Raw genomic sequence first — 212,588 nt, 5'->3', positions numbered from 1 at the left:
GGTTAAGATGTAAAGCTGAGGTGATGCTGAAGGACCAAGTGGCCAACTGAAGAGCTTCATCCGCCCAGGCTCCATGCCACTCGGAATATTTCCTGTGAGCCTGGCACAAAGGGATGAGATGGTGGGCATCCTAACAATCTGGTGTGACCATCAGGGCTCCTGGTCTCAGGACGCTGATGACGAATTTGATGGTTTCATCCAAAACCGTCATTACTTATGAATCGGTAGACTTTGGGACAAGAAAAAAAAACTGTCGAATAAACGCCTAGAGGACCCTCCCCTTTCCTCCTGAATACCAGGATAGAATCCTACAAACCTACATGCTTCTCACAGAAGTAACTTTGTGGAAATAAACTTTTCCTGGGGAAAAGAAATAAAAGTCTATGCTGTACTCCATCCTATAACATTCAGGACCCAGGGATCTGGAACAAACTCTGTCCAGGTACCCAGAAAAAAATTACATGGCCTCCAATGGGAGGTCCGAATAATAGGAGGAAATACACTTGGAAGTGTTAGCGGATTGAGAGGGAAGTCATAAGCTGGACTACTTGTCCCACAGAAAAAAACGGTCTTGATCGCTTTCTGAGGTCCATGGCCACTTAGAGGCTTAGATTGGCCAAGAAAGGATTAGATCCTAGATCTTGGTTACCCCAACACCTAAAGGTTTTGAGGGGGGGCATTGCTTTAATCAGCAAGGCCCTACATATATATTAAGTTCTGCCCAATAGCCGACCTGGCTTGTAAGGGGGGCACTTAAGTTATACTTGGAGGCATCCAAGGTTTAAGCCACAATGGCCTTCTCCTGGCAGGATAGAGGCCTACCTTACATTGCTTGCAGAGCAGCATCACAAGAAATCCACTACAGGATGGATTAAAATTGTGCTAGGCTATCATCCTGAGAGGCCGGAACCAATATCTGAATGAATCAGAAGCTGAGGTATCAGCGGCAGAGTAGCATCTTCTTAAGGTGCATTCTACACCTTAATCCATAGGGTTCTGCAAGTTCGTCCTGTGCACAGCAGGGACCAAGGTCCTTTTAGACAATTATGCAAATGCTAAGTCAACCTTAGACGCAGAACTTCATTCCAAGTGAGTCCTCACAATCGGGAACATGGAGTAAAACCACTTTGGTTAGCGGCGCCTTCTCAGGATGCCTTACTTTAGCTTCATATGAGGAGAGACTCGTCCACTTTGGGGCCCCATGGCCCCTAGAGGGGGCTTCTGGAGCTTCCCCAAGATCAACGTCCTGGTCCCCCGACCGGATGGATTAAGTAGTCTCTGGGTCTTCTTCAATTGAGAAGAAATATTTCACTGCCTCCTAGATGCAGAAGAGTGAACTTCATCCGCTGTGTGATGGCGTCCTCACTGCTGGGCGCAGACTGAAGACTCCAAAGGTCTTTTCCCGTATTACAGCATCCTAATGGTTCGGCCTGCTGTGACGGTCACCGTCACAGCAGACGATATTTTCTAGAAGAGAAAACAAGTAAATACAAATTCAAATCCTCTACTAGGAGGGAAGGCGGAGGCAGGAACATACCCCAAAAGATCACTAAAAATCTTTACATCAAGATTGCTGTCACAGTAAAGCTTCTCTATAATACACAAAGTATGTATGTTACTGATGGGCGGAGCTAGTCACTGACTACTGTGCTGCCCGAACACATGGGTGTTACTGATGGCTCCTTACGGAAGATGTCCTGGTGGGATCCGAACCTGGAGCCCAGACTGCAACTAGTCACTGACCATTGTGCTGCTCCTAAACAAACCAGGCTGCAACTTAGAGTGGAGCTTTCCTATTTGAATTTGGCTCCATTGGAGTTAGGCCCCGCCCCTGGTGTGACATCAGACTCCAGCTGAGGGGAATCAAACAGGCTAACTTTCTAAACTGCAAACACACAGAGCAGTGAGGAGTATGGAGCACACACAGCGGGGGAGATTTATCAAAACCTGTCCAGAGGAAAAGTTGCCCATAGCAACCAATCAGATCTCTTCTTTCATTTTGCAGAGGCCTTGTTTCAAATGAAAGAAGCAAGCTGATTGGTTGCTATGGGCAACTGGGCAACTTTTCCTCTGGACAAGTTTTGATAAATCTCCCCCAGTGTACATAGAAGCAGCGACAGTATACAAAGTATATAGGAGCAGTAACAGCCAAGAAAGTATAAAGAGTATAAAAGAGCAGTAACAAAGTATACAGAGCATACAGATGCAGTAACAGAGTATATGGAAGTAGCGACAGTATACAAAGTATACAAGAGCAGTAACAGTTAAGAAAGTATACAGAGTATACAAGAGCAGTAACAAAGTATACAGAGTATACAACATAAAGAAGCAGAGCATGGAGCGACACACAGCTCCTGCAACAAACCGACAGAATAATCCTCCTTAACCTGCAGAGATCAGAATGCAGGGAGTCAGCAGAACAGCTGATCATCCAGCTGAAGTGATCTACAAGAAAGAGACATAGGTTAGTAATGTGTACAGCAGCCTATGGAGGCTGCACCGTCTGTCCTTCAGTCCGACAGGACAGAAAAAAAACGCACTGTTGTTGGGGGAATGTCCCCTCTTATAGGTAGGAGGTGGGGGCTAATTAGGCATATATTGCTATTTTATTTGCTTGACTTCATTAACATTCCGTCTGTCCTACCAGTTCACAGGGGCAGATATTCCCCACTTGTGCTGCTGGTTAGGACGTAAGGGAAACAACTATATACATACACACTACACTGCCTGATTACTGAGATATACAGCTATATACACACACACTACACTGCCTGATGAGATATATACAGCTATATACACACACACACACACTACACTGCCTGATCACTGAGATATGCAGCTATATACACACACACACACTACACTGCCTGATCACTGAGATATACAGCTATACACACACACACACACACACACACACTACACTGCCTGATCACTGAGATATACAGCTATATACACACACTACACTGCCTGATCACTGAGATATACAGCTATATACATACACACTACACTGCCTGATCACTGAGATGCAGCTATATACACACACACTGCACTGCCTGATCACTGAGATACAGCTTTATACACACACTACAGTGTCTGATCACTGAGATACAGCTTTATACACACACTACAGTGCCTGATCACTGAGATATACAGCTATATACACACACACTGCACTGCCTGATCACTGAGATACAGCTTTATACACACACTACAGTGCCTGATCACTGAGATATACAGCTATATACACACACTACACTGCCTGATCACTGAGATATACAGCTATATACATACACACTACACTGCAGCTATACACACACACACTGCACTGCCTGATCACTGAGATACAGCTTTATACACACACTACAGTGCCTGATCACTGAGATACAGCTTTATACACACACTACAGTGCCTGATCACTGAGATATACAGCTATATACACACACACTGCACTGCCTGATCACTGAGATACAGCTTTATACACACACTACAGTGCCTGATCACTGAGATATACAGCTATATACACACACTACACTGCCTGATTACTGAGATATACAGCTATATACACACACACACACTACACTGCCTGATCACTGAGATATACAGCTATATACACACACACACACACACACACACTACACTGCCTGATCACTGAGATGTACAGCTATACACATACACACACTACACTGCCTGATCACTGGAGATATACAGCTATATACATACACACTACACTACCTGCTCACTGAGATATACAGCTATATACACACACTACACTGCCTGATCACTGAGATATACAGCTATATACATACACATTACACTGCCTGATCACTGAGACATACAGCTATACACACTACACTGTCTGATCACTGAGATATACAGCTATATATACACACACTACACTGCCTAATCACTAAGATATACAGCTATATATACACACACACTACACTGCCTGATCACTGAGATATACAGCTATATACATACACATTACACTGCCTGATCACTGACATATACACACACTACACTGCCTGATCACTGAGATATACAGCTATATATACACACACTACACTGCCTTATCACCAGAATATACAGCTATATACCCACACTACACTGCATCGTCACTGAGATATACACAGCTATATACAACCACTACAGTGCCTGATCACTGTGATATGCACAGCTATATATATATTACACTGCCTGGGGATAAACACAGCTATATACACACACTACACTGTCTGGTCACACTGTGGTAAAGTGTAGGCGAAAGTGGTGGATGGGGTGTATATTTCACCTGGTTTCCTCAGTCAGGCACGATAAAGGAAATCCAGAAGGTTATATGCTGCTTTAGCAGGGCTAGTCTGCTAGGGCTCTGTTGTTTAAGTTACATGGGCTGGATTTCCTGGACTGGAGGACAGGTTGGAAGTGAAAGTGCTCCAGTCCACACCCCTAGTCCACTACAGGTTTCCCTAATCCAAGGTGTTCTCAGGTGAGGCTTCCTGTGCTGATTGCTAGGGAGGAAGCCCTATAGTAAAGGGCTGTTCTGGTTTGAATACTAGGGAGACTGAGACGAGAAGCAGCCACAGCCTGAACTGCATCTCTGACCTACCAGGTCTGAACCTTCCTCTATGGACATTTGTGTGAATTTGCTTGGGGCCAGACATTAAGCCCACAGTAGGATAGTGAGGTATCCTGATGTTTAGTTAGAGCGGGACAGGCTTAGGTTTTTGTTGTTTTGTTTACACTGTGCTTTGTGCCTAAAATTATTTAAATAAACATCCCCTTGGACGTTTGAAACCTGCTGCCTGTGTGAATACTATCATTGCTGACCTCACCATGTGAGCTATTCCCTACAATATATATATATATATATATATATATATATATATATATATATAATTATACCCACACTACACTGCCTGGGCACTGGGATATACACAGCTATGTATATACACAGTACACTGGTTCCCTACAAAAGCTGACTACAGCAGCTGGAGTCACCCTTGTTGGTGAAACATTGCACTAGCATATACACTGGAATGCACACAGTACAAAGCCAGGTCACTGGACTGAATTCTGATATACAGACTGTACAAATATAAGTTACCAGACTGTGGCCTAGTGACTAATATATACATGGTCTAATCACCAAAATACATATTCTATTATATGCCAAGTACATGGTAAGACCACTAAAATATACTCTGATATACAAGTACACCGGTCACTGTGAAACACAGGGTACACAGCTGGGTGACTATGGATTATGAATGGAATCTCCACTCGCAGAATTCCATGAGCGGAGATTGCATTCTGGCGGCCGCCACCTCAATACTTCGGCAGTAGGACTGCGCGGCACTGCGCCATCATTATTGACGGCTATGCATGTAGTGTTCGCGGACTTCCGTGCAAAGAATGAACATGTTCTTTCTTTGCGTGAAACAATTTCAGCAGCGGAATTGTCCGCCGCTGAAATCCCGCAGTGTGAATGGGTCTCGCAGAAACCCATTCACACTGATGTTTATGTTCACAGCACGTAATTCCGTTCCATCAGCGTAATTACACGGGAATTGCGTAGTGTGAACATACCCATAAACCCACAGTAGACTGCATGTTCACTGAGACATACACACAGTACACCACTGGGTCACTTAAATATATAGCTGTATACAGTGTACACATCCTGTTAACTGATATGTGCATTGATAAACAAACTGTCTACCATTTCAGTGACCATGCTGTGTACAAAGAGGCAGATTACACACTGATACATATGCATACAACTGCACACAGATAAGTTTTGCAGATGTATACTTAAACAGTCTCAAACAGCACTCAGCCAAGTGCTTTAGATATACACAGATAGAGACCCTCACAGGGCCAGGTCACACAAATAAACACTAACACACACTTATACAGCTCATGGCCAGGCCACACAAATATAGACTTGTAGACACAGTACTCAGCAAGATAGTGTCATTTAGATTGATTGACTCAAAAGATACACAGGCCATAAAACAAGATCTTCATGCAATTGCATTTAAATGCAGATTTCAATTTAACCCCTTAACAAGGAATGACAGATGCAGTGCATTCAGAAAGTCTTCAGACCTTTTCACATTTTCAGATTTTGATGTTGTGGCATTGTGTTAAAGAGTACCTGTCACCAAATAAAATTTTTAATATAGTGTTCCTTGTGTAACTAGCTCCCCATTCACTTGCTTTTAAAATTATCAACATAAATATGTTTAAAATGTAATAGAAAAAATTGCCACTAGGTGGCGCTGTTCTGTTCCCTGCCACAATTAATACAGTGAGTTTGGTCTCCTTCCGGCCTGGCAGGAGACCAAACTCAGGAAGTGCATCTCTGCACTGAGCTTGATTGACAGCTGCAGAAAGCCTCATTGAAATATGCATAGAGCCCCACTGAAAGCTGCACAAAGCATCACTGAAAGCTGCATAGAGCCTCACTGAAACATGCAAAGAGTCACAGGTCTTCTATTCGTCACAGCACTGCAACGATGTGAGGGCAGAAGTGGTCCCCCAGCAGGCTTTAGTGATGTTATGTCTGCTGGGAAATGCCCACTTTCTCCTGCTGGGAGATTGCACTATGTGAGCAAGAATAAAGGTAAGATACAGAGCTTTTTACAGCTCAGAATTTTTTTTAAGGGTGGCAGGAGCATTAGGAGTAGATAGGGAACAGAACCTCAGTTAGTTTAGAAAAATGTATTTGGTGACAGGTTCTTTTTAAAATAAAAATCAAGTTTCCCAGCATTATTCTGCACTCAATGCTCCATAAAGACATTTTTGCAAATTTATTAAAAAGGAGTAACAAAAATTTCACATGGATATACGTATTCAGACCCTTTTCTGTGACACTTGAAATTTACCTCCAGGGGCCTTCCATTTCTCTTTATCACCAATAAAGCAATACAAATAATAAGTAAATGACAAAAATTAGCATATACAAAAAATACTATCCTTGATTAACTGATAATGTAAAGGAAAAATAATGGTGCATTTTTTCAATAAGCATAATGGGGGGATTTATCAAAATCTGGGCAGAGGAAAAGTTGACCAGTTGCCCATAGCAACCAATCAGCTTACTTCTTTCATTTTTGAAGAGGCCTCTGAAAGATGAAAGAAGCGATCTGATTGGTTGCAATGGGCAACTGATCCTCTTTTCCTCTGCACTGGTTTTGATAAATCTCCCCCAATGGGAGTAAATCCCAACAACCCACAAACCAAAGATGTTTCTACACCTTGATTGGAGTCACCTGTGGTAAATTCAGTTGCTTGGACAGAATTCGGAAAGACACAACCCTATGTATATAACATTTCACAGGTGACAACACATATTATAGCAAAAAACAAGCAATGAGGTGGGAAAAACTGCCTGAAAAGCTCAGATCTGGCAAAGGGTACAAATAAATGTCTGCTGCAGTGAAACTTCCCAAGAGCACAATGGCTTTCTTAATACTTTAATGGAACACATTTACAACAACTAGGCCTCTGCCTTGAGCTGGCCATTAAACTAAGGAATCTGGAGTGAGAGGCCTTAGTAAGTGTGGTGAACCCAATCGTCACATTGGCTGAGCTCCAAAGATTCTGTGTGCAGATGGTAGAAACTTCAGGAAGGTCAACCATCACTTTTTTCAGTGGTCAGAAAAAAAGCTTCTCTTCAATAAAAGACACATGAAAAATTGCAAAAAAAAAAGCACCTAAATGATTCTAAACTGTGAGAATGTGTATCTACTCCCTAATTGCTTGTTGGCATCAAATAAGGGAAGAAAAAGAGCTCTCAGACTCCACAACTTGATACACTGTTCTCTCGATTTCTTCAATCACAGTCTTCCTGTCAGACTTTTTACTCCCTGTCAGCTATGGCAGCTTTACGAGCTACAGTGCAGGTTGCTCATGCAGCTCCTACAGATTACCTTTGTCCATTAGGCCAGGATATTTTGGCTATTCTCAGTCTGTCCTCACAGTCAACTCTTGGTCAATTTTCCACCTTGTAAGATCCTCAGGATCCTATGCTGATGTCTGTGCACTGCACTCACTTAGAGTTATGGGAGATGGTGACAGTCTTGACAACACAATCAAAATTGGAATCCAGGTTAAACAAACTAGAGGAGAAGCAGGCAAATGCGGTCCAAGAAATTTCTCAAATGGTCCACACCTTAGGGGATCAGGTGGGTGTCCTGAAACAGGGTCAGTTGGCCCTAGTAGCTGGAGTGTCTACTTTTCCAATACATCTGCATCACCATGAAGCTTGCCTCAAAAAGTTGACTCTTTACCTAGAAGGAATAATCTCAAACTTAGAGGGCTCCTGGAATTTGTGGCCACTGTTGATCTGTTTGACACAGTGGTTGGTATATTCAACAGAATGTTGGAAAAACCGTACTTTTCTGTGATCAAACTATCCATCACTTTGTAGGCCCAAGTATTAAAGACCCAAACCTCCCATGAGACGGGGTCTGTTGAGTGAACTTCTACAAAACAGAAAGAAAGTATCTTCTCAAGGCTTGGAAACAGATTCCTGTGTCCTTAAATGATGGCTGGGTATCCATACTTGCAGATGTTATCAGACTCACCTTCTATATGCACAAAGTGGTGAAGCCTCTTCTAGATACTGCCAAGGAAGCAGGTGTGGCCTGTTGATGGGGGCCACCCCATCCACATGATTTGTACAAGTAAAAATAATCCTATGTGGTCTGTTCTCCAGCTGATCTGGAGGCATTTTTCTTACTTGAAACTTTGGAAATCCCGGGCTGGACTCTTACACCACCTCTTCAGAAACCACTCTGGATTGACCCTAACTATTTACCTTTCCCATTCTCCTGCCTTAACTTTTCTGTAGTAAACTTCATCGGGCATCTCAGTGGAATTATTGCTCTGCTATTTGCAGGTCCATCACTTTGTGGTGGGATCCCTTCTTTTATTACACCTATGGGGTTGGCGAGAGGTATCTTTGTTTATTATTGCCCTTTTGCCGCCGGATTTGCTACTTGTCTTTAGACCACCACCCAATGGCCCTTGCCAGTTGTATGGGCACCATGGGGGGTGACTGAGGAGACAGTTGCCTGGGGTATTTTTGCTTTGGAGGGGATCCAATCCTACTGGGGGCTATATCCCCAGAGCCCTTCTGGCTCTCCTTTAACATTCTATATCTTCCATGTACCTACACCCATCTCTGGTTTGTCCCTTTTGCTCACCTCTTAGAAGAGTATGCCCTTCAGTATGTTAGTCAGTGCTATCTCTGCAACAGTTTATCTCCTTGTTCTCCCAGATGTGTCTTTTTTCCTGTGTTCATCTAGCACTTTGTTTGTACTGTTTGATTGATTGGGCCACTGGGCTCACTGGTTTTATTGGTTAAGTACATCCCCTTTTATACGTGTTGAGTGTCTTCACTCTGCCTGTTAGTCCCGCTATATTCTCAAAGGGTACTGGACTTTAGTCCTTTTAGTATTTATAGGCAGTTTGTCTATTTATAGGTAGGTTCCTATATGGAGGCACAGAGGAGGCCTAATACTATATTGGGGCACAAGGGGTTCCTAATACTGTATGGGAGAACAAAGGGACCTAATTAATATATTGAGGCCTAACACTATATGGGGGTACAGATTGGGCATAACACGTAATGGGGGCATAGAGAGGTTCTACTATGTGGGAGTACAGAGGGGGCTGTTGATGTCCTCTACAAAGGGCAGGAAACCACAGAGGAAGGTGGTAGGCAACTCCTTTTTGAATATGCAGGTTTCCTGTCTGTGGGAGGCAGACCCTCTCGCCTGGTGCAGTCATTGTGAAGGGAAAATTCCCTTTAAAGTGGACCTGTCAGTAGGAAAACAGGGGCGCATATAAGCACATGGCTACATAGGGATAGTCTTATTAATTTCAGACATATCTTTTTATTTTCATAGTACTTTCCAGTGCTGAGATAAGCCTTTTTGTTATTATGCAAATTAGTCTCAACAGTCCAGGAAGCATTTCGCAGCATGGCAAGGGGCTAGGTTAGTTCAGCTCACGTTCCTCTTTATTACCACCCACTGACCCACTTGCAACTACCTACCTTGTTTGATATGTCCAAAGAGGACATGGGCTGGACTTACCTGGGCTCAAAACCATGACATACAGTTAGAGCATGGAGCACAAAGTTATTAAAGGAATTCACTGGTTTAGAAAACCCACTTTTAAGTATCCTAATGGGATATTCTAAGTTAATAGCAGTAATAAAAATAGTATTAAAGACAGTGAAGAGCACATTTAAAGACAATCTTTCTCTCTGGAGGGCTCAGCATGTCCATGAATTACACTGACAACCCCTTCTATGGGAAATGTGCAATACAAACTTTCCCCTGCAGCATCACCACAGGGAAATTGAGCATGAGCTGCAAGGTCCTTGGGGTCCTCCTAACAAATAGACTGTCCAACACGGACAACCTTAACAGAAGATGGCAACCTTCTTCTGCCTTCTACTGTTAACCTGCTAGGAGTTAAAGCGTCACGTGCACCAGTTCCCATGGATACATCTAAAATTACATTTTAAAATATTAGCCCTGATCTTTATCATGGTTCCCTTTTAAAGTAATTATTTCACGTTCTGATAATTATGTGTGTTTAAGAGAGATCATGTTGATGAACTAAGCAATCCATCCATATTCCCTCTCAGGTACAGCTACATGTTACATTTGTCACAAGGTCAAGGGCATATTGTGAGTAGGAATGTCATATGAAATATAGGTACAACAAGTGATGACAGGAGCTGTCACCAGGGCAGCACGTGCAGGTGTTGGCTATATTGTATAGTTAGTACCCTTCTTTAATAGCTAGGAATGGGGATAGCTCTAATCCTGGCATTTTTTTAATACATTATGCATATATCAATATTGTGCCAAATGTAATGGCTTATGACTTGCAGGGATGAAACTTTGAAAAGAAGAAAATGCTGCCTCCTGAAGTTGGGCTGTGTCATTTAGAGGTTAAACAAATCTAGCATCCTTGAAACCTGATCGGACAACTACAACTACAAAGAAAGATAATGAAATGATTGCCCCATTATACAAATTGCTATATGAATTGCTAGCTGGGGGTGTTCCACCCTGTTAACACTAAGGTCACTTTCACTGCTTGTACCTGAATGTTCTAAAAAAGTCATAACTTTGTTATAGGGACTTTATAATTTCTCTGTCCCATATTGCTTCATTATTGGTCAGTAGGGCAATATATTCTGCCTGTTTTGAAAGTGAATTGTATCTTTTCATCAGAAAGTGTGGATCAGTGGATTAAAGTGGACCTGTAAGCAGTATGAAAACTGCTGACAGTCCTATACTGCAAGTGCCCAGGATCATCTTGTTACTTGGTACCCAGAGCTGTTTGTATTGAGATCTATCCCGATCATTTTTATCAGTTGTGATTGATAGCTGATTGGACGCTAGAGCTATCAGTCATAGCTCAAAGAGAGGGCCTGGGAAATCTACCAATAAACAAAACATAGTGCTCTGGGCACCCAATAAGTAGATCCCGCCTCTTTGACACTTGCGGTGGTGGCAGCTGGGTGCTCAAACAACATTTAGCTTCATTACTGATACTACAGATGCAGCTCCACTTCCATCCCTGACCTCTGTATGGGGTTTTTATAAGTTGCCTCAGAACTGCTGACAGGTCCAATTTATTCTGTGTATGTATAATGTGTCTCCAAAATATAGATATAAAACACTTGTTTAATATTAGCTTCATATATTGATTCATTCATTAAAGGGCTTATCCTAAGATTAATGCACGCCTAGCCTCTGCTCCATTCTTTTTTTTTAGGACTTCCAAACTTGGGTATGTTTGAAAGTACCTTAGACACTGAATGGAGTTGTAAACAAAGTCCAAACAAGAGGTAAAGAGGCACTTGAGTCTTCAGCAATGTTACTTTTATTGAATATTGGTCATTACAATGCCTGGCCAACCACTGGATTGACTCGAGTGCCTTCTTACCTCTTTTGTTTGGACATTGATCTGCTTTCTTGATGAGCACCGAGGGCAAGCGATGTGAATGGGTCCAAGAGTAGTGACTAAAGTGCCGATTCAGCTAAGTCCTGCAGTGGCAGTGCCGACAACAAATCGTATTCTCTATTATGCTATGGAGTTGTAAATAAGCATGCATGCTGCCACTCCATCCACACGGGGACAATTGACCACCATTCTTGTGATTGGTGATGGTGACAGCTGTAGGACCCCCACCAAATAGTTAGTGGATTTTAAATAACTTTTTCTCTTGGAAAACCCCCTTTAAAGGGGTTATCCAGGAAAAAAAGCTTTTTTTTTTATAGATCAACTGGCTCCAGAAAGTTAAACAGATTTGTAAATTACTTCTATTAAAATTTTTTAATCCTTTCAGTACTTATGAGCTTCTGAAGTTAAGGTTGTTCTTTTCTGTCTAAGTGCTCTCTGATGACACGTGTCTCGGGAACCGCCCAGTTTAGAAGAGGTTTACAATGGGGATTTGCTTCTAAACTGGGCGGTTCCCGAGACACATGTCATCAGAGAGCACTCAGACAGAAAAGAACAACCTTAACTTCAGAAGCTCATAAGTACTGAAAGGATTTACATTTTTTAATACAAATCTGTTTAACTTTCTGGAGCCAGTTGATATATAAAAAAAAGTTTTTTCCCTGATAACCCCTTTAACTAACCAATTCATTATTTTATTACCAATAACACTTCTTTGGTCACCTCCAGTGTCTTTCACAGTAAGGGTAGGGTGGCCCGTGCCACATTTTTTGCTGCTGCCTATTTTGCTACCCATTGAAGTCAATGGGTAGCAAAATCAGCTGCACATTTTGCTACCCATTGACTTCAATGGGTAGAAAAATATGCAAAAGCAAATATGCAGCAAAATACGGCACTCCCATTAATGTCAATGCAAATAGGTTGAAGGGGGCCAAGGAGCCCTCTATCTGGAGATAGGTGTGGGTGCTATGGGTGGGACCTGCATATATAGGGCACCAGCTGAATGTCAGCTTGCAGCAGGTGCTGGCAAAATCTTATAGAAATCTCATAGATGGCAATGCTCTCTGGCGGAATTTCCACAAAAAGAATGAAAATGTTAATTATTTGGGCAATTGTCCATTCAGCCAGCAGAATTTCACTGTGCTGGTTCCTCAGTGTGCACAGAGCAGCAGAATCCCATTTAATTCCGCCTGCGGAATGTCTGTATGGACGGGCCCTTACAGGATCTACAAAAGTAATAGCTCTGCTTCCATACTCAGGGTATTCTGTTAGTACAGTAAATATAATTTTCAGCATTTTTTTATTAAAATGAGTGTGAGCTGTATGTACATATTGTAGGTTTATCAGATGATTAGATATTCTCTTATATTTTGGTCAAATATATTTCTTTATCTTTTATTCATATGTTTATTTATATTATGAAATATAATTTTTCTTTTTTTAATAAATTGTGTAGAATCTTGGGAGAAAACACCATAAAATTCTTAGTTTACTATTAGAGATTTAGTTTTTATGACTTTTATCAGCTAGTAATCCCTTTGTTTTCCCAGCAATGTTTGGCAGATATGAGTTGTGTTTGTGGACTACCAGGGGTTAGGCATGCTGAAAGTGTAAGTCAGCACTGAGATTGCACAATTCCATCACAGAATAAAATGGAGCATCCCTGGAGGGTGATACGGAGGATGCGTTATTGATTTCTAGAGAAGGGAAATTAGAGCTTTTAGCTACCATCACTGACGCTGTAAAGATTATAAGTGTTGGGGGCAGGGCACCTACAAGAAGGATGTTTATTTGTATAGCTTATAAAGAATGTTTATTATCAGAGTACAAATATTATATACAGTATACAATACTTTACCTAACAGAACAACACTTGAGGTCTCCGTATTCACTTATAAGGGTGCGTTCCCACAGGGCGTATACGCAGCGTATTTGACGCTGTGCAAAATTTACGGCAGCAGCAGGAAATTCGCTGCATATTCCTTGCTCACTATACACACAGGGCTTTCCGGCGGCAGCCCTATGCGTGTAGTGAGTTTTGGAGGCGGGGCCGTATGCCGGCGTGTCTGTGACGCGCGGCTCCGCCTCCAAAATTTACTGCACACATAGGGCTGCCGCCGGAAAGCCCTGTGTGTATAGTGAGCAAGGAATACGCAGCGTATTTCCTGCTGCTGCCGTTAATTTTTCCACAGCGTCAAATACGCTGCGTATACGCCCTGTGGGAACGCACCCTAAAGCAGAAACAAATTACATTATAAGGAACTATCTGAGAGACAACATGTTTGTACCTATTACTTCACTGTATTGATTCCAAAATTTTCACAGGTAGAAATATAAAAGCAACTCTAGGAGTGGTTTCACACATGGTGTTTTTCCGGACAGAAAATCAAAATGCCAGAAAAAAAAAAGCAAAAAAATGCAGTGCATAAAGAGGGCATGTGACCTAAATTTAATACACATCTCTGTCATGTGTCCCTAATTCTTATTATTGAGATACAGACTGCTGTTGCAGTTAGTATCACTTATGCCCCACACTCTTTTGAGCTGGCACAGCTTTTTTTTTTAGCTCCTGCTTTTCCTCTTCCGGTGCTGTGCATGACATCATGAACAGGGAACATCATAGCACGTGAATACATCATACACATACAGTGTGGTCTTGCTAGGTAATGCAAGATCGCTTGGTATCTATGGCATCGGCCAAGGGATTTTGAAATTTTATTTAGCGCTACATGGGAACCTAGAAACATCCGAGGGGAAATAAAAGATCCAGCATATAACAGTAACAATGCAGGGAGGAGGGCACAAACTTAAATCATGGACTGGGTAGTTTAGGATAAGGAGTGGAGCAGAGCCGTGGCCAGGGCAAACGAAATGTAATAGACGTAGCAGATACTCAATCCCCTATTGCAAAAGTAAACACAAACTGTAACAAAAAAACAAGTAGAGAGTACTAACCGCTTGAATGTCTTCTTATGCTTCATGGTGGAGACACCTGGATGACACGAGTAGATGCTGGTGAGGCGCTCAGAGGCTACGGTCGTTTCATGCCTGTCTGCCTTCTTCAGCAGTCTATCTATATCTATGTAGACAGACAGCTGAGAAAGGCAGACATGCCGAAACGCATTCTGTGCCCATGTCCTTGATGTTGGAAACCTGCATTAAAAACACTGACTGGTTATGCATCATTGGTAAGTGCTGAGTATAACTGTCCTTTTCAAATTGTTTGGTGCAAGACCGTGATATGTAATGCATATAGCGGCATTACAAAAAAAATATACAGTATAACAGTATAAAATATATTTTTGGTTTTACATTTATTAGTGCAAACTAAAAAAAAAAAAATCCCGACCCTGGTGATAGGTCCTCTTTAAGTATCCATGTTTATTTATCAGGTTTAATACATTTACTTGGACATTAAAAGCCCAGTGTATCCCATAATCAACACTGTTGCATAATACATATTTTTACCTCATAATTTTGTGTGTGACTCTTCCTGTGGTATCCAGACATCCATATTTGTGGCACCAAAATAGGAGTCATTATTTTCACCTAGTGTAACTGTAGCTACTAGGTAGCAGTCACATAATGACCATAATGTAAAACCAGTTGAAATGGAAAACCTGTTTTATGACTCTACATATGATACATGTAATATAAGTTCCAGCCTAAAGAACAAAGTGTTTTTTGTCTATTAATCCAGTGCATGCCATACATTTTGCCAAACTCTTTTCTGCCTTAAAGGGAATATATCAGCTGCAATTCATGTACAAAACTGCTAACACTGTTAGATAGCTGTTAGGGCAAAGATACATAGTACCTTTCATATATGTCTATGCTTGTGTGCACCAAAAAGATGTCCTCAAGCCCCTGAAGTGCTGCAGGCTGGAAAACGTCCCATGTTTCTGCATGATTGACAGTCAGGGTTCATCTTCCAGTGCCAAGCCCTGTTTCCAAATCTTGTTCTTGCAACGTGCATACAAATTGTGTGAGAGATGTGAGATTCGGTAGCAGGACTGTCAATCAAGCAGAGACAGGGATGAGAGGAGAAGCTATCTAACTGTTACGCCGATCGCTCCGGGTCCCTGCTCCTCCCCGGAGCGCTCGCGGCGTTCCTCTCTCTGCAGCGCCCCAGTCAGACCCGCTGAGCGGGAGCGCTGCACTGACTCTGCCGGCGGGGATGCGATTCGCATAGCGGGACGCGCCCGCTCGCGAATCGCATCCCAAGTCTCTCACCTGTCCCGGTCCCCGGCTGTCTCGTCCTGGCGCGCGCGGCTCCGCTCCTTAGGGCGTGCGAGCGCCAGCTCTTTAAGATTTAAAGGGCCAGTGCACCAATGATTGGTGCCTGGCCCAATCAGTCTAATTAGCCTCCACCTGTTCCCTGCTCATATAACCTCACTTCCCCTTCACTGCCTTGCCGGATCTTGTTGCCATTGTGCCTTGAGAAAGCTATTACTGTGTTTGTCCTTACCAGTGTTCCAGACCTCTTTCCGTTGCCCCTGACTACGACCCTTGCTGCCTGCCCTGACCTTCTGCTACGTCCGACCTTGCTCTTGCCTATCCCTTGTACCACGCCTATCTCAGCAGTCAGAGAGGTTGAGCCGTTGCCGGTGGATACGACCTGGTTGCTACCGCCGCTGCAAGACCATCCCGCTTTGCGGTGGGCTCTGGTGAAAACCAGTAGCAACTTAGAACCGGTCCACCGACACGGTCCACGCCAATCCCTCTTTGGCACAGAGGATCCACCTCCAGCTAGCCGAATCCTAACACTAACAGTGTTTGAATGTGAATGGCAGCTGACAGATTTCCTTTAAAGGCAATCTATTATCAGCATCACATGCACTAACCTATTATTATAGGCTTATAGTGTGGGTAACCCTGATGGCAATGGTACTTACCATTCCCAGATCCATGGCCCCTTTTCAGCAATATTCCTAGTTTTTTTTAATGTGTTAATCAGGCATTCCCAAGCCCCAGGTACACAGTGACATCAGACAAACTAAAGGGAGCCTAAGTCCTCCAGACTTCTTTGACACAGAAATTTTAAAAATAGCACCTTAAAAATCAATCAAGCTTTTCTTAGAATGTTGTGTGAAAGATTTCCAATAACAACTGTATATGACCTGTGCCAAGGGTTGCTCTACCAAGCCCATAAGTTCCAGAAATTAGTGAAAGTCTTACCTCTTGGCATAGATCAGTGGCAGAAAAAAACATTATTTCTCAGTAGATCATTTTTGTCTGGATTTCACTTTTTCTACACTGATTATAAAATGTCTTGTAGAAATTAGTTTCATCATCTCAAGACAATATAGCAAAGCCGGTCATACACATAAGACAGATAACTCAACTATTGTTCAGCTGGCAGCGATTTCCTAAACCCATAAACAATCTTAGCTTAAATCTGCTATGTTAAATCTGTCAAGCCCAATTTTCATTTGGTGCACTTTACAATACACTTGCTCACAATTCACATATGGTTTAATTTTTTTGTACTATGCTCGTAATTCTCACAGGCCACACTGTTAAAAAGATATAACATTGAAACTTTCCTGTTCAGTAATGCACTTATGCTATATACAGTCATGGCCGTAAATGTTGGCACCCCTGAAATTTTTCTAGACAGACATTATTTCTCACAGAAAAGGATTGCAGTAACACGTGTTTTGCTATACACATGTTTATTCCCTTTGTGTGTGTTGGAACTAAACGAAAAAAAGGGAGGAAAAAAGCTAATTGGACATAATGTCACTCCAAAAATGAGCTGGACAAAATTATTGGTACCTTTTCAAAATTGTGGAAAATAAGATTGTTTCAAGCATCACACCTGAAAGCAGATAAAAAGGAGAGAAGTTCACTTAGTCTTTGCATTGTGTGTCTGTGTGTGCCACACTAAGCATGGACAACAGATTTTGGGTCGCACTGTACAGCCCAGTGTGAGAAAGCTGGGTTTGTGTCCGAGATCTTGGGTCTTCCAGCAGGACAATGACCCTAAACATACATCAAAAAGCACCCAGAAATGGATGGCAACAAAGTGCTGGAGAGTTCTGAAGTGGCCAGCAATGAGTCCAGATATAAATCCCATTGAACACCTGTGGAGAGATCTTAAAATTGCTGTTGGGAAAAGGCGCCCTTCCAATATGAGAGACCTGGAGCAGTTTGCAAAGGAAGAGTGGTCCAACATTCCGGCTGAGAGGTGTAAGAAGCTTATTGATGGTTATAGGAAGCGACTGATTTCAGTTATTTTTTCCAAAGGATGTGCAACCAAATATTAAGTTATTGGTGCCAATAATTTTGTCCAGCCCATTTTTGGAGTTTGGTGTGACATTATGTCCAATTTGCTTTTTCCCTCCCTTTTTTGGTTTAGTTCCAATACACACAAAGGGCATAAACATGTGTATAGCAAAACATGTGTTACTGCAATCCTTTTCTGTGAGAAATACTTCATTTTCTAGAAACATTTCAGGGGTGCCAACATTTACGGCCATGACTGTATCTCCCTTTCAAGGATCTTCCCATTTCTTTTTTATGGTATCACATACGTTGCATCGGATTAATAGAACTAGTGTTGAAGGAGGACTGTCGTCATCTTAACAATATGAGGCAAACATTTCCTTCTGCAGTATATAGCTTTACACGTGGATCAGAGATGAACTTAATAGCCTCCTCTATTATAAATCAGTCCTGTAGAAAATCTCGATTCTGTCTGTATATAACAGATATCAGGATAGCACACTGTAAAGCACATGTCTACACTACATGGCCCAGAGCAGTTCCTGATAAAAGTCTCATACATGAACCGGTCATTAAGTGCACCCCTGCCTTATTGCAGCAAGATTACAGGACGCACCCAAACTGCTGGTCTCCCGCCAGATACAGTTATATTTATCCTGTGAGATCACACATCATTAACCCCTTGCTTCCTCTAGGAAAGGAAAATAGATTTGGAGAGCTGTGTCAATGAATATAGACTACTAACTATTCTAAACTGTAATTCAGTTGTGGGACATGAAGAACCTTCCATTACTTTTCCAATGTCTCAGATTGATCTCTAGGCAATAAGTAACCACTCGCCTTACCAGGTCGCTGCTCAGGGTGACGTTTTCTCCTCCTATTTCCCTTAGACCTTGATCTTTGCAGTCAATGTTTAACAGCCCAGTGCTGTTTGTGCCAAGTCATGTCATGAAAAAGATTGTGCTTACAGCTGTCTTTCATATGCATAATGTCCAATTTACAGCATTATGTGTATGACCTATTTTCAGCTTTGTGTAATAGTATACGATATGTAACATGTTGGGGAACTGAACTTTGAAGCCCTGTGTACGAAAAGTGAAAGTCTCTGAATGTTTTTGCAAAAGGAATGTAAAGCCATAAAATCCTTCCTATACACTTTTCCTACATTACAACATGGACAGGTTAGGACAGGACAGGTCCCAAATGTTTTGGTCAGTTGTTCTCTCCAGCTTCATATCCTAACCACCAGAGTGACCGAAGGCTAAGTTTCCACTTGGTTTTTTTTCTGGCAGTTTTTGGAAAACTGCAACTGCGGGATTTGAGCCAAAGTCAGAAGTGGATCCATAAGGGAGGAGAAGTGTAAGTCCTTCCTTTATATGTCCTATTCCTTTTGAATACATTTCTGGCTTTGGCTCAAAAACTGCAGTGGTAGTATTCCAAAAACTGCCAGAAAAAAAAACAAGTGGAAACTTAGCTTTAGAGTGACTCTTCCCCAAACTCAGTCTGCAACATAAGAGGGTCTCTACACCTGCCCTGCCGCAGCTGACAGATAGATAGATGTATACGTGGAGGAGAAATATGATTATGGTGGAGTGTACACGCCTTCCAGCAATTTCATTCCTTGTAACATGTCTGTGCAGAGAGTAATCCCTGCTTGCTTGGGGCATGGTTGATAACAGGGTTGCGTGGAGATATGGAAACATATCTGTGTGGTATCACATACTGTACTTGATCTTGACACAGCTTACTAATGCTCTTTCAGAAAGTACAATTCCCTCATAAACAGCACAACATCTGCCCTAGAAGCTTTTGTCCAGAAGTGTGACCTCCCAAATAGTTTTCTGTTACAAGCGTGCCCTTGGGAATTAGTCATTGCCTGTTCAATGTATTCTGACCTGATCTGAGTGCATTTATCCTAGAAGGGGGCTAAGGCCAACCATATGCATGCTTTCCAGACAAATTTGACAGGATCATTAATAACATTATATGGTAAAGCAACCCTTTGGCCCCCACAGGTTGGCCCTGGAGCAACTGCTATTTCTGCACCCCAATACACAAAACCTACACCCCTGCCTAGGTGTCTATGTGTCATTCCTTTTTTGTGTTATATTTTGTCTGTGAAATTAGCCTGCACCATTTCAAGCTGACTGATTCCACCTTTGCAAATACTCAATTTAATACATTTGGCATAATTGGTACTATTTTCACTAACTTTCAAAAAGATGAATCCTGTATTGTTTTCTTGAAGCATTATTGTTTAGTAATGCCAACATATGATGATTGTACTGGAATTTTACTTTTCACTAAGCATTTTCATGAACCAAAAAAAAAACAGCCCTCGGTTTGGCAAACCATCATTTTAGGTCTATATGTAATGGAAAATGGATAAAATATTTATTTTTAAAAGGGATAGTCTGGTGAAAAATTATTTGAATTATTTTCAAATCAACTGGCCCCAGAAAGTTAAACAGATTTTTTTATTACTTCTATTAAAAAATATTAACCCTTCCAGTAGTTATCAGCTGCTGTATACTACAGAGAAAGTTGAGTTGTTCTTTTCAGTCTGACCACGGTGCTCTGTGCTAACACCTCTGTCCATGTCAGGAACTGTCCAGAGTAGGAACAAATCGCCATAGCAAACCTCTCCTGCTCTGGACAGTTCCTGACATGGACAGAGGTGTCAGCAGTGAGCACTGTGGTCAGACAGAAAAGAACACTCAACTTCCTCTGTAGTATACAGCAGCTGATAAGTACTGGAAGGATTTAGATTTTTATATAGAAATAATTTACAAATCTGTTTCACTTTCTGGCACCAGTTGATTTGAAAAAATTGTTTTCCACCGGAGTACCCCTTTAAGTTTAAGAGGTAAAGCAAGTTAATGTCAAACAATTTTACAACAGTATACAAAATTAAAGTATGCCTGTCAGCAGGATTTTTGCGGCCAAACTAAACCCATGGCATGAAAGTCCTTAGCATAAGGATACTGGCCATACCTTTATTCTATTAACATTCCTGCCTCTGTGCTAGTTAATTGCGCTGGTGCAGAACAGCATTGAATCTGCTAGGAGAAGAATACATTAATGCGCATGCACTGCCCCACAATTGTACGGTTGAGACATATAGCGGGCACTGCGGTAAAGATTGTCTGGCTGCTGTTATTAAAGAACGAGTGGGTGTGAACCAGAAGACAGAGAGGCAGGGATGAATGGGACATGGGCACGTTGAAGTTGGGAACACCCCTGAGCACTTGAGACTCATTAGCATATTAAGAAAAATGATTATATCATGGTGCAGAGAAGGAGTATTAATATAATAAAGGTACGGCCTGAATCCCTATGCCATCACCATGGGCTTAGTTTTACCATGAAAATCCTGATGACAGGTCTGCTTTTACAGGGATCTCCCACCAGCCTAAACATGTCAAAAATACGACAGGGTCTATTCACATGTGCAGTATTGTGTGCAGATTTCAAGGATTTCAAGTTGTGTTCAGTCATTCAGTTTACATTGAAATCTTCAGCAAAAAATCCTGCACATCAAATCTGCACAGAATACTGTACGTGTGAATAGACCATTAAAGGGGAATAGACAACATTACCGTCATCTGTGAGCTGTGTCTGGTATTGTAGCTCAGCATTATTCATGTAAAGCATTACTGGTATGATCAGGGGCATTACTAGGTCTGCAAAAGATCCGGGGCTTAAGACATGGGCATGGCTATGTGAAGACAGAGCCATAAAAAGGCAGGGACCAAAGGAGAAGACCAATAGGGACAGGATTGCTTAAAGGGGTATTCCAGGATTTTTTTTTATTTGACTATGCTACAGGGGCTGTAAAGTTAGTGTTGTTCATAATATAGTGTCTGTACCTGTGTGTGACGGTTTTCTCACAATTCTTATGTATTTCTTTTTAACAGCATACAAAATTACTGTTGTCTCAGATTTTTCCCAGGTTGCAATGCGGCCAAGACTTAGGGGTTGCAGGGAGGGTTTAGTCTTATTGGCTGTCAGCTGATGCTGCTTCAGGCCAGGGGACAAAGGACACCAGCCATTAGGAAGCCTTACATCCATAGCGGGGGGGGGGGGGGGGGACACATAAGGTGAGCAGTTCACATTAGGGGTGGATTTTTTAACAGCAGGTTTCCTATTTGGTGTAATGGATGTCCACAGTGTAGCACATTGTTGAAATGGTTTCCAACTATAATAGTCAAATATACCAGCTGCCAAGTAAGGAGAAAGTGCTAAATATGTTTTCACCATGTGAAAAACTACACCTCCTAGTATGACCTATGTAGTGTTCTACTAAAAATAACTGAAGAACATACAAGTAACTTCAGCACTGATGGGACACAGTCAGGCAAAATACAGCATGATATCAGTGACTCAAAGGTGACTGCTTCTCTGACTCAATCACAGTTGGGGGGCGGGGGTTAGCGGGTGATTGGAGAAGTTTACTATTCCTTTTCTTCTCTTTTAGGCCCCCTTACTGCCCTTAGGCAGACCCCTTCTCTACCACCCATGTTAATAGGCATCCTTCCCTATTCACAGTGTCCATGGACTTTAACATTTGCTAACAGAAAAATATCATAAATAATGATAGTTAGATGATTACATTATTCATTCTCTTTATTTTTTCATTTTGTAGTTTTCTTTAAGGTAGATGTTACAAGCAGTCGATACACGTTACAGGTTAGCAGAGGTCTTACACGCTACTAGGAATCAATGAGGCAGCCCTACCTCATGTATATAGGCAGACCTCCCTTTTTCCTCACCTTTATAGACAGGCCCCCCTCCCCATATAGAGGCAGATCCCACTTTCTTTCCTATTTAAATAGGTGGACCCCTCTCCTTCCCCTTCTATAAAGGCAGACCCTCCATTCCCCCATCTATCTGGGCAGCCCCTCTTTCTACCATAATTTATATGGGCAGACCCCCATCCCCCACTTTATATATATATATAGGCACACCATTCCCCTCTCTAATACTTACCTCAACTCATGTGGAGCTTGTCTTGCTGTCTTGCTTCTCCTTGCTCGCCAGGAGAAGCAGCGTGATGATGTTATCATGCTGCTGTGCCCCTCTTAGACAAGAGCTCTTGGTCTCTAGTGTTTGAGGCCTTCAAGGAAAAGCATTGGGGTATGGAGCTGCTCTACTTTTTGTTCCGCTGGCACTGCTCTTTAGTTTAAACTGTACTCTTTAGTTTAAACTAAACTGTAGTGGCTGGTTGTGGATAAGACACCACAGTGGACAGGCTAAGATTCAGGAAACTTGTCTTTTTATCCAGGACACGGGCCCGGATGTTTTTACCTAGTGATGCCCCTGGGTATGGTTGTAAGCAGGTTTGTGGAGTCGGTAGATAAATGTTCCGACTCCGCAGTTTTTTGTACTTCTGACTCCTCTGTATTAATATGCGAATGTATTTATAAACACTTACAGTTGAATCCAAGAAGCTGTTCCACCAAGTTCTTCTAAGCTCTTCTAGCAGAGAGAGGTAGTTGGGCAGAAGCTGCTGCCTTCTCCTTTTTGTGTGCTGATCTGCTGCTGAAGATAGGGCAGTGGGAGGATCCAGGAGGGGGCATTTATTATAAAACATGATTTCCCTAGTAGAATCCCATAGTCATGTCTAAAGTTTAAGCTAACAATCGGAGTTTACAAGTTTTTATAGCCTTAGTTGAATGGCAGCAGTTTTTCCAATGGTTTACAGCTTCAGTCTTGAACCATTGACCCTCCATTCCCTTCACTTATACAAGTGTCTCTAGTCCTGCAAAAAACATATTTACTTAATCCCTTATCAGTGAGAGGCTAGGTTACCCATGGGTTCCCTGTAACAACAGAACACAACACTATGGAAAGTATAAGTATTGCCGCTTCTAATTGTGCGTTGTTTGCCATATAGTGAAGCACATGAAAAGCATGCTTCTTCACGGTCACTTAACGTGTTCGTTTTGCCGTTTCGTGAGGCACTGCATGCATTGGTCTTTATTCTTACAGTAGAGAAGTCATTAATTATAACTTTTAGTGGATTGGGATATTTAAACTTGCTTTTTTTTATTCCAATCTAAATCTAGTAGGAGTCGGAGTTGGTGCATTGTTTGCCGACTCCGACGCCAGGTACCCAAAATTTCATCCGACTCCACAGCACTGTTTTGTAAGAATAATAAATTCAATTCAGTCACAGTATTGTCCTAATCTTTTAGTTATAGCATTTCTAGAGGCTTTTGAGGATAAAGCATTGGTACAATACACCCAAAACAACTTATGGGTACTTAGCATTGTCATCTTGGCTCATTTAAAAAAGAGGGCCTGGAGTATTTAAAGTATCTCAATAGAATGTTGACATGTTTTTGTTATAGTTCTACTTCTCCAAATAGTCTGTGTGTACCTTGCTTTATTTGTGGTTGGGGATTAAAAAAAAATAATAATAATAATAATTAAAGATGTAGCTAGTCATATGATCGGAATGTTCATTGAAGGAGAGGACCATATTGAAATTATCAGAGAAAGTAACCCGTCCTCCAGTGCTGAGGATTATGTAAGATAGGACATGTGTGGAGATAATGGAGGAGTGTCACAATGTTGAGACCCAAACTAAGGTTAAGAGAAGGTGTAAGACAGGAAAGGAACAGAGTGTGCTATGGAGTCTTGATTTTAGAATACTGAAGGCTGAAGGAATGCAATACTAGATGTAAATGTCTAAAAATGTATATTTTTTTTTATAAAGAAAAGTTAAAATCCTTACTTATTGCATACTTGTCACATTAGTATGTATTGTTGGACAATAGGAACTTACTGTAGAATACAAAGGCAGTGTAAGGAGAGTCTGATTTTATCTTTTGTTAGGGTACCAGCATTTTTAACAGCAAGAGTGGTGCTGACAACAGCAATATTATAAGCGTAAAACACACAGAAACCTGAAGAAATCCTGACAGACTCCATGAAAAGTCAATGGTATTTTTCAGGGTTTGTTGGGATTAAAAACAGATTTGTCATTGCTGTGATGACTCAGTTAAGAACAGAAGCCATGATGGTTGTGTTAACATTGTTTATAAGGAACCTGTCATCATGAAAATGCTATGTAATCTACCGGCATTATGTTATAGAAGAAATAGCTGAACATATTGATATGTATCGTTGTTGGAAAATATTCTGTATAACTTGTAATTTATTGATCACAATTCCTGCTTTTTCTGTTCTTAGGAGTCCAGTGGGCAGTATGACAGTGATAGGATCACACACTGGACCATGTATAGAGCAGAGATTTACATCAATAAATGACAAGGTATACTGAGTCTTTTCCACAAAGATATATATCCATCTGTGCAGTTCCTCCTGCTTTATGACATGATATTGGTAGATGGTAGATCAGACTACTTGTAAAATGTGACAGCTTTTCATTAAAGAGTAACTCCCACCATCTTATATATATTTTTTTTCTGTCCCTGCCTATTGCCCATCTATCCCTAACCCTCTCCCTGCTTTTTTTTTTTTTTTTTACTATATTAAAAAGGTCTTTTTGTCTGCCTGGTAGTGTGCTCACTACCAGGCAGACTTCCCCAGCAGGCAAGACATCACTGATGCCAACTTCCGCCCTTAGTTCATCTACACAGGGTGCCTCCAGCTGTTTCACCACTACAACTCCCAGCTTGCCCTGACATCTATTGGCTGTCAGGGCATGCTGGGAGTTGTAGTGGTGAAACAGCTGGAGGCACCCTGTGTTGAAAACAATAAGTTAGGGCCATGGGCGCGGCGCTACCCCGTTCCCTCTGTCACCCCCCCCCCCCCACTCTCCTCCAACCTCTGTGTTGAAACCCAGATCCCCGCAACCCCCGTGTTGAAACCCTGAGTTGAAACCCCAAGCCCGCTCTCCCCGCAATCCTGATCCCCATACAGACAAATAAACTGCAGAGTCCAGCAGCATCAGCGGCGTGCAGGGGTGGCCGGCGTCTGAGGCCAGGGAGCCAATGCGCTCACTCCCGCCTATCTGATTGACAGGCAATGAGCGAGCGCAGGCTGAATGAATTCGGACCGATTGCCTGGCCGGCAAGCGTACTGTACCGCATTTTTCTGCCCTCATAAGTGCATACCACATATGTACATCTAAGTAATGTACTATTTTGTACATGGTAATCTGTCAAGGGCCTAGATACTGTGAAAGGACAGTCAATAGTACATACCTGCTGCTGTTCTAGACAAATACTGTATTAAGCGTAGTGAAGCGTAGTGAAGCGTATTGTACTCCCCTCATATACACAATAAGTATGTCAGGCAGAGTAGTGCCAGGACGTGTACAGAGGAGTGGCAGAGGCCTAAATTCATCAGGCGCAGGCAGAGGTCGCAGCAGAGTAGGGGTGTGTGGCAGCCAGAGTCGCAACGTGAGGTCTGAGCTCCCGGTGTCAGCTAGCAGTCGTGTCGCGACCAGCAACCCAACAGCCATGATTGATTGGTTCATGCGGTCATCCACTTCATCCTAAGTGAGGTTCACTCGCTCATCCACTTCATCCCAAGTGACATCCGACACCCCCCAGACAACAGTTGGTGGGTTCCTCAGACTCAACCCTCAGTTGGCATAGCCCTCATGCTACTGCTGCCGCCTCCAGGCTCTGTCATTGTGCTGCTCTATGGTCTCCTCATGCTAATGCTACCACCTCCAGGCTCTGTCATTGTGCTGCCATATGCTCTCCTCATGCTGATGCTGCCACCTTCAGGCTCTCTAATTGTACTGCTCTATGGTTTCCTCATGCTGATGCTGCCACCTCCAGGCTTTCTCATTGTGCTGCTCTATGGTCTCCTCATGCTGATGCTTCCACCTCCACGCTCTGTCATTGTGCCACCATATGGTCTACTCATGCTGAGGCTACCACCTCCAGGCACTGTCAATGTGCCGCCATATGGTCTCATGCTGATGCTGTCACCTCCAGGCTCTCTAATTGTGCTGCTCTATGGTCTCCTCATGCTGATGCTACCACCTCCAGGCTCCCTCATTGTGCTGCCATGGATACTGCAAAACATTATTAAGATGTTGGTCCCCAGTTTCTTAAATTCCTTGCATTATTGTCACTTTCGGGACTCCTGATGCCACCTCCAGGCTGTCTCATTCAGCCACTATATGGTCTCCTCATGCTTCAGCCACCTCCAGGCTGTGGCATTCAGCCACTATATGTTCTACTCATGCTTCAGCCACCTCCAGACTGTGCCATTCAGACACTATATTGTCTCCCTATGCTGCCACAAACTCCAGGCTGTCATTCAGCCACTATATGGTCTCCTCACACTGATGCCACCTCCATGCTCTGTCATTGTGCTGCCATGTGACATGTGACTCATTGTCAGTTTTGGTCCTTTGTACCCATACGCAGGGGCCTGGGACACTAAAACTTGGGAATTCAAATTTTAATTTCAAAATCCTCAATTTCAATATCTTAAATTTAAAAATCTTACATTTCAATGGTCTCCTCATGCTTCTGCCAACTCCAGACTGTGTCATTCAGCCACTATATGGTCTCCTCATGGTGCCAACACCTCCACGCTGTGTCATTCAGCCACTATATGGTCTCTTCATGCTTCAGCCACATCCAAGCTGTGTCATTCAGCCACTATTTGGTCTCCTCATGCTGCCAAAACCTCCACGCTGTGTCATTTAGCCACTGTATGGTCTCCTCATGCTGCCAACACCTCCATGCTGTGTCATTCAGCCACTATATGGTCTCCTCATACTGATGCCACCTCCAGGCTCTTTCATTGTGCCGCTCTGCGGCAGTGATTCTAAAAACAATGCCTGTAATCTGCATGTCATTCTGAATAACAGTATTATTTCACTACCCCAGCACACTCCATATGCGTGTTAGAACAAAGCAAAGTGTTCTACACCCCTATTGAGGCTCTCTGTAGTCCAGAAATAGCCGTTTTTAATATAGATTTGCCGCGAATAAATTCGTATTGAACCAAATTTTTTTGAAAAATTCAGTGAATCGGACTAATTGAAATTTTCAAAAGATCTTTTGAAATCTATTGAATCTATTGACCACCTTAGTGGGTCCTCAGTGGGTCATAACCAAGGGCAACATCTTTAAAAACAAAGCAGGCACATGGGGGATAAGTAACCTTATATACTCATAACAGTACATTTTCAGAAATTCTTGTACATTAGAAATATGTTTCAGTTTATATAATTCATCAGTTTAGGCCTATTTTTCTTAATGGGAGAACTCCTTTAAGGACAAAGGGAGTATATGTACACCCTTTGCCCTCTCCTGGTCTATAAAGCACGCTAAGCACACTTCATACCTGGTGGGTCCCTGCTGCTATTAGCAGCCAGACCCATAGCTTATGCCCGACATCACAGACCTTGAGATGCCACGATCACAGTTGCGGTAAAAATCTATGACAGCTAGCTCAGTGAGCTGATGTTAGGATTTATTTTTGTTGATGTATTTTTATGCAAATAACGCCCTTTTCCACACTCCATTTTTGAGCCATGTGAAAAGTGTCAAAAAAGTATCTAAAACATAATTAATGTGGTACAAGTCATATAAAAGATTTTTTGTGTGCAAATTACACTAGATTTCTGGTGCAATAGTAAGGCCTGGGTTCACACTACGGAATTTCCGACCGGAATTCTGAATTTCAATTGAAAATACAGCTGCATAAAGGTAAAATGCAGGTGAATGGGTTTTCCGTTAACTTATTCACATTGCAGAATTTTCATTATCATACATTACTACCACACAGTGACTGAATAATGTCACCATATACTGATACTAAATAAAACCCAGTATCAAGACCAATATTGCTAATGGTACCTCTATACAGGAGCACATCCGCAGCATATTTGATGCCACGGATGCGCTGCCAGCACGCACAGAGTTACGGCACAGCGAGCTCCCTGCTGCTGCTGCCTTAGCTCTGTGTGTCAGCTCATAACACAGTGGTGACCCACTAATAGCCCCCACAGTAGTTAGATCCCATAATAGTGTTCCTCACAGTAGATAGTAGTGATGTTCCGATATTAGTATCAGTGCCATTACTGTATATGTCCCCAATACCTATTTCAAGGGGTACTCTGGTGCCCATGCTTTCTGAACATTTTCTTCCGAACGCTTGGAGCGGGCCGCCGAGACGACCTGACCCTTTCAATAACCTCAGGGAGGAAGAAGTGGCACAGAGCAGCATGGTAAGAGGTGGTGTTGCAGAGTTAGTGCGAATGGAGTTGAAAGTTGAGGCAGGGAGACAGCACAGCTGTCAGTGACAAGGAGAGGGAGGACAAGGTAGCCCATCACTTCTGGAGACTGGGAAAGCTGGGTCACTGAAAGTACACTGTGCTCCCCCAACTTTATGAACTGCCTGTCACTCAGCTTTACCAGTCTCCTAAAGGGAATATCTACATGGACTGCACCAGGACTCTTTAATGGCAGAGTACTATTGTGTCATCTGTTACTTCAATCCATGTCTCCTTTCCAATCTAGATGCTTCACCAGACAGATATTCCCTTCAGAAGACTGGGGAAGCTGGGTGACAGGTGTGGTGACCCACAGTGTATGGCAGGACCGCGGGGTGTAGTGGTGTAGGTGGAGGGGCAAGATGGTATTAACCCCGGGGCAAGGTGTTGTTAACCCCTAATGTTCGTGATGCCAGAGTGATTTTTGGGTACCGGAACCACACAAACGTTTTCTCAGCTATTCCAATGGCTAGGCAGTGAAAGGAGAGTCCACAACCAGTTATGGTTTAACAGAGGCTTTACTGAGTTTAGATAGATGGTATTTTCTTCACAGCTAGGCCAGATTCCCAGAGAGGTGGCCAGGAACCCAGAAGGACCTCGCAACTTGCTGGGACCAATTAGACTGGTAATAGACTTTAGATAATTATCTTGAGGCTTGACTCTAGACTGGACTTGACTATGGGTAGTGACAGCAGACATAGACTTGACTTACTAAAATGACCGTAGATTGGAGGCCTTCCAGGTGCTGGTCATTAGCACTGAGATCTCTGGTGTTTTCTGTTCCTCAGCAGGGAACATAATAGAGAGAATTGTAATCGCCAACCCTTATATAGAGGGGGGCTGAGCCAAAGCCCATTGGTCAAGCTGCGGGTCATGTGTTAAACTGGTGCCCTCTGGGTAACATGTGACAACATAAACATAACATGTGACATTTCACAGGTTCTTTATACAACTGCTGGAGTCCTCCAAAGGTCCTTTATACTGTCTATACATTAGGACACTGACTATCCATAAAATAGATAACAGTACAGTATCAGCAGGGGAGACACTGCAGGAGAGCCCCCAGGTCACTAAGGGACTCAACCTGACAGGTCCTAAGGGTAGTACAGAACCATGTGCTGTACTGGGACATTACAGGCAGTACACATAAAGCTAGGGAAGCAGTGTGAGCACTGTACTGTGTACTGCCTGTCACTGCTTTCCCAGTCTCCTGAATATAGTCCCCATATACTGCCCCACAGAGTAGATACACATATACATTGCACAGATACAGACACATGCACTTTACATGTAAACAATTACAAACACATACAAACAGACATACACACAAGTAGCTACATAAACACACTTACTTTTAGGCAAAATTAGGCAGCTCCAGGGGGTCCACTTCTTGTATAGCCTCCAGCTTCACTTCTGCTAGCACTGGGCCCCCTGCAGTACCTCCTTCCACCTATTCCCCATACAGCAGGAGGTAAGGGACCCAGGTGAGAGGAGAAGGGCCCAGGGGAGAGGATAGGGGCCCAGGAGAGAGGAGAGGGGCCCAGGAGAGAGGAGAGGGCTTGGGTAAGTCTTCATGCCTGTGCTGAACCCCAGAGCTTCTAAGCAGGTAGGCCTGCAGAGACCATGCAGGGTAGGGGGAGGGGACAGGCCCAGTGATCTGTTGAGTGCAGGAGGATGGTGACAGAGCCTCCGGGCCCCGGTACATAGTGCACTTGGTCCGGGTCCCTGACTGCAGTACTGTCTGTACTGCCCTGATGGCGGCCCTGCCTACAAGGGGAGCTGCTGCATACAGGGGGCTGCTATTTACATGAAGGGGGGGCTACTTCCCACCTACCGGGGGGGGGGGTACTACTATTTAAAAGGGGTTACTTACTACTTTCAGGGAGCACTGCTACTATATACGGGGGGGGGGGGCTACGTGTACAGAGAGGGCTACTAATGCTACCTACAGGTGGGGGGGGGCTTCTAATACTAACTACAAAAGGGGCTGCTTTTACTACCTACAGGTGTGGGGATGGGCATCTATTATGGCGTAAAAGGACCTGTCTACCTACTAAATCGGCCTAATTACCCAATGTGGGAGACCTACCCACTCTTTCCCAAGCCACTTATCTACTCACCCTATGGTGTGGTACACCAAGGGGGTTATTATTACTGTTTGGAAGATAGATGCTGGAAAAGTGCAAAGCCTAAAATGTTTGTCTTGCAGGTTCTGTGGAGACGAGTTGTGGCTGGAAGAATTGTCATAATGGTCTGGGTCAGATGGAAAAAAAAAAAGAGACAACAGCTATGATCTGAAGATGTCATCAGATGTAACTGTAAGTGATCACTTTTATGGCCTGCAGAGCCTGTGAACAGCTGATTTCTACGACTATATTGTCTCAGGTCTCGGTATGGAGGATTTGGTCAGTAACAGTATGATGGTAATGTGGTGCTAGGGGATGAAGGGAGAACAGGGGTGTTGCAATGAAGTGTTGCTCGGTATAGCATTAACTCTTGATTGTCGTGACGCCAGGGTGGGGGCTTCCTCTAGTTATATATGTCCTACCGTCACCTGTCCCAAGAACAATAGGGAGGAATAAAGGATTGTCCACAGCCGGATTTATAATAAACTTGAAATAACTTTATTGCAGATTTTATGCAGGATGAATAACAAACAGTCTTTTGCAGAGGACTGGGATTTAGGCTCCTCGCAGGTTGGCTGGGACTTTGTCGCTAATAAGCTTTGATGTTTGCTGTACGCTGTTCCACTGAATTTAGGGGTATGTTTAGGTTCAGTAGTCACGTAGGATTTGTAGGATGGAGTTGGATTAACTCACGGTTTAGAATGCGGCTGAAGTGGAAGGCTTCAGTGCTAGCTTGTCTTGTAGCTGATAACAGATCTGCTTTCTTTCATATCCAGGATACAAGAGAGAGATTATTGGATATAGTGCCCTTATATACAGAAGGGGCAGGATCAAAGCTTATTGGTCCCCAAACCTGTCAGTCCTAAACTGAGGCTTTATGGTACAACACATGACCTATCACATGACTCAAAAGGTCCTTAAACCTAGCATAACACAATTATCTATACATATCACGTGACCAAAGGTCCTGTACATAAATTACACTATAAAATATATTAAATATATACATTTCTGAATGGAATTAGGAGGTGACTAGGGGTGAACCCACCAGGAAAGCCCTACCAGCATGGAGGAACTCTGGCTGTGGGGACTTATGACAATGTATGATCACCATGCATATTACCATCATAATATAACTGACCAACCCATGTATACAGAGACCAATAATACCAGTATACAATGAGGAATATTATCACCGTACAATGGGTGAATATGTTCCTTTATACTGGTATTATTGGTCTCAGTATACAGGGTTTGGTCAGTAACAATATGATGGTAATATGTATGGTGATAAAATTCCTCCTTGTATACTGGGATTATTGGTAATATTGGTCAGTATGCAGGATTTGGTCAGTAACAGTATGATGGTAATATGGTTGCTGATAATATTCCTGCTTGTATACTGGTATTGGTAATATTGGTCTTTGTATACAGGATTTAGTCAATAACATTATTATGATAATATGTATAGTGATAATGTTATGCCTTATATACTGGTATAATTTGGTTACCTAATGTTTTTTTTTTTTTTAAAGGAAGGTACATGGTTTTATCATGAGAAAGTGTTTTACCTACTTTATGTTAAGAGGTATATGTATAATGCAGCTCTACTTCATCGAGATCCATCTTTATCTATGTACAGAAGGCTTAGCTCTCCAACATTTTAAATCTCCATTAGAATCATTTTAAACCTAAAAAATTATATATATATATATATATATATATACCCAGTGATCCCAGTGCATGCACTAAATGGCTGTCTGGTAGCGCCCCCTACAGTACAGGGAGGCATTACATGTTCTGTAATACTCATTACCTGTGCCAGGGTTAGCTGCTCCTTTGGACACCAGGTGAAGGCGGCTCCATGTTACTTTTTAGGACATTGCGTGTACTGTACAGGACCCTGAAGAAGCTCCTGTCCTCTCCATAGACAATGATTACAGCCTCCAGCAGATCTTTCTTACTTTTATATGTAAGGACTTGCTTTATCTATATTAGTTATCTACTTATATTTCTTTAATTCTCCCATTTTCCTATTTTTGGATGACATTTTGGGGCTTCAGAACCAATTATCAGGTTTCGATAGAGTTATGGTCTCAACATACAATTGTTTCAACATACAGTGGTCGTCCTGGAACCGATTAATATTGTAACTTGAGGGACCACTGCATATAAGTGTAGAAGAAGACAGCCAAGGACCAGATTGTTGTACACGTAGCTGTCAAGATAGCCAATCCAGAATATTGATCATAAAGCAAGTCACAGCATCAAGTGAAAGACCCCAGTTCAAAATGCAAAAAGCTGTAAAATGTATTGGTTTCCTATTCTGCAATGTTTCGGCTATGTGTTAGATGAAGGCTAGGACATAGCAGAAACGTTGCAGATTGGAGATCCAATAAATTTTACAGGTTTTTGCATTTTGAACGGAGGTATTTCACTTGAAGCTGTGACTTGGACTTGCTTTATGATTATATAATTTCATTATATACCCTATTGTACCCAACTATGACTAACATTTTGCTCCTTCCTTGTCGTGGCTCTCACCCATGGCCAAAGTAGGCTGCTTAGTCTAAAATGCCTGGGCCTATTTTTTCCCCCAGTCCAGCCCTGACTGTACACCCCTATTTACTGTACAGGCTGCGGAGTTAATAGCATCACCATTTAACTCCTTACACTCCATATTCTGGGCACTCTGCAACAAACCCACGGAGTGCAAAACCCGCACATTTATTGAGAGTTTAGTAGCATATTTGCTTAAAATTAAAGTCTGTGGGGGAGATTTAGCAAAACCTGTGTAGCGGAAAATTGGAGCAGTGGCCGTAGTAACCAATCAGATCGCTTCTTTCACTTTTCAGAGGCCTATTCAAAAATGAAACAAGCAATCTGATTGGTTGCTATGGGAAACTGCACCACTCTTCCTCTACACAGGTTTTGATAAAACTCCCCCTATATATTTTACACTACAGTATAAAGAAGATGAAAGACGGCACTCCAATGATGTGGTGTCCAAAAAGTGTGAAGTTTTATTGGCCCATCAATATACAAGGTGATACGACATATTGACCTGACAATAAGGTGTTTCTCAGTCATCACCTTGTATATTGATGAGCCAAGAAAGCTTAACGCTTTTTGGACACCACATCATTGGAGTGCCATCTTCTATCTTCTTTCTACTTGTTACATAGCCTTGGTAAAGCTTGAGGACTGGCACCCATGGACTTGGAAGTCCCTAACACTGTGTGCTATTCCATACCTTTCTATATATTGTACACTACAGTGATATTTAAAAAACAAACAAAACGTAAGTATTACTTACAGATGCTCTTCATACATCCAAAGAAAATGCCTATGGGCAGTGCATATCAGTATGGGCGGAGCAATTTGGTATGGGTGGAATATATTGGCATGGGTGTGGCATACCTTGTGGGGGAGGAGCTTAGGGGCCTCCTCAGTAGGTCTCTCAGGGGGGTCCCCAAATTTACCCCACTGCCTAGCGCCGACTGATTTAATTAGCACTAGCTGTACTCAGAATCTCCGACCGGAAATTTTCCGGCCGCAGATTTTGTAGTGTGAACACAGCCTAAGTTTGCCTCTTAGTATCTTACTGTGGTGGCCTGGCATAATTTGTTTTACAGCCATATAATTAATGCATTGATGACTTAATTGTTATTATTTATTCATTTATTTATTTATTTTTAAACAGGAGCATTCATCATGTCATTGTATTGTACTTTGTGAACTGGCGCTTGAAAAACATCACCTTATACAGTGACAAAGTTAAAAGTAATAGAATTTATATCCATGTTTATTAGTCAACATAGTAGATTAACATTAGAAAATTGCAAACACTAGCTAATGGAACAATATGTCTTACTAAAGAGACGCTATGCCATATATATAACTATAACTCTATAGTTATACTAAGTATGTCATTTAGTTTGAGCTACAGATAACTCTGCATACAGTTTAGCTGCCTGTTCAGTTTCTGGAGCCAGTTCTGTACTCATCTGGCACTGCAACAGTGCTTGGCTTAATTCTCATGTGATATGATCTTGTGAATGTTTAATGAGAAGCATGGAAATCCTATGAAAATCTGACAAGATAACAGCCAACAGCACAGAGCTCAGCTGCCTGGCTGCCTCTCCCACACCCCTATGACTTCAGTACTTTTTTCCCTCCCGCTAAGTGACTTTTGTATACTTTCCTGTTTTTAATTTACAGCACTTGAAATGCAAATGTAACTCTCTCCCTTAATTAGGAGGAGACTATTCTAGACCTCAGGCTCCCCATCACATCTTTGCCAATTACCCCTAAACTTCACATAAGTTCCTCTTTACTTTTGTCACCAATTTCTAGGTTGAAGCGAAGTTAAAACATTTTTAGGGTTAAAATGTAAACTAACCATCTAAGGCTGCATTCACATCTCGTTTTTGCTATATGGTTCCCATATCAGATTTTTTGTAAAAAAAAAAAAAAACGTATGTCTCAAAACCGGACGAAACCGTATACAACCATGTACAACTGTATAGACCTCTGTACAGTTTTAAACCGTATACGATTTTAAAACGGATGTCCGGTTGCATACGGTTTAATACAAAAAAAACAACAACACTATTTTATGTTTTTCCTTAATTAAATAAAGTTCTTCTTATTCTATTTGTGAAAAGAACTTTCAGCGTGCACTGCGCATGTGCAAACTGCAAAACCGTATTGTGCAAACCGTAAGGAACCGTATGCACATACGGTTCAGTACGGTTCACATAGACCACCATTTAAAATTAAAAAAAACGTATAAACATTGCTGCACCAGTTGTATCCTAAGCACTTTAATCCGAAATGTATCTTCCAACTGTATATTAAATAGTTTCTAAAAAACACACACCCTGCTGTGATCATACCTGGCACTGCTGTACAGTACGAGTTGGTTTTATGCCCATGTGATTGTGTGGGTTGTAGGTCAGCAAACCCACACCTATGCCATATACCTGACAAACTGGTTGGGTAAGTTAAAAACTTGTACAGGAGTGCCCAATGTCATTGCTGAAAATGATAGTACAAGAACAGTAGTTCAGGTGTAATAAGGAAAAAATTTTTAGCAAATGTAATACAATAAATACAACAAGGTTTATAAGATACATCACAAAAGAATTCGATTCATTTAGGTGTATATAATAGATAATGCAATGGACATGTCACACAATGCATAAAAATATCTTTTTTAAAGCATATCTGTACTTTAGATTGTTAAAAACTGACCCTTTAACAGGTGGCATGTTGATTTGAGTGTTTTTGCTGCTGATATTGAGCCCCTGAGAGTCTCCTCCATGGTACACAGCTATTTCTCATTCTCTTCATTTAAAGGGGCAGGAACAGAACTGGGCTGTTTGCCAACAGTACTTCCTCTCCATAATGTGTCTGGAATCATAGGACAGTACCCAAGCCCATATTTATAGCTCATGCTGCCCTAGGCACTCTGACTAAATATACCCCCAATAGGGTGATTCCACAAGTATCAGAAGCATGAGTTACACAATGATTTTGTTGCAGATTTGTGGCACAAATATTCACAAATTTACCTCATAATGAGTGGCTGTGGATGCAAATCTGCAGGTAATTCCACAGCAGTTCTGACAATATATGTGGATTTAACCAAAGGGATATAATTATTATTATTTATTTTTTTTAATCTCTAGGCCATAGAAGCTACCTCAAAAGTATTTATCATTTTCATTACTCACTGAAGTGCTGCCCCCTCAACATTGTGGCCCTAATTGTAAAAACAGCCCTGACTGTATCTACCTCAAAAGTATTTTTCATTTTCGTTACTCACTGAAGTGCTGCCCCCTCAACATTGTGGCCCTAATTGTAAAAACAGCCCTGACTGTATCTACCTCAAAAGTATTTTTCATTTTCGTTACTCACTGAAGTGCTGCCCCCTCAACATTGTGGCCCTAATTGTAAAAACAACCTTGACTGTATCTACTCCTCATGGGTATGTCATAACATAGTGCTGGTGAAAGTGTGCTGGACTAACAGGCTTTACTGTGCTGGAGGATGATTTAAAGCACTAAAGATACACTGGGTTTGCAAGGTGCTATGTAAATGGAAAGGTAAAAAAAAAAACTGCTGCAGCATTGCAAGGAAGGGAAAGCACTGACACCTGCAGCTGATAATAATGGTGATAAGTTAAAGGGTGAGGAAAGTGGATTACATTCAGGAGACAGCACTGTGTACATTCATTAGTAGGAACATAAGTTCACAAGAGACAGCTGCCCTGAACTTTATGGAAGGTCAGAAATGAAAATTAAGTCTTAATTTACCTTTCATTCATAGTGTGGATCCTCTGGAGGAGGCAGACTGACTTTTAGATTGTAGGTTCACAACCCAGGCTCTCTCAAAGTGATACAGCAGGTATCAGTGTCTTTTTCTTTACTTTGTACTGCCAGATAGTGCAGCATAAACCTGGTTACATATTCCTTTTTAATATTTATCATTGGATATTGAATATGAATAAACAAAGTGGCAAATTAATAATGAATAGCAAAGGACACAGACAAGTTTCCTACTAATATCTTTTGACTCTTTGTCGGAAAAGGCTCAAAAGTGTCTAAAAGAAACTTCGGCACATATGCAATAGCAAATCTTCTCCATTCTCTGTAAAGTTTAAGAAACCCATCCATTTGGAAAATATAAAAAGACATTATTATTTTAATTACAGAACATTGAACAAAATTCTGGAAATGCGCAGAAAATGAAATGAAACAAGTGACGTGCATTTTATAGGCTTGAACCAATTATGTTTTTCACTTAATCCATCCCTACAATTGATATTGTAAAACAGCATATTATACACATAAGTATAACTAAAGCTCTTTGGATTAGATTATGCAGTGGCATCTCTTTAGAATAAGGTCATAAAGTGTTTAGTCACAGAGAGACTGTGCTAAAGCCCTGACAAATCGTTCCTGGTCTTACAGTTTGCAAGACTAGTGACCCAATCCTTAACCCCTTAATGACAATGGACATGAATGTACGTCCTGGTGCGCTGGTACTTAACAAACCAGGACGTACATTTAAGTCCTGTATATAAAGCAGTGGCATACCAGGGGGGGGGGGGGCGGCCCGCCCCGGGTGCCACTCACAAGGGGGGTGCCAGGGGCGGACTGACCCGCCGCCGCTGAGGTCCGGGATGCTCGTCCCAGATCCCCAGCAGACAGCGCTACATTCTCCTGTATGCGTGATACACGCACATACAGGAGAAGGTGTCCCCTCATTAGAAAGCGATCACAGGAGCTGTGCTTGCTTCATACACGGTGGGTCCAGGCTGCTGTTGGTAATGGTGGACATCAGCAATCTAGCTTATACCCACCATTAACCCTTCAGAAGCCATGATCAATACTGATCACGGCATCTGTGACATTATTGGAGCTCGGGGGACTAATCAGGTTACCCGTGGGGATTTGATGAACCATAATTGCCACTGATGGTCCCCTTACCTGCCTGCCAGCACCTACGACTGTCTCCTCCTCTGGCCTGCCTTCTAGCCGACCAATAAAGTAGATTGCCAATATGCATATGCCCTAGTGATCAGCAGTAGCAATCTAATGATTGCTATAGATAGCCCCCTGTGGGAACATAAAAAGTAAAGTTAGTGAAAAAAAAAAAAGTGAATAGGCCCTTCCCCCAATAAAAATTAATATCCCCCTTTCGTATTTTACAAAAAAAAGTGAAATTAAATGTAAAAAAAATTTACATATTTAATATGGCTGCGTGCGTAAATGTCAGAGCTAGCAAAATATATTATTAATGATCCCATACGGTAAACCACATAAATGTTTTGTTTTTTTTAAAAGTCTAAAATTGCTGCTTTTTGTTCACATCACATCCCAGAAAAAATGAAATATAATATAAAAAATTCACATATATGCAAGGGAAACCAATAAAAAATACAGTCCTGTATACGGAAAAAGTTAATTCTGTTTAAAAATGTTAGAGTTTTTTTAAAAGTAGTACAATAATAGAACAGCAGGTAAACATTGGTATAATTTTATTTGTATTGACCCATAGAATAAAGAGACCGTGAAGTGCACTGCGTAAAAACTAAACCCTCCAAAAGTTACAAAATTGTGGTTCTCTTTTTAATTTCCCCCCAAAATAAACATTTTTGGTTGCGCCATACTTTTTAGGTTAAATTTTAAGGTGTCATTACAAAGAACAATTGGCCATGCAAAAACAAGCCCTCCTATGGGTCTGTGGATGGAAAAATAAAAGTCTTATGGCTCATAGAAGGCGAGGAGGAAAAAACAAAAGTGCAGTTGTGGCTGTGTCCCTAAGACTAAAATGGGTTGGATCCCTAGGGGTTAACTAGCCCCTTTGGAAAAGTTTTTAAATTGTCGCTGTATGCAGTAAAAATTAAATGGTTATCATAGAACAAACTGACTTGAGAACCGAACTGCCTTTTTACATATCCTATTAGGACACATAGAATGCCACCTCTATTAAAATGAAAAGAATAAAAACAACAAAAAAATATTTTGCTATGTAGGACCTGCTGCATCCACAGCTTTATTGCAGATATGATATATGAAGTGGCCTAGCAACAACAACTAGTTGACTGGATGAATACACCAGATATTCCCACTTTTATGGAGAATGGGGTCCTGTGCCCACTGTACACAGCAGCAGTAAAAGGAATAATAAACTGCTAAACTTAGTTCTGTACAGATGTCATATAAATGTAAAGAAAATAGCATTGCCTCTCTACAGATCCAAGCTTGCATCCATAAGGAAGTAGCATTTTATGGGACATATTTTATTTATTTATTTATTTTACATTTGACCAAACCACCACTGAAAACTTTTAGATTACATTTGGTCCATGCACGCAATGGTACACATAGGCATACTGGTCAGCTATTTTTAGCACAAGTGTAGGGTTGGTATCAGATGTGCACCTATCCTTGGACACTGTATAGCAGGCGACCAAGGGATATGCAAGTATTTTATATACGGTGAAGACCACACGCACACACATACACATATATATATATATACTGTATATAGTGGCACAGAATATAAATATATATATATATATATATATATATATATATATATATATATGGTTGCACAGGATATAAATACACATATGGGGTACATAATTATATATATATGGTGTCTAGGGATATCATTTTATATATGGGGCACAGTAAAAGATATATATATATAGAAACAAAAATGGCGACCGCATCACTCCAGATAAATGTGAAAAAGAATTTATTCCAAGGTAAAAACAGGCAACGTTTCTGTGGCCTCACACCACCATTTTCAAGGCTTGAAAATGGTGGTGTGAGGCCACAGAAACGTTGCCTGTTTTTACCTTGGAATAAATTCTTTTTCACATTTATCTGGAGTGCTGCGGTCGCCATTTTTGTTTCTATTGCCCTTTGGACCCAGGACCGGGGTCCCGGAGACTGACTGCACCCACGCACGCACAGCTGGCTTGGGAGTGCTGCTCTTCAACTTGTATATATATATATATATATATATATATATATAGTGGCAAAGGATATTATTTTATGTGTGGGAGCCCAGTGTATGGAATAAATCCTATATGTTTGTTACAGTGTATGGAATACATTTATATATGGGAGCCCAGTGTATGGAATAAATCCTATATGTTTGTTACAGTGTATGGAATACATTTATATGTGGGCACAGTGTATGGAATAAACATAAGCACTTTCACCTTACCTAACAAGTGGTATATTCAATTATTATAGTCAAAATAATTTTCCCTGATATGCTACACTGCAGGTGTCCTGCACACAAAGTAAGGAACCTGCTGTTAAAAATTAGAATCCCACCCTTGCTGTATAAGATATTGACAGCACTTCTGGGGCTGAGTACCTGGGTAACAGGATGATCAATGATCAGCACAGAGAATAAGAAGGAACAATCAGCAACCACTGTCTGTGTGATAATATGAGTGCTGTTTGTCCTGAACTCCCATAACTGCTGCTAGTAATAAATCTATCTGTACACAAAGTGACTTCATATGTCTAAGGCTGGGTTCACACTACGTTTTTACAATACAGGAACCTGTCTGGTATCTAATTCATTTCAATGAGCCGACTGAAGTCAAACAGTGACTCCGGTCGGCTCATTTTTGCCCTGTATCCGTTTTTTTTTACCGGACCTAAAACCGTGGCATGCTGCGGTTTTAGGTCCGGTCGGAAAACCGGATACGGGGCAAAAATGAGCCGACCGGAGTCACTGTTTGACTTCAGTCGGCTCATTGAAATGAATTAGATACCAGACAGGTTCCTGTACTGTAAAAACATAATGTGAACCCACTCTAACAATGATCCTGCCACAACATACCCCACAAATAAAACACTTGTGAACCACCTTAAAAAGGAACAGTATAATGGTAGGTGCTATTATGTGAGCAATGTGTGGGACTATTAGATGAGTATTTAAATAACACTATTATTTGCATACAATGTTATCATAACACAAAAAAGTACAGTATTCAGGTTGCACAATATGAACTTTAAATGTGGCTCTGCCCCTTTAAGTAAATTAGATCATGCATCCTTTATCCCTTGATCCTTTTTCATTTTTTAAATCACCCTTAGGCATATTAAACAAATTCAGAGCCAGCGGAATTCAGTGTTTACTTCTCCTAAAAGTGTTTGTATTACATGAGTGGTCTGTTGTAATGTCCCAGTACAGAACATGGTTCTGTACTACCCTTAGGCCCTGTCAGGTTGAGTCCCTAAGTGACCTGGGGGCTCTCCTGCAGTGTCTCCCATGCTGTTATTATAATTATTGTCATAGGATTATAGTCAGTACATTAATGTATAATGAGTCTACAGGACCTGTGAGATGTCTGAAGGACCTGTGGAGTGTCACATGTTATGTTGTCACATGATGTTACCCAGAGAGCTAACCTATGACCCGTAGCTTGACCAATGGGCTTTGGCTCAGCCCCCCTCTATTTAAGGGGGCAGCCATTACAATTCTTCTCTCTTTCTGCTGAGGACAGCAAAGCACAGACATCACAGATCCTGTGTCCAGTACACCTGGAGGCCACAAAGCCTGCACACCAGCCACATTGTCAGTAAGTCATCGCATCTATGTCTGCTGTCTCTACTAAAGTCAAGACACTGAATCAAGTCTATTCTAGTCTGTGTGGCTGAACTGAAGTCTAGTACAATAACTACAAGTCCCAGCAAGCTGCGAGGTCCTTCTGTGTTCCTGGTCACCTCTCTGGGAATCTGGCCTAGCTGTGAAGATAATAACACCTATCTTAACTCAGTTAAACCATAAATTGGTTGTGGACTCTCCTTTCACTGCCTAGGCATTGGAATAGTGGAGATACCGTTCGTGTGGTTCCGGTACCAAAAAACACTCTGGCGCTACGAACACTAGGGGTTAACAACACCTTGCCCCGGGGGTTAATACCATCTTGCCCCCCACCTACACCGCTACACCCCGTGGTCCCACCATACACCGTGGGTCACCACAATCTTGGCGTATTGAACAGGATACGGGTGTGTGCCTTAACTACTTAACCACCAAGTCAGGCCGCCCATTAACAGTATGCAGGTGTGTGCCTTATGCAAGTTGCCACAAGTCCTTCCCCCAGTCTGAACTGTGTCTAAGTCAAAATTGCATGCCGTTCCAAAAAAGTGTGTGCCAGCAAAGTGTACGGGACTGTGTTATTGGAATATGTTTTTGTGCTGGTGCTGAAAAAGTAGAGGGGGAGGTGAAAATCACAGTATTATCGGTGGTAAAGAAGTCTGCAAAAGTTAGATTTACAATGTGCAAAATTAGGCTGGAGGCCATGTTGCGCGCAAAAACGTCTACAGTACCTCCAAGGGTTAACTTGCTGGTCGAGAAGAGCATCAAACGTCTCGCCCCCGGGGTGTGGAAATAATGTTGTGGTGTCCAGCCCAAAATGGAACTTGAAAGCTCCAGCCCTTGTTGCGAGGGGGCGGATGAAGAGGATGCACAGCTGACTCGCTTCCGGTCCCAGGCCCTGCTGATGACGTCCTTCCGGCCGGCGCCCATCTTGTTGGAGACTACTATAAAAGGCGATGCAGAGTTCGACCTCTTCAGTCTACAGGAAGTGCTGGCAGTGAGCAGTAACATGGTGTAGTCACAGCGATCCACCTGCATCGGGAGTCCCAAGATAGAGCCGGAGGATCGGATGATTGCTGCGGCGGCGGCAAAGATGTTCCACGAGTAATCGGAGCATCTGCATCAATTGCCCCTCGAGGCCAACGACGCCGACGACGACTGGGCTGCAACACCAGCGGAGGAGACACCGGAAGATTCCAGAGGTCCGTCGCCCGTGAGATTGTCGCCTCAGCACCGCAGCTGGGGTTCCTGGGCTGAGATCCCAACGGAGGAGTCTGATGTGAGTACCCCGGCTGAAGCCAATTTTTCTTTTTTAAATCAGATGTTTTTATTAATAGTTTAGCCATTTTTAAACATACAACAATATTTCCCCAACAATAAACCCCCCACCCACCGTACATACAAACAATCCGTCACTTCCCTCTACAGGAGTAGGAATATACACAATCAGTAAACTAGAGGTTTCAATATACCCATATTCCAATAGGGAGACTCCCCCAATCCCAGCGCACACGACTCCAGCATGCAGCACCCCCAGGCAATCCAACACAGCCACCAGAAGAGGAGAGAAAGAAAAGGGCAGACAAGGAAGAGAGTGAAGTCACATACAGAGAGTCCCCAGACCATAAGCCAATCCCAAGATAAACACAGGCCGAGGGGTCACAAGCCATTATGAACCAGTCCTCAGGGGGTCAAAATGGTGTACCCAGGGTCCCCAAATATTATCAAATTTCCGTTCAACGTTACGTTTAATATATATCCCTTTCTCCAAGCGTACTATCTGCCATATTCTGTTAATAAGATCAGCTACACCCGGAGGAGCCGGTCTAATCCAGTACTGCGCAATGAGTTTCCTGGCTTGGTACAGCACACGTAAGATCCCCACCTCTCTCATGGAAGGTTCCCTATCACATCCAATAAGACCAAGTAATGAGAATAAATACGTGGATAAATTCCTCTCAAGAAGGCGCTGGTACCCCGGGATGGAGATAAACTTCTTTATTGGCAAAGCGTTTCGATCCCGAACCGGGATCTTTGTCTTGCCTGACGAAGCTCCCGATTCGGGATCGAAACGCGTTGCCAATAAAGAAGTTTATCTCCATCCCGGGGTACCAGCGCCTTTTTGAGAGGAATTTATCCACGTATTTATTCTCATTGCTATTTACCGGACTGACGGACGTCACACCGGGTTGTTCCTCGTGGCAGCGGTTTCCCTTGATTTATACGCTACTATAGGTGTTGTGCTCTAAGCGCAACACCTAGGGGTAAGAACCCATCTTTACGTTACACCTTTATCATTATCAAACGGTCCTCACTAGGGGCGCACCTCTTGTTGTTTTTTCTCGTTTTTATATTAATAAGACCAAGTAAGCATACCTTAGGTTCTCTAAGCAGTGTAACCCCATAAACATCCCTGACAAGGCGTAACACATCAGCCCAATAAGCAGCTAAAACGGGGCACTCCCACATCATGTGAAGCAAGTGAGCCTCCAGCTCCCCACACCTAGGGCAGGCAGAGTCGGACCGAACACCAACCTTATATAAGAACAGAGGGGTCTTATACACCCTATGCAGAAAGAACAGCTGTGACAGCCTGTTAGCCTCCGACAGAGACAACGACGGGGTAAACAACAAGACTATACACCATTCCTTATCACTCAGCCCACCAAGGTCTCTCTCCCACTTATGTCGGACTGTCAAAGGGAACGTTCATGGTAAAAACTCAATAGCTCACCGTACAGCCAAGAAATAACTCCAGAAGATTCCCGTTTCACAATAACCGATTCTAGGACCCTGTTAGTTTGCACCTCCATCAGCCGCAGACGATTTTGAGTTTCGTACACGTGACGGAGTTGCAGGTACCGATAAAACGAGAAGCGCGGTAAAGCAAACTCCTCCTGCAAGTCCTCAAAAGATCGGACTACCCTCTGTACAGCCAACTGCCCCACTTCACACAGTCCCTTCCTTTCCCAATAACCAGCATCCACAAAAGAGTAGAAAACTGGCAAGCCCGGGTTACGCCACAGCGGTGTACACGATATGAAGCCAATTTTTCTACTCTCTCCTCCACTTCCAGCCCTGAGCACCACAGCCCTAAGTACGTCCGCAGTCACCACCGCTCCCTAATGCTAGGTTCAGACTTTGGAATCTCCGGGCAGAAAATTTCCGCCCGCGATTTGCCCCTAATCTGGACAGTTCCTGACATGGACAGAGGTGTCAGCAGAGAGCACTGTGGTCTGACTGGAAAGAAATGTAAAAAGAAAAGAACTTCCTCTGTATTATACAGCAGCTGATTTTTAAATAGAAGTAATTTACAGATCTGTTTACCTTTCTGGCACCAGTTGATAAAAAAAAATAAAAAATTCCATTGGAGTACCCCTTATACCTATCTTCCTCGCTCCCTACTCCAAGAGCCAGTCTCATTGCTCAGCACTTACGGTATGAGGGGTTGGTGCCCGCTCAGCAGCTGATGCAAGACACTGCTGTGGCCGCTGATTGGCTTTGCAGGCAGTCCATGCGCCAGCCCCAAAAAGAAAGCGATATGTAACAAAACCAGCTAATGAAGAACAGTGGCGGTGGAAGGAGTGTGGAAGGTAAGTATATGATTTTATTAGGTTTTCTCACTGCTTACCTCCAAACTGCCTTAAAGGGGTAATCCACCATAAGGTGATTTTAGTACATACCTGCAAGAACTGGGTATTTCCTGTTTCCTGATTTTGTTCTCTAAACTACACATCCCACAGTTCCATGCTTGAAAGTTTAAGGTCACTTTCCTTCCTCCCACACATCAGCCACCCCACCCATTGAGACACAGTGTTTTCTAATCAGGGTCCCTACAGCTGTTGCAAAATTGAAACAGGACAGTCTCCTTCTGATCACCTGACTAGTGATGTCAGGTCTCGGCCTCACTGCTACCCGGGAAATCCTGAGACATGAGTAATTCTTTATGCTGTGTTAAAAATAAATATTGGGGCGATAATCACAGAAGAATTTTGAGAAAACCGTCACACACAGGTACAGACACTATATTATGAACAACACTAACTTTACAGCCCCTGTAACATAGTCAAATAAAAAAAAAATCCTGGAATACCCCTTTAAGTGTGGCTCCCCGGAGGAAGACTTATACCGCTGTTTATGGGTTTGGTCAGTGATTAGAGTACTTTTTAAACTTTCCAAATGTTACTGGACTTCATTTTATTATTCTGCTGTGTGGGTTTTAACTGCTATGTGATGTTATTGACTACTACATTTAAAAACCAATAAAAACATGTAAAAAAAAAACAAAAAAATAAAAAGACCATTATCCAAAACACACCTCATTCTGATGTTAAGTATTACAATTGTTTAGTTGGTCTAAACTTAAACTAGTGTATAATTTCACACGATTTATTAAACAGTCTGACTTTATAAGTGGTAAAGCAGGTTTTGTTGCAGAAATGTCTTTGATTGTTCCCTTTAGTTCTCAAAGCGGGTACCTAGTTGACACATATCTTCACCGTTAGCTTGCACACATCCCCTGAATTCCTCTCAATAGCAGGGGGCATGTTTGTGAGCAAGCAGAGGAACTCTGTGTCAGATTTAATTTCCTGACTGTGTCTCTCAGTGCCTGCTGCAGGGACACAGATGATGCGTTGCGGGTACCTAGTTGACACAGCCGGGAACTGAATATCAAATTGGCCTGTATGGGGACATCTAGTGGCCGAAATGATAACAGCCAAATATAAGGTTAAAAAAAAACACAATATTATTGAAAGACATATATTAGAAATAGATTTAGATTTTCTAGATATGCAACATATCAATATTTTATGTTGATGACAGTGCCTCTGTAAGGTTATTGTGCTGACCTTGAGTGTTCCCTGTTGATCTAATGCTGGGATGAAATCAGGGATGAAGCAAGATGGTAAAACTTGAATTAGTTGTTGGATAGCGATGGGACCATATATTTTTCTTGCATAGGGGCCTTCCGCTGATGTCCATAAAATGATGCTGTATTTACCCACCTATAGATAAATACATATATTTTTGCTAATACATAGCTGGTCTTGATTAAACAGATAATGCCTCTTAATACATTTTCCACTGTGCAGCGGCTGGCCCTGCATTGCATAGCGAAATATATGCCCCCTCCAAGCTGGCATAGATTTCAGCTATGATTTACGCCAGTTGACGTAAATCATAGTGAAGTTGACAGGCTGCAGTGACCACGCTATTTTTACAGTATGCTCCACCCACTTTTTGTAATATAGCGAGCACAGCATAAAGTCTCCAAAAAGTCAAAAACTTTAGCAACTTTTTTTTACACCAGAAACCAGGTGTAAATGCTTAATAAATACCCCCCCCCCCCCCCCCACAGTCTTTATCTGTGTTCTTTTTCTTACAAAGTAATTAATAACATGTAAAAAAAAAAAAAAATAACACATTAACTCTACTATTTAATAAATCTCTCTAATCCAATAAATCAATAAAAATGTATACATTTCTTTATCTTTGTTAAAGGTTGTTTTTTGGTAATCTGGATAGTGCTGTAGTTTCTGTTTTGCTCTCATAACCATGAAACTCTCATTCCACACTGCAAAAGGCAGTTTTACCCAGCATAACCAGTTCAGGGTGGATGTCACCTTTCTCAACCACCCCCACTACTGACTCCCAGGTACCAGGCAGTGACGAATTCTTGTAATGCAGGAGTGGTCAGTGAACTGTGCCAAGGCAAACAAATAGCTCGGCAAAGGAGAAGGGTGCCCTCAAGTGGTTGCTCTCTAAAATGCAAGGACAGGCCACTAGGAAGAGTAAATCCACAAAGGTCGATTGTAAACATTTGTCATCTGCCATTGTGTAATTTTGGTTTAGTCTCCAAAATAAAGACAGATACATAGGTTATTATGTGCACAAATGTACGCAGAAGTACTGATACCTTTGGATATTTGTTACAGCTCTGTGCAGAAGCCACGCATTTAGCATTTATATTATCCTGTCACGGTAATGCTGGAAGACATTTTCAAAAGGGTTTTCCTGCTTTTACATGCTGGGATTTAGTCTGATATGCTAAAGGGGGCCTAGACTGTAAACTGGGTGGTCACCACTGCCCAATTCTCAATAGTGGTACACACCCTATTGAGAACAGACAATACAACCCCCTGGACAGCCTGTGGGAATGGTTTCAGTCTGAATCAAGACAACCATGATAAAACTATAGTTAAAAAAAAACTTTTCATATGTCACAGAGAGTCATTGAAAGGTTCTAAATTTGAATAGTACTTTTATAAATCAAAGCAAAGCATAAGTCTTTTCCTTATTCAGCCCTTTACAGTTTATACCATTGGGGTAGGTTCACGCGTGCATATTAAGCTATGTGTTTTCTGCTGATAAGTTTTCCTATAGCAGTCGCACTGTGTCTAGGCTAAGCTAAACGCATTTCGGGGTGCTTGTACAAAGTATTCGACCCCTTCCTCAGTAGCTGTCCGACAGTGGGGAGGATGAAGAATAGGTTTTCTTCTGATGACTCTTCCATGAAGACCATATTTGTACAAGTATCTCTTCTGAGATAGATACTTAGTGGAATAGTGTACCACAACTCCAGTGTCTGCCAGATCTTTCTGGAGGGATTGTGCAGTCAAACAAGGGTTTTGAATAGTTTTTCTCACAATCCTGTGAGCTGTTCTGTCTGATATTTTTCTTGGTCTTCCAGATCTTGCTTTAACTTCCACTGTTTCTGATGACTGCCATTTCTTAATTACATTCCGAACAGAGGATATTGACATCTGAAAACGTTTTGCTAACTTCTTATAGCCTTCTCCAGCTTTGTGAGCCTCAACTATTTTCAGTTTCAGATTTCTAGACAACTGCTTAGAAGAACCCATGGTGCTGATTGTTGGGGCAAGATCAGATGAGTCTGGGCATTTAAAACATTTGAGATTGACATCACCTGGTATTCCCAGATGATGATTAAAAACAATGCATGACACTGGCAGGTCTCAGCTTTGCAAAGGGGCAATGCATGCTATAAATTCTGCAGGGTGCCAAAACTTTTGCAGACGCCATTTTTTTGTTTTCTGTTATTTTGAAAGTGTAAATGATGGAAATAAAATCTAAATTTTGTTGACATATTATAAGAATGTCTTACTTAATTTGATGCCTTTTGGAGATTTTTCCATCTTTCCTTGGCTTCTTTATGCACATTAATACAAATGTGTATGCTATTAATATCAAGAGACCTTTAGGCAATAAGGGCATGTTCTAATATTTAGTATCTATATGTTAGCTCACGCGCATGCGTAATATATGTTCTGCACACAGATCGGCATTAAAGTCTGCACGCATGCACGGATATACGATATATGAATTCAGGTAGAAGAAACAGGCATGGTCGCACATCTACATGTTGCATTTTGATCTAATTGCTTCTCAGCATAAATTCAAAAACTAACAGGTTGTTACTATACATCCCTAACGTCCCTAGCATAAAATGGCGTAGCACTGGTCGGCGACCACCACCGCCTCGACACCAGGGGGAACGACCAATTGGCAGAGCGGCCCCAATGCCGCTCAAACCAGTCCATGGGTCGCACCCCCCCACAGACACGGCGCCACGGCAGCAACGGACGCCGCACAGCACCACACCAGTGTGAACAGGGTGTTAAAGCTCACTTACCATGCACTCCCAGTCAGGCTGGGAGGCTGCCAGGAAAGAAAAGGCCCAGCCTGGATTCACATAGTGTATTCTATCCCCTCCTTTTTTTAGTTTTTTCCACTTGGCCTGCACTCGTCCCCACCCCCTCAGCCCAACCCTATATAAGTAGCAGGTAGCTACACATGGCCCTTTCATCTTCTAGCAGTCTCCCAGTCTGACTGGGAGCACATGGAAAGTGTGCTGTTACACCTTGTTCACACTGGTGTGGTGCTGTGCGGCGTCCATTGCTGCCGCGGCGCCGTGTCTGTGGGGGGTGCGGCCCGGAGACTGGTTTGGGTGGCACTGGGGCAACTCTGCCAGTGGGTCGTTCCCCCTGTGGGCACTGGTGTCATGGCGGTGGTGGGCGCCGCCCAGTGCTGCACCATTTTATGCTAGGTACGTTAGGGACCCACTCTTAATAGGTGGCCTTGACGTGGCGAGTGGGTTTTGTACCTTTTGATCAAAATGTATACTAACAACCTGTTAGTTTTTGAAATTCTGCTGAGAAGCAATTAGATCATAATACAAAATTGTGGATGTGCGGCCATGTCTGTTTTTTCTACCTGGATTCACATTGTGTATTCTATCCCCTCCTTTTTTTTGTTTTTTCCACTTGGCCTGCACTCCTCCCCACCCCCTCAGCCCAACCCTATATAAGTAGCAGGTAGCTACACATGGCCCTTTCATCTTCTAGCAGTCTCCCAGTCTGACTGGGAGCACATGGTAAGTGTGCTGTTACACCTTGTTCACACTGGTGTGGTGCTGTGCGGCGTCTGTTGCTGCCGCGGCGCCGTGTCTGTGGGGGTGCGGCCCGGAGACTGGTATGGGTGGCACTGGGGCCGCTCTGCCAGTGGGTCATTCCCCCTGTGGGCACTGGTGTCGCGGCGATGGTGGGTGCCGCCCAGTGCTGCACCATTTTATGCTAGGGACGTTAGGGACCCACTCTTAATAGGTGGCCTTGACGTGGCGAGTGGGCTTGTACTTTTTGATCAAAATGTATACTAACAACCTGTTAGTTTTTGAAATTATGCTGAGAAGCAACAGATCATAATACAAAGTTGTGGATGTGCGGCCATGTCTGTTTTTTCTACCTGGATTCACATATATACGATATATGTTCCTCACACAGAACGGCATTAAAGTCTGCGCGCATTCGTGGAGATATGGAGGATAGATGCCGGGTTATATGACAGCCGAGGATGACGTAACGCACCTGAAGGATGGTGGGATAAACCCATTGGATCATAGGAACACAGGTAATGATAAGACATACCTGTGCATTGGACTAATGAACAGGCACGAGGGATTGGCTGATATGTCTGGTACCTAATGATGAGATAATATACCTAGAGCATATAAGACCGGGAAGACCACGAGGAAGGGTGTTGCCTTATTATCCTCCTGAGGATGGTGCTGATGCACCAAAACTAGTAGAGGGGGGGGGGGGGAAGAATATTGGTGTTACGCCGAGCGCTCCGGGTCCCTGCTCCTCCCCGAAGCGCTCGCGGCGTTTCTCTCCCTGCAGCGCCCCGGTCAGACCCGCTGACCGGGAGCGCTGCACTGACATGGCCGGCGGGGATGCGATTCGCATAGCGGGACGCTCCCGCCCGCGAATCGCACCCCAGGTCACTTACCTGTCCCGGTCCCCGGCTGTCATGCTCTGGCGCGCGCGGCTCCGCTCTCTAGGGTGCGCGCGCGCCAGCGCTCTGAGATTTAAAGGGCCAGTGCACCAATGATGGTGCCTGGCCCAATCACCTTGATTAGCTGCACCTGTTCCTAGCCCTACTTATGCTCACTTCCCCTGCACTCCCTTGCCGGATCTTGTTGCCTTAGTGTCTAGAGAAAGCTATTACTGTGTTTGTCCATACTGTGTTCCTGACCTCCTGCTATTGCCATATTGACTACGAACCTTGCCGCCTGCCCCGACCTTCTGCTACGTCTGACCTAGTCTCTGCCTAGTCCTTCTGTCCCACGCCTTCTCAGCAGTCAGCGAGGTTGAGCCGTTGCTAGTGGATACGACCTGGTTGCTACCGCCGCAGCAAGACCATCCCGCTTTGCGGCGGGCTCTGGTGAATACCAGTAGCATCTTAGAACCGGTCCACCGGCACGGTCCACGCCAATCCCTCGCTGACACAGAGGATCCACTACCTGTAAGCCGAATCGTGACAGTAGATCCGGCCATGGATCCCGCTGACGTGCCGCTGCCAAGTATCGCTGATATATCCACGCTGGTCGCCCAGCAATCCCGACTGATCGCCCAACAAGAAAACCAGTTGTCGTACTTGACCACCATGACACAGCAACTCCAGTCACAGCTTCAACAACTTCAGCCACAGCTACAGCAACTTCAGTCTCAGCTACAGCAGCTGCAACAACAACAACCTTCTCCTCTACCGGCTCCTGCACCTCCTCCGCAGCGAGCGTCCGCTCCTAACCTCCGCTTGTCCCTGCCGGACAAATTTGATGGGGACTCTAGACTCTGCCGTGGTTTTCTGTCACAATGTTCCCTACATTTGGAGATGTTCTCGGACCATTTCCCTACAGAACGGTCGAAGGTGGCTTTCGTGGTCAGTCTCCTGTCTGGGAAGGCTTTGTCTTGGGCCACACCGCTCTGGGACTGTGATGACCCTGTCACCGCCTCTGTACACTCCTTCTTCTCCGAGGTTCGCAGTGTCTTCGAGGAACCAGCCCGAGCTTCTTCTGCCGAGACTGCCCTGCTGAACCTGGTCCAGGGTAATTCTTCAGTAGGCGAATACGCCATCCGATTTCGTACTCTCGCTTCCGAATTATCTTGGAACAACGAGGCTCTCTGTGCGACCTTTAAAAAAGGCCTATCCAGTAACATCAAAGATGTGCTGGCTGCACGAGAGATTCCTGCCAACCTGCATGAACTTATCCATTTGGCCACCCGCATTGACATGCGTTTTTCTGAAAGACACCAGGAACTCCGCCAGGAAAAAGACCTTAATCCCTGGGCACCTCTCTCTCGGTATCCCTTGCAATCTACCCCTGTGCCTCCCGCCGAGGAGCCTATGCAAGTAGATCGGTCTCGCCTGACTATTGAAGAGAGGTCTCGCCGTAGGGATAAAAATCTATGTCTGTACTGCGCTAGTACCGAACATTTCTTGGTGAATTGCCCTATTCGTCCTCCACGTCTGGAAAATGCACGCACGCAACCTGCTCATGTGGGTCTGGCGTCTCTGGGTACGGAGTCTGCTCCTCCATCTCTCTCTGTGCCCGTACGGATTTCTCCTTCTGCCAACTCCTCCTTCTCTGCTGTGGCCGTCTTGGACTCTGGTTCTTCTGGAAATTTTATTCTGGCCTCTTTGATTGATACGTACTGCATCCCGGTGACCCGTCTCATCAAGCCGCTCTATATTTCGTCGGTCAACGGGGTCAAGCTGCATTGCACTGTGCGTTAGCGCACAGTGCCCCTGCTTATGAACATTGGACCGCATCTCGAGGAAATTGAATTTTTGGTTTTGCCCGGCTGTACCTCTGAAATCCTCCTCGGTCTGCCATGGCTCCAGCACCATTCTCCCACCCTTGACTGGACCCCCGGGGAGATCAAGAATTGGGGTCCTGCTTGCCGCAAGGAGTGCCTCACGTCTGCTCCCAGCCCCGTCTGTCGGTCCTCAGTGTCCCCTCCTGTGCCTGTTCTCCCCAAGGCCTGTCAGGACCGTGCCGTGCCCCCTCATAGTCCCCGTCCTGGTGACACTCTGCCCCGTGTCAAGCCTCACCCTCTGCCCCCCCCTCCCCATTCCCACTCCTTCTGGACTATCTGCCATGCATGGGCATACCCAGGACTTCGCTGTCCCCCGGAGGGAGACTCTACAGCCGCTCCCGATGTCCTCGTCCTCTATGGAGCGACATCCCGACAAAAAGAGGGGGAGACCTAGGGGGGGGGGGGGTACTGTTACGCCGAGCGCTCCGGGTCCCTGCTCCTCCCCGAAGCGATCGCGGCGTTTCTCTCCCTGCAGCGCCCCGGTCAGACCCGCTGACCGGGAGCGCTGCACTGACATGGCCGGCGGGGATGCGATTCGCATAGCGGGACGCTCCCGCCCGCGAATCGCACCCCAGGTCACTTACCTGTCCCGGTCCCCGGCTGTCATGCTCTGGCGCGCGCGGCTCCGCTCTCTAGGGTGCGCGCGCCAGCGCTCTGAGATTTAAAGGGCCAGTGCACCAATGATGGTGCCTGGCCCAATCACCTTGATTAGCTGCACCTGTTCCTAGCCCTACTTATGCTCACTTCCCCTGCACTCCCTTGCCGGATCTTGTTGCCTTAGTGTCTAGAGAAAGCTATTACTGTGTTTGTCCATACTGTGTTCCTGACCTCCTGCTATTGCCATATTGACTACGAACCTTGCCGCCTGCCCCGACCTTCTGCTACGTCTGACCTAGTCTCTGCCTAGTCCTTCTGTCCCACGCCTTCTCAGCAGTCAGCGAGGTTGAGCCGTTGCTAGTGGATACGACCTGGTTGCTACCGCCGCAGCAAGACCATCCCGCTTTGCGGCGGGCTCTGGTGAATACCAGTAGCATCTTAGAACCGGTCCACCGGCACGGTCCACGCCAATCCCTCGCTGACACAGAGGATCCACTACCTGTAAGCCGAATCGTGACAATTGGTTTTAATTCACAATATAGAAATCCTATAAGGGAGAATGCAGACCCCAATACCTAATATTTTTGGGTATATCCCATTTGAATTTAGACACCTGGAACTGTTTTGTGTTCTTTTAAGATCACCAGTCACATGTGCATTTTATTTTTAGAGTGAATAAAAGTTATATTTTAGTAAGGGGGGCTTGGTTACAAGGGATTTTGTGCTCTGGGCTTAGGCCCTGGGTTATTGTGATTTACACAAAAAGAATAAACACATTCATTCTTTTTGCGGAATCGACACAGAATGCATAGCCATCTATGAGTCAGCGCTTTCCCTTGCAGTCCTAGCACCATTTCCCGCAGATTACTGAATATCCGCACAGAGATTTTCTGTGCAGACATTCTGAATTGTGTGACCATAGCCTAAGAGTGAGTCCAGTTGAATGGTATGTGGTGCTTCATATATGTAGGCCATGTCATTCATTGAACTATATAGTTTCTCTTTATGTCCAATGTATGTAAATAAAAGATGGTAACACTGTATACTTCCTCCGTAAACCCAATGGGTAATAATTCGGGAAAACCATGTCATCCTTAATGTATTAAATGGCTGTGAGAACTGAGACTGGTCACTCTGAATAGAGATGGTAATACTGTATAAGCAGGGGCATTGCTAGGTCTCCAAAAGACAGGGGGCTAGAGCCCATAGCCAAAGCCACTCCCCTAACCACACCCATCCCACCCCTAACCACACCCTCATTCATGCCCAATCGCGCACAGTATACCAGTATACAAGGAGGAATATTATCACCATACATTTTACCACCATACTGTTAGGGACCATATCTAACCAAAACTAAGACCAATATTACCAATAATACCAGTACAAAAAACAAAAATGGTCAGCATCTCCAAACAAATGAAACACTTGCACAGGTGCACACTGCTAGTTTTGTGTGTTACCAGTAGGAACAAATAATATCGCCATACCATGACCACCACCATTACCAATGACTAAAAACCCTATATTTGTTACTGAATAAAATAAATTATACAAAAGACCATATTTCCAAATACATTCACCACACAGAGGTAGATACCAGCTGTACACAGGATCTGTATACCATATAAGTGATTATATACAGAACCATATAGAGGTAGATACCAGCTGTACACAGTACAGAAAGACAAAGAAAGTAACGGCACAACTGCAAGGTTTCGGTGTTCAAATCAGGGCTGAAGATTTATTGCACCATAAAACATAAAGCACTTTATGTCATATGGTGCAATAAATCTTCAGTCCTGATTTAAACACCGAAACCTTGGAATTGGACTCCATAAGTGATTAAGGGTACGTTCACACCTGCGTATTTTCTGCTAGAAATTTGCTGTAGCAGATTTTGCGACCGCTTAAATCTACTGAAGCAAATCTGCAGCAGAAAATACGCATGTGTGAGCGTAGACATAAAAATACATCTAGGGACTCACAGATGGCAGCTTTTCTGATCAGCGGCATCCTCTTTTCTTCTCCCTTCGGATCAGACCAACATGGCGGCTTCTTCAAGCCAAAACTTAATCTCTTCGGCATCTGGAGGATGAACAGACTCTGCATTTTTCCAGTACCCTCCAGTGCCAGTGCCCTCCTCCACACAACCTCCCGATCTATAGGCCTCCACACTATAAAAATGCCCCTTAGTGTCACTCTCAGTTAAAGTGGGCAAGTAGGTCGCCAAGTAGTCAGGTATGTTAGTAGGTAACTAGCCAGGTAGTTAGGTAGCCAGGTATGTAGTTTGGTAGTCAGTTTTTTTAGGTAAGTAGGTAGGTAGTCATGTATGCAGCTAGGCAGTTGGGTAATAAGTTGGGCAAGTATGTGGATAAGTAGCCAATTATGACAGTAAGTAATTGTTTCCTAACCAGGGTGCCTTCAGCTGTTACAAAACTATAACTCCAAGAAACCTGGAAAGCCTCTGGCTGTCTGGGTATGCTGGGAGCTGTATTTTTGCAACATCTGGAGGCACATTGGTTGTGAAACTCTGCCTAGGAAGCTACAGATGGAGTAAAGATAGTGGTGATGAGGAACAAGTACGCTCTGATGGGTTGAGTCCAAGATGGCAAAGGTGTACCTGTACCTCCTTACCTCCATCTTTATGACAGAGAGGGAGCAGCTCCCAGTCATTGCTGTGGATCTGTCATTTCTAAAAGGTAGTGTTGCCAAACCAATGTTCCTCAAACTGTTTCAAAACAACAATTCTCAGCATGCGCAGACAGCGTAGTTCTGCAAAATCTGGAGACACATTGATTGAACACTGCCTAGGAAGCTACAGATGGAGTAAAGATGGCTTTAAGGAGGTACAGGTTTGTCCTGGTGCATTAAGTCCCAGATGGCAAAGACTTACATGTACCTCCTCACCGCCATTTGCACTATAAAGAGGGAGCAGCTTCCAGTCTAAGGCAGTGTTTCTCAACCAATGTTCCTCAAGCTGTTACAAAACTACAACTCTCAGCATGCCCAGACAGCCCTTGGCTGTCTGGGTATGCTGGGAGTTGTAGTTTTGCAACATCAGGAGGTAGCTCTTAGTATAAGGCAGTGTTCCCCAACCAATGTGCCTCAAGCTGTTACAAAACTACAACTCTCATCATGCACAGACCGCGTTTGGCTGTCTGAGCATGCTGGGAGTTGTAGTTTTGCAACAGCTGGAGGCAGCTTCCAGTCTACAGCTAGTAATGGCAGCAGCCTTCTTTAGCTAGTAATAGCAAAAACCCCTATTGTAAACGTAAACAGTGGCGCTATCCTCTTCCAGGTCTGCTGGCTCCTTTCTACACTAAGGCCAATGTCACTTGAAGGCGACGTGCCTGCGCGGCACATCTATGTTCGACACAGGAACTCTTGCTCCTTTTTCTGCCTCTCAGCCTGAGCCATGGCTCCTACTGTAAGTGTTTGGGGCAGACACATGGCACGGCCAACGGATGCCCCTATGGCCAGTCCGGCCCATAAGCCACCACACTCCTAAAGCAGCTGTGGCAGTAATTTTAAAAAATTCTAAATTATCGGTGGCTGAGACCCGGGGCTATTGGCAGGGCAGCTGGGGCTATAGCCCTGTTAGGCCTCCCCTGGTGACACTTCTGTGTATAAGTATAAGGCTAAGTTTCCACCTAAGTTTTTTTTCTGGCAGTTTTTGGAAAGCTGCCACTGCAGTTTTTGAGCCAAAGCCACAAGTGTATTCAAAAGGAATAGGGCATATAAAGGAAGGATTTACACTTTGTCTCCATTATGGATCCACTTCTGACTTTGGCTCAAAAACTGTAGTGGCAGATATCCAAAAACTGCCAGAAAAAAAACAAGTGGAAACTTAGCCTTAAAGTGCATCCACTGGCTGCTAATCCTGTTCACAGTTCTTATTGATTCAGACTTGCAATTGTAATAGCAGTCATGAATAAAACGAAGAAATGGAAAGCGACAACTCCCCGGGATATGCAGGTTAAAATCTTCAATGCTTTATTTCTTTCATATTAAAATGTGTGACATGGCAGCGAGGAGGGGAGAGGAGGAACAGGTGAACGAGGATACATGAAGCGCATGATGCGTGCGAAGTAGCTACAGCCGTCCTCGTTCACCTGTTCCTCATCTCCCCTCATCGCTGCCATGTTACACATTATAACATGAAAGAAATAAAGCATTGAAGATTTTAACCTGCATATGAATTCGTTTGATTCATGGACCATACGGACCCTGAATTTTTTCCAAGGGCCCCATGTCTTGCATTTCCATAAGCAAAGCACCTCCAGGAAGCACATAACTACTAGCCTCTGTATACGTATCATACTACCGTTGTCTACATTCACAAGTAGTAGCCGACTCCACACCCTCTCCATGGTGTAATAGTAGTCATGATTAGGTGATATTTGGTATCATATGTTCTTAGGCTAGCTTCACAGTTTCACATTTGGGCGAGATGAGCGAGCTTTTCAAAAGTTTGACTCGACTAACTTTTAAGAAGTGGTCGGTTCACAGTGAACTGGCAATTAAATGATTTAAACATTTTAGCTGGATCGCACTCCTGAGACCCACTGCAATCCTTAATTACAGGCAGGGGAAGCTGGTGACATAGCACTCATCTCCCCACCCGGCAGAGAGATCGCTACATTTCTCTGTATAGAAGTCTACAGAAATGTAGCGATCTCTCTGCCATCCTGGGAGACAATTAAAGCGGCACTCCCCTGGAAAATATTTTTTTTTAAATCAACTGGTGCCGGAAAGTTAAACAGATTTGTTAATTACTTCTTTTTAAAAATCTTAATCCTTCCAGTACTTATCAGCTGCTGTATGCTCCACAGGAAGTTCTTTTCTTTTTTCATTTCATTTTTATTTGACCACAGTGCTCTCTGCTGACACCTCTGTCCATTTTAGGAACTGTCCAGAGCAGGATAGGTTTCCTATAGGGATTTGCTCCTACTCTGCTGACACTTCTGTCCATTTTAGGAACTGTCCAGAGAGCACTGTGGTCAGACAGAAAGGAAATAGAAAAAGAAAAGAACTTCCTCTGGAACATACAGCAGCTGATATGTACTGGAAGGGTTAAGATTTGTAACCCCTTAAGGACCAAGCCCATTTTTACCTTAAGGACCAGGCCAATTTTATTTTTGCGTTTTCGTTCTTTCCTCCTCCTTCTAAAATCCATAACTTTTATATTTCCATTGCTTTTTGTGTGACCAATTGTACTTTGTAATGAAACCTCTCATTTTACCATAAAATGTACGGCGAACCCCAAAAATTATTTTTTTTAGGGAGGAAATTTTAATGAAAACCCAAATTTTGCACATTTTGGAGGGTTTTGTTTTCACACTTTACGGTAAAAATAACATGTGTTCTTTATTTTGTGGGTCAATACAATTAAAATGATACCCATGGCTAGATACTTTTATATTTTTGTACCGCTTAAAAAAAAAAATCTAAAACTTTTTGTACAATATCAGTGATCTAAAATCACCCTATTTTGACCACATATAACTTTTTTGGTATATAGGGCGGTATGAGGGCAAATTTTTTGCGCCATCATCTGTACTTTTTATTGATACCACATTTGCAAATATAAAACCTTTAGATCATTTTTTAGAAAAATATTTTTGGAATAAAATGTGACTAAAAAGCATCATTTTTTTATTTTTTACATTTACACCGTTCACTGTACGGGATCATTAACATTATATTTTGATAGTTCGGACATTTACGCACGTGGCGATACCAAATATGTTTATTAAAAAAATTACGCTTTTTGGGAGTAAAATGGGAAAGCGGACAATTTTCATTTTTATTGGGGAAGGGGATTTTTCACTTTTTTTACTCTTTATTTTTAAATTTTTAAACTTTTTTTTTTACACTTTTAGATCCCCATAGGGGATTATCAATAGCAATAATTTGATTGCTAATACTGTTCAGTGCTATGCATAGGGCATAGCACTGATCAGTATTATCGGTGATCTTCTGCTCTGGTCTGCTCCGTCCGCCATTACAGATGATCGGATCCCCGCGGCAGCACTGCGGGCGATCCGATCATCTATTTTAACATGCACACTGCCGCAGATGCCGTGATCTGTACTGATCACGGCATCTGAGGGGTTAATGGCGGACATCCGCGCCATAGCGGATGTCGGCCATTACCGGCGGGTCCCCCGGCTGACGCGAGCACCGCTCCAATGCTCGTGGTCATACACAGGACGTAAATGTACGTCCTGGGGCACTAAGTTCCATCGCACCAGGACGTACATTTACGTCTGTGGTCGTTAAGGAGTTAAATAGAAGTAATTTACAAATCAGTTTAACTTTCTGGCACTAGTTCATTAAAAAAAAAATGTTTTCCAGTGGAGTACCCCTTTAAGGATCGCAGCGGGTCTCAGGAGTGAGACTTGATGCGATAAAAACTACTTTTGATATGTCTGACATGTCAAAAGTTGTTTCTAGCTAACCTAACGATCTGTCCAGCCCAGCAAGGAAAAAGTTAATTATTGCTGCTGAACGCTATTTACAACCCCCATTATAGTATTAAAATTTACAAAATATTTCAGATCCTCTTCACCACCTTCACATGTCGATTTTTAACATACCTACACAATCATGGCAAAATTGTCTACTTAAAAAGCTCTTAAAAAAGAAAAAAAAAGAGAGAACCTGGACTGGATCTTAAACATGGCTCTATAGTTCTGTTTGTCTGTTCTCTATTAATTCCTGGGCTAAAATAGATGTATATTATTAAATGGGCAAATCCATAAAAATAAAAGCAAATTGGATATATCTATCTAATTGATCATAATTGTAGAGATGTAAAGTGTGAGAAAATAAAAATATAAATAAAAGTAGCTAAATTTTGAAATAATAGCGATTAAAAACAACAACTGACCTCTAGGTGCTTTAGGGTGCATCTTCTATCAATGCTCTCGACTCCCAAATACTCTTACTGGCAATAGGTGAGCCTCGGTTCATGTATTCCTATATTTACAAACCATTTTTTGAGTCAAAATTGCAAGGCTCAAAAAATGTCTGTTATGTCATAAAAAAAAAAAAAGCCACAACACAGCCAATTTTGGCCCTGGTTCGTTAAGGCCACGGCAGCAAGGGCGTACATTTACGCCCAATGTCCCAAACTAATTAAAGGAGCTGTTTTTGCCTCTTGTTGGAGCTAGTAAGCCTCGCTAGGAGCCATATGAGATAGCTATGTAAGAGACTGCCTAGGCTATGTTCACACAATGACATTTTGTGTGGAATTCTGAACAGAGATTCCGCAGCAACAGAGTCTCATTGATTTCAATGGGATTCTACTATGCTGTTCACCTAGCAGAATTTCCATGCCGGAAACATCTGGCACAGAAATTAAAATTCCAGTGTCCACAAAAAGAATAGACATGTATTCTTTTTGTGGATTTCGCACAGAAATGCATTGCCATCTATGAGATGGCGCATCTCAAACCGGTCCTAGTGCCGGCATGTTCTGCCGGGGCTCCACTGTCGGGGGGAATGTCTGCATAGAAATTTTCTGTGCGGACGTTCTCCCATGTGGACATAGTCTAAGCCTCTCAGGAGATGCTTCCAGACTGGAAAGAGACAGGTATGTCCAGCTTGTGTGAAACAGAGGAAAACCAAAGAGACTGATTGAGACATACAATTTATCTTTGTTTGTAGACTATATTTTTGCTATAAATTTGTCGGTTACTTTTTGTGACTTATGCAGTGGTCATGAATTTATCATGTGCGACTTTTGGTGAAAGCCCTCAAATTGTCTGACATCTTCACCAGCCCTGACTGGGCTTACAAAACGGTCTGTGGACACCATTAGTAAAAAGTTGCACGAACTGTTAAAAAGTGGCAGAGAAGAAACCATACAAGGTGTTGTACTGAAGTGTAATTATAAAAAATGTGTGCTCTCCATGCCACCATTTAATAAATTTGGTGCACATACACATTACCACCACACAAATTAAAGGTGTAGAAGAATCATTCACCTTCACCTTGATAAATTCCCCCCAAGGTTTTTGTAGTGTTGAGCACTAGGCTCAAAGCTGACATCTAGGGAAGCTATGTATCAGAAAGAGGCTAGATGGCCAGGATTTTCTTTCTGTGTTCTGTTTGTTGTGCATTGTAACTGCATAATGAAGAATAAGACTGGCTGCAAATAGTTTCAATTGGCACTCCGTACTCCATACCCACACCGTACCGGCTTCTGAACCTGATCCCTCACTTGTCAGTGTGTCCCCCTGGGTCCCGCCAGCACTAGAGGAGCCGCCAGCAGGTTGTTCTCCTCACTGTGAGCTGCAGGACCAGCTCCTCAAGCCTCCGTGGCTCCCTGTAGCTCCCGCCCGCCACCATCTTCCCCGACACCCCTCGCTGTGCTGAGGATCATTACCGCTGTGGAGACCCTTCATTCAAGTGCCCACAATCACAACAGAGGAGCGCAACTCCAGCAGAGCTGAGCAGGAGTGACTGCACTTGCCCTGGGACTAGGCACTACTGAGGGGACATTCCTGTGAGGCACCCAGCAGTAAGGGGCTGCCGCAATTAGCCACCCCAGCTGCAGCCACCGCATATAAGGGGCTGGCTGGCCTCAGACACGGCCACAGATAGACCCGTGCCCTCACCCTCCGAGCTTTAGCCTTCTGGGGGGCACCTGAACTCAGAGGCAACATCTTGGCTACATCTCTGACCCCTGTCTGCCTGCCAGCAGCATCTGGATCTTCCACCTCTGTCCACCTCTGCTACTTTGCACCTAATTATTCTGCCTGCACTCCTATGGACCACTTTGTGAACAAGGGCACACAAAGACATATTTCTTCTGGTCCCACATTACCAGTCCCTACAGATCCAGTGGCTCCGGCTGTCCCGCCCACGGCATCAGTGCCTCAACCCTCCTCAGCAGCTATGGATGTGGTGGGCAGCCAGTTGCTGTTCTCTCAACCTGGCACCTGGCTGCTTTGGTTACATTGATTACTCCTACTTTTCAGCTGACACTTGAAAATACGTGCCAAGTTGTCACAGATACAGAATGACCTAAAGGCTCAGGATGACCACTCAGGGGAGGCCGAGCAGCGTATTGTCGCATTGGAGGATGAAAACAGCACTCTTGCAATAGACAGTGGCAAACCGAAACAGATCTTTGCTATGTTAGTGAGAAGCTTGAGGACTTAAAAAAACGCTCCAGGTGAAATAATCTGCATCTAGTGGGGGTCAGAAAATCCCTTCCTCAGTCAGGTCTCCAAGACTTTTGTGAGAGTGATCTTCCCAAAGCTCTAGGCCTCCAGCACAAAATGTTGTGTGGAAAGAGCACACCGCCTAGGCCAACAGCCCTCTTCTAGCTCACAACCTAACACTGAGTTCACTGCACGCCCAAAACAGGTGATCTTGAAACTAGGCGAAGGCGCACCTACCCTCTGACCTTTCGCAACAAAATATTACTGAGATTTGAGGACTTCTCTGCAGAGGTAGAGAATAGCATACAGTAAAGTTTGCACTGCGCTTTATAAGGCGAAGAATGTTTCCGGCTGCAATACCCTGCAACCCTGAAAGTTTTTCTCCTGGATGGCACTTTTACAGACACCGACAGCAGCAGAAGAGGCTCTTCGGGACCTCCTGGCGGACACCTCCCACCCTTCCCGTTCCCCTTCTCATTGCTCACCATCACTGAAGGGGCGCGGAAAACCTACTTCCAGGTCCTTCCGACGTAGTGAACATCGCACACGCTCAACGGACGACACCAGGAAACTGAGAAAGTTGACGGGAAGACGTAGCAGAAGCCGCAACAGTAGATCATCTTCCCCGGACTGTGTATCCACTTTTATCATCCTATTGTGTTTTCTATTAGCTAAAGGGGGGATCGGGACTGTTGTTGGTCGTTCTTACATTACTTTGTTGTCCCGGTATCTAAGGGTTATCTTATTTTACTAGTACCTCTGGAGTATGGAAGTTTTTCCTCCCCCCGTGTCTCCTGTTGTTTCTAGTTTTGTCCTCATGAGCACTCCGATTTGGATAATGTTGCATATATACCTGTTATGGTTCCTGGGTGGGTCAAGTGTTAATCTTCAGGGGGGTACGGGGTTGGCCCCTTGTATCCTCATATGTTTTAAAAAAAAGTAAAGTCGCACACCCCACTGATGGAGGCTCATTTTCCACCCTGGGTGACCGTTCTCTCTGTGTTTACATTATTTTTATTGTTTTTGTGTTCTTCTTTCTTCTCCTGTCTCTTGTCCTTCTGGTCTTTTGTCCTGTTGTCACTGTGCTTGCTGGCTCCCCTCAAGACTCCGCTATCTCTCTCCTGTAGATGGTCTGTTTGTGTCCGATTGCTGGCTCCTCCCGTCCCATCCGCCCTCCTTTCCCACACCTTATTTATAGTTATTTCCACTTCCCTACCCTGCTCTCTTTTGTCTATGCCCCTGCTCCTCTCTCCCCACCCGGGCTCCTCGGGAATCACTGTGCATTATGTGTACAGTAAGCTCATGGAATATAAAGGGCTTACGGTCCCCACAAAAACGAATGTCTGTTCTGTGCTTTCTGAAACGTTTATGTCCTGATGTTGTGCCCTTGCAGGAGACTCATCTTGCCAAGGGCGACTTTGACAGAATGCAGAAACTGTGGGTGGGCAGGGTCTTGGGATCACCAGCAGTAGATGGCAAGTCTGGAGTATTGACACTGATACATAAATCTTTCCCCCACCGTTTGCTCTCACACGAAATGGACTCAGAAGGGCGCCTGTTTCATATTCAGCTGGAACACTCCGATCACACCTTTAACATCTATCATGCTTATGTCCCCAATGGTGATAATGCCTCTTTTTTTAATTCCCTAGCAGATACGGTTAAACGCACGCCCCCTGACGATTGTGGGCAGGTACCTGAACTCGGTAGCAGATGCCCTTGTGGACAGAAAAAGTTCAGTTACATGGCCAGTGGTCATCCGACAGAGTGATAAAGTTCTCCCCCCCCTTTTTTTTTCTCAGACAACCCTACCCTTTACTGCGAAACTGCTAAAGTAGTGCTTAAGGGCAAGATCATGGCGTCCCCAGGAGGGCCATGCCGTGGCTAGTGCTACTCTCTCAGCCGCCTACTCTCGCTTTGTTGACTCCCCCACTCTGTCCACACAAGGTCATCGTACGATCTCTGGTTGGATAGGAGGGAGTGCATTTATAGATCTCACTTTGAGGTAGAATTGTTCAAGCATGGAAATAAAGTGGGATGTCTTATGGCCCGGTTGGCGAAAGGGACTCATACAGCGACGCATATCTTAGCTTTGAGGGATTCTCAGGGAAGGATCAGCCATGATCCACGCTCTATCAATACTGTATTAGGCTCCTATTATATCACACTTTATTCTATGCCTCCCCCAACCAATACGGAGAGGGAAAAGGTTTTTGGATGGTCTTGCCCTGCCAACCTTGTCGGAGGAGCAACGTCAAGAACTCAATGCAGTAGTGACAGAGGAAGAGGTATGCTCAGAGATTAGATCCTTAGCTAATGGTAAGGCTCCAGGGCCAGATGGCTATCCAGGTGAATTCTATAAGCCCCTGGTAGATAAGATCACTCCCTCTTTTACCGCCTTCTTTAATATCGCTCTACAGACAGGCCAGCTTCCCTCTGCAGCTAAAATGGCATATATTAAAGTTCTCCCAAAGGACCCCCTTAGACCTGGAATCCTATAGGCCAATTTCCCTAATTAACTAGGATTTGAATTACTCTCAAATATTTTGGCGGATAGGTTAGCATGCTTCTTTCCAGCTCTAGTAGGGGATCACCAAGTGGGTTTTGTTAAAACGAGATCAGCGGTCACCAATATCCGTAAGGTATTAGCATTTATGGATAGTGTCCGGGGCAGGACTCAACCAACTTCCCAATCTTGCATTGCTTACCCTTGACGCAGAAAAAGTATTTGACTATGTCCGTTGGGATTGATTGCGTGTAGATTTTGGATTACGGGCCCCTTCAGCTACTTTATTTTGGGCCTTTATGATGGTCTCACAGCCAAAGTTTATACTCTAGGTATCCTTTCCTTGTCCCCTCCGGTATTGAGAGGCACGTGGCAAGGATGCCCCTATCCCCATTATTGTTTGACACCTGGCGATAGAGCCTCTGGCGTGATTCCTTATTGCCTCAGATGTACATAAATGTATCATGGTGGACTCCCAGGAATTTAAGTTGTCCATGTTCGCTGATGATGTCTTCCTCTATCTTAGTTAACCATATAGGGATGTCCCTAAAATTCTGGAATTTCTGTCCACAGTGGGGCACTTCATGGGTTATAAGGTCAATGCCTCTAAGAGCATGCTGCTGCCCTTGGGATGTACCACCCCTAGATAGTTAACAGCGGCCAGGGATTTGGGAATGGTGGTGAGATCTGCAGTAAAGTTATCGTCAGTTTACAAAAATTCCGGTTGTGGACAATCCTTTATTCCTCCCTATCGTTCCTGGGACGGGTGGCGGTAGGATATATATAAAGAGAGGAACCCGCACCCTGGCATCACGACAGTTAAGGGTTAATCCAACACTCTTTCATCACTGCACAGCTACACCCTACCTACCCTACACCCCCATGCTACCACATATGCCACTATCTTATCGGGATGGGGAGCGGTGTGTAAACATGTCATAAATGAGCGAGGATACTTATCTTCAGTTATCTTCAGTTTACTAAAATTCCGGTTGTGGACAATCCTTTATTCCTCCCTATCGTTCCTGGGACGGGTGGCGGTAGGATATATATAGAGCGAGAGGAACCCGCACCCTGGTGTCACGACAGTTAAGGGTTAATCCAACACTCTTTCATCACTGCACAGCTACACCCCCAAGCTACCACATATGCCACTATCTTATCGGGATGGGGAGCGGTGTGTGTAAACATGTCATAAATGAGCGAGGATACTTACTTTAAACTATTGCATGCTGCTTTATACGGCTTTAATATACTGTACTCCACACACCGTCTTTCCCTGACAGAATCACTAGTTGTCCCAAATGTAGCTCTCCACTCACAAATTTTCATCACGGGGTATGGGTTTGTTCTCACTCGGCTGACTACTGGTAGTCTCTCTCTCTTCCCTTCACGCCCCAATCTCTTCTATTCCATCAATTCTGCCCACCGGAGAGGGAGTGGAGGATTCCGGGTATCGTTCATGTAGTGCTTTTGGTAGCGCTTAGGTGTCTATTTCTTAAGTGGCTAGAGGTGCTGACTCCAGACCTGTCAATACTGGTATCCCAAATGAAGGTTTTTCTTGGCATAGACAGGCTAGACGCTGAACGCCACCGTAAATCAGGTACTAAAAGGTTTTTCAAGAAATGGACATCCTTCATTGTAACACACTTCGACTTTCTGGCACACATAGTACGTCCTTTCTGGCATACTGTCTGGTATAATGTGGAATCCCTGAAGGGCACTTTGGGAGCACTACATTTGCCTCATGACTGATGATTTCTGCTGACTGCTCTCCTGGTTGGATCTGGGCTTCCCTGAGAGTCGAAGTGGTGACAGGTGTCTTATAATGTTTAATCTCTATATGGCGAGTTGGTTGGCGGGTGGGAGAGGGAGAGGGTATTATCTTTGTTGCTACACTGCTCAAAAAAATTAAGGGAGCACTAAGATAACACATCCTAGACCTGAATGAATGAACCAATCTTATGAAATACTTTCGACTTTACATAGTTGAATGTGCTGACAACAAAATAACACAAAAGTTATCAATGGAAATCAAATTTATCAACCCATGGAGGTCTGGATATAGAGTCACACTCAAAATCAAAGTGGAAAACCACACTACAGGCTGATCCAACTTTGATGTAATGTCCTTAAAACAAGTCAAAATGAGGCTCAGTAGTGTGTGTGGCCTCTACGTGCCCCGTATGACCTCTCTACAATGCCTAGGCGTGCTCCTGATAAGGTCGCAGATGGTCTCCTGAGGGATGTCCTCCCAGACCTGACTAAAGCATCCACCAACTCCTGGACAGTCTGTAGTGCAGTTGTAGTTGGTGGATGGAGCGAGACATGATGTCCAAGATGGCCAACTGCACCAGCATATGGTCTCACATATGGCAGTAATGGCATAATGGCAGTCAGGCTACCTCTAGCAAGCACATGGAGGGCTGTGCGGCCCCCAAAGAAATGATACCCCAAACCATTACTGACCCACCGCCAAACTGGTCATGCTGGAGGATGTTGCAGGCAGCAGAATGTTCTCCATGGCAGTGGTCTGTGGTCACCACCTGCAAAACCACTCCTTTATTTGGGATGTCTTGCTAATTGCTTATAATTTCCACCTGTTGTCTGTTGCATTTGCACAACAGCATGTGAAATTGATTGTCAATCAGTGTTGCTTCCTGAGTGGACAGTGTGATTTCACAGAAGTGTGATTGACTTGGAGGTACATTGTGTTGTTTGTGTTCCATTCATTTATTTGAGCAGTGTACATCTCAGAGACTTTACCGAAGGCCGACTTCTCACTGAAGGGACGGGTCAGTGGATTTCCCATGATGAGCCACGGTACTTGGATGGGTTTTTGTTCTGTACTGTACTGATGTCTTAGTTTATGCAATGCATGACTGTTTTTGTATTTTGAAAAATTGTTAATAAAAAAAAAATATATATATATATATATATATATATATATATATATATATATATATAAAAGTCACTTTTTATGTCATGCGGATTCATCTTTTCAGTTTAGAAAGAGGACTAGTCTAGAGTTTTGTATTATTAAAGCATGGAAAAGATGAATCCTCATGGCACAAAAAGTGACCTTATTTTATTCGGTTTTATCCCATAAATGGAAGTTAGTGTATGAAGCTGCCAGCTCATCTGTCAATTAAACATAGCTCTGCCTTTTGTAAGTTAATTGCATTCCTAAGACGTTGAGTCAAAAGTGAGACACAACTTGGAATAGGTTTATGTATAAATGTAGAGGGAACTAAGGTCCTAGAAAAATGAAGCCGAACATTTTCATACTGCAAAGGTAAAGTAACAATATTCAAGTTTACCCCAACATTCCATCTGCCTGTATAAACCTTTATGATTTCCTTACCAGCTTTCAGCTGACTGTAGTCATACAATGTTTTATTTTGGCCACTAATATCTCACATTTCTTCCCTTGAAATGAACCAGACAATGTAGTAAACCTATTCTCATATGCAGAGATGTGACTCAAATAAAAAAATAAAAAACTAGTGTAGGAGCTATGGTTGCAATGGATCTTCTCAATACATCCATATGCCACAATATTTATAGTTCAGTTTGTATTTTCTCATTATTGGGCTCTAAATCCTGTACTGACAATAAGGTAAAGGAAAGGATTATGGTTGCCTGCAGCAACCCCAATAAAAGAAAAAGGAAAAAACACAACATTAAATAGCACCAAATAAAATGCGTCATGTGTTTGCATAAGACAGGCTCCTGTGAGGGTGTTTGCCTTCGTGCATCTGTTTATCTGCAAGCATGCCAGACTCGGGTGTAATCAGACCCTAATAAAGGATTATGGAATATGACCTTTGGAGAGGGATAAAGAAACAGCTGACACAAAAATGCACTGCAAAACCACATAGAAACGTTGGCACACAACAATCACATTAAAGGAGTACTCCGGTGAAAACCTTTTTTCTTTTAAATCAACTGGTGGCAGAAAGTTAAATATATTTGTAAATTACTTCTATTAAAAAATCTTAATCCTTCCAGTACTTATTAGCTGCTGAATGCTACAGAGGAAATTCCTTTCTTTTTGGAACACTGATGACATCACGAGCACAGTGCTCTCTGCTGACATCTCTGTCCATTTTAGCAACCATGCATAGCAGATGTATGCTAAGGGTAGCATGGTGGCTCAGTGGTTAGCACTGCTGCCTTGCAGTGCTGGGGACTTGGGTTCAAATCCCACTAAGGACAACAATAAATAAAGTGTTATTATTATTATAATAACGTCAGCAGAGAGAACTGTGCTCGTGACGTCATCAGAGAGCATTCCAAAAAGAAAAGAATTTCCTCTGTAGTATTCAGCAGCTAATAAGCACAGGATGGATTAAGATTTTTTAATAGAAGTAATTTACAAATCTGTTTAACTTTCTGCCACCAGTTGATTTAAAAGAAAAAAGGTTTTCACCGGAGTACCCCTTTAAGGGTTCTACATGGTAGGCAGTTGGAATGGGGTCCCAATTTACCATGATGATGTTCAGCATTAAGTTCAGAATATTACAATTATTTGAAGCAGTCTAGGATTTCTTATTATATAGGGCAGTATGCCTGGTTTCTATTTATTTTAGATCATGTGGAATGCATGTGTTGTCTGCCATCTAGATTAGTTTTTCCCCTCTTATATAGTTTTCAAATGCAGTCTACATTTCCCATGATATCTCTGACTTTGCAGATACAGAGGAAGTGGAGTCTCATCATACTGCATCATTAATTTTGAGGGCACACCAGCATCATTAATTCTGGGGGGCACAGCGGCATCATTAATTCTGTGCAGCATAGCGGTATCATTAATTCTTGGGGCACAGCGGCATTACTAATTCTAGGGGCACATTGGCATCATTAATTCTGGGGCACAGTGGCATAAATAACTCTGGGGCACAGGGGCATAATTAATTCTGGGGCAGTGGCATCAATTATTTGGGGCACAGAGGTACAATTAGTCGGTACAGGGCACAGTGTTTGTCGAAAATGTATTTGGGGGCATAGTGTGTGGCAGTAATATTGCAGGAGAATAGCGTGTGGCAGTAATATACCAGGGGCATAGTATGTGGCAGTAATATACCAGGGACCAGTGTACGGCAGTATTATATTCAGGGGCACAGTGTGCGGCAGTATTATATTCAGGGGCACAGTGTGCGGCAGTATTACAGTATATTCAGGGGTACAGTGTGTGGCAGTATTCAGATCATACATCTTCCACACTTCAGTTGCTCATTTGCTCTTTCCTTCATGGCACTGAGGCCGCTATTTTTTAAATAGGCCTTAGCGTTCCGCTCGGACCTTCACCGGATGGCACACCTGGATAAGCAGACCCTCACTAAGAATAGTTGAGTACCCCTGCTATACAGGGTTGTAATTTGTGATCACAGTGCAGCAACTAATTTAATGTCTCCTAACTCACATTATAGAGTATCATACGTGATACAGCTATAGGCTGTCTCCTTTCGTTCCTGTAGCTCTTGAAGCAATAACTGTCATTTGAAAAAACTTTTGACATGTTGTCCAGACATGTTAAAAGTTTAGATTGCTAGGAGGCCATAGGCGTGCATCCTATCACCCGGGTTGCTTTTGCGCCCTGAGCCTGTACTTATGTGTGTGCTAATTAACTGTTCCAGATCTTACGTGTTTTTCCTTGTTGTATTTTTTCTTTCGGCCTTAAAAATAGATTTCACTGGTTTCAGTCTTGATACCTGCTGTGATCACAAATTACAACCCTGTATAGCAGGGATACTCAACTATTCTTAGTGAGGGTCTGCTTATGCAGGTGTGCCATCCGGTGAAGGTCCGAGCGGAACGCTAAGGCCTATTTAAAAAATAGCGGCCTCAATGCCATGAAGGAAAGAGCAAACGAGCAACTGAAGTGTGGAAGATGTATGATCTGAATACTGCCACACACTGTACCCCTGAATATACTGTAATACTGCCGCACACTGTGCCCCTGAATATAATACTGCCGCACACTGTGCCCCTGAATATAATACTGCCGTACACTGGTCCCTGGTATATTACTGCCACATACTATGCCCCTGGTATATTACTGCCACACGCTATTCTCCTGCAATATTACTGCCACACACTATGCCCCCAAATACATTTTCGACAAACACTGTGCCCTGTACCGACTAATTGTACCTCTGTGCCCCAAATAATTGATGCCACTGCCCCAGAATTAATTATGCCCCTGTGCCCCAGTTATTTATGCCACTGTGCCCCAGAATTAATGATGCCAATGTTCCCCTAGAATTAGTAATGCCGCTGTGCCCCAAGAATTAATGATGCCGCTGTGCCCCCCAGAATTAATGATGCTGGTGTGCCCTCAAAATTAATGATGACACTGTGCCCCCAGAATTAATGATCCCGCTGTGCCCCCAGAATTAAAGGGGTACTCCGCTGCTCAGCGTTTGGAACAAACTGTTCCAAACGCTGGAGCCGGCAGCTCGTGACATTATAGCAGCTCGGTGTGATGTCATGAGGGGGCAGGGCTATGAAGTCACGAGCTGCCGGCTCCAGCGTTCTTACAGTTTGTTCCAAACGCTGAGCAGCGGAGTACCACTTTAATGATCCTGCTGTGCCCCCAGAATTAATTATGCCACTGTGCCCCCCAGAATTAGTTATGCTGCTGTGACCCCAGAATTAATGATGCCACTGTGCCCCCCGAATTAATGATGCCACTGTACTGCACAAAATTAATGATGCCGCTGTGCTGCACAGAATTATGCCGCTGTGACCCCAGAATTAGTTATGCTGCTGTGACCCCAGAATTAATGATGCCACTGTGCCCCCCGAATTAATGATGCCACTGTACTGCACAAAATTAATGATGCCGCTGTGCTGCACAGAATTATGCCGCTGTGACCCCAGAATTAGTTATGCCCCTGTGACCCCAGAATTAATGATGCCACTGTGCTGCACAAAATGAATGATGCCACTGTGCCCCCAAAATTAGTGATGCCACTGTTCCCCTAGAATAAAAGATGCCACTGTGCCCCAGAATTAATGATCCCGCTGTGTCCCCAAAATTAATGATGCCGCTGTGCCCCAGAATTAATAATGCTGCTGTGCCCCCAAAATTAATGATTCCACTGTTCCCCAGAATGAATGAGGCCACTGTGCCCCCAGAATGAATGATCCCGCTGTGACCCCAGAATGAATGATGCCTCTGTGCTGCACAGAATTAATGATGCCGCTGTGCCCCCAGAATTAATGATGCCGCTGTGCCCCCAGAATTGATGATGCCGCTGTGCCCTCAGAATTGATGATGCCGCTGTGCCTCCAGAATTGATGATGCCGCTGTGCCCCCAGGAATTAAGGATGCCACTGTGCCCCCAGAATTAATTATGCCACTGTGCCCCCAGAATGAAGGATGCCACTGTGCCCCTACATGAACTTTGCCACTGTCACTCTCCAGCTGTTGCAAACTACAACTCCCACCATGCACAGACAGAAGGTCATGATGGGAGCTGTAGTTCTACAACAACTGGAGAGCCACAGGTGGGGGAACACAAATTTGTACCTGAGAGCTTGGCTCCCGTCCCAGGTCCTGTGCTGCTCTGCTGCTCTGGCCTCTTCTAGTCAAGCCTGGCCAGAGCAGATGATGCAGGCAGTGCTAATTGCGCTGCCTGCATCATAGGAGAAGCGCCAAGCAGGGAACACAGTCAGGGGTGTGGAAATTTAATAAAAAAAACTACTTCGGAGCAAAGTCTACTTGTCCCTCATGACGATCCACTTGTCCGACCAATTTTCACTTTTACACTAGTTTTTTCCTCCTTGCCCTATAATAGCCATAATTACCTACTATAATGAGACCTTTTAATTTTTCAATAACATTCTCCGAACAAAAACAAACAAAAAAAAAAAATTATATATATATATATATATATATATATATATATATATGGAAAGGCCTGCGCAGCTGGCCTGTAATTGTGGGAGGAGCGGGATGACCATAAAACCCACGGCTCTCCCCCCTTCAATGACGCTGTGGGTTCTTCGCTTGAGGGTTTGTCACGTGATGTCGGCAGGAGGTGGAGTCACGTTCCCACCGGTCAGCTGACTGCACGGGTCAGCTGACTGGAAGGTCGCTTCAGCCGGCATGGTGGTGGTAAGTGGCCGTGGCTGACCGGGGGTAACGCTGGCTGTTCCCGGACTCCGGAGGTGAGCCGGAGTTCAGGGAAACCCTTGGTCAGCCCGGCCCCAGGTTATCGTATTACATATCAGCATTCGCCGGTAGCATTTATACGGTTTCGGCTGTATATGATTACTTTGTTATGCGAACAGCCTCCTGCACGAGCATATCATTACCGCACTAGGTGAACGGCTTGCTGCACATGTATATGTTTACTTATGGCTGGCTTTATTATGTGAACAACCTCCTGCACGTGCATGTCATTACCGCACTATGTGAACGGTTTGCTGCGCATGTATACGATTACTTTGTTATGTGAACAGCCTCCTGCACGTGCATATCATTACCGCGCCATGTTAACGGCTTGCTGCGCATGTATATGATTACTGCATTGTGTGAACAGCCTCCTGCACATGCATATCATTACCGCACTGTGTGAACGGCTTGCTGCGCATGTATATGATTACTGCACTATGTGAACAGCCTCCTGCACATGCATATCATTACCGCACTATGTGAACAGTCTCCTGCACATGCATATCATTACCGCATTATGTGTTAGGCCTCTTGCACATGTATATGATTGCTGCACTATGTGAACAGTCTCCTGCACATGTATATCATTACCGCACTATGTGATAGGCTTCTTGCACATGCATATCATTACCGCACTATGTGAACAGTCTCCTGCACATGTATATCATTACCGCACTATGTGATAGGCTTCTTGCACATGCATATCATTACCGCACTATGTGATAGGCTTCTTGCACATGCATATCATTACCGCACTATGTGATAGGCTTCTTGCACATGCATATCATTACCGCACTATGTGATAGGCTTCTTGCACATGCATATCATTACCGCACTACGTGATAGGCTTCTTGCACATGTATATCATTACCGCACTATGTGAACAGTCTCCTGCATATTTTATCATTTCCGCACTATGTAACAGTCTCCTGCACATGTATAACATTGCCGCTCTATGTGAACAGTCTCCTGCACATATATATCATTATCACATTTTGTAGTTCGGTGCTGCGGGGAGGATCTATATGTGTCTCCAGTATACTGAGACTCGCACACCTTTACACTCAATCGGACTCACCGCTCTGCCCCACCCTGTGGGCTTATGCTTCACCCCCACAGCTGCCAATCTGGTCAGTGTAAGGCACGCTACACCAACAGCTGCGCTCACTTCCAACCTTTGTCTCTTAACTATCTTCCTCACAGTTTTCTTTTCATTTATTTTATATTTATACTTCTGTGTTTCCGGGCGGTGTGCCTCCAGCTGTTGTGGAGCTACGATTCTCAATTATAGGAATCATGCCGTAGGGTTCATGCTGTACACATCCTGGTACCCATGCACGTTGGTAGGATTCATGCCGGTAACATTTATACGCCACACACGCTTATAGGGTTCGTTCGTTCTCTACGCGCTGGTAGTTTTATACCGTACACACGCTTCTAGGGTCATACTGTACACCCCCTTTGTAAGGTTTATACTGCACACACGCTTGTAAGTTTCATACAGTACACACTTGTAGAGTTTATGCCGTTTACTTGCCTACAGGTTTCATACTGTACACTCGCTTGTAGGATTGTATCGTACATTCACCCTTAGGATTCATGCTGTACGCTTGCTTGTAGCATTCATACTGCACTCACGCTTGAGCATATTTGTGGGGTGCATGCTTGTAGCATTTACTCTATACACACGCTTGTACATACTTGTAGCATTATGCTGCGTACACACTTATAAGATTCATGCCGTACACAGTACACACTGGTAGGATATCCTGTACACACGCTTGTTGGATTCTTACTTACACGCGTTAGGATTATGCAGTACATTCGCCGGTAGCATTTATACGGTTCACTTGCTCGCATAATTCATAAAGTTCATGCGGTGCATACCAATGTAGCATCCATACTGTACACTTGCTCGTAGGTTTACGTGGTATACACGCTTGTACTCGCTTGCAAGGTTCATACTACACACACTCTTGTAGGAGTCATGTTATACACACTCATAGGATTCATACTTTGTACACGCTCATACGAGTCACACTGTACGCACGTTTATAGTATTACATGGCCCCCACGCTCGTAGGATTACTACTGAATATGCACTCATAAGGTTTGTGCTGCACACCTGCTCGCAGGACTTGTATCACGCGTGTTTGTAGGGTTATATTACTCGTGTGCACGCGGGAATCAGGCTGCGTGTGCACTCGTGGCATGTGTTCTGTACATGCACTTGCGCTATTTGTGAAGTTCGTACGCCCGCAGTTTTGTGCAGCGCACATGCTCATACAGCACATGGGGTGTGGCCCTGTACGCAGGTATGTGGTCATAATAGTTACTACTTGCCGGCATATTCTCTGCCATCAGGTCGTGGTTAGCTTCAGGCGTTCACTAGTGGTCTATACGCGTATATGGTTGGCCCGAGTATAGGTTCATCAAGTTGGTGGTACAGCCATGCATAGCGGTTCACGACAGTTTCACACGTAGTCGTTCTGCACGCATCTTTATATAGGCAGAGTGATACATAGCAGTTGTCGCTGCTGACACATATTCAGAACGACAATTACACGACGCACAGGCGGGGCTTACCCAGTAAACCGTTGCAGACGGGGTATGTCTCATTATCGTTGGTACTGACATGCCTTGCCTTCTGAACGACACTGACATTACGCATAGGTGGTATTTACCTGTTAAGCCTGTCATGTTACAGAAAGGGTACGTCGCATAATTGTTATGACTGACACGCCACACATAGGTGATGTATACCCATCATGCCTGCCACGCCCGCAGGGAGTACGTTGCACGGTTGTTACTGACACGCCTTCAGAACAGCAATAACGCCACACATAGGTGATAAGATTTGTTTTATTATCCAAGTAATCACCTCATGAACCTGACACGTCTTCAGGTTGTGTTTACTTGTGTCGTCGGTGCACCTCTTTTACGATATAGTCACGTTCTCAAAAAACGGAATTCACGATGTTTTGGGTTGTCATGGTACTCTTATAAACTTTCGCACTTACCACTGGGCACACACTTATCTAGACTCAGTTACGCATATAATTCTCGTCGTCCGACACGTCTTCGGATACTTTCCCTCTCTCCTGGTTTAAAGAGTTATTTATTGTTGTCCAAGTAATCACCTCATGAACCTGACACGCTTTCAGGTTGTGATTGCTTGCGTTGTCGATGCGCTCCTTTCTCTGTGTAATTATGTCCCAAAAATGTACTCCATGGTGTTCTAGGTTGATATGGTACTCGTATAACGTTTTGCACTTGTCACCGGGCGCATACTCGTCTAGACCCGGTTACGCATACGATTCTCGTCCGAAACGTCTTCGGATACTTTCCCTCTGTTCTGGTTTAAAGTGTCGTACATTGTTCTCCAAGTAATCACCTCATGAACCCGACACGCTTTCAGGTTGTGATTGCTTGCGTTGTCGATGCGCTCCTTTCTCTGTGTAGTCATGTCCCAAAAATGTACTTCATGGTGTTCTAGGTTGTTATGATACTCGTATAACGTTTCGCACTTGTCACCGGGCGCATACTCGTCTAGGCCCGGTTACGCATACGATTCTCGTCCGACACGTCTTCGGATACTTTCCCTCTGTCCTGGTTTAAAGAGTTGATTATTGTTGTCCAAGTAATCACCTCATGAACCTGACACGTTTTCAGGTTGTGATTGCTTGCATTGTCGGTGCATTCCTTTCTCTGTGTAGTCTCGTTCCTAAAGATGCTCTTCAGGGTGTTCTAGGTTGTTAAGGTACTTGTATAACGTTTCGCACTTGTCACCGGGCACATACTTGTCTAGGTCCAGTCACGTATACAATTCTCATCCGTCACGTCTTCGGATACTCTCTCTCTGTCCTGGTGTTAGACGGTCAGCTATGTTATAGATAAATGAGCTTGGCTAGACGGTTAGTTTGGCTGTCCCTACTACATACATTTACTTTCACATGTGCTCACGTTGAAGGAGTCCAGAATATTGCAGCAGATGCCTTGTCCGCAAATACGCGAAAAATTTTATGGTACGGCGTGGAACTCATTTTCCAAATCCAGATCCAAGCATGCCGAGGGCGACAAGATTTCAGTACTCTTCCTATTAGCATATGTCGGGTTTTGCCATACCACACTGCATTTATCCCACAATACTATTAAGAGTTATCTAGCCGGTATCCAACACCATTTATCCTTGACCAATACCCGTAGTTACTCTATACTCTCTTCTCGCTTGGTGAAGTCCGCTCTGAAGGGCATCCTTGAGAAGGAAGTCCCTCGCAGCCCAGTCAGACAACCAATCACAGGCAACATGTCCAGGCAGTTATCCGACTTGTTAGACTCCACACCATTGGGTATTCGTGATAGCCTCACATTAATAGCGGCCATGTACCTTGCCTGTTATGGGTTTCTCAGACCGGGTGAGTGTACTGCTCGGACCGTTAACGCGCCCTTTCCTAAGGTCAGTCAGCTGTCACATGTCTCTGATCATTTCCAGCTGTCCCTCACTCAGACCAAGACCTCGTCTCCGGGTCAAACTGTGATTGTCCGGTTTTCCCCACCGTGCACAAATGGGGTCCTGTCACAGTCCTCCGTGAATTGTTGAATGCCTGTGTTAACGTGAATTGTTGAATGCCTGTGTTAACCTATCAGCTGTCGACCCTTTACTCCATTTCAGATCCAACCCGCTAACTACTTCTCAATTCATCAAACATTTACGCATTTCGGTCAGGTCGCTGGGAGGAGTCCCGACTTCATTATCCGGTCACTCCTTCCGTATTGGCGCAGCTACAGCCGCTTCTAAGCACGGGGTCCCAACCCACGTAATCATGAAATTAGGATGTTGGAAATGCGGATGCTACATGCAGTATTTCCCTAACCCTCGCAAAGAAATGGCTAGCGCATTTCAGTCTCTTGTGTTGTAATCTGCAATGAACAAATGTTTGTTTAAATCCGGGTTTTGCCCTCTTTTCCAGGCATATTCTTTACGCCGCAGTTATGGCACACTTCAGACTGCTTAGTTGAGGTTGATAGGTTATTGGTTACAGTTGGTTGTTAGGTTAGTATTAGGGTTGTACGCATATCAGTCATGTAGCAACGACCACAAATGGAAAGGCCTGCGCAGCTGGCCTGTAATTGTGGGAGGAGTGGGATGACCATAAAACCCACGGCTCTCCCCCCTTCAATGACGCTGTGGGTTCTTCGCTCCCACCCACCCCCCCTTCTTTTTCATTTCATCACACTTACCACAGGGTATGCCCTCTTTTCCAGGCATATTCTTTACGCCGCAGTTATGGCACACTTCAGACTGCTTAGTTGAGGTTGATAGGTTATTGGTTACAGTTGGTTGTTAGGTTAGTATTAGGGTTGTACGCATATCAGTCATGTAGCAACGACCACAAATATATATATATATATATATCTCAAATCGGTGAAGTGAAATTTAAATAGCAAAAGATAATTTTGCTAATTTGGTGGTTTTCTTTTCTACACCATTTACCTTGTGGTTGAGTTAACATGTTGTTTTGATACTTTAGGCCGCCTGATTACAGAAATACCAGATTTGTATAGTTTCCGTCATGTTTTACAAATTTTTTAAAAATTCTGATTTTTTTTTTAATTGCCATTTTTTGATCCCTGTAGTTTTTTTATTTTATTTCGCATACCAGGCTGTATGAGGGCTAATTTTTTGCGCCAGTTTTTTGTATCGGTACCAATTTGGTATTGAGCTGAATTTTAATTGCTTTTTAACTTTTTTTTCTGGGATATTATAAAAATTGCAATTCTGTGGTTTGGTATTTTTTTTTTTACATTTACGTCATTTACCGCATGGGATACATAATGTAATATTTTAATAGTTCGTACAATTACACATGGAGCAATACTAAATATGTTTATTATTATGTTTACATGTTTTATGTAGGAAAAGGGGGTGATTTGAACTTTTAACATGGAAGGCGTTAATGTGTGTCTTTTAAACTTTTATTAAAACTTTTTTTTGTTTATTTTACACTTCATTAGACTTTTAGGAGGAATCATTAGATTCCTCATACAGATCAATAGAGTTCTATTTAACTCCATAGATCTGTGTGCTCTGCACGCCATTGATAGAGCCTAGTCCAGCCAGGCTCTATCAATGACAGAGCCACAGCAGGACAGCAGGGAACAGAGGTAAGTGGATCTTACGCCTCAACAGCGATCACGCTGCGGGGGGGGGGGTCGATCTACCCCCTTAGCCCCCCAGGGAGCATTCACATGTCTAAAGGGTTAATAGCCAGCCGAGGCGATCACTGCGGGCACGAATCGGGAGTCCACTCCATACAGACTGCTGAGCGCCTCCGCGCTTGTCTGGTCTGGTCCTGCTTGCTCGGGCTGAGGCCCGGAAAAATTCACCTGCCCTGCGCCCGGAACTGCATGTCCCGGGTGTCGGGCGATAGGAATTCCACATCCCCCTGCACAGTGTTCCCTTGCTCCGGGCCGCGGCTATTCATTTGTTATGGTGTCTCAAAGACACCTATACAAATGAATGAGGGGAGATCCGCCCGGGGGTCCGGATGACTGGCGGCTGCGGTCCGGATCTGGACTGTTGTCCACCAGTTGAGTGCCCCTGCTGTATAGTGTGCAGAAGTGCTCTTCACTCCCCAGCCAACTCATTTACGGCATTAGAGTCTATGGGAATGATTCGGGTTTTGGTGACAGCCAGAGAGTGAGATGGGCTGCACAATTGCAGCAGGTCTCGGGATGGAGACCGGTTGCAATCTAAACTTTTTACATGTCTGGACAACATGTCAAAATTTTTCAAAATGACAGTAAAACTTTAAACACAGGAGAGCAAAAGAAACTAAAGAAGCTGCTCACGGCAGATAATGACATGGAGTGAGAGTCAGGGTAGTTGTAGAAAGCTGAAGCTAATCACTAAATGTACTCACCTACTATCACTGCTCCCCTTTTCTCTTAGAGAGGGCAAACATTTTACCTGCAGCAGCATTCTGAGCATTGGGAGACATATCAAGAAACAAGGATGGTGGGGAGGGTAGGTCTGAGAGCTGCCAGAAGGGATCTGATAAGGAGGGGTAAAAATCTAATGATGTAATTCACAGGCAGTCAGTAACATGGGATGTACTGGTCCCCTACCTGTATATGTGGTAGCCCTTGGGGGGATATAATGTAGTGGGGGTGTTGCTTCGGTATATGAGGGGTTAATTTAACCCCTGTCACTCGTGACGCAAGGGTGGGGGTTAATACACTGAGGTAAATCTTCGGCCTATCGCCACCCTTCCCAGAAACGATAGGTGCGTGATTAAATGCATGAAGGTCCACGATAGGGATGAACTTGAACTTGCATAAACTTTACTGAAGTACTTGCGGTACATCAAATTAACAGCAACAGTCTTAGTAATACAGTCTCTACACAGCTCAGCAATGATTGACAGATGCTGCGGACCATTGACTTATCCAAGGATTAGCAGAATTAGGATTTATGCAGAGATCCGTCCGGATTTAGGGGTCTATTTAGGTCCGGTGATCTTGCGGTGTTAACAGGGATTGAGATAACTCACAGTTTTGTATGGATGGCCGTTGCTGCAAGGCTTGGGCCTAGTCACTGCTGAAGATAGCTGCGCAGATCCTTCCTCTATCAGCAGCGCAGGAACAAGAGAGAGATTAATGGCCGCTGCTCCCTTATATGGGCAGGGGAAGGGCAGTTTTGAATTGGTCCATGTCAGCTGTCAATCAGAACTTCCTCAGGGGTAATTTGGAGGGCATAGGTATTATACCAAAGAAAAAATATATTATATAATATAATATAGATGACCGGTGTCAGATAGGTAGATAGAAAAACCGCACTACAGACAGCAGCAGGCCCAATTGCTTAGAAATAGTAGAATTAGCACAAGTGATAAAAATTAGATTATTAGAACTTCAGAGTAGTAACAATTAGATAAATAACTCCTAGCAGGCATGATAGCCTGTAAATGGACGATACCAATATACCAGGGGGTACCAAAGAGCTCTTCATACACCATATGGATCATAGAGATGAGCCTGAAAAGAAAACAATATACTAGTATACAGATGTATATAAAATAGAAACAGCTTACCAAATTCCATGTGTAGATAGGAAAGTGGTACTCACTCAGGATATACAAAGGGGCCATCTAGCTGCTGCCTACAAGGAACCAATGCAAGAGAGTGTAACTAGCTAGAGATTATATAGCACTAAGTCCGCAAGTAGAGCGATATGAAGAAAAGCCGGCGGTACTTACTGCTTCAAAGGCGGGGTGCCAGGTAGACATTGAAATAGCAGAGTGCCCGTATAATGCCGGGGAGCGCACGCCGTATGTGCGAGCCGGCGTCGCTTAAAAGGGCAGCACTTGCGGGTATCGTCACGTGAGCCGTTCCCACGTGACGCCTGCAGTGGGGGCGGCTCTGAGCGCCGGAGCCGAAAGGCTCCGAGATTAGCCAAGTGGTGACGGACGGGGCTGCCCTTCAGTAGAAGAGGAGAACAACTGGCTTATTGGCTGGAGAGGGCAGAGACTATGAAATACTAAATGTTAGATAGATAGATAGATAGATAGATAGATAGATGGAAAGAGAATAGGCTAGGGTAAATAGTGATATTAATATTAATTTGTTTTTACATAGAAAAGTAAAATGTATAATGAGCTTACTGGTTATAAATATATATATAAATGGAAGTCACCACACTTAGAAGTCAGACAGACTAAGAAGTGGGTGTAACTATCAATAATAGGCTGTTGATAGGGACCAGGGGCGGTGCCAATGCAATAAAAAAGGATATATAAAAAAGATATATAAAAAGAGAGGACAAGGTGATTATATAACGAACTTTAGGGGACGAAAGAAGGGACCTAATACCCAATATAGCAGGGGCCAATAGAGGATAGAATCAGTTTATAAATGAAGGGAGGAGTGTGAAATTTTTATATATATATATATATATATATATATATATATATATATATACACACACACACCACAACTGTACATATGCATACATGTACATATATACACCCATACCAAAAGTAATGATTTTAAATAATAAATTCTAAATAAGTAAGTAGGAACCACCCCAGTCTACCGTGAGAGGGAAAAGGGGGGAATAACGGGACTTAAGAGCCTATGATGACCCTAATGGACCATAATGCAAAACCCTAAGCCTAAACGGCATAGACGCCCTAAAAAGGTAACCATGTACTCTCAGGGCAGGGAGTGATTGTAACCAGTGTGACCGATAAGGGGTCCGCTGAATTCATACTGGGGATGAACATTATGAGACATTGTTTTACAGAAATTTTAGATACCTTGTATGCCTCTCTTCCCAACCAGCAGAATAGTGAGCACAGCTCTGGAGTATAATACAGGATATATACAGAGATATCGTGACTGAACCAGAGGGCGCAGCTCCAGATTGGGGATGCCTCTACCCCTCGGTATGTAGTGAAGAGGTATCATGAAGCCTTTGGTAAGCACCCAACAGACTTTGGGAAGACGTCAATAATCCAACATTGCATCCTCACTGGTGACAGTCCGGTGACAGTCAAAGAGAGACACCGTCCAATTGCGCAAAGCATGTATCAGACTGTAAAGAAAGTGCTGGCTGACATGATTCAAGAAAGTCCCTGGGCGGCGCCACTTGTCCTAGTCAAAAAGAAGGATGAAACTGTGTCGACAACAGAAAACTAAGCAATGTCACACATAAGAGCTGTCCTAAGTCCAAGTCCGATGCCAGTCGGAATTTGCAAGGAGCAGAGAAGAATGATGCGAATTACAGCTTTTTTTAAGCTGGAACTTCTTGCCCTAGTATGGGCCATGACATAGAAATTCAAAGATTATTTGGCGGCCACGCCATTTACAGTCTATACTGATAACAATCCCTTGGCCCACCTGAACACAGCTCTTGAACAGCGATGGGCTTCGAGGTTAGCCAACTACAGCTTCACTATCAAGTATAGAAGTGGCAAGTCAAATGTCAATGCCGATGTGCTATCCCGGATGACCCCAGGGGAAGAGCCACCCCAAGAAGACGAATGGGAGGACGTGGAGATTCCTCCATTTTATCAGTGGTTCGTCTATCAAAATGTTGTCATTACCCTTGTCGAGGGTGAATCAAGGCCAGAGAAGGTAAAGGAAGATCTCTATACTTGGAAGACTCTGCGAGGGCGCCCCTCCATCCCATCCAGAGAAACAGACCTAACCAGTTGGTTGCACTAGACCATGCAAAATTGGTCAAGACTGCCACCCAAATGTTTTACTCCAAGTGGGTACAAACGCTGGGGTGCCCAGAGTCTGTCTTAACTGACCGTGGACCAGCTTCAAGGCCCAACTATTCCAAGAACTCTGTCAATTCCATTATTGTAAGAATCTCAGAACTAGATATGAGCGAATCAAATCTGATGAATCCGAATTCGTTACGAATTTCAGAAAAAAATTTGATTTGCAACGAATGCGAATATCGCCGCAATTCTATAGCTCGAATCGCTTCATTAAATTCCATTTACTGCGGTCCAGGCTCCAGGGCATCTAAAATGGCAGATCCACATGTGAGAACATGGGGCAAGGAATATTGGGAAGGCGGGAACAATTGTAGGCGGGATGACCCTGAATCACATGCAGGATGCAGCCTATCAACAGCCAGTCACCCCTGTGATGTCACAGCCCTATATAATCTGCAGCCATATTGCAGCCAGTCACTTCATCCTTTCACTGCAGAGATATATATAGGAACAGACAGTGCTGTGTGTCACACAGAAAAGCTTTTTCCGGCAGCTATTCACCTCCTAGTCAAGTCAGCGTTCTGTTGCACAGAGGGACAGAGAGCAGTGCAGCGATTTACCTCCCAGTCACTGTCTACAGCATTCTATAACAGAGAGCAGTGTGTTGCACAGAAGAACAGCAGCAATTCAGCTCAAGCACAAATTCTGCCTAGAAGCACTGATCGGGAAGGGAGGGAGATCTAGAAAGAAAGTGCAATTTTGGGTGTAGTACACAGCGACTGGGTGCTGCAGTAGTCTACTACACCAGTCTACTGCTAGTGTTGTGCACAAATACTTTAAGCGTACTGTAGCGCATTTTTCTCCCCTCATAAGTGCATATCACAGACCTACTTCTAAGTTTTGTACCATTTTATTCCTGCTAAAGTCTTAAGGGCCTAGTTACTGTAAAAGGCCAGCCAACAGTACACACATGCTGCTGTTCTAGACAAATACTGTTTTAAGCGTATTGTACTCCCCTCACATACGCACGAAGTATGTCAGGCAGAGAAGTGCCAGGATGTGCACAGAGGAGCAGATGCCTAAATTCATCAGACACAGGCAGAGGTCATAGCAAAATAGGGGCGAGTGGCAGCAGTGAGAAGCCTGATCTCCCGGTATCAGCTAGCGGTCGTGTCTCGACCAGCAACCCATCTGCCGTTATCGATTGGTTATCACGGTCATCCACTTCATCACAAGTGACATCTGATACACCCAGTCAACAGTCGGTTGGTTCCCCAGACACAACCCTCAGTTGGCATGGCCCGGGAGCAGTCCCTGTCCTTCCATTGCCTCTGTCCTATGCTGTTCCCTCCCCTACAGAAGTATCTTATGCTGTGGGTTCAGCTCCACTACTCAGTGAGGATGATCTAATAGAGGACAGTCCGCAGCTACTGCCAAGTCAAACAGTCCGCCACTTCCTACACTAGGAGGGCAAGTAGAGATAAGGAGAGTGAGTGAGGTGGTGTTGCCAGCGTTCAGGGTCCTGAAGCAGACACTGTTGAGCAACCTGTGGAGGACATCAGTGATGTGCAGACACTTGTTGATGATGATGAAGCCGATCGCAATTGGGAGCCGGGTGTAGAAGGGGCTTCATCATCATCAGGAGAAGAGGTATGCAGGTTGGCCGTGAGGCAGCAGCTGAGCAAGCAAGGTGGTAGCATGGTTGTCAGTCAGCATGGTGGCAGAAGTGGAAAATCTGGACGCAAATGTGCCCGGGGGAGAGCACCTGCTTCGCGCCAGCCTACCTTCCTGGGAGGTAGTGGAACAGGGGTTCCTGGAGACGACGACAGTAGCAGTCAATTAGTGCGGACTGTTGGTGGTAAAATCAGCTACTCCGCGGTGTGGCAGTTTTTCACAGGTAATAACTGTCCTTAATGGGAAAACCTTTAAATATTGCAAGCACATTTTTGAACTTCATATTGTCTAAAGATGAGAGAGACAATACAAACCAGTGTATAAAAATGCTACAAAGTGATGTTCACCAATATGTAGGTGTATAGTTGTTAAAAAAAAAAACAGAAAACTTAGTATGCTCTAACCACTGTAGGCAGTCAGGCCATGCAAGGAGTGAGGCATACCCTGAAGCGCCTGTCCAAAATATGTACTAGGGTCACCCACCTATCATGTGTCATTTATAATACTGTTGTCTTATGCTACAGAGAGGCCCTTGGGACCCTTCAGGCACCAGAACCCAAGTGTGACTGCTACCTCTGTACCCCATATAGCTAAGCTACTACAAGGAGTTTTGCTTTTGCGAGTGGTAGGCTACTTATGTACCTGCATGTGTTAAATTGGTGGCCACCCATTTGTGGTTTTACTTATCTTACACAGTGAAGCATTAACAAAAATTATAGACGGCCCCGATCAGCCAGTAATTCCGGGTCACTGGAGACCCGATTGACCCGGAATCCGCCGCAGATCGCTGGGCTGAATTGTTCAGCGATCTGCGGCCATCGCCGACATGGGGGGGGTCATCATGACCCCCCAGGGCGATATGCCACGATGCCTGTTGAACGCTTTCAGCAGGCATCGGGCACCGGCTCCCCTCCGGCTAGCGGCGGGGGGCCGGGAATGGACAGGACGTACTCCTACGTCATCGGTCCTTAAGGACTCGGAAACGGGGGCATAGGAGTACGTCCATTGTCCTTAAGGGGTTAAAGGGGTACTCCGGTGGAAAACTTTTTTTTTCTAAATGAACTGGTGCCAGAAAGTTAAACAGATTTGTAAATTACTTCTATTAAAAAATCTTAATCCTTTCAGTACTTTTTAGCAGCTGTTTGCTACAGAGGAAAATCTTTATTTTTTGAATTTCTTTTCTGTGTTGTCCACAGTGCTCTCTGCTGACACCTGATTTTTGTATCAGGAACTGTCCAGAGCAGGAGAAAATCCTCATAGCAAACCTATGCTACTCTGGACAGTTCCTGACACGGACAGAGGTGTCAGCAGAGAGCACTGTGGACAACACAAAAAAGTAAAGATTTTCCTCTGTAGCATACAGCTCCTAAAAGTACTAAAAGGATTAATATTTTTTAATAGAAGTAATTTACAAATCTGTTTAACTTTCTGGCACCAGTTTATTTAAAAAAAAAAAAAAAAAAAAAAAAGGTTTTCCACCAGAGTACCCCTTTAAGGTAATGCTACCAGAAAATGTAGTGTGATTGAGCTGCTTTGCATACTCCATTTACATACACAAAAAAAATAAAAAATTATATATACATACACATATATCTCAAGCTGATTAAAATATTTTACAGTGTTTGGTTAATATAACATATTTAGCTGTCCACTGTTATTACAATTATAAATAATTTGCAGTGACCCACATCAGACAAATATAACTAATCCTTAAAACAGGTCAGATTTCCTTTACAGTTCTACTAAAAAAAAATTGAGAAAGCTTAAAAAAACAACAAAACCTAAATGAAATAATTCTGCAGCTGGTACTGGCATCTCACTGGACCTGACCAAGCACACTGGGTGCAGCTGACAGGCTTTTATTGGATTAGCCAATCCTTGCATTTCTGGCACTGTACAAATTAACCCATGGCAAACTATAGCTCTGCCAGGGAAAGAGCTGCAGTGTCATCTCAGGCGTGCCCAGATAGAATCAAGGGCCCTAAGTTCTGTGTAAAGCATGTGGAATATAAAGTGACAGCTTACAAGTCTCACCCAGCCTGTGAAGGGGGGAAACATTACCCACAGGCTCTTGTGCACCGTTTATTAATAACAGAGGAGTCAGTTAGTGCAGATGACATGTCCAGTCCAGAGGAAGAAGGAGAACGCTCCCAAGAAGAGAGGTAAGATTCTCTATATAATAGCACACAGAAGTACATCAGGTACTTTCCTAGAAGGAAAGAGGTTGTGGCACAGGTCACAGGGTCAAGGCGTAGAAAAGCACCATGATAGATTCATTTCTGATGTTTAGGTGCAGAGAAGGGAGAATTGCATATGATACTGAAGCAGAATAGACATAAGGGATTCAAAGTGATATGCAGCTAACAATGGGAATGCACAAATGCATACTGGAAATCTTCAGAGATAAAGATAATGCATAAAATGATATCATTATGGCTGAGGAGACGGTGACAGTCTTCAAAAAGTAGCTATACTAATAGTTCGCATAGTGGCTCACAGTTAAAGGAGCAGCAGCACATTAAGAAGGCAGCACAAAAGCAAATTAAAATGGTGGGAATTAAGAAAGTTCTTATGAATAGCATTATTGGCCCTTCTGTATGACATGAAAATATAGAAAAGGGATTTAAGACAGAAATTGAATGTTAACAAAAAGAAAATTTAAAAAGATTCTTAATGGGCCTCAGCGCTTGTCTGTGTTGGGAAGGCTCCTAGAGAATGTATAGACACTGTCCGTACATGTGTGTTGTCACTCTATTCATTCAGGGGCATATGACCTCTGTTCTTGAAATCAGTGGTCCCAGTGGTTGGACACCACCAAATAACTACTTGTCTATGGTGCGCTGTGCATACAGCAGATCCGCAGAAGATGTTTCTGCAGCGGAAATCCCAATTCAGGAGCACGCAGGAAGAATAGACATGTCTATTCCTTCTGCGGAGTCTGCACAGAAATGCATTGCTGTCTAAGAGACAGCGCATTTCCGAGTGGTCCTAGCACCGGCATGTTCTGCGGGCACTCGCTGTAAGGTGAATGTTTACAGGGAAATTTTCCATGCGGACATTCACTCGTGTGAACATAGCCAAAGGGTGCCAGACCAGGGTGGTACACTTCCTACCAACCAAAGTTAACCCAAGCACATGAAAGCCTATATATCACATTTTTTTGTGGTAAACATGTAGTCTTTGGAGTGTTTTTTTCCCCCAGAAACAATAGAACGTCAGGCTCACCTTTGTGAAAGTAGAGTGCAGAATATATAACTGAAGAGTTCAAACATGACCTGTAGGGTATAAATGTCATTTTTTTCTACACCTTAAAATTCACAGCAAGAGACAAAATACAGCTTGTGGTTTTTAGGACCCTAAATCATAACAAATATAGCTTTACTGACATGCCAATGAAAATAAAATCATTAACTAATTGAGACACTGGAGGAAAAAAAATGTAAAATTATTTAAATCACAAGCAGATCCAGTTTGCATGAATTTCAATATGGCAACTCTTAAAGGAAAGCTGTCAGGCTGTTCAAAAATGGGTCACTTACTTAAAGAGTACCTGTCACCAAATAAAACTTTTAATATAATGTTCCTTGTGTAATTAGCAGACACTTTCCCAGTCACTTGCTTTTAAAATTATCAACATAAATATGTTTAAAATGAAATAGAAAAAACTGTTCTGTTCCCTGCCACAATTAATACAGTAAGTTTGGTCTCCTCCCGACCTGGCAGGAGACCAAACTCAGGAAGTGTTTCTCTGCACTGAGCTTGATTGACAGCTGCACAGAGCCTCACTGAAAGCTGGAAAGAGCCTCACTGAAACATGCCCAGAGCTTGAGGTCTTCTACTCATCAGAGCACTGCAACGATGTGAGGACAGAAGTGGTCCCCCAGCAGGCTTCTGTGAAGTCGTGCCTGCTGGGAAATGCCCACTTTCTTAGATTTTGTCGCACAATTATTTTTCTTTCCGTTTCGCCGTGCATTTTTGGGTAAAATGACTAATGTCACTGCAAAGTAGAATTGGCGACGCAAAAAATAAGCCATAATATGGATTTTTAGGTGGAAAATTGAAAGGGTTATGATTTTTAAAAGGTAAGGAGGAAAAAACGAAAGTGCAAAAACGAAAAAATCCTGAGTCCTTAAGGGGTTAATTATGTCCAGTAGGTCCTGAGATATGTCCCCCAGAAGATCCTCTGCTGAATGTATTGAATTGTGCGCAGGGTTCGCCGGCTTAATTTACATATTCATTGTCTGTGACTCTACTTCATTAGGATGTGGAGTCACAGACAATGAATATGTAAATTGAGCCAACAATGCCCCACCCCCTGTGCACAATTAAATGAATTTAGCAGAGGATATTCTGTGGGACAAATCTCAGGACCTACGGGACATATTTTAGTAAGTGACTCCTCGTTGTACTCCTGTTTACCCACCCTATAACCCAGTGTATTGGTTTAGTGTGGGTGAACAGGTTGACAGTTTACCTTTAAAGCATTTGTAAGTTAATTAACTTTTTACACAGACCAGTCGAGGATAAAACTGCAAGGTTAAAGGGGTATTCCAGGAAAAACTTTTTTATATATATATCAACTGGCTCCAGAAAGTTAAACAGATTTGTAAATTACTTCTATTAAAAAATCTTAATCCTTTCAGTACTTATGAGCTTCTGAAGTTAAGGTTGTTCTTTTCTGTCTAAGATTTTTTTAATAGAAGTAATTTACAAATCTGTTTAACTTTCTGGAGCCAGTTGTGACTGAATAAAAAAGTTTTTGCCTGAAATACCCCTTTAAAAGAGTGCAGCAGAGCACTTCAGTCACAAGTTTGGACCATAGTTACAGGAGACTGGCTCCATTATAACCTATAGTGTGCTTCATCTAGTCATAACTATCGATCAAAAGATGCCCCGACCAATCTTAACTGTTAACATGACTGTGCAACATGTCAAAAGTCAGTTTAAATAACAGCTATGCTTTAATGTTACTCAGTAGTGTGTATGGTCCCCAAGTGCCTGTATGCACTCTTGATAGCTTCTAGGTATGCTACTAATGAGATAGTGGCTGGTGTCTAGGGCAATCTTTCCCCAAATCTGGATAAAGGCATCAGTGATCCCCTGGATAGTCTGAAGTTCTAGTTGGCTTGATCAGATACACTAAAACATAACATCCCAGAGGTTCTCAATTAAATACAGATATAGGAATTGTGTGTGCATACAATAAAGTGTAATAAAACAAAATAACCCCCCCCCCCAAAAAAAATAATAATAAAAAAAAAAATATATATATATATATATATATATATATATATATATATATATTCCCTTTATATCCCTTCTAATATTTGAAACATAAACTAATAAAAATACACATATTTAGTATTGCCATGTCCATTAAAATTATAGCATTAAAATTATTCTCTCTCGCAAGCTAAAGACTGTAAAAAAAATAGCGGCATTGTCCCGCAAAAATGAGCCCTCATATGGCAACAAAACAAAATAAAAAAAGCTACGGCTCATGGAAGGTGACAATGGAAAAAATTGCTTGGGCATTGAGGCCCCAGAGGCATGCCGGGGTTAAGTATCCCCTTGGAATTTTTAAGCAGTGTAGATGCTAGAACACAATGGGGGAAATTTATTGAAACCTGTGCAGAGGAAAAGCTGAGCAGTTGCCCATAACAACCAATCAGATTGCTTCTTTCTAAAAAAAAAAATAAAAAAAAATGACTATATAAATTTATGAAAAAGCCATTCCCCAAAAAAATGTTTTTTATGGAATTAATCTATTTTCTTTCTTTCCAGGGTGCTTGCAGACACCAGTCCTTCTTCATCAGTAATGCCTGAACTTTTGTCCCTTGAGGACATAGGTGTAAGGTTCCAGTATTGCATTGCAGCTGTGGAAGACTTAGAAAGGGAACGAGATGAGCTCATATGTGAACTGGCCTTACTTCGAGAGCCCTCTTTGGAAGCTGTACAGCAAGCACATGAAGAAGTAGTGCAGGCTTATGGACAAAGGGCTCGAGCAGAACTAGAGAGGGACACACTGAGAGAAGAAATACGAGTAATACGCCGCAGATTGTTTAGAGTGACTAAAGAATGTGTAGCATGTCAATACCAACTTGAAAACCAGCGCCAGGAATTAGCTCAGAAAACAGCAGAACAAGAGGAACTAGAAACTGTGGCAGCTCGGTTAACAGAGGAGCTTTCCCAACTGCGAAATGCCTTCACTCAACAGAGACAGGAAGAAGGACAGCGACTCAGAGCTCCGCAACACAGACCAATCTCACGTGAACTGCAGGAAAGAAGACGGCTCTCTGCAGAGCTACAAAGCCTAACTGAGGAACAACATGATACCCTACAAGACCATTATGAAGCCAAATTTCTTCACCTCCTAGAGCATGCTGAAAGAGGGGCACAGGCCCTAAGGACAGCACAGGAAGAGTTGCTAAGGCTGAGAGAAGAAATAAGGCCACTCCAAGGGGAAGCCTGCCAACTGCAGGTTCAGAAATACAGTCTGCAGGAGCAAATTCATATCATGAAGAAGAAGAGGGATGATGAAGTGCTCCTTTACAGGGTATGGATTTAAGGACATAAATCATATTAGCAGCATTTTTATAATTGTATTTCTTTGGGTTCTTAAAACTGTATATATGATACAAGATAAAATAGTGATTATTAAAGGACAAATGTGGCAGAAATCTTTTAAAGGAGAACTCCGGAATAAAAAAATCGTCGCCCATAGTGCCGGCAGTAAAAAAATAAAGATGTACATACCTTCCTCCGCTCCCCCGGGGCCTTTGGTAACCGGCCTCCGCCGTGATCCTCTTCCTGGTTGCCTGTGGTCGGAGAGTCTTACTGCGCTCAGCCAATCACCAGCCGCAGTGAAGTCCCGACTCGGTCGGCGATAGGCTGAGCGACAGTGTGACGTTTTCGGCCCTGGCCGCAGGTGCCAGTGTAGTGAAGAATTTTGTGTCCTGAAGCGTTTTCACACTGCCGCACAGCCTATCGCCGGCCGAGTCTGACTTCGATGCGGCTGGTGAGTGGCTGAGCGCAGTATGATTCATCCGACCACCGGCAACCAGGAAGTGGATTGCGGCGGAGACCGGAGCCGGTTACCGGAGGCCCCGGAGGAGCGGAGGAAGGTATGTATATCTTTATTTTTTTACTGCCGGCACTATGGGCGACAATTTTTATATTTCAGAGTTCTCCTTTAAGTTCCCCTGTGCCCGGGTTGCAAAAACGGAAAAAAAAAAAAAAAAAATTATATATATATATATATATATATATATATATATATATATATATATATAAATAAAATTTTACTCACCTTCATACGTTCCCCCGGTATCGGCGTCCCGTTCCTCCGGCACTGCTCGGCTCCGTGCTTCTTAGACTCGAAACGTCACACTGGGGTCAGCGTATCACCGGTAGCAGCGATGTCCCGCCTCGGCTGGTAATAGGCTAAGCGCACTGTCATGTAAGGAGTCGGCCCAAGCAGCGCTGGAGGAATGGGACGTCGATACCAGAGCAACAGGGGAACATAGGAAGGTAAGTTAAAGTTGTTTTTTTTTTTAGTTTTTGCAGTCCGAACACAGGGGAACTTAAATGATTTCTGCCACATTTCTCCTTTAAGGTTAACATTCTTTCATAGTCCTGAGGTTGAATACAAACTGATGGCAATGTGTACAAAATTTTGAGACCTACATTTTGGTTTTCACAAATTGCACTGCTTCAGTGTTTGTAGGTCTTTCACTCAGGTGATTCTAGGGTATACTGAAGTCCAACATATAAATTTTTAACACAAATTCATGCAACGATATTCATGGTGTTGACCCTTTTTTTTTTAAACTCCTGCAACTCACCATGGCATGCTGGATATTAGCTTCTGGATCAAACCCTGACTGATGCCATTCTTGCCTAATCATTACTTAGAGTATATGACAATTTTTGTGTTTTTGTTTGTCTACCCACTTTTTGAGGATTGACCACAGGTTCTTAATGGGATTGAGATCAGGGAGTTTTCTGGCCATGGACCCAAAACGCCAACCCCTAAACCAATCATGTCAATCAAAACTTAGTACAGTATGATGTAATATAATCACAAATAAAAGCACAACACAAACCAACACAAGACACATAAGGGAAGAAATAACAATCCAGAACACCAAAGACAATAGACCATTTCCTCTGTAGTATTCAGCAGCTAATAAGTACTGGAAGGATTAAGATTTTTTTAATAGAAGTAATTTACAAATCTGTTTAACTTTCTGGCACCAGTTGTTTAAAAAAAAAAAAAGTATTCCACGGGAGTACCCCTTTAATAGCAAATCCTAGCTATCGAAATTTTGGCTTCTAGGAAGAAAAAGTATATTAGTTTCCCTGTGCTCCTATATGCCCTTGGCACAGGGCCATTCAATAAAGCCTGCTTAGGGCACTTCTTTAAATTGACATACGGGAGATTGCTGGAGTTCCCAGCAGTTGGACCCCTGCGATCTGACACTTATCCCCTATTCTTAGAATAGAGGATAAGTTTTTATATACCAAAGTACTCCTTTAAAGTCAATAGGAGTTACACAAACAGCATAAAACAGCTTGTGTGGCTGTTTTCCTGACCACTTCCAGCAGCTACAACCAGGCCAGAGGGGGTCAGGGGGCCCTTGACCCCAAGGATATGCCATCAATTTTAAAGACTAAGACTATGCTCACACCACATATATACAGTAGTAATATGTCGGGCTATATTGATACCGATAAAATCAGATGTTGAAATATGAAAGATACAACATGGCAAAACATCCATCTTTGTATGTACTCTCAGAAGGCCAAAATAAGAAGTCCACAGTATCTCTCTAAAAATGTGTCTTCCTTTGAAAGAATGGGAGTTTCAAGTAAACAAAGTGGATTACACAAGCCAAACAAAGACAATGAAAAGCCTTTTGGGTTGTGAAACTCATTGGGGGAGATTTGTCAAAACCTGTGCCGAGGAAAATTTGCCCAGTTGCCCATAGCAACCAATCAGATCACTTCTTTTATTTTGCAGAAGCCTCGTGGATCTGATTGGATGCTATGGGCAACTGGGCATATTTTCTTCTGCGCAGGTTTGGATAAATCTCCCCCATTGTCTCCAGTGGGGGGGGGGGGGGGTCTGCTCTGTACACCTGGATATGCGTGTGTGCAGATACACTGGGTTTATTGGTCTATTGTATTCTATTTGTCTATTTCTCAGGTCATCTATTTGAGTAAGCCTTGGCATTGTAGACAAATATGTTTGTGTATACAGGTGATAAAGTGACGATAATAATTTGGATCTATAACACAATTATAGTAAATTGATGTTTAGCCGTGATATCACGTAACTAGACCCTGATCTCCATACTCACACCCACCTAGTCATCGTTGGATGACATGATATATTTTTGGGTGGATCATTAAGATAGGAAACAGGTTAAAAACATGGGTGAGTGAGACATCAAGGATCCTCATCATAAGACCGCCCCCCCCCCAATCAAAGGATCACCGTTCCCAATCACATGATCCCATCACAGAAGTCCTAGAGGCTACCTGAAGGGGGGGAGCCATGAAGAGTCAGGGGGAGAGCTTTGTCCCATAGTCTGCTCTTCTCTGATAATCAGTTATGACTATAGGCATTTCCATGGACCCCAGGCAGCCATCTTTCCTTTATCCAGAAGTGCACATATGCACACTCTCAGTGAGATACACAGCTTTCTAATTTGATTAAGTTACCTCATTTTTACTGTGGATAGAATTATATATCATGTAGATGAGCCTACCTTGCTTTATATACTCTCCATATTGAGATGGACAAATATTCCAATAGGTATCTGTCCTGGGAAAATGTAGATCATAATGGTATTTTGGCATATGGTTGAGTGGTTTACATCTGGATACTTTATTATTGTCATTAATTGATAGGTAATGAAGAGTCTGCTACATTACTGGGCACTATAATATAAAAGCACAAAAATCACTAAAGCAGGAAGGAGTTAATCAATAGATGTTAATGGGCAATATAATGTAAACATAATGAATATCTTTGTGTATTCCTTAGAGTCCATCTTAAAAAAAGTATAAAAGCTATAAATGATAAAAAGTGGTGGAAAATAAATGTGTTGCTCTAGTGTGATGTTTAAATATGCAGCTGAAAGACACAGTATCAAGTGTACTAGTAGGATATTTTAAGGAGAATTGTTGTTTGCTATGGGTACAGTAGCACTTGCTTTTTCTATAGCAAATCAAAATTTAAACAGAAGCTTGAATATGTTAAAAATGTAGCTAAACTATATTGGTTTATGTCTTTTAAAACTCACTTGAGCATCTCCTAAAGCACCTTTAAACATGACCTAAGAAGTGTTTAAGGAGCTCTTCAACCTTATATTGATGTTGTTTCTAACTTGGAGGAATAACCTCTCTGTAGAACAGTGTTGGGCACACATCTGAAGCACTTCCTTTCAACCTCCTTTCCTCTGCCCACTTACCATTTGCCTTTGGCAGGCAAAACTGGGGTTCAGCTCAAATGACACAGGAAAGCCCAAGTACTAACTCCTTATATTCCCTATTTAATTAGGTGCCAACACATACCTGAAAAAGTAATTGATGCCAAGTCTATTTATAGTGGAGTGGAGCAAACAAACTACCAATAAAACTATTTCTAAACAGCAGTCAAGAGCTGCAGTTTCTCAGAGCATATTTTCACTTACTAAATACTATGTTGCAAATCACAAGGAGACTTAAAGGAAATGTCCGGCGCAGACTTTTTCTATTCCATCCTGCCCAGGCTGCAAAAAGAGACAAAACAAACTTTCACTTACCTCCATATGTTCCCCCGGAGCTCCGCAACAGCTGATCGGTTGGCCGGGCTGTCTGCTTCCTACTTTCTTTAGCCCTGGACATCACACGGCGCTTCAGCCTATCACCAGCCACAGTGATGTCCCGCCTTGGCCGGTGATAGGCTGAAGCGCTGTGTGACGTACTGGGCTAAAGGAAGTATACAGCCCGGCCGACCGATCAGCTGTTGCGGAGCTCCGGGGGAACATATGGAGGTAAGTGAAAGTTTGTTTTGTCTTTTTTTGTAGCCCGGGCAGGATGGAATAGAAAAAGTCTGCGCCGGACATCTCCTTTAAAGGAAATATCTCATACTATCTCGGCAATCTTCGGCTCCCTCATAGAGATATATGGAGGGGGCATGGATAGGGGATAAGTTTTTTAGTGTGAGACTTCTCCTTTAACAATGGATTTATATTCTGTACACATACTACAGTTTCACTTTGTTGGTTGGCGCTTTGGATCAAGCTTTGTTTGGATCTAACATCTGAAAATGTAATGCTTCATCCAGGAACAACTGCAAGAACTGGAAGACAAGAGGAGGGAGATTAAGATTTCAGTCCAGCTACAGCAACATCAGAATAAAGAAATGGAAGAATTACGGAAAAGTTTAGCCCAAGAGCTTGCAATCTACAAGTAAGTTACATGAGACAACAATTATCAGGATGAAACATGCAAACTGCAGTCCTGGTATAAGAAGGGGAAACACAGGTTGTATGGTGAACATTACCCATATGTATGGCACCTACAAACTTTGCAAAACACAGATACATAGAGCAGGTTTAGTATGAAACATTCAAATGATAAGACACATTAAATTAGATCTAAACACAATCTATAATAAACTTAAAAGGCCAGATAGCAAATAGTGATGCTTCATCTTTCACAGTTATTAGAGAATTATAGGGAACCTGTGGTCAGTAGAAACAAGTCAGGTTTCTAATATTTTATATATTATGATCTCTTAGAAAAAAATATCAGTGGTATGTCTTCACCTCTAACAACCTCAATCTGATCACTGAGAACGCTGGGACCCCACGCGATCTCCTGTACAGGGCCCTGGCTGTGCCGCAGCTCTCCCATGCAGGTGGTGTGTTGGCCGCAGCATGCTGCCAAGGCTCGGCACTCCCCCCTCCATGTATTTCTGTGGAAGAGACAGAGATGCAGTGTTTGTGCATCCCCGACATTCTCATAGAGCTTAATGGAGGGGGCGTGTCTGTTGACCTCTTAGTGAGGTCGATAAAACGAGCAATAGCCGTGCAGAGACACGGCAGTTCCGAGTCCACGTATGGGACATCGCTGGGGTTCCCAGCAGTTGGACCCCCCCCACAATCAGACACTTACCCCTACCCGCAGGGGTATGTGGCTGCAGTACTCATAAAAAAACCTACTGGATGAGGCATAAATTGATAACTTACCATCACAGGATGAATATAAATATATATTTAATCCTAATCCCACCCATGCCATTTTCTATCCACTACCAAAATTGCATAAACCAGCTAGAATAGTGAAGGAATAACACACAAGCTGTTACTTCAGATCAGTATAAGTGTTGGTTTTTAAGTGAAACTACAATTTACTTACCAAAATGTTTTCCTGGAGGACATAGTCAGCACAATAATGGGAGCCGAACATAGGCAGAACAATAAAGGGAGCAATCAAAAAGAGACAGGTTCACCTCTTAATGACCACTTATACACCTTATTATGGTGGTCATAAAGGGTCCTTAGTATACCCCACCGTGTTTTCACGACTGAGCTAGAATCAGGCAGTGCAACAATTGTGGAGCTAAGCTGTCAGTATGATAAATATCAACCTTACCAAAAAAATTAAACATATATTTTGCTTAACCCCATGCCTCTATAGGACATATGGGTATGTCTTGAGAAGGTGTGACTGGCATCAGAGCGGGATTGTGACCTCATCTTGCTCCATACCGTGTGCCCCCAGGGTGGAATCATCAGCTAACAGACTACAGCAACGATTGCCTCTGCTAGGCTATTAACCCTGTAGATCCCACGATCAATATTTATTCCGGGACCTAAAGTTTGTTACTGTGTGAGGGCACTTTGTTTTGTAAGATGCTTACAAGATCAGCTTACATGACTGCCGAAGGGTACCTACCAGCCTCTGTGCTGTCTGATTTTCCTTTGACAGGCCCTAGCCTGTCACAGATCACAGATAACACTGATCAATGCTGTGCAATAGCAGAGCATTAAACATTGTTAGCAATCTAAAGATGGCATGTTGTAGTTACCTACGGGGACAAAAAAAAAAGTGCAAAAAAAATTTGTCAAATAAATAAATAATAAATGTGAATAAATCCCCCCCTAATAAAAGTTAAAATCATCCCCATTTTTTCAAATTAAATAATATAAATTAAAATAAAACAAACATGTGGTATAGCTGCGTACGTAAATGTATGTACTAGTAAAATACAATGTTAATTAAACCCTTATCGTGAATGGTGGGGACCTAAACAAAAACATACCAAGTAAATAATTGAGGATTTTTGGTCACTACATATACTAGACAAATAAATGTATAAAAAGTGACCAAAAATGGTACTAATAAAAACTAGAGATCAAGGCGCAAATATACATCTGAATTTACAGAAAAATAAATAGTTATAGGGGTCAGAAGAAAACAATTTTAAGCATACTAATTTTTTTTTTCAAAAAGTTATAACTTTTTTTCGTTAGTAAAATAAAACAAAACCTATATAAATTGGTAAATATAATGTGTAATTTTTACCGAAAAGTGCACTGCGTAGAAACTAAACTCCCTAAAGGTTGAATGGAAATTTTTTTCAGTTTTGTCCCACAAATAATTTTTTTGGGGCTTCACCATACATTTTGTGGTAAAATAAGTGATGTCATTACAAAGAACAATTAATCCTGCAAACAACTAGTTAAGCCATTTAGATGGAAACTTGATGGAAGAGTTCTGGAACTCGAAAAATCGCTGCGTCATTGAGGGGTTAACAGGAAAAATTAAAAACTACGACACAAATAGTATCACCATGTTCAATAAAATTATGTTATTCTGTAGCTTGCACGTTGAATGCTGTAAAAAGGACTATTAAAGGCCGGACTATGATTATATTTTGTTAATTCGTCTTACAAAAAACAATCAGAGACGTGTATTTCAAAATGGTACCAATAAACACTACGTTTTCCCTCAAAAACGAGCCCTGATATAGCACAATTAGGCAACAAGTAAAAAAGATATTGGTCTCGTAATGTGGCTACACAATTTATTTATTCATTTTTAAATGCTTCTATTGTTCAAATATAGTAAAAAAAAAAAATCTATATTCTGTATATAAAACTCAATGTGTGTGTGTGTGTGTTCCAGCATCACGTCCAAACGGCTAAAGATATTAACATGAAATTAAATGTCAACAACAAACATAGGATAGGTGATTTAACCCTTAATCACCCCCATTTGTGAGGGTTTTTGTTTAAAGTCCCATACAAGTCAGTGGAAAATATATGTTACTGAATAACTTCTAAACGACTGGAGATATTTCGATAATACTTGGTCACGTTACTTATGTCCATTTAAAATATAAGATAGTTGATTTAACCCTTAACTACCCCAATTGTGAGGGTTGGGGTTTTTGTTTAAAGTCCCATGCAAATCAATGGGAAATGTATGTTCCCATATAACTTCCGTACGGCTGGAGATATTTCAATACCTGGTACACATATTATGGGTCAGGATATGAGGACAGTATATGAGGTCGAGATAGGTCAGGATAGGAGGTTGGGATAGAAGGTCGAGATATAAGGACGGGATAGGAGGTCGGGATAGGAGGACGGGATAGGAGGACGGGATCTGGGGTTGGGATATAACTACAATATATGAGGACGGGATATGAAGTCAAGTCCTTTGTTGATTTTCCTCCCCAACAAGGATTAGGAAGGAATAACAGGGCAACGCCGGGTACTTAGCTAGTATTACATAAATGTAAACTGGGTATCTCTGTAATTGTACTGACTCCCAGAATAAATAGTGTTATTTTTACTGTATGGTGAATCGCGTAAATTTAAAATGCAAAAAAAATTTAGACTTTTTTCCCAAAATCCAGCAAAAAATAAATAAAAATTAATAATAATTAACCAATTAGATCTATATACCGTATTTCAGCGTATAACAGGTTTTTTATTTAAGCTAAAAATTTTTTGCTTAAAGTCTATCTGCGTGGTACACTCTTTCTGACCCTGCAAAAGCAAAATTTCCTTGGAAAAATGAGGGTGCATGTTATAAGCTGATGCGTGGTATACCCCAATAAATAGGGTACCCCATAATGGTGGCATTACAAAGTACAACGTGTCCGGCCAAAACAAACCCACATATGGCTTTGTTGACAGAAAAATAAAAATTTCATGGTATTTGAAAGGTGACAGTGAAAAAAGAAAAAACATGACGCAGCCATAAAAACTGCAAAGGACTTCGGTGATTTTGACTGCCTATCGTGTCATGTAGGGCCAAGTCTTGGGCTATCAGAATGCCCAAATCAGCATGACAGGTACCTTTATAAGCCTAGAAGGCCTGCCAGGGAAATGGTTTAATTAGCAATTAATAGGGATGTCCCGTTACCGATACTAGTATCGGTATCGGGGCAGATACCAGGTATTTTCATGGTAACGGGGACTCGTCTAATGTCCCTGATACCAAATCAGATACCTGGTGGAGTGCTCCGCTGCCCCGTTCTCCAGTCCGCATCACTGCCGCTGTCCAGTTCTGCCATCCACATCATGGCGTCTTATGGAGGAGCATGTGACACACACATCACTCCACCTCCTCCACTGCGCCCAGTGTAACGCCACGGAGGAAGCAGAGTGACGTGTATGTCCCATGCTCCTCCATAAGACGCCATGATGCGGACAGCAGAACGGGGCAGCGGCAGTGACGAGTATGGGAAAACGGGGCTGCAGATCTGCGGCACCCGACAGGCGCAAGTGAGCAAATACAAGGGGGGGGGGGGCGATCCTGCTGGCTACAAGGGGGTTGCTGCAGGCTACAAGGGAGGGTCCTGCTGTCTACAAGGGGTGTGTGTGTGGCTGCTGTCTACAAGGGGGGGCTGCTGTCTACAGGGGGGGCTGCTGTCAACAAGGGGGGGGGGTTGCAGTCTACAGGAGGGCTGCTACTAATGTCTGCAGGGGGGCTCCTGTCTACAGGGGGCTGCTGCTAATGTCTGCAACTATCTATACTACCTACAAGGGGATATTACCTACTATTAAAGGCAATCATACAGCAGAGTCACCTGCACTAACTTGAATTTACAGATAGTGCAGGTGATCCGGTTTCACCGCCAATGCAAATTCTCTGTTCTGTCCAATGGAGAAGAGAGAAATCTTTGTTCATACTACAGCAGCCACCTCCATTGTACACAACAAGGAACCCACATATCAGCACGGTATGCAGTGCCAGAAACCGGGTCACCTTGGTGTCAGATTCCCTTTAAAATAAAAGTACTCGTAATTGGTATCGGCGAGTACTAGAATGAAAGTATCGCTACTCTGTCTTAAAAAAAAAAATGGTATCAGGAAGCTGATCACCAGATAAAAAGCCAGTGCATTTTTTTCTAACAATAAGAAGCCATCAAGGGTGGGAAGCTTGTGCTGTCTATGGACTCTAGGAAATAAAAATTTCGGTAAGAGATATCCTGTTTTCCTGATCATCCTACAGCAGCACAATACCGAGTGGAACTCGAAAAGCAGTAACCTAAGTGGGTGGGACATATGAAGCTAACTAGGGCACTTTTTTTTACCATAATGAATGTCTAGTCCAGGCATAGGCAACCTTCGGCACTGCAGATGTTTTGGACTACATCTCCCATGATGCTGTCAGCATTTTGACTGTAAGCGCATCATGGAAGATGCAGTCCAAAACATCTGCATTGCCGAAGGTTACCTATGCCTGGTCTGGTCTATACTGCTTTACAGATGCTTTCTCTAAACCAGGGGTCCTCAAACTACGGCCCGCAGAGCGCATTTAACTGGCCCGCCGGGCGTTTTTGACTCAGGACATCCATGTGTTCCAGAAGATGCTTTCAGAACACAAGGATGCCTCTGTTAAGTCCCTGCGGCCCGCGTTTACTTTAAAAACGCAGGGACTGCCGGGAACAGGCGCACGCAGCAACGTCACTGACGTCCCATGCGTGCGCCCATGGCAACTGAGCGGAGGAGCGGTGAAGCAGAGAAGAAGCAAGGACGCGCGCTGGAGGTAAGTGTTTACCAGCGGCGCGTCCCTTCAGTGTTCTGACCTCCAATCCTCCGGTCCTGCTATGGCCGGAGCGGTGGTCGGAACACTGAAATGGGGCAGTACACAGGCATACAGCCTCCAGCCATACTGTATCGCTGGAGGCTGTATGCCTGTGGGGGAACATACTGCCAACGTAATTTGGGGAGCTATACTGCCAACATAATTTGGGGGACTATATTGCACCTAATGTGGGGGACTATATTGCACCTAATGTGGGGGAACATAATGCCAGCTTAATGTGGGGGACTATATTGCACCTAATGTGGGGGAACATATTGCCAGCTTAATGTGGGGGACTATATTGCACCTAATGTGGGGGGACTATACTGCCAGCCTAATGTGGGGGACTATATTGCACCTAATGTGGGGGAACATAATGCCAGCTTAATGTGGGGGACTATATTGCACCTAATGTGGGGGAACATACTGCCAGCCTAATGTGGGGGACCATATTGCACCTAATGTGGGGAAACATACTTCCAGCCTAATGTGAGGGCTATATTGCACCTTATGTGGGGGGAACTATACTGCCAACGTAATGTGGGGGAACATACTGCCAACGTAATGTGGGGGAACATACTGCCAACGTAATGTGGGGGAACATACTGCCAACGTAATGTGGGGGTAACTATACTGCCAGCCTAATGTGGGGGAACATACTGCCAGCCTAATGTGGGGGACTATATTGCACCTAGTGTGGGGGAACATACTGCAAGCCTAATGTGGGGGACTATATTGCATCTAATGTGGGGAAACATACTGCCAGCCTAATGTTGGGGGACTATACTGCACCTAATGTGGGGGGAACTACCCAGTTCCCATTGAAATACTGGTAAGTGTGTTGATTTAATTTTACTCGTTCTTCATTTTAAATATTGTATTTATTCCCGTTTTGTTTCTTCACTTCAAAATAAGATATATGCAGTGTGCATAGGAATTTTTTTTTTTTTTTTTAAACTCCGGCCCTCCAACGGTCTGAGGGACCGTGAACTGGCCCCCTGTTTAAAAAGTTTGAGGACCCCTGCTCTAGATCATCATGAAGGTATTTTTTTTACACCTTACTCCTGTACATACTACTGTAATTTATTTGAAGACTCAAGATTGAAGATGCAACCCTTGTGTGGACAGTAATTGTAAAATACTTATTGTGGACTGGTAGGATTGGTCTATACAAGAAGGAAAGCTCTCCTGTATTACATTGAAATAAAATTCTCTGTATCTGGCAACAATATATATACGACACAACAGGGAACTTTGTGGTAATCTCTTCCTGGTATGTGGAAGTAAACTCCAATAACATTTCCCTAGCTAAGGAAGGGCAAGTTACAGATTCTCTGAAGGGACATGTATATGACTTAAACTACATAAACTTTTTGAATTTATTTTCAGTCTGACCACAGTGCTCTCTGCTGACACCTCTGTCCATGTCAGGAACTGTCCAGAGCAAGATAGGTTTGCTATGGGGATTTTCTCATGCTCTGGACAGTTCCTGACATGGACAGAGGTGTCTGCAGAAAGCACTGTGGTCATTCAGAAAGAAAAAAAAATTTTTTCACCGGAGTACCCCTGTGAGCCTACTGAGAGATCCTATTGCAGAGATTACTATCCACAGAGGTCTAGGAAATGGTGAACTTAGGGTAGAGGAGGTTTTTCCAGACAGCAGAGAAGAGGAGATGCTGAGAATACCTCCACAAAAGGTGGTAGATTTTTGACGCCAGTTCTCTTTCAGTAGGAAGTTGCCTCTAATTTTTTTTCTTTTGTTTGGGGAAAAATTAAGATTTTTGGGCTCTGGAAATTTTAAGAAGGGGTTATTCTCTCCTGTGCAAGTGATTCCTAATTTCTTCATCTCCAAGCTCTTCAAACAGGACAATATTGGAAGGCTCCATACATGACAAATCAGCCTAGCAGCTCTGGGACCAGTCCCTAATTTGGAAAGAGCTCAGGGGGTCTATGCCCTGCTTTTCCTGGTCCCTGAACCTTTGAAATTACATATGTTGATCATAAACCTCAGATATCTGTACCAGTATATTATCAAAAAGAGATTCAGGATGGAAACCATAAGGACTGTGAAGTCAGTCCTTCAAGTAGGGGACCTTTTGGCATTTCTCCACCTCAAGGACACCTATTATCACACATGCCTCTCTCTCCAGAGGACAAGGTTTCTTCGAATAGCGTTGTAAGTACAATAAAATGTTTAACATCTACAGTTTACAGTTTTGTCCTTCCGCATAAGTACGGCACAGATTGTCTTCACAAAGATTGTTTCTTCTGTAATTGTAGTCCTCAGGGTTCAGGGGATAATAGTTATCCTATGCCTGGACGACTGGCTGAATCCAGAGATTTTGATGCATCATGTCAACGTAATCTTAACCATTCTCAAGGCAGTTGGGCTGGTTAATAAATTGGGAAAAGTCGGATCTTACTCCTTCTACAACGAGTTTCTTGGTATTCATAATAGATTCACTTCAAATGAGACACTCTTTCCCAATCCAGGAAGGACCACATAGTCAAGGTCTCCAAATTTCTACACATACTCTGTTCAGTTTCTCTGAGAAATCGGGGTCTTATGTTGTCAGTTGCAGACAAGGTTTTCTGGGCCCTGTGGCATTTGCCACCTCTTCAATCAGAAGTCCTAAGATGCTGAAATAGACAATTGGTGAGTTTAGATATTTGCATCACTCTCTTTCCTCCTGTCACTCCCAAGTGTGGTGAACAAATGTTAGGGATGGCATGCCTCAGGTACAGAAAGAGATATAAAGAGAAAAAAAAGGAGGGCAGCGCCTCGTATAATCCTGCGAGTGTCCGGGAAATGGGTGAGACTCTCACCTGATGTATGCAGGTAACGATCACGTAACCCCTGGCAACGGGTGGTCTTTTAGGAATGGCAGGCCGAAGGAGCTTGACCGGAGACTCTGGCAGGAGGTCAGGTAAACTGGGCAGAAAATAAAAAAGGGGCTCCAAGAAGAGGCGCTATTCCATAATGAGAGTAAAGTTTCAAATAAATGAAATAAAATGAATTGATGACTCAATAAATTAAGCAGAACTTATACTTTATTTGTATGAAAGTAGTCTGCATGTACATCCTTGGGTAAGGCAAGACGCGTTTCGGGTAGATTATTACCCGCTCAATTGCAGATGTATTCTACCCGAAACGCGTCTTGCCTTACCAATGGATGTACATGCAGACTACTTTCATACAAATAAAGTATAAGTTCTGCTTAATTTATTGAGTCATCCATTCATTTTATTTCAGGTATAGGATAGGAAGCCCACCTTTAAAGGGGTACTCCGCCCCTAGACATCTTATCCCCTATCCAAAGGATAAGGGGATAAGATGTCAGATCGCCGCGGTCCCGCTGCTGGGAACCCCCGGGATCACCACTGTGGCACCCCGCTGTCATTACTACACAGAGCGAGTTCACTCTGCACGTAATGACGGGCAATACAGGGGTCAGAGCATCGTTACGTCACGGCTCCGCCCCCGTGATGCCATGGCAGGCCCCCTCAATACGAGCCTATGGGAGGGGGCATGGCGGTCTTCACGCCCCTGCCAGAGACTTGCATTAAGGGGGCGGGCCGTGATGTCACGAGGGGCGGGGCCATGATGTCACGCTGCTCCGTCCCCTGTATCGCCCGTGATTACGCACAGAGCGAACTTGCTCTGTGCAGTAATGATAGCGGGGTGCTGCAGCTGCGATCCCGGGGGTCCCCAGCAGCGGGACCGTGGCGATCTGACATCTTGGATAGGGGATAAGATGTCTAGGGGCAGAGTACCCCTTGACAAATGACTATTCATGGGATCGGAAACCCCAAAGAGAAGGTTCTATCAGCTAATTGAGAGCTATTCGCAAAGCTCTCCAATTTTCTGTTAAGCAGTGCCGTGAAAAAAAAAAAAAGAACAACAACATGTGTTTTTTTTGGTAGGCACCAGATCTGTAAAGTGGTGAAGATTATGTTCTGAGCAGGAACCAAGATATCCAAATTGTTCGCATAAAAGGTAGAAAGCAATGTTCTTGCAGATCCTTTAAGTTGTTATATGACAATCCCTAGAGAATGATCTCTGAATTAGGAATTTTTCCTTTAGATAATAACTATGTGGGGTCTTCCTCATGCAGACCTAATGAGAAGGAATGCCAAACAATCTTTTTCTATTTGGCTGACAAGCCTCTGGCAGGGGATGTCATGTCCATTCCTTGGACTTTCAAGTACCATACATATTTCCACCAACTTTCATGATACCAAGGTTATTGATAAAGATCAGACATGATCAGGCCTCTGTAATAGCCACAATAACATCCTGTCCCAAGAGATCCTGGTTAGCCCCAACTTATATCCAAGAGTTGAGGGATTTTTTTTACGCTCCCCCCAAACAGAACCTGGTGTCTTAGGGCACGCAGAATTGTCACAGCATAAGGTCATTTAACATGGTGGCTTGGAGGTAGATCGCTCCAAATTGAAGGCCCAGAGTCTTTCTGATTAGGTCCTGGACACACTAGCTCATTCGAGACGTGAAGCAAACAGATCTTATGCAAGAATAAAGAGGCTTTTTAAAACATGTTGTGTTTCCCTCTCTCAAAAGCTGAAATATTTTATTTTCACCTAAAACCATTAGAGTACAGATTACTGCTCTGCATGTCTTCAGAGAAGATTTCAGATAATCTTTCAGATCATCTTTCAAGATGTTAAAGCCTACATTAGAGCCATTTTCAGACGTTTTTCCATGAATATCCAAATGAGTTTCTCTTTTGGGATCTCTTTGGTTTAAAAAAAAAAAAAAAAAAAAAAAACACTCTGTAACCAACTATTTGAACCTTAGAGAGAGGTTAGTTTCATATACAGTATCTCTCAAGATTTTTTTGTTGTTGGCAATAACCACTTTCCTCCAAGGAACCCTAAACTAGATGCCTTCAAAACAAGGTTTTGTTGAGGCTTCTTCCAACCAAAGCATGAATCATTCTCTAACATCAACAAGGTACTCTCTCTACCTGCTCTTCCTTCTGAAACAAAGAACTTAAAATTCTTGAATCTTGTCAGATGTTCAGATGATCTACTTAGTGAACATCCTCATTCTGCATTGATAAACTTATCTTCTCCCAGGGAAAGAAAGCATCCAAACAATTTCTCATCACACTTGCAATCGTATTAACATGTTAGTCTGTTGAGGGATTAGATTCCCCAGACTTTAACTAAAGCCCAAACCACTAGAGCGGTTTCATCATCTTAAGGAGAACAAGGGTTCGGTCCCTATTGAACAAACCTGTCATTGGGCTACATTCAGAACTCCATTTATTTTTGCTAAGCAGTAAGTCCCTCCTCTTGGGGTTACTTGCTATCTCCCCACTATTGTGTTGGGGATAAAGTTTAATAGATTTGTGAATTGCCTTTATAAATCGTAAGCCTTCCAGCACTTATCAGCTTCTGTATGCTCCAGAGAAAGTGCTCGCTGCTGGCATCTGTCTGTCAGGAATTGTCCAGAGCATGAGCCAATCCATATAGGAAACCTCATCTGCTCCTGACCGTTCCTGACACTTACAGCAGAGAACACTGGTCCGACTGGAAAGTACTCCCCTAAAAGTAGCCTTTATTATAATCCATTTAAAATTGGTGCAATAACAATTATGACCACTGGGTGTCACTGGTGAACTTAAAAACACAGCCGCTATTCACTGTTCAGGCTATTAACGAGGTACTGTCACCTAAGTAAACCTATCTCTGTAATAGAGCTTGCACTGTATACGTATAGCTGCTCATAATAGGATCTGCATAGTGAACTGCCTGACAGTTTAAATTGCGGCTGCTAGTTAAAAGTTACTACACTGCTCAAAAAAATAAAGGGAACACTAAGATGACACATTCCAGATCTGAATGAATGAACTAATCTTATGAAATACTTTTGTCTTTACATAGTTGAATTGCTGACAACAAAATCACACACAAATATCAATGGAAATCAAATTTTTCAACCCATGAAGGTCTGAATATGGAGTCACATTCAAATTCAAAGTGGAAAACCACACTACAGGCTGATCCAACTTTGATGTAATTGTCCTTAAAAGAAGTCAACATGAGGCTCAGTAGTGTGTGGCCTCCACATGCCCGTATGACCTCCCCACAACGCCTGGGCATGCTCCCGATGAGGTGGCAGTTGGTCTCCTGAGGGTTGTCCTCCCAGACCTGGACTAAAGCATCCGCCAACTCCTGGACAGTCTGTGGTGCAACGTGGCGTTGATGAATGGAGCGAGACATGATGTCCCAGATGTGCTCAATCGGATTCAGGTCTGAGAACGGGCGGGCCAGTCCATAGCATCAATGCATTCCTCTTTCAGGAACTGCTGACACACTCCAGCCGCATGAGGTCTAGCATTGTCTTGCATTAGGAGGAACCCAGGGCCAACCGCACCAGCATTTGGTCTCACAAGGGGTCTGAGGATCTCATCTTGGTACCTCAAGCGCCAAAAACACTGATCACAGGCGTGTTAATACACGCCAGTGATCTGTGTAAAAGATCAGTGTGTGCAGTGTTATAGGTCCCTATGGGGACTATAACACTGCAAAAAAAAAGTTAAAAAAAGTGTTAAGATGATTTAACCCCTTCCCTAATAAAAGTTTGAATCGCCCCCCTTTTCCCATAAAAAAATAAGGGTTAAATAAAAAATAAAAATAAACATATGTGGTATCGCCGCGTGTGTAAATGTCCAAACTATAAAAATATATCGTTAATTAAACCGCACGGTCAATGGCGTACACGTAAAAGAATTCCAAAGTCCAAAAAAGCATATTTTTGGTCACTTTTTAGACCATTAAAAAATGAATAAAAAGTGATCAAAAAGTCTGATCAAAACAAAAATGGTACCGATAAAAACTTCAGATCACGGCGCAAAAAATGAGCCCTCATACCGCCCTGTATGTGGAAAAATAAAATAAAAAAGTTATAGGGGTCAGAAGATGACATTTTTAAACTTATACATTTTCCTGCATGTAGTTAAGATTTATTCCAGAAGTACGACAAAATGAAACCTAAAACCTAAAAATATGCACTGCGTAGAAACGGAAGCCCCAAAAGTTACCAAATGGCGTTTTTTCTTCGATTTTGTTGCACAATCGTTTGCACAATTGCTTTTTTTCCATTTCGCCATGGATTTTTGGGGAAAATGACTGATGTCACTGCAAAGTAGAAATGGTGATGCAAAAAATAAGCCATAATATGTGGAAGATTGAAAGGGTTATGATTTTTAAAAGATAAGGAGGAAAAAATGAAAGTGCAAAAACTGAAAAACCCTGCGTCCTTAAGGGGATAATGTGCGCTTCCCATGCGAGCCAATCAGCAAGCTGCATGTCACAGTGCATACCACATCATCTATGCATGTGGACGCTGCCTATATGTTACCTCTGTGCATGACATTAGACTTCTAAGGATCTCAGAAGTGCTATGCTCACCAGGCATGCGATCAGATTATGAGAGCACTGCGCATATGCACAAACTTACTTGATGGCGCTAATGCGCATGTCACTGAACTTATATGAATGTCCAAGGTGCTGTGCTCAATAAGCATGCGCTTTGACCACAGAGGCACCGTACTGCCATGCATATGCAGAAACCTCAGTAGCTCTGCTACCTACAGAGCTATACCTAGTATCGGTAAGTGCATCGCTGCTGTGTATGATTGCAAACTTGTGCAATATATGGAGGAGCTATGTTTACTGCATATATGTTTTAAATAACAAGACATTGCGCTATCACATCTGCATAAAGGCTTATAGAGCATTTGTCAGGCCCAAGGCCTGATTATAGAATCATACATGTTATAATTGTGTAGAATGGTAGAATGTAAAATCTAAGGCATGGGTGAGGGTTCATTCAGACTGTGTATTTGTTTTTGTGTATTCCAGTTTCATTGGGGGGGGGGGGGGGGGTCTGTCTGCATGTGTTATACTTCTTTTGAAGTCAAAAGCCTTTGTAGCAGCAGGATGTGAGATGTCTCTGGTCCCATCATAAAAACAAGTTTGAGAAAAGGGACCAGGAAGAGAGATGCCCCCCCACCTGGTGGGATCAGAGGGGAGGGAGTTTTCCCTCCAGAAAAGCCACTATAAGACTGAGATGCTGGACAAACCTTTGGTTCAAGCCTGTGGAGAAAAGCTGAAAAACCATCCTAAGAACAGCTGGACTCTACCTCACAAGGACTGCTATACCATTATGCTGTAAGGACACTTCATTTTTGTTTTCTGAACTTGTCTTGCTGAACTCATATTTTTGTACCTGTATGTCATTTGTTTATTTTATAAGTAGCAGTGTGATACCTTTTTTCAGATTAAAGGTTTAATTAATCAGCTCAGGTCTTTGATCTCTAAATATAGGAGCTCACCTTTCTGAAGGAAGCTCTGGTGAAACATGTTTATCAAAGGGTTAATTTGGTCACTTGCTGGGACTGGTAGTGGATACCCAGAGGTCTGGTGGTTTTAACCCTTGCACTGTTACACACTCTTTAGTGTCTTGGCTGGACCGATAGGGTGTGATCGTGACAACTGGTGGCAGCGTCGGGATATATTTAGAGATTTTTAGTGCTTGATGGATTTTACCTGTAAGGAAATCTTCGCACTAAAAGAAATTGCATACATATTCTTGTGTGCAAATTCCAAAGACAGAGCTCAGTGCTAGTTTAAAAGACATACAAATGAGTGCAAGACAGTTCTGCCCTCCCCATCTCCTGTTTTATATGGAGGCATATCGCAAGCAGTCCAAGCCTGCACTGGAGCTAATGTTCCAAGAAAAGGAGATCCCTACTGCGGGAAAGAACAAGGAACAACTTATTGCTGATCTTGTGGAGTGTGATGCCCATGAAGCAGAGCTGAGTGACATGAGACAAAGTCCTACACCTGGAACTGCCACCCATAGTTACATCGTTAGTACGGTCGAAAAAATACATACGTCCATCAAGTTCAACCAGGGAATTGAAGGGTAGGAGTGTGGTGGGATATTGGGGGAAGGGATAGGATTTTATATTTCTGCATAAGCATTAATGTTATTTTGTTCCAGGAATGTATCTAACCCGGTTTTAAATTTATTAATTGTTCCTGCTGTGACTAGTTCCTGAGGTAGACTGTTCCATAAATTCCCAGTTCTTATGGTAAAGAAGGCGTGTTGCCCCTTGAGACTAAACCTTTTCTTCTCCAAACGGAGGGAGTGCCCCCTTGACCTTTGAGGGGCTTAACCTGGAACAGTTTTTCTCCTTATGTTTTGTATGGGCCATTAATATATTTATATACATTTATCATATGCCCCCCTAAACGTCTCTTCAAGACTAAACAATTGTAACTCCTTTAATCGCTCCTCATAGCTAAGATGTTCCATGCCCCATATTAGTTTAGTCGCGCATCTTTGCACCCTTTCCAGCAACACAGTGTCCCTTTTATGGACCGGTGACCAAAACTGAACAGCATATTCCAGGTGAGGCCGTACCAATGCTTTATAAAGGGGGAGTATTATGTCCCTGTCCCTCGAGTCCAATGACTGATATCTACTGGGGAATGCAGCAACATTGCTTCCCCTCAGGACAGTACTCCACATGAGGCCTTGGACTCTTATTTGCAGACTGACTTACAACACCTTGGGAATGTGAATGCTAATATGAAACTCCAACCGGTTCTCCAGTACCAAACTGCAGAGAGGCACAAGCCGCAGAGAGAGAGGCACAAGCCACAAAGAGAGAGAGAGGCGGCAGAAAGAGAGGCCCAGTGGAGGCATGAATTGGAGGTTCTGAGGCTGAGTGGGGATGCTTTATCTGCACGCAGTGATGTGCAGGATCAAGGAGACCACAAACCTCGCTTGGAACATTTCCCCATGTTGGAGAAAGATGGTGATCTGGATGTGTTCCTGAGGGGATTTGAAAAGGTTTGCCGGCAGTTCCATCTACCTAAGGAACAGTGGGGACGATATCTAACCCCACAGTTGCGAGGGAAAACTTTGGATGTGTTTGCTTCTCTTCACTCTGAAAGTGACCAGGACTATGAGGCAATAAAATCTGCCCTGCTAAAAAGTTTCAATCTGACTCCAGAGGCTTATCGGAAAAGATTTCGGACTTTGCAACAAAGCGCCACACAAAGCAGGACAATTTTTCCGTATTCCGGGATGTGTGAGGCCTCATTTTTTGTGCCATGATCTGTAGTTTGTTTTGGTACCACATTTGTGTATATGTGACTTTTTGATCGCTTTTTATTTTAAAAAAAATTGCCGTTTGATGTGACAAAAAAAGCTGACATTTTTTATGTTAATGCTGTTCACTGTACGGGATCATTAACATTATATATTTATAGTTCGGACATTTGCACACACGGCGATGCCAAATATGTTTATTTTATTTTTTTTACGCTTTTTTGTATTAATATGGGGAAAAGGGGTGATTCAAACTTTATTAAGGGACGGGCTTTCACTTTTTTTTAACCTTTTTTTTTTTACATTTATTTTACACTTTTTAAGTCCCCATAGGGTACTACTTATATCAATCATTAGATTTCTAATACTGTTCAGTGCTATGCATAGGGCATAGCACTGATCAGTATTATCGGCAATCTTCTGCTCTGGTCTGCTGAAAAGCAGATCAGTGCAGAAGACCCCGGGAGACGGACGGAGGCAGGTGCGGGGAACTCAGTCCGCCATCCTGGCTGATGTGATCCCCGCGGCAGTGCCACGGGCGATTAGATCAGCCATTATAAGTGCCGCATTGCTGCCGTGATCTGTATTGATCATGGCATCTGAGGGGTTAATGGCAGACATCAGCACGATCGCTGATATCCACCATTACTGGCGGGTCTGCGGCTGCTGACAGATGCCGGAACCCGCCGTGAATGAAACGAGCGCATCTCCTGTGCTTGTAAATGTACGGCGCTGTACGCTAAGTGACATTATGCAGCACCGTACATTTACAGTGCATGTCCTTAAGGGGTTAAAGTACTGATGGATAAACCTTTGTCAAGCCCATCTTGATGAAAATTGAGAATTTGAGGGATATCAGGGTTCAAGGGATTTGGAGGACAGGAGCCGCACCAACAGACACATTTTTCCCATTGTTTCCAATAGATAGCAGAAGTTGTAAGTTTCTTGTTTTTTTAAATATATTAAGAGTATTATTAACTCTGAGAAAGACCCTTCTGATTTAAAATTGACCGCTCAAAAGCCAGGCTGTCAACTGCAGATTTGATAGATCCTTGAAGAATAGCGGGCCCTGCAACAGAAGATCTTCTCTTATTGAAAGAGGGTGAGGGTGATCTATGTACAGTTGCTGAACCAGGGTGTACCACCCCCTCTTGGGCCACCTTTGAGCTGTGAATATGACTGAATTTTTCCATATGTATCTTCTGCAGAGTCCTGCTGATCAGAGGGAAAAGAGGGAACGCATAGGCTAATTTGAAGTTCCAACTTTGTTGAAGAGAATCTACTCCATCTGGGAGATCGCCTGGAAACAGGGAAAAGAATTTGTTTACCTTCAGATTTTTTCTGGTGCCGAATAGATCTACTTCTGGTTTGCCCCACTTCAAAACCAGCTCCTGAAAAACTTGTGGATTGAGTTCCCATTCTCCTGGATTGATATGGTGCCTGTTTAGGTAATCTGCCTGAATATTCTCGCTTCGAGATGTATAGCAGACAATATCTTGTCCTCCGCCGAAGAAAAAAATTTCTGTCAGTGCTTGTAGGAGACTGTGTCTTGTTCCCCCTTGATGATTTAGAAAAGCTACTGCAGTAGCATTGTTGGTGTAAATCTTCACATGATTCAGAATGAGATGTGAAGCCTTCAAAGCCTTGAACACCGCTTTTAGTTCTCGGAAATTGGAAGAGCGAAGGAGTTTCCTCTGACCAGGTGCCCTGAAGAAAAAGATCCTGAACATGTGCTTCCAAACCTTTTTGGCTGGCACTGACGGAAGGCGAACCCAGGATACCCCCTTTAGATTTTTGGTCTTCATCTACCATTTGAGAGATTTCATGACAGTCAGAGGAATTCTCATCTTTTCCAGAGAACACTGAGAACGATCCCTGACTTTGAGGATTTGTTTCTGAAGACTTCTGGAATGACTCTGGCTCCATGGGACTGCTGGAATGCATGAGGTCATGGAACTTAACAGGGAATTGCATTTCTGATGGTAGTCAAGTTTGCTTGACAGAAGAATTTGATTATCTGGATTAGACCTTTTCCTCCAGCAGGAAAGTCATTTGCTTGTTTGAATCCAATATCATTCCAGCCTAAATTCTGTAGGGAGAGAATTGTTAGATGGACATACTGGGACAAGAGCTCTTTGGACCAGGCAATAACCAGAAGATCATCCAGCTATGGAATAATTAAAATTCCTTCTGGTCTCAAGGAGGCTACTACTATCATAACTTCGGGATATCCTCGACCGAGGATCTTTACCAAACGGTAGTGCCTTGAATTGATAGTGGAGGTCAGATGGTTTTGTGTTACAGCAAATCTCAGAAATGTTTGATGTGTCGGAAAAATGGGTATGTGGAAATAAAAACGTACCTTAGATCTATTGTTGCCATCCAGGCATTCTGAGGTATTATGGGGACAGCTGTTTTGAGTGTTTCCATCTTGAAGCGTTTGTATGTTATATAACTGTTCAGATTATTTAGATTTGTTATTGTTCTGAAAGAACAATTCGGTTTGGGTACAAGAAAAAGGCGAGAATAACGGCCTTGTTCTTGTTCCTCCAGAGGGACAGGAATGATTGCCCCAGAGCTATTAGATCCTGAAACCCCTGAAATAACCGTTTGTTTAGACAATCAGAACTGAGATTTGTTGTGCAAAGGTTTGAGGTGGAGAAAAGAATCTATCTTTAACCCGTTCTTGATGGAATTTAGGATGAACTGGTTTCTTGTTATATCCTTCCACTGATGGTAGAATAGAGTTAGTCTCCCTTTCCTACCAGAGACAAGTCACTGCTTTTTGTCTGAATTGTCAGGGTTGAGCAAGAAATTTCACCCCTTACCTCCTTTCAGGTAACTTCACCTTCCGGATTTCCCTTTCCCTTTATATTCTCTCTATTCTTGAATTCGGCTTTGTACCCTTCTCTTCAGGAAATTTCTTCTTGTTGTCTGCCGCTTGCTGTAAAATTTTATCTAATACAGAGCCAAAACACCAATTTAGCTTTAAAGGGAATAGAACAGTTTAGTTTTTGAGACCGAATAACCCTGCCAATTCTTCAACCACAGGGCTCTTTGGGCAGAGTTGGATAATGCTGCAGATTTTGCTGCCATCCTTACAGATTCAGCAGATACATCAAAGAAAGCAGTGGCGGGTTTTAACATAGGAATAGAAGAAAGAAGTTGATATCTGGGTGTTTTTATTTTCAATATGGTTTTCTAACTGACACAGCCATAGAAACAGATCTTGCAACACTTGTGGCTGCGAGATTATGAAAAATTTGGATGCTTCTTCTGCATTAAATCCTAAGTATAGACTCCATTTTCCTATTCATAGGATCCTTTAATTGAGAAGAATCCTCAAATGGGAGAGACGTCTTTTTGACTACTTTAGCCACCTGTATATCTATTTTAGGAGCTTCGCTCTGAATTCTTTAGCGATCATGAGCTTTTTATCAGGATCTTTTCATTCATCCAAGATTAGACTTTTAAGGTTCTCATGAATAGTGAACAGATTTCGTTTCCTATGTTTTAACCCTGCAAAAACTTCATCTTGTACTGAAATGGTGAACTATACTCACCGATAATTGTATTTCCTGGAAGCCTCCATGACAGCACCCGGAGATTGCACCTGCCTAATTGGGATAGGAAAAACACAGAGTTTAAAACCCCACCCCTCTCCAGTCCCAGTGTATTATAAAGAACCCCGAGTAGAAAGGAAAAGTGATCACCAAATGACCAAACCAGAAAGAAAAACCAAAGGACGGGTATTATGGGTGCTGTCATGGAGACTTCCAGGAAATACAATTATCTCTGAGTATAATTCACCGTTTCCCAAGTCATCTCCATGACAGCACCCGGAGATAATACCAAAGAATAGTATTCAGGAAGGGACCACAGCACTCAAGACCTTGCGTCCGAACACCATGTCCTGATTAGAAAGAACATCTAATCTATAATACAGTTTTTAAGGTAAGTAATTTGATAGAGATGGACTATTGGCTCAAAAGGGAGCTTCGGTAAGTGCCTCAAGGACTACATTAAAGGTTCCACGGGGGGTAGAGGTTTGTAATCCTAGACCTAAGTTTCTCAGAGGCTTTAATAAACCTAGACACCCAACAAGCATCTCTTAATTTCAATTGGAAAAGAGCGCTGAGGGCTGAAACCTGCACCTTTAAAGTGTTTGGAGAACGACCTAAGTCAAAACCATCTTGCAGAAAATTAAGTATCTGAGGAATGTTAGGGGATTCAAGTGAAAAAGAAGACCCACACCAGGAAATGTATTTTTTCCAAACCTTTGAATAACTCTTGCAGGTGGAAGACTTGCGACTGGGCTAGAAGGGTGTTAATTACTCCTTCAGGAAAAACCCTTTCTTTCTAGCAGTATCTTCTCAGTTTCAAGGCTGCTAAGCTGAGGGTATGAACCTGACTGTGCTGGACTGGACCTTGGGTTAGTAGATCTGGATGAGGAGGAAACCGTATTGGATCTTCCACACTCAGATTTTAGAAGAGGAAACCAACTTCTTTTGGGCCAAAAGGTAGTGATGAAGATTAACATACAAGAGTGGATCATCAGCTTGTGTAGTACTCTGGGGATTAGGGAAGGCATATCCCAGGCTGAAAGACCATTCTTGAACTAGAGCATCCACTGCTACTGGAGAGTCTCTGGGATTCAGAGAAAAGAAACTGCTCACTTTGCGATTCTTCCTGGAGGCAAACAAGTCTATCCTGGGGTAGACCCCAGGCATTGACTATTGACGAAAATGCCCAATCAGCTAGCGTCCATTCCCCTGGATCTATTAAGTGTCGGCTTAGAAAGTCTGCTCTGATGTTCCATATCCCCCTGAGATGAACTGCTGAGATGGAAAGTACATTCTGTTCTGCCCAACAGAATATTTGACCTGAGACTGACTGTAGGACTGAGTGGCGAGGCCCTCCTTGATGACGAATAAACGCCACTGCGGTTGTGTTATCTGAGTAAATGAGGATGTGTCTGTCTTTGCAATAAAGTTCCAAGTCCTGTAGAGCCATCCAGATGGCTAACAACTCTTTCAGATTTCTTGACCTGTTCGCTAGAGCGGGACTCCATTTCCCCTTGTATCGAAAGCTTTTCTGAGTGGGCTCCCCAACCCTGAGCGCTGGCATCCGTGGTAATGATCCTGGGGTCTGTTTGATGCCAGTGTACACCCCTTACAAGATTTTAGAGGGAAAGCCACCATCTTAGCTAGGTCTTTAACTGTGATGGAAGAGGAAAATTTTTGTCTAAGGAGATTTGCTTTTTGTCCCACACCCCTAGAATCCACTTCTGGAGGGGTCTGGAGTGGTACTGAGCCCAAGCCACCACCGGGATGGAAGAGGTAAACAATCCTAGGACCGGCATGGCAAATCTTAAGAGTACAACTTTTGAGAGTAAGAAGTAGATCAATCTGATCCTGTATCTTTTGGATTTTTTCTCTGGGAAGGACTGTCGGGCTACTGAATCCAAAAGGATTCCTAAAAAGACCTTCCTGTAACATGGTAGTAAGTTGGATTTGTCTAGGTTCAAGATCCTGAAGAACCTGAGACGTTCTTTTTAAATGTTCTTTTAGGTAAAGAACAGAGTCCGCCACAATCAATATGTCGTCCAAATAAGGTATTACCAGAATTTTCTCCTTTCTGAGAACTGCCACCACCTCCACTATTACTTTTGTGAAAATGTGGGGGGCCATGGAGAGCCCGAAGGGCAGACAAACAAATTGAAAATGGCGGACTCTTCCGTCCCACTGGACGGCAAATCTTAGAAAGGGTTGTGAGTCTATGTGGATAGGGAGGTGGTAATACACGTCCCTGAGGTCTAGTGTGGCCATGACTGCACTGTCTTTTATGAGATGAATGGCTGACCTCACTGTCTCCATCCTGAATTTCCTGTATGTAACTAGTCTGTTTAACCCCTTAAGGACCAAGGACCCCTGTACGTCCTTGGTCCTGCTCCTGTGATATAACGCGGAGTTACACGGTAACCCCGCATCATATGACGGCGGGCCCGGCGTCATAGTGAAGCCGGGACCCTCCGCTAATAGCGCACGGCGCCGCGCGCTATTAACCCTTTAGCCGCGCGCTCAGAGCTGAGCCGCGCGGCTAAAAGCAAAAGTAAAAGCTGCCGGTTAAACTCAGTGGGCTGTTCGGGATAGCCGCGGCGAAATCGCGGCATCCCGAACAGCTTACAGGACAGCGGGAGGGCCCTGCCTCCTCGCTGTCCGATCGCCGAATGACTGCTCAGTGCCTGAGATCCAGGCATGAGCAGTCAAGCGGCAGAATCATCGATCACTGGTTTCCTATGAGAAACCAGTGATCAATAATAAAGATCAGTGGGTGCAGTGTTATAGGTCCCTATGGGAGCTATAACACTGCAAAAAAAGTGAATAAAGATCATTGAACCCTTCCCCTATTAAAAAATAAAATCACCCCCCTTTTCCCATTAAAAAAAAAACAGTGTAAATAAAAACATATATGGTATCACCGAGTGCGGAAATGTCCGAATTATAAAAATATATCGTTAACTAAATAGCGTACGCGCAAAAAAAATTCCAAAGTCCAAAATAGTGTATTTTTGGTCACTTTTGATATCAATAAGTATCAAAAAAAGTGGAAAAAAAAAGTGGAAAAAAAAGTGAATGAATATCATTTAACCCCTCCCCTATTAAAAGTTTGAATCACCCCCCTTTTCCCATAAAAAAAAAAAAAGTGTAAATAAAAATAAACATATATGGTATCACCGCGTGCGGAAATGTCCGAATTATAAAAATATATCGTTAATTAAACCGCTCGGTCAATGGCGTACGCGCAAAAAAATTCCAAAGTCCAAAATAGTGCATTTTTGGTCACTTTTTATATCATTTAAAAATGAATAAAAAGCGACCAATAAGTCCTATCAATGCAAAAATGGTACCGGGCAAAAAATTAGCCCTCATACCGCCCCATACACGGAAAAATAAAAAAGTTATAGGGGTCAGAAGATGACCATTTTAAACGTATTAATTTTCCTGCATGTAGTTATGATTTTTTCCAGAAGTACGACAAAATCAAACCTATATAAGTAGGGTATCATTTTAATCGTATGGACCTACAGAATAAAGATAAGGTGTCATTTTTACCGAAAAATGTACTACGTACAAACGGAAGCCCCCAAAAGTTACAAAACGGCGTTTTTTTTCAATTTTGTCGCACAATGATTTTTTTTCCGTTTCACCGTAGATTTTTGGGCAAAATGACTGACGTCATTACAAAGTAGAATTGGTGGCGCAAAAAATAAGCAATCATATGGATTTTTAGGTGCAAAATTGAAAGAGTTATGATTTTTTAAAGGCAAGGAGCAAAAAAAACGAAAATGCAAAAACGGAAAAAACCCCGGTCCTTAAGGGTTTCAGATTGATAGTCCTGAAATTCCCATTTGGTTTCTTGATTAGAAACAGATGGGAATAATTACTTGAACCCCTCTTGTTTTTTGGGACCTCTATGATTGCCCCTAAACTCAATAGATTCTGGACCCCCTCAATGATTAAGGCTAGGGAACCTGGGGATTTGGTTACTACAAATCTTGGGGGAAGGGGAGAGGAGAACTCTACCCGGTAACCCTCTTGGATTATGTTGACTATCCAAGGGTTGGGAAACATTGATTCCCAAATCGGGGCGAAGGATGACAATCTCGCCCCTACCGGAATGGCGTCATTGTTTACCTCCTCCAGCACTAGACTGGTTGGGGTTTAACAAGAAGCCTCTTCCTCTACCTCCTTTCCCATAGGACCAACGGCCTATTTTTCCCCTACCTCTGATTAGTCTGAGAAAAGAGGTGAAAGGGGGGCTTTTTTGGTTAAATTTTCTCTTAGGGAAAACCTTTATTATTGTCCGAGGCTTTAGCCAGGATATTATCTAAGTCAGCTCCAAAAACAAATTGTCCATGAAATGGAAGGACGGCCAATTTGTTTTTTGAGGTAACATCCCCCTGTCCAGGATTTTAACCTGAGCATCCTTCTTGAAATATTTAACAGAACAGTAGTACGGGCAGATAATAGGACGGATTCTGCAGATGCATCTGCAAGAAAATTGGTATCCATTTTAAGAATAGGGAGACTTGCAATTATATCCTCTTTAGGGGTATCGCCCTATAAGTGTAGCTGAAGTTGGTCAATCCATATGCCCAAGGTTCTAGCTACACAAGTGGAAGCTACATTAGGTCTAAGCAACGTAGCTGCTGCCTCCCAAGACTAAGACTCTGTTTTTCGGTCCATTGGATCCTTTAACTGAGAGGAGTCTTCAAATGGTAAGGAGGTATTTTTGGACACCTTGGCTATGGGAGCGTCGACTTTTGGAATAGTGTCCCAGTTAGATGAGTCAGTCTCAGCAAAGGGATAACGTCTCTTAATGCCCTTAGGAATGAAGGACCCCTTATCTGGCCTAGCCCATTCGTAATTAATGATCTTATGAATGTTTGGATGAACAGAGAAGGAGGGATATTTGCGGTCACCTAGACCTCCGAATAACTCCTCCTGAATGGTTCTAACTTCTTGTACCTCCTCAAGATTAAGGGTGGCTCTAACGGCTTTAATTAGCTCCTCAATGTCTTCAGGATTAAACATTTTTTTAAAACCTGCATCCTCCTCTTCTTGTGGGCTGTCTACACATTCACCCTCCTCGATGTCCTGATGAGACATATCAGTCAGAGTAAGATCATTTTAGGTTTTGTTTGGATCTTATGAGATGTAGACGGGATCACCTGACTTGAAGAAGAGGATTTAGAAGCCTGGATTTCCGACTGAATCAGTGATCTAATCTCTTTCATAATATCAGGAGTTTCCTCCAAGACTAAATTGGCTAGAAATTTTTTTACATAACTTTTTTAGAAGACACCCGAGGTTCCTTATTACAGATTACACATTTTCTTATTTTAGATTTTGTTTTTACAGAAACCAAAAGGAGTATCCTTTTCTCCCTAAAATATAAAGGGAGTAAAGGATTGGCCTCAACATATTACACAATAACTATTCAAACAAGAGGTGTGGGGATATTATGTCTGATACTTGTCTTTGTTTGTACCCCATAATTGTAAGCGCTGCGGAATCTGTAGGCGCTATATAAATAAATAAAATAAATAAATTAAAAGGATTAGACAGTAGTTCTGAAGATAGGCCAGGGTACAAACCCTATAGGCCCTCATTACTCACGGTTACTTGGATCTGCACAGGCTCAACCTCAGTGGCCTTGACCGGTGTAGACATCATGGAAAAACACTGTAGCAGCAGAAATCGCTTCGGCTGTGACAAATAGCACCTTAAAAGGGAACGGGCATAGAGGCTTGAAATCCACCATGGTAAAGGCCAAGAAATGAACCAGCATCGGGAGTACGCACAATATATCCTGTGGTGGGCAATAGGACGTAGCAAACTGCTGTGCTGTAGCTGGTCTCTGCGGCGTCGGCTGCGGTAGTGGAGTGGTCTAGCTTACTCTTCTAGAGAAAGCACCGTTTGTAATCTTCCTGGGTCCTTTATATATGGGGGATTTTGAAATCCCTACCTCTCTTCCGGCCAGGTGTGACGTCAGACGCCATACACGACGTGCCCTCCAGAGGACTGCTACGTCACCGGAAGTGACATTTTTACCATAGAGTCCTCCGGTTTAGCAATGCCGCCGCAAGACCAAAAGGCAGGACCTGAGGACCGCGATCAGGCCCGAATCACGTCTCCCCTGCATAAGCCCTCCTGGGTGCCGCAAGGGGAGAACAGAAAAGAATATTTATGTTTCGGACGGAAACCGCCGGCGTAATATAGGTATTTCCTATGGGGCAGACTAACCCCCGACTTTGTCAGCAGAAGAGAGCTCTCCTGCACTCAGAGGTTCCTTCCCTACTCAGGACAGGAAAAACACAGCATGGAAGGGAAGGGGTTTTAAACTCTGTTTTTCCTGTCCCAATTAGGCAGGTGCAATCTCTGGGTGCTGTCATGGAGACTACTTGGGAAAGGGTAACCTTAGTATCTTCTACATTCATAGCAATTTTTACTGCACTTTGAAGGGTATCTGTATCTTTTGCCGAGAAATAGTATCTTTTATCTTCTAATTTCCTGGAGGTAGAAGGAATACCTTAGAAGAAAAAGCATTAATCTCAGAATCTGAGTCTGAATCCACATTAAAAGTTGGCTTAGATTTTTTAGCAGGAGGAGGATCACAAGTAATTGGCGTAGGCAGAGCAGCTTCCACAGAGGCCTGGACCTGTTGAATAATCATGGATCTTAATTCGTCCATAAAGGACGGAATAGTCTCCTGCTGAACAATCCTGGCCGTCCAAGAATTACATATGGTTTTCAGGTGCCCTTCAGGTAACTTCTCAAAACTTATAGCACATTTCTTAGGCTTGGCCTTAGATTTTTTTTCAGGGTCTTCTCGTCTCCCTAAAAAGAAGAAAAGGAACACCCAAAAAAAAAATAAAAATAAATGAAAAGACCTCACATGATCAAATAAATATAACCCCAAAGGGGCCAGACACTCACTGGACTGAGACTTCCCCAGCTCCACCGATTCAGAGCGTATTGAAGAAGCAGCCTCCATTCTGACAATAGACATGATAAGGAGGTCTTACCTTTAAATAGCCCAGCTGTTAGAATTTGGCACCTTTCCAGCAGGGTCCGCATGCAGCGCCACTCCCAGAGATGATTTTCAAAATCCCCGCTGCACGAGAATGCAATCCCAGCACGCAACGGAACCACCGGGAGACCAGGAAAAAAAACGGGGAAAACACACACACACGCCCGAGGTCCTGCATGCAAACTCTCCTCACCGCATAGACTCATGGAGCGCCAGAGGGTCCGGGAGGCATGCTACAAAGCGCACACGACCCGGAGCGGCATGAGAGAGGGGGAAATCCCAGGAAAACTGTCCATCGCCTAGCTTGATCCGCACCGATCCTGTCACCAACCCCAGGAGGGGTTTTCTGGGGAGGGGCCTTTTAACCTCTTTGTGCTTCCTGTTCCATTAAGATCATTGGGGGCAATCTCATGTGTGGTGCTGATGTGATTAGATTAAAAACGGCCTGAATGGTTATCTGCCTACCAGGAAGGACGTGTCTTGAAGGAAGGAGCCAGCCTGGCTGTCCAACCAGAGCCAAAAGGAGCGAAAGGTTGACTTCCAGCGGGAATCTGTATGGTGGGACTTGTTCTGTGGTAGTAAGGAGCTTTTACCTCCAGTAGCCTTGGAGATAATCTCGTCCAGGCATTTTCCAAAGAGCTGGGTTTCGGAGAAAGGAAGCTCCATGAGAGACTTCCTCGAAGCAGCATCTGCATCCCAAGCCTTCAGCCACATGGAGCTACAAATCATCACCAGGTTACCTGTAGCAAAAGCCGTACAACAGGCAGACTGCAAGGAAGCAGAGCCCAATTAGTCTCCAGCATTGGAGAGTTGAAGTGCAAGATCCGACCTGAATTTCCGAAGGGGCCCCAGACCAAATGCCCTGGCGGAGTTGGGAAGCCCAAACAGACAGGGTATTGGACACCCAAGGAGGCCGCATCCGCCAATGGTAGAGTAGTCGAACTTGACAGACTGGAAACCGGAGGATCCATTCGCAATCAAGTTCTGTGAAAATGGAAACCACGCCTGAACCTTCTTAGTCCCTTAGAAGCATTTGTCTGGATGCTTCCATGTTGCTTCCAGTAAGGCGTCAAATTCAGCATGGGAGCTGAATACCTTAGGATAGCGACAGGAGCGGTGGAAGGAAACTTCTGGGAGTTGGGTATAAAGTTCCAGGGTCCTCTAGGTGAAAAGTGTCAGATGGCCGACACGCTGGTTGGGTCCTCTTGGTCTGAGGCAAAACCCAATGCCTCATCCTCCAACTCCCCAGAATGGGAGTGGGTGGAAACAGCCTTAGATGAAGGCGAGGCGAACCTGGCACAGAGCAGGAGACCGGCCCCTAGAACAGGGGCGGTGCCGGGGAGGAGCAAGACCCATGAGGAGCTCGGGATTCCGAAGAAGAGCCAGGGGTTTGGGGGGGAAGCAGAAACCGCACGCTCCGGCAGAACATCCCGGGAGGAAGGACCAGGGGCGCGCAGAGGAAGCCTCAATTTATATTACCCCCACCGCTCCGTCCACCTCGTTTGCAGAGGCAGCCGAAAACTAAAGTAAACTGCCAGCCGATCGCTATTTGCACAGTCGCTGGCAGAAAAACAGCACCCAGAGGCTGAATCTGAGTGCTGTTCAGCGCACCGCCCGCTGCTCCATGGAGACTGCGGAGAGATGTGTTGGCTCCAGCAACAGAAAGTATCCCCCTGGTCTTCAGAATGACCGAGCAAGTGAAAGTTTTCCAGAAGAGTGGGCTCAGAAAATGGTACTCCAGAGGTTGACAGAATAAAGTAGATGATCCCCAGGGAGGGAAGGGGGTACCTTAGCTAGCAAAGTCTTCAGCCAGCCTTTAAAGCCTGCATCATGCCGGGCTCAGGCAGCGAGATGAGCAGGTAGAAAGGGGGACCTGGACCCCAAGGTACAGGGAAGGGTCGGGAAGGGGTTAACCGTGTATACTCTATGCCTGTGCCCCTTCATCGCATATTGGGGGGGGGGGGGGCACCATGCTCCTGAACCCCCACCTAAAAATGAGGAAATAAAAAAAGGAGAAAAAAATCTAACAAAAATACACTTCCCTGAACTAAAAAATAAAAAAGTAAAAAGACCAGGTTGGGATAACTCCAGACCTTTGTCTGCCTCCTACAGACACTAAGCTAAAACTGATTAGCTCAGAGTCTGGAGGCGGGGTATATCCTACCAAGAGGGGCAGCCTTTCTTTTTGTTGCCTAGTGTCAGAAAGATATACCCACGGTCTCTGTGTTCCCCAATGGAGTAGACCGAGAAATGTAGATTTTATTTGTATTTTTTATTAGTAAGTTGGTAAAATGAGATTTCATGTTTTAGGTCCCAACATTACTGTCCAGTGATATGCATGGGCATAGTATTAATCAGTGTTATCGGTCATCCATTAGACTAGTCTACCAGAAAGAAGTACTTCAGAAGAAACCAGGAATTTAGAGACGGCGCTGGACAGGGAAGTCCTGTTCCTGTCCAGAGCCATCTAAATTCCTGATTTCTTCTAAAGTACTTCTGCCGCTATATCTCTGGTCACAGACAGGCTGCGGACAAGATTTTATATTCACACGCGCGCACATTCCATTGTTGTGTATGCGGTTACAGAACTGAATTGAGTAAGCTTTTTTTTATTACTGGCCTTATGCAGTGTACTGTTTTGGTTTTTTTTCCACCATGGGGCACCTTTGCTTTTTCTTTTAGTCTACCAGAAGGCAGACCATACAGATTGATCCCAGAAGACTTGACTCCTCGATCCCAGGGTGGTCAGATTTTTTTATACTACAAATTTCCTGAAAAGCCTGGCAATTTTAGAGTAAATCAGCTTGTCAGGACCATTCTGCTTGCACCAATTTCATGCTGCTTGCGGTTTGTGCAGCATAAAACCGGTGACAGGTCCTTTTTAATTTCCTTTTCTGTAGGAGGGCTTATCAGTCCATCTGTCCCAAAAAAAAAAATGAGTGAAAAAAATAAATGGAAGGAATTGAGACTTCTGAGGATGGGAGGAAAGGAAAAGCCAGATAACCCCTTTTATGATGCCATTTTGGTAGCAGACACATACTGTTGTCTATAAAGCAATGCAGCAATATATACTAACCCAACAACATCAGCAGTCTATGTTAAACCAGTAAGTGTTCATTTGTTGGTTAGGCAAACAATACACAAACTAGCGTTCTTAGGATACAGCAAGTCAAATATTCTTGTATCCTATATCAACTATGTAAAGCGTTCATAAGCACGAAATGGCAGTGAAACTACAAAATACAGCAACACAAGACTGGGTCTCAGAGCCTTTTGTAGGATCAAGTGCTGCACTTATTTAACTATCCTGTAAAGGAACACACAACTCTTTCATAACTGTTGTGTGCTTACTCTAAACTGCAGGAGCAGTCTACAATTGCTTTTGCAGGGAGAGAAATGTTTGGTCATTAAATATATGAAGAGCAATTGGCAAAACCTAATGTCCTAAGAGAATGATACTGCTATAAATGAGTTTGCTAAATCCATGCAGTGACATCTGCTGGCCTGAGCTAGGACTACACAACAAATAGCTTTGTTTACATTTAAAAGATGCACTAATCAATATTTCTTTTACAGAGGTTGTCTCGAGCTATATGGACAGCTCTTCAAGTCTGTTTCAGAAAAATGACCTCTTGAAGACAGTGGCCCGTCCAAATAAGCAACATCCTTGTTGCAGATGTTAAATCAACAGCTGGGTTAACAAATTCAAGATGAACACTTCTATCCAGTGCCTAGCCTACGTTTTATAGTAAATTGACTATGCAGCTGCATTTTCTGACAAGAAATGAAGATAGAAGAAAGTTTCCTTATCAGTTTATATCGAATGAAAAAATGATTTTTTTTACAAATAGAGAATTTTTTTTGCTACTAATTTCCAGAGGAAGTTTGTGTGTAAATGCCCATTATTCAAAAACAAATGAAATAAAAAAGTTAAATAAAACAGTGTAGAAAAACAATTTAAATCTATTTATTTCACATAAGGTGCTCATCAACTATAAAAGAAGATGTGCAACACAGACAGCAAAATCCACACAAGTACAAAGGATATTACTGTGCCCCCGTAAAAATTAAGCACTAAAGAGTGGATGACAAGAAGTCTAAAGTACAATATATACTTCAATCAAATAGAATATACAGGGGAAAATGGTTTAAGGAGCTCATCCTAGATAGTAATAGGAACAAAGTTAACTTTTCCAGTGGAAAAAATATAAGGAATGTTTGCATGAAGCTGCCTGGTCCAAGACTTTAACTTAAAGAGGTGCACCTGAAGGCACATAGTCTGACAAGCTGACTCATCTACTCCTCTTCTCGCTTTGTTAAAATCAAAGAAACAAAACCGCATTTGTACGCAACAGTTAAAAATGACATTCTTGTATAAAATATTTATATATAAAATAAAACTGATTGGGTTTTCCTGACTAAGATGAATAAAAGCAAGTTGAGGTGAATGAGGAGCGATAGCTTGTAGCACAGGAAGATCCATGTCCAAGTGCTGATAATGGGACATATCTGGAGTGAGACGCCACTAAATTGCACCGGGGAGGGGAAAAAAAAAGTATATATATTATAGTTATAACTAGGAGCCCTGCCCCTCTGGATCTACTCCTCCCTCTGTGTCTTCATCATTGTAGATATTCTCTGCCTGTAAAACAAAAATTAAAGAAAAAAAAAAAGTTAAAACTGTAGCATCTGTTAATTTAGTTTCATGGTAGATATCACAGACAAAAAACAATAGATGTTATAAGGTAAGGAATACAGCAAATGTCAGTATGGGGTGTCCAATGTTAGTTGCAATAGGACAACATTCTAATATTTTTGTCAAATTAGATCCAATCATAGAATAAAAAGGATCGGGCAAATTAAAATACATGCTAGAAGAGTTAAAGCAGGTTGCAGTTGCAGCCAAATTGCTGGCAAAGTAGACTAGTGGCAAATAAAAATCTGTCATCAAATTTGATATGGAGTGATTGTTACATCGCACTTGCAAGTCATGACCACATTAAAGGGGTACTCCACTCCTGGCATCTTATCCCCTATCCAAAGGATAGGGGATAAGATGTTAGATCGCCGCAGTCCCGCTGCTGGGGACCCCGGGGATCGCCGTTGCGGCACCACGCGTCATTACTGCACAGAGCGAGTTCGCTCTGTGCGTAATGACGGGCGATACAGGGGCCAGAGCAGCGTGACGTCATGGCTCCGCCCCTGATGACATCACGGCCCGTCCCCTTAATGCAAGTCTATGGCAGGGGGGCGTGACGACCGCCACGCCCCCTGAGCCGTGACGCAACGATGCTCCGGCCCCTGTAATGCCGTCATTACGTGCAGAGCGATCTTGCTCTGTGCAGCAATGATAGCGGGGGTGCTGCAGCAGCGGGACCCCGGTGATCTGACATCTTATCCCCTCAACCAAAGTCACTTGTGTATCCCTGGACTAATTCTTAAGGGGGATGTCCCATCAAGACAACTGAAGGCTGTGTCATTTTAGCACATAAGGATATCAAATAAATACCCAGCTTTCCACCACCTTTATGAAAAGGGGGGGGGGGGGGCTCAATATGGCATGCCAGCAGCCACTAAATAACCCTATTTTTTTCATTGATCACATGCAAGTTCACAGTTGTGTATCATTAACAATTGTAGCTGCTTTATAACAATTTAAGAGGGAAGAACTCACCATTTGCCAAACTTGCATAATATTGTCTTCAGACACTGAACATATAACCCAAGGCTCATTAGGATTCCATGAAAAATCAGAGATCTTTGCAGTATGACCTCCATGAATAAACTAAAAATGGAAAATGAAGAAATTACACAAAAAAGTACACATTGCTGTTATTGACAATAGCAATAATAGAAAATCCATTTAGATACATACCAACAACTCAGGGGGTCCATCTTCAGCATCCTCTGGAGATTGCTCTTCTCCAATTTTACTTTAAAAAAAAAAAATGAGTTAAGTTATAAAGTGGATTTTTATGTTTTCAATAGGTTAGTTTGCCTGTTGTAAAAACACTTTACAATGAGATCAAGGGATCTCCACAAAAGCTCCATCACATCCATCAAAAGTATAATATCAGATAAGTGCAGCAGATAGAGCCAGGGCAATCATGAAGACCCCAGATGCAACTGCTGAACACACTGAAACACACACCCCCAACGTAAACACTCGCAGGAACCCTAAACCACCATTTGAGGGTAAGATAGTAGACACCTTTACTGAGGAGTACTTACACGTTCAGAGGGGACAACCGACTCTCCCAATATCAACCAGGGCATCCAGACTGACAAATTTTTTCGGGCACCTACGGCTAATAAATATGTTCCATTGTATAGAAGCCTTTATATTAACCAATTTACACCAATGTGACATAGGGGGAGGAGAGGCATCTTTCCTCGCCATTAACAATACCTTACGGGCACAAAACAGCAAAAAGCGCATAAGGAAGCTCCTATGGGAGCCCAACACCAAGTCATTAAATAGACCTAACATACAAACCGAAAGGGTGAAGACTAGAGGAGACTCCTCATGGTCTGATGAAGCGTGTGTTGCGCATGTGCAACAGCTGTCACCCATTCTGCTGATCAATGTTGGCGTCCGTGTCCAGCTGCACATGTTTTAAGTTTTCTGCACTTTAATAAAGATGATATTTATCCACTGTATTGGTGAGTGCTGCCATCTTCTTTATGGATACATTGCATGGGGACTATTGCTCTTGACTGGTTCAGCACCCATTACGGACAGTATCTGACCGGCTATTTTAAAGCAACTGTTAAACACCATTGAACTGTGTGTTGCTTTGCAAGTGTGCTGTCTTTATACTGTGGGCTTGGTGCCGACCACTGACTGACTAATGTCTTGTCTAGATATCCAGAGAAGAATAGCAGAGATTCATACAAACCCATCAGAGCGCCTGCCAAAGCCGTAGACACAGATCGAGGTTGATCCACCAGGCGGCGTACACGAGCTGGGACGGTAAGAAATAAATTATACATATCTGAAGCAGCAAGACCCCGGCCCCCGTTGCTTCGAAGCCTGCAGCAACGCCTGACCGAGTCGTGGAGGTTTATCTTGCCAAAAGAAGGATCTTGTGAGACCACGGAGTTAAGACTCAGCTTAATAAAGAATTTCTTGGGAGGAATCACAGGGGAAAGGTGAAATAGATATAAAAACTTAGGGAGATATAATTTTAAAGATATTAATCCTGCCAGTTAACGATAAGGGTAAAGACGACCAAGCCAGTACCGGGTAGCCGTAGGAGACAACAGGATCTAAATTTAAAGATAAATAATCCCTTAGACAGAGAAACCTCCACCCCCAAATACTTAAACCGAGCGACCACCTGGAGACCATTGGAAAGAAGGCAGAAGAACAGCAGCCACGGATAAAGGCATCAGAGATGACTGACCAGTAGACCCGCAGGCCCCAAAAAAAGAGCCAAACAGTTCAAGAAGATCAAATAAGGCCCTCAAGGAGCCCTAGACATCAGAGAGAGACTAAAGTATCATCCACATATATGGACACCCTCTCCTCCAAGGGTCCCTGGCTTATCCCACGTATAGAAGGGGAAGCTTGGATGGCTGTGCCAGGGGTTCCACAGCCAGGGCAAACAAAAAGGGGCACAGCGGGCACCCTTGACGTGTACCTCTACTCAACTGACATCCAGATTTGTACGTATCCTAGCCCTAGGGCTGTCATACAGCAACTTCACCCACGACCAAAACTTGTGGCCAAACTGAAGAACCCGCAAGCACCAAAGGAATCAAAAGCCTTGTAAACATCTAAGCAAACAACATCCCAGAGAATCTTCACCCTCAGGCCGTAGCAATATTAAGTTGCAACCGCTTGACATTAATATCCATGGCCCTACCCGGCATAAAACCCGACTGGTCAGGATGAATAACAGTAGTGATGACCCCCTAAGCTGATTTGCCAGTATTTTAGCCAGGATCTTAATATCAACATTAAGTAGAGAAATGGTGCGATAGGAACCTGGCATAGTTGGAGTCTTACCTGGCTTAGGAAGAACTACAATCATAGCCTCCCTCACGGAGTCCGGCAACCATCCAGTCTCAGAGGGAAGGCTAAATATAGATTCAGCATAACTGCCTCGCTCCAGGCAGAGAGCCCAGGTGAGCCAGCATCCGCAGCACTGGAGCGATCCAGGAGATCTGGAACCGCATTAAAGTCTTCCCCGTTGGTAGAGTAACATAGTAACAGTTCATAAGATTGAAAAAAGACCAGAGTCCATCAAGTTCCAACCTATAACCCTAATGAGTCCCTACTGAGTTGATCCAGAGGAAGGCAAAAATAGGTAAAAAATTCCTATCCAACTCCAAATATGGCAGTCCGAATAAATCCTTGGATCAACGTTCTGTCCCTATAAATCTAGTATCCATAACCAGCGATATTCTCCAAAAGTGCATACAGACCCCTTTTGAACTCTTACAGAGTTCACCAGGAGCGATAGCATGCAAAACCACCTCCACAGTAAAAGGGGCCTCCAGATCAAGGGACAACCCTCTCAAAAGGGATAAGGCCAGCTGGAAGACCCACAGTCTGAGAAGAGTACAGGGAGCTATAGAAATCCCCTAACACCCCATTAATGACTACGGGATCAGACTCCAGCACCCCAGTTATACACCGGATACAAGGAATGGAAAACTCAGGTATGCTCTTCTGAGCCAAATATGCCAGCAACTTTCCATTTTTGTCCCCAAACTCAAAAAGGGCAGCCTCCCAATCCACCATCCCTTTTTGAACTCTTGCCTTCTGCAGGATAAAGAGAGCACTGTGCTCTAGCCCACTCCTGCTCCGTTTTGAGGGAAGATTGCTCACCATCTCCGCCTCCACTTACCCAACATCAACTTGCAACTCCTTCTCTCTAGCTGAATAGGCCGGTCTCTGCCCCGCAACCCCAGACATAAAAGCACCCCTCACATGAGCCTTATATGCATCCCATTGTACTAGTTTGTCAGGATGAGAGCCATTTGTTCTCAAAAACCGGTATGCGCCTCCAATAACCCAGCCGTCACCACCTCCTCCTGAAGCCAGCCAGGATGCATCGAGAGGAGGGATGAGGGCCCAATCTCAAAGAATAATAGCTAAGTGGTCAGAGATCCCCCTGCTTGTGTATGTGATGTCGCTTACAAAACGCAGAAGGTCTGCCAAAGCAAACGCAAGGTCAATCCTGGAAAACTACTTGTGGGCTGAATAAAAGGAGAATACTGGGTTAGAGGGATGCTTCCAGCACCAAACATCGCTGAGACAACGCCTCGCTCCAGGCAGAGAGCCCAGGTGAGCCAGCATCCGCAGCACTGGAGTGATCCAGGAGATCTGGAACCGCATTAAAGTCACGTAGAAAAGGAAGAGGGAAACAGCAGTTTAGCCGTAATAAAGTCCAACACATCTCTACGGAAAAGGGGGGGGGCAGACATTATATTTTTACATTATATAAAAAATGCCTTTTTTGTCTGCCTGGTAGTGTGCTCACTACCAGGCAGACTTCCCCAGCAGGTAGAAGTCACTGATGCCTGCTGGGGGGCCGACTTCCGCCCTTAGTTCATCTACACAGGGTGTCTCCAGCTGTTTCACCACTACAACACCCAGCTTGCCCTGACATCTATTGGCTGTCAGCGCATGCTGGGAGTTGTAGTGGTGAAACAGCTGGAGGCACCCTGTGTAGATGAAAAGAGTATCCTCAACCTTCAAGACCCGGCGCTCGACCTCAGTGCGCTCCCGTATTTTTTGAGTCTCGTGGCGAAGACTCACCAAATCTTGTCTAAGTTCATCCACCTTAGAGATCATGAAAGTTTGACAGGAGGTAAAAGCTGCTAATAATTCAGTGAACATCTGGTCAATGGAGGCAGCAGGACAAGCAGTATGTTGAATAAAAAAAAAAGCCTTGTCCAGAACTAGGAGCGCTAGCAAGCATGGAGACCCCCGGCTCAGCTCCTCCAGAGGCCTGGAGAACTGACAGAGCCTGGGCTGCATGAGCAGAAATCTTTGTGACAAGAGGCATAAGCACAGAGAAGTGTGACCGCTGGCCAGAGAATGATCCTCGTCTGAGGACACCTCATCCTCCGTGGATTGCCTGGCAGCCTCAGCGGCCAGTTTAGTTTTCTTGTACTTGTTACTAGAGCCTCCCATGACAACAACAGTAGTAATATAAGGGAAAGTCACTGGGCACACCAGACAGTCCTTTTAGGGGGCTTAGTAGTACACACTGACAGGCGCTCAAAGATGGGATATTCACAGCGCACACCATAGTAACAGTTCTTCCTAGTAAAGCACCACAAGTCACAGCAGTAGTTGTAGAGCACACCCACAGGAGAAGGCCGAGCAGGTGCCGTACCAGTAGGCTCAGCAGAATTCACTGACTAACTGCAGCGGATAGGATATTCACAGCACATTCCACAAATGTAGTTTGCTCAGGTATAGCGCCACAAGTCACATTAGTACTCACAGTCAAGCGGCAGCAGATGGGATATTCACAGCGCACACCACAAACTCAGTCCTTTAAAAGGTGGAGCACCAGAAGTCACAGCAGTACTTGTGGACAGGCAGCGGCAGATCGGATATTCCCAGGGCACACCACAGATGCAGTCCTTACAGGTGTAGCACCATAAGTCACAACGGAACCCCCAGGCAAGCGGCAGCAGATGGGATATTCACAGCGCACACCACAAATTCAGAAGTTTCAGGTGTAGCACCACAATACTCAGCAGTACTCTCGGCCAGACGGCAGCTGATGGGATATTCACAGCATACAACACATGTGACGGCTTCTCAGCAGGAGCACCACATGTCTCAGCAGTATGCAGTAGTGTTTGGCTGTAGAGTGGTGGCAAACAGCTGCACTCCAGAAGGCAATATTAGGAGGCAGAACACAGTCCCTCAGCAGTGGATCACTTAATCAGGAGGCAGCTGTCAGGGGCTACAATAAGGGACACCAGGGAGGCACCACAGTCCAGCAGCTCACACAGTGCTCTGGTGCAGCAGACAGCTCTGGCCAGCCAGGTCCCTCCACTGCAGAAGCTCCAAAGGGGATCTCAGGGCCTGCGTCCAGCCCGTTCCCTGCACCTACACTCCGCTCCCTCTCTGCCACCAGTTTTCCACTGCCCCCAGCAGCCCTCCAGACTGCAGGACCGGACCCGAGGACACCTCCGCAGCCTGACCGGTGCAGGCCCAGCTACGCCGCCGGGACAGTCAGCGACCCGCAACTGGAAACACCAGCAGAGGACCGGACACCGCCAGAGTCAATCAGGCGAGTCAGAGCCCACTCAGGATGATTAGCACAGGGTAAGAAGAGCCAGGCTAGCAGGAGCACAGAAGTGTGCGACCGCTCAGCTCGCCATGCAGGCCACTCCCCTTTATGGTCTAACTTCTAGCAGACCATAGCATTGAACAGTATTAGCAATGAGTGACTGCTCTAAATAGCTCCCAATGGAGACATGTAAAATGTATAGTTTGTAAGAAAAAAAAAAACAAAAAAAAAACACTTACACAAAACCAGAAACGAACATCTGCTGAATTACCTTAAATCCCAGACATTCAGCCTCCGATCAGTACCACTGGATGCCAGAATGGTTTCATTGTGTGGAGACCACTGTACCTGCAGGGAAATTAAAATACTGCCATATAGTTGTCCTGTAGATAGGTGCACAGTCAGAAAGGCTAAATATTTTATGTTACAATTTATTTATTTTAATATTTTTTTTTTTACATTTTTTTATTTAAATTATTTTTTTTTATATTGTTATTTTAATATTTTTTTATTTTAATATTTATTTTAATATTAAATAATAATAAATAATATTAAATAATAATATTAAATAATAATAAATAATAATATACATATCTATAGTGTGCGCTGAGAGGGACTTAGAAATGGTAGATGGATTATATCTCTATATTAAGCATACCTTGGAACTGTGAAACTGGAATGGAGGAGGGAAGAACTGGTAGCTCTTTAGGTACTCATGCAGTGTATAGAGGTCAAGCGGACAATGCTGCAAAAGGGAGTAAAAAATGGCAATGACTACTTGCTATACAAAAAAGGCAAAAAGACGCTTAGTTGTAATGCTACACATGTATCAGCAATGTACCTCTAGATGTAAGCAAGTATAGTTAATGATGATGATTGTCAGTAGAGATGAGCGAATTTACAGTAAATTCGATTCGTCACGAACTTCTCGGCTCGGCAGTTGAGGACTTATCCTGCATAAATTAGTTCAGCTTTCAGGTGCTCCCGTGGGCTAGAAAAGGCGGATACAGTCCTAGGAAAGTCTTCTAGGACTGTATCCACCTTTTCCAGCCCACGGGAGCACCTGAAAGCTGAACTAATTTATGCAGGATAAGTCATCAACTGCCGAGCCGAGAAGTTTGTGACGAATCGAATTTACTGTAAATTCTCTCATCTCTAATTGTCAGCATATAGAGCATTATCGCTGCTGAAAAATCCGCCAGGTCAATGAACTGTAGGGAGGGATCAGACCTGTGTTATAAAAGGCAGTAGTATATTTTGCATCACAGATACCTCTATACAGTGTTCTGAATGTCCGGGATGGTACCTGCTTCTGTTGCGATTGTTCCGACTGAGAGGTTCAGATGTCCTGGAGTTGATCTCGTAGCGTGTGTGCAGTGGGAGTATCGCCCCAGCTGGGGGTGTCTCTACCACGCTGCTGTCGGCTTCCGGGTTGCTCGTTGTTGCTAGCAATAGTGACATCACTATGGTGGCTCTGGAAGTCCAAAAAAATTCCATCAACGCGTTTCAGAAAACAAACTGTTTGCTTACTCCCGATGAAGGAAACAGTTTGTTTTCCGAAACAAGTTGAGAGCATTTTTGGACTTCCAGAGCGACCATAGTGACGTCACTATTGCTAGCAACAACGAGCAACCCGGAAGCAGACAGCAGCGTGGTAGAGACGCCACCGGCCGGGGCGATACTCCCACTGCACACAGGCTACGAGATCAACTTCAGGACATTGGAACCTCTCAGTTGGAACAATCGCAACAGAAGCAGGTACCATCCCGGACATTCAGAACACTGTATAGAGGTATCTGATGCAAAATATACAACTTCCTTTTATAACACAGATCTGATCCCTCCCTACAGTTCATTGACCTGACGGATTTTTCAGCAGCGATATTGCTCTATATGCTGACAATCATCATTAACTATACTTGCTTACATCTAGAGGTACATTGCTGATACATGTGTAGCATTACAACTAAGCGTCTTTTTGCCTTTTTTTTTTGTATAGCAAGTAGTCATTGCCATTTTTACTCCCTTTTGCAGCATTGTCCGCCTGACCCCTATACACTGCATGAGTACCTAGAGAAGAGCTACCAGTTCTTCCCTCCTCCATTCCAGTCTTACAGTTCCAAGGTATGCTTAATATAGATATATTATCCATCTACCATTTCTAAGTCCCTCTCAGCGCACACTATATATATTTCGATTGTATTCCCACTTTAATACCTACTCACAGGGGAAGTTATTTATGGTGGTGCAGCAGAGCGGGCACCCCATAGGTTCTGGTGCAGCGCTAGTGTTATACATAGATTTTCTATCCAGGATAAATATTTTATTTTATTAGGCAGAATTTTCAATGCCCTGTTCCTTCCTTAGGTCACTTCTGTTCTCTTCTAGATTTGCCACTTTAAGGCTTTATCCAGCCATTTTTTTAAACTTTAACCTACCCACTGCTCACCCCATCGTCCTCCTGCATTCTGGGGCCTGACCTCACAATGCGCAGTACTTATCACTGGTCACAGATGTCACGGTGACATGCTGAGCATCAGTGTGAGTTGAAGAAAGACTGGGGCCAAAGGAAGGGAGACAGATTCCACCAGCACTAGAGAGACAAGTTAAAGTTTATTTTTTTATTTTATTTTTTTTGAGGCATCTCATGCAGAATAAAAAAATAAATAAATAAAAATGTATAAATGCAGGAAATCCCCTTTATCAGTTCTTGGGTCTTGCTAATGGCAAATGAAACAATTTTACAGTGCATGTTTAAGGATAGACTTTTTTTATTTTTACCTGGAAAATCTCGTCTTTATGAGACTCAAACGAATGCAACTTTAGTTTCAGGTTTCGCAGATCCCACAATGCCACAGTCTATTGATAAAGAAAAGACCAGCATTAATGGGGTGTAAAAGAAAACCCAAAAAGTGTTGTCATCCACCCCCCCCCCCCCCCCCCCCCAAAAAAAAACTACTTGATACTGTGAGGACCAATGACCAATAATCTAAAGCTTTAACCTCAGATCAAGTAAGATCCAAATTTACAAAAATTATGATGTACCAAATTCTGAACCGAAAGATTACAGGGGTCTCCAGCCTTGTGACAGTTGGCTTTGTGGGGACACATCTTTTCTTAATGGTACTCTATTTATACCCATCCCTTCATCCTCTTGTCAATTGTTATGTGGGTCACCTGTTTAAGAAATCTCCATTATATTTGGAAATTGTAACTGGCTTTGTCATGTTACAGAATATATTGACAGGACGCTAAGTATTGCACTGGTTAAGGAATTATATTTTGTAGTAATGAAAATGTCTGTGGGATCTGTTCTCTTCTTGCCTTGTTAAAATAATTTTTCCCCCCGTAATGTTAAAATCTTGAATAAAACACTTTAAAACAAAAAGGAATCCGTGTGCAATGTCCTATGCGATTTACATGTGCCCTTGTCATCTGTTTCTGGTCAGATTTGCAGTAGACATTTTAAACTATTCCTATCATACTAAACACTTAAGAGTGGTGTGCACATAAATTCTGCACAGAAACTGAAAATTTAGGATTTATTTTGCAAAAAAAAAAAAAAAAAACACTAGTCCAGACCACTTTTTTTAAAGTTTGTTTTCGTATAATCATATTTACATAGTATTTTACACAGTATCCTGCCAATGTTTGATTTGATTGTGTTTAATCATTTTGTTTACAAAGAAATCTACAGGTTCAAAACCTGCACATCAAATTTGAACAGGATACTGTGTGTGGGTAAGTAAACTAAGGCTCTGCAGCTGATCCGAACCAAAACAAAACCTACAACTCCAAACATGTTGCACTATAAGTGGAACATGCTGGGAGTTGTAGTTTTGGTTTGAGTTAACTGCAGAACCTTAGGCTGTCCAGGCAGAGAATTGTAGGAGAACACAGTAACAGCTGGAAGTATCAAATGTTTTTATAAACAGCAATATTAATGGAAACTGAAAGACAAAAACCCGCAATGGGAACACATCCTTAACTCCCTCAGGACGAAGGGCAGACCTGTACGCCCCTCGCAGTGTCCCGGTGTTTAAAACAGGGGTCTAACCGTGACCCCGCATCACCCCGGGTCGGTCCCGGCTACTAACGATAGCTGGGACCCTGGGCTAATGGCGCACTGCATCGATCGTTGTGCCGCGCGCTATTAATCCTTCAGATGCGACAATCAAAGTTGATTGCCGCATCTGAACATGAAAGTAAACGCTTCCTGGCAGCTCAGTCGGGCTGATCGGGACATCGCAATAAAATCGCGATGTCCCGATCAGCTAGGACACGAGCAGTGACCCCCTTACCTTGCACCGTCTCGTCTGATCGGCGTTTGATTGCTCCAAGCCTGAGCTACAGGCTTGAGTAATCAAGCCCCTATCTCGCTGATCCATGCAAAGCTATGGCTTTGCAGGGATCAGGGTAAAAGATCAGTGTTTGCAGTGTTATAGGTCCCTATAGGAGCTATAACACTGGAAAAAATTAAAATAAAAAAGTTAAAGGGGATTTAACCCCTTCCCGAAAAAAAAAGTTTGAATCACCCCCCCTTTCCCATAAAAAAAACTGTGTAAATAAAAATAAACATATGTGGTATCACCGTGTGCAGAAATGTGCGAACTATAAAAATATATTGTTAATTAAACCGCACGGTCAATGGCGTACACGTAAAAAAATTCAAAAGTCCAAAATAGCGTATTTTTGGTCACACTAGGTCACAAAAAAAATGAATAAAAAGCGATCAAAGCGTCCGATAAATACAAAATGGTACGGATAAAAACTTCAGAACACGGTGCAAAAAGTCCTCATACCGGCCCGTACGCCGTAAAATAAAAAAGTTATAGGGGTTAGAAAATGAGAATTTTTAACGTATACATTTTCCTGCATGTAGTTATGATTTTTTTCGAAGACAATATTCAACCGATATATTTAGGGTATCATTTTAACCGTATGGACCTACAGAAGATAAGGCTATTTTTACCGAAAAATGCACTGCGTAGAAACAGAAGCCCCCAAAATTAACAAAATCTAATTCTCTCCAATTTTGTCGCACAATTAATTTTTTTCCATTTCGCCGTCGATTTTTCCGTAAAATGACTAATGTCACTGCAAAGTAGAATTGGTGGCGCAAAAAATAAGCCATCATATGAAATTTTATGTGCAAAATTGAAAGAGTTATGATTTTTAGAAGGATAAGGAAAAAATTAAAATGCAAAAACGGAAAAACCCTGCGTCCTTACGGGGTTAAATCTGGTCTGATTTTTACAGGCAAGAAAGTTTCATGTGTTACCCATGTTTTTCCCAACAATTTTTGGGAAATCACAATAGTTAAAGCCAAATAAATACCAGCCACATAGGCTATCGTGTGAAGGGAACCTCAGTACATTGGTACAGTTTTGTTTTCCCAAGTATGGCTGCAATTGGAACATTGTACACTGCACTTTCACATAAAATGTACGGCACTAAGTAGATGGATATATGAAAGTGAAATATTTGTCATCGTGTCTTCATGAAGTGGAGCAGAGAACAAAGGCTGTGTGGAGCTGCACATCACAGCATTCCTCAGCGCCACCCGGAAGAAGCCCCTGCTACTGAAGACAAAATCCCCCTTCAGCCACGTCACCGACCTGCCTCAAGCTGCTGGGGTTGTATTATGAACCTCTGCGTTTATCCTCAGAGTGTGTCCAGCAGTGCACGCAGCCATTTACACAGTGCGGTATTTTCATTTTTTTTTTTACATTAAAGTATCCAATGTTTCAATTGCAGACATATTTGGGCAAAAAAAAAAAAACAGTAGCAATGTACTGAGGTTTTCATTACACAATAGTTTTTATGTGGTAGGAGTGATTGTACATCCTCCTTCTGTACTCATATTGGGGCGGTTGTAGCAGAGGAAGATCAGCAGACATCACCGTATACCAGGGATCGACTGATTAGCGGTTTGGCCGATATTCACGATTTTGGGCATTATCGGCAATTTTCTTGCCGATAATACCCCGCCCCTGCACCGCGAACCATGCCCTCTGATGGTGCTTTCACCATTTTGCCAAAGGAAAATACCTACTGAAACTATTTCCAGTTGTCGAAATTTTGGTGCATCCCTATTTAACAGAACCGAAACTATCTGTAGGATGCAGGAACTTCTGAGCTATAGAACACAACAAATACTGTTAAGACTACATCTTGTAAATCTGTGGTCACACTACATTGAGTTTTGTATGATTTATCATCCACTCCTATCCCAAAAAAAATAAAAAATATATATATAATATATGATTACGTGCACTAGACAAGAAAGTGTTACCTTGTCTGCAGACCCAGTAGCTAAGATGAACTCACTGTAGGGGTTAAATGAGAGACAGTTGACCTCAGCTGTGTGAGCATCCACAGAATGGCTAGGCTTTGATGTGTTGTTTGATCTGGTGTCCCATCTACAACAGAGTTAACAAACAATAGAGCAAAGATACAAAGATATCCACAACATAAAGCATGGGAGGTGGGGGTAACAGAATGCCCGAAATCCATTGTGGATTAACAGGATCTGTAAAATGCCCTAACATTGTACTATATTTTTCTGTGTACATTCCACTCCTACACAGTGTATAGAATTTGCACCTCTTAATTTGGACTCCTCTTTGGCATATTGATATGTCAATATGCTACAGGCACTTTGATTCTGATTCAGATATTGTTTTTTTCTTGACATTCTACTTTGTTAGTGGTAAATTTTGGTCGATATTCAAAATAAAATTCATGAAAAAATTTAAAATTTAGCATTTTTTACTTTGAAACTCTCTGCTTGTAAGGAAAATGAATATTCCAAATAAATGATATATTGATTCACATATACAATATGTCGACGTTATGTTGGCATCATAAAATTGACAAGTTTTTACTTTGGAAGACACCAGAGGGCTTCAAAGTTCAGCAGCAATTTTCCAATTTATCACAGAATTTTAAAAATCTGAATTTTTCAGGGACCAGTTCAGTTTTGAAGTGGATTTGAAGGGCCTTCATATTAGAAATACCCCACAAATGACCCCTTTATAAAAACTGCACCCCCCAAAGTATTCAAAATGACATTCAGTAAATGTGTTAACCCTTTAGGTGTCTCACAGGAATAGCAGAAAAGTGAAGGAGAAAATTCTAAATCTTCATTTTTACACATGTTTTCGTAGACCCAGTTTTAGAATTTTTGTAAGGGGAAATAGGAGAAAAAAGTCCCCCAAAATTTGTAACCCAATTTCTTTAGAATAAGGAAATACCTCATGTGTATGTCAAGTGTTCGGCGGGCGCAGTAGAGGGCTCTGAAGGGAGGGAGCAACAATGGGATTTTGGAGAGTGAATTTTGCTGAAATGGTTTTTGGGGGGCATGTCACATTTAGGAAGCCCCTATGGTGCCAGAACAGCAGAAAACCCCCCACATGGCATACCATTTTGGAACCTACACCCCTCAAGGCACATAACAAGGGGTCCAGTGAGCCTCCCCACAGGTTTTGACGACTTTCGTTAAAGTCAGATGTGTAAATGGAATAAATAAATTTTCACTAAAGTGCAGTTTTCTTTCCCAAATTAAAATTTTTTACAAAAGGTAATTGGAGAAAATGCCCTCCAAAATTTGTAAGCCCATCTCTTCTGAGTATGGAAATGGCGAACTACAATGTTCAGAAGAAAAGTCACATTTGGCTTTTGGAAAGCAAATTTTGCTTTTTGGTGGGCATGTCGTATTTAGGAAGACCCTATGGTGCCAGCACAGCAAAAAAAAAATCACATGGCTACTATTTTGGAAACTACACCCCTCAAGAAACGTAACAAGGGGTACAGGGAGCCTTAGCACCTCACAGGTGTGACGATTTTGTTACAGTTGGATGTGAAAATGAAAATGTAAAAAAATTCATCAAAATGCAGGTTTTTCCCCAAATTTTACATTTTTGCAAGGGGTAATAGGAGAAAATGACCCCCAAAATTTGTAACCCCATTTATTCCTTGAATGGAAACACCCCATCTGTAGACGTCAAGTGCTCTTCTGGCGCACTACAATACTCAGAAGAGAAGGAGCGCCATTGAGCTTTTGGAGAGTGAACTTGTTTGGAATGGAAGTCGTGGGCCATGTGCATTTACAAAGCCCTCCGTGGTGCCAGAACAGTGGGAACCCCCCCCCCCGCCCCCCACCACCACATGTGACCCCATTTTGAAAGCTACACCCCTCACAGAAATTAAGGGGTGCAGTGTGTATTTACACCACACCGGCGTGTACATTTTTCATGTTCACAGACCACTGTTCCAAAAATCTGTCAGACACCTGAGGGGCATAAATGCTCACTGTACCCCTTTTTACATTACGTGAGGGGTGTGGTTTCGAAAATAGGTTCACATGTGGGGGGGTCCATTGTTCTGGCACTATGGGGGCTTCGTAAACACACGTGGCCTTCAATTCCAGACAAATTTTCTCTTCAAAAGCCCAATGTCGCTCCTTCTCTTCTGAGCATTGTAGTTCACCTGCAGAGCACTTTACATCCACATATGGGGTATGTTCTTACTCAGAAGAAATTGGGTTACATATTTTGGGGGGCTTTTATTCCTATTTTCCCCTTGTGAAAATAAAAAATTTAGGGTAACACCAACATTTTAGTGAAAATGTTTTTCTTCAAATTCGCAGCGAGTTTAAATGGGGACAGGCTCATCACAGCAGATTTTCGTCAGTGGAAAATCCTCTGCAGAATGCATTGACTTCAAATGTGGTCTGTGGCAGATTTTCGACGTTGGAAAGCCCACCCCCATTCAAACCTGTGTGAACGTGCCCTAAAGGTCTATTCACACACTGGATCAGCTGCAGATTTAAAGTTGCGGTTTTTACAACTGTGAATTTTACAACTTCAAACACAGCAGATCCTCCATGTGTGAATACCTACCGTATTTTTTGCCGTATGAGACGCACTTTTTCTTCCACAAAACTTGGGGGGGGGGGGGGAGAGTTGGTGCGTCTCATACGGCAAATACACAATAAGTCTGTCCAGACAGACGCCACATCTCACCGCACCAGGTGAGAGTGTCCGGACACTTCCGGCACCCAGCGGAGAGTGGGGACGCATCTAAGCACTCTGTTTACAACTAACCGTGGAGATCACGGAGGCAGATTGCCCCAGACCGCAACTCCATACCACGTGTGACTGTTTGGGAAAGCCTATGTGGTATTATTATCTATCATGATAGCGGTCTGAACATTGAGCTATAATTTTATCTTAGCTGATCTTGTGGAGCTAGAATGGATGTTATAATCCTCCAGCCAATTGTTAATTTGATCACTTTCTATACCTCCTGAGGACACCTGCTTAGTACCAGCAGGTAGAAACGCGTTGTGGTTTGATACTATTATCACACTATTATGGTGTGCATGTGCCACCTAGGGTGATTGGTCACACTGGACTGGCTGGGCCCTGCAGAGGCCAGTGTAGACCAATGATACTAGTGATCTAAAAATATCATATATACACATCACTAAACACTGTTATATCATTTTATTCGTATTTTGATAAATTAAAAGCTAAGTTTTATATGCACATCCCTGGCACTAAGTAACTGCCCTATATACTTGTGATTATGCTGGATGCCTAAATTGTACATTGGGGAAGGCGTGGACCCCGTTGATTAATAACTACGTCTCTTTATATAAGTACTGGTAGGATTAAGATTTTTTTTTTTTTTTTTTTTTTTTTTTTAATAGAGTTTACCCCTTTAAATTTTTCTTCAAAAAAGGGCACTAAAATATTAAAGTTGCAATCTTATTGGTTGCTATGGAAAACTGGTCAACTTTGCTTTTGTACAGATTTTGATAAATCTCCCCTATAGTTTACTAGGCTTTTGAGTGCAGCAAAATAAAAATGATGTAACCAGGAAATAAATTCAAGGTAGTCATTAAAGTGTATAACGAATGAATTAATAGAGATTGCAACCTGAAACTTAGAAGGGAGGAGGAAAGGGGGAAGAATGTGGAAGTCTCCAGGTTTGTCACGATAGTTCTCTACAACACTGGAAAGAACAGGTCACCCTTAGCAAGAGCCTAAAGGATTATTTTCCAAAATAACACTCATATCAATTAAAATTACACATTTTACCAAATGCGCACAACTCTTACATCATTAGTTTTTGATCATCTGCTACGGATCCAAATAAGGATTCATGTAGTAAGTGCCAGGAAACATCTTCCACCACTGCAGTATGACCTGTAAAAATGGTCTTTGCATCAACCACCTTGCCTTCTTTGGGCACTGCACTGATATCCCACAAGCAAATTGTCTGCAAGGTAAACGAAAAAATAAAAAACAAACACACCACAAAATAACCAAATTACAATCAAAGTACCTATAAGGATGTTTAAAAAGTACCTGTCACCAAATTAACTTTTCTAAACTCAGTATGTTCCCTAACTATCCTCCCACCCTGAGAAAAAAAATTTCAGAGCATTAAAAGCTTTGTATCTTACCGTTATTCTTGCTTATATTGTGCAATCTCCCAGCAGGAGAAAGTGGGCATTTACCAGTGCAGGCATATCACTGAAGCCTGCTGGGGGACCACTTCCGCCTTCAAATTGTTGCAGCGATGTGATGAATAGAAGACCTCCGGCTCTGTGCAGCTTTCAGTGAGGCTCTGTGCAGCTTTCAAATCAAGCTCAGGGCAGAGAAACACCTGAGTTCGGACTCCTGCCAGGCCAGGAGGAGACCAAACTCACTGTATTAATTGTGGCAGGGAACAGAACAGGGCCACCTAGTGGCAGTTTTTTTCTATTACATTTTAAACATTTATGTTGATCATTATAAAAGCAAGTGAATGGGAAAGTGTCTGCTAATTACTCAAGGAACACTATATTAAAAGTTTTTATTTGGTGACAGTTACTCTAAGCAGATTTGATAACATTTCAAGAAATTAAACTAAAGCAGTGGCTTTATGGTCCCTTACAATATTTATGTTAAGTAAACAGCACTCCTATACTACTCAGAGGTGTACAGAAAACCCAAATTTGCCAGCACAACAACAAAACATACAAGTGCATGCCACTATGGCAAAAACAAAAGTATGCAGCAAAACTATATATTTGATCACAAAAGTAAAAAATTTAGGCTCTAAGTGCACTTTTTGATTACAACAGGGCCCCCATCCAGCATACACCCAGCTAGAGGCTTTATACCCAGAGGAGGCGAGTAGAATGAGCATGACAGGGAGCATTCCAAAATGAGGCCACCAAATTGGTGAATGGGGTGGGAGGGGGACATTTTAATCAAAAAGAGCGCTTTGTGTTCAGCGCTGTAAAGATTGTCCCCATTCACATAATTAGCAGTCCTGAGTAAAGCTCACAAACTAACTTCCTTAGTTCAGAAAATAAGACACTATGGTCAATTTTCATAGGAAGAAACTTAAAAGGAAAACTGTCAGATATTTTCTCCTGCACTATCCACAGTACTGGTGGACAGTGCGGGAGACCCTGATTAAAACGAGCCTTACCTCGCCCGGCCATTCGCCCGCAATTGTAGTTTTATTATGTGTGTATATCTTGCTGTAACTGGCACGGGCGGGGCTTCTGCAATGACGTCAGCGCCGCTTATGAGTAGTCATCCCCCCTGCCTCCAGTTAGGAGCGGCGAAGAGAGGGAGAGCGACAGCGTGAATATTCATAAGCGGCTCTGACATCAGTGCAGAAGCCCCGCCCTTGCCAGTTACAGCAAGATATACACAGAATGAAAATACAATTGCGGGCGAACGGCCGGGCAGATCCGGGCTCGTTTTAATCAGCATCTCCTGCACTATCCACGAGTACTGTGGATAGTGCGGGAGAAAATATCTGACAGTTTTCCTTTAACTTATCTATATATTTTGAAAGTGGATGGAAACTCGAACACCAAAAGGAAATCCACAGAATGAATGTCACAACTTACACTATGCAGGAGACGTACTCAAACCCAAGACCCACTGCTGCCAGGCAATAATGCCAACCAGAGCCTCAATTTTACTTGCTATTTAGTGGGTTCTGCATATAGTTGTAAGTTATTGAAACAAAACATGAATGTTACATCTAGGACTCACATGGTCATCAGATGCACTTAGTAGGTTTCCACTAAGGTTAGGATTCCAGGACAATCCATATCCTTCCTTTTGGTGACCACGAAGCCGAAGATCAGGGTTACATTCACCTGAAGGATCTAAACAATGAACACAATAAGCAACGTAAGGACTCATATACAACAAGATAGATATTAGATGCTCATAATACAGCTGGCTCATCTATACTGCACCAAAAAACACCTTCAGTACTAACTTCATTTGAAGAGCCAACACAATAAGGCGATACTTTTGCACAGCTTAAACTTATATCTACAAAACAATTTGCTTTCTTTAGCAATATTCTGAACCATAAAACTTGTCAATGGACAGGTACAAGTTTGTTTTCTAATACCGGTTGTTACCATACCAACTTGGTGTATTTTATGTTTACATAATGATGCATTTTGTATCATGCTAATTAGCATAACATTGTCAAGATTTAAATGGGCCCCTAGACATCTGATCCCCTACCAAGTGTGCTGCTGCCATTTTTTTTTTTACATGTTTTGTACTTGCCACAGCAGAGTGCACCTGTGTATTGGGTTTAGGTTTTAGGTGCTGGCTACATATTTGTTCCTTTTGTTTTTGCAGACCCATATGAGAGCTTGTTTTTTTTTGCGCGACTAGTTGTACTTTTATTTTACCATAAAATGCACCACGAAACCAAAAAATTATTTGCTGGCAGAAATTTATAAGAAACTGATTTTGCAACTTGTGGGTTTGCCTTTATGCAGTGCACTTTATGGTAAAAATTATACATTATCGCTATTCTGTAGGTCAATGTGATTAATACAATACCCAATTTATATAGTTTTTTATTATTATACTATTAACCCCTTAAGGACGCAGGACGTACTCAAACGGCCCCTTTTCCGAGTCCTTAAGGACTCAGGACGTTTGAGTACGTCCTGTCCATTCCCGGCCCCCCGCCGCTAGCCGGAGGGGAGCCGGTGCCCGATGCCTGCTGAAATCGTTCAGCAGGCATTGGGGCATATCGCCCAGGGGGGTCATTATGCCCCCCCCATGTCGGCGATGGCCGCAGATCGCTGGACAATTCAGTCCAGTGATCTGCGGCAGATTCCGGGTCAATCGGGTCTCCAGTGACCCAGAATTACAGGCTGTTCGGGGCCGTCGGAGACGGCCCCGAACAGCCAGAGCCTGCAGGGGTGAGGTGGCACTGGTGCCACCTCACGATCGCCCTGATTCGTCGGCCGGATTCCCGGCCAACCAATCAGGGCGCCTGCTGCGGGTGTCACTCCCGCAACCCGCTCCGCCCCTCTTCCGGAGGACGTGCACCCCAGGTGCTGGGGACCCCGATCCCCGGCGTCAATGTTGGGATCGGGGCCCCAGGAGCGACGACGAGGGACTGACCTGTGCGGCGAGGATCGTTGGAGGTGAGTGACAGCCTCCTGCTGTTGCTTAGCAACAGCTCCCAGCATGCAAAAAGGGCATGCTGGGAGCTGTAGTTATACAACAGCAGGAGGCAGACCACCACAACTCCCAGCATGCCCTTATGGGCATGCTGGGACTTGTAGTTTTGCAACAGCTGGAGGCACATTTTTTCTATGGAAAAGTGTACCTTCAGCTGTTGTGTAACTACAACTCCCAGCTTGCACCAACAGCTAAAGTGCATGCTGGGAGTTGTAGTAGTGCATCTGCCGGTTGCATAACTACAACTCCCAGCATGCCCGTTGGCTGTCGGTGACTGCTGGGAGTTGTAGTTTTGCAACAGCTGAAGGCACACTGAGTTATGTAGCAAACCAGTGTGTCTCCAGCTGTTGCATAACTACAGTCCCCAGCATCCCCAGCCAAGGTAGTATGCCTCCAGCTGTTGCATAACTACAAGACCCAGCATGCCCTTCCGCTGTCCGTACATGCTGGGGGTTGTAGCTTTTGCAACAGCTGAAGGCACACTGGTTGCAAAACACTGAGTTTGTTACCAAACTCTGTTTCACAACCAGTGTGCCTCCAGCTGTTGCAAAACTACAACTCCCAGCATGCACTGATAGACCGTACATGCTGGGAGTTGTAGTTTTGCCACAGCTGGATGTCCCCCCCCCCCCCCCCCAATGTGAACGTACAGGGTACACTCACATGGGCGGAGGATTACAGCAAGTATCCGGCTGCAAGTTTGAGCTGTGGCAAATTTTCTGTCGCAGCTCAAACTGCCAGCGAGAAACTACTGTGAACCCCGCCCGTGCGACTGTACCCTAAAAATACTACACTAATACACAATAAAAAGTAAACACTACGTATACACATACTCCTATACAACCCCCCTCCCCTCCCCAATAAAAATGAAAAACGTCTGGTACGCCACTGTTTCCAAAACGGAGCCTCCAGCGGTTGCAAAACTACAACTCCCAGCATGCACTGATAGACCGTACATGCTGGGAGTTGTAGTTTTGCAACAGCTGGATGTCCCCCCCCCCCCCCCCAATGTGAACGTACAGGGTACACTCACATGGGCGGAGGATTACAGTAAGTATCCGGCTGCAAGTTTGAGCTGCGGCTCAAACTGCCAGCGTGAAACTACTGTGAACCCCCGCCCGTGTGACTGTACCCTAAAAACACTACACTACACTAACACACAATAAAATAAAAAGTAAAAATCACTACATATACACATACCCCTACACAGCCCCCCTCCCCAATAAAAATGAAAAACGTCTGGTACGCCACTGTTTCCAAAACGGAGCCTCCAGCTGTTGCAAAACAACTACTCCCAGTATTGCCAGATAGCCACTGACTGTCCAGGCATGCTGGGAGTTTTACAACAGCTGGAGGCACCCTGTTTGGGAATCACTGGCGTAGAATACCCCTATATCCACCCCTATGCAAGTCCCTAATTTAGGCCTCAAATGCGCATGGCGCTCTCACTTTGGAGCCCTGTCGTATTTCAAGGCAACAGTTTAGGGACACATATGGGGTATCGCCGTACTCGGGAGAAATTGTGTTACAAATTTTGGGGGCTATTTTCTGCTTTTACCCTTTTTAAAAAATGTTAAATTTTTGGGAAAAGAGGCATTTTAGGTTAAAAAAAAAAAATTTTTTTTTTACATATGCAAAAGTCGTGAAACACCTGTGGGGTATTAAGGTTCACTCAACCCCTTGTTACGTTCCGAGGGGTCTAGTTTCCAAAATAGTATGCCATGTGTTTTTTTTTTTTTTTGCTGTCCTGGCACCATAGGGGCTTCCTAAATGCGGCATGCCCCCAGAGCAAAATTTGCTTTCAAAAAGCCAAATGTGACTCCTCTTCTGAGACCTCTAGTGCGCCAGCAGAGCACTTTTCACCCCCATATGGGGCGTTTTCTGAATCGGGAGAAATTGGGCTTCAAATTTTGGGGGGTATTTTCTGCTTTAACCCTTTGTAAAAATGTAAATTTTTTGGGAAACCAAGCATTTTAGGTAATTTTTTTTTTTTTTTTTACATATGCAAAAGTTGTGAAACCCCTGTGGGGTATTAAGGTTCACTTTACCCCTTGTTACGTTCCCTAAGGGGTCTAGTTTCCAAAATGGTATGCCATGTGTTTTTTTTTGCTGTCCTGGCACCATAGGGGCTTCCTAAATGCGGCATGCCCGCAGAGCAAAATTTCCTTCAAAAATGCTAAATGTGACTCCTTCTCTTCTGAGACCTGTAGTGCGCCAGCAGAGCACTTTTCACCCCCATATGGGGTGTTTTCTGAATTGGGAGAAATTGGGCTTCAAATTTTGGGGGGTATTTTCTGCTTTAACTCTTTGTAAAAATGTAAAACTTTTGGGAAACCAAGCATTTGAGGGAATTTTTTTTTATTTATTTTTTTTAACATATGCAAAAGTTGTGAATCACCTGTGGGGTATTAAGGTTCACTTTACCCCTTGTTATGTTCCCCGAGTGTAAAAAAAATGAAGATTGTGAATTTTCTCCTTCACTTTGCTGCTATTCCTGTGAAACACCTAAAGGGTTAAAACGCTGACTGAATGTCATTTTTAATACTTTGGGGGGTGCAGTTTTTATAATGGGGTATTTCTAATATGAAGGCCCTTCAAATCCACTTCAAACCTGAACTGGTCCCTGAAAAAAAGCGAGTTTCAAAATTTTGTGAAAAATTGGAAAATTGCTGCGGAACTTTGAAGCCCTCTGGTGTCTTTCAAAAGTAAAAACTCATCAATTTTATGATGTAAACATAAAGTAGACATATTGTATATGTGAATAAAAAAAAAATATATTTTGAATATCCATTTTCCTTACAAGCAGAGAGCTTCAAATTTAGAAAAATGCTAAATTTTCAAATTTTTCATCAAATTTTGGGATTTTTCACCAAGAAAGGATGCAAGTTACCACAAAATTTTACCACTAAGTTAAAGTAGAATATGTCACGAAAAAACAATCTCGGAATCAGAATGATAACTAAAAGTATTCCAGAGTTATTAATGTTTAAAATGACAGTGGTCAGAATTGCAAAAAATGGCTGAGTCCTTAAGGTGAAAAAGGGCTCAGTCCCTAAGGGGTTAAACAAAATGTTTTTTTTTTTTTTTTTTTTTTAAATTGATAAGCATAAAATAGTCCTTTTCTGACCCCTTTAACTTATTTTTCTGTACACTGAGCTGTATGAGGGTTAACCCCTTAAGGACACAGCTCATTTTCACCTTAAGGACGCAGCCCTTTTTTTGCAAAGCTGACCACTGTCACTTTAAGCATTAACAACTCTGGGCTGCTTTTACTTTTCATTCTGATTCAGAGATTGTTTTCGTGACATTCTACTTTATGTCAGTGGAAAATTTTCGGCGATACTTGCATCATTTCTTGGTTAAAATTATTCATTCATTTTACTTTGAAACTCTTGAAAATTGATATCCCAGATAAATTATATATTGATCCACATATACAATATTGTTTCCATCATAAAGTTGACATGTTTTTACTTTTGGAAGACATCAGAGGGCTTCAAAGTTCAGCAGCAATTTTCCAATTTTTCACAAAATTTTCCAAAAAAATCTGAATTTTTCAGGGACCAGTTCAGTTTAGAAGTGAATTTGAAGGGCCTTCATATTAGAAATACCCCATAAATGACCCCATTATAAAAACTGCACCACTCAAAAGTAGTCTAAATGACATTCAGTAAGTGGGTTAACCCTTTAGGTGTTTCACAGGCATAGCAGAAAAGTGAAGAAAAATCAAAATCTTCATTTTTAACACTCTTATAGACCCAGGAGAGAAATCACCCTAAAATTTGTAAGGAAATCTCATGTGTATGTCAAATTATTTTTTTTTAAAGCCCACATGGCATACTATTTTGGAAACTGCACCCCTCAAGGAACGTAACAAAGGGCCCAATGAGCCTTAACACCTAACAGGTTTTTGACGACTTTTCATTAAAGCTGGATGTGTAAATTAATTTTTCTCTTCACTAAAATACATTTTTTTCCCCAAATTTTACATTTTTACAAGGGGTAATAGGATAAAATGCCCCCCCAAAATTTGTAACCCCATCTCTTCTGAGTATGGAAATACCCCATGGGTGGACATCAAGTGCTCTGCTGGCGCCATTGAGCTTTTGGAGAGAGAATTTGGCTGGAATAGAAGTCGGCGGCCTTGTGCGTTTACCAAGACTGCCGTGCTGCCAGAACTGTGGACCCCCCATATGTGTCCCCATTTTGGAAACAACACACCTCACAGAATGTAATAAGGGGTGTAGTGAGTATTTACACCCCACTGGCGTTTGACAGATCTTTGGAACAGTGGACTGTGAAAATGAAAAATTTTCACAGACCTATTTTTTTTATTTCTTTTTTTGAGCTTGTCAGTGAGTGAATGTCAACGACTGACAGCTGTACCATGATTTTCCTGTCATTCATTCATCCAGGGAACCACTCCGGCCCTTTAAGAGCAGCGCAGAGGCTGCCTGGGAGAATAGATGTGATGTCACTTCATACTGATAGAGAGCAGCGGAGCAGAGGGGGATGTGCCGCTTCCTGTGTTTGTGTTTAAAGCCTGCAGGCAGCCTGGGGATTATATACATGTGAGGAGGGGATTGTACATGTGATTTTCCTTTTCTCACTTCACTGAGGGATTTCTCAGTCAAACCTTCGAACTTCCCGAAGCATAGCAGCGAGCTGGCGAGGAAGGTAATTATCCAACATGCCACCTTCAGTGTTCAGACCACTGCTCTTCTGGTCCTGGGACCTACTGGAGGAGCACCGAAGCATGGCAGTACACAGACATACTGTACATATAGCTGGAGGCAGTATATCTGTGGGGCACAGGGGGCATACAGCTATATATGGGGGCACAGGGGGCCTACAGCTATATATGGGGGCCCAAAATGATATATGGGGGCACAAAGCGGGTACTATGTATTGGGCCAATACACATGGGGAGTTTGTAAAGAGGGCATTGTGCTGGAAAAAGGAGCCTAAAATGTTTGTCTGGCTGCTCTGGCAGGTTCTGTGGAGACGAGTCTTGGCCAGGAAAAGTCTTCATGGTGTCCCAGGCCAGATAGTGAAAAAAAAGAAAGGTGAATGACTCCAATCAGAGAAGACATCCTCTGTGAGTCTTTAAATGTAACTATGATCACTTATACTGTCTGCAGAGCGCTCACTGGTATCTACCTCTATATGGTCAATATGTAGGAATATTGGCAAATTGCTAGGGCGGTTTCACAGTAACCAGAATAGGGTATATTAGATTACAGCAGAGTGCGGCAAAGTTACATACTTTGCAGCACAGTGTTATAGAGCACCGCACTCTGCTCTAATCTAATTAGAAATATATAATTAGAAAGTAAGGGCAGGCCAGGTGGGGTGGGGGCCCAGGCCTTGAGCTGTGTAAAGGCACCGAAATTTCTGATGGCAGCCCTGTCTGAGGCAAATAAAGCAGCCCCCCCCCCCAATACAGTCCCTATAAAAGGGATCCCACAGATATTACACTGATAAATACAGAAGACAGATCAAGGCTGTAATGGTTGTCTCAAGGGGAAGTTGAGAAAAAAAATAAAAATAAAAATATGGAATTCAGAAGCAATATACAAATATTGGCCACAAGAGGGCGCCAAACGTCACCAAATGGTCAAGTGACTTTTTTTTCCTAATTTGGCTGAGGAAAGCCGGGGACTCCTCATGACCCCTAGGAGTTGTACTGTAGGAACAAGGATGGCAGAGCTATAGTGACACCTCCCTCCACCATAATGGCGGCCGGCCTAGGAAAAACAATGGAGAGGGGAGGAGATATGGGACCCGTGACCATGACCCCCTCCACAGCATGCTAGAATTCAACAGGCTGGCGAGGGAGGACACCAAGAACGTGCCGGCTGAAGGAGTGGGCGGAATTCGCGCCTGTATGTGCAGGCCGAAGCCACGGCCTAAATTAAAATGCCCCCGGCGTTCCGACCGCCCCACCCGGCAGGAGGGAGATTTGAGAGCAGCGCGTGTGTCCGGAAGTGGGCGGAGCTACGCCCAAACGTGCAGGCCAGAGCAACTGCCTTAATTAATGTGCCCCTGGCGCTCCGGCTACCCTGGAAGGAACTAATGGGGACATCTGTACTGCCACAGACCGCAATAGGGACTGCAGCTGGAGGAATCGCTGTACAGCCGCAGCAGGAGGAGGAGAGACCAGTAAGCCACCTGAGAGAGGACTGGTGCAGCAAATAAGCCACGGTAAGAGTTGAAAAGGTTGTGGGTGCAGCGCAATACAAGGACTCTTGGATCCCCAGCCCCAGTGAAAAATATTAACCCTGTATGGGCTCCCAGGAGAGGAAGGCACATCCCCCTAGAAAGAATAAAGATGAGCTCCCAAGTAGAAATGGAGAAGGGAGGACACTTACCAAACCCGCCAATACTCCCCTACTGATGAATTCAACCAGCTAGGAGTCACCTGTATCATGCCAGGCTAAGATAGCGGGGCAAGCAGGGGCCATAGGGGGACCCGGACCCAGGGTACTACCCCTGGTGCTAGCAATAGGCGATAAGGGGTTGTTCCATGCTCCTGAACCCCCACCTGAAAATGAGAAACAAAATGGAGGAAAAAAAACTAAATAGCCCTTACTAGAAAATAATAAAATACCAGGTCTAGAGAGCTGCAGACCTTTGTCTTGCCTCCTACTGACACTAAGCTAAACTGATTACCTCACTTCCAGTGGGTGGGTATATCCTGCCAGGTAGGAGCTAACTTTTCCCTTAATGTCAGCGCCTCTACTGGCAAGAGCATATACTCCATCAGTAAGGTGTCCCCCAATGAAGAGCGACCAAGAAAATTATTAATTTATTATGCATTTTTGGGGTAAAATGGGGATATTTAAAATGTTTATTTTTTTTTAAACAGAGTACCCTTGGATCATGTTGTAACTTCTGAATGCTGTAATCAATAAGTTACATGGCTGAATTAGAGGTTCCTTGAACTCTGCATGTTAGAGTGGGATCTAAGCTTTCAGCCAAACGCTCACTCCGGGAGTTATTGGGAAAACACCATATAAACAGTGCTGCAGATCAAGGACCCTCAATAAGCACCACAGAAACCTATACTTGCAGTCAATAAGGCTGTGTTCAGGAGTTATTCCTTCATGGCACAGATAAAATTTTTGGAAGATCAAACCAACTGCAAACATATCTGAGCAAGGACAGGCACGGGTACATTCACCTCTATGGCCCAAGCTGAATCGCTCGTAGTTCCAAGCGCCTCAAACTTTAGACCTTGACTGAAAAACATGATCTGAGTCCAAAGACAAAAGAGCTTAGAAACGACCCAAATCGTCACTAGCTGATTACGATCGGGTCCATGCGGCAATAGCAGTATATGTTTCACATGCATACATACATACGCAGCCAATTTGAGCTTTAGAAATTGTATCTGTGCCACAATGGTGTTAAAAACTATAGCTTTTTTTCCTGACGCCACCACAATTACAGCAGTATTTAAAAATTTAAATTTTTTGCTTAAATTCTATCTGCGCGTTATACGCCGATAAGCTGCTGCAGTTCAATGATTTGAAGCGGACGCTTTAAATCAATTAACTGCAGCGGCTTTTGTAGGTCCAGAGACCTGCCGTCGCTGCCCGATTCTTTGCCCCTGCCTATCCTGGGGTCCAGAGACTGCTGGCGCCGCTGCCCCATTGCCTCCCCGGATTTATAATTAAGGTACCTGTTCCCGGGATCGGGTCCGCGCTGCTTCTGGCTCCGGTGTGGCGTCTCCTGCATTGTTGCTATGCACTGCGCAATGACGAGTGACGTCGCGTTGAAGACATCACTCGTCATTGTGCCTCACAGCACATAGCAATGACACAGGAGACCCCAAACCGGAGGCAAAAGCAGCGCGGACCCGACCCCGGCAACAGGTACCGTAATTATAAAATCGGGGATGGGGGAGGCAATGGGGCAGCAGCACCGATAGCAAGGGGGAGAGAAGCGGCGGCAGCAGGGCTCTAGACCCCAGGAAAGGCAGGGGGAGAGAAGCGGGCAGTGATGGCCTCTCTCCTGCCTTTCCTGGGGGCTTCTGCATGGTCAGAAACAGTGTATCGGGGTATACACATGCACACAAACGCACCCTCATTTTACCAAGGATATTTGGGTTAAAAAAAAATCCTTTTTTTACCCAAATATCCTTGGTAAAACGAGGGTGCGTGTTATAGGCCGGTGCGTGGTATACCACGATAAATACGGTACATAATAGCGTTGCTGTACAAGCAAATGAAGAAAGTCAAAACAAAAGTATACAAATCCGCCCATGATTAGAGAAATTTAGGCTTACCTGGTTTGGATGGGTGTTTTGTGTAATCAAACACAAGAACATCACTGGACGGTGTTTTTGTTGCAATGATACATGGGTTCTGGGGCATATAGCGAGCTCTGTTTACTTCTCCTTCATGATTTATTTTTATCTCAATCTCTATTTTCCCACTTACTGAACCAAAGCCTCCAAACTCTGAAATAAAACAGTTAATAGAGCTGGTCAAGAACTATGAAATTAAAAGGGTATTTCAATATGGGACACTTAAAGCATATGCACAGTTGGTGGTTGGTAAACAAAGTTGCCTTTAACCCCTTAGGGTACAATCACACGTACAGGATCCTGCGCAGATTTGATGCGCAGGATTATTAACTTCCGATTAGAAGCTGTGCTCAATTATTTAGTTTACACTGAAATCTGCAGCAACAAAATCCTGTAAAATAAAAAAGTTATAGGGGTCCGTTTCACCGTAGATTTTTGGGTAAAATGACTGCTCTCACTGCAAAGTAGAATTGGTGGCACAAAAAATAAGCCATCATCTGGATTTTTAGGTGCAAAATTGAAAGGGTTATGATTTTTAAAAGGTGAGGAGGAAAAAACGAAAGTGCAAAAATGGAAAAACCTGTGGTCCTTAAGGGGTTACTAAAGTCTATCTGAATGTTATACGCAGAAACTCTTTCTGGCCCCGCAGAAGCCGCTGCAGTTACATGATATAAAGCGGCCACTTTAGATCATTGAAGTACAGCAGTTTCTGCTGGGCCAGAAAGTTTATCGGGGAATACACACACCCTCATTTTAGTATATATGGGTAAAAAAAAGAAAAAAAAAAAAAGAAACTTTACCCAGATTTCCTTGGAAAAATTAGGGTGCGTGTTATAGGCTGGTGCCTGGTATACCATGAATACGGTAAATATGTTTAAAATGTTATAGAAAAAAAGGCCACTAGGTGGCTCTGTTCTGTTCCCTGCCACAATGACTACAGTAAGTTTGGTCTCCTCTTGGCCTGGCAGGAGACCAAACTCAGTAAGTGCTTCTCTGCTCTTGATTGACAGCTGCACAGAGCCTGAGGTCTTCTATTCATCACAGCACTGCAACCATGTGAGGGCAGAAGTGGCAACCATGTGAGGGCAGAAGTGGTCACCCAGCAGGCTTGAGTGATGTCATGCCTGCAGGGAAAAACCCACTTTCTTCTGCTGAGAGATTGGATTATGTGAGCAAGAATAAAAAAAAAGGTATGATACACCGCTTTTTAAAGCTCTAAAAAAAAATAATAATAATTAAGGGTGGGAGGGGTGTTAGCAGTAGTTAGGGAACATAGCCTGAGTTAGTTTAGAAAAGTTTAGTTGGTGACAGGTACATTTTAACCCCTTAAGGACACAGGGTTTTTCAGTTTTTGCACTTTCGTTTTTCCTCCTTACATTTTAAAAATCATAACCCTTTAAATTTTCCACCTAAAAAGCCATATGATGGCTTATTTTTTGCGTCACCAATTCTACTTTGCAGTGACAGTCATTTTGCCCAAAAATTCACGGCGAAACGGGGAAAAAAAATCATTGTGCGACAAAATCTAAGAAAAAAACGCCATTTTGTAATTTTTGGGGGACTCCATTTCTACGCAGTGCATATTTCGGTAAAATTGACACATTCTGTAGGTCAATACGGTTAAAATGGTACCCTACTAATATATGTTTCATTTTGTCGTACTTCAGGAAAAAATCATAACTACATGCAGGAAAATGTATACGTTTAAAAATGTCCTCTTCTGACCCCTATAACTTTATTTTTCCATGTACAGGGCGGTATGAGGACTCATTTATTGAGCCGTGATCTGAAGTTTTTATCGGTACCATTTTTGTTTTGATCTGACTTTTTGATCACTTTTTAATGGTATAAAAAGCGACCAAAAAAGGAGTTTTTTTGTACTCACCGTAAAATCTCTCTCGTAGCCTTCATTGGGGGACACCTAACTGATGAGGAGGCGCTGACACTAGGAAAAAGAAAAGTCGGCTACTCCCTGGCAGGATATACCCGCCGACCTGCAGTGAAGCAACCAGTTTTGTCACAAAGCAGTAGGAGAAGCCCGCGAGGAAATACGTCCAAAGGACCCTAGAAAGGAATGCCGGAACCAACCCAAGAACCGGAAAAAGAAGAAATGGGTGGGTGCGGTGTCCCCCAATGAAGGTTACGAGAAAGATTTTACGGTGAGTGCAAAACTAAAATCTCCTTTTCTCGGTCACACTTCATTGGGGGACACCTAACTGATGGGACGTACCAAAGCAGTCCCCTAGGGTGGGAAAAAAACAACCACCGGCGAAAAAGACAGTTCCAAGACTGAACTCGCATGCCCGCAAGATCTGTGGACGAGTCCCCAGGTCGGAGACATACTAGGTCCAGAACAATGAATTCCTGTAACATCTCCCGTCCAAGGAGAAGAACCAGTACACCAAAGGAAAAGTCCATCCACTGTAGAGACCCAAGGCTGGCATATATAGGGAGACCGGAAACCACAGGAAGAAGGGAACCAGATGCCCGCGAAAAAAAGCTCCTGAAAGAAAGGAAGGAGAGCAGAACCGAAAAACCACCCCGACCAATGGATCACTGAGGAGTCGGGGGCCGGCCGCGGCAAATGTCCAAGAACTGAACCATCAGCAAGGAAGCGGAGAGACACCTGAAAAGAAGGCACACTGCAGCATCGCAGGACCGAGACCAAAGTAAGGGGACCAAAAGTGATAGATCAAGAGTGGTCCGAGTAGACCTGAGCAGCCTCCAGAAACATCCCATCCAAACAGGGATGGAGGGAGAACCAATGAGAGCCAAGCACACACACTGTGGGACGGAACCTGGGAGAGAGACACCAGACTACAGCTGCAGTGGCAGCCGAATATGAGAGGTGACCAGGTGGATTGGAACACCAAGCAGACAGTCCGGCCATAGGGCAAAGGGACTGTGGCCACGTCTGGACCCGCACACGAAGACGCCCAGTGGAGAGAGATACCAGCCTGTGGACAGTAGCAAAGAGGAACCTGCCAAGCAGGCAACCCTGTAAATCAGCATGTGCTACAGTGTAAAAGGCACATGGGACAACTCCGAGAGACTCCCATGAAAACTATCACGGCAGTGGTGAACTACCGTCCACAGGGCGACAATGCATGATAGATGACCCAAAGCAGCAGTCTGGCTGAGCAGGGAAACCGCCTAGGCATTAGGGAAACCGCCTAGGCATTAGGGAAAAGGGAACCAGCCAGACCAGAGATAACTGAGCACCTACGACAAAGGTGGAAGGGCAGGAAGGCCTAGAAAACCCCACCCCCAGGAGAGAGAGGGAAGCCGAGGGACCGAGAAATGCATCCCTGACGTTCCGTATATTGTCCGTGGGACACACTGGGTCGGTTCCATGTAAGCCACGCACAACAGTGGGGTAGTGGAACACTAGCCGCAAAAAAACATCTGTCAAGAGACAGTCGGCGGAAGAACATATGCAGACACTGTCTGGCTTACTGGAATGAGTCCCTAGGGGACAGCGAGTCATCACAGCGGAAACCTCACACAGTAGTTAGGGTTTGGAAGTGCAGCCGCAGATACAGCAGTGATGTGATGTGTAACAAGTGGCGCAGGAAACCCTGCAGACCACTACCTGGTAGTATAGGCCATGGAAGACGAATCATTGCATTGGCACCTCGCTCGGTAGTGAGGTACCAGAACCCAGCCTCATATCCATAAGTCATGTGATGTATGGCAGGAGATGCAGGCAACCATACAGACCACCTGCCGGCTCACTGGTATGGACCATAGCAGAAAATGGAACACTACGTCGGACGTCATGCACAATAGTGAGGTACAGAAACTACAGAAGGATGATGTAGGACAGGCGACGTAAACAACCAAGCAGACGAATGTCTGGCTTACTGGTATGGGTTTAAGACAACGATGCATACCATCGGCACCTTATCAGCAATGCGGTTCCAGAACTCAAGCTGCAGATACAGAAGTCGTTTGAAGTTTGACAGGCGGTGAAAGCAACCCTGCAGATCACTGTCTAACCGGCATGGATCCACAGAAAACAACTATGCTAGCATCAGCACTTTGCCGAGTAGTGAGGAACGTGAACCCCAAGCGGAGATACATACTCCATCTGACGTATGACAGGCGGCGTATGCAACTATGCAGACCACTGTCAGGCTTACTGGCAGGGATTCACCGAAGATAACTATTCATCCCATCGGTACCTTACTCTGTAAAGAGGGACTGGAACACCAGCTGCAGACAGCCATTTGATGTATGACAGGCAGCGTAGTCAACTATGCAGACCACTGTCCGGCCTACTGGCATGGATCCACAGAAGACAATTATTCATACCATCGGTACCTCGCTCAGTAGTGAGGAACCGGAACTCCAGATGCATCAGCCGTGAATCATGTGACCAGCGATGTAGGAAAACATGCAGACTACAGTCTGGCTTACTGGAATGGGTCCGTAGAGGACTTCGTAACGAGCCTTAGGGTCGTTAAGACACATCAGTTCAGTCCTCCATATACCGCACCCAGCAGTGGGGTATCGGAACTGCAGCCACCTCAGCCGTGAGACGTATGAGAAGCGGCAGAGGAAACCATGCAGAACACAATCTGGCTTACTGATATGGGTCCTGAAGACACATCGGGTCAGTTCTCCATATACCGCACCCAGCAGTGGGGTATCGGAACTGCAGCCACAGACACCCCAGCCATGAGACATGTGATAAACGGCAGAGGAAACCATGCAGACCACTGTCTAACTGGTATGGGTCCTGAAGACACATCGGGTCAGTTGTCCATATACCGCACCCGGCAGTGGGGTATCTGAACTGCAGCAACAGATACATAAGCCGTGTGACAAATGGCAGAGGAAACCATGCAGGCCGTTGTCTGGGAATGGGTCCTGAAGACACATCAGGCAATTCGCCGTATACCTCACCCCGTAGTGGGGTATCGAAACTGCAGCAACAGAAACATCAGCCGCGTGACGTGGCAGGGGAAAACGTGCAGATCACTGTCCGGCCTACAGGTATGGGTCCAGAACAAAAAACTAGTTATTCCATCGGACACCTCGCACAGTAGAGGGGAACCGGAAGGCCAGCTGCAGGTACTCCAGCGGATAGATGAGTGACTCTAGGAACCCAGGACTGCAGGCATTAAACTTAAAATATAATGCAATGCAAGGATTGGCCACAAGAAGGCGCCAAACTCCAAACGGTCAGAAAAGCTGCAGGTTTCTCAGTTTTTGTTTTTTTAAATGAAAGATTGTGCGTTACCACCTTCTGGGAGAGGGGGTGTGTGGGGGGGTTGTGTGGAGCTAAGCCCACTTCCTCACCTCCAAAAGGAGCGAGCCACTGGGGTGGGGGAACATAGACCCCCCACTGTACAGTTGTAAGGACGGGCATATGTATCAGTCCCCGTCCAGCAACACACCCGCCGGCACCAAGGCTGCGGGAGCGGACGGGTGCCGCTCTGAAGGAGAAGTACGGGGACGGAGCAAAGCTCCGAGTCCTCGTCTATTCGGCGGGATAGTTGAGTGCGGCATGAGGAGCGACAGCGCCCGGCAAGAGGCCCCGCCAGACGCGAGCTCCCGCCGGCACTGCCGCGGAAGCCATGCCGCTGCCCGCGCCGCCCTCAGAACGGGGAAGGAGGGGGGGGGGGGTGAGAAGGGGCCCAGACTTGTGTGTCTACCTCCTAAGTGACACTAAATAAAACTGGTTGCTTCACTGCAGGTGGGCGGGTATATCCTGCCAGGAGGAGATGGCTTTTCTTTTTCCTAGTGTCAGCACCTCCTAGTGGCAAGAGCATATAACCATCAGCTAGGTGTCCCCCAATGAAGTGCGACCGAGAAATACGCTTTTTTGGACTTTGGATTTTTTTTTTAAGTGTACGCCATTGACCGTGCGGTTTAATTAACGATATATTTTTATAGATCGGACATTTACATACATGGCGATACCACGTTTATTTTTATTTACACTTTTATGGGAAAAGGGGGGTGATTCAAACTTATTAGGGAAGGGGTTAAATGACCTTTAACTTTATTTTAACTTTTTTTTGCAGTGTTATAGCTCCCATAGGGACCTATAACACTGCACTCACTGATCTCTCATGCTGATCACTGGTGTGTATTAACATGCCTGTGATCAGTGTTATCGGCGCTTGACTGCTCCTGCCTGGCTCTCCGGCGCGGAGCAGTCATTCGTGGATCGGACACCGAGGAGGCAGGTAAGGGCCCTCCCGGTTTCCTGTAAGCTGTTCGGAACGCCGCGATTTCGCCGCCGCGGTCCCGAACAGCCCAACTGAGCAGCCAGGACACTTTCACTTTAGACGCGGTGGTCAGCTTTGATCGACGCGTCTGAAGGGTTAATACAGGGCCTCACCGCGATCTGTGATGTCCTGTATTAGCCGCAGGTCCTGGCCGCTGACAGCCGCCAGGACCGACCCGACATGACACGGGGACACCCGAGTATTGAGGAGTTAAGTGGTACAATAATAGAAAGAAAAAGAAAAAAAAAATAGATGAGTATGTAATCATGGGTATCTAAAAAGTAATTTTTTAGAAGGAGAGGGAAAAAAAAATGCAAAAAATAAAAAAATAAAAAAAATTGACCTGGTCTTTAAAGTATACTCGTCCGATCCAACAAAAAATAAATAAAATAAAACTTTTAAAAATATATCACTCAGTACGTAATCCTGACCATGTACATCTAATTTTTATGTGTCTAGCACCTTTATTTTTTATTACACTTTTAATTTAGCTCACTAGTCTGAATTCTTCTCAAAGGGAGGAGGCGTGGCCTCACTGTGCAGGTCTCCGCCCCCTCCCTCAATATGATGTCTGCTCACATCTCCCCTAGCATTAGCAAAACTACAACTCCCAGCTTGTCCTCACTGACAGTAGCGGGACACAAGCTGACAGTGGGAGGATTTTTCCTCCAGCTATGAGTCCTGCACTCACATCTGTCAATCAAGGAAGTGTGTCCATGACATAGGTGATGACGCATGGACACAGCAGGACTAGTATGTGTCCAAGCAAGCAGGGGGTGGTTGGTTGGTTGGTTAGGGGATGGGGGCAGTGGTTTGACTGGCTTTTTCAGCATGAAATACTGAACATTTTCTAATGAAAGCAATTGCAAAACCTATTGGATATACATGCTTTACAACATATCAAAAGTTTATTTTTTTTTATCCGACAGTGACCATTTAAGGCAGAGAGGGGATGGGCCCAAAAGGGGTATTGCCCCAAATCTGTTCTTTTTAGAAACAAGTCATGGAGGGAGTAGGAAAAACAAAACAAAAAAAAAACATTAGCCCGCACCCGGTGATACCCAATATGTGTATTCATTTTTTACGCTTTTTTGGGGGGTAAAATGGGAAAAACTGACATTTTAGCTTTTAATTTGGGTGGGGAGAGGATTTTTCAATTTTTTTATTTTACATTTTCACTTTTTTTTTTTAAACACTTTAATAGTCCCCATAGGGGACTATATATAGCAATCATTTGATTGCCATTACTGTTCAGTGCTATGCATAGAACATAGCACTGATCAGTGTTATCGGTGATCTTCTGCTCTGGTCTGCTCGATCTCAGAGCAGAAGACCCCGGGAGACAGCCGGAGACAGGTGAGGGGACCTCCGGCTGCCATGCTGGATGATCGGATCCCCGCAGCAGCGCTGCGGGTGATTCGATCATCCATTTAAAGTACCACACAGCCGCAAATGCCGTGATCTGTATTGATCACGGCATCTAAGGGGTTAATGGCGGATAGCAGCCGGGACCTGCCGTGCATGATGCGAGAACCAGTCCGGTGCTCACTGTCATGCCGGAGCGTAAATGTACATCACGGTGCGTTAAGTACCACTGCCCCATGACATACATTTACATCCTTTGTCATTAAGGGGTTAAAGGGGTACTCCGGTGGAAAACAATTTTTTTTTCAAATCAACTGGTGCTAGTAAGTTACACAGATTTGTAAATGACTTCTATTTAAAAATCTTAATCCTTCCAGTACTTAGCTGCTGTATGCTCCAGTTGTGTAGTTCTTTCAAGTCTGACTACAGTGCTCTCTGCTGACACCTCTGTCCATGTCCGGAACTGTCCAGAGTAGGAGCAAATCCCCATAAACCTCTCCTGCTCTGGACAGTTCCTGACACTGACAGAGATGTCAGCAGAGAGCCCTGTGGTCAGACAGAAAATACATTTAAAAAGAAAAGAACTTCCTGTGGAACATACAGCTGCTGATCAGTACTAGAAGGATTAAGATTTTTAAATAGAAGCAATTCACTAATCTGTAACTTTCTGGCACCAGTTGAGTTTGTTTTCCACTGGAGTACCCCTTTAAGCAAAGGTCTTGGCAAATACCAATGGAAAAGACTGCACAGAGCTAGGACAGACAGCATTGTGTTCACACTTGTTTTGGAGGTAAGAATTCACACACTGGAGCTCAGCACTCACCTCCTTTCTCACTGTCATAATGGGAGGCATCAAACTGGGCATCATCATTGGGAAGCTGTACACTGGCAATGACCAGGTGGTTCTGTTCATCAGAGGTATGTGTTCCAAGTACCAGGCGGTGGATGCTAAAATCCTTCCCTTCTGGTCTGTGAAAGAAGCAAAGTTAGAAAAGTTTAGAAGATGAGAGACTTCCAATGTGAGTAACAAGTTATGGTAGTGTTTCCCAACCGGGGTGCCTCCAGCTGTAGCAAAACTACAACTCCCAGCATGCCCGGACAGCCAAAGGCTGTCCGGGCATGCTGGGAGTTGTAGTTTTGCAACAGCTGGGGGCACTCCGGTTGGGAAACACTGCTATGGTATAGGTAGGTGCAGACTGACCTGGTGACATCGGGCAGCCACTGTGCTGTGAGACTGGGCCACTCCAGGGCATGAGTCATCACCAGGTCATACAAGAATGGGGTGTTCTTCTTCCAGATCTTGTACTCCTCGTTTATGACCCGCTCTTCCACAGCATCGTCAAATGCAGCTGTGCACAGGGAAGACAGTGGTTAGGAGAAGGCATTACCGCGCAGAGCATACCCCGGCTCCCCATCACTCACTGTACATGAGCCATGAACTTTCTCCACACTTACCCTCCTTATCCGCCATGGTGCTCGCTCAAACCTACTAGAAGAGCTTGTGCGGCCTTCTGGGCTTAGCAGGCAGCTCCTCGTTCTCAGAACTGGTTCCGCCGCTTACTGTCCCAATTCTTCGGCCAACTCCTCCCTAGTGTCCCCGGTGTCCGGTCTGCTCCTCCCGCTATTGTTTCCCGCCTCTCCCGTGTCCCGGAGTCGCGCACATTCGCGCCAACCTAGGCCAATCGTAATCGTACAGGAGCTCAGCATGCAACCAATCAGAGACCTCTGCGTCACGAAGGCGGAGCAACCGTGGAACTACGCGCGTCCGACTTCCAAATTTCGAGCACCGCCTAGTAGGTGTGGCCTGTTGTTTCCATGACAACACAGGGAATATAGAGAGTGAAAAGAGGCTGCATGGGATTGAAGAATCCCGAAGCCTATAGTGGCGCAGGCAGGATGAAGATTAAAGGGGTATTCCAGGCAAAACCTTTTTTTATATATATCAACTGGCTCCGGAAAGATAAACAGATTTGTAAATTACTTCTATTAAAAAATCTTAATCCTTCCAATAGTTATTAGCTTCTGAAGTTTTCTGTCTAACTGCTCAATGATGATGTCACGTCCCGGGAGCTGTGCATGATGGGAGAATATCCCCATAGGAACTGCACAGCTCCCGAGACGTGAGTCATCAGAGAGCAGTTAGACAGAAAACAACAACTCAACTTCAGAAGCTAATAACTATTGGAAGGATTAAGATTTTTTAATAGAAGTAATTTACAAATCTGTTTAACTTTCCGGAGCCAGTTGATATATAAAAAAAAAACTTTTGGCCTGGAATACCCCTTTAACCCCTTAACCCCTTAAGGACACATGACGTACTGGAACGTCATGTGTCCACTCCCGATCTATAACGCGGGGCCACGGCGTGGCCCCGCGTCATAGCGGGTCGGGCCCGGCCTCTAACAACGGCCGGGACCCGTGGCTAATAGCGCGCGGCATTGATCGCTGTGCCGCGCGCTATTAACCCTTTAGACGCGGCGTTCAAAGTTGAACGCCGCGTCTAAAGTGAAACCGAAAGCATCCCGGCTAGCTCAGTGGGCTGTTCGGGATAGCCGCGGTGAAATCGCGGCATCCCGAACAGCTGACAGGACAGCGGGAGGGCCCCTACCTGCCTCCTCGCTGTCCGATCGCCGAATGACTGCTCAGTGCCTGAGATCCAGGCATGAGCAGTCATGCGGCAGAATCGTTGATCACTGGTTTCTTATGAGAAACCAGTGATCAACATAGAAGATCAGTGTGTGCAGTGTTATAGGTCCCTATGGGACCTATAACACTGCAAAAAAAAAGTGAAAAAAAAAAGTGAATAAAGATCATTTAACTCCTCCCCTATTAAAAGTTTGAATCACCCCCCTTTTCCAATAAAAAAAAAAACACAGTGTAAATAAAAATAAAAATAAACATATGTGGTATCACCGCGTGCGGAAATGTCCGAATTATAAAAATATATCATTAATTAAACCGCTCGGTCAATGGCGTGCGCGCAAAAAAATTCCAAAGTCCAAAATAGTGCATTTTTGGTCACTTTTTATATCATTTAAAAATGAATAAAAAGTGATCAATAAGTCCTATCAATGCAAAAATGGTACCGTTAAAAACTTCAGATCACGGTGCAAAAAATGAGCCCTCATACCGCCCCATACACGGAAAAATAAAAAAGTTATAGGGGTCAGAAGATGACAATTTTAAACGTATTAATTTTCCTGCATGTAGTTATGATTTTTTCCAGAAGTCCGACAAAATCAAACCTATATAAGTAGGGTATCATTTTAATCGTATGGACCTACAGAATACATATCAGGTGTCATTTTTACCGAAAAATGTACTACGTAGAAACGGAAGCCCCCAAAAGTTACAAAACAGCGTTTTTTTTTTCAATTTTGTCGCACAATGATTTTTTTTCCCGCTTCACCATAGATTTTTGGGCAAAATGACTGACGTCATTACAAAGTAGAATTGGTGGCGCAAAAAATAAGCCATCATATGGATTTTTAGGTGTAAATTTGAAAGAGTTATGATTTTTTAAAGGCAAGGAGCAAAAAACGAAAATGCAAAAACGGAAAAACCTCCGGTCCTTAAGGGGTTAAGGACGCAGGACGTAAATGTACGTCCTGGTGCGGTGGTACTTCACGCACCAGGACGTACATTTACGTCCTGTGTATAACCGCGGGCATCGGAGCGATGCCCGTGTCATGCGCGGCTGATCCCGGCTGCTGATCGCAACCAGGGACCCGCCGGCAATGGCCGACGCCCACGATCTCGTGGGCGTCCGCCATTAACCCCTCATGTGCCGGGATCAATACAGATCCCGGCATCTGCGGCAGTGCGCGATTTCAATGAATGATCTGATCGCCAGCAGCGCTGCTGCGGGGATCCGATCATTCAGAACGCCGCACGGAGGTCCCCCCACCTTCCTCTTTCCGGCTCCCGGTGTCTTCTGCTCTGGTCTGAGATCAAGCAGACAAGAGCAGAAGATAACCGATAACACTGATCTGTTCTATGTCCTACACATAGAACAGATCAGTATTAGCAATCATGGTATTGCTATGAATAGTCCCCTATGGGGACTATTCAAGTGTAAAAAAAAATGTTAAAGTAAAAAAAAAGTTAAAAATCCCCTCCCCCAATAAAAAAGTGAAACGTCCGTTTTTTCCTATTTTACCCCCAAAAAGTGTAAAAAAACAAATTTAATAGACATATTTGGTATCGCCGCGTGCGTAAATGTCCGAACTATTAAAATAAATATGTTAATGATCCCGTATGGTGAACGGCGTGAACGTAAAAAAAAAAAAAGTCCAAAATTGCTACTTTTTTAATACATTTTATAAAAAAAATTATAAAAAATGTATTAAAAGTTTTTTATATACAGATGTGGTATCAAAAAAAAGTACAGATCATGGTGCAAAAAATGAGCCCTCATACCGCCGCTTATACGGAAAAATAAAAAAGTTATAGGTCATCAAAATAAAGGGATTATAAACATACTGTCACGATGCCGGCTGGCAGGTAGTGGACCCTCTGTGCCAGAGAGGGATTGGCGTGGACCGTGCTAGTGGACCGGTTCTAAGCCACTACTGGTATTCACCAGAGCCCGCCGCAAAGCGGGATGGTCTTGCTGCGGCGGTAGTGACCAGGTCGTATCCACTAGCAACGGCTCACCTCTCTGGCTGCTGAAGATAGACGCGGTACAAGGGAGTAGGCAGAAGCAAGGTCGGACGTAGCAGAAGGTCGGGGCAGGCAGCAAGGATCGTAGTCAGGGGCAACGGCAGAAGGTCTGGAACACAGGCTAGGAACACACAAGGAACGCTTTCACTGGCACAATGGCAACAAGATCCGGCAAGGGAGTGCAGGGGAAGTGAGGTGATATAGGAAGTGCACAGGTGAACACACTAATTGGAACCACTGCGCCAATCAGCGGCGCAGTGGCCCTTTAAATCGCAGAGACCCGGCGCGCGCGCGCCCTAGGGAGCGGGGCCGCGCGCGCCGGGACAGAACAGACGGAGAGCGAGTCAGGTACGGGAGCCGGGGTGCGCATCGCGAGCGGGCGCTACCCGCATCGCGAATCGCATCCCGGCTGGCAGCGGAATCGCAGCGCCCCGGGTCAGAGGATGTGACCGGAGCGCTGCAGCGGGGAGAGTGAAGCGAGCGCTCCGGGGAGGAGCGGGGACCCGGAGCGCTCGGCGTAACAGTACCCCCCCCCTTGGGTCTCCCCCTCTTCTTAGAGCCTGAGAACCTGAGGAGCAGACTTTTGTCTAGGATGTTGTCCTCAGGTTCCCAGGATCTCTCTTCAGGACCACAACCCTCCCAGTCCACTAAAAAAAAAGTTTTCCCTCTGACCTTTTTGGAAGCTAAGATCTCCTTGACAGAGAAGATGTCCGAGGAGCCGGAAACAGGAGTGGGAGGAACAGATTTGGGAGAAAAACGGTTGAGGATGAGTGGTTTGAGAAGAGAGACGTGAAAGGCATTAGGGATACGAAGAGAAGGAGGAAGAAGAAGTTTATAAGAGACAGGATTAATTTGACATAAAATTTTGAAAGGACCAAGATAGCGTGGTCCCAACTTGTAGCTAGGGACACGGAAGCGGACATATTTAGCGGAGAGCCATACCTTGTCTCCAGGGGAAAAAACGGGAGGAGCTCTTCTTTTCTTATCCGCGAACTTCTTCATGCGTGATGAAGCCTGTAGGAGAGAATTTTGGGTCTCTCTCCATATGATGGAAAGGTCACGAGAAATTTCATCCACAGCGGGCAGACCAGAGGGCAAGGGAGTAGGGAGGGGGGGAAGAGGGTGACGGCCGTACACCACGAAAAATGGGGATTTGGAGGAAGATTCAGAGACCCTGAAATTATATGAGAATTCGGCCCATGGGAGGAGATCTGCCCAGTCATCCTGGCGGGAGGAAACAAAATGTCGCAAATAATCACCCAAGATCTGGTTAATTCTTTCTACTTGTCCATTGGACTGGGGATGATATGCAGAAGAAAAATTTAATTTAATCTTGAGTTGTTTACAGAGAGCCCTCCAGAATTTAGACACGAATTGGACGCCTCTATCCGAGACAATCTGCGTAGGCAACCCGTGAAGACGAAAAATGTGTACAAAAAATTGTTTAGCCAACTGAGGCGCAGAAGGAAGACCAGGAAGAGGGATGAAATGTGCCATTTTGGAGAATCGATCAACGACCACCCAAATAACAGTGTTGCCACGGGAAGGGGGTAAATCAGTAATAAAATCCATACCAATCAGAGACCAAGGCTGTTCGGGGACAGGCAGAGGATGAAGAAAACCAGCGGGCTTCTGGCGAGGAGTCTTATCCCGGGCACAGATAGTGCAGGCTCGCACAAAGTCCACAACATCCGTCTCCAGAGTCGGCCACCAATAGAAGCGGGAGATGAGTTGCACAGATTTCTTGATGCCCGCATGACCTGCGAGATGGGAGGAGTGACCCCATTTGAGGATTCCGAGGCGTTGGCGTGGAGAAACAAAGGTCTTTCCTGGAGGAGTCTGCCTGATGGAGGCAGGAGAAGTGGAGATCAGGCAGTCAGGTGGAATGATGTGTTGCGGAGAGAGTTCAACTTCAGAGGCATCCGAGGAACGAGAGAGAGCATCGGCCCTAATGTTCTTATCGGCAGGACGAAAGTGAATCTCAAAATTAAATCGGGCAAAGAACAGAGACCACCGGGCCTGGCGAGGATTCAGCCGTTGGGCAGACTGGAGGTAGGAGAGGTTCTTGTGGTCGGTGTAGATAATAACAGGAAAACTTGATCCCTCCAGCAGATGCCTCCATTCCTCAAGTGCTAATTTAATGGCTAGAAGCTCTCGATCCCCGATGGAGTAGTTCCTCTCCGCTGGAGAGAAGGTCCTAGAGAAAAAACCACAAGTGACAGCATGCCCGGAAGAATTTTTTTGTAGAAGAACAGCTCCAGCTCCCACTGAGGAGGCATCAACCTCCAATAGGAAGGGTTTGGAAGGGTCAGGTCTGGAGAGGACGGGAGCCGAAGAAAAGGCAGACTTGAGTCGTTTAAAGGCGTCTTCTGCTTGAGGAGACCAGGACTTGGGATCAGCATTTTTTTTGGTTAAAGCCACGATAGGAGCCACAATGGTAGAAAAATGTGGAATAAATTGCCTGTAATAATTGGCGAACCCCAAAAAGCGTTGGATAGCACGGAGTCCGGAGGGGCGTGGCCAATCTAAGACGGCAGAGAGTTTGTCTGGATCCATCTGTAGTCCCTGGCCCGAGACCAAATATCCTAGAAAAGGAAGAGATTGGCATTCAAACAGACATTTCTCAATTTTGGCATAGAGTTGATTGTCACGAAGTCTCTGAAGAACCATACGGACATGCTGGCGGTGTTCTTCTAGATTGGCAGAAAAAATTAGGATATCGTCCAGATATACAACAACACAGGAGTATAACAAATCACGAAAAATTTCATTGACAAAGTCTTGGAAGACGGCAGGGGCGTTGCACAGACCAAAGGGCATGACCAGATACTCAAAGTGTCCATCTCTGGTGTTAAATGCCGTTTTCCACTCATCCCCCTCTCTGATGCGGATGAGGTTATAGGCGCCTCTTAAGTCCAATTTAGTAAAGATGCGGGCACCTTGGAGGCGATCAAAGAGTTCAGAGATGAGGGGTAAGGGGTAGTGGTTCTAGAGCGGTGTGGCCCATGACAGGGCTTTTCCGGACAGAAGACTGACTACGAAAGCCACCTTAGACCTTTCAGTGGGAAACAGGTCCGACATCATCTCCAGATGCAGGGAACATTGGGAAAGAAAGCCACGGCAAAACTTAGAGTCCCCATCAAATTTATCCGGCAAGGATAGGCGTAGCCCAGGAGCGGCCACTCGCTGCGGAGGAGGTGCAGGAGCTGGCGGAGGAGATGACTGTTGAAGCTGTGGTAGTAACTGTTGTAGCATAACGGTCAGTTGAGACAGCTGTTGGCCTTGTTGCGCTATCTGTTGTGACTGCTGGGCGACCACCGTGGTGAGGTCAGCGACAACTGGCAGAGGAACTTCAGCGGGATCCATGGCCGGATCTACTGTCACGATGCCGGCTGGCAGGTAGTGGACCCTCTGTGCCAGAGAGGGATTGGCGTGGACCGTGCTAGTGGACCGGTTCTAAGCCACTACTGGTATTCACCAGAGCCCGCCGCAAAGCGGGATGGTCTTGCTGCGGCGGTAGTGACCAGGTCGTATCCACTAGCAACGGCTCACCTCTCTGGCTGCTGAAGATAGACGCGGTACAAGGGAGTAGGCAGAAGCAAGGTCGGACGTAGCAGAAGGTCGGGGCAGGCAGCAAGGATCGTAGTCAGGGGCAACGGCAGAAGGTCTGGAACACAGGCTAGGAACACACAAGGAACGCTTTCACTGGCACAATGGCAACAAGATCCGGCAAGGGAGTGCAGGGGAAGTGAGGTGATATAGGAAGTGCACAGGTGAACACACTAATTGGAACCACTGCGCCAATCAGCGGCGCAGTGGCCCTTTAAATCGCAGAGACCCGGCGCGCGCGCGCCCTAGGGAGCGGGGCCGCGCGCGCCGGGACAGAACAGACGGAGAGCGAGTCAGGTACGGGAGCCGGGGTGCGCATCGCGAGCGGGCGCTACCCGCATCGCGAATCGCATCCCGGCTGGCAGCGGAATCGCAGCGCCCCGGGTCAGAGGATGTGACCGGAGCGCTGCAGCGGGGAGAGTGAAGCGAGCGCTCCGGGGAGGAGCGGGGACCCGGAGCGCTCGGCGTAACACATACTAATTTGGTTAAAAAGTTTGTGATTTTTTTTAAGCACATCAATAATATAAAAGTATGTAATAATGGGTATCATTTTAATCGTATTGACCCTCAGAATAAAGAACACACGTCATTTTTACCGTAAATTGTACGGCGTGAAAACGAAACCTTCCAAAATTAGCAAAATTGCGTTTTTCTTTTTAATTTCCCCACAAAAATAGTGTTTTTTGGTTGCGCCATACATTTTATGTTATAATGAGTTATGTCATTACAAAGGACAACTGGTCGCGCAAAAAACAAGCCCTCATACTAGTCTGTGGATGAAAATATAAAAGAGTTATGATTTTTAGAAGGCGAGGAGGAAAAAATGAAAACGTAAAAATGTAATTGCCTGAGTCCTTAAGGCCAAAATGGGCTGAGTCCTTAAAGGGTACCTCTCATCAAATAAACTTTTGATATATTTTAGATTATTGAATGTTCAATAACTTTCCAATAGCATGTTTATGCTTCTTTCTATTGTATTTTTCCCGATCAGTCCTGTCAGCAAGCATTTCTGACTCATGCTGGAGTCCTAAACACTCAGAGCTGCCAGCCTGCTTTGTTCACAGCCAAACAGACTGTGAACAAAGCAGGCTGGCAGCTCTGAGTGTTCTCCTTTGTGAACAAAGCAGACCGGCAGCTCGTAGTGTTTAGGACTCCAGCATGAGTCTGAAATGCTTGCTGCCAGGACTGGTAGGGAGACCCCTAGTGGTCATTTCTTCAAAGTGGAAAATTAAATAGAAAGAAGCATATTTTTTAATAACATGCAATTGTAAAGTTATTCTGCATACATTAATCTATAATATATCAAAAGATTTTTTGATGAGAGGTACCCTTTAAGGGGTTAAAAGGGTACTCCGGTGGAAAACTATTTTTTTTTTTTTTTTTTAAATCAACTGGTGCCAGAAGGTTAAACAGATTTGTAAATTACTTCTATTAAAAAAATCTTAATACTTCCAGTACTTATTAGCTGCTGAATACTATAGAGGAAATTATTTTCTTTTTGGACCACAGTGCTCTCTGCTGACATCATGACCACAGTGCTCTCTGCTGACATCTCTATCCATTTTAGGAACTGTCCAGAGCAGCATATGTTTTCTATGGGGATTTTCTCCTACTCTGGACAGTTCCTAAAATGGACAGAGATGTCAGCAGAGAGCACTGTGGTCATGATGTCAGCAGAGAGCTCTGTGTTCCAAAAAGAAAAGAATTTCCTCTGTAGTATTCAGTTGCTAATAAGTACTGGAAGGATTAAGATTTTTTAATAGAAGTAATTTACAAATCGAATTAATAAAGAAATACGTAGGTGCACTCACTGCTCGGTGGAGACAGCTGCATGGTGGGGTCCAGTTCACGGGGAGCTGGATCTCAGCATCGGCGCAGGAAGTGTGGCGCTCGGAGGCTACGCTGGCAGTTTCGCACGTAAGTGCGTGCTTCTCCGGCCTCTGAGTTACGTCATCGCGCCCAGGTATTTATCAGCGGCTGAACAGCGTGAAGTTACTATAGTAATGCATAAGCAAAGAAAAAAGGATGGGGAGTGTGGAGGGTCAAAAAAGTGAAAGCTCCAGCACCGCATGCAGATCGCAATAAACGGAATAGAAGGACAGGTGTGCAGAAACCTAAAATAAATAGTAAAATAATAATGACAGTAAAAAGAAACCAGAAGCTAACATGCAAGTGGAATAAGAACATTAGAAGGTGTGAATGTTTAATAAAGAAATGTAATGCAAGAAAATAGAAAAAGTGCCTGATAGCCAATTTAAATCTATATATTAAAGGGGTACTCTGGTGAAAACCTTTTTTCTTTTAAATTAACTGGTGGCAGAAAGTTAAACATATTTGTAAATTACTTCTATTAAAAAATCTTAATCCTTCCAGTACTTATTAGCTGCTGAATGCTACAGAGGAAATTCCTTTCTTTTTGGAACACTGATGACATCACAAGTACAGTGCTCTCTGCTGACATCTCTGTCCATTTTAGCAACCATGCATAGCAGATGTATGCTAAGGGCAGCATGGTGGCTCAGTGGTCAGCACTGCTGCCTTACAGTGCTGGGGACTTGGGTTCAAATCCCACCAAGGACAACAATAAATAAAGTGTTATTATTATTATAATAACGTCAGCAGAGAGAACTGTGCTCGTGATGTCATCAGAGAGCATTCCAAAAAGAAAGGAATTTCCTCTGTAGTATTCAGCAGCTGATAAGTACAGGAAGGATTAAGCTTTTTTAATAGAAGTAATTTACAAATCTGAAAGAAATTGGGGTATGTGCAGCTCACAATATAAATTAGTCGAGGCTAAATGGAAAGTATTTACACCAAAAAAATACTAGTACAAAATTATATATAAGGATAAAAAGGGGGGGGTACCAAGACTAATACCATAAAATGGTACATGATGATGAAATTACAGAAAAATAAATCGGACTGTGCTTCACTTTAAATGATGTACAAATTTAATATAAAATAATATAAAATATTACAAATGTGACATAAATAATGCAAATCTAATACATAAATGCCTCCTACCACAGGGCCCTTGTGGGGAGGTATGGTATTTGAATACAAAGCATATATAAAAAATGTTAAAAATAGCATGTAAATTACATTCTACCGCTATCCCAATATAATGCAAACCGACATGATGTACTTTTGTACGGTACACTCCGTTCTCATGTGATTTAGAACAGTTCACAAAGTGATATAGTTACCAACTCCTAGAGGTAGTTTTTGGCTGGCCGTCCGAGAGATGGATGTGTGGAGGCTATGTCCAGCGCTAGCATGCGCTTACGGTGACGGGCCCGGGTGCCACAGGCCAAAGAAAAGATCACCGGTCACGAAGTAAATGCAGGCTCGATGACAGATGTAGTGGAGGCTGTGTCCAACGCTGGCATGCGCTTGCGGTGACTGGCCCGGTTGCCACAGGCCGAGGAGAAGTTACCGGTCACGGAGTGGCTCCGGAGATGGAAATATACTCGGAGATAGATGGATCTTTACTCCGGAAACAAAGGAAGGAAAGCCTCGTGAAGGATCTCTTGGCGTCTGATGGAATGGCGGATGGAATACAGCCAGGTGTGAAAACAGCAGATGATGGAGTTGTATCGGAGAATATTTACCACATGACCACCGCAATCCACAAACCGCTATCACTTATCTCCGATACAACTCCATCATCTGCTGTTTTCACACCTGGCTGTATTCCATCCGCCATTCCATCAGACGCCGAGAGATCCTTCACGAGGCTTTCCTTCCTTTGTTTCCGGAGTAAAGATCCATCTATCTCCGAGTATATTTCCATCTCCGGAGCCACTCCGTGACCGGTGACTTCTCCTCGGCCTGTGGCAACCGGGCCAGTCACCGCAAGCGCATGCCAGCGCTGGACACAGCCTCCACTACATCTGTCATCGAGCCTGCATTTACTTCGTGACCGGTGATCTTTTCTTTGGCCTGTGGCACCCGGGCCCGTCACCGTAAGCGCATGCTAGCGCTGGACATAGCCTCCACACATCCATCTCTCGGACGTCCAGCCAAAAACTACCTCTAGGAGTTGGTAACTATATCACTTTGTGAACTGTTCTAAATCACATGAGAACGGAGTGTACCGTACAAAAGTACATCATGTCGGTTTGCATTATATTGGGATAGCGGTAGAATGTAATTTACATGCTATTTTTAACATTTTTAATTTATCCGTTTCTGAACTGTTATTACTTCGGAGCATGCTCAGAAGAGGGGAAATCAGCAGACTCCTGCAGTGCTAAGGGACTACTACTACTCACATCATGGGACAGACTTGTTTCCATGATGGGAGTAGTAGTTTCCCTGGCTGCGGGAGTCTGTGGGCAGCAGGGCAGACTTCATTAGTGCTTGTATTAATACCCCCATCATGGAACAGCGTCTATTCCATGGTGGGGGTAGTAGTACAGGGGCTAAGGGATTGATCAAACTGCTGAGACCCAATGCCATCAGACATTATTAATCAGGAGAGCGGGCATCATGCTCCGCTCCCTTGCGATGTATGTAGTGTCTTTACTTTCATTTACTTGAAATTTTTTAAAAACCCTGCTGGGAGCCCTGAGTTGCCACTCGGTGCCAGCCATTCTGGGCTCCTCGGCGAGGTATTTAAAGTGAAGCTTGTGAGTGTGCAGCGGGGGGGGGGGGGGGGGCCACATGTACATAAAAGCGATGTGGGGGGCAAGATATATAGCGCAGTGGGGAACAAGACATATAGAAGCGCTGCGGAGGGCCAGACATATAGCACTATGGCCCAGATTTATCAAAGTTTGTAGTGTGGTGTCCCGGTACCGTATTGCATACCGTACCTTGTATGGTGGTCCCCAAAGTCAGAGTCACTACATTCGGGTAGGGTCTCCCAGGTGGGACAGCCCCTAGTCGCCTCTTTTCTAATGTCTAAATGTATATATTTAACATAATGTATATTAGTATGCTTACCTTGGTTGAGTCGCAGGACCTTCGGTCATGTGACTATGTTAATTCCTCTATGGTATGTTGGAGGACCTTTGGAGGCCCTTGGGTCACATGTTTACCCATAACTCTTTGTACAGAAGATTGACAGTTGTTATGGACCAGTGAGCTTAAGTCCAGCCCCTGCCCATATAAGGGAGATGTAGCAAATGATCGCTCTCTTGGGTTGCTGCTCTCGTGGATGCCGGACTATTAGGACGGGTCTGCGCAACTTTCAAAGACAAGCTAGACCAAAAGCCTGCCGGCCTCAGCCTGAAACCAAACTGTGAGTTAATATCTCAACCCCGCTAAAGCTAGTGTGATTACTGGATCTAATCTAAACCCCTAAATACAGTGGATGTGGATCACCGCAACAATTGCCTTCCTAAACTCAATAGACTCACGAGGTCCCAACCACTTGTCAAGCTCTAATATACTCTGTTGTATGGACTGTTCCTGTTCATTATTGCCTAAAATCTTCAGTAAAAGTTCCGACAAGTTTCTGCAAATCTCCGTTTGTGGACAATCAGTTATTTCCTATCTCCCTATCGCTCTTGGGAAGGGTGGCGGTAGGACAAGCATACAGAGAATAGCCCTCACCCTGGCATCACGAATAGAAAGGGTTAAGCAAGCACCCTTAGTAACCGCACAGCTACACCCCCATATACCCTACTCCCCCAGGCTATAACGGTAGAGCTTATTTTCCCGTTTACATTTGGCGCAACTTTGGCGCAACTCCGCTTATTTGCGACTTTTCTTTGTTTACATCCCACCGTTCATCTTGACATCTTGCTCACGTAGACGTTTTTTCACTTTCCTGTGCACCCTGATTTATCAACTGCGATTGTCGCAGATCTAGGTGCATCTGATTGAAATGCTCCAGGAATCTACACCAGCTTGAACCTTGCTTATGTTTCCGCTTTTCTGACTATCTGATCAGGCATCACACTGGTTTACAACCCCACCTTGTCTCCCACCCGCCGGCGCCGCACATCTCCCATCTGTCTGCTATAGGTTGCAAGACTACAACTCCCAGCATGCCCTTACAGTAATCTCCTTTAACATACCTCGGCACCGTGAAGTTTTTGGAGTCCCTAATGTAATGTCACATTCCCTGCTGGGTCCCATGATTGGCTGGGACTGAGCAGCCAATCACGGGACCCGGCAGGTAATTTGATCTTACAGTATGGACTAAAACTCTGCGGCTCCGTTATATGTTTAAAGGAGCCCGGGGTGGCATCACTCTGCAGCCGCCTGGGACACCTGCAGACGGGTTGGGTTATGTGCAGGAGCCGTCCCTGCCATCCCTCAGTGCTGCGGTACACGCTGAGGGATGGCAGGGACGGCTCCTGCACGTCTCCCGCCCCAGCTGCGGGAGTCCCGGGCGGCTGCAGTGTTATGTCAGCCCGGGCTTCCTTTGCTACGGCGCCACAGAGTTTACTGTAATTTCAAATATGAAATTACAGTGATTTTCTGATCACCACCAGCCAGGGAGCAGAGCGCATTACCGCCCGCTTCCCTCACTTGCACGACTACAACTCCCAGCATGTCCTTACAGTAAGGACATGCTGGGAGTTGTAGTTGTGCAGCGGGTGCGGGTGACAAGCTTGTCACCTGCCCTCTGCTGCACAACTACAACTCCCAGCATGCCCTTACTGTAAGGGCATGCTGGGAGTTGTAGCTGAGGGGCAGGTGACAAGCTTGTCACCTGCCCCCTGCCGAACTTTTACAACTCCCAGCCTGGGAGTTATAGTCGTGCGGCACGGGAGATGAGAGGGCAGGTGACAATAAATGTATTAACCTATTTTTCTTGTTTTTTTTTTTTTTCTCATTTCAGATCCGTGTATCCTGTGGACTACTTCGGATTCGGTGGACTGCGTTGATGATCAGCGTTTTTTTTTTCCTTTCTGTTTAATGTTAATAAAATGGTTAACGAGGGCTTTTGGGCTTTTTTGTTGTTGTTTTTTAACCCCTTAAGGACCAAGGACGTATGAGTACGTCCTTGGTCCCGCTCCCGTGATATAACGCGGGGTCCCATGGTGACCCCGCATCATATCACGCTGGGCCCGGCGTCATAGTGAAGCCGGGACCCGGCCGCTAATAGCGGTCGGCACTGATCGCTATTAACCCTTTAGCCACGTGCTCAGAGCTGAGCCACGCGGCTAAAAGTGAAAGTAAAAACTGCCGGTTAGCTCAGTGGGCTGTTCGGAATAGCAGCGGCGAAATCGCGGCATCCCGAACAGCTTGCAGGACAGCCGGAGGGTCCCTACCTGCCTCCTCGCTGTCCGATCGCCGAATGACTGCTCAGTGCCTGAGATCCAGACATGAGCAGTCAAGCGGCAGAATGATCGATCACTGGTTTCCTATGAGAAACCAGTGATCAATGTGAAAGATCAGTGTGTGCAGTGTTATAGGTCCCTATGGGAGCTATAACACTGCAAAAAAAAAGTGAATAAAAATCTTTTAACCCCTCCCCTAGTTTGAATCACCCCCCTTTTCCCATAAAAAAAAACACAGTGTAAATAAAAATAAACATATATGGTATCACCGCGAAATGTCCGAATTATAAAAATATATCGTTAATTAAACCACACGGTCAATGGCGTACGCGCAAAAAAATTCCACAGTCCAAAATAGTGCATTTTTGGTCACTTTTTATATCAATAAGTCCTATCAATGCAAAAATGGTACCGTTAAAAACTTCAGATCACGGCGCAAAAAATGAGCCCTCATACCACCCCATACGCGGAAAAATAAAAAAGTTATAGGGGTCAGAATATGACAATTTTAAACGTATACATTTTCCTGCATGTAGTTATGATTTTTTCCAGAAGTACGACAAAATCAAACCTATATAAGTAGGGTATCATTTTAATTGTATGGACCTACAGAATAAAGATAAGGTGTCATTTGTACCGAAAAATGTACTACGTAGAAACGAAAGCCCCCAAAAGCTACAAAACTGCGTTGTTTTTTTTTCAATTTTGTCGCACAATGATTTTTTTTCCGTAGATTTTTGGGCAAAATGACTGACGTCATTACAAAGTAGAATTGGTGGCACAAAAAATAAGCCATCATATGGATTTTTAGGTGCAAAATTTAAAGAGTTATGATTTTTTTAAAGGCAAGGAGCAAAAAACGAAAGTGCAAAAACGGAAAAACTCCCAGTCCTTAAGGGGTTAAACGTGTTGTGTTTTTTAAATTTATTTACTTGACAGGCTTAGAAGTGGAAGCTGACTTATAGACAGAGTCCATTTCTAAGCCAGAGCATAGCGTTAGCCCCAAATACAGCTAGGGCTAACCCCTGATTAGTACCCCGATACCTACCACCCCAGGGGTGCCGGGAAGAGCCGGTACCAACAGGCCCGGAGCGTCTAAAATGGCACTCCTGGGCCTTGACGGTAACAGGCTGGCGTTATTTAGGTTGTTGCTGCTTGGTTGGTATTTGGCTGAAAATAAAAATAGTGTGTTTTTAGTTTTTTTATATTTTATTATTTATGCAAAGAAAAAAAGCATATGGTTTCCCCTATTTTGATTCTTAGCCAAATACCAACCAAGCAGCAGCAGCCTGACGTTACCAGGATGGGCCAAGACCATTGTTACTGGCCCTCATCAGCCTTAATAACGCCAGCCTGTTATCGCCTACGCCCAGGAGCGCCATTTTTGATGCTCCGGGACTGTTGGTACTTGCTCTTCCCAGCACCCCTGTGGAGGTGGGTACCAGGGTAATAACTGAGGGTTAGCGCTGGTTTTGCGGCAAACACTAAGCCCCGGGTTAGTAATGGACTCCCTCTACTTAGCCTGTAAAGTAAATAATAAAAAAAAAAAAACACAACTCCCCCAAAAGCCCTCGTTAACCATTTTATTAACATTAAACAAAAAAAAAACACCGGTCACTGTAGTCCTCCGTATCTAAAGTAATCCACAGGATACACAGATCTGAAAGGAGAAGTAAAAAAAAAAAAATGAGTTAGTACATTTAGGGGGAAAAAAGTGTTGAAAAAAAAATGTAATAAACACACACACACACACACACACACATATATATATATATAAAACACATTTTTTGCAAACTGGTGTTCTGAAGTAATTTTATTGGTTTTTATTGGTTTATGTGTGCTAAAAAATTGGTATTCAAAAATTATTTATTGGTTTTTGCCCCCTATATGTCTAGCCCCCCATAGCGCTTCTATATATCTTGCCCTCTGCTGCGCTATACACCCTGTTCCAAATTATTATGCTAATTTTTTTTTCTCCTTTACCTAAATAATCAATGTAAATAAGTCAGCATAATTATCATGTTATCAACTATTAAGAGTACAATTCAAATTTTATTGAACAAACCTCCTAATGATAATAGTATTTTTTTTAAACATAGAAAACTTACAAGCACTGTTCCAAATTATTACACCCAGTAAGATGCAAAACACTTTATAGGTTGAAAAGAACTGAAAATTGTCATTTGTTGTGTTTGAAGCATATTTACTGAAATCAAAAGCTATTTCAATCAAACCTTTAACAACATTTTAACTTTTTGAACATTTTAAAATTGATAGATGCTTCACAAATCTTGCATGCATTGAACTTGTGAGTTTTTGGACAGTTTCTGCTTGAATTTGTTTGCAAGATGTCAGAATTGCCTCCCAGAGCTGCTGATTGGATGTAAACTGCCTCCCACCCTCATAGATCTTTTGCTTGAGGATGCTCCAAAGGTTCTCAATAAGATTGAGGTCAGGGGAGGATGAAGGCCACACCATGACTTTCTCTCCTTTCAACCCCATAGCAGCCATTGATGCAGAGGTATTCTTTGCAGCATGAGATGGTGCATTGTCATGCATGATGATGATTTTATTACGGAAAGCATAGTTCTTCCTTCTGTACCAAGGAAGAAAGTGGTCAGTCAGAAACTCCACATACTTTGCAGAGGTCATCTTACACCTTCGGGGATCCCTAAGGGGACGACCAGCTCTCTTCCCATGATTCTGGCCCAAAACATGACTCCACCACCGCATTGCTGAAATCGCAGCCTTGTTGGAACAGGGTGGCCGTTCACCAACCATCCTCTACTCCATCCATCTGGACCATCCAGGGTTGCACGGCACTCATCAGTGAACAGGGCTGTTTAAAAATTAGTCTTCATGTATTTTTCTGCCCAATGCAGCCGTTTCTGCTTGTGAGCATTGGTTAGTGGTGGCAGAATAGAAGGTTTATGTTGCAAGACTCTGGAGGACTCTACACCTTGATGTCCATGGGACATGCGTAATGATATTTCAGCAGCTACTCTCTTGATCTGATGCAAGGATCTGGCTGAAATCTTCCCTAATGTGCCTTTATCTGCACAAACCTGTCTGTGCTCCTAATCAGCAACATATCTCTTAACTGGTCCCAGACACAGGGTGTACAGGTAAGCCCTGGTGTCCAGGGACTTAAGGACCCAGGGCATACCTGTACGCCCTGGATATTTCCGTTCACCGCCTGTAACCAGGCAGTGAACGAAACAGGATCTTGTAAAAATGGTAAATTTTGGGGGAAACAAAACAGCATTTTAGTGGAAAAAATATATATAATTTACACATCCGACTTTACCGAAAAGTCGTCAAACACCTTTGGGGTGTTAAGGCTCACTGTACCCCTTGTTACGTGCCTTGAGGGGTGTAGATTCAAAAATAGTATGCCATGTATTTATTTATTTATTTTTTTCTGTTATGGCACCATAGTGTCTTCCTAAACGCGACATGCCCCCCAAAACCATTTCAGCAAAATTCACTCTCCAATATCCCATTGTCGCTCCTTCCCTTCTGAGCCTTCTAGTGCACCCACAGAGTGCCTTACATCCACATATTAGGTATTTCCTTACTTGAGAGAAATTGGGTTACACATTTTGGGAGCTTTTTCTCCTTTTACCCCTTGTAAAAATTAAAAAACTGGGTCTACAAGAACATTAGTGTAAAAAATGGAAGAGATTTTGAGTTTTCTCCTTCACTTTGATGCTATACCTGTGAAACCCCTAAGGGGTTAACACACTTACTGAATGTCATTTTGAATACTTTGAGGAGTGCAGTTTTTATAATGGGGTCATTTGTGGGGTATTTCTAATATGAAGGCCCCTCAAATCCACTTCAAAACTGAACTGGTCCCTGAAAATTTCCGATTTTGAAAATGTTGTGAAAAATTGGAAAATTGCTGCTGAACTTTGAAGCCCTCTGATGTCTTCCAAAAGTAAAAACATGTCAACTTTATGATGGAAACATAAATTAGACATATGTGAATCACAATATAATTTATTTGGTATGTCTATTTCCCTTACAAGCAGAGAGCTTCAAAGTCAGAAGAATGCAAAAATTTCGAATTTTTTATGATATTTTGGAATTTTTCACCAAGAAATGATGTAAAAGTATCGCAGAAAATTTACCACTATGTTAAAGTAGAATATGTCAGGAGAAAACAATCTCAGAATTAGAATGATTAGGAAAAGCATCCCAAAGTTATTAATGCTTAACCTCTTAAGGACTCAGGGCATACCTGTATGCCCTGAGTCTACTCCTTTTCTATAACCCGGGGTCACGGCATGGGCCCCTTGTCATAGCGCGGCACTGATCGCAGTGCAGCACGCTATTAACCATTTAGATGCAGCGTTCAAAGTTGATTACCGCGTCTAAAGTGAAAGTAAACTTCTCCCGGCTAGCTCATTGGGCTGTTCTTGAATGCCGTGGCTAAATCGCGGGGTCCCGAACAACTGGAGCACACAAGGAGGGCCCCTACCGTCCTCCTGTGCGTCTGATCCGTGCCTGAGATCCAGGCATGAGGAGTTAAGCGACAGAATCATTGATCAATATTATCCTATGGGATAACAATGATCAATGTAAAAGGTTAATAAAGATCATTTAACCCCTTACCTAAAAAAAGTTTGAATCACCCCCCTTTTACCATTAAAAAAAACTGTGTAAATAAAAATAAACATATGGTATCGCCGCGTGCGGAAGTGTCCGAATTATAAAAATATATCCTTAATTAAACCGCAAGGTCAATGGCGTGCGCGCAAAAAAAATTCATAAGTCCAAAATAGCGTATTTTTGATCACTTTTTATATCATGAAAAAATTGATAAAAAGCGATCAAAAAGTCCGATCAATACAAAAATGGTACTGCTAAAAACTTCAGATCACGGTGCAAAAAATGTGCCCTCATACGTACGTGAAAAAATTTAAAAGTTTTGAGGTTGACAACTTTAAACATATTAATTTTCGTGCATGTTGTTATGATTTTTTCCAGAAGTACGACAAAATCAAACCTATATAAGTAGGGTATCAATTTAATCGTATGGACCTACAGAAGGTGCCATTTATACCGAAAAATTTACTGCGTAGAAACGGAAACCCCCAAAAGTACAACATTTTTCTTCAATTTTGTATCACAATGATTTTTTCTTACATTTCGCCGTAGATTTTGGGTAAAATGACTGATGTCATTACAAAGTAGAATTGGTGGTGCAAAAATAAGCCATCATATGGATTTTTTGGTGCAAAATTTAAAGAATTATGCTTTTTTAAAGGTAAAGAGGAAAAAACTAAAGTGCAAAAACAGAAAAACCCTGAGTCCTTAAGGGGTTAAAATGACAGAGCAAAAAAAGCTCTGGTCTAAAGTAATAATGGGCTGTGTCCTTAAGGGGTTAATAGTGCGATGATCACGCTTAAGTTTTCGTGAAATATCTAATGTTTTCATACCTCGTCCAAGGCATTGAACAATTTCGCTCTTTTCGGCAGCAGAGAGATCCTCTTTTCTTCCCCATATTGCTTAAAAATGGTGCTCTGCATAATAATGTGGAACACCCACCTTTAGTAGTTTTTCCTTAAATTGGGCTCACTTGGCAATCTAATTATCACAGGTCTCCGAGTTTATTTTCAGTGATCAAAAGAGCCCTGAGACACAATGCCATCCATGAGTTAAACTGAAAAACAAAATATTTAATCTTTGTGACACTTAAATAGAATTTGCATAATAATTTGGAACAGGGTGTATATGTCTTGCCCTCTGCAGTGCATTTATATACGTATGCCCCGCGCAGTGTATTTATATACATATGCCCCGGTAGTGCAATTATATACATATGCCCCCCGCATCACTATGTGTGAAAAGTATTCTATCAGGAGACATCGGGCCAGCCGGGGAAGCTGGCTGGCCTGATGCACTGCTGATAGAATATATATAATGGGGTGGAGTAGCTACTACTTTAGAGGTAGCCTGGAGGGTTTACCTCCCCATCCAACCTGGCTGTTGCTCTGCAGTTGATAGAGCCTCCCTGCAATAGACTCTATCAATCGAGTGCAGAGCCCACAGATCAATGCAGTCCTATGGAATTGCATTGATCTGTATAAGGAATCTAATGAATCCTCCTCAGAATATGTTCCCACTGCGAAATCTCCGCGAGCGGAGATTCCGTCTGATGGGCGCCACTGAAAATACTTCGGCAGTAGGAACGCCCGCACTGCGCCTTCACCATTGATGGCTATGCAGTGCTCGCAGACTTGCGCGTAAAGAATGAACATGTTCCTTCTGTCACGATTCGGATAGCTGGTTGTGGATCCACTGTGTCAGCGAGGGATTGGCGTGGACCGTGCCAGTGGACCGGTTCTAAGAGGCTACTGGTGTTCACCAGAGCCCGCCGCAAAGCGGAATGGTCTTGCTGCGGCAGTAGCAACCAGGTCGTATCCACTAGCAACGGCTCAACCTCGCTGACTGCTGAGAAGGCGTGGGACAGAAGGACTAGGCAGAGGCAAGGTCAGACGTAGCAGAAGGTCGGGGCAGGCGGCAAGGTTCGTAGTCAATGTGGAAAGCAGGAGATCTGGTAACACAGGCTTTGGACAACACTAAACGCTTTCGCTGGCACAAGGCAACAAGATCCGGCAAGGAAGTGCAGGGGAAGTGAGGTGATATAGCCAGGGAGCAGGTGGAAGCTAATTAGGCTAATTGGGCCAGGCACCAATCATTGGTGCACTGGCCCTTTAAGTCTCAGAGAGCTGGCGCGCGCGCGCCCTAGAGAGCGGAGCCGCGCGCGCCAGCACATGACAGCCGGGGACCGGGACGGGTAAGTGACTTGGGATGCGATTCGCGAGCGGGCGCGTCACGCTATGCGAATCGCATCCCCGCCGGCAATGTCAGTGCAGCTCTCCCGGTCAGCGGGTCTGACCGGGGCGCTGCAGGGAGAGAGACGCCGTGAGCGCTCCGGGGAGGAGCAGGGACCCGGAGCCCTCGGCGTAACACCTTCTTTGTGCTGAACAATTTCAGCGCCGTTGAAATTCCTCAGTGTGAACGGGTCTCGCAAAAGACCCATTCACACTAATGGAAATATTCACTGCACGGAATTCCACTTGTGGAATTCCCCTCACTGAATTCCGCAGTGTGAACGTACCCTAGAAGTCTCCTAAGAGAACCAATAAAGTGTAAAAATATATTTTTATAAAGGTGTAACCCATACACATTAAAGGAGAAATGCGGCGGAAAATTTTTACCTTCCCCAGTGCCCGGGCTTACATGACGCTCAGCCTATGACTGGCCATGGCGGGACATCGCTGAAAAAAAAAATTGGTGGGACAAAATTTTTTAAAAAACCCGCCATTTTCTAATTTTTGGGAGCTTCCGATTCTACGCAGTGCACTTTTCGGTGAAAAGGACACCTTATATTTATTCTGTCGGTCCATACGGTCACAAGGATACCTAATTTATATAGGCTTTATTTTATTTTACTACTTAAAAAATTTTTTTTAAGAAGTATGCTAAAATTATCATCTTCTGACCCCTATAACTTTTTTTATTTATACGGGATATATAAGGGTTCAATTTTGCGCTGTATTCTGAAGTTTTTATTGGTATTTTTGTTTTGATGGGACTTTTTGATCGATTTTTATAAATAGTTTTGGGGTATACAAAATGACCAAAAATAATAAATTTTGGACCTTTTTTTTTTACGTATACACCATTGAACGTGTGGTTTAATTAACGTTATATTTTTATAGTTCTGATATTTGCGCACGCAGCGTTACCACATATGTTCTTTTTTATTGTGTTTTCATATTTTATATATGGAATTTGGGAAAAGGGGGGTGATTTAAACTTTTAGTATGGAAGAGGTCAATTTACATTTATTAACTTTTTTTTGTTTTTACTTTTTTTACACCATTTTTTAGTCCCCATAGGGAACTATTACATGCAATCTTCTGAGTGCATACACTCTTTAATGCTATGCCATAGCATAGCATTGATCAGTGTTATGGGCATTCTGCTTCTCCAGCCTGCTGAGCAGAGGCATGGAGCAGCAGATCGCCGATCGGACAGAGAGGAGGCAGGTAGGGACCCTCCCTTGTCCTCTCAGCTGTTCGGGTCGCTGCCATTTTACTTTCATGTTTACTTTCACTTTAGACGCGGCACGTCTAAGGGGTTAATGCTGGGCATTACCACGATCGGCTGATAGCCGCCGGGAGCATCTGGCTATGACGTGGGGTCAGCCCATGACCCCGCATTATAGCAGGGGAGCGGGACTAGGGCCTACAGGTATGCCCTTTGTCCCCAAGAGGTTAATCCCTTCCTTACTAAATGTTTAAATAACCCCCCTTTTCCTATTTTCCATATAAAAAATATGTAAACATAATTAAAATAAACATATTTGGTATTGCTGTGCATAATTGTCCAAACTATTAAAATATAACATTATTATTCAACTGTGTGGTTAACGTCGTATTAGTAAAAAAATCTATAAAAAAAGCGATGAAAAAGTCTGATCAATACCACAATAGTACCGATAAAAACTACAGATTACTGTGCATACAGCCTCATACAGCCTGGAAACAGAAACATTTAATAGTTATAGGGGTCAGGAATTGGCAATTAAAAAAAAATTCTAAAAAGTTAAGATTTTTTTTTAATTAGTAAAACATGATGCAAACTATAACAATTGTGTATTGTTTTAATCATGTCTACCTAAAGCATCAAGAGATCATGTTGGTTTGGCCGCATGGTGAATGCGTAAAAAAGAAACTCCCCCAAATTTGCAAAATTGCTTTTTACTTTTCTTTTTTTCTTTTACCTTACAAAAAATTTTTGGGAGCATATGTTATGGGAAGATGAATGAAGACATTACAAAGTACAATTAGTCTTGCAATAAACAGGCCCTTATATGAGTGTGTAAATGGGAAAGGGCGAGGAAGAAAAAAAATATTAAACAGTTAAAATTGGCCAGGTTCTTTGGGGGTTAAGTAAACCTGAACATTTATCATGATATCATCATATCTCCTTTCTTCTGTCCTACCTTTTTTCTAAGGCTAAGTTTCTACTTGGTTTTGTGTCCTGCGTTTTTTGGGTTGAAAAAAACGCCTGGAAAAATGCCAGTGTAATTCCCTGCGTCTGGCGTTTTTCCATTTGTGTGGAAATTGCATTTTTTGCACCTAAAATTGCATTTTTTGGTACTTAAAATTTGTTGGGTACCAAAAAAAAATATAAATAAGGATGCAGTAGTGATGGAAAAAATATGTATTTAACGAAATTTATATTTTTTATAACTAAATTTTAATAAATTGTTAATAAAGTGTGTGTGTTTCACTTGTTTTCTCTATTTTTTTAGGTAGTACTACTACTCCCAGCATGGAACATACTGTTCTATGATGGGAGTAGTAGTACCTGTACTAATAGACATATCTCCCCGGGTGTCAGTCGTGACACCCGATGTGATCGTCCATAATATAGCAGAGATGCGGAGCGGCACTATACAGTGCTCTCATCTCTGCTCTGTACTATGGCTAGTGATGTGAATAGAACATCACTCATTCAGAGTTTCCGCCCAGAGTTGCGATTGGCCGGATGGTTGCAGCCAATCACAGCTCTGAGGGAAATATGAATGAGTGAGTGGCCGGCCGGAGTATAGTGCAGAGATGCGAGCGCAGGAGAAAGCCGCTCCATCTCTGCAATAGACAGGACGATTCCATCGGGTGTCAGTAGTGATACCCGCTGTGATCTGTTCTTACCTGCAGGTACTACTACTCCCAAAATGGAGCACACTCTGCTCCATGCTGGGAGCTGTAGTACTTGCATTAATAGACAGAGTGTAACTTCTGACACCTGCTGCGATCTGTCTATTAATGCAGGTACTACAGCTCCCAGCATTGAGCAGAGTGCGCTCCATGTTGGGAGTAGTAGTACTTGCAGTTAAGGAAAGATCACAGCGGATGTCACTCCTGACACCCGCTGTGATCCTCCTGTATAATGTATAGATGCGGCCGGCCACTCTTCTATGGTACCCTGCACTGCCGTATATATACACATATATACTCATATTCATATATATGAAACCATCTGGCCAATCACAGCTCTCTGCGGGAAATATGAATAGGTGTATATATACGGCAGTGCAGGGGACCAGAGAAGAGCGGCCACCTGCATCTATACATTATACAGGAGGATCGCAATGGGCCCATCATGGAACAGTGTGTTCCATGCTGGGAGTAGTAGTACTACCTAAAAATAAAGAAAGAAAAAAGTGAAAAACACACACACACTACATTTTTATTATTGTCGGCTACATTTTTTAGTACCCTGCCTGCCCACATAAATTGATCCCTGTTTAAAAAATTTTTATAAAAAAGATACATTTCATTAGATACATTTTTTCCTTCACTACTGTATCTTTTTATTTTTATTTTTTTAATGGTACCCTACTAAATTTTATGAAAAAAGGTATCTCCATCACTTTTTTGGATTGCTAAAGTCCAAGAAATAATAAAAAACGCCTGAAAAAATGCCAAAGTTAAAACCCACATATCGTTTTTATTTTTTCACTCCAATAGACTTGGAGAAAAACGCCACAATTTTGACTAAAAAAATCGTCAGTGGCTCAACATGCTGCGATTTTGGAAAAACACCAAGGAGCTGAAAAACACCAAAAAAGAGAGAAAAGTGAAAAAGGCTAAGTGGAATAAGAATTTTGCAATTTCTCATTGATTTACAGCTAACATCTGGTTTTTTTGGCATTTAAAAAAAAAAAAAAATTTTTTTTTTGAAACTTAGCCTAAGGGTTTACTGACTCTTCTCCCCTACTTACTTTGCCACCTTCTCTATATTATAACAAGCATACCCTTTATCCGCAAACTTTTTTGTTCTTAGGCTATGCAAGACTGCGGGTGCCGGCATAACATACACGGAAAAAGGAATTTCATTGCCAGAAACTTCTGGCACGGAAATTCCGCCATGTGTACAGAGCGAATACAGAGTGAATACAATGGGACTCAGCTGCTCCGGAATCTCCAGCGGAATTCCAATGCGATATTCCACCTGGAAATTTCGGACATGTGAACATGGCCTTTTGGTACTCTGTGTCTGAGCTAGAAATCCTCCTTGGACGAACAAACTGGCTTTTTGAAAAGCCATGAAATACAGAGAGAGTACCACAACTATTTTTCTGCAGCATATTGGCATAGAAGTGTGGCAGTTTTATATGCTGGCCATATGTAAAACTCTGCCTCCGTTCACTGCAGTGGATTTATTGAGCTGCTCTAGCCTCTCAGTTAATCCAGCTGGTTTGAGGCTGCCCAGACGCCAAGTGCAGAAATCTTAGCCAGCCCAAAGCTGGCGTAACTTTCCTCTACAATTTATTCCCAGCTGCCTTGCCCCCTTCGTGTGAAAACTCGGTGGGTACGGCAGAGATTGTTGAAGAGTATAATAGATGTATCTCAGTGTTTTTTTTTATCAGTGGCTTTGTATATAATATAGTATCAAGGCCTCTCTCTGTGTTATAGACCTCTTCTTTTCCATGTTTGCAAAAGACAAGTCACTGCAATGTTGCCAATTTTCCTTTCTCGGTCCCCAGAACTGACTGTACTGCAGTCTTCAAGTCTCCAGTTACATCACTAGAAAACATCACTAGTCCACTTTGATCATGTATTGATCACTTCTGAATGTAGTAATCAAAGGGTTAAATGACAGGTATCAGAGGTTCAGCCAATCTCAGACATTGGAGAAGTATTTAGGTTGACAGCCAAGCACTCGCTCTACTGAGTCACTAATGCAGGAGTTATTCTACTGCATCCTATAAGATAGCTGACTATAGAGTTCTCAGCATGCCAATGGCTATCTCTCTCAATCCCTACAAACAAATGCTGCTTCGAGCGACCATGTGTTCTTTATGATGATGATGATGGTGGTGGTGGGGTGGGGCACTGTCTACTGATATGGCAGCAGACTATCTCCCTAAGATTAAAGAATTTTCTCTCTCTCTCTCTCATTCGCCATCAGGGGAGAGTTGAGAGGCCCCATAATAGATGGTTGGCCAATCCCCCTGAAATTGTTGGGTTCAGCTGACAATTAGAATTGCTTCATAGTGCACAGCCAAGTCCTGGTTATTTAGCAGTTTGGACTGTGTTCCTCAAAAATTGGGAAATAAAATGCACAATTTATCATTGTCTATAGACAGTTTTTTGTGTCTAGAAAAGGCAAAAAAAGGGGCAAGCAGGGTTTATTTGCGCCTTTTTTTTTTTTTGCCTTTTAGTTTACATATTTCTGCTGATTTTGAGTTGCAATCCACTGATTTTGGCAAAACACATGATATGGAAGGGATTTATGAACTGCGCCTTATTGTGAAAAGGCGCAAAGCCACTGAAAAGTCTCTAAAACGACACCAGCCCAGACATAGCTTAGCTTTTTGGTGTACGTGAAGAGTGAAAATTCTGAAAATGTGACCTGCACAAAATTTATCAAATACTCTGTGACCATTTAATAAATTTGGGGCTCCTACACATTACCAGCACACACAAAAAAAAAGTTATAGAAAAATGCTTCACTTACACTACAATGATAAATGCCGGCCTATATTCTGCACCAGAATCTGGAATTTGTAGAAATGTATTAACTTTGCCACCAAATAATAATAAATACAGGCCGACATTTATCATTGTCTTTAGACAGTTTTTTGTGTCTATAAAAGGTGCACAAAAGGCACAAGCAGGGTTTATTTGCACCTTTTTTGTGCCTTTTGGTTTACACATTTCTGCTGATTTTGAGTTGCAATTCACTGATTTTGGCAATACACATGATATGGAAGGGATTTATGAACAAACTGCGCCTTTTTGTGAAAAGGCGCAAAAAAGGTGCAAAGCCACTGAAAAGTCTCTAAACTACACCAGCCCAGACTTAGCTTAGCTTTTTGGTGTATGTGAAGAGGGAAAATTCAGAAAATGTGACCTGCACCAAATTTATCAAATGCTCTGTGACCACTTTACCAGCACACAAAAAAAGGTGTAGAAAAATGCTTCATTTACACCTACAATGATAAATGCCGGCCGAAGTCTCTAAATATTACCAGCATACCATTACTAGATAACACTACTACATTGTTACTAAATAATACCTCCCTATTACTATATTGCCAACTGTTAGAATGTTACAACCACCAATAACTGTATAAACATTTGTGCTGTTAAACATTCAGCACCAGGATGAAACAATCTGCTGCTATTCACACAACAGAGCAATACAATGTTTCAACTCAGTAATAGAGACTTTTTCAAGGCTTGGAAAAGGCTTTATTGCCGAGTTCGAACATTGTATTGCCATGTTAGGTGAATAAGGGTGAAAACACTTGATCCAATTGCACTGTGGTTAGCTGTTAACCTGCTTATTTTTTATACATTATTATTGGGGGCTGCCGTCTTGCCTGAGCTGTTTTTAACAAGATTTAGACATATGCTTTATATGGGCACTGTCAGATTCAAAAACTTTTATATGTTGTACATCTTGGCAAAACATTAACCTTTCTAATATACTTCATAAGAAAAGTTTATTTATGTAAAAAATAATGGCTTGTATAAAACCCCACTATCACGAACATAATCCTGTCTGACTGCAGCATCATCTTTGTCCAAGATGAGGCACAGAAAGGGACAAAGTCCAGTAAGTGAGGGTGGGACTAGAACTACTCTGTGATCACTCCTGTCATATCAGAATGCACCATGAAAACAGAGAGGAAGGGGTTACGGAGCAGCCTACAGTGATTGGATGGAGAGACCCAGCACAACCAAAGCAAATAGATAATAGAAAAAGAGATAAGGGGAAAGGGGGGAATTTATCATTGTATATAGAGCTGTTTTGTGTCTATTTTTTTGTGCAAAAATATGCACAAGTGTTTTTTTGCGTCTTTTTTTGCGCAAATTTTGATAGAATTCTTCATCACCTTTTCTAAGGTTAAGTTTACCATAGAGCATTTTCTACTGTAGAATCAATTTACTAACTGCGTTTTTTTTTTTTGGGCGGAAAAAAAAAGTTTAAACTGCATTTTCTTGCGCAAATATACACCACCTCGGAGGACACGTACCTATTTTGACACAGTAAGGACTGCTACTCCCATCATTGACAGACTCTGCCCATGATGGGAGTTGTAGTCCAGGGGCTGAGGTGCAGATCGCCCCGGGTCATTCTGCAGAGACCCGCTGCGATACGCATTTATTGACTGCAAAAGTCGGCGGTACATGCGGCTACACTGTGCTGCCACCGGCTCCTTTATACACTGTCATAATTCATAATCCCTGCCGCCGGGAGAGGGGAGCTCTGATTGGTCAATAGCTGTTAATCAATCAGAGCTTCCGTCTCCCGACGGGGATTATGAATTATGACAGTGTATATAGGAGCCGATGGCAGCCCGATGTAGACACATGTACCACCGGCTTTTTTAATTTAAATGCGGATCGCAGCAGATCATTCTGGAGATCTGCTGCGAACCGCATTGCATAATGCCGTTGACGGCGGATTGCGCAGGTCCTTCGCACATTCCGCAGTTCATAAACGGCATTCAGTTAACCCGGCGATGCGCGGCATCACATGGGTTAACTGGCAGAAGTCCCGCTGTTTCCAACAGGGGACAACTTCTGCAACACCCCCAGGACCATCTGTCCATGGTCCTAGTCAGTGATCACTGTGATTTGTCCCTGTGGACCAATCACAGTAAATGAGCTGACTGGGGGGTAAAGTTAATTTCCCCTGCTCTGCCCGCCGCTAGAAGTCCGGGCAGAGCAGGGGATGATGACGCCGAGAGCTGCGGCGGGGACCACGGCACTTACCAAGTACTGGCGCGACAGTGGGGACCGGCGGCAGGCTCTCAACAGCTGGAGGCACATGGGTTGGCAACTGCAGCGGTGGGTAAGTGGAGGAGGCGGCGGCATCTGCATCAGAGGCAGCAGTGAAGCTCTTCACTGCTGCTTCTGTTAGTTTCAAAACTACAACTCCGCCTTTGGCTGTCTGGGCATGCTGGGAGTTGTAGTTTTGCAACATCTGGAGGGCCGCAGTTTGGAGACCATGGTGCAGTGGTCTCCAATCTGTGCTCTTCCAGATGTTGCAAAACTACAACTCCCAGCATGCTCAGACAGTCCAGGCATGCTGGGAGTTGTAGTTCTGTAACATCTGGCCATTCAGATGTTGCCGAACTACAATTTCCACCATGCCTTGGCAGTCTGGGCATGCTAAGAGTTGTAGTTTTGCAACATCTGGAGGGCTACAGTTTGGACACCACTACACAGTGATCTCCAAACTATTCTCCACCAGTTGTTGCAAAACTACAACTCTCAGCATGCCTTTCGGCTGCCTGGGCATGCTGGGAGTTGTAGTTTTGCAACAACTGGAGGCACACTGGTTGGGAAACATTGTCTGTTTCCTAACTCAGTGTTTCCCTACCTGTGTGCCTCCAGCTGTTGCAAAACTATAACTCCCAGCATGCACTGAGAAACCGTACATGCTGGGAGTTGTAGTTTTGCAACAGCTGGAGGCACACGGGTTGGGAAACACTGAGTTAAGTAACAAACTCTCAGTGTTTTGCAACCAGTGTGCCTCCATCTGTTGCTTAACTACAGACCCCCATGATGGGAGTTTCAGTTTAGCAACAATTGGAGGCTCCCTGATTAGGAACACGCTGCATTATGTGCGCTCTTCCCAGGGGAGAGCACAAAAAATGTACTAACCCATATTTCTTGTTTTTCTTTTCTTCTCATTTCAGATACATGAATGCGGAGGACTTCGTCAGATTCGGTGGACTGCAACGATGACCAGAATTTTTTTTTATTTCAATAAAATGGTTAACGAGGGCTGTGGGGAGTGTTTTTTTTTTAATAAAATTTTTTTTCAATGTGTCCGTGTTTTTTATAATTGAATTTTCAGGGTTAGTAGTGGAAGCTGTCTTATAGACGGAATCCATTACTATGCCAGGGCTTAGCGTTAGCCCCAAAATCAGCTAGTGCTAACATCCAATTATTATCCGGTACCCACCGCCACAGGGGTGCCAGGAAGAGCCGGTACCAACAGGCCCGGAGCTTCAAAAATGGCGCTCCTGGGCCTAGGCGGTAACAGGCTGACGTTATTTAGGCTGGGGAGGGCCAGTAACAATGGTCCTCGCCCATCCTGGTAACGTCAGGCTGTTGCTGCTTGGTTGGTATCTGGCTGATACTAAAAATAGGGGGAACCCTATGCATTTTTTTTATTTTTTATAAAAAAAATGTGTGTGGTTCCCTCATTTTTTCATTATCAGCCAGATACCAACCAAGCAGCAACAGCCTGATGTTACCAGGGTGGGCGAGGACCATTTTTACTGGCCCTGCCCAGCCTAAATAACGCCAGCCTGTTACCGCCTAGGCCCAGGAGCGCCATTTTTGACGCTCCGGGCCTGTTGGTAGCAGCTCTTCCCGGAACCCCATGTGGTGGTGGGTACCAGGGTAATAATTGGGGATTAGCGCTAGCTGTTTTGGGGGCTAACACTAAGCCCCAGCTTAGTAATGGATTCTGTCTACAAAACGCTTTCCACTACTAAGCCTGAAAATTCAATTATAAAAAACACAACACATTGAAAAAATGTTTTATTTAAAAAAACACTCCCCCACAGCCCTTTTTAACCCTTTTATTGACATAAAAAAAATACGCTGTTCATCATCGCAATCCACCAAATCTGACATAGCCCTCCGCATTCACGCATCTTAATTTCAAAGAAAAAACAACAACAAAAAGTTTAGTACATTTTTTTTGTTTCCAAACACCAGCAAAAACGCTAGAAAAAAATGCAAGAAAAACTGACAAAATGCAGGAAAAAGCTGGGACAATTTTTCTGGCGTTTTTTTATGATGGACAAAAAACCTCAATGGAATCCAGGCCTCAAAGCAATAGAACAAAATCCCTACGTCCACTTTTCCTATGAGGTAGAGGAGGAGTGTATGGTAGAGCGAGGGGGGGGGCGTTTCTATATTTGCACAAGATTTATCAAAGGAGTGCAACAGCCTTAGTAAATTCTGAGCAAGACTGTACAATAGACAAGCAGTGTAAGGGGTAGAACTGTGTCTGCAATAGACAAATAATGATAAATTCCCCCCAAGTGTTCATTCACCTCACACTAACTCCCAACCTTCCTCCCCTACTTTGACACCCCACTCCACCCCGAATATTAATAAAGGCATAGTGCCCATCGACCTCACACTGACCCCCAAGCCCCCCACCCCACCCATAACATCCCTCCTCTACTTCGACACTCCCTCCCTGCAAATAAAAGACACCCCTCCCCCACTTTTACATCCCCGAATATTAATGGGGACATGGAGCCCACAAAGTCAATTACTTGATGGGCGGCAGGAACACTAATCCAAGTGAAAGGGGGAAGTCTTCCTTTCCTGGCAGCGTGGGTGTCAGAGTCTGTGGTGGGGCAGGCAGCAGAGTATGCACAGAGAGTCAGCACGGCCTGTGTGCTCACTCACATGCACCTGTTTGTAATTTTAACAGCAAATAATAACTCTACACACTGCACAGGGCACAAACTTAAATGGGCACTTTCAGATACAAAAAATTTTTATATATCGTAAATCTTGGCAAAACATTAAATTTTCTAAAATGTCATTTTATTTTAGATAGAAATCATGGCTTTGTCCAAGCTCAAGCACAGGCATGGATAAAGTCCAGTAAGTGAGGGTGGGCTAGCACTACTCTGTGTCTGATAGAACAGGAGAGAGCACAGGGGAGTACTATCAGACAGTAGAGAGCACAGAGGAATGCCATCAGACAGGAGAGAGCACAGAGGAGTGCTATGAGGCAGGAGAGAGCACAGAGGAGCTCTATCAGACAGGAGAGAGCACAGAGGAGTCCTATCAGACAGGAGAGAGCACAGAGGAGTCCTATCAGACAGGAGAGAGCACAGAGGATTCCTATCAGACAGGAGAGAGCACATAGGAGTCCTATCAGACAGGAGAGAGTACAGAGGAGTCCTATCAGACCGGAGAGGGCACAGAGGATTCCTACCAGACAGGAGAGAGCACAGAGGAGTGGTATCAGACAGGAGAGAGCACAGAGGAGTGCTATCAGACAGGAGAGAGCACAGAGGAGTGCTATCAGACAGGAGAGAGCACAGAGGATTCCTACCAGACAGGAGAGAGCACAGAGGAGTGGTATCAGACAGGAGAGAGCACAGAGGAGTACTGTCAGACAGAAGAGAGCACAGAGAGTACTATCAGACAGGAGAGAGCACAGAGGAGTACTACCAGACAGGAGAGAGCACAGAGGAGTACTACCAGACAGGAGAGAGCACAGAGGAGTGCTAGCCCACACTCACGTACTGGACATTGTCCATGCCTGTGCTACAGTTTGGATAAAGCCATGATTTTATAAGCCATGATTCTATAAAAAGGAAATAACATTTTCTTATTATGTATATTAGAAAGATTAAAGGGGTACTCCGGTGGAAAATTTTTTTTTTTTTAATGAACTGGTGCCAGAAAGTTAAACAGATTTGTAAATTACTTCTATTAAAAAATCTTTATCCTTCAAGCACTTATTAGCAGCTGTATGCTACAGAGGAAATTCTCTGATTTTTGAATTTCTTATTTGTCTTGTCCACAGTGCTCTCTGCTGACACCTCTGTCCATGTCAGGAACTGTCCAGAGCAGCATAGGTTTGCTATGAGGATTTTCTCCTGCTCTGGACAGTTCCTGATACGGGCATCAGGTGTCAGCAAAGAGCACTGTGGACAAGACAAAAAATGTAATTCAAAAAGAAAAATAATTTCCTCTGTAACATACAGCTGCAAAAAGTACTGGAAGGATAAAGATTTTTTTTATAGAACTAATTTACAAATCTGTTTAAATTTCTGCCACCAGTTGATTTATAGAAAAAAAAAATAAATGTTTTCCACCGGAGTACCTGTTTAATGTTTTGCCAAGATGTACACCATATAAAAAGTTTTTGAATTTGACACTGCTCATTTAAGGAACCACTTGTTGTTGAAAGTGGCGCACTGGACCGAGCTTCACTTTGACCTTCTTGGCTGTTGTTTTTACCACATAGGACAGTGGGGGGAGGAAGTGAAAAGGGAATGTCCAGAAAAGTTATGTAATTAGCTAGGTGCTGCCTCCTTTCAAGGCCCACGAGTTCGGCCCTAGATACTTACCACATATCACTTCTGTCAGGCAAGACCCATTTTATGAGCTTGTTTGATACTTGCAAAAGCACCCCTTTCCTTTCTGATTCTGGTAGATATATCAGTCTTGGTGCCACCATCAGGTTCAATCTGGCTTCTAAGATACTGGAATATTCTGACTTTCTCAATTGGTTGACCTGCTACATTAAAGCTGGAGGGGTTTTCCATGATAATTTTCATCTATTTAGTTTCGGGAACGATGTTGAGATCTGCTTCTGTGGAGCAGCTGGCTAGGTCACCAAGCTTATTCTGCTGTGCGTTCTCAAGCACAGCCAGTTTGGACTATCACAGTGTACGTTCTGGATCTCAGCATGTAGCGGCTACACGCAGAAGAGGGAAATTCTGAATATTTATTAGAGGATGTCCATCAGGAACCAGCTTTGAAAGAGTCTCAGTGCACCATGGGGCTTAAGTAATGGGTACCAAAGACCCTAATTTACATATTAGAATTATTAGTGATATCTCTGGAACAGGACAACATAGGAAATTTTGCCATTTCCTTTTAACACCATAACCACACATATACGGCCTGGTGTGGTCCGGGGGTATGAAGCTGATCGCACTTCATACCTGGTAGGAACTGGCTGCTATCAGCAGGCAGGACTTACCTCTCATGCCAGACATAACCATACAGATACAATTTTGATAATCAACTTTGATCCAACACCTATCCTAATGACAACACCTATCCACAATGGCTTGCCAGGCCGTGACTCTGCTATTAATATAACTTGCCTATTAAAGTGTTAATTATAAAAAAAAACTAAATGTTTTAAAAAATATAAACCCCACTCCTAATACAAATTTCAATCACAACGTAACGATGCAAATACGTTTTTTTTATACATTTTTTTAAATAAAAATAAACAAAAATGTTGTATCATTGGAATCATACTGACTTAGCTTATCAGTTTTACTGTACAGTGAACTCTGAAAAATTTATTGACCCACAAATTTGCACAATTCAAATTTTTTTTTTCAATTTTGCCCTTCAACAGTTATTTTTTCCTTGCTTTGTCATGTATTATATGGTAACATAACGGGTGCCCATATAAACTACAACTTGTCACTCAAACAAATTAGCAATAATACAACTCTGTCAGTGGAGACAAAAATATTATGGGGGAGATTTTTCAAAACCTGTGTAGAGGAAGAGTGGTGCACCTGCCCATAGCAACCAGATTTGTTCTTTAATTGTTTTAATTAAAAAATAGAAGAAGGATTATATTTGGTTGCTATGAGCGACTGCACAACTCCTTCTCTACACAGGTTTTGATAAAGAACAGAGACCACATCAGGATAGGAGATCAGAGATCACATCAGGATGAGAGATCAGAGACTACATCAGGAGTGGAGATCAGAGACAACATCAGGATTGGAGATCAGAGACCACATCAGGATGGGCGATCAGAGAGCACATCAGGATGGGCGATCAGAGAGCACATCAGGATGGGAGATCAGAGAGCACATCAGGATGGGAGATCAGAGACCACATCAGGATGGGAGATCAGAGACCACATCAGGATGGGAGATCAGAGACCACATCAGGATGGGAGATCAGAGACCACCATCAGGATGGGAGATCAGAGACCAAATCAGGATGGGCAATCAGAAACCACATCAGGATGGGAGATTAGATACATCAGGATAGGAGATCAGAGACCATATCAGGATGGGCGATCAGAGACCACATCAGGATGGGAGATCAGAGACCACATCAGGATGGGAGATAAGAGACCACATCAGGATGGGCGATCAGAGACCACATCAGGATGGGAGATCAGAGACCACATCAGGATGGGAGATAAGATACCACATCAGGATGGGAGATCAGAGAGCACATCAGGACGGGAGATCAGAGACCACCATCAGGATGGGAGATCAGAGACCGAATCAGGATGGGCGATCAGAAACCACATCAGGATGGGAGATCAGAGACCACATCAGGATGGGAGATCAGAGTATACATCAGGATGGGAGATCAGATACCACATCAGGATGGGAGATCAGAGACCACTTCAGGATGGGAGATCAGACACCACATCAGGATGGGAGTTCAGAGACCATATCAGTATGGGAGATCAGAGACCACATCAGGATGGGAGATCAGAGACCACATCAGGATGGGAGATCAGAGACCACCATCAGGATGGGAGATCAGAGACCAAATCAGGATGGGCGATCAGAAACCACATCCGGATGGGAGATTAGATACATCAGGATGGGAGATCAGAGACCATATCAGGATGGGCGATCAGAGACCACATCAGAATGGGAGATCAGAGACCACATCAGGATGGGAGATCAGAGACCACATCAGGATGGGCGATCAGAGAGCACATCAGGATGGGAGATCAGAGAGCACATCAGGATGGGAGATCAGAGACCACATCAGGATGGGAGATCAGAGACCAAATCAGGATGGGAGATCAGAGACCACATCAGGATGGGAGATCAGAGACCACCATCAGGATGGGAGATCAGAGACCAAATCAGGATGGGCGATCAGAAACCACATCAGGATGGGAGATTAGATACATCAGGATGGGAGATCAGAGACCATATCAGGATGGGCGATCAGAGACCACATCAGGATGGGAGATCAGAGACCACATCAGGATGGGAGATCAGAGACCACATCAGGATGGGCGATCAGAGACCACATCAGGATGGGAGATCAGAGACCACATCAGGATGGGAGATAAGAGACCACATCAGGATGGGAGATCAGAGAGCACATCAGGACGGGAGATCAGAGACCACCATCAGGATGGGAGATCAGAGACCGAATCAGGATGGGCGATCAGAAACCACATCAGGATGGGAGATCAGAGACCACATCAGGATGGGAGATCAGAGTATACATCAGGATGGGAGATCAGATACCATATCAGGATGGGAGATCAGAGACCACATCAGGATGGGAGATCAGACACCACATCAGGATGGGAGTTCAGAGACCATAGCAGTATGGGAGATCAGAGACCACATTAGGATGGGAGATCAGAGACCACATCAGGATGGGAGTTCAGAGACCATATCAGGATGGGAGATCAGAGACCACATCAGGATGGGCGATCAGAGACCACATCAGGATGGGAGATCAGAGACCACATCAGGATGGGCGATCAGACACCACATCAGGATGGGCGATCAGAGACCACATCAGGATGGGAGATCAGAGACCACATCAGGATGGGAGATCAGAGACCACATCAGGATGGGAGATCAGAGACCACATCAGGATGGGAGATCAGAGACCACATCAGGATGGGAGATCAGAGACCACATCAGGATGGGAGATCAGAGACCACATCAGGATGGGAGATCAGAGACCACATCAGGATGGGAGATCAGAGACCACATCAGGATGGGAGATCAGAGACCACATCAGGACGGGACATCAGAGACCACCATCAGGATGGGAGATCAGAGTATACATCAGGATGGGAGATCAGATACCACATCAGGATGGGAGATCAGAGACAACTTCAGGATGGGAGATCAGACACCACATCAGGATGGGAGTTCAGAGACCATATCAGTATGGGAGATCAGAGACCACATCAGGATGGGAGATCAGAGACCACATCAGGATGGGAGATCAGAGACCACCATCAGGATGGGAGATCAGAGACCAAATCAGGATGGGCGATCAGAAACCACATCAGGATGGGAGATTAGATACATCAGGATGGGAGATCAGAGACCATATCAGGATGGGCGATCAGAGACCACATCAGAATGGGAGATCAGAGACCACATCAGGATGGGAGATCAGAGACCACATCAGGATGGGCGATCAGAGAGCACATCAGGATGGGAGATCAGAGAGCACATCAGGATGGGAGATCAGAGACCACATCAGGATGGGAGATCAGAGACCAAATCAGGATGGGAGATCAGAGACCACATCAGGATGGGAGATCAGAGACCACATCAGGATGGGAGATCAGAGACCAAATCAGGATGGGCGATCAGAAACCACATCAGGATGGGAGATTAGATACATCAGGATGGGAGATCAGAGACCATATCAGGATGGGCGATCAGAGACCACATCAGGATGGGAGATCAGAGACCACATCAGGATGGGAGATCAGAGACCACATCAGGATGGGCGATCAGAGACCACATCAGGATGGGAGATCAGAGACCACATCAGGATGGGAGATAAGAGACCACATCAGGATGGGAGATCAGAGAGCACATCAGGACGGGAGATCAGAGACCACCATCAGGATGGGAGATCAGAGACCGAATCAGGATGGGCGATCAGAAACCACATCAGGATGGGAGATCAGAGACCACATCAGGATGGGAGATCAGAGTATACATCAGGATGGGAGATCAGATACCATATCAGGATGGGAGATCAGAGACCACATCAGGATGGGAGATCAGACACCACATCAGGATGGGAGTTCAGAGACCATAGCAGTATGGGAGATCAGAGACCACATTAGGATGGGAGATCAGAGACCACATCAGGATGGGAGTTCAGAGACCATATCAGGATGGAAGATCAGAGACCACATCAGGATGGGCGATCAGAGACCACATCAGGATGGGAGATCAGAGACCACATCAGGATGGGCGATCAGACACCACATCAGGATGGGCGATCAGAGACCACATCAGGATGGGAGTTCAGAGACCACATCAGGATGGGAGATCAGAGACCACATCAGGATGGGAGATCAGAGACCACATCAGGATGGGAGATCAGAAACCACATCAGGATGGGAGATCAGAGACCACATCAGGATGGGAGTTCAGAGACCACATCAGGATGGGAGATCAAAGACCACATCAGGATGGGAGATCAGAGTATACATCAGGATGGGAGATCAGAGTATACATCAGGATGGGAGAACAGAGTATACATCAGGATGGGAGAACAGAGTATACATCAGGATGGGAGATCAGAGACCACATCAGGACGGCACATCAGAGACCACCATCAGGATGGGAGATCAGAGACCGAATCAGGATGGGCGATCAGAAACCACACCAGGATGGGAGATCAGAGACCACATCAGGATGGGCGATCAGACACCACATCAGGATGGGAGATCAGAGACCACATCAGGATGGGAGTTCAGAGACCACATCAGGATGGAAGATCAGAGACCACATCAGGATGGGAGATCAGAAACCACATCAGGATGGGAGTTCAGAGACCACATCAGGATGGGAGATGAAAGACCACATCAGGATGGGAGATCAGAGTATACATCAGGATGTGAGATCAGCGTATACATCAGGATGGGAGAACAGAGTATATATCAGGATGGGAGAACAGAGTATACATCAGGATGGGAGAACAGAGTATACATCAGGATGGGAGAAAAGAGTATACATCAGGATGGGAGAACAGAGTATACATCAGGATGGGAGAAAAGAGTATACATCAGGATGGGAGAACAGAGTATATATCAGGATGGGAGAACAGAGTATACATCAGGATGGGAGAACAGAGTATACATCAGGATGGGAGATCAGAGTATACATCAGGATGGGAGAAAAGAGTATACATCAGGATGGGAGATCCGAGTATACATCAGGATGGGAGAACAGAGTATACATCAGGATGGGAGATCAGAGTATACATCAGGATGGGAGAAAAGAGTATACATCGGGATGGGAGAACAGAGTATACATCAGGATGGGAGAACAGAGTATATATCAGGATGGGAGATCAGAGTATACATCAGGATGGGAGAAAAGAGTATACATCAGGATGGGAGATCAGAGTATACATCAGGATGGGAGATCAGAGTATACATCAGGATGGGAGAACAGAGTATACATCAGGATGGGAAATCAGAGTATACATCAGGATGGGAGAAAAGAGTATACATCAGGATGGGAGAACAGAGTATACATCAGGATGGGAGAAAAGAGTATACATCAGGATGGGAGAACAGAGTATACATCAGGATGGGAGAAAAGAGTATACATCAGGATGGGAGAACAGAGTATACATCAGGATGGGAGAACAGAGTATACATCAGGATGGGAGAAAAGAGTATACATCAGGATGGGAGAACAGAGTATACATCAGGATGGGAGATCAGAGTATACATCAGGATGGGAGAAAAGAGTATACATCAGGATGGGAGAACAGAGTATACATCAGGATGGGAGAACAGAGTATACATCAGGATGGGAGAAAAGAGTATACATCAGGATGGGAGAACAGAGTATACATCAGGATGGGAGAACAGAGTATATATCAGGATGGGAGATCAGAGTATACATCAGGATGGGAGAAAAGAGTATACATCAGGATGGGAGAACAGAGTATACATCAGGATGGGAGATCAGAGTATACATCAGGATGGGAGAAAAGAGTATACATCAGGATGGGAGAACAGAGTATACATCAGGATGGGAGAACAGAGTATACATCAGGATGGGAGAAAAGAGTATACATCAGGATGGGAGAACAGAGTATACATCAGGATGGGAGAACAGAGTATATATCAGGATGGGAGATCAGAGTATACATCAGGATGGGAGAAAAGAGTATACATCAGGATGGGAGAAAAGAGTATACATCAGGATGGGAGAACAGAGTATACATCAGGATTGGGAGAACAGAGTATACATCAGGATGGGAGAACAAGAGTATACATCAGGATGGGAGAACAGAGTATACATCAGGATGGGAGAAAAAGAGTATACATCAGGATGGGAGAACAGAGTATACATCAGGATGGGAGAAAAAGTATACATCAGGATGGGAGAACAGAGTATACATCAGGATGGGAGAACAGAGTATACATCAGGATGGGAGAACAGAGTATACTATCAGGATGGGAGATCAGAGTATACATCAGGATGGGAGAAAAGAGTATACATCAGGATGGGAGAACAGAGTATACATCAGGATGGGAGATCAGAGTATACATCAGGATGGGAGAACAGAGTATACATCAGGATGGAGAACAGAGTATACATCAGGATGGGAGAACAGAGTATACATCAGGATGGGAGAACAGAGTATACATCAGGATGGGAGAAAGAGTATACATCAGGATGGGAGATCAGAGTATACATCAGGATGGGAGAACAGAGTATACATCAGGATGGGAGATCAGAGTATACATCAGGATGGGAGAACAGAGTATACATCAGGATGGGAGAACAGAGTATACATCAGGATGGGAGAAAAGAGTATACATCAGGATGGGAGAACAGAGTATATCATCAGGATGGGAGAACAGAGTATACATCAGGATGGGAGAACAGAGTATACATCAGGATGGGAGAACAGAGTATACATCAGGATGGGAGAACAGAGTATACATCAGGATGGGAGAACAGAGTATACATCAGGATGGGAGAATCAGAGTATACATCAGGATGGGAGAAAAGAGTATACATCAGGATGGAGAGAACAGAGTATACATCAGGATGGGAGAAACAGAGTATACATCAGGATGGGAGAACAGAGTATACATCAGGATGGGAGAAACAGAGTATACATCAGGATGGGAGAACAGAGTATACATCAGGATGGGAGAACAGAGTATACATCAGGATGGGAGAAAAGAGTATACATCAGGATGGGAGAACAGAGTATACATCAGGATGGGAGATCAGAGTATACATCAGGATGGAGAGAAAAGAGTATACATCAGGATGGGAGAACAGAGTATACATCAGGATGGGAGAACAGAGTATACATCAGGATGGGAGAAAAGAGTATACATCAGGATGGGAGAACAGAGTATACATCAGGATGGGAGAACAGAGTATATATCAGGATGGGAGATCAGAGTATACATCAGGATGGGAGAAAAGAGTATACATCAGGATGGGAGAACAGAGTATACATCAGGATGGGAGATCAGAGTATACATCAGGATGGGAGAAAAGAGTATACATCAGGATGGGAGAACAGAGTATACATCAGGATGGGAGAACAGAGTATACATCAGGATGGGAGAAAAGAGTATACATCAGGATGGGAGAACAGAGTATACATCAGGATGGGAGAACAGAGTATATATCAGGATGGGAGATCAGAGTATACATCAGGATGGGAGAAAAGAGTATACATCAGGATGGGAGAACAAGAGTATACATCAGGATGGGAGAACAGAGTATACATCAGGATGGGAGAGAAACAGAGTATACATCAGGATGGGAGAAAAGAGTATACATCAGGATGGGAGAACAGAGTATACATCAGGATGGGAGAAAGAGTATACATCAGGATGGGAGAACAGAGTATACATCAGGATGGGAGAAAAGAGTATACATCAGGATGGGAGAACAGAGTATACATCAGGATGGGAGAACAGAGTATACATCAGGATGGGAGAACAGAATATACATCAGGATGGAGATCAGAGTATACATCAGGATGGGAGAAAAGAGTATACATCAGGATGGGAGAACAGAGTATACATCAGGATGGGAGAATCAGAGTATACATCAGGATGGGAGAACAGAGTATACATCAGGATGGGAGAACAGAGTATACATCAGGATGGGAGAACAGAGTATACATCAGGATGGGAGAAAAGAGTATACATCAGGATGGGAGATCAGAGTATACATCAGGATGGGAGATCAGAGTATACATCAGGATGGGAGATCAGAGTATACATCAGGATGGGAGAACAGAGTATACATCAGGATGGGAGAACAGAGTATACATCAGGATGGGAGAAAAGAGTATACATCAGGATGGGAGAACAGAGTATATATCAGGATGGGAGATCAGAGTATACATCAGGATGGGAGAAAAGAGTATACATCAGGATGGGAGAACAGAGTATACATCAGGATGGGAGATCAGAGTATACATCAGGATGGGAGAACAGAGTATACATCAGGATGGGAGAATCAGAGTATACATCAAGGATGGGAGAAAAGAGTATACATCAGGATGGGAGAACAGAGTATACATCAGGATGGGAGAAAAGAGTATACATCAGGATGGGAGAACAGAGTATACATCAGGATGGGAGAAAAGAGTATACATCAGGATGGGAGAACAGAGTATACATCAGGATGGGAGAACAGAGTATACATCAGGATGGGAGAAAAGAGTATACATCAGGATGGGAGAACAGAGTATACATCAGGATGGGAGATCAGAGTATACATCAGGATGGGAGAAAAGAGTATACATCAGGATGGAGAACAGAGTATACATCAGGATGGGAGAACAGAGTATACATCAGGATGGGAGAAAAGAGTATACATCAGGATGGGAGAACAGAGTATACATCAGGATGGGAGAAACAGAGTATATATCAGGATGGGAGATCAGAGTATACATCAGGATGGGAGAAAAGAGTATACATCAGGATGGGAGAACAGAGTATACATCAGGATGGGAGATCAGAGTATACATCAGGATGGAGAAAAGAGTATACATCAGGATGGGAGAACAGAGTATACATCAGGGATGGGAGAACAGAGTATACATCAGGATGGGAGAAAAGAGTATACATCAGGATGGGAGAACAGAGTATACATCAGGATGGGAGAACAGAGTATATATCAGGATGGGAGATCAGAGTATACATCAGGATGGAGAAAAGAGTATACATCAGGATGGGAGAAAAGAGTATACATCAGGATGGGAGAACAGAGTATACATCAGGATGGGAGAACAGAGTATACATCAGGATGGGAGAAAAGAGTATACATCAGGATGGGAGAACAGAGTATACATCAGGATGGGAGAAAAGAGTATACATCAGGATGGGGAGAACAGAGTATACATCAGGATGGGAGAAAAGAGTATACATCAGGATGGGAGAACAGAGTATACATCAGGATGGGAGAAAAGAGTATACATCAGGATGGGAGAACAGAGTATACATCAGGATGGGAGAAAAGAGTATACATCAGGATGGGAGAACAGAGTATACATCAGGATTGGGAGAAAAGAGTATACATCAGGATGGGAGAACAGAGTATACATCAGGATGGGAGAACAGAGTATACATCAGGATGGGAGAAAAGAGTATACATCAGGATGGGAGAACCAGAGTATACATCAGGATGGGAGAACAGAGTATACATCAGGATGGGAGAAAAGAGTATACATCAGGATGGGAGAACAGAGTATACATCAGGATGGGAGAACAGAGTATACATCAGGATGGGAGAAAAGAGTATACATCAGGATGGGAGAACAGAGTATACATCAGGATGGGAGAACAGAGTATACATCAGGATGGGAGAACAGAGTATACATCAGGATGGGAGAAAAGAGTATACATCAGGATTGGGAGAACAGAGTATACATCAGGATGGGAGATCAGAGTATACATCAGGATGGGAGAAAAAGAGTATACATCAGGATGGGAGAACAAGAGTATACATCAGGATGGGAGAACAGAGTATACATCAGGATGGGAGAAAAGAGTATACATCAGGATGGGAGAACAGAGTATACATCAGGATGGGAGAAACAGAGTATATATCAGGATGGGAGATCAGAGTATACATCAGGATGGAGAGAAAAGAGTATACATCAGGATGGGAGAACAGAGTATACATCAGGATGGAGAGAACAGAGTATACATCAGGATGGGAGAACAGAGTATACATCAGGATGGGAGAAAAGAGTATACATCAGGATGGGAGAACAGAGTATACATCAGGATGGGAGAACAGAGTATACATCAGGATGGGAGAACAGAGTATACATCAGGATGGGAGAAAAGAGTATACATCAGGATGGGAGAAACAGAGTATACATCAGGATGGGAGAACAGGAGTATACATCAGGATGGGAGAACAGAGTATACATCAGGATGGGAGAACAGAGTATACATCAGGATGGGAGAAAAGAGTATACATCAGGATGGGAGAACAGAGTATACATCAGGATGGAGAACAGAGTATACATCAGGATGGGAGAACAGAGTATACATCAGGATGGGAGAACAGAGTATACATCAGGATGGGAGAACAGAGTATACATCAGGATGGGAGAAAAAGAGTATACATCAGGATGGGAGATCAGAGTATACATCAGGATGGGAGATCAGAGTATACATCAGGATGGGAGAACAGAGTATACATCAGGATGGGAGAACAGAGTATACATCAGGATGGGAGAACAGAGTATACATCAGGATGGGAGAAAAGAGTATACATCAGGATGGGAGAACAGAGTATACATCAGGATGGGAGAACAGAGTATACATCAGGATGGGAGAAAAGAGTATACATCAGGATGGGAGAACAGAGTATACATCAGGATGGGAGAACAGAGTATACATCAGGATGGAGAACAGAGTATACATCAGGATGGGAAACAGAGTATACATCAGGATGGGAGAAAAGAGTATACATCAGGATGGGAGAACAGAGTATACATCAGGATGGGAGAAAAGAGTATACATCAGGATGGGAGAACAGAGTATACATCAGGATGGGAGAAAAGAGTATACATCAGGATGGGAGAACAGAGTATACATCAGGATGGGAGAACAGAGTATACATCAGGATGGGAGAAAAGAGTATACATCAGGATGGGAGAACAGAGTATACATCAGGATGGGGAGATCAGAGTATACATCAGGATGGGAGAAAAGAGTATACATCAGGATGGGAGAACAGAGTATACATCAGGATGGGAGAACAGAGTATACATCAGGATGGGAGAAAAGAGTATACATCAGGATGGGAGAACAGAGTATACATCAGGATGGGAGAACAGAGTATATATCAGGATGGGAGATCAGAGTATACATCAGGATGGGAGAAAAGAGTATACATCAGGATGGGAGAACAGAGTATACATCAGGATGGGAGATCAGAGTATACATCAGGATGGGAGAAAAGAGTATACATCAGGATGGGAGAACAGAGTATACATCAGGATGGGAGAACAGAGTATACATCAGGATGGGAGAAAAGAGTATACATCAGGATGGGAGAACAGAGTATACATCAGGATGGGAGAACAGAGTATACATCAGGATGGGAGATCAGAGTATACATCAGGATGGGAGAAAAGAGTATACATCAGGATGGGGAGAAAAGAGTATACATCAGGATGGGAGAACAGAGTATACATCAGGATGGGAGAACAGAGTATACATCAGGATGGAGAAAAGAGTATACATCAGGATGGGAGAACAGAGTATACATCAGGATGGGAGAACAGAGTATACATCAGGATGGGAGAACAGAGTATACATCAGGATGGGAGAAAAGAGTATACATCAGGATGGGAGAACAGATGTATACATCAGGATGGGAGATCAGAGTATACATCAGGATGGGAGAAAAGAGTATACATCAGGATGGGAGAACAGAGTATACATCAGGATGGGAGAAACAGAGTATACATCAGGATGGGAGAAAAGAGTATACATCAGGATGGGAGAACAGAGTATACATCAGGATGGGAGAACAGAGTATACATCAGGATGGGAGAACAGAGTATACATCAGGATGGGAGAAAAGAGTATACATCAGGATGGGAGAACAGAGTATACATCAGGATGGGAGATCAGAGTATACATCAGGATGGGAGAAAAGAGTATACATCAGGATGGGAGAACAGAGTATACATCAGGATGGGAGAACAGAGTATACATCAGGATGGGAGAAAAGAGTATACATCAGGATGGGGAGAACAGAGTATACATCAGGATGGAGAACAGAGTATATATCAGGATGGGAGATCAGAGTATACATCAGGATGGGAGAAAAGAGTATACATCAGGATGGGAGAAAAGAGTATACATCAGGATGGGAGAACAGAGTATACATCAGGATGGGAGAAACAGAGTATACATCAGGATGGGAGAACAGAGTATACATCAGGATGGGAGAACAGAGTATACATCAGGATGGGAGAAAAGAGTATACATCAGGATGGGGAGAACAGAGTATACATCAGGATGGGAGAAACAGAGTATACATCAGGATGGGAGAACAGAGTATACATCAGGATGGGAGAACAGAGTATACATCAGGATGGGAGAACAGAGTATACATCAGGATGAGGAGAACAGAGTATACATCAGGATGGGAGAACAGAGTATACATCAGGATGGGAGAACAGAGAGTATACATCAGGATGGGAGAACAGAGTATACATCAG

The 212,588-nt window shown here is 43.7% G+C and overlaps 2 protein-coding genes and 1 long non-coding RNA gene across 6 annotated transcripts; 2 read left to right on the top strand and 1 right to left on the bottom strand.

Moving 5' to 3' along the window:
• Positions 1-2,099: 2,099 nt before the first annotated feature.
• LOC130355837 (uncharacterized) lies at positions 2,100-11,765 on the top strand. Its single transcript, XR_008888674.1, has 3 exons — positions 2,100-2,464; positions 6,506-6,622; positions 10,913-11,765. It is a non-coding gene; the product is annotated as an uncharacterized LOC130355837 (long non-coding RNA).
• A 31,757-nt stretch (positions 11,766-43,522) lies between these two features.
• Positions 43,523-127,911, top strand: SYNC (syncoilin, intermediate filament protein). Of its 3 annotated transcripts, none has more exons than XM_056556553.1 (4): positions 43,523-43,984; positions 92,034-92,805; positions 97,585-97,709; positions 127,672-127,911. In XM_056556553.1, coding segments are annotated over exons 1-4 (951 nt in total). In that variant the 5' UTR covers positions 43,523-43,982; the 3' UTR covers positions 127,724-127,911. The 3 variants fall into 3 exon arrangements, with proteins under 3 accessions (XP_056412528.1, XP_056412530.1, XP_056412529.1); XM_056556555.1 differs by lacking the exon at positions 43,523-43,984 and adding an exon at positions 51,589-51,633; XM_056556554.1 differs by lacking the exons at positions 43,523-43,984; positions 127,672-127,911 and adding an exon at positions 88,209-88,411 and having other exon boundaries at positions 97,585-97,713.
• Positions 127,912-128,046: 135 nt separating this feature from the next.
• On the bottom strand, positions 128,047-166,588 carry RBBP4 (RB binding protein 4, chromatin remodeling factor). Of its 2 annotated transcripts, none has more exons than XM_056556550.1 (12): positions 166,247-166,588; positions 165,993-166,140; positions 165,615-165,760; positions 157,167-157,340; positions 147,428-147,543; positions 145,486-145,646; positions 141,655-141,781; positions 138,142-138,218; positions 135,631-135,711; positions 129,971-130,028; positions 129,770-129,880; positions 128,047-128,737 (listed from the first exon to the last, which is right to left on the bottom strand). In XM_056556550.1, exons 1-12 carry the CDS (start codon positions 166,260-166,262, stop codon positions 128,672-128,674), a joined length of 1,281 nt encoding a protein of 426 aa, XP_056412525.1. In that variant the 5' UTR covers positions 166,263-166,588; the 3' UTR covers positions 128,047-128,671. The 2 variants fall into 2 exon arrangements, with proteins under 2 accessions (XP_056412525.1, XP_056412526.1); XM_056556551.1 differs by having other exon boundaries at positions 135,631-135,707; positions 138,141-138,218; positions 166,247-166,585.
• Positions 166,589-212,588: the final 46,000 nt, after the last annotated feature.

The sequence above is a fragment of the Hyla sarda genome, chromosome 2 (genome assembly GCF_029499605.1).
Source record: "Hyla sarda isolate aHylSar1 chromosome 2, aHylSar1.hap1, whole genome shotgun sequence".
NCBI classification, from domain to species: domain Eukaryota; kingdom Metazoa; phylum Chordata; class Amphibia; order Anura; family Hylidae; genus Hyla; species Hyla sarda.
This window is presented reverse-complemented; position numbering and strand designations above follow the sequence as displayed.

Coding starts and splice junctions, on each gene's coding strand:
- SYNC (XM_056556553.1), top strand. Junction 92,806..97,584: donor ATGAAGTGCTCCTTTACAGG/GTATGGATTTAA, acceptor TGCTTCATCCAG/GAACAACTGCAAGAACTGGA. Junction 97,710..127,671: donor CAAGAGCTTGCAATCTACAA/GTAAGTTACATG, acceptor TTTCTTTTACAG/AGGTTGTCTCGAGCTATATG.
- RBBP4 (XM_056556550.1), bottom strand. Junction 145,647..147,427: donor TAAGTGCATCTGATGACCAT/GTGAGTCCTAGA, acceptor TTTACCTTGCAG/ACAATTTGCTTGTGGGATAT. Junction 135,712..138,141: donor CATAAAGACGAGATTTTCCA/GGTAAAAATAAA, acceptor TTTAATTTCCCT/GCAGGTACAGTGGTCTCCAC.